This window comes from Filicampus tigris, chromosome 5, assembly GCF_054856515.1.
Source record: "Filicampus tigris isolate MCC_2025a chromosome 5, RoL_Ftig_1.0, whole genome shotgun sequence".
Lineage (NCBI taxonomy): Eukaryota > Metazoa > Chordata > Actinopteri > Syngnathiformes > Syngnathidae > Filicampus > Filicampus tigris.
Genome location: NC_141221.1, coordinates 15,499,876 through 15,788,233, shown reverse-complemented (window position 1 = coordinate 15,788,233; position 288,358 = coordinate 15,499,876). Strand labels below are relative to the sequence as shown.

The window sequence follows — 288,358 nt, the reverse complement described above, 5'->3', positions numbered from 1 at the left end:
ACACAAAAACTGTAAATCACAAATCATATTTTTAGACCAAATTCACAAATATTCGATGAAAAAAACCATTGGAAGAAACTGAAATATTTAGATGAAAAATACCAGTCAAAAATACATTAAATAACTATCAGTCACCTGCCTTCCATGAATTTTGTTGCACTGTAATATCGTACGTCTGCCTCTTTGACGCCGATTTGCATGTTCTTTGTCTTTGTTTACTATTGTGGAACACAACAGATGGGAAGTCAACAACTAACTCTCAAAGATTGTGCATATGGCAGTAATTGAAACAGTCATAGTAGCGTTTGAAATGTTATCAGGATTTTGAGGTAAAGTGCTTCATTCCTATTAATTATAGACATTAATTGGAATGTTATGGCAGGATGAAAAGATGAGGGGGCTGAATGGCCTTGCAATTGTGCCATGGTAAGCGTGGTGGCCTTTGAAGAGGTTTGGGATTTAAATAAAATGTCACGCCACTGACTCGTCCACCGGAGCCTTTTTCAAGGTGACTGCCACGCCGCAACCGCTCGGCCTTTCACTGCCAAATGACTGCGGCCGAGCATTTTCCTGGATCACTGGACCTGAGTGGCGTCGCGGACTTGGCTTAGTCTATTTGGGTAGCATTTACATCCGCTTCCTGTGTGGATGGCCCAATAAGAAAAGAGCAGTCGGGCCACGAGAGGGGAAGTCAAGATCAAAGATCAAATTGCTTTTGTTAATTGAGCCGAGCTATTCAAATGAAGGCGTGAGCCAGGATGAGGCGCTTTGAATGTGCCGGTGTGCAACCCAAGGATTGCGGGCCAGATTGTGGCCAGACAGTTTCGCAGCTTTTAAAGTCGTAACCAGAAACACCATTTTATGCTTGCCATCAATCCTGGATACGTGCCATCCTTCTAGGAATAAATGATTTAGAAAAATTATCGAATTGCGAGTCTCCCCCCCCCATCAATATTGCAATTGCGATTTTATGTCTTTTTTTATTTCAAGATCTTCTTCTCATGTATTTTTTAACAAACGCAGGCAATACATTAATATGTATTACAATGACCAATGTCAGATTTATTATTAGGGATGCTACAAACGATTATATTTCTAGTTGAATAATCACCCATAGTAGTCGCGATTAGTGAACTAATCGGCTCATATATAAATTGTGGCATATCGTACCAGTAAGCAGCTGCACATATGATAACCTTCATTAGTTTACAGCTTGATTTAAAATAAATAAATAAATAAATAAAATTAACTTTGATGAAACATGATAATAAATGATTATGCAACTTAAATTGCAGGTGATACTGTGCCCTCATTTTTTTTTAGCTGTAAATGTATAGTGGATTTTAATATAGAACCAAAAACTATACACTAGTATGCAGAGGTGCGCTAATAAAACTATGAAACTATTTAGAAATACAAACATACTCTTTTTGGGCACCAAGCCCCTTTTTTAATGTAGAAGGTAGCGAAATCAGTGAAAATAAATAGAATCCTTAAAAATTAGGAGGAACATATACATTTTTAGCATATTCCATAACTTACTATAACGTAGTATATTATACACGTGAGATTGTAGACAAATTTCTCCGCTTATGTACAGTATATGAACACACACAACGACCGAGATGAAGCTTACTTGCAGACAAACCAGCCAACAACATTCCAGCTCCTGATGTCACTCTTTAGGCCAGGGGTCACCAAGTCCGGTCACCTATCCTGCATGTTTTCCATCTCTCCCCGCTGCAACACACCTGATTGAAACGATCAGCTCATCAGCAACCTTTTCAGAAGCCTGATAACGATACAAAACATTTGAAACAGGTGTGTTGCAGCAGGGAGTAATGGAAAACATGCAGGATAGGTGACCTTGAGGACCGGACTTGGTGACCCCTGCTTTAGGCTACCCCTTCTCACACCCAACAAACGGATGCTACAGCTCACTCAGTGGTTAAAACCAGTTTAGTTCTTCACTTCGTTTTTATTTATTTATTTTAAACAAACGTGGTACTGGGAATTGTTGGGCGTTGCTGCCACCTCGTGGTCAATGTAGCGACTTCACACAAGGTGGATAAAACAAGCAGTCCGCGTTACATTTCAAAAGCTTGTTAAAACAATTCAATACTTTTTATACGTCAAACAACATTTTGACCTCAAACCGGTCTTCGTCGCTTTGATATAAACGTCTTTCCGCCATGGTACGCAACAAAGTTATAACATGACAGTAGTTGTACAATACAGTCCAAAACACACACCCAGGAAAGAAAACATGATGATTGACAAGGCTCCGTAGCCAATAGGCAAGAGCGAAAAGGGAGGAAGGCGGAACATCCTGTGGATCCGGCCAATGGGCGACGGCGCCAACGAGCTTAACTTTAAATATGTCAGCAAAACAGCACGGAGGGGGAGTGAACTTGACGACTGCGGTCATATTTTAGAGAAACATTACATTATTTTCATCTTGGTGTCGTGTGCCACTTTCGCTTCTGCCGAGAGGTAAATGATCTCCGCTTGGGGGGCGGGGGCCTTGTCACCGTGTGCGGCGTGTTTTTTTTTAAGCCGCGTTGCGCTGCTCGTATCTGTCAAAACTTTTCTGACGCGGACCGCTCGCTTTGCAAGAGGGAGAGAGAGCGAGAGAGCGTCCACACCACAGAACCAGAACCAGCTAGCACGTTAGCCACCTAGCTTAGCGTTAGCTTAGCCGCACGAACGAGGGGTGTGAGGGGGTGTGTGTCAGGCAGAAAATGACCCAAAAGACTGCAATGGTGGACATGCACTTACATCTTTGACATGTCAGATGTGACTAAGGCGTGCGTAGTTACCTGCAGTCCCGCTCACTGTCCTGACTTTGAACCCACAAGTGACGTTCCGCCATGATGGCAACCGTTTTTTTTGTAAGGGAGAAGCCATGATCCAATCAAGAGTCCGCTGGAAGTGTTACCTTGTCATGAACGGCACAGGAAGCTAAACGCTAACGGTGCTCGCGTTAAATAAGCCATTATTTGGTACGTTGACTACATTGTGTAGTGGTTAACGCTTGGGCAATGAGTATTTTATATAAACGTTGCCACTTGCTGGAATGTGAGACACTTCGCCCTGTTTTAGAGGAATAGAAAAATGCAGTAATCGTAATAATACCGGTATGTAGGTACGTGATAGTAAAAATAACATATTTTTTAGTATCGAGACTGATGTCACTGAAAAGAGTTTGAAAAAAAAGAAAGAAATGTGTGTTTAATTTTGTCAGTACAGTGTGTTGAGAATGAAAGAAGTTATAACATTTTAAAGACTTCAAAATAGCAGGAAAAATGACCCCTTGTTTCAAACATAAAACAGTAGAATATGGCCTTTAATGAGTTTTTTTTTAGAAACGGAATGAAGCGGAGGCCTCACAATTTCGTTAAGTGTGGACGAAATTAAGAAGATACACCACAAGAAAGTGTCCGATTTTACAAGATGAGTAGTCATAATTAAAGCAGCAATCAATGGATGGATAGCCCAAATGGCGAACTCTACTGTGTTTTAACCCTCTCCAAGCACATGTTGCAGATTAGCAACAACTAATTTCTAATCCCTTGATTTATACACATTCACATTATATGAGCCTTTTTTTACTCAGAAATACTACTAAGCTATTACTAAAACTTCATTTGAGCCTGAGAGGGTTAATACATTCAAAATGGAGGGCTTACCTGCTTTTTAATTACCGGTAGTCTAAAATGGTTGGCTGACCTGTGATGTCATGGCTTCAAAATGCATGGTCAAGTCAAGTCAAATTTATTTATATAGCCCTTAATGACAGAAACGTCTCAAAGCGCTTCGCCGTCCACAGTTGACACATATTGACATCCCCAGATGTTAATCCCCAGGAGGGAAAGGAAAAACTTTAAAAAGAAAAAAAAAGGCTATGGCTATGCATTGAGTCAAAATTAAAGGCAACCATTTTAATTCACCCAGAATGGTGTGCTCCTCTTTGTTTGAATGTACTTAAAATGGAGGGCTGATATATATTTCAACTGACTCATGATGAGGTACTAATGTTTTTTATTTGCACAAAATAAGTGTTTGACGGTGGTTTTAAATACCAAATTGGTGTTGAAGTGTGTTTTAAATTACGGCTGCACAATAAAAACAAAAAAAAAAAAAAAAAAAAAAAATTTTTAAATGACATAAATGGAGGGGCTTGCAAGCATTTTAAGTTACCATAAATAGAGGGCACACCTGTGTTTAAATTATCTCAAGATGGACATGTGATTGGTTATTTTATTAAGATTTATTTGATTACTACATTACAAAGTATTACTGTCAGTTCTAACTTATGACTAACCAGTTTGCCAACTGATGCTTCGTGGCACTGAAACCTATTTTATTCCCTGAAGGCGGTCTGCTTACCATCTGGCGTTTCAGTCCATGTCCACCCATTCAGACCCGTCAGGTGGTATGTCCCATCCTGGCCCTTCCCCGGGTGCGGGCCTTTCACCCGGCCCCATCCTGGGCCCCAGCCCCGGACCGGACCCATCGCCCGGCTCCGTTCACAGCATGATGGGTCCCAGCCCCGGTCCTGGAACCCCCAATGCGGCCCACGGCATGCAGGGCCAGGCACAGAGTGACTTCTCGCAAGACATGATGTATTCTATGCACAAGGTAAAAACATGGCACAAATAATTCATTGCATACAGTGTATTCATGAAATAAAATACCCACTTTAGAGGTTCTGCTCTATTATTTGTTGACACCTGAATTGTAGTCTTACATCTACGTTATTGCTCTTGATTTTTTTTTTTTTTTTTGTCAGCCCATGGAGGGAATGAACGACAAGGCCATGGCGGACGCTATGCACTTTGGTCACATGAAAGGCGTGGGCATGAGATCCCTCCACAGTGGCATGGGTCCCCCGCAGAGCCCAATGGACCAGCATAGCCAGGGTACATTTCAACCTTATTTCTTTAATTTATTTTAACCATATTTTCTCCAATAGCGGAGAGTATGGGCCACTATTTGAGGAAGTATGGCATTTCATCTTTAATCTAAAAGCTGTGAGTGCACTGAAAGGCATAAAGCTATCTCTGGTCTTGACCCTTCATTTCTACTTTAGGCTACATGTCCCCTCATCCTTCTCCAATGGGTGTACACGAGCACGCATCCAGCCCCATGTCCGGGGGCGGAGTACCCACGCCGCCCCACATGCCCCCCTCCCAGCCAGGCCCAATGATGCCCATGGACCCGCAAGGTGGAGGGGGCGGCAGTGGCGGCGTCATACCCAACATGTCCGGCATGGGCCAGCAGGGCCGGGGGCCGTCTGCGTTCAGTCAGGCCCAGCTGCAGCAGCTCCGGGCTCAGATCCTGGCCTACAAGGTCTTGGGCCGTGGGCAGCCGCTGCCCGAGAACCTCCAACTGGCCGTGCAGGGCAAGAGGAGCCTACCCACAATGCAGCAGCAGCAGCAGCAGCAGCAACAGGCGGCGAGCGGTAGTCCTTACAACAGAGCTCAAGGTAGGAGGATTTATACCCAGTGATATCATATTTTAACCTTGACTAAAGCATTCTACAGACATGTTACTAAGAAAATAATTAACTCCGTTAATTAAAATAACTATTAATTCCTTTTAAAATGATGATTTCTTATTGCTATTGTTGACAATGATAGTGTTATGTTTAGTTGCTTGAAAATCCGCTATTTTTTTGACCAACATTTGAACATGTGTTCTTGTTCAAAGGAATGCCAATGGCACCTTTGGGTGGAGCCCAGTCCAGCCCCTGCCCCACTCCAGCCGTGCAAAGTCACAATCAAGGCACAGGGCCCAAACCTTGGCCCGATGGTAGGAATTGGAACTATTAATCTAAATACAGTATCAGGGATGGGCGAGTACCGATAACCAGCTATCGTATCGGCCCGATACCGGACTTATTTCAGGTTTTTTGGGTACTTGTGGAGGCTGTCGATACCAGCCACCGATTCTCTAGGCCCAAAAAAAAAAAATAATCTGCCATTGAGTAAATCCTCCTCTGCAGTAGTTGGCACTATACTGTGGCAGTTTGACATATTGGTGAATCGTCAACTGCTTCAGAAAGAAAGGTCTTTGGTCACATTTTTTTGGCATTGTGTTAAATGTTTTTTTTTTTTTATTCCAAAACTACTAGAGGTATCGGTAGAGTGAATACACATACTGCTATTAGCCTGACAAAAATGGGTATTGAACCTCCTTACACAGTATGTACACTCCCCCCAAAACGTATTGGAGCAGTGAGGCCAACCCCTTCATTTGGGTTTTAGCTGCTAAACATCAGATCTACAAGTTGTTTCTGGGTGTTTCTTGAGTTTCTTCAAACTTATTTTGGTCATTTATTTTTTGTCTCCCTGCTTCGTAATTACTTGCTTTTCATAAAGACAGCTCTCTGGTTTTCATGTTGGTTTACACATCTAATGCATAGCAGTGCATTCTAGTAACGTAGGCATTTATTATTTGATTTAACATTTGTGTGGAGAAAAAAAAGACCACAAATAATCGCGTGTTCCAATACTTTTGCTCAAATGAAAATGTTTGGGTTCAGACAAAAGATGATATCAGATGCGTGTGTAAAAAACACGTAACTATACAAAAGCTTGTTCTGTATTAGTCTTTTGACAGCAAGCCCACCCCCGTCTGTAGCAAAAATGAAAAGAAAACACATAAAACAAAAGTTTGCAGTGCAGTGAAGTAGAACCCACCCTGTCATGCCACACATCATAAAAAAAAAAAAAATTGAAGCTGAAGAAACTTCAGTGTTTAGTCTTGCGTCACACTCTTCTATTTCAAAGGGAGCTGAAGTGAATACATTGAAATATATTCTCATTTGACGTCGATTTCCTTTGCTGTCAATGAGCAGACTCAGACTTCCAGTCAGTTTAAGGAACGTCCTCATCTTTGATGGATAGGTTTAAAAGTTTGAAAGTTTCTGCAACACTTACCGTCGATTTCAATGAGCAGTGACGTTGAAACTTTGTGATGTCTCATGTCTCATTTCCCGGTTTTCTTGAACACAGCAGGACATCCATTGCCTTGGAGAATATCTCCAAAAAAAACTCAACATATACCCTGAAAGGAGACATAATCTGCATTTTTCCCACAGTTTAATGGAGCTCCAAGTTACCAAGGATGAAGTCAGTGTCTTTTTTAAATGCTGTTCCTCATTCACTCTGTTAACTGCATTATCTTTTCTCACAGTTGCGACACACACTCTTTTTGTACCATATAAATATATACTGTGTTGCATTGTGAAATGCCAAAAGTTGTCTGACTTCCAACCTGTTGGGATTTCTCCCTCATAATCGACGTGGCAAACTGAGATTTAGCCTCTAATCTTTAAATCTTCTCAAAATCTCTGCCACAGCCATCTACAGAGATCAATTAGTCATTACACCGGTTTAAAAAGCCTGACTTGTATTGACGCCCCATCCACGCTTACTCGTTGAAAAGTGTGCCCCATTTTTCGAACTAAATTGCGTCGGACTATAAGTCGCACCAGGCAAAAAAAAAAAAAAAAAAAAAAAGCATCATGCTCATGAATTGAATACCTCCACACTAGTACTGGTAACAGGACTTGTACACAGCTTTTGAGCAATTGTTGTAGCACTCAAAAGTGAATCAAAACATTTTTGAACCCACCAAGGTTTTCCCCGCTCGAATGAAAAGGATACTTCAAGACTGTCTCTAGTAATAGACTCATCAAATTTAAATTCCTTGCACGAAAACACACCTTCACTTTTCCTGGCGTCCTCACCAAAAGATAATAAAGTCCTCACCTTTTGAATTGAGCTGATGTCACTCCAATGCAATGGAGGGAGACAGCAAATCACTATTTTTGGGTTAAATCCACCCAATAACATCAAACTCTCTCCCATAATGCATTTTTTTATCAGTATCTTCACTCGGGGGTTCAGAAAAAGTCTCTAAAAACATCAAAATACATGCACCGGCTGTCTAATACAAACACGAAAGGCAGTGCTCGACCCCTAAAATCTAAGACTGTTTTGGCCACTGAGAAGCCTGCTTTCGGGCAAAAGTAGACTACAGTTTGAATTGGTCATCAATCAGTCACGGGACATATGTACATACAGACAACCATTGGCACTCGATTTCACACCAGTACCGAGTGGGAGTTGAACCCACTCTGCATGTACGGAGGTCAGGCGAATAAAGCACAATAGCGTCAGTGACTCCTTGAGAAACTCAGCATTGGTTAAGTGTGAAGCATTTGGCTTCCAGCCAACAGCTAATGGAGTAAAATTTCATATTAGTTTTATTCAGGTCTTAAAAAGTCAGAGTATGGATTTTTTTGTTCAATAATGTGACCAAACCCAGGACACATGTGAGCCATGGCGTTTGCCCAACGGCACTTTGATGTGGATTTCATCTGCTTAATTCTTATTCCACGAACACTATATCAGTCGGAATGCCAAGTTTATACTAGTGGCAACACAGAACAAAGAACATTTTTGACTTGAGTTCCAAATAGCACAAACAGGTGAAACTCAAATCCGAAGTCCTGTGTTCACAAGGCACTATGAACAACAATTCCTTGATTCCAAAATATCATTTTGAATGACCTAAAGCTTCCTCTTCTTCAGGCCAAGGCGGTGACAATCAAGCCGGTGCGCCCAAGCACATCCCACCTGTGAGTGGCGGCCGCCCGTCACCCGCACCCCCCCAAGCCGCCTCTATGCCAGCGGGGGCTCTGCCAGGGGGCTCCATGGCCCCTCAACCAGCTGGCCAGCAGGTGTCCCCCATGCTGCAGATGCAGCAGAAGCAGAACCGCGTCACACCTATTCAGAAGCCCCAGGGCCTGGACCCGGTGGGCATCCTACAGGAGAGGGAGTACAGGTAAAAGGACAGCTTTGTAGCCCTAAACCAGGGGTGTCAAACTCCAGTCCTCGGGGGCCGCTCCTCTGCATGTCGTAGAGGTTTCCTCGTCCAACACACCTGATTCAAACGATCGGGATCAGGATCAGGCTGCTGCAGAACTTGCTGATGAGCTGATCATTTGAAACAGGTGTGTTGCAGCAGGGAGGGATGGAAAACAGGCAGGACAGCGGCCCTCGAGGACCGGAGTTTGACACCCCTGCCCTTAACTGATCGTTCGTTTCGATTAATCGCTTTCATAATGATGTCCACCAGGCTGCAGGCTCGGATCGCGCATCGCATCCAAGAACTGGAGAGTCTGCCGGGCTCCCTTCCGCCCGACCTGAGGACCAAGGCCACGGTGGAGCTCAAGGCACTGCGGCTCCTCAACTTCCAGCGGCAGGTTTGGGCATCTTTTTTTTCCTCAGTTGAGCTGGAGAGCATTTTGTATTTGAGTCATATTTATTTTTATATACATTCCCAATACATTAGAACCACCAATGTGGGGCACAATTCATTTAAGTTTGCTAACTAACATTCAAGCGTCCCGGGACGCTGGAATACTATGCCGGGGGATTTACGTCATTACCTGGAAACTTGCCCGGGCAAGTTATACACCGTTAAAAAAACGAGTTCCTGGAGATTTGAATAATGCCCAACATAAAATGTATTGACTTTGGAGATTCTTCTGCCATATGCCTTTCTCCCCAGCTGAGGCAGGACGTGGTGGCATGCATGCGTCGGGACACCACCCTGGAAACGGCCCTCAACTCCAAGGCGTACCGCCGCAGCAAGCGGCAGACACTGCGGGAGGCCCGCATGACCGAGAAGCTGGAGAAGCAGCAGAAGCTGGAGCAGGAGAAGAAGCGCCGGCAGAAGCACCAGGTTGGGAAAAGAAAACTGTTGTGTCAAAATTGAGGCATGAGCTGAATAGCACCAATATGTCAAGCTTTCTGATTATTTTCTTTTTTTTCTTCCCTCCAGGAGTACCTTAACAGTATTCTCCAGCATGCTAAAGACTTCAAGGAGTACCACCGCTCCATGTCGGGGAAAATGCAGAAGCTCACTCGAGCCATCGCCACCTGGCACACCAACACGGAGCGGGAGCAGAAGAAAGAGACTGAGAGGATTGAGAAGGAGAGAATGAGGAGACTTATGGTAACAACCTCGAATCACTGTGATATGTTGGGTTCCAGATTCACTTTTCTTTTTTTTAAAAAAAATTTTTTTTTTACTAGGAGCACAGTGGCCCCTAACATGACAGTTTTGGGGCGCAAGTAGAAAATTGAAGGGTGCACACTTTGAAACGATTTTGACTCATTTTCACTGTACTGATAATTGGTTTGAAGTGTGGAGTCAAAGTTTGACAACAACAAATAAATTAATAATAATGATAATAATTTAAAAAAATAACGTTTGCACATGCGCTTTTTGGGACGACATTATGAGGAGGCCTGGGCTCCCCCTCTGGAGGTCTTGGTTTATGAAATACGCAAAACTGTCTGAAAATATTGTGAGACTTTCATTTGGGAAAGAAATAATATTACAAGCATCTCCTGGAGCAATTGATAACGGCGCTCCTTCCGTTCATATTCCAGGCGGAGGACGAGGAGGGCTATCGAAAACTGATCGACCAGAAGAAGGACAAGCGATTGGCGTACCTGCTGCAGCAGACAGACGAGTACGTGGCCAACCTCACCACACTGGTGTACGAGCACAAAGCGGCACAGGCGGCAAAGGAGAAAAAACGACGGAAGAAGAAGAAGAAGGCAGTATGCAACGATCAGAGACTTCAAAATGATGACTATTGTGACCCAAAACGATGACATGACTGTGCTCTATGTCTAGAAAGTTGACGGCGAAGGCGGCGAAGGCACCAGTGCCATCGGACCTGATGGAGAGGTAAACCAGCGGGTGTTCCATCTTTTCAAACACAACATTATTTAAACTTGCCTATAGCCGCTCTTTCCACTTACAAAGCTGCTCTGAATATATTTTTTTTAAGCAAAGCTGCTTTAACCCTCTCTTTTTTTATCTTTTTTTTTTTTTTTTTAAAGCATTGCGTTATCTATTTATCCCGAACTTGTTTCCTCACCGCTTGCCTGCCTCATACGTGTGCACTTTCTTTACTCATGTAGTGGCTCTGAGAAAAAAAACAACAAAAAAAAAACGCTTTGACCGGCTAAACAGCTTCAACGGCCAATTTTCTCGCTGCTTTCTTGCACATTATCTGTTTTCCCTGCACTATCTTTCTCTGGCTCACACAAGCCAACTCGCAAAGCTACTTTAAATTCAAAAGTGATTTAAGAGTATTATGTGTTTCTTTCGGCCTGGAATAACTTTGTCTTCTTCATGGGCCAGTTCACTAAGCGGCGCTTTTTTAATGCGGTTGTTTATCTTAAATTTCGTCTGCTGAGACCCAGCAGCTCATGATAACACGTTTAGGACAAGGATTTAGTATTTGTGTACAGTGTAAATGGAGAACCAGCGAGGCAAGGTTGAAGAAATTACTTAATTCAAATTGTAGGCCAGATAAAAACGTTGGTCATTGTCTGAATAATATTGTCATTGTACAGGGGAACCTTTTTTTTTTTAATCAAGTTCCTTCCTACCTCTGTGCATTATCTGTTTTTATTGCGGGCAGTCGTGAAAGCGGCAAATCGATCGATGGTTGCTAATGCGCATTTCAATTAGCACTTAATCATCATGTTGGATTGATTTTCCCGGGTTGTCCGGCGGAACACAGGTAGAGTGTCCTTTAGCTCGCTACGGAAATGGAAATAAGACATACGTAAATGACATAACGTGTTCCTCCTTGCGGTGCGCTTGCAGCCCATGGACGAGAGCAGCCAGATGAGTGAGCTGCCCGTGAAGGTCATCCAGACGGAGACGGGCAAAGTTTTGCAGGGTACTGACGCACCCAAATCAAGTCAGCTGGAGGCCTGGCTCGAGATGAACCCCGGGTGAGGAGACTCGCGGTGCTTTTGGATTTAGTTTCTGGGTCTCTCTGCTCATTAATACACTGCGTTAACCGTTGAAGTGATAGCTTGTCGTACTTACCACAGGTACGAAGTTGCGCCAAGGTCGGACAGCGAGGAGAGTGGATCCGAGTTTGAGGAGGAGGTCAGTGAGTCATAAATGTCTCTTGCAATGCAATAGTTATGTAAGGCACATATCTTGGGTTAGAAAAATGTTGCGGCACACCATCAAACAAAAACCCTAGCCCGAAAGGATTCTCAGAATCCTGTATAGTACAACTCCACACTTCTAATCCACTAGGGGGCTGTAGCCGTACACATTTCAGAGATGCTCCCTCTTAATGCTGTACTCTACATCAGAACTACTTCTTGTAATACATACACACTCATTGGTCCTTGAAATGTATTTTATGTCACAAGGAAGAAGAAGAGGCGGCTAAGGGTGAAAGTGACAAGACCATAGAAGATCACCTCGGAGAGGCCAAGCACATTATCGAGTATTGTATTCCTGTTCTTCCTTTTTTAACAAGCAGCAAATAATAATGGAATGGAGGATGTGAGTCTGATGTTGGCACACACACACACACACACACACACACACATGTTCAGGTCAGCCAAGCAGGACGTGGACGATGAATACAGCGTGCCGACAGACGAGGCCAGCCTGCAGTCTTACTACGGCGTGGCCCACGCCGTCATCGAGAGGGTAGAGAAGCAGTCGTCTCTTCTGATTAACGGCTCGCTCAAACACTACCAGGTACATGCGGGCAGTGCAAATGTTTCTCTGTGAACCCGCAACCAGATGACATGGCAACTCTGAAAACTGAGCTTTTTTCACTCTAAATTTTGAGGGCGATTTGGCCAAGACCAAACTGGGGGGTGGGGCTTGAGGGTTTCTCCAACTCAGACTGGGAGTCTATAAACGGTATTTTGGTGGGCCACAAAATAATTTACAATAATTTCATTTGTATCATTTGATAAATTGCATCCATAGACACGGGGCCCCTCGTGGCCATAAAACAAACACCGCCCTATCCTATCTTTGATTTTCTGCAGCCAACAGAGCACTTATTAAATTAAAATGTACCCGGTAATTATTTTCCACAGTCAGCAGAAGGTGGCTCCACTTCAAGTCCCTGGAAATTCATAGACTTGTTTCTCAATAAATTGCACTTAGTTGTGGAGGTATTGCGTTTTTCAAGACTTGCAAGAGTCCACCCTACCTCACTTGCAAAGAACCTGAGCAAAAGCTTTAGGTGGCTAACGGTATGTTCGACGAATAACATTGCTAAAGGTTGGAAAATGGCCTTACGGTACTTGTGCTTGGTCTGGAGGGGGTGGGGTGGGTGAAGTGGATGGCCAGCATTCAGATGCATGAGAAAAATGTTTCTAAATGCTGTTAGTACTTTTTCAGCTTTCTTCCTCCTATAGTTCTTCCTATTCCCTTGGGTTTGCTGGGACTCACAGCCACATGTGCAACTGACCAAATTTTTGTGAACAAATACATGCGCTCACGCTGAACGTCAACCTCTAAATTCTATACGCTGAATGTCATGCTCTAAATTATATACTGATATTAAAAGTTTACCGGCGCTTCAACCGGAGCACGTTTTATCTCGCTGTTGCTTTGGCATTTTATTTTCAAAGTTATTCAAGCACGACCCAGTAATGAAGGCTGCGATCCGACGTGATGTGCGGCCCCTCCGAGACAATGAGAAGATAGTGGGGGATGCTTGACGGCGAGGTGGTACGGGGGCTGGATTCCGATCATCAAAAGGGCACAGCGCAATGTCAGCTCACAGAGAGACCGTCGACCAATTAAAGAGCACACGCCGCTCCACATCTTGACAGCTAACATCATCGCAGAAGAAAAATTAATAAAACACAACGGCAATGATCCAATTGGAACATTTTATGCATTTTAGGCTACTCATCCAATTATCGTGAGGTTGAAAAATATTATTTCCCAGAGGGGCTTCCTCCATACCGTATCTAAGTGAACGTGGAGCTTGCCATAAATCACAAGTGTCTGTGTGAGAAAACAGACTCTAAAAAAAAAAACAGGGATGCACCTGAATCTATAATGATGTCTGGGTGTCCTATTAAACCCACTGAAAGACTTGCCAACCAAGTACTTGGACACAGCTTGTAAACCTTCCGGGCTCTTTTTCATTTCTGTCCACCTCGCTATGGCATTTTAGCTTTGTTAATTCAAATGTTGTCAAAAGTCCCCAAGGATGTTTATTTTTGTCTGATTTTGTTATTTCCAACTTCAGCTCTTTAATTATATAAATAATAGATTGTTTCTCTCAAATTGTTTTAATTCCTTGTTTTTTGCTGGATTGACTCATACAGTTTGAGTAATAATTGGTTTCATTCCCAACTGGAAAATGTTTTTTTTTTTTCAGTTTTTCTTCAACCCTGCCAAATTTGAAAAAAAAATCACCAAGTATATAAAATGAGTCTTCAAATCTGTGACAGATCAAGCCCTTGTGTCCGCTCTCAAATGCTATGGAAATGTCCACTGCATGCCCTGAAAACCACGCCCTGCTCATCTGTCATCTTTCAGTCAAGTGACGCTGCTTTTGTCTAGCAGCTTTCTAATGCCAACAAATCCCCAACATGTTTGAGCCACCAAAGCCAGAATCCAATTCTGCACCAGAAGTCACTGACCTACCTGAGAATCAACCTTGTTCATCTTGCTCTGCAGCACAATTACCAAACTTACGTTTGAGTTTTTGCTGATACATATCATTCGCTCTACTCTGGACTCTCATTTAAAAAACTGAATGGTAGAATATTTTTTATGAGAAGATTTAAGAGAAGCTTCCCAGAAATATCTGCTGTAAATTTGAACCTGCATGAGGTTTACGTCATTATATACATAAACTTGAATGGCTAAATCTTTGAGACAAAATTATGCTGCTGGCAAGATCCACCTGGAATCCAGGGGCTGCAAGAGGGCACACAGATGGAGGAAGGCGGGGCACGCAGCAGTGGCGTTGAACTTGAAAGCAACACATCTGGCATTGGACTGGACTAGGAGATGATCATCATCCATTTTGCTTTGCGTTTTTTGTTGTCAACTTTAGTGTTGTCAACTGTATTTACCTTAATCTATCCACACGGCTGACATGGCTCCTACTCCACCTGCCCATACATGTATATATATCAGGCTGGTTAAGTGGTATCAGTGTTGTAGTATCGGAATAATTTTATAAATATCAGTCCAGACCTACAGTACACTGACACCAACAATGTCGGTAATGGTTCGTCCCGACTTGAAACTCATCTTATTTAACGCAGTCTGGAAAACCCTAATTGGAAACCTCAACTCTGGCTTGAGACCCTACTTCGAAACCCTAACCCTGTGGACAATCACCGTACACGCAAACCTCCTTCTTGGAGTTTTCAGTAATCATGTTCTGCTGTCGTTAATGAGGTCTAGTGAGATACACTGTCCTCTCTTAAGACCCTTTTTTTTGGTTTGGTTTTGTTAGCAATTTTGAAGGCTTTGACGGAACCCCTGCAAATCCTCTGAGCCTCACATGTGTTTCCAGCAAATGGGCTTTTTGTGGTTGATGTATTTTCTCCAGCTGTTATATGCTAAGCAGCTTTATTTATTCAGTATGTACGAGTTAGTCATCTGGGAAGGGAGCAGTTTTGCTCTAATTTGCTATTCCGATGGCCACGCCTCCACTTTGCTATTTTTCCTCTATTTGATATTTCTCCCCTTAAAGGCAGTTATCTCTTTCATGTTCAGCATGTCCTCCAAACAAACACACTTTGGTGTTGTCATTTGTGTACTAGGGAGCGTTATTAACAAGGACATCACACTTCTCTTGCATCTCATGTTCAGATTCAAGGCCTGGAGTGGATGGTGTCCCTGTACAACAACAACTTAAATGGCATCCTGGCTGACGAGATGGGCCTGGGCAAGACCATCCAAACCATCGCCCTCATCACGTACCTGATGGAGCACAAGAGGCTCAATGGACCCTATCTCATCATCGTGCCGCTCTCGTCAGTACTCACCCACCTGTTTTTTGCCCAAAAGGCTTTTCTCAAGTGATTGATGCGGAGGGCGTTTCTCACACTTGGCAGTACAGCACTGAAGCCCTAAACTCTGTCTTGAAAAAAACGAGTTTGAAATGCTAACTTGAAACCCAAACCTTAACTTGAAAACTAACCCCTTGTTTCAACTACTAACTCAGGCTTGACACCATAATAACTCTACTTTGAAATCCCAAACCAGCCATAAAAATCCAAATTTGATACCCTACCCCTGCCTTGAAACCTGAAATTGGAACCCTTCTCTCTCTCTCTCTCTCTCTCTCTCTCTCTCTCTCTCTCCCTCTCCCTCTCCCTCTCCCTCTCTCTCTCTCTCTCTCTCTCTCTCTCTCTCCCCCTCTCCCTCTCTCTCTCTCTCTCCCCCTCTCCCTCTCTCTCTCTCTCTCCCCCTCTCCCTCTCCCTCTCCCTCTCTCCTTCTCTCTCTCCCCCCTCCCTCTCCCTCAGATAAGCGGCGGTAGCGTGATGAATGAGTTGATATTTTTAAAGGAACAAAGCGCTAAATTGGTATTCAACGCGCCAAACCAAACGCGGCTGCCGAATTACCAATACTCCATTTCAAGTGAGGCGGTGCAAAACTTTGCAAGATTAAAACACACAAACAAGCTCCTCAGTCTTTCATTGGCCTTAAAGCGGAAGTCAACACAAATATATTTTTCTTAAGAATAGGTTCTATGCTGACTCACTAGTTGAAACACAGCATTCTGATTAATATTGTGTTTGTGGAATATGAGTTAAGCAACAAAATCCACCCGTTATTAGCCATCTCTCAGATAACAACCAATCATAGCTCAGCATCACAAAACAGGTGAACCGTGATTGGTCGTTATCTGAGCCCTGAGGAGAGTGTGTGATGTCATTTTCAGTCGACAGAAGTGACAAAATGGCCGCTCCCTGAGATGGCTAAAAACATATTCTTGAAAAAAATATGTTTGGGTTGACTTCCGCTTTAACTAATATTTCATATTAATCGTATTGCCTTGTTTCAACTAGTGGGCCTTCATAGAACATATACTTGAAAAAAATGTTTGGGTTGACTTCCCCTTAACGAAACCATCAATTTATCTCTCACTGTTTTTGCCCACCATTAATCCCTTCAATCCTTAGACGGCACTCCAGCCCAAGCAATGTGCTGATTTGGCTGCACGCCTCAGCCTAATTACCATACAAATATGAATTTCACACTGGAGCTTTCTTATGCTCACATACTATGTAACTCTTTGATGTTCACGTAGTCATTCCACTTTGTTAGCCTGTTTACGAAATGCTCATGTTGACTAAGAGTAAATAAGAGACGCCAACGTTTGCTATGTTCACTTCCGTTTTTATTTGTTTAGCTTCTTTGCTACTGTACATCATTCTGCCTGCTTTTTTGTCTCAAGCTTACTTTTCACTTCAATTGGATGGTATTTCTCTAGGGTGTGCGGACAGCAGAAGACCACGCCATCTTCCGTAATTACTATTTAGGCAGATTAAAGCTAAGATGTAATCTTTTAATATGAAATGGACGAATTGCACTCTTTCTCCTTTGGTGACCACAGATAGCCAATTTTGAACACCTTCCAAAAGTCTCTGATACCATGCAATAATTTGACTCACTTCAGGGTGGAAATTGCTTGCATCTCTGTAATGTTCATCGATTTTCTGGCATTCAGGACTTTATCCAATTGGATCTACGAGCTTGACAAGTGGGCCCCGTCCGTGGTCAAAATTGCTTACAAGGTAAAAAATTGAAAACATAAAAATCGAAATCATTATTTGCAACCCCCCCCAATAAAATAAAATCTTTACCTTTCTTCTCCAAAAGGGTACCCCCGGCCTGCGCCGGGGACTGGTGCCGCAGCTCCGCAGCGGCAAGTTCAACGTTTTGCTGACCACCTACGAGTACATCATCAAGGACAAGCACATACTGGCCAAGGTGAGACGAAATGTTCTCTTTGAACCCCACCTTAGCTTGTACACTTTTTAGGGATTTCCAAGCAGTTATTCAAGATTCAACAGGTTTTATTGTCAGTGCCGATGTAAATGTTTGTGAAAGGAAATGGTGAATTAGTGGTATTCATTTTCTCCGGGAGTTATTACTGTATAGTAAATCATCGCTGTCATGTGAAAAGCACTTATCTCCATTTTTTTTCCATTTTCTTATTTTTACCTGAATCATGTTTCCGCATTACAGAAATCACTGAAAAAGTTTCCAAAATTGGAGATAAGTGTTTTTCGCAGGACAGCGACGAAATGTAACCAGTGACAGAGCCCCACCGCAAATATCGAAAAACCGCCATTATTTGACATCTCTACTCAAAGTGTTTATAATTGCCTATTTCAGTTTTCCAATTTTTTTCCATGACCCAGTGACGCTTAAGTCACCTCTGGCCCACTTTATAAGAATCACATGCCTTTGCTATGTAGCTATCCGGCACATTTGCTGGTTAATTACTTATAATTACTTGGCCCATATCTACCACTACAGTGTGCTGTTAGCTAACTAGCTACACGCCAAAATGTATTTTCCCTTGATGCCACACTTTACAGAACAACTCGACCTAGTTATTTACATTCCGAAGTTTATGTTATTCAGGCAACTGCAATATGTCGGAATGCAAAGCATTGTGGGCATATAATTAGCTGGAAGGATGTGCTTAATTGTCTATCATGCAGCATTAGCCACAAGCTGAATGAATACTGCTGCTGCTGCTGCGTTTAATAAATTGTTGACATTCTCTGAAGTGTCTTTGTTTCTGTATGTGGACACACTTCAACACGTCTTCGGTGTCACATCTGAGGAGCTTCCTGTTAGCTCGCAAGCTAGCTGGTGGCTAGTGCCTCTCGTCGCGCTGCGGGAAGCCCCACAGCGACCCGGTGGGATATATTGATTGATTTTTTCATAATTTTTAAGCTTTCGAACTTCAGAGGCATATTTCCTTTAACTGGAGCATTGGACATGAGAGGTTGATGACTGTTAACTACAAGAGTTAAAGACAAAAAGTCATTTAGAACAAACTTTGTCTGTTCGAAGCACTGTTTGGTCCCTTGCAAGCAAATGGGACGTGGGAGATTATTAGAGTCAGTCACTCAAAGCACATATTGGAGTCAGTCACTCAAAGGACATATGGCGCGGTGCAACTATTTCTTTCTCAAACTCCGAGAGGCAAGGTGCGAGCTCAACAAGATGGCACTGTAAGTGCCGTCATTGATTTATCGACCGGCGCACCACACTCCAAAATGAACGCAGGCCTCCTTAGCCTCTTTACGAGAGATGGCTCAGCCAACGTCGGCGGCGCTTTCTAGACGGCTTTGTCAATACTCTCTTCTGAAATGTGTCGTGTTTGTTAAATGCCAAAAAGGAGTCCAAAAGTTTTTTTTTTTTTTTTTTTTTTTGGTGCAGGAAGGTTGTTGATAATGGTATAATCGTAAAGCACTACGCCATCACACCAACCTTGAAATGATGCAGCACTGTATTGACTTTTTATCTCATACTTGCTTTGCTGTAAACATTTTAACTCGTCCAAAAAAAAAAAAAAGTTTCACTTTGGTAATGTACTTCTGGAGAGTTATGAACTTTATTGCTGTCCTCCCATAAAATTAGTTACTACTTATTTTTCAGTGCATTTTTTCCCCAAAAGTGTGTGCTCCCTCATTTTAAAGTTAAAGCATGTCTTACTTGAGACATTGCCACCGCATAGTTGCCTTTTACACCGAACTCAGCAAAGATGGGACACTGAAGTTGAGAGGCTAATGGTCATAGATGTGTGGTCCTGCCAACAACATTAAAAAAAAAATCTGAATTTTGCATAATGTACCTGCTTTTCAATTTGGGTTAATATTGATGCTAACGTTCAAATCCTCTGTTAAAAACGTTCAAATCCATGTTAATACGGATACAGTGTTATGCAGCAGTGTACTTACAGCAATTTTATAGGCACATTATACTGTTTATAGTCACGGTGGAGAGTTGGGGTGGTGGGAACAATTTTCTTCTTCCTAGAGGGGGGTGTAACAGAAAATGACTTCCAAGCATTATGTTGAGGTGAAGTACTAGAAAAGCCAAATGGTGTTTCCACACTTAGGTTAGAATCCTGCCACCAGCATTAGAATCCTGCCACCAGCAGTGTAAGTGCTTTCCGTAGCTTTGCATCACACCTTCAATTTGCGCTAGAATTGCTTTTAACTAGGGGTGGGCGATATGGACCCCCCCCAAAAAAATCTCTATTTTTGAAAAAAAACTCGATAATTTGACGATGTTCTACAAAAAATATTTTTAAATCTGCACTTGATTAACAGACCAATTATGGATAGACAGCGTTTGTGAACAGCATCACTTTGAAATTGCTAAGTACAGCTTCTGCAAAACATAATGATATTCGACGGCAATATTTAACAATGAATAACAAAAAATTATGTATAGACTTACATTGGGCGGCACGGTGGTCGACTGGTTAGCACGTCCGCCTCACAGTTCAGAGGTCGTGGGTTCGATCCCGGCTCCGGCCTCCCTGTGTGGAGTTTGCATGTTCTCCCCGTGCCTGCGTGGGTTTTCTCCGGGCACTCCGGTTTCCTCCCACATTCCAAAAACATGCATGGTAAGTTGATTGGATACTCTAAATTGCCCCTAGGTGTGATTGTGAGTGCGGATGTTTGTCTCTGTGTGCCCTGCGATTGGCTGGCAACCAGTTCAGGGTGTCCCCCGCCTACTGCCCAAAGACAGCTGGGATAGGCTCCAGCACGCCCCGCGACCCTTGTGAGGAGAAGCGGTACAGATAATGGATGGATGGATAGACTTACATTGATTTTTGGGAATATTTGTCATTTAAATATCTCTGCACATTGATTTTTGGGAATAGTTGTCATTCAAATATCTCTGCTGTAATTCCCTAATGATGTGACATTTTGAGCTGCAGTAAGGACTGGAATACCACTGCCAACTAATAGAGCAATCAGAATGAGAAAAAGGTGTTAACCACAGCAATCACAATGGGAAATAGATGTATTTGATATGTGACGTGTGACGGAAGTGTCACCCACCGAGGGGGAAAAAAAAAAAGACGTCATCATGACAACACCCATTCTCATACATTGGCCACCGTATTCAGAATAAAGTTGAATGACAACACTGCAATTTACCGAAAAGTGCATTTTCCCACTCATTCATCGCTGTGATATGTAAACTTGTGACTATATTCATGTTTGGGTGCATCCTGGCGTCACATTAACAAGCCGCCGTAGTTTGTGCAACATGCCTCGGGAATACAGGCTAGTTATGAATGATGCAGACTAAAAGCGTGTGCCGGTAAACTGAATGTTAACCAATCATCCGGGATGTCACGTTTGACTTGCTCGCTAAAGTACTGAGTGTGTGTGTGTGTGTGCGTGCGTTTATATTAGTTGGTTCAACTCGGTGTGTGTGTTTAAGCTTTTGTTTAGCGTGCTTGCGCGGTCGCCAAGTTTTCCTCGTAATCCATATGGCCCGTGGTGCAACAGAATTGCTCTTCACGGTGACCGTTTTGGCACATCTTACAATGTTATTCCCTCCGACGTCAGTCTTGTCAACTCCAAAACATTTACAGAATACGGACGACGTGGACTCGCGCCTCGCTATGAATCCCCGCTCGACACTTCATACATATTTGAAACAGCTCGGCTGCAGTGCGGACAGAGTCACGTGACCGGGTCCTGCCCGCTGATTCGGCGAATGATTACCACTTCCTCCTCTTCTGCCGTCAATGCACACTGATTTTCAGTATTTCCTCGTACTTTGCGGCCGTCGGCTGACTCGCTTTTAGAGGCAGTAATAATACACGATAATATAAAATTACACATCGTGAACGCAAGATTGACGATGATATCGATAACGATATATATCGCCTAACCCTACTTCTAACTATAGTATAAACATAGGATCTAGTAACTGGTTGTTGTAGCCGAGTGGTTAAGGTGATGGACTACAAACCCATTGGGCTTTCCCCATGCAACTTTGAATCCTGCTAAAAAAAAAAAAATCGTAACATTGCATCAGATTCAATGTGGGCTCACATTGATTCTAATGTTAGCTTGTAGGAAGAAGAGCACAGGTTGTTAAGGCGATGGACGAGAATGCCGTGGAAGTTTGATCAAGATGTTTTGAATTCCATCGTTTTTCTCCGGCTTCCATTATTTTATTGCGATTTGTTGCCATATGACTGACTTGAGTCCCCTTTCCAGATCCGTTGGAAGTACATGATCGTGGATGAGGGCCACCGCATGAAGAACCACCACTGCAAACTGACACAGGTGCTGAACACGCACTACGTGGCGCCACGCCGCCTGCTGCTCACCGGCACGCCACTGCAGAACAAGCTGCCCGAGCTCTGGGCGCTGCTGAACTTCCTGCTGCCCACCATCTTCAAGAGCTGCAGCACCTTCGAGCAGTGGTTCAACGCCCCTTTCGCGATGACGGGCGAGAGAGTACGCACCTACAATTTGTGTCAATCATTTCTCCCTTGGTGTCTTGGATCTGGCTGCCCCCGCCAGGCCCCGTGTGCCATTGCGGTAGCCAGGTCATTCTTTGATAGCTCATATGGAAAAGATCAAATTGACAACATTTTGTTCAGGTGGACCTCAACGAGGAGGAGACCATCTTGATTATTCGGCGTCTGCACAAGGTTCTTCGCCCCTTTTTGCTGCGCCGCCTGAAGAAGGAGGTGGAGTCTCAGCTGCCAGAGAAGGTGAGAAGGTTCACGTTTGCTAATTGATTTTACCGCAGTGGTTTTCACAGTGTCAGTAATCAGGCCCACGCAGTCAGCTGATTTTAGCAACAATAGAAAGTCGTCACAAGTTTGAGTAGCATATCACACTGGGGTCTAAGACACAAAAAAAACACATCTTGTTAGCAGACCAAAAATAATCTGTATTGTTTTCAAGAATGTGCACCTCCCTTTGAGTTATTCAAGGCATATGCATGAGGCATTTTTTCCATTCTGAGGACTGGAAAAGTTTTTTCTAAATGTGAGCCGTCGTTCGTCCAATTTTCTGCGTTGACTTGACAAGCGCGGACCAGCGATTCGAGTGCCGTATGGTGGCAGTGATCTCACTTAACAATAAGCAGCAGTTTGGCAAACAGTGAACAATTAATCAAAAAAGAGGCTTCAAGTTGTTTAATGCCACTCCCAGTTGACGTTTACTGTCAAATGAAACAACAGAAAGAGAATTACACTTTGTGTATTGAAAAATAGCTAAACAACTGCTTAAAACGGAAGTCAACCCAAACTTTTTTTTTTTTCTTCAATATGTTCCCAGCAGGCCCACTAGTTGAAAAACAGCATTCTGATTAATTTTGCATTTGTGGAATATAAATTAAGCAGCAAAATGCACTCGTTTTTAGCCATTTTGTCTTCTGTCGACTGAAAATGACATGCTCACAACGACCAATCACGACTGACCTGTTTTCTGAATCCAAGCCGTGATCGGTCGTTGTGAGCAGTTGTGATGTCATTTTCAGTTGACAGAAGACAAAATGGCCGCCCCCGGAGATGGCTGAAAACGAATGGATTAACACTCGTTCCACAAACACAATATTTATCAGAATGGCCCGTTTCAACTAGTGGGCTTGCATAGAACATATTCTTGAAAAAAAAATGTTTGCGTTGACTTCCGCTTCAAAGAAAGGCCCATTAGCCAAATGCTAATGTTTATTAGTATCTATCTTGCGTGCTTCAATACTTTAAGGAATTCATTGAACACAATTGGTTCAGCAACATGTAGACAGACAATCTAACAGTACGCACAGTCATATATTCTTCATCCACTGCACTGAGTGTCGTACTGATGATTTGAGATAGACGTAATTTTATGAATTCCCCTTGAGTTAGTTTTTTTTTTTTCACTATCTCAGTGGGGGTCTGACACCAAAATAATTCATTAACGAAACGAAGTTTTGAAAAATGTGTTTGCCCTATTTTTCTCATGATCCTGCGGCTTCTCAAAAGCAAAACCTTTGTCAAACTTCAAATAAATAATTTTTTAACATCACATTGGCCTCTGAAGCAAATAATTAATTTACAAATCTGGATCTTATTTTGGGGTTTTATCTGCATGAACAGACTTGATTAGCAGACTTCTGAAAAACGACTTATGTTTCTCTGGCTACTGCGCTTCCTCTTAAATCATTGAAGGCATGTGCGAAATCTAATGATTTTTTTTTTTTAACATTACACAGTGGAACTTAGACTGATTAATTGGCAAAATAGATTTCTTGAGTTACATGCATTCTCAGAACTGGTTAGTGTGTTTGAAAAATAAAAAAAAAAAGTTTCCCTCAAGCTGCTGCGCCTCCTCTGAAGTCATTGAAGGCGCATACGAAATTTAAACTCACGGAACTTTTTGAGGATATGACAGTTGGGTACTGACACCAAAATAATTCCTCATCAAATTGATTTTGAGGAGTTTTCTGCATTCCCAGACATGATTAGCAAAGTTCAAAGAAAAGCTTTATTTTTGGCAAGCTGTTGCCCTCAAACTCGTCAGAAACACTGAGGAACTTTATAAACATGTCACAGTGGGGGTTTGACACCAAAATAATCAATTAAAAAAAAACATCTTAAGAAATTAATCATTATTTTTCTCATTATGATGTGCCTCCCTGAAGCACTGACCAGAGGCTGTTTGTGCGCATGTAAAAACAAAACAGCTTCAGTGGATATGGAAATTAATCAACTCGCATGCTTTCAACTTTAAGGAATTATTGTATACCGTTTGATGGGATACACTGCCTTTATACTTAGGACATTTAGTGTGGGTCATTTGATGATTTTTCTTGTTTTCTTTTGCACAGGTGGAGTATGTTATCAAATGCGACATGTCGGCCATACAGAAGGTCTTGTACCGGCACATGCAAAAGGGGATCCTCCTCACCGATGGCTCGGAGAAAGACAAGAAGGTACCAACGCTTGGAGAGCCTTACTAAGGAGTCACGATTGCTTTAGAACATCACATGTTTGCTTGACTGGCGTACCATTCGTCGTCTTGTGGTGTCAGGGCAAAGGGGGAGCGAAGACCCTAATGAACACCATCATGCAGCTAAAGAAGATCTGCAACCACCCGTACATGTTCCAGCATATCGAGGTGAGCTCCGTTTGTGTGATCATTTAGAGCAATCTGATAAAACTTTGGTCCATCCAAAGTGGAGTTGCTCTTTGAGTGTTTAACTTTCTACCGTAGGAGTCATTTGCTGAGCATTTGGGCTACCCCAACGGCATCATCAGTGGGTAAGTTGCACTGAAAAAAAAAGCTCCCTTTTATCCGTTTTCCTATCTGTGCTTGACAAAAGCTAATGATTTCATGTGAAGCCAACATCGTGTGCCAGTAATTGCCAAGCATTGTCTACAGCTCGTTATTAGCAGAGTGTGGGGGTGATTAGAGATGTTTTGGTTGGAAAGACAGACACGGATAATCAATGTCTCTGCCGACAGCAGTTTGTGGCGACCAGCTACTGCATGAGTGGCCATGGTGTTTCAGCTTCAAAACGTTCTGACGTGAGAACAGACAGAATGGGAAACGTGTGGTTACTTGAATACTTGCATCTTCTGCTATGAACTTTTTGTAGTTATTAATCTGCACTGGCTCCCTTCAAAGGCTACATTATGCAATTCATTTCACAAATTCAAATACGTTTACAGATGTCTTAATAAACAGTCCGTAACATACTTTTATAAACCTACCGCCAGGCCCAAGTAGAGTACATCTTACTTTGATTTAATAAGCAATAGCCCGAACATAAACACAATGCAGCAGCTTGTACACTGACAATATAACAGGACTCATATTCATATATCGTTTATCCTCTGCGTAGAACGATTAATATTAGTGCCGTACTGAGAAGCTGAGAGGGGACTTAAGGCGTTATGAATTCCATTTGAGTAAGAGGCAGGAAACCCCCCCCGCTGCAGTATGATCGGCTGCTGCATCCAGGCAGGATTGCATGCAGCAGGCAGTCATATTGTTGGTCAGTAATTGTGCCGTCCGTTCCCGACGCAGGCCCGACCTGTATCGGGCCTCCGGGAAGTTCGAGCTCCTGGACCGCATCCTGCCCAAGCTGCAGGCCACCAACCACCGGGTGCTGCTCTTCTGCCAGATGACCTCGCTCATGACCATCATGGAGGACTACTTTGGCTACCGCAACTTTCAGTATTTGCGCCTCGACGGTAAGATTGTATACTTACATTCTCTAATGATCATTTTTACAACACTCTTGAGAGCGAATCACCATGTCCCGTCACTTCTGAGCTATTTCTAGAATAGGCCCACGGGCACCAGGTTGGTGACCGCTGCTGTAAAGTAAAGCAAGCACATTTTGGAGTCGGGAATTACTGGCCCAGGCACATAATAAAATATACAACAACACAATACATTACTGAGCAGTCCTTCGTTTTTTCGGAACACCTTATGATAGCTGCGCCTGAATGATGGATGAGGGTGAGGTATCACAAACTTTTTAGTAGAAAAAGTCACAATGTTCACTTATATGTTGCTGCAAGTAACAGGTTGATATGTTTTGATTTAATGTAGGCAACCAATCAATTCCAGTCTATAGGTGCCGGTAGATGTAAATGTGTATTAGCATGATAACAAATGTCATTAAAATGCTTGGTGACCAGCTTTCTTTGTGCTGGAAGTTCACAACTTGCAGGTTGGTATGTTTGAATCATATTAACATAGGCAACTAATACATTCCAGAGCACAGATGGATGTAGAGCGCTATTATTATGATAACCAACGTAATTAAAGGCTGGGTAAACAGCTTTTTGCCTCGGAAGTAGAAGAGAAATGAGCATATTTATGTGAGGTATGCCTGGGTAATTGAATAAGCCGTCTGAATAGGTTTTTGGCTGGTTCGATCACATTTTGCCTTTTCAAACGCAGCCTTAGACAGCGTCACTCCTTTAATCCCTCCAGGAACCACCAAGTCAGATGACCGAGCGTTGCTGCTGAAGAAATTCAATGAGGCGGGATCGCAGTACTTCATCTTCCTGCTCAGTACCCGGGCTGGCGGCCTTGGACTTAATCTGCAGGCCGCCGACACTGTCGTCATCTTTGACAGCGACTGGAACCCCCATCAGGTGTGTGGGGCTGTTCGAGCAATCAGTACAACCAGACATGGTAGCCGTCTTTGTTGTGACGTTCTCACTGTATTCATCGTTGGACTTTCAAGTGCTTCAACAATTAGCATCGCGTCAGTGTCCGCTGAAAAGTGTGTACTGAACATATACGAACGGCAAATGAAAAAAAAAAAACTGCATTTCATTTCAGGACCTCCAGGCGCAGGACCGCGCACACCGCATCGGCCAGCAGAACGAGGTGCGCGTGCTGCGCCTGTGCACGGTCAACAGCGTGGAGGAGAAGATCCTGGCGGCCGCCAAGTACAAGCTCAACGTGGACCAGAAGGTGATCCAGGCCGGCATGTTCGACCAGAAGTCCTCCAGCCACGAGCGCCGCGCCTTCCTGCAGGCCATCCTCGAGCACGAGGAGCAGAACGAGGTATGCCGTTTGCTATTAGAGTGAACATGTTTTTCAATGTTTACACTAATTGTACTAATTATTTGATGACATTTTAACACCTTGTTGACTACTTGTTTGCTTTGACTGAGAGCAGGAATTGTTGTCTTGAATGGAATTTTTGCGTGTGCGTGCCAAAAAGCCAATTATTTTGATAATCAATAGACAGGTTTCTCTATATTTAAAATATTTGATCAAGCGAATGCATTTGTGTCTTCTGTACTTAACTGGACTTTGTAATCGAACCATTTTAAGCTGTTGTCCTCACGCGCAGGAAGAAAATGAGGTACCGGACGACGAAACCCTGAACCAGATGATTGCCCGCAATGAAGATGAGTTTGAGCTGTACATGGTAAGGGAGCGCCACGTGTTTTTTATTTTATTTTTTTTATTTTTTCACCCCTCCCACCTAACCCCGATACGCGGTCGCAGCGCTTCGACATGGACCGGCGGCGGGAGGATGCCCGGAACCCGAAACGTAAGCCGCGCCTCATGGAGGAGGACGAGCTGCCCTCCTGGATCATCAAGGACGACGCCGAGGTGGAGCGCCTCACGTACGAGGAGGAGGAGGAGAAGATGTTCGGCCGAGGGTCCCGCTGTCGCCGGGACGTGGACTACAGCGACGCGCTGACCGAGAAACAGTGGCTGCGGGTAAAAGTCGTGCCAGTAGTTATTTGCTGTCAAGTCGGCAGTTTTGCATGATCACCTAAGAACAAGTGGGACCTCCAATGTACTCTAGTTAGGGTTTAAAGTCACTGTTCGGGTTGGCACTTAAAATGAGGGCAAGATTAGGGTTCAAAGAAGGGTTAAGTTTTCAATGTAGGGTTTGAAACAAGGATTAGGGTTTCTAGCAAGAGTTAGGGTTCAAACAAGTGCTAGGATCTCAAATGAGTGATTCCAAATGATTCCAAGCAAGGTTTCGATTTTCAAAGCAGGGTGTTAGGCAATGTTTAAGGTTTCGAACAAGAATTATGGCTTCCCTGTAGGAACATCTTGGAACATCAAATTAGGGTTGCAAAACCAGGTTAAGGGTTTCAGAGAAAGTTTGGTTTTCAAAGTAGCAAATATTTGGGTTTCAAGCAAGAGTTATGTTTCAAACAAGGTTAACAGTTAGGCTTCAAATTACGGTGTTAAGCTTGAGTTGGGGTTGCAAGTCAGGGTTACAGCTTCAACTTAAGTTTCATTTGAGCATTATTTCAATGTAGGGTTTCCCAAAGTTTTTTTTTTTTAATTAGGGTTGGGTATCAAATTAAGAGCTGTGTAGTGTTTTTTTTTGTAATCGGCGTACTTTGGAGCTCCTGTTGTAGACCGCCGCCCACTCCCTTTGTCTCCATCAGGCCATCGAGGACGGCAACCTGGAGGAGATGGAGGAGGAGATCCGACTGAAGAAGCGCAAACGCAAGCGGCGGCAGGACAAGGAGCCGTCGGCCAGGGAGGATTGGAGCGCCAAGGCCAAGAAGAGGCGAGGGCGCCCGCCCGCCGAGAAGCTCTCACCCAACCCGCCCAAACTCACCAAGCAGATGAACACCATCATCGACACCGTCATCAACTACAGGGACGGGTGAGGACCTCCTCATGGGATCATAGTAGGGTTTCAAGCCAAGGTTGGGCTTTCAAAGTAAGGTTTTGAAGCTTTTTCTGTTCCTGCAGTAGAAGCAAAACAGGCAGAGTCTCAAAATGGTGTGATTAATAATAATTGGTCCTTGGGGGGCTGTTTGGACAAAAGCTTGTCAGAAAACGCCTGCTTTGATTGATTTCTTTGAACTAGGCAGGAAAAAAAAACAAAAACCGGTTATATTTTGTACCCACACGTCCGCAATCCTGCTTGGCGTCAAATCGATAGTTGGATCAATTCACCAGAAGAGCAAACAGCCTCGAGCCGACGTTTCCATCCCATTTTGACACGAGACCGAAGGTACGTCATCACACCTCGAGCGCTGAAGGTGTAAAAATAACAAACACGTTTGTACACTGGATACACTTCAAGCCAAGAAGCATTCATTCATTTCCCCTGAGAGGAAAAAGGGTTGCATATGCCTAATAGAATTCCTCCTGTGGCTTGCAAAAAGTATTCACATTCGTGGAACTTTCCACATTTGTTATGTTACAACCACAAATGTATTTGATCGGGATTTCATGTTATTGACCAACACAGTGTTGTGACCTGGAAAGAAAATGATGTTGTAAACGCACGGTTTTTAACTAGTGGTATCAGAGCTTACCAGTAAAATTGGTTACGCTTGCAACTTAATGTATTTGTAGAGCAGACCAGTTTTCACCACTGAAGTGAATCAAAATTAATCCTCTTGTGTGTTGGATGTGTACCTTAAAGGGGCGTGGCTTATTGAGTTGGATCAGAAGCGTCAGTCGGGTTGGCTGGTGGGGGTTGTGACAGGAGCCCCTTGCGAGTGTTCTCATTTTGTACACACACACACACACATGCACAATTGAAAAATTGTGTGCTACTATTTGCCTTCAGAAGCGGTGTGAATGCTTTGACTTGAGAGCACCAACTTAAGATATGAGCACTGTATGATGACAGGTGACTCAACTCACTTCACGAAAAGCAGCAGTTTGGTAGAATAATTATTCATTAAGAAAAAACAACAACAAAAAAACTCAGTTTATTGCACACTCAGCGGTAGGTTACTGTCAAACAAAACATAAACAAAGAATTGCAGGTTGCATATTTAAAGCAGCCACATAGCCTCCGCCTCTTAATGGCATTTTGGCAATTTTAACAATTCCATAAGATTAGCACCACAATTCAGTACAGTACTTTAAAATGTTCACATTGTACCATTTCCTACATCCAGTCCAGTTCAGTTCAGCATCGCCTCTTCAGCATTCACAACGCAATTTCCTCACCTGAGAAGACAGATGCATCCCAATACAGTGCAAGGGATGTCATTTGACCAAATGAGAAAAAGTTGAAGGGGTGTGAAAACTTTTTCAGCTAATGATGCTGTCAAGCCTGGCGTGTTTACAAGTTGACGCCAGAAACGTAAATTGCTGTGAACCTGGGGAAATTGCGGTTGGGGAAAAAAAAATACATCTGATGACTTGTGTAAATTTATACCTCAACTCTCTGTTGCGCCGCAACAAGACCTGTTCATTTGCTTGCTTTGAAAGTAAGGAAAAGAAGTAATTAGCAATTTTCTTAAAGAAAAGGGTAGGTTTTCAGAATTGGGTTTCAAGCCTGGGTTGGAATTCAAACATGGCGTAAAGTAGGGTTTCAGGCCTGGGTTAGGGATTCAAACAATGGTTAAAGAGACACTTGGGTGAGCTTAACATTGGCACTTATTAGGTTTGCATGTAAAAATGACATCAGTACTAAAGTGCCCCCCCCCCCCCAAAAGACTCTGTCGTGATTTAAGGTTCTTTTTTAAAACAAAGAACTCAAGGAAGAGCAAAAATGTATATTTCACACTTCGATTTTGCTCCGCTCGTATGAGGTTTGGCTTGTTCCGTCATCTTGTCACGTATCAGCTTAGCCTAACACAGACGTCTGACATAAACGCACGTAATCGCTTGCACATACTTTTAGTTTTTTTAGTTAAACTTTAAATATTGATTATCAATACATATGAATTGATTCAGGATCGTTTTAATACGCCGAACGATGCATCGAAAAAACGATTATCGTTCCCACCCCTATCAGCCATGCATGTCCTTTACTTCCTGCCCATACCTACTGAATCCCATTTACTGTTTTATGAGAAAGTACAATTATATCGGCACACTGAATATTTCCCCACTGTGGGATCAATAAATGCCTTCTTATCTTATCTTATTTAATTGGCAAAACCTCAGCTGATTATTCTTATCCTGAAAAGGCATAATATTGGCCAATATAATTGGTCAGGCCTTCGTTTCAAGCCAGGAATCGTGTTTGCAATGAATTGTCAGCAACAAATCAAGTTGTTTCAAGCTTGTATTGTGTTTTTCAGGGCTGGTAGACAACTCAGCGAGGTCTTTGTCCAGCTGCCGTCCAGAAAGGAGCTTCCGGAATATTACGAGCTGATCCGAAAGCCCGTGGACTTCAAGAAGATCAAGGTATGTCGTCGGCAAGGTTGCGGGCTTTGGGGCTCAAGCACTCAGCGCACTGTCGCTCGGCAGGAACGCGTCAGGAGCCATAAATACCGCAGTGTCGGAGACCTGGAGAAGGACGTAATGCTGCTCTGTCACAACGCGCAGACCTTCAACTTGGAGGGATCTCAGGTCAGCGGAAATTGAGTTTGCTGTCAATACAATAACTTTTCGATCACTCCCCAGGAACGCGCTTACTTGACCTCTTCTGGGCTGACCTTTTGCTGTTTGGATTAGAAAAGAAACAAAACAAAGGTTGAAATGAATCACTCGTTTTCCTAAGGAAATGCTTTCAGGCCTGGGTTAGTGTTCACATTGAAAAGAAAAAACTAATTGCAAAAGCTGCGAGTTAAATGGTCCTTGAGACGCAGCGAAGTGAAAATGGAGGTCGTCGAAAATCAGCTGTCTTTCATACTAATTAATGCTTCACTTCTTAATATCCGATAATCTATAATAGATCTTATTGATATTGTTTATTATAATAAAGATGAGTTACTGCTTGTTTGTTTAAAAAAATCATTGAACAGTACCTTGAAAAAAAAAATTGCATGTTATCTCGCAATCACAATTTTTAAGAAAAGAATCAATTAGGTTTTTTTCCATAATCGTTCAGCCCTAGTTTGATGTCAAGGTTAGGCTTTCACGTCAGAGTTTAAAGCAAGTTGAGGGTAGGGATGGGCGAGTACCGATACCAGGTATCGGTATCGGGCCGATACCTGCTTTTAAAAAAAAAACATATGGGATAACAATGGAGGCTACCGATACCAGCCACTGATACTTAAGGCAAAAACAAATTTGAAATCGAGTAATTCCTCCTCAGAAGTAGTTGGTGCTACAGTATGGCAGTTTTACACATCTGCAAATCATCATCAGCGTCAGAAAGAAAGGTCTGAGTTGACAATTTTTTTCCATTTTATTAAATGACATTTTACATATCAAAACTACTAGCGGTATCGGTACTCAGTATTAGTTTTTACTTAAAGCGCGAATACTCTTACTGGTATTGGTCTGAAAAATAAGTCATATCGAACATCCCAGGATAAGGCTTTGAAAGTAGGGTTTCAGGCTTGTGTTAAGGTTTCAAACCGTGGTTACAATTTCATTGTCGGGTTCGAAGTTAGGCTGGGGTAAAAAAAAGCCGAGCCTAACTCGGCTAAGTCGACCACAAAAATTGGTCGACACAGAAATGTCTGCATCGAAACTTTAGTTAATAATTTTAAAGCCGTATTTGCCACACCTGAAACCAATGTTTGACCGCTTACATGTTTATCACACGGATATATCATAACCGATTCTAAAAAGATTAGTTAGTGACAGCCCTAATTTGAAACAAGGTTGGTTAGGGTTTCAAACGAGGGTTAGGTGTTTAAAGTCGGGGTTAAAGCCAGAGTTAGGGTTTCAATTTAGGGTTTGAAGTCTGGTAAAGGCTTCAAACTAGGGTTGTGCTTTCAAAGTAGGGTTTCGAACAATGCTTTAAGTTACCACTCAGCTTTTAGAAAGGGTTCGGGTTTCAAATTAGAGTTTGAAACAACGCTACAGAGTTCAAATTACGGTTTCAAGCATGGGTTATGGTTTCGAAATTAGCATTTTAAAATATTGGGTGTCAAGCCTGGCTGAGGGTTTTTTTTTTTTTTTCCAAAAGACTTTTGAAAGTTTTGGTTTCAAAGTGCACAAATATCAAGTCATGCCGTACTGAGCAGCCACACCTTTTACCCCGCCAGATCTACGAGGACTCCATCGTGCTCCAGTCGGTGTTCAAGAGCGCCAGGCAGAAGATCGCCAAGGACGAGGAGAGCGAGGACGACAGCGAGGACGACGATGACGAGGATGAGGAGGAAGAGTCGGAGGCTGAGGGTGAAGCGCGCGCGCGCGCGCACGCACACACGCACGCTGGGCTTTCATTGTAATGCCGCATTGCACAGCCAGACGGTCGTCGTGTGAGGCCAGTTTGATTCGACTCCCCACTGAGGGTAACGCTACCGAAAAAGAAAACACCAAACAAACAAAAGAAAGGTCTGCATGAGGCTCTACTTTCAAACACGGCTGCTCCACTACTGCGGAGGTTTATAAGGTTAAGGTTTCAAGCCAAGGTGAGGCTTTGCTGATGAGGGTTTTCAACAAAGGTTAATGTTTAAAAAAACAAAAAAACAATTGGGGCTTCAATTATCAGTTCGGGTTTAAAGCCAGGTTAGGGTTTCGAGCCTGGCAAGGGTTTCAAATGAGGGTTTCAAAATGGGGTGTCAAGCTTGGATTTGGGTTTCAAACTAGGCTCAGGGTTTTAAAGTAGGGTTTCAAAATTGAACTTGTGTTTTGAACAAGGTTTAGTGTTCAAAAAAGGTTTGGATGTCAAAAATGTTTTAGCGCTACAAGCCAAGCTTCAGGTATCAGGTTTGGGTTTCAGTCCCGGGTAATCGTTTCAAATGAGGGTTAGGGAGAGTCAAGCTTTCATTAGGTTTTCAGACAAGGTTAAGGGTTTGAAAAGGCTTGGGTTAGGGTCAGGGTTTCAAATGTGGCTTTGTATTTTAAACGACGGTTAGCGGTTATGGAAGCGTTTTCAGCAAAGGTAAGGCTTCCAAACTCGTGTTAGGGTTTCAAACAATGGTTATAGTTTCACATTCAATTAGTTTGAAATGTGAGTTAGGTTTTCATTTTTGAAGTTGGGTTTAAAATTTGGGTTATGATTTCAAGTTAATGGTTAAAGCAACGATTAAGGTCATTAACCCTTTCATGCAAAGTGGTCACTACAGTGGGCAGCTATTTAAAAGTTGCTTTCGCCTATATTAATTAAACTAAAAAATATATTTATATTTTAGATAACATTAAATCATAATTAATGCATGAAAGGGTTAAAGATATTTTTAAAAATTTAGATGAATTAATATAGGCGAAAGCAACTTCTAAATAGCTGTCCACTGTAGTGACCACTATGCATGAAAGGGTTAAAACATGATTTAGGGTTTCAAATTAACTTTCAAGCTTGGGGTATAGTTTCAAATTAAGGTTTGAAACAGGGCCTAGTTTCAAATTTAAAAATTAGAAATTTAAAGTGGCCTGGTTAGGGTTTCAAATTTGGGTTTCAAGCAAAGTCTAGCGTGTCAAAACAAAAACTGAAAAGGGTTGTAAATAAAGGTTAGTGTTTCAAATTAAGGTTTCAACCCATAGTAAGAGTTTCAACCATGGTTAGGGTTTCGATTCCAAGTAAAAAAAAAAAAAATGTATTCATGCTTCTGATTGGATGGCGAAGCAATCCGCAACCCTCGGATCACACACGAGACCACGACGTCAACAAACAAGTGACGCTTTCAACGCGGTCTGCTTTTTGTGATTTTCCCACAACGATGGAATACGTTTGCCTTTCGTTTTTTGTGTACCTCGACATGCACAACCACGCGACCCCAAACAGAGAATATTTCATATGTGGGTTCCAGCCAAGCCGGTGTGGGTGAAGATCAAGCTGAACAAGGAGGCCCGCGGGAGCGCAGAGCGGGGCAAGAAGAGGCAGAGCCGAGCCAAGGCCAAGCCCGTTGTCAGCGACGACGAAAGCGACGATGACCAGGATGGCAATGTAAGTCAAAAACAAAAGAACACCGGCCACGGTCATACCGTCAAAGTTAGCAAACAGAAAGGACAGCGTGTATCCAAAAAGGTTGCGCCTGTGTTCGGTCTAAAGGTAGGGTTTCAAGCAACGATCGGGGTTTGTGTGTCTCTTCAATCCAATCGTTTTTTTAAGACAATTTGATACGTACGTCGATACATAGGGTGCGATACGATTCAAGGAGGGCTCATTTTCAAGTGGAACGATTCAATTCAGTGGGATTACGATTTGATTCCATTCGGGCTGCAAGTCATGATTATTTGAACAATCGATTGATCTGTTGATTATTTTGGCGATTAATCGATGACTCGGATATTTTAAAAAGTCTTAATTTCCATCCCTTTATTCTAAATCAGGACTTTGTTTCAAATTGACAGTGCAGAAAATGCACAAATATGTAGAAATCAATTATGATTCAGTTGTGGGTTTGGCCCGCCCGAAATTTCAGTCAGAAACTTGGCAAACATGTTGATACTTGTTTCCAAAGTAAAAACAGATGTTTGCAAGTATCATATTTTGGGGGTGAAAAAAACAACGCTCAAAGATAATTAATCTGCTTTGATGGGGGAATACAGAAATTGGAGAATATTTACTACTAATGAGAGGCTGAAATTCCAAAGATTTGGACAATTTTAAAAGTCCCTAAATAATCACTTGCCAAAGTAATTATCGATTCATTTGATACAGTCGATTAGTAGATAGTAGATTAATCGTTGCACCTCAGGATTGATTATGGTATGGCTCAGTTGGAGAGGATATGATGCAAAGACTTTCTTGTCCTCTCATTTTTGAACGAACTTGTCAGTACTGTAAATATGGCTGCGGTGCGATACGGTTCAACATATTTAAGGGCTCTCTGATTTTTCAATGAAAATGTTTTTTGTTACACACATACTTAAAAATGTACTTTACATCAACTAACGATTACAAAAGTGATAAATTCATGGGGGGGGGGGGTATGTCAATTCTTGACATTAGCCTTGGACTGATGTGTCGCCTTGATGTTTAATAAGTGTGGGGCTCAAAAGCGCCATGTGTTGATGGCACGCGGAGGTGTGTAATGACTTTGGGAGGTGTCTCTTCTAAGCCCCGCTGAGGTTATCAAGTGTTTGCTATTCATTACAACTTCAAATCCACCTGCAATCTGCTTGTTGTTTTGACAACGTCCGCGTTCATTACCCACAACTATTGTCACACGAGCCGCCGTACACCGGCAAGAGCTGAAGGCAACGTGATCAAGATGAGCCTCGGGGACAAATGCGTGAGCCTCGCTGGCAGCTGTTTTCCTCTGTCCACGCTTCAAAATGTTTCGTTGGTGGCGGCTTAAAGCGCCGCTCGTAAATATTGACTTCACGTTGGAAGTTCTCGAGCAAAAGAAATTTGACGCCACACTTTTCAACATTTGATGCCTTTCATTTTTGAGTGATTAACTCTTTAAGCAGTTAAAAACAAAAAGGCCAAAAAGCGGGAACTAAATTAAGGATTCCAGAAGTCTGATCTAAATGGTTGTCAGGTTTTACAAAAACATATTTCTGACAATAGGTCACACTAGTCAAAAAAATCCAGAATGAAGAAGAAAAAAAACAACAACAAATATATGACCATCCGGAGTCCAAGTCACATTTTTGGGCGAAATCTATTTGACAAAAACCGAGACCAAGAACAGTAGAGCTCGGACTGGCACCCAAAATCACAGTTTCCTAATTGTTGACGGCAGCACACAAGTTCCAGTCGGACGAAACGTTCACCTCTAACTACAGAACAGTTGTTCTTTTGTGTTGAAAATGGCTGACCTTCAAAAGGAAGTGATATTATGTTCCATGCAGCCTCACTAGTCTAAACATTACATTGTGATCAATATTGTGTTTGTGGAATACGAATTAAGCAGCAAAATCCACCCGTTTTTCTAATGCATTTCAAGGGCTTGACCATTTTGCCGCTTCCTGTCGACTGAAAATGACACCACGGTCGCTCAGGTAACAACCAATCACGGCTCAACTTTAGAAAACAGGTGAGTCGTGATTGGTCGTTACCTCAGCCCTGAGCAACTGTGACGTCATTTTCAGTCGACAGCAAGTGACAAAATGGCCGCCCCCTGTGATGAATAAAAATTGGGGGATTTTACTACTAAAAAGCGGAAGTCAACCCAAACATATTTTTTTTCAAGAATATGTTCCCAGCAGGCCCACTAGTTAAAAGACGGCATTCTGATTAATTTTGCGTTTGTGGAATATAAATTAAGCAGCAAAATGCACTCGTTTTTAGCCGTCTCTGGGGGCGGCCAATCACAGCTCAGATTCAGAAAACAGGTCAGCCGTGATTGGTCGTTGTGAGCAGTTGTGATGTCATTTTCAGGCGACAGATGACAAAATGGCCGCCCCCAGAGATGGCTAAAAATGAGTGCATTTTGCCGCTTGACTTATATTCCATAAACGCAAAATTAATCAGAATGCCGTGTTTCAACTAGTGGGCCTGTTGGGAACATATTCTTGAAAAAAATATGTTTGGGTTGACTTCCGCTTTAACTCATATTTTGCAATTCGCAAGCGCAATATTAAACAAAATGCCGAATTTAGACTGGTGCGGCTGAATAGAACATATTACTGTAAAGAAAATTTTTGGGTTGACTTCGCCTTAAGAACATTTTTGGGTTGACTTCCCTTTGAACTATAATCCCGCGTCGCATTGTGGCCCAAGGTAGAATCCTGGTCAGTTACGGCAATTATTTTGTACTGTATTGGACATTTTTAGTCTAAGAAAAAAGTACAAAATAATTTTGTGCTGTATTAGGCCATGAAAAAAGTACTGTAACATAACGGCGCTAGCAGACGACCCCTCCCCCAATCAGTCTGTTAAATTGATGTTCCACTGTACAGAGTCTTCAGTGTTCAAAATAGTTTTTTTTAGTATTTTTTTTTTTTAAGATTATTGATCGGTCCAGCAGCAAATTGGACAGTAAAATGTTTTGTAAAGACGGACAGATTTTCCCGGTCAAAGGATGACGTTTGAGGCCAACACGGCCATGGCAGCGCATCTGTAAACAACAAAGCCTCTTTGTGTCTGCAGGAGCAATCTGACATCAGCGATGACGAGTGAGCAAGAGTTGATTGACGCCAGGACGAGTGAACACCAAGAAGCGCAGGACGGGTGAACACCAAGAAGCGCCCCGCCCCCCCCTTGTTGTCCAGGTTCTTACTTTGATTTCATTTCGTTCCGTTAACACTTGCTCGCAGCATGAACATTTTTCCCCATGAAATAACGAGATGAGCTGCATATATATGACATCATCTTGTTTTCAAGAGATTTCTTTAAAAAAAATGTTTTTTTAGAGGTTTACATATGTACTCGCTTTTGCCATTGTTACCCAATGCTTACGCTCGCACTTTTTAGAAAATCACAAATGTCAAGATTTCATGTTGTACTTCCAAAGCGGGGGTGTCCAAAGTCGGCGGTACTTAAAGACGAAAGAATGTAGAACGGAGCCGGGATCCCAAATCCGAAACTACAATCTCTGACCTTTTTTGCGCCATAGACCAGTTTTACGTCAAGACATATTTTGACAGACCTGCATAGAAACAAATAAATATACAACTCATCATTACACGGAATGTAGTTGTTGCGCTTGTTTGTTTTTTAATGAGCCAGCCGGTCCCATCTAGTGCAAATCTTTTTTTTAAGGTTTCTCTTTTTAAATTGGGTGTTGGGACTCTGTGTGCCGAGTAGTTTGGATGGCTTCATTGCCTCATTTGCGAGCCTGTTGCGACATACTGCGCAGAGCGTCCATTAGCACTTTGAGACTGAGTTGAATTCCCAAATAAAACTTAATTTAAACTCTGTTGTTAAAAAAATAAAAATAAAAATCTTCAGCCTCTTTGTGCATCTGGGAAAAATGCTTCATGACTATGAATTTTAAAAAATCGTGGAAGTAATGGCCCCTTTTATCTTGAAGAAATTCTAGGGACAACCAAACCATCTTTTAAAAGAAAAAGGTTGTCTTGTCTGTCTTTTAAATGAGCCTGAATGTCAAAGCGATGCAAAAACAACTTTTTTTTCCCCCAAGTGTCCCATTGAAAACCGTTGAAAATGCCCATGATAATCCCGTTTTTAATCTGAACGTCACCTAATGCAATGTGCTTGTGACTATATTTTGATATTTGTCCACCAGATGGCAATAGTTGTGGCCCATTCAAAGCATGCGGCAGTGTTTCAAACCCTTTCCTTGCCACAAGCACTGCCTCACCACTGAAACAATAATTTGTGTCCAACTTTCTAATAAAAGCCCTTTTCTTAAGACGCGTGCGGTATAAACTAATTCAACATTAGTTTGGGTTTGTTATTTGTATTTCTGCCTGAAGTCATTTTAATTAAATGGCTTTCAATGAAAAACGTTTGGACACCCCTGATCTAGGACTACATGTGAGTTTCATTTCCCATCTTTGGGATGTAGCGTTGTGCTTCAATCCGAGATGGAAAAAACTTAAAAACAGTATTATAGCATTTACAAAATATATTTGAATCAGTATTTTTGATTTGAGGGGTGATTCGATTTTTCACAAATCCTCCTGTTCATTTTTAGGTTTGTGTTTTGTTTTCTTTTTTAGCATAAGTTCTCATTTTGCAGTATCCTTCCTTGCAGATATCATTCATAAGTGTCGACTTAATGTTTGCTTTCTTTGCACAGCGTCTTTGTGGTTGTATTGCATAGCCCCGAGCCAATTAAATATCACCAATTTGGAGCACAAAAACATTTGTTCTGCCTATATTTTTTCACATGTGTCCCTCTCTACTTGGCAGTTCGTTTCTTGCGGATTCACTCTTATCTCACATTTTCATTTGTGACCTTCGTATCATACAGTTTTACCTCACCATTTTGCCACGTTTTCTCGCTATTTTTCTTCCTTCTAAGTCGGACCAGTCAAGAAATGAACATTAGGGTTGCGTTTGGTCATTTTTACTCTGGCGCCCGCGCACTACTACTAGCAGAGCCCGCTCCGCTCTTGTTAGTCTCTAGTGTTCTAAACCAGTTAGCAGCGTGTGCTTCACCTGTTTCCATCTGGACTGGCTGACGCACTGAAGCATTTGGAGCACCTGTACACCGGCACTCTGTTTTGGGTGCACTCTGAATAAACAAACGGCACTTTAGAACAACGTTCTGTTCGGAAACTCCTTACGTTATTCAAATGTGCCGTTCCGTTAAAGTCGAACTGGATAAGCGGACGGCGCGCTCGGCCACCGACAGCACGACAAGGACGACAAAACATCGGCAAATAAAGTGTTTGTAAAGTTTGTCTGAAAACCGCTTACCTTAACTCGAATCCCGTGTTGCATTTTGTCCAAAGGTCCTAATTGATGTTATTGTGCAAAGGGAAAGTTAAGTTGCCATGATTAATTCCAGCGACAGTGCTTCTTCTTCGTGGTCTTAAAAGAAGAGAGAAGACGACAACGAAGAAGGAGCAGCAGCCACAAGAGCAGAAGTAATGAAACTAACTTCGGCTTTGCACAACAACAACAACAACAAGGTTAAAAGTGCATTCAGCCACCTGGATTGTTGCCCAAAAATTCTTTACAACATGCACCTCCACTAGTCTAAACACGGCAGTCTGATGAATATTGTGTTTGTGGAATATGAGTTAAGCAGCAAAATCCGCCGTTTTTTTAGCCATCTCAGGGGGGCGGCCATTTTGCCACTTTCTGTCGACTGAAAATGAAATCACAACTGCTCAGGCAATGACCATTCACGGCTCACCTGTTTTCTGAAGCTGAAACCAAAGCTATGACTGCATCATTAGATGAAAGGGCTACAACTTCACAAAACGAGTTTGAGCCCGAAAAAGAGCGCGAAAAAACAATGACAAAAAACAGCAACACCTGTTTGAACCTTGAGGTAGAATGTGCAGAAAGCAAAAAAGTCTTGAAACCTGGACACGAAAAGAGACACCGATAATTTAAGGATTAATGCAATGTGTTAAAAGCAGTCAATTGAAAATCCCAACAAAGGCCCTGAGGCGAGCCAAGGGAAAGCAAAAGTCGAAGTGAGAATCACTCCTTATAAATAATGAATGAGGGCAACAGTCAGTTCATTGTGAAATATTAACAACACTTTGTTTTTAGGCTTTGTATCAGGCACCTTTTACACTGCCGCCACCGACGCATTCACTCCTCTTGCCTTGTTGTGTTGAAAGCCTACGTTTTGCTATGAACGAAATTGTCGGATGCAAACATAGTTGCTACAATTTTCCACCTTCTCGATAGTATCAGAGCGGGATTGTGTGTGAGGGAAAGCCACAAGTGACAGGCGTGACAGCACTGAGTGAAGCAAGTAGACCGCTACGTTAGCATCGGGCGCTAGTTGCATCGTCACCACCGCAGGCCCTCGCTCTCGCGCATTTCATGCCGTCCCAACACCGGGGGCCGGCACATCAAAACGGCTTTCCCCATTCTTTTCCCCCTTCTGCCCATCCCGAGGCAAGCTTGGCTAAGATAATTCCCGCCATCTTTTATTCCAGTCCTTTTGAAGTGGTCGCTCTGTTGGCACAGGCGCCCGAGAGAGGGGGCGCGCCAAACGGAAGTTAATCCTCGTCTAAGCGCCCCGCCGGACATGTCAGCTGCAAAGAAGTCAGGTCATGGCACCGATGCGGCTCGGACAGCCGGAATTTGTTCAGAAAGAGGCCAGGTGCTCTTGATCTGCCAATAGCCTTGTCTTGCACAACTTAAAAGCAAGAGCGGGAAAATGCTTTTGTCTCCATGGGGAAAATTCCGGGGTTCACTTTCAGTTTAACGCATGGTCGAGGAAAAGGTTGACAGCGCGGCCATTTCGGCGTCCGTTTGATCTACAGTTACAGCTATTGATTCTGCTGTCAAGCATAAAGTTCTGTCAAGATGGGACTTTGGAATTCGTGCTTTGAAATGTTGACTTGGAAATTCTTGAGTTCATAAAAAACGTTTTTTTTTTTTCTGTCTAATTGATTATCTGAATTTCTCAGTCTGAAAATGACATCACACACCCTCAGGTCTCAGATAACGACCAATCATAGCTCAGCATTCAGAAAACAGGTGAGCTGTGATCGGTCATTGAACCCCGAGGGTCTGTGATGTCATTGTCGGTCGACAGGAGTAACAAAATGGCCGCGCCCAGAGATGGCTAAAAAAACGGGTGGATTTTGCCGCTTCACTCATATTTCATATTAATCATATTGCCTTGTTTCAACGAGTGGGTCTGCATAGAACATATTCTTGAAAAAAATGTTTGGTTGTGGCCAGGTGGTTAAGGGGATGGAAGGAAGATGGAAGATCCATATTTCAAACATGCTCATTTACCAAAAGTATACAGAACATTTGTCGTTCAGTCTTGATTTTGAAAAAGAAAAAAGGTAGGTTTGAAAACGGGTAAAACAACGAAAGAACATCTTTTTGAAATCCTTTCGGGTCTCACTGCGTAGGTTCAAATCCTGAAAAACGGGAGACTTTTGCCCAAATGATATTTTGGCTTTTCTACTTTAGTGCTAACAACGCCAACGTTAGCATTTAACAACTGCAACACAGGTTTTTTGTGGCCGAGTGTTTAAGGACTTGAAACCCATCGGTGTCCACCTACTTTGGTTTGAATCCCACCGACGACGGTACAATTTTCCTGCAACTTTGTTTTCACCGCGTAACGTAAGTTGGAAGAACTTTATGGAACTTGAATTTTTGGCTTGCCTTGATCAGGTTGAGGAAGAGGTTGGAACAAGGAGGCCAGTCTAACTCGCGGCCTGAGCTCTTCATCCTTTGACCTTGATGTGCTCGGCAGGAATGTCGCCGTCTGAAAGGGAGTCGGGATTAGAAAAAGCAGGTGACGCCATTGTCCAAATGGGACCATTTGGCCACGTTGGCTTTCCGCTGTCCAGCTTCTGATCGCACTGTTGATGCAGCTGCACCCTCGTCAACGCAACGCTGAAAATGAGCAAGTTATAAAATACTTAATAGAAGTAAAGTGTGCGATAGTGAAATCAATGATTGTTTTATTTTGTTTACTATGAAATGACTGGTTTCTGCCTCATACTGTAAGCTAACCTTGAAAGCTTCCGGTTTGAATCTTGCTGACAAGAATTTTCCAGAACTTCGCTGCTTTTCAGTTGTTGTGACCACTGATGCTAATGTAACACAGGTTGTTGTGGTCAAATGTTTAAGGTGATAAGAGTACCTTGGACTCTCCTTGTACAGGATGGAAATCTCCCAACAACAAATAATATACTGGAAGGGCCTGTTAAGTCTTGTCTGGGACCTTAATTTGTACATTGATAGTATATACTATAGAACTTTCTCCAGATTTTGTGGCCGAGTGGTTCAAGGGTTGGACTTGAAATCAATTGTGTTCTCCCCGTGTAAGTTTGTAACCTGCTGACAACCAAAGAACTTTCTACATGGTTATGTAAGGACATCTGTCTGTAAGCTTTAGTTTGTGCTAATGTTGACATCTATAAATCACATCACAGGTTGTGATGAAACCAGAGGAGGTTTAATGTGGGAATAACCCAAGAGCAGGAAATGGAACTTTTTATCATTTGGATTGAGACCCTATTTTTCTCCTAAAAGCAGCTCGATTCCATTGTCGGTGTCTGCTTTTGCTAATTTTGTGCTTGATTGGTTTCACCATTTTTCCTCAATTACGTTTGTGTGAAAATGCAAAGCAATTAGCCATGGCCAGCCTTCAAAAGGACAAACTGTTGGAGGTGAAGTTGCTTATTTTTTGAATGGTGGTGATAGTGCCTTTCTACAACATTGCCAATTACTTGTCAGAGTGGTAACAGCAGGAGACATTTTCAACAAATTGCCATTAAAGTGAAACCAAACCCAAGTTCATTCTGTGGCCCGCTCACACACACGCACACATACACACACACACATACTCGTTTTTGCCAATCGTGGGGTCCACTTTATTTTGGTACACTTGTGGGTCCACCCTTTCCAGTGGCACGAGAGCCATGAAAAAAATCTGGGAAAAAACCCAAAAACAATCCTGATCATAAATTTCACTTCAAATTAAAAGAATTTGAAACTTTTTTTTTTTCCAAACCGTTTTTTTGGTCACTTGTTGGGTCCCTTTTTTTTAGCATTCTAGCTTTTTTTTTTTTTTGCATATTACTGAGATTAATAATGGTTGGAGTCACTGATAGTGTAGTGGTACACGCGCCCGAGTTGTGTGCGGGCAGCGTGGGATCGATTCCCGCTCAGTGATGGTGTCTGTGTGTGTGCCCTGCTAACAGGATTGCGTCAGAAAGGGCATCCGGCGTAAAATGCTTTGCCAAATCGATGATGCGAATCGAGCGTGCACTTGATTCGCTGTGGCGACCCGTGAGGGGATAAGTCGAAAGGATAACAACAACTGAGATTAATAGTGGTTTTTTTTAAATGAATGAACTTTGAAAAATCGAAACATTCTACACAATGTCACTTTAACTCCTCAGTCATAAAACCCGTAATAATGTAATTTATAACAGGAAATGCTAACATTAGCATCAATGCTCGTACCACCTAAACAAAGACACTGCGCAGGTGGAACCCAAATGATTTTTTGTTCATTGCCTGACCACTGAGCCGCGACAACTAGACATGGTGTCTTTCACTGCTAACATTAGCAATATTGTTAGCACTAACTTAACCAAAGCACTGAGATTCTGCATTTCTCGTGCTTCGCCTGAACCACTGTGCCACGACAACCTGTGCTAAAACCGTCAATTATTACTATTATTAGTTCAAGTCCACAACCTTAACCACCCAAGGGCCCAACCTCTGATAGCACATCTAAATGCTAATTTTAGCATCAATGCTAACAGTAGGATCAATTCCCAGCACTAACTGAAGTAGCCCAGAGACACAGCCATAACATGAATCCTGCCGACAAGATAAGAATTTTCCAGAACTTCACGTTTGAGCTTGTATCTTTCGGGTACAAGTTAACTAACCGAAGGAGCTTTACATAGAGAAACAATTACGTCGAGTTTCATCAAATTCTTCTGTTGTCGGTCACAACACCCTGTGCCATAGCTCTGAGTGTGAATTTTAGGATCAATCTACGTAATTAAAAGAAGAAACACGCCAAGAGGAAGAGCTAAATTAGCAGGAGGAAACATTTCCACTTGGGAATGCGCCACATGTAATAGAATTCACAGCGTGTCTGTTTCTCAGACGTTGTGACCAAAACCAAACAAGTTTTCATTATTTGACAATCATCAGACGTAATTGAAAAGTTTGCACATCTCATTTACAACGGCAAATGTTAAATAGACGGTCTAGAAAAACAATAACTGCAGTCTTGCACTGTTTCACTTTTTGATGAGACCATATTTAATCATGTGTGCGCCACAAATACTAATAATTCAAATATTTGCATTTAAGTATACATCTGACATTTTTTTTTACACCTATTTGATCATCTATGCACCTGTAATGTACAGTGAATGGTCTGGGCACCTCTAAAGTACATTTAATGGTTCATGCACCTCTAATGAACTTTTTCTTTCTAATGGTCTGTGAACCTGTAATGTATAATATTCATCATATTTGATTTGGAAATGTACCATATTTACATCATTTTGAATTTGCTTCTAAATTGTTGTTTGTCAATATGTGCCCTGTGATTGGCTGGCGCCCACTTCAGGGTATATTCTCGCCCATAGTTAGAAGCTCGCCGAATGAGGATAAATGGTGTAAGAGACGAATGGATTTCCTTAATTACCATTCAACCGGAGGCTCTTCTTCCGTTTCCTCTTCAGGGATCTTGTGATATCCAACTAAAGCCTCTTCATACCCATCGGGTATCCATTTTTATCTGGTAATGATGAGCCAGGAGTCTCCCGCGGAACGCTGACATGGAGATGAGGCTCCCTGCCGCCACGGCTGCCTTAACTTTGACTGCCTTGCTGAGCGTTTTTGGAAAACTCAAATGCATTATGTTGGATATGGGTCTCATTAAATTAATGACTTAGCTCATTAAAAAAAAAGAACATACAAGGCTAGTGTAACGCCACACTCCTGTGAACACAAGAGGTGCACAGACCTTGTTAACATTTCTACACCATTATCTTAACTCCTCAGTCATGACAACCCTTTAAAAAGTGAGCACAAACTGATACGAAGCACCAGGAAAGTTCTACCATTGTCAGTCAGATTCAAACTTGTGCAAAGAGATCCCGATGTATTTTAAGTCTATCGCCCAAACCGCTTGGCCATGAAAACCAGTGGCAATAAGTTTTTGGATGCTAACATCAGCATTCATGTTAGCACTTAAATAGAAGTAAAACCCATAAACCAAAAAAGCAAAGTTGCAGAAATGTTTGATGTTGTCAACAGGATTCAAACTTGTGTGGAGAGAGAACAATGAATTTCAAGTCCATCACCTTAACCACTAGACCGTGAGAACCAATAGCATGTTTTCTATTTGCTAACGTTAGCATCCCTGCACACAACAACTGAATAGGGATTTAAAGTCCATCACTATTCGGCTTCTACAATCTGAGCTATCAATGTTTTAACTTTAGCATCAAAGCTACTGCTAACTGGTGGGAAAGCCATGACACCAAATCCCAACATGTGGAGAAAATGTGCCAATTCAACCCCAGAGAGCTGCTGACAGAGCAACCGCTCACCGCCAGCATCGCAGCAGTTAGATCCAATTAGCGGCTTGTTTAGAACAGAAGCTTTTAGCCCAAGCAGATGTTTTTACAGCCCCCAGCCTCCAATTTGCATGAGGAATCATCATTTCTGAGGTGTGCTGTGCTCCTGTGAGTTTGTTACATTTCTCATGTGTGTGTGTGTGTGTGTGTGTGTGTGTGTGTGTGAGTGGGGGGGGGGGGTATTTTTGTGTGTTTATAGCAATCAAGCATCTAGTTTAAATATAAAAAAATCAAAAAAAATAAAAAAATGGCAGGCATGGCTTCTTGAGATTTTTTATTAGTGAGTCTACTCACATGCCTACCAAATTTTACGTTTCAAGTGAAACTGGCCATAGGTTATTAATTAAAAAAAAAAAAAAAATCAAGGCGCTATCAAAACAAATTTTGAGGATCACTTCAAATTAAATTTACGTCTTTCATGTTGTAACGTTGCAACGTTTCTAACTTTAATTTTTAAACATTTATTTTGTATAATTTATGACTTACTTCACAGGACATTACAACTTTTCCCACCTATTTAATGGGGAGGACAACCCCAAAAACGTCTTTGCAGGAAAATGTTCAGAAAACAGGTGAGCCATGATTGGTCGTTATCTGAGTAACTGTGATGTCAATTTCAGTCGACAGAAAGCGGCAAAATGGCTAACAACAGGTGGATTTTACTACATAACTCATATTCCACAAATCGCTGTTCGCTGAGGGGCAGCGCTTGCCCATATTTGGAAGTGTTTGCGTGACAGCCTACTGGGAAGGAACAGGGAGGTTGGTTTATTATTATTAACACTTTTATTATTATTATCCCTTTCCTATTGGATGCACCTTCTGACGTCACACTGACGCCACTCTGAAATTACCACGAGATATAACAACAAAATCACGTGATTAATGGGTTTGTTGATGGCGCGCAGCGTGTAGTTAATTTACGACTTTCATTTAATAACTTAACTTTCGAAGATAGCGTACGTGTATGTCTTGTTAGAATAATAATAATAATATTTGAAAATATTTGACCGTCTCGTCACACTTTGGATCACTTTTGGCCTGGAACGTTACGATTGTCTCATGATTACTTTTTTTTAAACAAACGGACAAAGAACGCAGTGGGTGTGATTTTTATTTATTTATTTTTTTTATCTCCAAGTCTGGTAAGGAGTCAAAAAGCATCTGATGGTGCATCAACGCCGCGAGGGGGCCACTAATTCAGGCAGCTTTTATTGCTCTTTCCACTGCACTGCTGCCTTTCAAATGAGCCTTGTTAAAGCGGAGTGCGTGCGCGCACGCGTGCATGTGCGCGTCCATGTGTGCGTCCGCGCTCATTACAGCAGCATTGTGTGTTGGACCGACGATGACTGGTCGGGAAAAAAGTCAGCGGGAGGCGCGCCACCGTGGAGATTGCCTCAAAGGTAAACATCATCGTGAGACATAAAATACTTTTTTATGGATTTCGGAGTTTAACGAGAAAAAGAAGCTGCATTGGACTAGCCGATGGCATATTGCTTTTACTTTGAAGTGGTCTTTACGTGTATTAGGGTTTACATATTACGACAATTGAGTTGTGATATTATGAGAGAAAAGGCACAAGCACAACAGACTTAAGACTTAAAGCTTACTTCCACTCAACTTTAAGGCAGAGGTTGTGTTTCAATGATTTTACATTATGATTTTTAATTATAATGTTAGTAAAAATTACACCATTGTGCAACATTGTGACTTTTTATTGTAAATGTATGATTCTTGTTTCATAAAAAATGACTCGACTTTGAAATTACTTTATTCATGATTAAAATGTTTGGGGTAATTTCCCATATATATATTATATATATATTTTTTTATATATATTATATATATATATATTATATATATATATATATATATATATATATATATAAAATTAATAATTATAATTGTGCAAAAAAGTGTACGTCAACCAAATTATGACTTGTGCTCACTTCCACTCTATACTTTAAGGCTCCTGAACTTTTTTTCACTAATTTGATAATAATATATAAATAATGATAATATAAATCTACTTTATTCAGTGACCAAACAGTTTGATCAACCTCCTCTCTTTTAAAATGGAAATGATAAATCACCTTGTTAGCCTAATTGAATCAGCAGCAAAGCAATTTAGCATGTCGCCAGGCAAATAACTGGCTTCCGGGCAGCTGAAGGGGGGCTCAAAGTTTGTGTGCAGAGGGGAGGTCCCCATTCAGGATATGACAAGCATCTTTTAATTTATGTAAATTATTCCCAGCTCCCAATTGCCCCCTTCTGCCACCCTCTAATGGAATGTCCCATCTTTTAGCCGCCACTGATTTTTTATTGCCCCCCGACAACAAAAAGCATCACTGACCCCACTGAGCCATTGTGAGCGGGACATAACCTGCCTGCTAAAGACGTCACGGGTCATTGTGTCGGAACCAGAAAGAGTCAAAAGACAACATTCCAGAGCCCATTTTTCTGTGCCGGGATGGTGTCAACTTGATGCCAATGGGCTGCTCAACTCGAGTCGTCCCGATTCGAGATCACTCATCTTACCTTAACTTCCTATCTATGTGTATATTCCTCTCTTAAAATAATCCAAAAGATTTTTTTTAAATCAGTAAAATAGTCAAGCGTAATTTTGATAACAAGTTATGTATGGTTAAGCAAAATCAAAACTGGATTTTTCTTAAATTCTAAATAAACATTTGTTAAAAACTATTTTCCCGTGAAGTGTAATTTTGATAAGTGACAGTGGAGTCTTACTACTTTGAGTTTGTGTTTGGGAAATGTAAAAATACGCAAACAGCAACAACAATAAAACAGTCTTACTGCGACTCCACATCATCTCTTCTGTGAAACTTGCCTAATACTTTGAACACAAGCCACTTACTTCACGTCACTCTAGTGTAAATTTAGCGTAAATTTGAAAAGTGACTGCACCCAGGCAGCCATTTTCTAACTCTTATCCTCACTAGTGTCGCGAGTGGGCTGGAGCCCATCCTTCCCCCTCTTAAAAAGGTGTAAAAAGTGACATAAGTTTTACATAACTTTCTGGCTATATTCTCTTGAGGTAAAAATGTTAAAAAAAAAAACCCAAAGCAAAACATTAAATCAGTTGCGCACAACTGATGACAAGTTACGGTGGAGTCTTTAAACAAGCTTGCTTCATGTAACTTCCTGTCTATTTTTCTTCTTCTCTTAACACACCTTGCTTTGGCCCTCCATCTAGCTAGCCATCGAGCTTGCCATCTAGCCAGCCACCTAGTTAGCCATCTAGCTATAGTTTTAGCTAGCTATTGATCTAAATCAAATCACCCCTACTTGCTCTCACATGGTCCAACCCAAATTACATTTGCTTTGAAATGGTTTTGGATTAGTCCGATTGCACCTGCACCCCAAAGACAAAGGACATCCCATATTATGTGGTAAACTCATGTTGTTTATTATTGTATTTAGACACGTTTTTCTTTTTTTAAATGCTGCCTGGATATATAGCTAACTGATCACCTGCAGCTAAATTATTGATATTATTGACTTTATACAAACAATAGTTAGCACTTACTTTAGCCTAGCACACACCTTAGCCTAGCTTTGCATGTTTTAACCTAGCAAAACATTTTTTTTTAGGGGGGGGGTACTGAATATATTTTTCAATGTAATTAACCCTTTCATGCATGAATTATGATTTGATGATATGATTTATAATATAAAGACTTTTTTTTTTTTTAGATGAATTAATATAGGCGAAAGCAACTTTTAAATAGCTGTCCACTGTAGTGACCGCTGTGCTTGAAAGGGTTAAAATAGGCGGCAATAATTTGCAGATTTTCGCTATTTGCCGGGGATAGGGACCAGGCCGAATTAGAAAGCCCCATGGGGGTCTACTGTATCTCTTTTACCCCCCACGCCCCGCGCCCCCATTCGCCCTCCCCTTGTGCAACCTACCAAGAGGCCTGAGAAGGATCTGACGAGGTAATGATCAAAGAAATGGCAACTTCCTGCGATCCGAGGCCACATTCATCTTCGGAGTGTTTCTGCGCCTGTGGACAGAGTGAGAGCTCAGATATGGAAAATGACAGCGACAAAGGGAGCTGACACGCCGTTTCTAAATGAGATGGGTCGCACTTCATGTCATGGCAAGTGACTGGTGGGCTGCCTGACGCTATGATGGCTGGCATAGAAATGCACAAGAGCCAGGGTCTATTTTTTGGACTGGATTATTTCGAGTCAGTCTGCCTGTTTCTATTGTGCAGGGTGGTTCTTGTCATGAGCAACTGGCGCAAGCGAGCCATTATATATAAATATGTTCGCATGTAAAAATGACATCAGTACTAAAATGCCCAACCCCAAAAGACTCTGTAGGGATTTAAGGGCTTTTTTTGTGATTAGATTTACGACAAAGTGGCCTGCCCCCTTTTGGAGCTCGGCTTGTTATTTTTTCGTTCTCAAAGGTCTATGTCACAGGAGGGAGCCAAGCGTGGAAATATTACTTGCTTTGTCAGTTCTGTTGTCTAAAATGGCAACCGATTGCCACCAAAATGCAAATGCGCATTACTACTCTTGTCCACTTCAACCTGTGAAAGTATAAAAGTGTTCTGCACAATAGTTTGGATTTATTGACATAAAACGTGAGCTCATCATGATCACCTCCATAAAATCAAAAATACCTTGGTGATCGCTTCTCCACTTACACAGGCTGAAGCGGACAAGAGTATGAATGCGCACACGAACCCCGCCTGGTTATATTTCGGACATTTAGCTACGCTACACTGGCAGCGGACAAGCAATCCACCAAGCATGGTTCATTATCCCCTCCCCGGACAACAGTAAGATAACGGCACGGCTAATAGCAACAACTAGCTTGGGGCCGTTAGAACAAAAGGCGTTAGCACAACAACATTAGCTCCTTACTGTCCACCCAGTGTGTGGAGGTGATCATGAGCCTGCGTCTTCATGTCGCGGATTTGCATCCCAAGCAGTCGCGTGCGTTGTCCGACACTGCTTGCAGCCGCCAGCTTCGGCGTGAGAGTGAAGCGGCGGCAGAGTGAGGTAAGACCTCATCGAACACCGTCTTGAACGTGCGCATCCGACTCCACATCCGAGTGTGGCCGCATTGGAATGCACCATTTCAGCTGTTACGTCCCAAATTGGACGGCGTGTTGTAGGATGAAAAACTGGGGGCATTCCTCATCCAAATAAATGTGCACGTCTACTCATTCCCACTTCAATCTCTGTAAATATCCTGACTGGTGTTAAATGCCTCGCTCGTCTTAACCATGATGAGCAAAGAAGCAGTGTTTTTTTTTTCAACCACGGAGAGGTTAATCCTTTTGATATGTTGAAGTCATTAGTAGGAACGTCCACATAAATTTTGGTGCCAATTGATCACCGTTTTTGGACGCAATGAAAGTACAATGATTTCCAATGGAGAGTTTGTAATCGGTCCCCCAGTGACTCCGACTGAACATGGATAGAACGGTAGGAGGCGCGGCCATTTTCCTCATTAAAAAGAGTTGTTATTCATGGAGTCACTTATTTCCTAATTTCTCCCAAATTTATTGATAAAATAGAAAATGACAACTCTTTTCATTTTCCTGATCAAAAAATATATAAAATGAACTTGTTATTGAAAACATGGCCAACCATCCCTTTAAGTAGCTCATCCCTGTCCTAGTTATCAGAGGGTGTGCCCACTTCTGCAACTGTATTCTTTACGTTTATTTTTCTTCCCCTCTTGAAAAGTTTGGAAAAAATGTTTACAGGTTCTAGGTCCAATTAATGGTGGAAAAAGTTTTGAAATTAGTCACTTTTATTTATGTATTTTTTTCAATCACTAAAACTCATTTGAACAGGGGTGTGTAGACTTTTGATATCCACCGAATGTGAGTGTGTGCGGGAAGTTAACGGGGTGGGTGGCTGGCTGCTGACGTCATCCAAGGCCTGCCTTATTTGGTTTATTAGGCGGGGGCTTGAGCAGGCAGGCAAGCAGGCAGGCAAGCAAGCAAGCAGGTCGCGCAGCTGTGCAGCGGCCGAGACGTGAGCGGCGGCGGACCCACGCAAACTTTGGAGTGACAAAGTGACCCCCAAAAGTCACGCAACTCGCCTCACTACACTGTTTGTGTCATTAAAAAAAAAAAGAAAAAAAAACGAAGAACAAGACAGAGGCAAACTTTTCCTGCATACCCCATCTCTCTCTTTTTTTTTTTTTTTTTTTTTGGGATAAACTTGATTTCTTATGATTTCCTTGACAAGACTCGTGATGGCCGCGCTGTCATTCGCCTTCTTGTTACTGCTGGGATTTGTCGCGACTTCAGCCGCCAAGGTAACAACTCTGATGGTCAAATGTCTGCTTTTTGAACGTTTATAAGGTCAAAACAGAAGGGGACTGACTGGAGGGGAGAAAAAAAGTAGCATGCACGTTTGACTCCCTTAAATGCGCGCAGTGTCTGAGATGTTGACACACGCACACACTCCACACTTTATCCTATTACATAACGTTTTCAATAAAGCTTTTTTTGTTAATTTGCTCAAGATTGCACGTGCTCGGTTCTCTCTTGTTTACGTGAATATGTTATGTATTTTTTTTTTATAAAAACTAATTCCTCCCTTTGTCTTGCAGGCTGGTGACGATGATCGAGAAGGTGAGTTTTAATGAAAAAGTGGGAGGGAGTGGGGGAAACTAAGGGGGACTTTGCTTGATGTGTGGACTTACGCACTGCGCTTTTCAAGATCCGATCTTTGCTGTTGATTTTCATTGTTGGAGTTTACTGTCAAACTAAAATCTTAAACAGAAATAATTACACATTTTGTTCTTAAAACTTTTTAAAACAACCACATAACTTTGCCTTAGAAAGTCAGTTTAGCTTAATGCTAACTGCAGTGCAAAACGCTATAGTCGACTTAATGAATGACAACATCACAGCGACAAGTATTGGAGCATTTATACATCATTAACAAGTAACCAAGGTTAGTCCAGTTAACAGCAAATCATGAAATAATTGGAAAAAAATGTTAATGCTATAAAATAAGTATGCTAGCAAAATCCTTGAATGTCCATTGGTCAGAGATACGCTTAAGGCTGCTGTCTTTCTTTTTCTTTTTCATCATAAAACAACTTTCACTATTATTAATATGAAAACTTGACATTCTAGAGGCAAAAAAAACAAGGGCAGATTTGGAATCAGCGCAAAAAAATATATATCTTCAAAAGTTTATTTGCATCTCTGATTTAAAAAATGTATTAAACCTTTGCTGACCGATGTTGTTGATGAGCAACTTCTCTTCAATCCTACTTATTACGACTACAGAAATCAACGTCTGTCGGTTCATTTTGTAGTGTACATCTTTGTGTATGATTATTGATGAATATTGTGAGATAAGTTTGTTGGTTTGGAAAAACTGGGTTACGCTCACACACGCACATACACACACTTTTGGTCTACCAGTGCTTTGCTTGACAGGCTCCGTTAAGACGGGAAGTGCAAATTCCACCTCTGAATCCTCCACATCTGTTCTCCATCGGGAGTTTAAGCGAGGAGTTGAGCCTCGACATGGTCCGCGCTGTACCCCCTTATCTCCCCCCTAAACCCTCTTAGGCTAACACTTGACCTCTCTTTGCTCACGTCCTGTTTCGCAATTTTAAAGAGCATGTCACTCCCACCGCAAGTGTTGCTGTGACTCATATGTACGTAATTGCTGGTGCGCTGCGTTCAAGGACAACCTGGTGAAGTGGGGATTGTCCCTTCTGAGACATATACAGTACAGGCCAAAAGTGTGGACACACTTCTCATTCAATGTTTTTTTCTTTATTTTCATGACTATTTACATTGTAGATTCTCACTGAAGGCAACAAAACTATGAATGAACATGTGGAGTTATGTACTTCACAAAAAAGTGAAATAACTCATAGACATGTTTTATATTCTAGTTTCTTCTTCAAAATAGTCACCCTTAACTCTGATTACTGCTTTGCACACTCTTGCACATTCATTCAGCTTCAAGAGGTAGTCACCTGAAATGGTTTTCCAACAGTCTTGAAGGGGTTCCTAGAGGTGTTTAGCACTTGTTGGCACCTTTGCATTCACTCTGTGGTACACCTTGCCCCAAATAATCTTGATTGGGTTCAAAACGTGTTTTCAGTTATTTTAACCTTTTTTTTTAGTTAAATACATAACTCCACGTGTGTTCATTCACAGTTTTGATGCCTTCAGTGAGAATCTACAATGTAAACATCCATGAAAATAAAGATGTATGTATGTATGTATATATATATATATACATATATATATATATATATATATATATATATATATATATATATATATATATATATATATATATTAGGTATGTCATGATAATATCACAATAGGAAGGTTGGCGATATAAATAACTCACAGTACTGTGTAGAAGCTCACTATATTGTGAAAAAAAGTGCTCATATTAAAAAAAAAAAATCACAATACTCAGTTTTTGTACATATTATGAGCATTCACAAAGAAATAGGCTTGGCCAGGCGTGGGCAATTAGCGTGGGTCTTAAATATAGTTGGCGTCAAATTAAACTGCACTAATAAACTAACCACCACGGGGTGCTGGAACTGCACAAATGGAAAACAACTTGGGCTTTTAAACAGATTTGCTGCTATTAATATCGTGACATGACGACGACGATGTGTGGCAATTTTATATCGTGATATCACGATATTGACGATATTGTGACATCCCTAATATATATATATATATGTATATGTATATATATATATATATATATATATATACATGTATATTTTTGTGTATATATGCATATATATATACATATATATTTTTTTCAGTTTCACTGTGGAAAAGCTACTTTATAAACACACTTTTTGTCCAGTACTTCCACGTTTTTTGGTTTCTTTTCACCCAGCTGAAAGCACGCCAGAGATAATGTTGCAAAAATGATAAAAAAACAAACAAGCGAGTCTGATGACAGAGTGCTTGGCCTTCGCCTCAGAAAAGATCTTTAATGTTTTCAAAGCAGATGTGTTAACATCACCTTTCATTTTGGCAGCCATGCGCTGTTTTTGTATTTGTAATCCAGTTCTTAATGTCATTTATCACCAAAGACGCATCTGCATTAGAATTTCCTCAAAAAACTCTTTGTTTTCGTGTTTTCACATTTTTGCTTTTAACAGGCTTGTCATTTCTCCTGACGTGTAATTTTACCTTCACCAAAGACACCTGTTTGAATTGCCAGACCTTGCGCATAATTAGAAGGTCTCCAAATACGCCTTCGTTTTTTTTCCACCGCTCTACACATTTTTGCATGTAGGTGACTCTTGCGAGTGTCTTCAAAAGGTTTCACCAAATCATCAAAACTCAAGTCCCTCGCAATTTAGCGTCATCCACCTGTTTGCTATACCTGAGGTGAATTTAGGAGTAATGGGACAAATTCTCTAGGAGGAGTTCACATTTATGGAAATAGCCAAACCGAGACTATAATGTCAGCCAGAAGCAAAAATGGCAGACGTTCTCAGACGTTTTATCTCCCAGCCTGTCTTTTTTTGATGGCCTTTCCGTGACAAACAAGTTTACCAATTTCATGTTGCTAAGTAAAACTGGCTTTGGGGCTGAATTAAACAACAACTACAATAAGAATGGGACAAAAGCGAATTGTTTTTCCAGTTCCATTATAAACCACTCGTTTAATTTTCTGAAGTGCCTCTCAGAGTGCTCGAATAAATACGAGATGACCATAAACAAACGGCATGGAAAAAACTTGTCAGAACCCACATGCTGCTAACCAACAATCAAGTCTACCTTCAAATATAGACCAACGTAGTTCCTCGACTGACCTGTGAGTGGGAGACTTGTGTCACAGGTCATCCAAATGAACAGAAGACACAAAGTCGTAGTAGTAGAAGTAGAAAAGCTCGGCTTGCTGTTAGTTTAGGGGCTTACTTGGAACTACTGCAATGACTTCTGCTGTTCATTTATGAAGAAGCCAATTGGATAAAAAGACAACAAAAAAATAAGTAGCACTTTGCTGGACTTGTTGCCAACTCCAAATCTTTCCATTTGGATGGGACTTAAACTTGGTTGGAACTTTTGGTCAGGAATCGAACCCACGCAAGTGTCTCACATAAATTTTTTGGCACATTTTTACGCTCTATGCCCTTCCTGATTCAACCCTCCCATTGGTCTAGGCTTAAGGGGCGGAAATGGAACACTCCAGTTGTAGGGTGTTTGGGCACTGGCTGGGAATTGAACCCCCCAGCCCCCCAACATGTACCATGACACTCCCAGTGCGTTGGTTCCACATGAATTGTTTGGCACAGTTTTACATCGCAAGCCTCCCAGTTGTCCGGGCCTCGGACCAGGAATGGTGGGCTCTGGTGTCCTGCCACTGGAGCACCAACCTGCAGCATGGCAATTCTTCCTGACGCGAGAAGCATTTATCCAAGAAGGTCACTGGTCCCAAGGCGACACTGGCCGTCAATCGAAACCGGGCCACAACGAGTAATTGTTTGGTACTGTTTTCTTGCGGATGCCCTTCCTGACGGTTTTGGGACTGGCAGTGGAACGCGCCAGTGGCAGCATGGTGCGGCATTGGCCAGGAATCGAACCCGCATCATCCACCACTGCTTTACCTATGCAAATTTTGGTCGTTCGCATGATTTCTTTAGCACAGTCGCAAGCCTCGCATTTGGGACTGGAATAGTATGGAATACTGCAATAGGCACCCTTGGACCTGGAGTCCAAACTCAGTGGGGTCCGTTGAAAATACAATCTTAGCACTAAACGATTCAGATGGAAAGGTGTTGAGGAGCCTGGTGGTATGGCCTTGCCTGGTTCTTTTTGATGTACCGGTCTGTTGATTTGTGTTGCAGATCACTTGACACACCGTTTAAAGGAATACGGCTTGGTTACCCCGTTCAGCACCGACGCCCACGGACGCTTCCTGTCCCACCTGCTGTCGGCCACCCACAAACAGCGGGTCAGGAGGGAGGCGTCCACCACGCCGCCGCCGACACTGTCGCCGGCCCTGTCGGATCAGCTCTTCTTCAACATCAGCGCCTTTGGCAAGGAGTTTCACCTGCGACTGCGGCCCAACAAACGGCTGGTGGCACCGGGGGCTACGGTGGAATGGCACGACGACGAAGGCTTGGGAACCGCAGGCGGAGTTTCCCAACCGGTCGCCAACTGGACCGGATCCAACGGGACGGGAAGGATAAGCTTGCTGAAGACAGACTGCACCTTTGTGGGCGACATCACGGACGTCCCCGGGGCCTCGGTTGCCATTAACAACTGCGACGGCCTGGTAAGTGTGCTGTTCAACGACCTTATCAACGGCCCCATTTTGGGGCGTCCGGAACTCGGGACTATTCTTTACGTCAGCATTTTTACAGCACATTGTTCTCAAGAGGCTGTTTATACCGACGTTTGTTACGCTTGAGTGGCCGTTAATCGGCGAAGGCCCCTGACCCCCTCGAAACGACCCCTTCCCAACATAAAACAGGAGTGGTCTTTTGTGCCGTCGGGCCAACCGGACCTCCCCGTAATCCCTCGTAAAACACTCAAGTGGTATTTAGAGAATGAATCACCCACGCCCGGGATTCCATTAAGAGATTCCGATGGCAAAAGCGATGCTTAATATTTGGGGTGTTAAGGGTAAAACACCCCCCCCTCAAAAAACGAATCCCAGTTCGGTGCTTACTTTGGTTCTAAGTGGGTTCAACTTGGTGATGGTGCTAGACCATTGTACTCGTGTTGTTTAAAATCAAATCAACAAAGTACACAAAATGTATTTAATAAACGAAATTCCTTTAAAGGTGAAGTCAGCGCAAAAAAATTATTTGCAATAATATGATCTGTGCGCCTTCGCTCATCTAAACATGGCATTCTGGTTGATATTGCGTTTGTGGAATATGAGATAAGTAGCAAAATCCACCCGTTTTTAGCCTTCTCAGGGGGCGGCCATTTTGTCACTTCTGTCAACCCAAAATGACATCACAGTTGCTCAGGGCTCAGGTAGCGACCAATCACGGCTCACCAGTTCTCTGAAGCTGAGCCATGAACGGTCATTACCTGAGCAACTGTGATGTCATTTTCAGTGGACAGCAAGTGGAAAAATGGCCGCCCCCTATGGTGGACAAAAATGGATGGATTTTACTGCTTAACTCATATTCCACAGACGCAATATTAATCGGAATGCAGTGTTTCGACGAGTGGACCTGCATAGAACATATTCTTGTAAAGAAAATTTGGGGGTTGACTTCCACTTAAGTGAAGTGTATAATCAGTAGTTTATTTCTCTTTCTCAACATTAGTAGTTTTTTTTTTTTTTTTTTTTAAAGAAAGTTCAACATCAATAGTTTGTGTCTTTCTAGGAAGGTGCAACGCCAGTAGTTTGTTTTCCTTTGACGAAAGAGTAACACAATTAGTTTGTCTTCTTTTCAGGAAAGTTTAACATCTTATCTTCCGAACCAAGGAAACTGGATAGTTCATTATGTTGGACATCATGCCAAAAACAAACCACTAACTGTGATATCGGCTCGTCAGGGGCAAAGATGCACTATATTTGTTCATGGAAAAATCGGAATATGTACTGTACATACTATTACATGCCAACTATTCAAGGAGGGTAAAACATGAACCTAACCTGACAATAGCTTATCTTTACATTATTCAGAAACTGTCTGAGGCTATTACGCTAACCATGGCAGCAGCGAGCATCCCGGGTACAAGCTTTGTCGCTTTTGCACCACCATTCATCTTCCCAAAGCTGAGGCGGCGATAAGAAGAAACTGTGGTCAAATGAAAATGTTTTGCATCATGAGGCAAATTTTAAAGTTACACAACCGGCCAAGCGGAAGGGACTGCTGCAGCAGATTTATGCTCTCCATAAAGATAGCAGAGTAAACTGCATTCCTTCTCTGTGTAGATTCTCAGTCTTGTTAATGCCGGGAGCTTAACGCCAAGGCAACTGGACAAAACTTGACCAAATGCTGTCAAACTGGGTTGGATCGGTTCCATGCACAAGAAGCAAACCTGAATCTCACTAGAAACATTTGTATAATCCGCGAGTTATCATGTTATATAATATAATATAATATAATATAATATAATATACCGTTTTGTAGGGGTGGGCGATATGGGCAAAAAAAAAAAAATCTCGATATTTTTTTTAAAAACTTGATAATGATAATTTGACGATATTCTACAAATATTTGAAATCTGCACTTGCTTCACAGACCAATTGTGGATAGAGCATTTGTGAACAACATCTCTTTTAAATGACTAAATATAGCTTCTTCAAAACATAATGATATTCTACGACAATATTTAACAAAAAGGAAAAAAAATGTATAGACTTACATCGATTTTGGGGAATATTTATGTCATTTAAATGTCTCTGTTGTTATTCCACAATGATATGACATTTTGAGCTGCAGTAAGTACTGGTGTACCACTGCCAACTACGAGAGCAATCAGAATGAGAAAAAGGTGTTAACCACAGCAATCAAAATGAGAAAAAATGTATTTGATGTGTGACGAAGTGTCACCCAGCGAAGGGAAAAAAAAAAGACATCGTCATGACAACACCCATTCTCATACATTGGCCAACGTATTCAGAATAAAGTTGAATAACAAAACTGCAATTTACCGAAAAGTGCATTTTCCCACTCATTCATCGCTGTGATATGTAGACTTGTGACTTTATTCATGTTTGGGTGTATCCTGGCGTCACACTAATAAGCCGTCGTAGTTTGCACAACATGCCTCGGGAATACAGGCTAGTTATGAATGATGCGGACTAAAAGCATGTAAACTGAATGATAACCGATCATCCAGGATGTCATGTTTGACTTGCTCGCTAAAGTACTGAGTGTGTGTGTGCGTGCGTTTATATTAGTTGGTTCAACTCGGCGAATGTTTTCTGAGTGTGTGTGTGTTTAAGCTTTTGTTTAGCGTGCTGGCGCGGTCGCCAAGTTTTCCTCGTAATCCATATGGCTCGTGGTGCAACAGAATTGCGCTTCACGGTGACCGTTTTGGCACATCTTAAAATGTTATTCCTTCCGACGTCAGTCTTGTCAACTCCAAAACATTTACAGAATACGGACGACGTGGACTCGCGCCTCGCTATGAATCCCCGCTGGACACTCCTCCATACTTGACACATAGCTCGACTGAGTCACGTGACCGGGTCCTGCCCGCTGATTCGGCGAATGATTATCACTTCCTCCTCCTCTGCCGTCAATGCGCACAAATTTTTCAGCATTTCCTCATACTTTGCGGCCGTCGACTAACTCGAGTCAGAGGCAGTATTAATACTCGATAATATAAAATTACACATCGTGAAAGCAAGATTGACGATGATATCGATAACGATATATATCGCCCACCTCTACCGTTTTGTCAAAGTATGTTTCCAGGTGCAAACCGAGATTATATGAACTGGAATGACATTAATAACAGAGAATGATAAACAATATAGAAATATAATTAAAGATAATGTCAAAATAAATAAACAATTTTTTATCATGGTTCACTTATGACGTTCGCAATGCGAATCCGAAGGCAATTTGACATCAATTTCAGTTGAGTGCATAGGGCAGCACAGGACAAAATGAAATGATGATGAAATAATCTCCCTCACTCTTATTTCAGTAATGCAATATTAATCTGAATACCACATTTAGACTGGCGAGGCTCACATTGAACATTTTATTGCAAAGAATCTTTTGGCCTCCTCAACTTTTTTACTGGCCTCACTCAAGCAACACAAAGCTAACTCGAAAAACTCAAACGGAGGCACTCGTCAGCCAAGTTACCACCGTTTATGGCGTTTCATTTCTAATTCAAGCTACAGTTTGGATGCGCCCAGTCCACTTATCTGCCATGCGAGGATGTTTGTGAAGCAAGCAGGAAAGACCAAGGCGCCGTTCCAAACGAGAGTATGACCGAAAATAGAAAATGAGCCTCTTCCTGCCTTTTTAAAGCAGCCGTGAAATTGGCCCTCGACCTTCCCTGTTGGTCTTCAGCGGCGAAACCTTGTTCAGTCCCATTAGCCGTGTTTGCCATTTTGTCGATTGGATATCCTTTTTCGCCCATCTTTTCGCCTCCCAAAGTTTAGTCAAAGCAACAAACATGCCTATTAAATGATGACAACCGCGCATTCATGTTTGTAATGAATCGTCAACAGACGTTCAAGTTGAAAATTGTGAATGCTTTTTAACTGCGTATAATGTCCTAAATTGCCTAAAATAAATGATCTCCCCCCCATCTAAATGTCTCATTAGCGATGTTCATTAACTCCAGAGCTCATCTGAATTGAGAGGGCGTGAGATGCAGAATCGTTACGTTTTAATCACGCTACTCAGTAAGAGTCACTTTTATGTCATGACATCAAGTGACAGCTAGTTAGCTGTCTTGGCAGCACATTACAGATACGGAAAAAAAATAATTGAAGGATTATAATAAGCCTCCAGACCTTTTCTGCATCTGGTCTTGACTCTGTGCAGGGTACAATGCCGTCTCAAAGGCGTAGGAGTAACTGATTACAACATTACTGTCCCTACTGTAAAACCAGAAAAGACTTTATGTTCTGGGGGTGCCACGCTACTCCTGGCACGGTGGTGTCTTGAATCTGTGTAATGTAGAATGAAACTTCCAAGACACTGGAATTGCAGAGTAACTTACGGTACGATATTACGCTCTAAAAATAGTTGGGTTAAAAATAACACCATTTGGGGTCAAAAATGGACCGATCCACTAATTGGGTCAATTTGACCCACTTTCTTGCATTGTTTTGAACAAAACAGCCCAATTTTGCGGGTTGTCACAACCCAGAAACTTGGGTCAAATTGACCCAATCAGCGGATCAGTCCATTTTTGACCCAGAATTGTGTTATTTTTAACCCAAGTGATTTTAGAGTGCACTGTACCTACTGTGAAATGCGGAGGAGATTTGGCGATGTTGAAGCTGCTTTGCTACATCCGTCACGGGAACATCGTCAAAGTGTGTATGATATCTGAAAGACTATCAGGACATTCTGGAGCAAAATGTGGGGTCTAGTATCAGAAAGCTTGATATCGGCAGAAATTTTTCTTTGAAGCAGGCTGGAGGAAGCAGTTAATCAGGGGCTTGGTGGGAGTGTGCGTATGTGTGTGTGTGTATCGTGGGAGGAGGGGAATGGGGGTGATGCGGGGGCCGGGCTCTCCACACAGGATGTGAGAGTTGTGCTTTTCAAATGATTTTGTGGCATTTAGCTGTCCGAGGTCATTTGCTTGTGCTGCACTTTATCATGCTGAGAGCTGTGACACATGCATGTGGAGGCTCCCCCCCCCCGCATGTATAATTCAACTCAATTAAATAATGGAGTTCATCCATTAGAATGGCCATTGATTATTTCTAATTAGAAATATGTGGGGGAATAATTGCATGATTAATTTAATAAATTAATCCCTTACATTTAGATTAATGGTTGTTTCTGAATAATCTTTTTAGTGGAGGTACGCAGCAAATATGTCACTTTATTACATGATTCCCATCCGGCTAAATGTACTTGTTTGAATAATTGAGAAAATTAACCATTTTTATTTCATTTTGTTTTTGTATAAATTTTCTCCTTTTCTTTTTTCCGGCAAAATGTTTGCCGCAATCTTGTAGCATCTTGGTGCCATGGAGCTATGAGTTGAGTAGCTTTATTTAGACAAAAGTAGTACTTTGCCACCGTCTCCTGGCATCTCGGTGCAGAGGCCCTATGATGACGTCAGTTAAAGTGCTTTTTATACAAAAGGAGTGCTTTGCCGGCAACTTGTGGCAACTAGGTGCTGAGCAACTATGTTGAAGTGAGTCCAGGAGTTTCATTTAGACAAAAGCACCGTTTTGCTGGAATCTTGTGACATCTGCAGGTAATGATAAACCCGTTTGAGAAGTGTGTCAATGACACGCAGATTTTCGCTATTTGCGTTAAAGCTTGGTCGCTAGCTAGCTAGCTTCGCCACCATCATATGGCATTTTCCTACTGAGGAACTATGTTTATGTGAGTTGAGGAGCTTCATTTAGAAAAATGCACTGCTGGCATCCTGGCGCCAGGGAGCTATATTTTGAAGTCAGCCAAGGAGCTTCATTGAGACAAAAGCGGTGCTGAGCTGCCATTTTGTGGCATTTTAATGCTCAGCAACTATGCTGAAGTGAGTTGAGGCGCTTCATTTAGACCAAAGCACCGCTTTGCTGGAATCTTGTGACGTCTGCAGGCAATTACAAACCCGTTTGAGAAGTGTGTCAATGACTCGCAGATTTTCGCTATTTGCGTTAAAGCTTGGTCGCTAGCCATCCCACGTGAATAGTGACCTCAAACATGATTAAAAATTCAAGTGAATGTTTATCACATGCTTTTTAGAGCCCAGCGTGATGTGGTTCGAGAGTCGAGGCGTAGATGAAGCGCATGGCGGAAGCGTGTCGCTCTTTGATGCACCGCGCTCGCCTTGTGCAAGGTGTGCGTTTTGCGTGTATTTTACGACGATTTAATTGTAGCCAGCAGTCTTGTGAAGTGAGCGTTTCCTGTGCCTGCTACCTCAGTAGCCAGGGGGGAGTGTATAGTGTGTGCATGTGTGTGTGCGAGTGCGTGTTTGCGTGTGTGTGTTGTGGGTGCTGGCAGGCTGGCTGAGTGTGAAGTGCTTGCGCTTGAATCTGATGCAACACGTGCAAAAAGTGCTGAGCTGCGTTTTTTAATTGAGTTTAATTGGATTTGTAATCGGTCACGGATGGCGCCGTGGTACGATCGCCTGACTTTGACGCAGGCAGCGCGCGCTCAGTGACGGCGTGAGTTAGAGCGGTAGGATTATGGCCAAAATGATAATCAGGATTATTTTGATCAATATTATAATCACAATTATTAATCGCAATTCACATCCCGATTGAAGCCTCAATATTTCACACCAAAGGCAGAAAAGTGGACATCCTTGGAAATGAAACAAAAATAAAAACACCGGTTGTGAGTCGAATAGTGTCGAGCGTGTAAAAACAAGCTGTTGTGGTTGTAATGACAGTGATTGTTAAGGTGTGAGCACACCTGCTCTTTTTGATCGTTGACTTTGTAAATACGGTAATCACCGTTGGGCACAGGTGGAATTTAGTACTCACACTGTCCTTAAATTGAAGTACTTGAGTAATAAAACGCTGGTGAAAGTAAAAGTACACATTCAACTTCTGTATACAAGTAAAAGAAAACAATAACAGCCTGGAATATATAAGTATCAGAGTAAAAGTGAATTTAAACTGTCAATTTTCATCAATCTTGGTCTTGCACTGTACAATCTTTTAGTAAGCTATTTTTATGTCTTCAATTTGCGTTTGAATCTGTCTAACTCTGTAACTGCTTTTCAATGATGTACCGTGTTGTTTATTACAGTATGTGAAGCGTAGTGAGTTGCGTATATATATTTTTTCAAAACCTCTATGTATTGCCTAGGTACTAAAAAACATCTCAACAATGTAAACATTTTCCTCTGTGTGGAAAAATGAGTGTTAGTCTCCGGAATTTACAGTAAAGGTTGTGAGTGCACATACTCGAAACGAACTGAATTGCATCGCACCCCAACCAATGTATCGAGGTACATAATGAACATAATGAAACGTCTTTCATTGTCAGGGATGTACAAACCTAATACATATACAACGCACACACACGCACCCACACACAATACTATCTATCTATCTATCTATCTATCTATCTATCGATATATACCTATATCTATATCTCTCTATATATATGTATATATATATATCTATATATATATATATATATGTATGTATGTATACATATACATATATATATATATATATATATATATATATGTATGTATGTATACATATACATATATATATATATATATATATATATATATATATATATATATACACATATATATATATATATATATATATATATACACACACACACACACACACACACATGCATATCACGTTTTCCACCTTCTGCTTTTACACCTTGTTGTTGTGTGGGTCACATGGCCGGAGAAGACTGCACATGGCTGGAAAAGAGAGCGCGAGAAAAAAAAAATGATAAGAACAAACAAGTCCGGAATGCAGCTGACCTCCATGTCTTCAAGTGGGCGGAACGCTTCGTCGTTCCCATCCTCCTCAAAGTTCATGTCTGTGCCCTCCTCGTGTAAACTACTGCACACGCACGCACGCGCACACACACACACCCCCACACGCACGCACAAACACGCAAATATACGGACTTTTTTTGACACTGTGTTGATTCTTCACATTTTACTCACGTTCGAATATGCTGTTGCTTTCTCACCAAGCATGGCTGTTCCCTGTTTTTGTTTTCTCTTCCTTAATGTGAGCCAAATGTCCCAATCGACAAATTGATGAAAGTGAGTCAGGAACGTGTTCTGAAATCAAGCGCGTTGTTTGACTCTGGAGCCAAGTCGGGTGATGTCTTCATTGGTGGCAATTCAAACTTCTTTCTATGTTTGTTCCAAAAATGTTGTGAAATTTCAATTCGTTGGCAAAAAAAAAAAAAAGCTTTTTTTTTTTTTTTTTTTCCCGAAGGAATGTAACTAACAAACAAATGAACAAGGTGCCTAATTAATCATTGGACAAAATAGTCAGTTAACCGTTTTTGGAGCCGGAATGAAGCATTATTTTCTCCAAATTGCAGCCTTTTGCGGTTTGAAAATTTCATTTGGCTACATTGCGATGTCAATTTCGATACAATTAATTGGTCAGCCCTTCGTGAAAGTCCCGGTGCCACTGTACTGTATGTATCTCATTATGGGGAAGACAACGGCAGGTGTTTGACACAGACTTGCACCATTTGCTGCCCCCCCCCCCCCCAAAAAAAAGGATCAAGACTCCTGTGTTCCATCACTTTAATACCCCCGGCTTCAGCCCGGGCCAAGCAGACAGCGCTGCCCTGCCAAGAACAACATGTGGCATTCAGCTGAAGGGCTCCAGTTTGTCAGAAACGGCCCCTTTCAGTGCGAAAAACCTCTTAGAGGGCTCGCTATGAGGCGGGACAGTGGCACCTTTCACCCGCAGTGTTGTTCAAAGGTGTGTTTGCTTTGCAGAAATGCGAGCAAACCTTCGTCATCATTAGCTGCCATTTTCATCCGTTGGCTTGAAAGTGGCACGCATCTCCATTTCTTGTCCGCGAGCAAAATCTCGGTTGAGTGAATATCTCAAAATACGCAAGAAAAACAGAGAAAATTGTCACATTTAGAACTTAAACACACCACCGCATAATTGTATTTAAGACCTGGGTCAGTGGTGCGAGTTGACTGTCCATGAGTTATGTCTTGAAGCAAAGTGGTCCAGTTCTTAGTCATTATTATTATTTGACCAAATCCATTTTGAGGCTTTTATGTATAAAATCTTCTTAATGATGAGAATAATTAAATTTGGTAGTGGCGGCAGACATTTTGGCCCAGCAGAACTTTCTGTATTTAAAAATTCAGCCCTTAAAGCCTAAGAATTAACAGCATGGAATTTGGTGGGCATGCCTATCATGAGCTGGCATGGCGCTTCCCATTTTACAATTGGCAATAATCCGTGCCTAAAAAGACAAAGTCTGCTCTTTGGCTTGAAGTTGACATTTTAGCCCAGTAGCACTTCTAACTTTTTATTAAAAAATTCATCCCGCAAAGACAGCTTCACTTAGCAACATGAAATTTGGTGTGCATGTCTATCATAAGTAAACCCACCAAAAAGCTTCAATAACCCATGCCTGAAAAGACACAGAAATTCTGCCGTTTTGGATTGAAGTTCTATTTTTGACTCAGTGACACCTTCAAAAATACCTGTAATGTAAAAGAAATTCCCCCAAAGCTGATTTCACCTTGCATGCCCATCATGAGTAGATTCACAAAAAAGTCTCAAGAACCAATGCCTGGAAAGACACTGTAAATATATATTATATATATATATATATATTCATCCATCCATCCATTGTCCATACCGCTTATCCTCACAAGGGTCGCGGGGAGTGCAGGAGCCTATCCCAGCTGTCTTCGGGCAGTAGGCGGGGGACACCCCGAATTAGTTGCCAGCCAATCGCAGGGCACACAGCGACAAACAAACATCCGCACTCACAATCACACCTAGGAGGCAATTTAGAGTGTCCAATTAACCTAGCATGCATGTTTTTGGAATGTGGGAGGAAACCGGAGCACCCGGAGAAAACCCACGCAGGAACGGGGAGAACATGCAAACTCCACACAGGGAGGCCGGAGCCGGGATCGAACCTGCGACCTCAGAACTGTGAGGCGAACGTGCAGCTAGCATGAAAAGCTAACGTAGTAGTCTACATCTTCACTCAGCTCTCACTCAAATGTGTCAAAGGGGTAAAAGCGAGATGTGGATGGCAAAGACCTTGAAGCCATATTAACGACCTTTTAAACCACTCGCTCCGGGCTGCTAATTCCCCAGGGAAATATCCGACTCTTTGCCCGCTAAATGCTGCACTATGTGCAGAAACTGTAGCAGGCCGCCAACTGCTCACGTTTGCCACCGGCCGCTCACTGGGACCATGAGTGGATCTTTTTTTTTTTTTTTTTTTAATGCTGTATGAACCGCTTCATAGCCAATGCGCTAAAATGACTCTCCACTAGGGGGTGGGATAACATATCAATATCTCCGTGCTAACTGAACTAACATACAATGGGAGACTCCAAAGGCACACGGGCTAACAATTAGCATCTATGTGCTGGTGTTGTTACCCAATAAGCAACAGATAGTGCTTCAATACATGTAGACAGACCATATTACAATCCTCACCGGCATATATTCTTTATCCTCCGCAAAGAAGGGCTCATATTATGGCCGTACTGAGAAGCAGAGAAAGGAGTTGTCTGTCTTATACTGCCTCTAGGTGGCCCAGTCGCACACACCAGAATCAGCAATGCAATTGAAGGAGAAAGTGTGACAAAAACTGTTGAATTTAATTTTTTTTGAATTTTTTAATAGTTAGTATAATACAGTAGCACTATTTTTCTTTCCTCATTAAAAGAACACAATTTAACAGCCTCTCTTTATTTTCATTTTAAAAATTTTTGCTTGTATTTCTGGGTGATGTTGGACAGTTATGACAAGTTGTCATGGCTTTCTCGTGATGACATTCTAGTTGTTCGCTGCAGGCCGGCATGATCCGGACGGATGCGGATGAGTATTTCATCGAACCTCTGGAGAGGGGCACCCAGGAGCTGGAGGACCAGGGCAGAGTCCACGTGGTCTACCGCAGGTCGGCTGTGTTGCAGGGCCCGTCCGACATCTCAGTGGACTACCACATGCCAGGTAGGATGCGTCAACAGCAACGGCTGTGTACCGCCACCTACTGGATTGGAGGTGTACTGCAGTCACTTTTTAAAAACATTTATCATCCAGGACTTTTCAAATATAAATAAATAAAATAATTTATTTAAAAACAAAAACAAAACAAAAAACATTATCTTTTAAGATGCCAAATCATAATACACTATTCGATTTTGAGTGAAATTTCAGGATGAACCTAAAATGCACTTAAACCTTTCCAGGTGAACCTGTAAACCTTTGTTCATGTTTCAATACTTTAGCGTAACTTACCATTGTCAAACTTACTGTTGATCAGTTGTGAGGTGTTGTCTTGGTGTCATGATGTCAGAATGCGAACAGCATGATGACGCGGCCTTTTTAAATCCCAATTCTAACTGAACCGAGAAATGCATTTGTCCATTTATGGATCCAACAGCTGTTGTGAATTTTGCCTTTTGGCTTCTTGTTAGTTAATATGAGCAAATTGTTCAAAAATTGCTGAAACAGTTGGACACGTGTATTCAACAGTTTAGTCCACCTGTGAAGGTTACAGTACATTTTAGGTTCATACTGAAATTCTTACCCCAAGTCACTGATAGTGTAGTGGTACACACGCCCGAGTTGTGTGCGGGCAGCGTGGGATCGATTCCCGCTCAGTGATGGTGTCTGTGTGTGTGTGCCCTGCTAATAGGGTGGCGTCAGGAAGGGCATCCGGCGTAAAATGCTTTGCCAAATCAATGATGCGAATCGAGCGTGCGCTTGATTCGCTTTGGCGATCCCTGAAGGGAAAAGCCGAAAGGATAACAACAACAACTGAAATCCTTCCCCAAAGCTTATTGATCACATTTTTTGTGGCTAGTGTGTGTATTCATGGCTTAAATTTTGGGTTGAAAAATTCAATATGAAATTCCTGGAACACAGAGCTTGCTGAAATTGAAAGAGTCTGCATTAAAGCTGCTGGATGAGCTTGTTTTCTTTTCTTTCCTTTTTGTTAAAAAAAATTGCCCTTTTACTTTAAAATATCAGAAAATTGCCCAAACACTCATTGTTTGCAACATATCACAACGACTCATTGCAAGTTGCACCTCCAATGAACTCCCATTTGGTGCTGAATTGCCCATTTTGAAATAACCTCAAAATGGCAAGAAGATGCGATATATTTAACTTTTTTATGTACCGGTATATAAATACTTAACAGATTTAACTAAATAACAGCTGATAAAAAAAGATATGCACATTTAAGATGTAACAAAGTTTTGACATTTTACGTTTAGTTCCCCCTTTAAATAGTCTTTGCATCTTGCACGAATGGGAATGACATTCCATCAACTACGTGCAAATTGCCAGTTTTAATTCCCAGTTTGAAAAAAGCCATAGGCGTTAAATTCTCAGTCTCACATAGTTGACAAAAATGAAAAAAAAAAAAAATCTTGTGTGCATCCTGAGCAAAATGTACCCGGTTCATAATTTCGTAGACATCTGTGAAGTAGTCTGTGCATAATCTTGCAGAACAAGGATGAAAACAACATTCGTTTGAGTTTAGGCAACAAAAAATGCTGTAGAGTAGCTTCGGCTGTGAAATTGACATCAAAATATTCACTTGCACCCGAGAGATTGTGTTCAGCGCTGCCATTTTGTTGCTTAATCCCACTTTTGAACATGTCAACTCAGTGCAAATTGCACCTCCATTTAATTCCTGCCAAGATGTATAAATGCTTTTAAATCCAGGTTAAAAACATTTTTCCCCATATAACCACATGATTAAGGTCTTTAAGAGCTTTTCTCTCATCACTTTTTTTTCAAAGTCATGTTCTTGCGCTGTACCTTCTTTTAGTAAACTAGTAAAGTATCGTATGTGGGTTTTTTTAACCTCAAATTCTTTTTCCTTTAAATGCTGGATGGATTTTGCCTATTTGTTTTTTTAACTTTGTGAAACACATTGAGTTACCTTATGTATGAATTGTGCTGTATAAAAGAGAAGAAAATCCATAGGAGCGAAATTCCCTGTCTTGCATAGGTGACAAATATATATCCTCATCTTTGGACAGTTCTGTTAACGGTTAACTCATTCTCTGCCGTGGAGGTTTACGTTCGTCAACTAGAATCCGACCGATTACTGTTTTAAATCTTTGTCAAGTACGCTTTTCAAAGGGTAGGCATGGAAGGGGTTCTTGCCCAGCTTGTCTGTAAAATTCTGGTTTGTTAACCTCTGTAATGATGAACTCATCCCTGCAGATGGCAGCATTGCAACGCTTTGGGTTTGAAATCAGCACAGGTTTTGAGCAAAAGATAAGGGGTTGAATATCACCTTGTCACGTCCATTATGAGGGAGGGAAATGCTAACTCATTGGTCTCATTTAACTCATTTAGGCACCTGACACTCAAACCAAGTATGTACACGTATGTAAAAACAGAGTTTGCGTCGCAGTAGTCGAAAGTGTGCTCGTGAGAAAACCCAGCGTCACTAATGACTAGGGGTGTAACGGTACGCTAAATCACATTTCGGTTCGGTTCGTTTTTTTTGGAAACTTCGGTTCGGTATATTTTCGGTACAAAAAAAACTTTAAAAAAATATATGTTTATTTTGAAAAGATGACAAGTAAATGGTACATTTTTTAGAAAAAATAAATAAAAGCGAACCATTCGGGTGATATTCTAAGAAATTACACCAGAATAAAAAATACACTAACAATAAAGTCTCTTAATTTAGTAAATTATTAAGACACTGAAATCTTTAAACACTCAGCAGGAAAAGCCTATGACACCTAAGTATTCAAGTTAAAGCCAAGTTGTCATTACAGTACATATATACACTTTTTGTGATGAAAAAAAATACATACAATAACAGTTACAATTATTGCTAACTATATTAAAACTCTTTTATAATGAAAAAAAAAAAGCTGGAAACTGTATACACGTTTTAGGCATTGAAATCTTTGAACGTTCAACAGCATAACGAATTGCGTTATCTGTGTTGTAGTCGGATTTCTCGTGTTGCTGAATTGTGATGTTTCCGAGGTTCATGAATGCATCGTACGGCAAGCGAGTTGAGCAGCGGAGAAAGAAGAGCGCGAGCAGTTGTACTTGGATTAATAAAAACGTGATAATTAAACTACGTCTGACGGCGTGTTCCTGGAAGACGCTACAATATGATAATCTCGCTATTTAAATTTGACGTTTTTGCTCCCTCGTTTGAGAAACAATCACAGTCGGGTGATGCCGTTCATGTTAGACGTGCTAGCCGCAACATAGCCGCCCATCTCATGTAGCAATGTCGGCACACAACTTTCGGACTTATTCACGCACCTTTCCCTATCGGCGATGGGGAACAGGAAAGCCAGAATGTTCCCCAACAGGAGACCGCAGCGTACGCGGGGACCTTCGAGCTCTGGCTCTCACTGTTGTGCCGCCACTTTCGTCTCCCGCACGCAGTCAGCGTGCGTCCGTGCGTAAGCTCGCTCTAATAAGTGGACCGAATCGAACATGCCATACCGAAACGTGTTAACACACCCGAGTGTACCGTTACACCCCTACTAATGACAGATTTCATAGTGATATATGTGGAACAAAATCATTATTTTGCCATTGCTTTATAGTTTGATGTGTCACAAAAGCAAACAAAAACATTTGTGAGGTTTTCATTTAAAAAAAGTGTTAATTCCAAATCTCACATGGTTAATAAAGACAAGTCTCTGTATGACGCAACTGCCTCATAATTTCCTGATCTTCCGTTAAGTGGTCTTTGCATTATTATGCAGAAACGGGGATGAGAGCAGCTCCGGCTGTGAAAATAATGTAAAAATAATAATCTGCACTGAAGAGATTGTGTGCCAAGTTGCTTGATCTCAATTTTGAGGACACTACACCTACTGCTGGTGCAAATTGCCCATTTAAAAGTAAAGGCGTTAAATACCAGCTTTCCCTTGCCTTGTCGCAAAAATTTCCAGATGTACTGTAGATAGTAGACTGTAGATGCATCAGAAATGTCACACTGCTGTATATCTAAACAGGATGCGCATCTCTTCAAGGAGATAATGGCAATCTTTTGAGTGTGTTTCCTCTGGAAACGTCGATACGGTTGAAAAACAAGATTTTTAGTGCCAAGCTCGGCTGATTGCCTTGATGCTCGTTATCGCGTTGGTCGTCGGCGCGTATGGAAATGGCGCTTCCCATTTTACTTGATTTATCATTTAATCCTCTTAGATTCTATCATCAGGTATTTTTATTTCAGTGCCAGTCATGATATCATGCAACTGTTGTGGCGTTGATATGGTGCATTAGAGGTGCGCAGACCATTAAAGAGATTTGGCACTAAATATATTCGGACTAGTCCGATGAATCGGCTGGCTTTATTGAATTATTATCTTTTTTTTTTTTTTTGTTGTTTTTTTTTACATATTAACACATGAGACAAAGATAATGACATTCATCCACCCTTGCCCCCCCCAAATACTAAAGGACAATGTATTATAGAAGAGTCAAATGTTCTGCCAATAATTCATATCTTCCTTGTTGTAAGTGTTAAGGGACCAAAAATGAAGATGTTTTATTCATTATATATTGCTCTTATTAATCCGCCAACTAATCACTTATCAGAATTTTATTCCGACAAATATCGGAATCGGCACTGTCGGTATTGTTTATATACATAGTTTATGTCTACATGTGTTGTATGTGTGGAAATATCTGTTGTTTAAAACGGTATTACATCGCTGCATAGATTCTATTTGTTAACCCGTCTACAATATTTCCCTTTTTGTGTTAGCATCATGCTAGCACATTTTATGGTAAAATTATGTGTTTGTTTTAAAACGATATGGTAATGGGGGGGGGGGGGGGGCACCGACACCGACACGACACGACTCCATGTTAGTAATGCCTGAAATATGGACAATTCAATTTTCTGAAAATATGGTACATTGGAGTCGTGCAGACCATTAACCTACAGTTACGGAAAAGGCTATTCGACCACTTCAGTGTTTTGTTTATATTTTAATGCCTTGTACAAATAAAGGTACAATTGTTTGGACAAACGTAATAAAAATAGCTCACTATAGTTTAATTTAAGAGCTTTTAGTTTGATTTAATTTAAGAGCTCTTGCCATTTTCCATGTTTTTTTTTTTTTTTTTTAGTCACCAAAATGTCTGGGGAATACAATTTAATTCAAGCGTGTCAAATAGGACATAAAGCATTCTGGAATCAGCCATATTTTGTCATGTCCATTTTGTGAGACCAGTCATTAAAATGCACAAGTAACGGAAGAAAAAAAAAAAGGGGCTAGTAATTTTTTCCCATCACTATAGTGTCTCTTATCTTTGAGTCACAGTTACATGCCTTGACATTCAACTTATTTTATGCTGAGGCACTGAACAATTCTCCCACCTAAAAGAAAAAACTCTTGTGCAGTGTCGACCTTTTGTATCGACCGCCCACTCTACTGATGTTATGCCACCATTTCTGCAATTAATGTCAGCGCTATTGAATATTTTCTACCAGTGCTGCAGGTCGATTCTTTCATTCTGAAAAACAGCAGAAGGTGCTTGCTGTTATTGATGATGACGGAGCTGGCGTGCTTGGGAATCGCTAAATTGATTTAGATCCCACGTCCACATATTCGAGTTCACCTGTTTGTGATGTTTGGCATCTGAGTAAAAATATAGACTGTGATGTTAGTTTCTCATGGTAGATGTTAGCTAGCTATGTAAGACACTTAGCTGGAGCTGCTATCAAAAAAACATTTGTGACTAAAAGCTTACACAAATGCTGCTTAGAGTTGTTTGATGACGCTTTTGACTTTCATTTCTTGTTTTGTTCAATTGCTTGATTGGACCCAGAGCTACTTCACCTGTGACTCCCAGATGATTTGAACAACTTTTGGTCATTTAATGACTTTATTTGGATCTTTTGTGAAAGGTGTGGTGTATTCCATTGCTTTGACAACTGGGTGAAGCTATAAGAATACAATACAATACAATTTTATTTGTATAGCACATTTCACAACCGCTAGAGCTGTAACAAAGCACTTTACATACAAACAACAAAATAGCCGCAATACAACAAGCGAAATCAATAAATTAACATAAAACACTATATACAATAGACACCGGAAAAGAGCTGAAAATTTCAAGTCTCAGTCTCAAAAGCCAGCGAACAGAAATGTGTCTTCAATCAGGTTTTAACGCTGTTCTCCTTAATTTGTTATGGAAAATGACCGAGGGAGTAGTGTTCACACCAAACGTGTATTCTCTTCCTTTGGGCCGCACGTACCGTAGATGAGCAGTTGCTTCCTCTGGTGGGTACCAACACCATTTGGGATATTTCTTATAAAAAGTGTGTGAGTGTGTGTGTGGGTGTGTGTGTGTGAGTAAGCCTGATGAGTTTATGTATATAGAGTGTAGCTAATGCTATTTTTAGCTTGGTCAATGTAAAGTAGGCTACAACCAACAGACACACTCATTCAAATACATTTAAATGTGTTTAAAAATGTCGTTTTTGAATGTTTTAAAGCAAGCATGTAGGGTAAAACTATATGAAAAAAAATGGTCTCTCTAGATTGCAAATGTTCCCCTTTCACCTTTTCACATATCCCCAACTTAGCAGTTAGCGTCTTGCGCTCCACCTTAGCCTACTTTGGTGTCTACTCAACCTTTCCATCGAGGTCACATAGGCTGTGGGAATTCCGCGCGTCTCGTCCCTCATCCCACCGTCCGCGTAACTAGAGTCTTATTTCTTGCTTGGTTGTTCAGCTTGGAGCATTCTGCTGGCACTCCTCAAAGCAAAACAGCCGCGCGGCATGTCGTGTTTGCCCGTAAAACAAACGCGCACCATGCCATGCGCCAACCAAAGCAAACAGCGCGGCGGCCAGAGGGATTACATGAGGCGAGGTGTTAATCGTCGGCCTGCACGTTGTTCCTTTATCAGGAACAGATGATACGAGACATTGTGGAGGTGACTCACTTCCTGTTTGTTTATTTTTCTTCATTATACGGAGATGATGAAGCCACGAATGTTTGGAGGTCGACATACTGTGACGCCCAGAATGGCCTTCCTTACCCTTCTGTCTGGTTGTGTGTCACATATCACTGGCTTTCATTTATATAAAGAAGGCATGTTCCACGAATTCTATCATATTCTTGGTCTTGTATTTTCATACATACACGAATATGTGAAAACAAAACCTTTACAATACAATTTAATTTATACAATACAATTTGATTTATATAGCGCATATCACAACAACTACAGCTGTAACAAAGCACTTTACACCCAACAACAAAATAGCCATAATACAACAAGTGAAATCTATACATTAACACAAAACACTAATACAATAGACACCTTTAAATGACATTACAGTAAAGAGGCATATGGCAGAAGGTACATTTTACACCACGAGTGACGTATTAAACAATGTAATAATGTAATGCAATAAGTCATCCGAACGTGGACTTTTCCGCAACGGCGAGCTTTGCGGTGATGCCGCGTGTGACATAATGTCGGGACGTTCCACTCGCAATTCTCGGAACCTGTCAAAGAATTCCCAAGATTCCCCTGTTGGTTTATTAACCCCACCCAGCCCGTGTGGAATCCCCCGACATTTTTTTCTTCTGTCTGTCTATCTGTCTGTCACAAAGCCAGATGAAAACCGTGCCTGGAAAGTCAATGTGTGTGTTGACCCAGCACTTTGTGAAAGTACACACACAGTGGACTTATTATTAGGTACACCCACGCCACAGAATGAGATCCAGCACATTGAATTGAATCAGAAATTCCACTAAAGCTCTTTTCACACTACCTAACAGACAATCCGTGTTTTTAGCCTGTTTTGAACGGCGGTTCTGTTACTCCCTTGAAGCACGAACTGACGCAAGTGGTTTCCCTTACAGCTGGTTTATTGGCTTCACTTTTTCTTAAGTTCACCTTGACCACCATCACCACCGTGAAAACTAAACAGTACACACACGAAACACGGTTCCCTTAACATAAAGTATAAAATCATGCACAGCCTGGATATCAACAAGCAAAGTATTTACAAGTGAACAAATTATAAATACCTCGTTGGCTGCGTGCTATATAAAAGGGGAATAAATCGTCTTCTTCAGTCTTCTTCTAGTTTTACAGCAGGTAGTTGACAAAATATGAGCATCATATTATGTGCGTCATAGCCAGTCTCTGTGCGAAGTGGTACGCTAACTTCGGAATAGCAAACTAAACAACGTAAGAGCAGACCAACCGGAAGTATACGTATAAACATAAACGTTCACAAGGAAACAATATTCTGACAAATAAAATAAGATATACTCAAATTACTTTCCTTTTAAAGGTAACAATAACAGCAGTTACACTCCCACCAAATCACACAACCTTATATTTGGGATTTTTCTTTTTCTTAGTGTGTCTAATTACACGCGGTCCTAAAAACAAACAAACAAAAAACCAGTCGTGAAATTACTCAAACAGACTTAGAAACTTTAATCTGCCTCAATCAAAATAACGATCTTCTGTACAAGTCTGTCAAGGAATACTGCTTTAGTTGTGGGTTTACCTTTCTCATCAAACTGAGTGTCAGCAACCATCAATTTCACTTTTCTCACCCTACAATCTGACCCTGGGTAGACATCTGTGACTTTGGCCAATTTCCATTCGTTTCTTGCTGCCAGGTCATTCTGTTGAACAACAACATCACTAACCTCCATTTTTCTTCTGTTCTTCTGCCACTTTTGTCTAGATTTCAAGTCCAAAGACAATCTTTTTTGAGTTTTTCTTCCATCTTCAACATAGAGTGAAACAAAACAGCCTACACCCGTGTAGGTGAAAGGAGTAGTTGTTTCTGTTCTGTCCTCAAGTCTCTGTTTTTCAGTCAATCTTCTATATTTTCTACACTTGACACATCGGAAAATGTGTGACGATACTGCACCGTATCGCACACATGCGGATGCAGTGTAGCTTGACTTAAGCGTCCTCCCACCCCGAGGATTCCTTCTTCATCCAAGAAGGGGGTGAACTTGTACAGTTTACTGTTTTTAGTCTTGAAGCTTTTCTTTGCTTTCAAGCTTTTTATTTCTTCTGAGAAGGCTTCTTCTTGCACTGACTTCACGATGACAAGTTCTGCTTCTCTTCTTTCTTCTAAGCTTGTACTTTCATTTGTTCCTTGCTTCAAACCTTGGTACACTTTGACACGTTGTTTCATTCTGGCAATTGCTCAAACCACTCTTGACCAATCAGAGAACGTCTGTAGGCGATTCAATAATGATATCTCTTCCTTTGCATTAGTGTTAAACAAAAATGCCTTGCGAAGCTCAGGATCATCTTCTCCGAATTCTCCCACCTTGTTTTCTCTTTCTGGTAATTGCTTTTGCCAGAGAAACGATGGCCCAGTAAACCAGTTTGAGGTGCTGAGTTGTTCTGAAGTTAAACCTTGAGAGGCATGATCTGCTGTATTATTCTCTCTCAACTTTGACTGGAATTTGAGATCTTCGTGTGAAACAGGATTATCTTTTCCAGCTTGTTCGGAAAAGTCGGATTCATGGACTCTAATAATGTCAGTAGGGGAAATGTTCTTCACTTTACTTCTGTTCACATAGTGGACTTCGGTTTTGGCGTTGACTGAGGGTGCAATGCCTGGTGTCACTTGTCGTACCACGATGCGATGACTGAGCCCAATGGCATCTCCACTGTCTACGCAGGGCTTCACACAGGTCCAACTTTCGCCAGGTCTCCTGATCTGGAGTCGAGAGTTCACGAAGCTCACCATAAATGTGCTTAATATTTTCAGACAGTCCTGTGACTTCACCGATGATGTCTTCAAGTAGACCTTCAGATACGGACTCTGTCTGTAATAATGGTTGCTTGGAAGACTTAATCTGTAATCTCCATTTTGTATAAAGGTAGTTAAACCTCTGTTGAAGCGCTTTTATTTTACTGGTTTGCAGTTATTTACCTTTTTCTGTTAAGGCTCTTGTTCTTGTACTTCTTCTCACTTTCTCAGGCTCCTCTTGTTGAACTTCAGCAACTCGGACCTGATGATCAGATTGGGGCTGGGAATCTTCATCTGTTCCACGATACCTATCAGTGTCCCTTACTTCACTATCTTTTATCTGACTTGACTTCAACATTTTAAATCTCAAATTTCAAATCTGCACAATTTGTAAAATAGGAAATGCTCACCGTGAGTAAACAATGAATTTAACCTTTTAAACTCAAACTTTAACAATTAAACAACACTCTTACTGGATGCAATGTTACTTCATTAACTTTAGTTCCCAAGACATAGTACACTTTTGCAAGACATAAGAACAGCATTTCAATGGAGAACGGATTACTTAGCTTTGACCATTAGTTTTTACAATTTCGAACGTCTTTTATTGACAAGCCTGACACAATCACTTAAACATTCATCAAACACAACTCAGCATTTCAACGTTCACGAAAGCCCTTCTAATCAGATGACTCTTAACTTGCAGGCTTGTTAAGCCTAGACTCTTGTTAAGCCTAGACCTTATTTTTAGCCTGTTTTGCGGGTGCGGCGGGATTATGTAAATTAACCCCTCTGTTACATCACATTTGGGGAAATTGGCTGCTTGCAAAAGATTACCTTGGTTGTTTAATTTCGCACTTGACAATTGGGAATACACTCCGGAGACACGGTTAAAGTCACCCCACAATGTTTTTCTGAAGCCTGTGTGGTTGCAAAGAACTTTTCGAGTGGCAAAAAAACCCACCAGTCAGTCAGTTCGCTTCACCTCCAAGCAGATGGTCCGTGGTTTTGCCCACTGTCTGTAAGCTGCTTTTTTTTTCGTCTGGAGGGCAAAAAGGAATCTTTTTTTCGGGGCCCTGAGAAGAAGAAAAAGTGAAAAAGGGCCATGTATCTCACCTCAACATGCACATTAACGAGCGTCACCAGGCATCAATTCCTGGCAGCTGGCGTCAAGGTGAAATGTGCCCTGACTGCTTTGGTGTCTGCCTGGTGGAGATCCAAACGCAAGGAAACATTTCATCATCCGGTTCCACTGTGTGAATAACAATCAAGAGACCTCATGACTGGAAAGTGGAGCTCCCTCAGTACAGGTAATTGCTGCCTCCAAGTGACATCACTATGGTATTCGGGGTGAGGTTTTTATTTGACCAAGAAGACAATGTACCAAGTGAAGCCTGCCAAACCAAACTGGATTTTATTATAAGAGAGCTAATAGAGAAAGAAAGAGCATTAATAAATCAAATAAATCAACCAGACGAATAATCCGTTGGACCCTAACCTCAATATGAATACCATCAAGGGTAGAGATAGTATAGGATAGAGTGATTGTTGGCCTAGATTGCACAAATAACATCGCTTTAGTTTTATTGCAATTCATTAATAATTTGGACTCAACGTGAGCATGCTAAAAAGAAACAAAATCCGCCTGTAAATTTGCAACAGCAGAGTCAATAAAGTGAGCACAGTACTGTATCATCAGAATACATACGCGTTTGATATCGGGAGTGATTTGATTGATCATAGACATTATTTACATATAAAAGAAAGAGAAACGGTTCTAAAATTGAACCTTGTGGAACACCCTTTTCAAAGGCGATGACATCACAGACAACATCATCAACCCTAACAGCCTTTCTGCGACCTTGGAGGTAGCTCCTAAACCAAGCAACCACCATTTGGCTAAGATAAGATAAGATAAGATAAGAATGCCTTTTTTGATCCCACAGTGGGGAAATTTTCACAAGAACCACCCTCAAAAGCGCATCAGTCGAAATGCGATGTTCTACTGTGTCAAAAGCTTTTCATAGAGCAATATATAAAATCACACAGAAAGTCTTATTGTCAATAGCATCTTAAATGTCATGTAAGACTTTCAGGCGTGCACTCACGGTGCTATGCTTGATTCTTCAACCAGACTGCATAGGATTTAGAGCGAAATGAGACTAATGACTCCATAATTTTGGCTATGACAGAGAGGTTGGAGATGGGGTGATAATCATTCAGCTCAGAGGTTGCTCTTGCTTTTAAAAGAGGAGAGACACGAAGGCTTGTTTCAAGGAGTGTTATCAGGGAATTTTTCTTCTGAAATAGAAAGATGACAGTACATACTGTAGCTTCATCAATGATTGAGCTCTAATTGGAGCGGCAACTTTTAAAAAGAAAGTCAATGCCAGCAGCGCGCTAGCAGTCTTTTCTTGGGCTCTGTTTGCAAAGCATGCCGAACATCGGACATTAAAAAAGGAGACAAAACAAAAGGAGAAAATTAAAACGTAGACAGAGTAGCAGAGGAGTTTGTTCTACTTGGCTGCGAAACAGGATACAAATCATCAAGACTATGCCCACCTTTCTGAAATAGAAATGAAAGGTATTTGGCATTTGTTTTACGGCCCGACAGATATGGATTTTTTTTTAGGACGATTTCGATATTTGGCAAAATAAAATTCCAATAACCGATTGATAGGTCGATTAAGTAAAAAAATAGAATGAATACAACACCTTCTTTTTTGGTCCCTTCATGCTTAAAACAATAAGGATATGAATTACAGGTAGAAAATTGTGTGAGTGTTTCACAATACTTTTTCCTGTCGTATTTGTTTACGTTTACAACAGTGGGACGAATTGGTAAAAATTGTCCGATTTTGCAGATTTTTTGGGGGGGAGGCAAAAGTTGTTGAATCTTTATCTTATGTTGTAATGTTGATGTGTCAACAAAAAAACGTTCATTTAAAAGTGGCGATATCGGCTGATTAAATTGCTCGGCCGTTTAATCCTGCCGTGCTCAAATTTGTCTCTTGTCAGAAATGTGAGAGTCACCAGCCCTCAAAATTTCAGGAGGGCCAGTTGTTCTCCTAGTCTGCAAGTTTTTTAACTGTGCTTCAAAACTTGAGAGTGGTTGTTTGAAGGATCTAAGTTTAAGGACTGATTGCACTCAAGCTTCGGATTTTTGGATAAAATGAGTGCCCTTATCTCGAGAATGTTGAAATCAGTGCTAAGCCATGACCTGTTATTTGAGATGAGGTGTATATTCGTTTCATACCAGTAAAAAAAAAAATGTTTTCATGTGGATATTGTTTAGTATTTAATGCTTCAAATGCGTTTCGTTCAAGTAATTACTTCCGACCAATCGCCTGTTCTTTGGGGCTGGTTTCCTAATTTGACAGTCATCTTGAACGCAGCATCAGGACATCAAATATATGAGGGGGTTAAATGTCACTATATGCACATTTTCCCTAAATGTGGCTAATGCAACACTGGAGCCACTTTGAACTTTCCGTTTTAATGAGTCCAAGTAGAGGTGAGTGTGTTTGAGTCTGGAGAGATGGAGGTTGTAAAGGTGATAGAAATTCAGGAATTACAGTCCGAGTTGATCTGCACCCCCCCACTCTCCCTCCCAAAGATCCTCTTATCGGGCCCGACAACCACGGCTGAGGTCCTCCGCCGTCTTGCAACTCTTTGGATATTAGCTTCCATTTTCACACGTCGATGGAAATATGAGCACGAGAAACCGAGTGTCTGGGGCCGCGTTGATGACCGTTGTGATCCGGCGGCGTTCTGGAAGGCGCTCTGAGGCCAGCGGGCATAAAGGGGGAGGAGGCGACTGTGGCGGAGCGCTCTGGTGCGGAGCGAGGTGTCGTCACGCTCCAAAGAAAAAAAAAAAGCTGATTTATACTTGTGGCATGGCCGTGCTAAGCTAAGAGCGGGGGCGACCGAGGGCGGAGGAATTTGGTGGGATGGCAGAAGAGAGGCAAGGTTGGAGGAGGGACGTGGTGTCTGACAAATCTGACAAAAAAGAAAAAAAAAAATCATGTTTCATTTGAGTGGCAACGTAACTGAAGCGCACTCGTACCCCGGGTTAAAAAAAGTTTGGATTTTTCAGTATAGTTCGTTTTTATTTTGTTTTGATGTTTGTTTTTCAAATATAGTTATATTTTTTTATACTAAAACAAAGGATGCTTTTGCTATAATTAGTTAGATTTTATTAGTTTTGCCCTAGTGAAGCTTTTGAGGTTTTTTTAAAAAAATTTTTACCTTCGATTATATCTGTAGTTGTTAAAGTGCAAAGATGTATTAGCGCGTCTGGGGAAAACCACTCTGGGAAGTAATTTACTGAACCATCTGCCGCCCGACTTTATTTAATGAAAGGCGCGCGCCGCTTTGGCATCTGGCGATATGAGCGACTGAATCGAAATTCTCCTCGTATATACAGCCGTGGACCTCCAATGATAAATGAATGCATATGTGTTATGAGGCATCTTTTAAAGCAATTTACCTTTATCAAGTTAAATACATTAAAGTTTTACCTGGTGTCACCCAGGATGGATCTCTAATGTATCGCAAATAGAAGTCATTTCAGCTGGGTCACATGTCAATGGAAACACTCGCATCCTCCCTGTGCCTGTGCGTGCCTATGTTTGTGTGTATACAACGTCTGAAACAAATTAATGCTGCAAAGCTTTCAAGCCGGCGTCGGTGCAGATAAATAAAAGGCGGCGATAAGATCCCCTCCCTCTCTCGTCTGCATCATTAGCGACAGTCAATAAATAGAAGTCAGTGCGTGAAATCAGTGCTTTTCTTCATTTTGTTTGTGGGCTTGATGAAGCAGCACTGATTGTGGCACATTGACATACAGTACGATATGATGCAATATGATGTCTTGAGATATGTTGCAATATATTGCGGTATGGTGGAATACATTGTGAAGAAGTATGATATTGGGACATATGATACAATGTACAGTATTACGGTACATTACGTCACTGTACGATAAGTTATAGTACATGATACTATACAATAAAAATGGTGCACTACATTACATTGAAATACATAGATACAATATGATATGTATGCATGTATGGTACAATACGATGCAACATTGATAAAATGGTATGAAATGATGCAATACCATATGGTACGGTACAATACAGTGTGATGCAGTATGATATCTTATGATACAATAAGACAATATGGTACGATAATGAAACAATGTCATGCGGTACAACCTGTTCCGATAAAATATGCTATAATAGCACAATCGAATCAAATATGGTATAATACGCTATGTTGCATTACTGTAAAATATGTTGCGATACAATAGTATTTGGTATGATGTGATGTCGTAAACTATGTGATGAGACGATAAGGGACCATATAAAAGAATGTTGGAGAGTATGTTACGATATATTACAATATGGCACGAGACGTAACAATACAGTACGAAACGATACAATACCTCGTTGAACGATACTTAAATATACAATCCGATAACAATTTTTGTGATGCATTACATTACAATAGATGACTATATGATAGAATACATAAAGCTACCAGAGGTGGGCATTCCGACAGTCTGACGGATCGGTCCGTCAATCCGTCACTGACGGACGCCCGTTTTGCTGACCATTGATGAATGACAGGACACCTTTTAAAATAGACGGACTGACGAACGACAAAAGTGGGTTTCCATCCATCAATATAATCGTCACTAACCGCGTCCCCAAAAACGCCAGAAAAATGTGCGTCCTTCAGTGACGGACTGACCGTCCATCACTGACGGACGCACATTTTTCTGGCGTTTTTTGGGGGGACTGACTAACGGACCAACAGACTTCTGACAGAGCTAAATGACGGACTGACTGACGGATTGGCGGACTGAAGATTACAATTCAATTTGTCACGAAAAATGACGGGCTGACGAATGACGGACGGGTGCCCTGGCCGCTGACGGATGACGAATGACGGACCAGCAAAATTTAGTAAAATGCCCACCTTTGAAAGCTACAATACGAGACAATATATTATGTTACAATACTTCTTCTTTTCCTTTCGGCTTTTCCCTTCAGGGGTCGCCACAGCAAATCAATTGCCTCCATCTAACCCTGTCCTCTGCATTCTCTTCTCTCACACCAACTACCTTCATGTCCTCCCTCATTAACCTCCTCTTTGGTCTTCCTCTAGGCCTCCTGCCTGGCAATTCAAAACTCAGCATCCTTCTACCAATATATTCACTCTCTCTCCTCTGGACATGTCCAAACCATCTCAGTCTGGCCTCTCTGACCTTATCTCCAAAACCTCTAACTCTGATGTACTCATTCCTGATCTTATCCTCCCTGGTCATACCCAGAGAGAAACTCAGCATCTTTGTATCTGCCACCTCCAGCTCTGCCTCCTTTCCTTTCCTCAGTGACACTGTCTCAAGACCAAACAACATCGCTGCTCTCACCACAGTTCTGTACACCTTTCCTTTCATTTTAGCTCAATTTCTTCTATCACACCGGACACTTTTCCCCACCCGTTCCAACCTGGCTGTACACGCTTCTTCACCTCGTTTCCACACTTTCCATTGCTCTGGACTGTTGACCCTAAGTACTTAAAATCATCCACCTTCTTGATCTCTTCTCCCTGTAACCTCATTCTTCCACTTGGGTCCCTCTCATTCACACACATGTATTCTGTCCTACTGCGGCTAACCTTCATCCCTCTCCTTTTCCAGGACAAACCTCCACCTCTCTCGCTTCTTCTCTACCTGTTCCCTGCTCTCACTGCAGATCACAATGTCATCTGCAAACATCATAGTCCATGGAGATTCCTGTCTGACCTCGTCTGTCAGCCTGTCCATCACCATAGCAAACAAGAAGGGGCTCAGAGCTGATCCCTGATGCAGTCCCACCTCCACCTTGAACTCCTCTGTCGCACCTACAGCACACCTCACCACTGTCTTACAGTCGTCATTACGTGACAATACATTACCATAATGTACAATGTCATACGGTCCAATACCAAACTGTGTGATCTGGTACAATACGTAACGATACATTACAATGCTGTACAATACAACACCATAAGATATGGTCCAATATAATACAATATGAACTATATTGCTACTTTTCTGTCTGTCCCTGTCTGCATCATTAGCACCAGTAAACACTGTAAATAGAAGGGTACGCTTGAAATCTACTTTTGTTCCTTTTGTTTTCTCCATGAAGCAGGCGGCCCCGCTTCTAAAGATACTTTCCACGTCATCTCACGTCTACTTGGTAAGCACCTTGTCGCGCTCTGAGCACTTTCCGTCGGAAACCTGGAGATAATTAGCCGCTCAGAGCCAAAGAAGTGCGGGATGGAAAAGACCTTGGAGTGTGCGTAGAGGGATATTTGAAAACATGCTGTGAATCATCATCATCATCATCATCATCATCATTCCAGTCACTTCTCATAAGTCACATGGCAGCTTCGTGTCTTTTTTCTTCTTTCTGTCAGCCAAATGCTTGAAATTCTTGCTGCTTGTTGCGGTTACTAGAGAGACGCTCTCATCGGTACGCGCTCCGAGCTTGGTGCAAAAAACAAAGCGTTGTGGTGTTGGTTGTGTGACTTTTCATTACAAATACGCTAAATGTCTTTGCACTGGGCCAAAGTGTGTGGGCTGCAGTCTGGAAATTATGCGAGACAGAGTCGCTTGTCGGTTGTTTGCCATGACTTGCAGGATTTTTTTTGTTGTTGTTTTGACCCATTTACTTTGCATTGACTGATAATGAAGAGCAGACTCCCGCAAATTTTCCACTACATGTGGTGGAAAGAAAAGACCGCTGATGCTAATACAGAAATTTGGTTGAAACAATAAGCACTATGAGTTACTTATTGTGCATTATGATATGTTTTAATACCAAACAACTGGTACAACCAGTTTCAATACAATACAATTTAATAATATGATATGGTGGAATAAGATTCAATACTGTCAAATATGGTACAGCATGCTATGATATGATACAATGTGATACAGTTAGATAAATAGTACAACAAACAGTTATGGTACAATACGATAGAATACAATACGATATGGTATAATTTGAAATAAAATTTGGTACTGAACAATAGGTTATGTAATGATACATTATGTAACAGTACGATTCGATATCTTAAGACATGATACAGTATACTAGGATATAATTCCATACGTAAGTATGATATGATGTTCTATCACACCATATCTAATTGCATAACATCGTATTATATCGTACTATATCACATTATACCATATACATTGTTACAATGTGATACAGTACGATATGACATGGTACAATATGCTACAATACAATACTATATAATAAAATATGGTGTAATTTATGATACTATACATTATGCTACAGTGACATTCATGATTCAAATACACGGTATATGGTAAGATTTAATATGATATGATACCACACGAAAGAATATGATACGGTACAATATGATATTGTACGGTAGAATACGATATGGTAGAATATCATATCATATGGTACATGATAATACAATATGATACGGGGATTGATTTGGGGCATATATGCTCTGCTGGAAATAAATAAAGAAATAATACTGGTCCACAGACCGGAGGTTTACTACAGAAATACGGTACTGTACGATATGGTAAAATGATATGTATCGTATTCTGCCATATCGTATTGTACCAGATCATCTTGTTACCAGAGCTGGGCATGAGCTGGAATGCAAGGACGGAAGCGCTTTGAAAGGACGAGGACGGACGGGGTCGGATGATGCTAATTTTTATATATAATGATGGAGGGACGAGGACGGCCCGGCAATAAAGGGTAAAGTGCCCAGCTCTGATTCTTACCAATATATATCGACTCAAACTATACCATATCTACATTCTGATAAAGTATCGTATCTATTTTATGCTATATGACATGACACTAAATGCGATATTACAGATATGCTGCGTAGGCAGAACGCTTTTAATGCTAGTCCCCGTGTTTCAGTAAAAGTTCATTTATGCATGAGAAAACCAAATTTTTGGTGCCCACCTTACTGTTTCCATCAGGCAATGGTGTATGATTTGCAGCTTTTGCACCAGATGAGACAAGCAGGAACAGAGACATCCTCACTGGGGGGAAATATGCTCCGTTTACAAGCATCCTCAGAGGCTTGGTTCTTCCTTTTTTTTTCTTTTAAGGTCGTGACATTTGTGAATTTGATCCGTTGTGTTGCAGAAGGCCCCAGAGTGGAAAACAGTTTGCCGCTCGGCTTTTTTCTGCCCACGACATTGGGCTGTTTGTTTGAGAGAAACGGATGCGGGTCACTAAAGTGGATTGAACTCCCCGAAAAGGAAATACAGCTAGCGTTTTCTTCACCCCCTCCAAAAAATGCAGTTCGCACCCTGTCCATGAATGAGTCCTAAGTTTGGCCGCGTGTTGTGTAGCCGACTCACAGCAACAAGGCCCGGCGTTGTCCTGCTTCGCTGCTCTCTAGCGGGCCCAAAATACCCGAGGCAACTTGGATATCGATGAAACAAAAGAGAGACGCTAAGAGCTTTAGGGATAACAGGAAGCTGTTGAATGATCAGAAATGGACAATTAGAAAGAAAATCTGTTAACAGTTTTTTGTTGGTGTTTTGATATAATACCTGGGGGCATCGAGTTAAACATTGCGTAGATACAGTCGCGCCATTTGTTGAGGGTGGAGCATTTCGTTTTCCCCTCACCCGCAGCTTTGTAATCATGTGGATTTTAAAACCTGATACACATACTAACCACTAACATGTCATAGATTATTACAGGCAATCGAAAGGGATAGCTACATTTTAGGGTTACGGTGTGGGTTAGGGTTCGGGGTTAGGTTTAATAGGGTTGGATTGTTGTCCGTATGTTATTAATTAAAAAGTGGGCAAATAACCTTATATCATCTGCCATCTGGTTGAATCGCCCAGTAAGAGGCAACTAAATCACATTTACTGATGAATTAATCTCACATAATTTCAGTGTCTGACAAGAAAATGTCACATTTTAGTGAATCAGTGCTCTCTAAAATGGTTGTTATTGCACAATGGGCGTCATGAGCTGCTTCGTTGTTTAACGCAGATCCACCACCAAATTCATTTAAGCTCATCCAGGGTGTATCCCGTATCTCATCTGGGATAGGCTCCAGCTCACAATTGAACCTAATGAGCAGAAGTGGAAAAACAAATGAATGAAAAATAATACATTTGATTTGTACAGTGCTTTTTAAAGACAGTTTTCAGAAAAATAATTGGTGTATCATATCAAATCGTACTTTTCATGCATCTTACCGTATCACATCATCATCACCATCAAAATGGATCATATCTCACATCGAAGTTGGAGTGCAACATGTCACAGTTGGAGTGAATTATATCATAATTACACCTCATCCTAACTGGACAATAAATTGTTTAGCATCCTAATTCATGTGAATGGTATCTATCGCATTATAATTGTAGTGAATCATATCACATTATTGGAGTGTATCCTATCGTTTCTCATCGTAATCGGAGTGCATTGCATCATATCATATTGTAATTAGACTGAACTGTAATTGGAGCAAATCGTATCGCATTTTACTTGAAATGAATCGTTTTGCATTGTAATTGATGTAAACACACCGCAATAGCCGCATACAGAAAACAAAACTAGCTTTAGCGCTTTATTAGTGCACTACATTCGTTAGCACGCTTCTTAAGTGCTTGTAGTGTCGTGAAGTAATGGATTCAATCTGTTGTCATTATACTGTACTCTGTGCATGTACGAATATAAAAATAAGCTCATTAACCAGTTAATAGCTTTGGATTCCCATTAGCATTAGCAAAGTAGCCCTCCAGACTGCTGTGTCAAGGTGCAGCATGTTTTATTCCCTGTTAATGCATCCATAAGTGTTTTTACAGGCGCAATTAAGTTAATAGTAAAAAATGTTCCTTGAAAGTCTCTTGGGTTTATTTATTCTTGATTTTCTTTTTCTGGCGAATCAGCTAATATGCTGAACTCATTAGCGATCCAGGAACGCGTGGCCCTGTGGGAGTTTGAGTGTTGGCTTCAATTTTGAGGCTTGTTTAGTGTATTCTGGGCCAGCGCAGATTAAAATTCCACCATAAAGCTAGTGTGGAGTTTTCGCCACATGAAATGCCCGGTCAAGCATCTTTTCTGTTTTTGTGGTAGCGCGGCGCTTAATTAGACCCTTGTTGATGTTGTCGTCACTGCCGCTGCCGCCGCTGTTCGTCTTCAGCCCGGTAATAGGGGGAAGCGACACGCTTATGTTCGTAAAAATCGTGTGCAATTATCCTAGGCTTCATCTTGGTGGAGGACACAAAATCACCGTAATTGTAACTGTTTAATCAAGCTTTTATGTCACTGCAAAGGAACGACAAAGGCTGATGGTAATTGTGTGTGCCACTCAGTGTACGGGTTGATTTTTGCTATTGTGTACTTGCAGGATCGATGAACTCGTCAAAGGGACCATATGGTGGGTTAATTCTGATTTCCTGACTCCTGGGAAGTCGGAGATCCACAACTTGGTGCTGATGAGGGTCTGAACTTAAAAAGTGATGGTAGAAAGAACAGTGAACTCCCTCATAATTGTGGTTCGCTATACACCCGTTCACTTAGTTGCGATACAGACAAAAATGTATATTCTGATACGGGTAATTTTATATCCCGATGAAGTAGTTTTGAAATTAATTGAAGTGAATGAAAAAAAAATCCCAATAACCGCAAGCGCATTACTTAGCGGAGGAAAAGAAACGGCAGCATTCACTCAACATTGAAAAAGAGAAATCTAACGATAAACAGACTACGGGTGGACATGATCTTTATTAAGCCTGGTGCAAGCATCTCTTCATGTCTTTTGAAATTGTTTATTGTACACAATGTCCATAAACAAAATAAAAAGATGTCCATGCTAAAAACGTATATATACCGTATCGAATTTATGATATATCGCACAACTATTGTGGAACCAATCGATTCATGTTTATTGCGCTTTTTCCGTAACGCCCTCAAATTCCACAAGATGGTGCCAAAGCCCTGGCTCATAGGAAAGTAGTCATTGGAATGAATTGTATTGTATTGTACCTGGGGAGAATCATCTTGTGTCGTACTGGAATCGGAATGCATCACATTGGAATTGGTCCGTATCGTATCGTTATTGAGTGTATCCTGTCGTTTCACGTTGCAATAGGAGTGTATCGTAATTGGAGGGTATCGCATCACATTGGAATTGGAGTGTATCGTGTTGTAGATAAATGTAATTGCAGTGTTTTGCATTAGAACTGGAGAATGTACTGTATCGTAATTGGAATCTATGAGATCGTATTACTTTGCATTTGGCAATCATCGTAATTGAAGTGTACTGTATTGTATCGCATGGTAATCATAGTGCATCTTATTTCATCATAATTAGAGTGCATCATATTGCATCACGATTGAAGCGTATCACATTGTAATTAGAGTACATTTTATCGTAATTGGAGTGTATCGTATTTCAACTGGAGAGTATCGTTCCATAAATGGAAATAAATTGTACATTTTCAAACCATATCGCCGCTCATCATAAACATTTGTGAATCGTATCGTAATCGAAGAGTACACTATTGTAATTGGAGTGAATCGTACCAGCATCGGCATTAGCGTGAGTTATATCGAACCGTAATCGGAGCTTATTGTATTTTACCGTATCACGTCAAATCATATCATAATTGGAGCTTGTCATAATTGGAGTACTTTATTGTGTATGTATTGTATCAGACCTGGAGAGTATCTTATCAAGACTGGCTAATATGCCGCTGAAGTAGCCTTATACATAGCGTGATCACTGGAAACCTTCATATCTCATCAGGCTCTTGTTAGTGTTTGGTCAAATCGAGTGGGTAAAGAAAATGTCCTGCTGATTGAGAGGACGAACTTGCTGCTGTCTGACTTCAGGAAAACTTTTTTCTTCTTTAGCTTGTCTTGGGCCCACTTCGTCAGATGAAAACAAGTTAAGACTGTGAATGCACTTCATTATCATTTTATACCCATGTATATTTATAGGGCAATACCGCAGATATAAAAGGAACACTTAAAAGGATTTATGCTCTTATTCTGAGTGTTTAGAGAAGCCTTGTAATGGCCTGGATGCTGTGAATCCCTTTGGATCCTTGCTTACATTGTGAACTGACTAACAACAAAATGCTAAGGTTGCTAATGATCACAAATGGAAAAAATAGACTTTCTTTCTGTTTTTTCCGATCAGATGGAGATTTGTTGAACAACAGGAGCTATCTCTTAATTATGGCCACGGATGGAAACACGGCGCTTCTCCTAATCTGTTGTGTCATCGTCATTGTCGCTGCTGTCGCTGATTTTTCCGCTTCATCAGACCTCAAGGTGTCAAGCATGCGATTGACTTTAGCTTTTATTTACATTGTGTCGTTATCCGCAAAGGTTGAAAAAAGTAACAAGCTAATGCGTAACAGAGTATTCGTACTTTGTTACTTCCCACCACTTTTAATTATTAACAATTACAGCTAACATGTTTTTTTTTTTAATGCATTTCTATACAATGTCTGAGGGAAAGGGGCATGAATAAATGAGCATTTGACGCCGACAGACACAGTAGATTTCCACTCCACTCGTGCCCGTCGCCGACTTCGCTGCCATTTTTAGCCTGCGGCAGCGCTGGCTGGCCTTGTCGCCACCTCGCCCGGTGGTGCCACGTGTGAGCCCCCCAGGCCCAACCACCTCTTACCCTCCTCATCTGCTGCACGGTGGGGGTCTCCAGGGACTGGGCCGTGGACCCCGAGCACACTAGTGGTCTTAAAGCGGCGCTACTGAGGGGAAGTCCTGTGCCTTTGAAGTAGCCTGTTTACTCTTGAGGGTGGTGGTGGTGGGGAGGTGTGTTTTGGGGGGTGGTGGGGGGGGGTATGCACAAGAATGCCAGTGTCACGGCAGGAGTGGCGGAGGGCAGGAATGCGGCCCACAATCCCCAGCCTGTAGGAGCCGGGCCTGCGGACGACGTGGCGGCCATTTCTTCCCTGTTTATTTTAGCTCGCCTCGACCGCTCAATCAACAACACTGTCTGCGGAGTGGAGCATCTCTAGAAAACAGAAAAAGAAAAGAAAAATGGCCTCTGCTCGGATATAAGCCGCATATCGATCTCATGACAAAGTCACAAATTATTTCTCTTAAAGACCGCCGTAAATCCGTAATGGCGGGCCTCCCGAACGAGTCCTTGAGAGCTAGAATTGGCGTGTACCCATTGTATTGTAATTAGAGTAATTACCTATTTTTAAAAAAGAGTTTCATAATTGGACTGTAGCTAATTGTGTTGTAATCAGAGTGAAGCGTATTGTAGTTAGTGTATCGTTTAAGATTTGGAGCGTCCGTCATCTTTTTGTATTGCATCGTTGTTGGAATGTATGATACTGCGACATTGTAATTGTTGTCAATTGTTTCACATCTTTATTGGAATGGATTGAATCGTAATTGGAGTATATCGTATCATTGCGCAATGCAATTGGAGAGTATTATGCCGTTATTAAAGTATGTTGTATTGTATCGTATCACAATCGGAGTGGATCGTATTGTATCGTAATTGGAGTGCATTTCACCTCAACGCATCCTTATTGTATCATGTTGTAATTGGAGTGTACTGTATCATAATGTATTTTTTGGGAGTAAATTGCATCACATCATAATTGGAATGTATCATACAGCGTATCGTATCATAATCAGAATATATCGTAATAGCATCGTCATCTGAGTAAATCGTAAAGTATCGTAATTGGAGTGTATCATATCGAATCATAATTGTATCAATGCAACACAATAAATACAATTTTATTTGTTTATCACATTTCACAACAGCCGCAGCTGTAACAAACCACCTGTTATGCAACAACAAAATAGCCATAATACAACAAGTGAATTCAATAAATGAACACAAAACACTATATCCAATAGACACCAGAAAACAGCCGAATATTTTTCCAGTCTCATGACGAATCAAAAGAGCAAGAATAGAAATGTGTCTTTAGTGTACAATTGGAATGAATTGCATCCTATTGAGTATTATCTCCTATTGTGATTGGAGTGTAAAGTATAGTAATCAAAGTGAATCGTATCACATCAAAATTGAAGCGGAACGTTTCATTTAGGCTGAATTGTATTGTATCATAATCGGAGTGTGTCGTATCACAATTGCAATGGATCACATACCGTAGCATTCCATCGCAATCGAAGAGAAAACGGTGGGTTTTATGGTGTGAAAAGTAAAGCAGAGTTAGTGGACCGCTAAGTACGTGCGATCACTTCCATCACATGAATGAGTATGATCGGTTTCACAGTGCACTACCAGCCAGACCAAATACTGTCAGCTCCAATAATACACTTCATTTTCATATCAAACGCAGCCAGAGATGCACACTCTGAAGCCAAATCTGATTTTTCCCTCTTATGTAACCACACGGTCTCATCCGTGTGTGGCGCCAATAACTATACTGGAGATCGTTTGCTCATGTCTGAGAAACACACGCACACACACGCGTGCTCGCATTGTGTGTATTTAGAACTGTGACGATGAATATATAACGCTTCTACTTATTTTCATAAGGGTGGGAACAAAATACGTATTGTCACTTATTAGCTAAATTGTACGGAGCAGCCACGTCAGAGACGTGTCCGGTGCATCCGGAAAGTATTTTTCCAGAATCCGCCATCCTGACAACATGAAAAAAATGTGACAGTGCCATTTGAAGATCTCTGTCTCCATAGACAGAAGTGTTTGTTTTAGGATCATAGTTTGGAGTGTACGCTCTACACAGTGTCCCCAAAGTCCCCACTATAAATGTCCTTTTTTTTCTATTTCGTTGAAGGTCTCGCCCAAACAGATGTGAGGCCACCAGCATTTGACAGCTTTGGCTTTGTACTTTTGTAAGCGTATAATTTCCTTGCCCGTGGCTTGCCAATTGACATTGGAGCAGTGTTACAAAATTGCCACCTGGCAAGAAGTTTTTCTTTCCCCGACTGCACTTCGGCGGCAGTTTGAGAATTATTATGACCGACACACTGCCTCAATGGCTAGTGCAATTTTATACTAACCGCTGATAAAAACACCGAACACCAAGAGCAGGTGTTTGCGGAGCATCAACAAAACTTGATTCAGCCAATGCTTCAAAAGAGTGATAAAGCTTTACACATTGCCACTTTAGGTTGTTCGAGTGGAAAGTTATGATGGCCAACAACCTGAAATCGGAATGGGCAACGCTTTATCTGTCTTTGAAGCATCCACTGAATTGAGCTTAGTTGATGCAAAATTGCAGTGCAGCCTCCTGAACTGACTTTCCCCGCATTCACGTGAATGTCTGCTCTTCAGGTTGGTTGTGTACGTCCGTGGTGGTTGCGCTGCGTGGTTTGCAAAGAAGAGGTTTTTTCTTTAGGGACAGACCGATTATCGGCCGGGCCGATTATCGGCTCAGATTTTCAGCATTTTGATGAACATCGGCATCGCCCTTTTTAAAAAAAAAATCTTCTGGCTAATAAAAAATCTATTTAAAACTGTTAACTTCAAGGACGTATTTATTTAAATTTTCAGTTAGCTTTATAAAAGATTCTACTGACTCTGGGAGCACTCTGCACTTTTAGTTTTGTGTGAATTTTTAAGTGAATTTCTGTCATTTTGAAATTTTGGAGGACTTTATTTACTGTACAAAACTATATGGAGCTATTGTTAAAGTTTTCATTTGACTTTTGAAGACATGCTTATGACCCTGGGAGCTCCCGTTTTCTTAGGATTTTACAACAAAGATGTTTATTGGCAAACATTAATAATAATTCAAAAATCAACATCATGCAAATCTGAAAAAATCTTCAATAGACATTGGCTTAGACGTTTCAACAAAGTTAAGAGTTTTATTGTTTTGTTTTGTTTTTTTTTAGATTTTGACACTAATATTTTCCTTGTTGCTGAAAATATCGTCTCCAAATATCGGCTATTAGCCTCCTTGACTACTAATAATCAATATCGGTATTGGCCCTGAAAAAAAAATATCAGTCAATCTTTTTTTTCAAGAAACTTGCCATGAATGGTGTAAATTGTATGACGTGTTTCAGCTTTGAGAATTGCAGTCGGGGACCGAAAAACACACTGCTGGGCAGTCCCGTAGTACTGGCGGAAGGTCCGGCAGTCCGCCGCTGACGGACTGCCGACTGATGAGCCAATGGAAGTGATTTTCAGCCGAACGGTCACTAAACCAAAACGCAAAGGTGACCTTCGTCCACCCTACAGAAATTTCTGCGCGACTGCGCGAGGGCCGCTGTGGTCGGCACCAACTTCCAGAAGCTGGAGGAACATGTCCCTGTTGGGTTACCCGAACTACAAAAAGCAGTTTGGGGAGGAGAAGGGGAGGAGCAGCAATAATAGTATACATTTGTGTACTTTTTGTGTGTAAAGTGGTCCAAACTGTTGAATAAAAGTGTGTGTTAATTGTTCACAGCTTTTTAATGATGGTTCTAAAGTAGCGGTGACGAAATGTAATTTAGCAATGACGGACTGATGATGATGGGCTGGCGGGCCGGCCTCTGGCGAATGACAGACTGGCGAAATTTACTGACCCACCCACCACTAGAAAAAACCCGTCTTGCCAGGTGGCCATTTTGTCTACTGCGTCAACTGGCGAACCATATTCTTCCAAAACCTACAAATCCAAAGCTGTGTGACGCCGATGGACTCACGTCTGTCTGAATGATGCCTCAAGCGAAATAGAACGAAAGGAAGTGCATCGTGGCTTGTTTGGATGGCGTCTTTATTATTCTGCATGGTTGCAGTCCTTCACTCTGGTGAATGAATGAGCCGAGTGCCGTCCGTAATTTGTCTAAACACACGTTTACTCAGAAAAGGGCCCGAGGCAAGCACGGCATGAAGCGAAATAATAAGGCCCTGAAAGATGGAAGGCTCCACTGTGAGGGATAAAAAATGCAGTGGTCCATGTGGTTTTAATCAAAAAACAACTAATAAATGTTCCCCACCCACACGAAGACAAGCTAGTGGTTATTAGAACCGTCGAGGACGGAGCGCAGATAGCTCCCCGCCACCGGCCGGCAGGAGCCGACACACATCAGGAAGGTTCACACTAACTGTGGGTGATGTCACTTAGATCTTGTCAAATCCGCCCAGAGAAGAAGGGTCGCTACACCCGAGCCTGAGGATGAAATCAGGAGGCGGAATATGGTGTGTCAGAGGAACTCAAAGGGAACAGACCGACGCTCTCCTGTCCTTCCAACACCCTCGGACTAAAGCCGGTTCGCCCCAAAGACAAAATCCCGAGAAGCAAACTCAGCAAAGTTGTTTATGAAGTGCAGTATATACCGTAGTTAGGCAATCGATGATCTCTACATTGGAGAGCCCAAGCAACCTCGACACAAATGCGCGGCACAGCTTCTTCGATTCAGCAGTTTCTTTGCATCTCAAAAAGAAGCCCTTTGAGGACACCAATGTGAAAATTGTGGATTGGATGGACTGCTGGTTTCAAAGAGCTGCCAAAGAAGCCGCAACCTACTGAATAACAAATTAGGACCCAGCCCGTGTCCGCACACAGCCAATCTAGTTCTTTTTCATTGTTCAAAAGTTTCCCGTAATTGTTGAAAGAAATGGGTGTGTGCCACCAGTGGCAGCTGGCCAATAGAGGGTGCTCTAGCACCGCCCCACCACAAATACTGGACACCACGTGACCAAAAATCCAATAATAATATTTCAAAATATATCTATTTTTAGATGCGCATGCGTTAGTGACACACTTTCTGTTTTGGGCCGACATATCTTTACCCATTGACTCTCGTTAAGAGTTTAGCTCCGCTTGGAGGCAATAGATAGGACCAAGGTGGGGCGCAGCAGTTTAGTGCCCCAAGATGGCCGTTAATCAGCGACAGTAAGATGTGACGTCCATGGTGGGAGGGTCGTTTTACGTAAACAAAAAGGCCAACTAGTTGAGACAAGTGGACCATGCAGGAAATATGAAGGGATTCAGTGAAATCGACTTTCTATCAGATTAACAGAACCTCTTCGGATGGATGACTAAAAATCTATATATTTTTTTTTTTTCCAGAAGCAAAGTTGCCAGATGTTCCCGAGACTCTGGATACAGTTGCGAGGCAGATCAATGAGACTGTCCAACGGCGCCGACGCCGCGACGCCGGCGAGAACGACTACAACATCGAAGTCCTGCTGGGAGTGGACGACTCGGTGGTTCGATTCCACGGGAAGGAACACGTGCAGAATTATCTCCTCACGCTCATGAATATTGTAAGTTCACATTTCGACATTTCCTGACAAAGTATCCAAATGAGTCAATCGTGGCTGATATTGAAATGATGACATTGCACCGCGCGGATTGTGCGCCTCAGCAGACTCGAGTGTACTGAGCCACGCTTGATATAAGGATACACACACACACGCGCGCACGCCTTCACGCAGCGGGGGGTGTTTAGTGTGCGAAGGCATGCTGTGAAGACACACGTTTTTCTTTGCAGCGCTCAGCAGGAAGTGGCCGTGCCGAGCTGCCGCCGTCCTGTCTGCTTGCAGAGATTAGCTGCTGTTACCGTCCTAATGCATATAGGCTGGCAAGGCTCATCCCCTTTTGCCTGGAAGAAGTGCAAAGATTAGACAGTGAGACAGATTTCAACCTTTTCAACAAATCATGCTGGGAACTTATTTAGAAGGAAATGTCTTCTTTATTTTTCTACCCCATTAAGGGCGGGAGCGCATAACCGCGTTTCTCCCACTAGAGCCCGTAGCGCTGTTGCGTCTTTCTACCTTTAAAGCCAGGGAGAGCGGATACGTCGGTGTCTTTTTTAAATCCAAATCTCCGTCTCTTAGCCAATTTAATGCATCAGAATATACACGTGAGGGTTTCGCGAGACCGCGGAGGATGTGGCGGAATTTTTTCGAGCCGTAGGCTAATGGCGGACGCCGTCGATCGCCGGGAGCCCTGAAATAAGTAACGGCAGTGAAATATAGACAACACGCCTGTGGACTTTGAGCCAGTGAAGCCAGTCGAACGTCATATGATATGGTTTGTAGACAATGACGATATTGACGTCTTTGTAACAGAATAGAGGATGGTAATTACCACTCGATTTTAAAAAAAAATTAAATTAGTGCTTCTCTTGCACTGACACGTGATTTTTACATCTTCGATTGAAAGCCACATGTCAAAGATCTCTAATTCTTTTGGAATTATGTTTCTGTCTGCTACAGGGGCTGACATTAATTATTTTGTAAGTGTTGAATTTCTGGGAAAACTTCAGTACATTCACAAGTAGGACACCGAAGAACAACAAAATGGCCGACTTCCTATTCATTTTGGGCATGTGTCCTTGAGACTTTTTCATGCATCCTGTTTTGATACACTTTTACACCACCAAATTTCACGTTGACGGATGATACTGCTTCAGGGGCTAATTTTATATTGACTTTGGCAAATTCACATGTAGGACTTTACTGAAGAACAACAAAATGGCCGACTTCTTGTTCAATTCCGGCTATGTTATGATTGACATCTCCACCCAATTTCAAGTTGGTCAGTGAAACTGATGCTGGGGGCTAGTTTTGTCTTACTTTCAACGGTGGAATCATTTGGGCAAATTCCACTTTAAAGTCCAGTAAATTACATCAAAATTGCTAATTCAAACCGAAATGACTGACTTCCAGTTTAATTTCCGGCATGGGTCCTTAAGCCTTTTTTATGCGCCCTGTTTTGAGAAACACGTCTAACCAATTTCATATCAGTTGGCGAAACCGGAGTCAAACGGCAATTTTCTTGAACTTTCCAGGCACTCCTTGAGTAAGTTCTGCTGAGTTTTCACCAGGGCACTTACCGTACGTTCATGCGCTTGCGTTGACTCATTTCATGTAATTGTGCCTTTTGTGTCTCGAGGAAGCCTGTAATTGCATTTCATGCGTCAACTCGTCAGGAGAAAGCTTGACTGGAGGCGGGTGTCCAACGTCAATATATTGTTCCCTTAATGAGGTAACCCTTATTGAGGTATTCTCATGGAGATGGCAGAATGCTTTGGCCCCAGAATTTGGACGCTTGTTCCCCAGCAACAAATCTGCTGATGATGACGGTAGACTTAACCAAGCCCCTCACCTTTCCTTGAGGGTCCCGAGATAATGATTGCGCGCACACATACGCGCACACATGTTGTTGATGACGGGCCATGTGGGAGGGAAATGACTCTTGGGAAGTGACAGTTAGCAGCTGATTTCATCCACTTGATGCTTTCATAAATGATCAGGAGGAAAAGCGAGTGACTGATCAACCCCCCCAAAGTCAGCTTTGCTTAGCAACATGAATTTTGATCGGCGTGTCCATCATTAGGAGACCAAAGTCTCCAGAAGCCGCAATTTGTACTGCTTTAGAATCAGCTGTGAGTAAACTGTGCAATGTTAGAGGTATCCAAATTAAAAATGGAATGAATTGAATGTTGGAATTAAAAAAAAAGAACATTTTTGTATGGATTTTTTTTTTACTGTATATATATGCATATGTGTGTGTGTGTGTATCTATCTATCTATCTATCTATCTATCTATCTATCTATCTATCTATCTATCTATCTATCTATCTATCTATCTATCTATCTATCTATATATATAAATTAGTGCTGTCAATTGATCACATTTTTTCATAGTTAACTCGTAGTTAATCGCACTTTTTATTTATCATAAAATAATTCCTTGATTTTTCTTTCCCATTATTTTTCTTGAATTTTAGTACCCTTACAACGAATAAGAGGATTGATTTTCTTATGCAAATACTTTATTAAAGTGAAGTCAAACCAAACATATTATTTTTCAAGAATATGCTCTATGCAAGACCAGTAGTTGAAACAAGGCATTCAGATAAATATTGCGTTTTTGGAATAAGAGTTAATCCACCTCTTTTTAGCCATCACCGGGGGCGGCCATTTTGACACGTCTGTCGACTGAAAATGACATGACAGTTGCTCAGGGCTCAGGTAACGACCATTCACAGCTCACCTGTTTTCTGAAACTGAGCCATGATTGGTCGTTATGTGAGCCCTCGGGGCATCTGTGATGTCATTTTCAGTTGACAGAAGTGATAAAATGGGAGACCCCTGAGATGGCTAGATTTTGCTGCTTGATTCATATTCCACAAACACAATATTAATCATATTGCCTTGTTTCAACTAGGGAGCCTGCATAGAACATATTCTTGAAAAAAAACCAAAAAAAAACGTTTGGGTTGACTTCCACTTTTCCTTCCCCAATTGAAAAAACAAGCATTGGATTCAACTTACACAAACCGCCCCTCAGCCCTTTCAAACATACCCCCACGCACACCCTCACACACACGCATCCGCGCACGCACACACACACACACACAATCATTTACATTGGTGTTGTTCTGGCAGATATATTTATTTCTTCTTGAGGGCGACTTGTTACCCAAGCGCCGCTTGGATTTAGAACTACTTCTGTTTTCCGAGTGGTCCCTGAAGTGCACACGAATGTGATTGGCTCATGAGTGTTATGCTCTGTTCTACTATGAGAGTGAGACGCAATACAGTTATCAGCACGTCGTATGTTCCTCGTTTATTATCACAAAACAAGACAGCCCTCTTCTCTACTCATCCTCAGTCGCTGTGGCAAACCAATTTATTCACATTTCAGTGATTTAAAGCTGCCCTCTTGTTTCGAAATGCTTCTTTATACTCCCGCGGGCGACACGTGTCCGCTCTGCTGCTCACTGTGCACTTCTGAGTGGGATTATGCATCGGCGGTCATCCTGCGCATGGGTTAAATGCGACCAATCACGGCTCGGCTTCAGTAAACAGGTCAGTCGTGATTGGTCGTTACCTGAGACCTGAGCAGTTGTGATGTCATTTTCAGTCGACAGAAGTGACAAAATGGCCGCCCCCGAGATGGCTAAAAACGGGTGGATTAACTCTTATTCCACAAACGTAATATTGATCAGATTGCATTGTTTCAACTAGTGGGCTTGCATAGAACATATGCTTGAATAAAGATTCATTCATTCATTCATCATCATCATCATCATCACCCGAAAGATATTTTATCCAATACTAAATTATGCAGCGCAAATGCAGTATGTCGAAGCGCATACGATTCCACTATTTACTTGCTTTTGCTCATCTACTCTCTGCTTTGCCTTTGCACCCATCAACGAGCCCCTCGTTCCCGCACTCCTCCGCTGCTCTTGTCTTATCGCCATCCATCCTCCCTCCGCCTCCATTTGATCTCCTTCACTTTGCCACCTCTTCACCCAATGACTGTGGTATTTGGTTACACATTAATGTATTCACACGTATGTGTAATATGCATGGTACATTGTAATCTACTGCATGTGTCTTTTTGCACGCTTCTTATTCAGGCAAAAAATCAGAACGAAGCCCTCTTTTTTGTATACCTATGCGTTGTCTGTATTATTTATAGGACGTGCACAGATGGCATTTACACAAAACTATTTCTCGCGGTACAATCTATTTCCATTAAGGACCCATTCAGAGGACAAATTAGCAAAGGCTTGCCGTCAAGCTGTCATGCAGCTTAACCTTTCCAAGAAAAGAAATACAAGGTCCGCCAGTATATCTGGGGGGGATCCAATTGTATTGAACCGCCTTCCTTTACGAAGACAACTCGAGTGTCGCTTGATGAAGCGAAGACCTTCCAGACATGCAACTTTATCTACATCTCCACTCAAAAAAAAAAAAAAAAAAAAAACTAACTATATAAACAAACAAATGAGTAAATAAATACATGATTAAATGAAAAAAGGTGACAACTGACATACCGTATTTTCCGGACTATAAACCGCGACATTTTTCCTAGCTTTTGAGCCATGTGATTTATAGTCCGGTGCGGCTATTCTGTGGATTTTTCTTCCACCGCTCGCGGCGCTCTAACCGGAATTACTGTACAATTCAATACAATACATTTGCCCAGCCATTAACTGGATGTGACTGCAGGTGGAGGAGTTCAACAGGTGAGGGCGTTATGCACTAGGTTATTGCAATAGGTGCTATAAAACACATTTTTTGATTTTATGTTTTCCTAGAGGCGCCTGAAGTGCGCATGAATGCGATTGGCTGATGTTGTGTATGTTCTGTTTCGATGTGAAATGCTATTGTTGATTTAGTACAGTTGGCAGCATGTAGTTTGTGTTAGATTGGCTGACTTTATTAACATAAAACAAGACAGGTCCATATGTAGAATGTAGTCGAACAATAGATGGTGGAGTCTGGTGGACATTAGCTGACAAACTGGAGCGGCAGCGGCAGTGAAATGACGATAAGTACTGTTTATTTTCTCTTGGTTCTGTTCCGTTTTAGTCAGCAACGTTGCTGCAGTGTTAAAAGGCACTCTTAGGAAAGAATCTGCTCAGGTACATACGGGTACATTTACAGTTCATAATCGCTCTGTAAATGCAGTAAGTATAAAAGTTTTCAACATAGATAGGTGCGGTTTATACAAAGGTGCGGCTTAATATACGTTTTTTTTTTTCCCCAAAAAAATTCTAAAAAAAAAAAAAAAAAAGTGGGTGCGGCTTATATAACGGTGCGGTTTATAGCATATATATATATATATATATATATATATATATATATATATATATATATATATATATATATATATATATATATAACCTACTCTAATCCTAATCCTATACCCAAATCCTGACATAGAATCGGTATAAAAAATAAAAAAACAAGTCTACACACCCCTGTTTGAATGTAATCCTCTTTGGGCCGGAGGACACAACATTAATGATTTCCAAACACAATTTGAAATGCGGACTCATCAGACCACAACACACTTTTCCTCTATGCGTCAGTCCATCTCAGATGAGCTCAGACCCAGAGAAGCCGGTGACATTTCTGGGTGTTGTTGATATATGGCTTTCGCTTCGCATTGGTAGAGTTTTAGCTTGGATACGTAGATGTTGCGGCGGCACGGTGGTCGACTGGTTAGCATGTCCGCCTCACAGTTCAGAGGTCGTGGGTTCGATCCTGGCTCCGGCCTCCCTGTGTGGAGTTTGCATGTTCTCCCCGTGCCTGCGTGGGTTTTCTCCGGGTACTCCGGTTTCCTCCCACATTCCAAAAACACGCATGGTAAGTTGATTGGATACTCTAAATTGCCCCTAGGTGTGATTGTGAGTGCGGATGTTTGTCTCTGTGTGCCCTGCGATTGGCTGGCAACCAGTTCAGGGTGTCCCCCGCCTACTGCCCAAAGACAGCTGGGATAGGCTCCAGCACGCCCCGCGACCCTTGTGAGGAGAAGCGGTACAGATAATGGATGGATGGACGTAGATGTTGCGACCAACTGTGTTAACTGGCAAAGTTTTCTGAATTGTTCACATTCTACAAAAAAAGACTTCACGCTGCTTTTTGCTTCTCTCATTTGAAGGTTACTGTCAAACTAAAAAAATAAATAAAAAAAAGTAAACATTACGTATTTCAAGCAAACAGACACAGTAGCCTCCGTGACCTGCATGCTGACATACAATAGGAAACTCCATAGGCAGACGGCTAGCAGTTAGCATGTGGCGATATTGTTACACTTTAAGCATCGGATATCTGAACATAAAAACTTTTTAACTCTATTTACTTTAGTATTTTATGGATGATGTTAGTTTTATTTTTCCTTAGAAAACACATTACAAGCGTCTTTGTTTTTGAGAAGCTGGAATGCATTAATGGCATTTCCATTCATTTCAATTGGGAAAGATGATTTGAGATGCAGTCAGTCAGTGTAGAATCAGGTGTGACCACATTAAGAAGAGAAAGGGAAGGGGAAACAAATGTTGAGAGCCAGCGCGCAGACCGGGATTCCGCTGGCGAGGCAGCATTGAAGTGCCTCATTCTTGGGCATGATTACACTATGCAGACACCATGGCGAAAAACAAAGGAATCTGACAAAAAAGTGTTGAGAGCCACTGGCAAGGGCGCCTCTTCATCTATCCACTCCCGCTGACTGTCAATCACAAATCTATCACGGCTACTGTTAGATTTGTAATTGGCTTAGTGAGTGTGTGTGGGAGGAACACAACTGTTTTCTGCCTTGCGCTGCGGTTGAACGGACGTTTTGTTGAGCGGACAACTAGTTTGATGTTTCTATGTTGCGTTGTGGGTGGAGCACTCAATCAGATTCAAAATGACATTGCGCTGTTTGTTTACGCTACACTTGTTTGGTGGAATTTTGTGAAAACGAGGGCAAATTCGGAGTCATCGAAAAACAAATGATCTAGCAAAACCTACTTGCATCTCTGAAACAGATCCTGTTTTTTATTTCCAAATGCACATACTCATCATCTCGCAATATACATCAATAATCATGCCCAAGAATGTACAATATTAAATGAACCAACTACGGACATCGCTTTCTGTAGGTGTAAAAAGCAGGATCAGAGTGGATAACATTTAATCATTTTCAAAAACTAGGCTGTGCTGGAATACAGTACTTCCTGTTTTGTTTTGTTGTTTTTTTTCAAATTGACGCCATCTTGTGGTCAAAAATGGATTTACAATCAAAATAAGGGTTATTAACTGTTCAAAAAACAATAATAGGAAAATAACAGGACCCCGAATTAGAACTTGCGATGGAGGCAGGGTTTACTGTAAATCAGGGGTCTCAAATTCCAGTCCTCGACGGCCGCTTTCCTGCATGTTTTTGAGGTTTCCTCCTGCAATACACCTGATTCAGATGATCCGGATCATTATCAGGCCCCTGCAGAACTTGTTGATGAGCTGATGATTTGAATCAGGTGGGTTGCAGGTGGGAAACTTCTAAAAGATGCAGGAACACGGCCCTCGAGGAGTGGAGTTTGAGCCGCCTGCTGTAAATCATCAAATGAAATGAATATGAAGGTTCCCGCTTTTGCTTACTGTGTATAAACCACAACTGCAAATGCATTTGGCTATCCTTCTTACTTTCAGCTCTCGTATAAAACATGCATGCAAGTCAGTCACTAACTGGAGTTTGCCCGCAGGTGCGCATATGTGAGTGGTTGTCAGTTCGAGATGCAGCGCGGGATTGGCTGCGGCCCCTCGGGAACCTCCCCCGAAGGGCTGCATGATAAATGGATGACTGGATCTTAACATGCATTGCTCGTATTTCCACTGCAGGAACACAATGCTGCAAAAAGTTTGGATTGGAGCTGGGTTTATCAGTGGCGCCGTGATGCTGCGGGGCTGCTTGTATTTTTATTACATTACTACCCTATTGTGTGGGATGCGTTATTGCACAATCGAGAATAGGATGTACATATATAAATACATCGTATGAGGCAATCTGGTGTTATCGTGCTGGAGGCAGAGAGCTGAATTTGTCACAGACCTTTTTCTGACCATCCTTCTGTTATACCGTGGAAAATGCAGAAATAGAGATTTTTTTTTTTATTAGATCAGTTTGAAAAAAATAAAAACAATTTTTGTCATGTTGTCAGACCTCTACTAAGATTTGAAATGTTTGCCGAAGCTTTTAATGGCTACAAGATCCTTCATAGGTGTCTAAGGCTGCAGCTAATGAATTTTTTATTAATCGGTTAATCTGGGTTTGTTCAGTCAAACGAAAAAATAGTTTTAAATTTACATTAATGACATCATTTCAAATTGACAGTGCAGAAAATTCACAAACATAAATTCTGATTCATTTCCCAAATTAGGTCCAACGTCAGAAAAGTCAGTTTGCAAATGTTTTACAGTATTTGGATTAAAAACAAAGATAATCCGTCTGATGCCTGCAGAAATTCCAGAATATTTACTGCTGAGAGTCTGATATTACGAAGATTTGGACAATTTTAAGTTAATGTCTCTAGGCGATTAATAGGTTATCAAAATAATTGGTGATTAATTTAGCAATCCATTAATTGTTGATTAATCCATTAATTGCAGCGCCTCTAGTGAATGCATTTGCAACCCCTGCTCTGCTATGCCTCCAAATCAATTATCTCAGCAGTTGATTAATTTAGTAATCGATTAGTTGTCGATTACTCCGTTAATTATTGCACCTCCAGTGAATACCCTTTGAAACTCTGCTCATACCGTATGTCTCTAAGTGATTAATCGATTATCCCAAAAAATGGTGATTAATTTAGCAATTGATTAATTGTCGATTAATCCATTAATTGTTGCACCTCTCGTGAATACAGTTGCAACTTCTGCTCATCTCTCCAAACGATTAATCAATTATCTGAGTTGGTGATTCATTTAGTAATTGATTAGTTGTCGATGAATTCATGAATTGTTGCACATCTAGTGAATACATTTGCAACCTTAAAGCTGTTAAGAAGTTTCTTTCACTCCAGCGCCTCAGTCTCAGACCATGTAAACTTGATCAGTATTTTGCAGAACATGCTGTCATTTTTTGGCGGGTGGAGAGCAGCTGCTCTTCCAGTAAAGGCGTTCGAGATCAGCTGTGTTTTCAAAATCAGGGCCATGTGCAGGGGGTCACATTCAAAGCAGTCGGTCGTGCAAATGAGTGGACTTTGTGGAAAAGAGCTTTGCTGCTCTGCCCCGTCACAGGGTGAAGTAGCCAGGACGTATTTCACAATGTGTGCAACGAGCATGTTTAGCGGGGCGGGTGGGAGAAGCTCAGTGAGCTAAAAGCAAATGACAGCCTTGGTGCGCCAGGCTGTCTTTTCAGTCAGAATGTTCCTGCTGGCTAATGAGCACTTTCCATATTTCGAAGCCGGAAAATAGCCATTTTCACGTGTGTTCTGATTCTATTGACATTTATCGTGCAGTCAGTGAGCCACATAGCATAGGGAGGGATGCGAACAACGTGATTCAGGATCAGCTGCTAAACGACATGTAATTTATACGGCGGGTGCAATAAATTCACCTCCTAAAGGACATGCATACCGTACTTTATGACACGGGGTCTACTTGCTGAATGTTTTATATTCGCATAGTCTAAGAAAATGGGTTGTTGTAATTGTAATTGGAATAGATGTCATTTTTCATTTGAATACTTTTGTATGCAAGTGAATTATCGGTTTTGTTATTTGTAATATTTTCGATAAAACTAGAATACAGTGGTGCCTTCAGATACGAGTGAGCCAACTTTTTGTTTTTTGGGATACAAGTGACTTAACTCACTTCACAACTAGCGGCAGTTTTGCACAAATTAAAATGATTACTTATTAATAAACATTCTCCTAAAAGAGGCTTCAAGCTGTTCATTGACATGGATGGTCCCATTCCTCTTTGGCGTGAAGGAGACAACATCAATGATTTCCCAAAACAATTTGAAATGTGTACTCGTCAGACCACAGCACACTTTTCCACTTTGTGTCTGTTCATCTCAGATGAGCTCAGTCCCGGAGCCGGCGGCGTTTCTGAGTGATGTTAATATACTATATGGCTTTCACTTTGCATGGATGAGTTAGTATTTAAAATAACCACGTAGCCTCTGCTACCTGAATGCTAACATAATGAGAAACTCCATCAGCCCATGGCTAACAATTAGCAGCTATGTAGCATAGGGGTGTAACGGTACGCCAAACCACATTTGGTTCGGTTCGTTTTTTTGGAAACTTCGGTTTGGTATATTTTCGGTACAAAAAACCTTTTTTTTCATGTTTATTTTGAAAAGATGACAAGTAAATGGTACATTTTTTTGAAAAAATAAATAAAAGCAAACCATTCGGGTAATATTCTAAGAAATTACACCAGAATAAAAAATACATTAACAATAAAGATCTCTTAGTTTAGTAAATTATTAAGACACTGAAATCTTTAAATCCTCAGCTGCATAGGCTGTCTATGACACATCTAAGTATTCAAGTTAAAGTTGTCATTACAGTACTGTACGTATATACACTTTTTGTGATGAAAAAAAAATTACATACCATAACAGTCACAATTATTGCTAACTATATTAAAACTCTTTATAATGAAAAAAATACAGTAACTTTAAAAAGTCTTTATGAAATTGTATACACTTTTTAGGTATTGAAATCTTTGAATGTTCAACAGCATATTGTAACGAATTGGGTTATCTGTGTTGTGGTCGGATTTGTGTGTTGCTGAGTTGTGATGTTTCCGAGGTTCATGAATGCATCGTATGGCAAGCGAGTGGAGCAGGCGAGAAAGAGCGCGAGCAGTTGTTAGCAGTTATTAATAAATACGTGATAATTAAACTACGTCTGACGGCGTGTTCCTGGAAGATGCTACAAAATGATAAATCTCGGATGATGCCGTGCTCTCTGCAACATAGCCACCGATCTCATGTAGCAATGTCGGCACACAACTTTCGGACTTAACCACGTACCTTTCCCCATCGGCGATTTTAACAGGAGAGCCAGAATGTTCCCAAACAGGAGACCGAGCGCTGGCTCTTTTCTGGCTCTCTCTTTGTGCCGCTACCTCCTCTGCTGCGTGCAACAGTCAGTAGAGCCCGTGCGTAAACTTGCGCTAAATAAGTGGACCGAACCGAACATGCCATACTGAAACGAATTAATACACCCACGTGTACCGTTACACACCTAATGCAGCAGTGTTCTGAACAGATAACATAACAAACAGTGGTGCTAGGTATATTGACAGACCATATAGCAATACACACAAGCATATATTCTTTATCCTCTGTAGAACTGCTAATATTACTGCTGTACTGAGAAGCTGAGAGAGCTGATCCTCCAGTAATGTAGAGGAGGCTTTCATTTCAATGTGGCCCCAATACTAATTTGTATACGCTGTATCTGCTTCAGTGGTGTTATTTACATGTTCAACAAATGTAGAAAAAAAAACTATTCCCATACCTCACAGTGTAATCAGCTACAGTTAATCTGCACACCTCCAAAAGGATTTCAGTAAAGGAGCTCCCCCACATGCCTCCCCCCCATGTATAATGCGCCCAGAGGACCGAGTCAAAGAGAACAAATCTATCTTGCCTAATTCTATGTAAATGAACTGCTTCTTTTTTAGCAACAATAAATCATTTAGCCCACCTGTGACTTGTAATAATAAAGCATGTCATGGTTATCGTAGAGGAAGACCCAAACGCAGGAGGCAAAAAGTGCAATATTAAGTATTTAATTAAAGAAAAAAGAAAAACGGCTAGCAAGGCACTGGGCCAACAAAAATGTGGAAGTCCAAAAACAACAAGGACCAAAGCAAACTAAACAAACACTAGGCTGGACTGGACTTTGACAAGTGACAAACCAAAACGAACCAACAAGGACTGAAAGAAAGCACTAAAAGGAACTAAATACAGACAAGTTGACGATACAACGAGGAACACCTGGACAAGACACAGAGGGTAGGAGGGAGCTGGTTTGCTAACACAAGGGACCGGGGATGACAAGCACGGGTGGACTCAATAACTTAACGAGAGACAGACAAAGGAACATAAGGAAAAACATGAAACTAAAGTCAAAAACCAAACTCAAAGGACAGACTATGACAAAAGCACTTACAACATAATGAAAGTGGTTTCGTATTCTCAGTTGTCATGGGGATGTTGTAGTATTGTCTCTTGTGTAGCAAAGGTTTCTGTTCAAAGAAAATCCATTACATGGTTGTTTACAAATTGCACTACAGTGCTGCCTTGACTCGCAAATCATCTTTCGGCATTGCAAAGAAAGGAAATGCCATTCATCTGTTCCAGTTTCCCCCATAAAACAAAACAACAACGTTTTTAATAACACTCTTAATTGTCTTATCTAAAGAAAAGCTATGTAGTTGTTTTAAATACATAACATGTAATTCTCTTTCTTTTGTTTAGTTTGATGCTAAAATTCAACTGGGGGTGGCAATAAACAGATTGAAGCTCCTTTTTGGATTCTTTTTTCCATTACCCAGTATGTATTTTCTCATTAATCAGATGAATAATCGGTAATCGACAATTTATTCTGACAAAAATCAACATCAGCCTCAAAACAAAACAAAACTCACTACTAAAATATTCAAAACATACTCGGTTCAACCCCTGGCAAAAATTATGGACTCACCATTCTCTGAGAATGTTCATTCAGTTGTTTAATTTTGTAGAAACAAAAGCAGAATGACAAAAGAAAAGTCAATGCAAATGGCAACTTTCTGGCTAAAAGTAGTTCCCCCTCAAAAATGTGGTACCGGTAGTTAGTAACAATGACTTGTTTAGACCAAGCAGAGGGGAAAAAAATGTGAAATCATGAAAAAACCCAACAGCAATACAACAATTCAACACACCACTAGTAATTTGTTGCAGCACACATTCTCAGAGGCATAAATATAACGAGTGATTAACAGTCCTCTTCATCGATCTGGCTCCAACTTTCTAGGCTCACTAATGCCAAATCAGTTTTGCTGTTGGATCTGAAGATTTTCAATTGGATTGAGATCCAAGGCCAAGGCTTTGGCCTTATGTGTCTTGAAATCTTCAAGGAATGTTTTCCCAGTTTTTGCTCTCTGGTTAGATGCCTTATCATCTTGAAAAATGATTTCATCATCCTTTCAATTGGTGGGCTTTGAAAAGTGTCCAAAATGTCCTAGTCAACTTGTGCATTTGTTGAAGTTGTAATGAGCTGACATGGAGCCCCATATCATGAATGACTGTGGAAATGTTTTCTTCAGGCAGTCGTGTTCATAAATCTCGCCAAACAAAATTGCCAGCATCATCTACCTTGCCTAATGCAGATTCGCCGTTCATCCGTGAATATGACTTTCATCCAGTCATCAACACTCCACCGTTGCTTTTCCTTCGCCCGTTGTAGCCTACTAGCCTTGATTTTGTTTTTCTGTTTGGGTGTTAATAATGGCTTTTTATTAGCGTGTCTCTATGCAAATTCCATTTTCCTTTAGGCGGCTGGTTACAGTTCTGTGCGTTTTCCATTTTCAAGACATATTGCTTGAAGATTTCTGTCCGGACAATTTGGTCTATAAGTATACTTGTTGGAGCCATAATGCCTGTCCACTTGGTGCAACAGTTCTCCAAGGTGCGATCGCTCCTGTTTAGCTTCAGACTAATGAGCAGATCTAAACGGATGCGACTGTTAGTTTTGGGAACGGAAATGTACAACTTGTTTCCATCATCTATTTGTCAGAACTGACTGAGTGCTTCTATAGTTTTCCCCTCTGCTTTGTCTACGACTGTAACTGTTACTGACCACCACATTTTTCTTCTTGATTTCTTTGAGTATTTTTTAAAGCCATAAAGTTGCCTTTTATTTTGTGTCAGGTCTGCGATCTGCTTATTCTCTACGAATTCAAACAACTGAATGAACATCCCCCGAGACTGGTGGTTCCATATTTTTTTTGCTAGTGGTTGCACACAGATTGTAACCAACCTATTTTGAGGGCAAATACCCAAATGAATGCAACAATTTTACAGGACTCTTGAAAATGAGAATACTCGGTAGGCCGGTTGAAAGAACGGCGCATGCCGTGCCTGCCCCTGGAGTAGCCCATTTAACAGCACTCTTCCCGCGAAGGCTCACAGGATATTTTCCTGTAGTCTTCCAAATAACAAAGCACTTCAAACATGCAGGACATGAACGCAGGTCTCATTCCCACCACATCTCCCACTGTCACTTGTCATGGGGGCGCACAGTACAACTGACCTGAATCACGGCGTCACCCCAACCCCGAATTTAATAATAGGCCTACATCTGTCTCTCTCTCTTATCATATATCATTAATTCATTTCATTTCAATTCTACCCTCTGTCTGCCCTCAATTATAATTGTCTCAGGGACTCTCTGATGCAAAAGCCGGATCAAAATAAATGTCTTCCCCGACCGCTTCCCCCCCAAAGCGTGAAGCCCTTCCAACAGCAAATCCATCGCTTGTATTTATTATGGCCCAGATTCCTGAAGATAGACAGGGCCGAGGCCAGTCCCCGAAGGGGAAATTTGATCCCATGGCCTGATTAAAAGCACGCTTGTTCGTAAAACAACGTGTTGTTGGGAGACGTTGGTGTAACACAGCGGGAGAGGCGGTGCTGGAGTGTGTGTGGTTTGCATTTCTTTTGATTACACCAATGTTTTTTTCCCAGACTGGCTCAGAGGCATAGCATATCTGAGGCCTGTTTCTAAGGGGCCAAGACCAATTAGTCATGTCTAACACCCCACTTTGCGTTGAAAGAAATTGTCTCTGATGTGGCCACGCACCTAAACATCGAAATATGCAAAGCCGCAACGGCCGCAATTTGCTTGGTTGAGTTCTGTCTTAAGCTTCCTATTATCCTCAAATATTACTAACACATTTGAAACTTGGAGTCGATTTGACCCCAGGGATATTTTTCTCCATAAAGTGATGTGCCGGTACATAAAATTGTTGAACCAGTCTTTGTGTCAGGCACTTTGTTTATACATAAATATCTCCTTGATCATGAAACTTATCAGTGAGTTGACCTGCACTCTAGCGCCACCGTCAGGCCAAACCTTTCAATTAGAATTAATGTATCTAAACATAAGGCGGTCATTTGTCCCTTCTACCTTCTGTGCCCAAAGATCAGTCAATTTTACACCGAGCTTTTAGCTAAAATCCCACATCAAGGTGTGAACAGGCGCTTTTGTTGCGGAAACAAGGCAATTGCTGGCACACGGAGGAGGTGGGGGGTGACGCCAGCCCATTTGGAGTAAAGTTTAGTTGCGCAGTCACTTTGTCTTTGAATGAGTTAATACATGAGTTGCCACTGAGAAACTTGGATGAAATCAACATGTTTTTTTTCTGTTCTTGTTGCTATGGATCAGCTAAAATAGTGTGTAACTGCCTGACGGATACAGCATATACAAAGAAATGGAAGTCAATCCAATCACAATTTTGTTTCTTTTTCGGAATACAGCAAGAACAAAATTACAAGTACCAGAATCCTATCAAATATACAAAATATGCTGCATGTATAAAAAAAACTGTTCAATATATGTAAAAAACAATGTTGAGCAGAGAGGTGTTGCTCTCATAGATGGCCTGGATGGCCTGCCATGGTCTGTGTGCATTTCTACTCTTTTTGAAGTTGGAGGTGATCATTTGGTGTAGTCTTGTTTTGCTTTCCTGATACGACGGGACAGGTAGGCTCTCGCTGTTCTCAGATTGGATTCATTCCCAGCTCTGAAGGCGATGTCTGGCCTTGCATCTCAAAACAATTGTACAAGTGTACTAACTGTGGAACTTGCTAACTTGTTTTTGTCCAAGTCTGTTTGTTTTGGGCAGAAGTCAACCCAAACATATATATTTTTTAAGAAGATCTTCTATGCAGGCCCACTAGTTGAAACAGCATTCTGGTTAATTTTGTGTTTGTGGAATAAGAGTTAGCAAGGCAGCAAAATCCATCCCTTTTTTAGCCATCTCAGGGGGAGGCCATTTTGTCACTTCTGTCGACTGAAAATGACATCACAACTTCTTAGGGCTCAGATAACGACCAATCATAGCTCAGCTTCAGAAAACAAGTGAGCGGTGATTGGTCGTTACGTGAGCCCCGAGCAGTTGTGATGTCATTTTCAGTCGACAGAAGTGACAAAATGGCCGCCCCCTGAGATGGCTAAAAACGGGAGGATTTTGCTGCTTAACTCATTTTCATATTGCCTTGTTTCATCTAGTGGGCCTGCATCGAACATATACTTGAAAAACAATATGTTTGGGTTGACTTCTCTTTAAAAAGTTTTCATGCAAATCTTCTCAAATTTTCTGACAACATTATTGGCCACAAGAGGATGAAACCTTTAGTTTTGGTGATGAAATGACCTTTCCTGTAGCGTCACCATCTGGTCAAACTTTCAGTTTTAGAGTGAGGGTATCTTGAAGATTTTTCAGACTTTGGAATGACTTCAAAGACATGGTGGCTGGAAATATTTCCCTTCCAGTGTCAGCGTTCCAAAGGCTTGCTGTTGCTTCACCTTTTGATTTGTAAACTCCTGCCGAATGAGCAAGCCAATGTAGGCTTCCAAGTCACCTACATCCAAGTCTTTCCAACTGTCCCCATACACACACTCCCCCTCTAAAGTGGTCAACCGCAGGGCAATATTTTCGATCGATGGCGTTATAAAGAGCTCAAATGATGACTTGATGGCTGATTGCACATCTGGTGGGGCCTGGAACCATTTTGATAATCTTAGTAGCGCTAAGTCTCTCTACCCTGCTGTTCAAGTGGGGAAAGGGACCATATTATCTTTCCATTTTTGGAAGTGTACACTGGTACACAATCCGCTGGTGATTGAGAGGAAATATAGGTTCCACCTCCCTCATATAACATTTATGGAAAAAAAAGGAAGACAATTTTACCCCCTCTACTCACTTTAACAACGAGGTAGACATGCTGCTAAGAGTGTTTCCCACCAGTCACACAGTCAGCCATGTTGAAGGCATAAAATTGTTATCCATGATCTTCATATAACTATCAATTGAGAATATTTTACTTGAGTTCATTTTAGAGGGGAGACGTGTAAGGTTCGGGTTAATACTTGGAAGTGATCAACTCGCAAGCCAACATTGGCTTCCTCACTTAGGCAGGAGTTCACAAGTCAACTTGTTTCCCCACATGCCAACACTATCAACGTTCTGGCGAAAATAGTTATTTTCCCCCACCCCCTGTAATGTATCAACTCAAAAGTATCAGCTCTGCACCTGCAGCTGTGGGGATGTTAGGTCACACACACACACACACACACACAGACACGTTTTCTGCAGCTAAAACAGCTTGGGCTCAAACTGATCCATGCGGAACACCAATGTGTGCAATCTGTGTTTAGCGCATTGAAAAAATAGCGTCATGATAATTTGATGCTAAATCCGCTGTCCCCGTCAATTTAGGAAAAGTCATGAAGTATGGAGCAAAAACAAAATAGTCAAATATTATTTTGGGAATTTTAAACACTGATTGGGGTTGAATTGACGCCAAGGAGGGTGTTGGAATGTTTTGTAGGTCTCGAGTCCATAAGCCCAATTAGCAATTTACAAAACAACTATTTACTCAATGCTTGTTCGTTTTATCTTTCAAGAAGGTATCCAATATAAATGAAGACTCACACAAATCTATTGAATTTTCTCGTCAGTTTTCTTTACCATCTCTGAAGTTCAGGAATCATACAATGATCAGATCTGGGCAGCTTTTCCAGCGAATGCTCTCACCCGAGACGGGCGAGGGCAGAAAAGAGGCGCGGTCTAACATGCAGCCCTCGCATTTATTCTGTCTTCAAAATCAAAACATAATGTGGGTTGGTCTCCTCCCTGGCTGGCCCTGCCTATGGGGCTGATCTTCACCAGCTGGACCGTGCTCAGATCAGGGCACGCTGACTCTGAGACTTCTGATTATGCGATGTGTAATTCCCAATTTGGTTTTTGGTTAACCTGTTGGCTAATATAAAGCCATTCTTATAGATTCAGATCCTTCAAGGGTTAAATGCGCTCTGTTCCAGAAAGGTAACGTGATAGGAGCTTTTGTCTTCAACTTGCGCTTCTTTTTTCCCCCACTTCTTAGGTAAACGAGATTTACCACGACGAGTCCCTGGGGGTCCATATCAACGTGGTCCTTGTGAGGATGATTATGCTGGGCTATGCCAAGGTGAGCTTCTCCTAACTGACTGACGGACTAACTAATAATAATCAACAATTATAACAAACCAACCAACAATCAACCAATTTATCCCAATGAAAGGCTGATTTACAGAGGGCTGTATTCCAGCTTGCTTGTGATGTGTTGCTAACCAACCAACCAACCAACAAACACAGATAAAAGGGAGATTCTGGTTGTTTGTGACCTTACTTGTGTTGTCACTAACTAACGAACTAACTAACTAACTTGTTAGTGTCGTGGAGGGTGTCTTTGCACAACATGAGATCATCTTTAGTACAAGTCAAGGGAACTAGTTGACTCAATCTGTGCTGTGGTTGGTGCTGCTGTTTTGGTTTTCAATGGAGGTCAAATGCGGTGAACGTTTTAAAGTCATCTCCTATTTTGCCGTGCCTACAGTTGACACAAACAATCAGTCGGTCTGAGCAGTGTCGCGTTCCTATACTGTACGATTCTCACCTAACTGGGGTTAGTGGTTAGCTCGCTTAGTTAGCAGTCTTTACTGCGGGGCCCTGTCAACGTGATCCTCTTTTTCCCGTCAGTCCATCAGCCTCATTGAAAGAGGCAACCCGTCTCGCAGCTTGGAAAATGTGTGCCGGTGGGCTTTTGGCCAGCAGAAGGGTGACGTAGACCACGCCGAGCACCACGACCACGCCATCTTCCTGACTCGTCAAGGCTTCGGCCCCACGGGAATGCAAGGTAAGGAGCCGCCACAGCCTTTTCCCGGGGGCGTGTCTTGCGCATGGCTGCTTTATTCATAAAATCCTCAGCGTGCTCTTCTTTTGGGGATTTTAAAGGCATGGGATTATTTGGCAATTGTATCACAGAAATCAGAAAGAAAGTCTTAAAGGAGATGTACTCGACTCTTAATTTTAAAACAATGTTGTCTTTTATCCTGTGCTCATCGTTGTCGTATGAATCGGTATTCTTTCAGGTCAATTTGACACGTACAATTTAAACCTCCAGCAAGTAATCATTAACAAATTGACTGTGTTTGTCTTAGTATCCCTAGATATAGTTATGTTATGTTTGATAGTATGACTTAAACAGCCTGAGGCCAATTTGACCCAAAAGAAAACATAAACGTACGCACAGGACAGGATAAACTGAAAGACCCGTAGTCCCTCATTTATTGCGGGGTTTACGCTCCAGAATCTTTGGGCGCTTGGTCTTATATACTGTATTGCAACTTTACCTTTATGCTATCTCTTCTGTTCATTTAAACAGAAATATATTACAACATTTTTTTTAATTTTTATATTAATATCTATTTTTTGGACATTCTTTGTCTTCAAGTAAGTCATGTGGTGACCACCATGCATGGTGGCGCTGCACCCTAGTGACCTCTATTGACCTGCCACTGTTTTATCGCTACATAAAACTGGGTTGACAAGCAGGAGGGATGAATAAGGCTAGGTTCACACCGCAGGCAAATGCGACCCAGATCGGATTTTTTTGCCCATATGCGACCTGTATCTGCATTTTTTTATGGCAGTCTGAACGGCTCGATTCCGATTTTTTCAAATGCGACCTCGGTCGATTTTGTATGTGGTCCTAGATCGGATACGTATCCGATCTTTTCCAATGCGTTCACGGTCTGAACGGCCAGGTCGCATATATCCGACATTGACGTCATCCGGAGCCCAAAATGTGCTCCGTGCAGGCAAAGGGAAACTGCTGGCAGCAAGGGATCGAATCCATTAAGTTGTTTTGAGTAACACTATTGACTTTATATTTTACCTTAATTTAATCCACCTTGAAACGTGAAGGATAAAGTGGATATTTATGGCGATCATAATTCAGCCACGGCTCAGATTCATTTTATTACGTACAGTTAAGACGTGACGTCATCGTTAGTGATGTCTCCATGAAATGAGATATTAAAACCTCGCCTCATAATTTCCCCCAAATACTGTATTTATTTCTACCTAATCGCTTGACTGTATAAATGCCCCGACACGCTGAACCACGTGTACTTCCGCAAACACAACGTCGAGTATGATGTCGTCTCTTCTTCTGCGCATGCGGGCCACTTTGACAATGCATGTGTTCATACAGCAGACAAGACCGAGGTTGCGTTCATAATGTTATATGAACGCTTAGTTCATAATGTAATATGAACGCTTACACAAAAAAAATTGGATTTTTTTCAAAAAATCCGAATTGAGCATTAAGACCTGCGGTGTGAACCTAGCCTAAGTCTCAAGGACCCATGCCCGGCCATTTTGGGTTCCAGCAGACACTCGGGGCCGGCCCATTCCAGGGCTGACAAATTAGGAATTGGGCCAAATGTTCCCTTTCAAAAGCAAGTATATTGGAATGATGCGTGACGCTAAATTACAAAGCTTTTTTTTCACCTGACATTTCATGTGGCATCAGATGGTCATTTTTGAGGATTTGTCATTATTTACACACACCCAAAAAAAGTCTCAAATACCCATGCCCAAAAAGACACATGTAGTCTGCCATTTTGGGGTGAATTCCAGCATTCATGATCAGATCGAGGATTCGCTGCGATAAAGAGACCGCCTGTAGTCGATTGTTTTGCTGAAAAGAAAATGAATCAGCCTGCAGCCTCTAAAGTCGTGTGTCTCTCTTACCGGGCAGCCATCTCATCTGCCAGCCGCATCGGTGATTTCCCAAAGGGGATACGGCAAGAAAACAAATTGCTTCCGACATACAGTACTTGCACCCCATGAATCTCTTTGCACTGATTTTAGAATCACCACAATGAGAAATTAATTACACGTCCATTCACCCCAGCCCCCCCTTTTGCCGTAGGGTGTGAAAAATCTATTCGACGTGACCGTAATTCTCCTGGCGAGCGGCCTGGGTTTTCATTTGAAGCGTGGAGGTCACGGAGGCATTATTAGCTTCATGTTTTAGCGTAGACTCAAAGGCCGAATCATTCCCACGTCGTTCGGGGGAGAGGCTGGGAGGTGAAACATTTCATGATTCGGGTTAGCATTTGATCAAGCGAGGAGCCGCGCAGCGAGACACGCGTTATTAGACGTTTGTCTTTGGGTGTGACATGTTTTGAAATGGGATCATTCCGACAAACAAAGCAATTGAGCAGGAAGTCGCCCATTCGGACAGCGAGGGCGCAATAACGGGCTGATGGAAACAGTCGGAGATGCTTGTTCTGTCTTCCGCAAAATAGCCAATTGAATCCGTCAAATCGCCTTGTAAAACACACACACAAACAATTTATCATGCGCAATGATGTTTGGTTTGAGAATGTTTTCTAGGGGCAAAGTGGAATCTTTGTAAACTGCCCAGCTCATTGTAGACAACGTCCAAAAAAATAACATCATATGTAATTGTCTAATTGACACTTTCTTTGTTTTTTACAACACTTTTTCCAAAATGGATTACAGAAGAATTATGCACCGAAGAATTAAGGAAAAGACAGATACAGTAATTTTGTCCATTGCTGTTACACGGCAATATTTGGTATCAAACCAATACAGTGTAAATACTGGGTTGATATCGGAGATACGGCGACAATTTAGACTCATTTGGGCCCTTTTCAGGGACCTTTCAGACACATTAATTCACCCCCGAAAGCCTGTTGCCCTTAGCGACATGAGTTTGGTAGGCATGACTACAGTTCAATTGAGGTGTTGTCACTCTCTAAAACAAATAAATGGATGAACAAATATTTCCTCCAATTAAACCACCACAAATCTGAGGTGATTGTTCCTGGTAGTAAAGAAAGGAGGACTGCTGTTCGTAAATAGCTGGAGTCACTGTCTTTAACAAACAATGAGCAAGTCCAAAACCTTGGTGTGCTGTGTCAAACTAAACATCAAACAAAAACAATTACACACTGTCTTTAATCAGACTAAATAGCCTAGCCGGAGTAAAGCCTACTAGCTTAATGCTAACACACAATGCAAAATGCCAAAGACTGGTTAGGTAATAGAAATGGGAGAACAGTTTTATACCCCTCTAAGTCATGGATGTTTGACCAGTGCGGGTAGCGCAACACATGTAGACATATATACACACAGACATATTCTTTATCATCTGCGACTAATGACTGATTTTACTGCATTTTCATTCACATCGATGGGAAAATGGAGAAGATAATGGAGAGAAACTAAAGTACTGAGCTCACTACACTGCTATCGATCAATATCATGACTGGTGTCAACATTGATACTTGGATCGATCCGCCAACTGCTGCTTGGCAAGTCTTTCAGTGCCATAATAGTGGGCTCATTGACTAATTTGGGTCTTCTGCGACGTGTGGGGCCGTGGAGTGGTCACTTTGTGGTTTAGTACAAAAGGAGCATTCTGAGGAAAGATGCCAACTGCGGCACTAGCATTTCGCGCACGTTGCCAGTTGGAGAGCTGCCACCTGCTGTCACTTGTGATCCAAAGGTGACTGTTGGTAGGAAAGCTTCTTTTCGCCAGCTCACATGAATAAGCGTGAATCACTATCTTGCACGCACACACGCGCACTCCTCGACGTTGTTTGCTTGATCAGAATTCAAGAGTACAAAAGCCTAGAGCTAGTTTTCATGAAAGAAATGTCGGCCACAATTCTCAGAAATGTGTATAAAAGGATTCTTATTACTGAGGATACTAGACCAAAATGTAGTTCATTTTCAAACCAAAGGAGGAGGAAAATGTTCATGCTAGCTATCTCTACTGCATTATTTTATAATGAACATTTCTTCATCTGAGTAATTTTACCATAACATACAGTAGCAATTCCTCTGTTCAGTCAAATATGTTTATACAGTTTTCGACTTTTGCCACCCTACCACGCCTGTACACAAAATTGAAAACCCTGTTTCACAATTTTGCTTTATATAGGTGCTCTAAATTTGTTAGCAACCGGACAGAATCTGTAGGATCAGTTTACTGATGAAGAACCTCTTGAAATGGCCCTAAAAGAATTTCTTCAAACCAAAATGGCAGACATCCTGTGTCTTTACGGCTTCCTGAGACTTTTTTGTTGGTCTGCTTGTGATAATCATGTCAAAAAACTGTAATGTTGCTAATCCTAACTAGCTACGCGGTCTGAATTTAAGACATTTTGTCAAGCTCTGACCTTGTGTAGTTGAGGTATTGTTTCATGGTCAGTTGATAAGATTTTATCACATAAGAAATGGTGAAAACTCAAATGTTTCATAATTTTGTACCCTTCAATATGGCAGACTTTCTATGTCTTTTTGTGCTTTGGTACTAGCGCATTTTTGAAGGAGAATTGGCAGAAAATGCTTGAAATGGCTGATTCAAACCAAAATGGAAGGTTTCCTGTGTCTTTTTGGCATAGCTTCTTGAGATTTTTTTTGTGGGTCTACAATTAATCCTACCAAAGTACATGTTAGCTAAGAGAAATTTTGTACTAGTTGAGTTGTAAGAGTTTTGTGTTTTAGGGCGAGTCATCAAAATTTGCCCCAATGCTCCATCCACAATCAGTGACGAAAACTGTAATGTTTTGTCGCCCATCTGTCTATTACACTTGGTTCAAATTTGGTAGCAGTTGGACAAAATTTCTAGGACAATTAATTTCTGAAGGAGACCTAGCAAAACATGTTCATAAAATGTCTGCTTCAAACAAAAATGGCAGAGTCATGCTGCCTTTTTGGGCATCCCTTCTCACCTTTTTCGGCGGGTCTACTAAATACAGACATGCCTGTCAAATTGCATGTTTGTAAGGGACATTTGTTTTGTGGTCTTAATTTCACCCCCTCAAAAAAATCCAGTGGCGAAATATTCCTTGGAAATTACCAAAATGACTCACTTTCTTTGTCTTTCTGGGCATGGTTTCTTGAGACTTTTTTGTGAGTCTACTGATGACAGACATACCCGACAAACTTCATGTTGCTTCGTAAAACTGCTTTTGGTGGCTGCATGTTCAAGCTCTGAACCTTTTTGTAATTTCACTTTGCATGGCGGGCAGATTTTTTCCAATGGAAGGTCAAAATGTAGAACATTTTGAGCGCTCCGACTAAGATTTAAACTTAACCTTTACACTTTCAAGCATTATTTTTTGTTCACCACCAGCGAAAACCAACATTCAGTATGCAAATGTAGACGGACTGTAATGCATTGCAAGCATAGTGCGAGTGCTGCTGTTGGATTGGAAATGTCAAAAGATCATTTACAGTTAAAGAATATGGCCACGCTGCACACAGAGGATGAATTCTATTTCTCCACAGTCACATTTCTTCCCTCATCCTGCCACAAAGGCTGCTGATTAGAGACTTAATATGTTTCAGAAAGACCACCCAAGCAGCAGAACAGCTCACCATTTTCATTGACATTAGTCAGTGGGCCCTCCATTTCAACCTTGGCGCTTTTTTTTCATGCTCGAACTTCACACAGGTGATAATGGCTGCTTTTCATAACTTTGAAGATGTTGAAGAGCAGTTGAAATCAGGCGTCCCATGCAGAAGGGGGAGCTTTTTTTTTTTCCACCTGCTGTTTTGTCGGCTGCTGTTAACTGGCAGGAATTTTGACCTATTCATACTTTTTTTTTTCTTCTAATCTCATTTTTTACACGTATGACCCGCTCTGTCCAAACTGTCAGGATTAAGCACACATCCTAAAAACACACAAATTGGCTAATTTTTTTTCTTAATTGTCTGGGCCTGATTTTTAAAGAAGCTAATATCGGCTGATTGAATGGCCGGCCATTTAATCGATTGGACCTGGTAATTTAGATTATTTCAATCAATCACATAGCAGTCAGTGTAATTTCTATCTTAAGTACTGTAAGTAACATTGCGGTCTTCTTCATTTTAGGGCCTTGTGCTTTAAAAGAAACAGCTCCCCTTTCATAACTATTGACACATATGCAGTAAAAACTGCTTACTCCTCTTTTTATTTTTCTCGAAAGCATCCTGTATCTTTATAGAATCTAACCACATTCAACCGCGATATATTCATGGTGAATACAAGAAAGAATTGATTAGTGGCTTTGATGTCCAACTGATGAAGCGATTCATCTCAGCGGTAGCACCTCGATTTAGCTTTAGCGGTCGCAGCTCTTTGCCAGATGCATATCAGCAGCAGCGTGCCAAATCCAGAGTTGGGCATCGCTTAGCCGCCACCGAGTTCCCGTCTGCATATTTAAACCACCCACGTGGTCCCGGTCCGTCCCTCGTCGGCGACAGCCGATCACGTCCGGAACGTAATCTTCACGTCACACGCAGGCGCCGCACGAGCAGACATTCCTCCAAACAAAGAAAAAATATCAAACAAAGAATATGCAGGCGATGCCCAGCTCTGCAAATCGCATATATCAAGCAATGCGCAGCTACATCTTTTTTGGGGGGGGGGATACATTTGACCTGTGACGTACCTGCATGGGCAAGGCGGTGCTAATTGGCTCTTTAGCGCCGACACCTGCCAACTGATGAGGGCATGGATTTTTTGCAAATGGAAAAGTGATCATTTTCAAGCTGTCACCTTCCTGCTGTGTTTGCATCATCCGCATCCTGTGGCAGTTCCTGTTGTTTTTGTGTTAAAAAAAAAAGAAAGTGTGAAACTGAGTGAACTTTCCGAGAATAAGGATAAAGATGTCGCACAGCTCTAAGAAAGCACATGTAAAAGTCCAGAACTCACTTGATTTTGCAGGTGTTGAAAATTGATGTCTGGTCTGGGATTGCGGTCATGCCCACTACCCACATAAAACTGGCACCCCCTGAATTTGTTTTTTTTTTTTGAAAGTTCACCCCCAAAGCCAAACATTTTTAAACATGTCTGACATGAATAAACCCACAAAAATCAATTGAATTAAAAATGTATAGCCTTTCAAGGGGGGGAATGCATTCTTGAAAATGCCATCAAGATTTGAAAGTAGCCTCACTCCACAAATATTTGCAACAAAGCATGAAAGTGTGTAGTTGTTATAAATAGTCACAGTCACACTTCAACAAAATAGCAGTGCTAGCAATGCCGAGCTAGAATTAGCACTGTGAACAAGGCGACATTACCTTTAGCGTTACCTTTTTGTAATGGAGTGTTACTATGACATTATCTGTTTTAAGTTTCATACATTTTGGAATTTGGCGGCACGGTGGTCGGCTGGTTAGCACGTCCACCTCACAGTTCAGAGGTCGTGGGTTCGATTCCAGCCCGGGCCTTTATGTGTGGAGTTTGCATGTTCTCCCCGTGCCTGCGTGGGTTTTCTCCGGGCACTCCGGTTTCCTCCCACATTCCAAAAACATGCATGGTAAGCTGATTGGACACTCTAAAATTGTCCCTTGTGAGTGTGGGTGTTTGTTTGTCTCTGTGTGCCCTGCGATTGGCTGGCAACCGATTCAGGGTGTCCCCCGCCTACTGCCCGAAGACGGCTGGGATAGGCTCCAGCACTCCCCGCGACCCTTGCCTGAGGTTCTTTCGCTCTGCTTCTGTTTGCTAGCTTTATGTCCAGCTGCGAGCAAATGAGAAATGGGCATTTAAAAAGATATATTTTCTCTGTGTTGATATTCCGGCATAGTTTTAGCAAGCTACCCAAGGAGGTCACTGTGAGGCTGCGAGTGTGCGCTCCCTATAATGCTGCATTCAGACCGAACGTGAGCTGAGCGTTTCTGGGAGAGTTTCTTTTCCAAATATAGTCAATGTAGTTTGCGCGATCAGGCGCGTTGAAGCGTTTGAAATGTAAATTTGGCTTTTTCGCCCATTTCGCTGGGGGTTGCATCCATAAATAAAATATACTTATTCACTAATTTGGGGTCAATTTTGCCATTTCCAGATGTCCTTAAAAAACATAGTTGTCCTCGAGGTTTGATTCCATTGCTACCAAATTTGAACCATGTACACCAGACAGATGAACCAAATGTCGAGAAAATTCATCCCCCAGAGCCACTTTTGCTTCACAGCATGACATTTCATAGGCCTGTCTATCATTAAAAGTGTAAAAAACAAAAGAGTCTCAAGAAAAGCAGCTGTTTTAGCCTCGTTTGGCAATAACTCCATTCTTAATCCTCTAATTTCCCTAAAACTCATTATCGCTACATTGTTACTTTCATTTGCTTGCACCTCCTAACTTCTGTCCTTCTAATCCTTCCCAATTTTTTCTCTCTCAATTTCATTTAGGTTACGCTCCTGTGACGGGAATGTGCCACCCTGTCCGGAGCTGCACCCTCAACCACGAGGACGGCTTCTCCTCCGCCTTTGTGGTGGCTCACGAGACGGGTCACGTGTAAGTTTGGTCTTTGTTGTATTAAAGTGAGAAGACAAATGAGTAATAGACAATACAAAGGGGGGTCAAGGCCAGGGGCGGAGCCATGGGTGGGCCTGGGTGTGCACAGGCCCACCCAGATTGACAGACTGCCCACCCGGTGAGATTCATGAAATAAAATATATGCTTTTCAATTATTAGAAAATTATGATGAAATTATTTTTGAATTTGTGTTTCATTGTGTTTTTGTAATTGAATATTAAGAATGGCATAATTGTGGTTGTCTAAGGAAGATCTGAACTTCATATTATTCACTTTGTCATTTTATTTCATTTTTGGATACAATGGCATTTTTCATTTTATAATACACGATGTGTCCGCTGATAGTGTAGTGGTACACACGCCTGAGTTGTGTGCGGGCAGCGTGGGATCGATTCCCGCTCAGTGACAGTGTCTAGGTGTGCCCTGCGACTGGCTGGCGACCGGTTCGGGGTGTGGTCTGCCTTCGCCCATTGACGGCTGGGATAGGCTCCAGCAACTCCCCGCGACCCTATATAGGATAAGCGGTTTGGAAGATGACATGACATGACATACACGATGTGTTGGCACAGGAGGATTGTGCTCAGGGAGAAATATTCAGGCCCTCCCTAATTTTTCCGGGCCCACCCATTAGCCACGTTCTGGCTCCGCCCCTGGTCAAGGCCCAGGGTATCCACAGCCAATATTGTATGACCTGAGTCGACTTGCTTGAAACGTAGTGAGGACTTGACTTGCTTGATTTTTGCCACAGTAATTTGGGACTTGAAACTTGATGCATAAGGCTTGAGACTTACTTGGTACTTGCACATACAATATGTGACTTACTCCCACTGCTGCTATAAAGACAAACCACACAGTGGGACTAAGCATCGAAACAGATAGAGCTCGAGAGCCAACTATGTGGAATCTGCTGTGTTCCAGCAACTCTTACAGCCTGGGGCCAAATATCACCAGCTGGAGGCAACAAACAAGCCCAAAAAAATGCGTGGATTTATCCGATTACAGCGATGCAATTTGGAGAGAGAGCTGTAGGGCTGGCCGCGGCGACGATCGGATGATTTTAGCGGATCCAAATGCCATCTGCAGTGTTAGAGCCCACTGAGTGTTTGTTTGTTCCCGTTGAAAGTAATTGACTTGGAATGGCTTCTGGTCAATGGACTCGTTTCTTTTTTAATCGTCCCTCGACAGGGATGTCAAAACCTTTCAACTTCACAGTGGGCGCTCATGCGGCCGACCCTCGGACATTGCAGCCCAGCGAGGTGTTTCATGCCTCTCGTAAAAGGAATACACCATGAAAAGAACTTCTGCCACGTCTCTTAAACCGGGCACACAGATTGGTTGAGTTGGATAGTCATACACGCGAGATAAGATGTGTTATGTTAGACTCATATAATAAATACATACAGTGGAACTGGATGTATAACTTTGATTTAACGGACTAACGGGGCGAGGGGTCGTCCATTTGAGCCAATTGTCTGTTAAATTCAAGTACTTTTTTTCTTGGCCTAAATGCCTAGTACAGTAAAAAAATGATTATAATTCAATATAAAAGAGTTTGAAACTGTTGAAAAGTTTAAAATTGATCAAATTTATGTTACCGCGCCTCGTTTTTTTCACATCCGTTACGATTGGATGTCATTAGGCTTGACAAACAGAATACGATACTCTCCTTTTCAGCTGCGTGCCTACGACGATGCTACGCTAATACCCATGGAACTGTTGCCCCTATCAACATGGCCACCACATATGTCCACAAATTGCTTTTAATGGGAATATTGCCCCCACCAACATGGCTGCCGCATATAGGCGAGATGTTTGGTGCACTCTAGTCTGTACTGTACAGCTGCAATCCCTAAGAGCGGCACAACACGGAAACACGTGGACCAGGTTTTTTGAAGTAGGATGCAATGCAATACAATTTTATTTATATAGCGCATTACATAACAGCTAGGGCTGTAACAAAGCACTTTACAGTACAATAAATACAATAAAATTATGTATTATGTATTAATAAATATAGACATAAATAATATATAAAATATGAATAAATAAAGCCAATAAATTGACATAAAACACGATATACAATTGACACCGGAAAAGAGACGAAAATTTCAGGTCTGATCAAAAGCCAGAGAAAAGAAATGTGTCTTCAACCGGGTTTTAAAAATGGACAGAGAGGGAGCTTGCCTAACAACCAATGGGAGGTCATTCCAGAGGGAAAGACCAGCGACAGAAAATGCTCGATCCCCTCTGAGGTTCCGCTTGGTTTTCGGCACCTCGCGCAGCGCCTGGTCCGCAGACCTGAGGCTGCGGGAAGGTGAGAGTGGAGGACCTCGGTGAGGTACGCCGGGGCGAGGCCATTTAATGATTGAAAGAAAAATTGGAGAATCTTAAATTGAACCCTGAAATGCACTGGGAGACAGTGAAGGGAGGTCAGAATTGTACAGGATGTCACCTAATTTGGATGGAACATTTCGTCTAATAAGATTATTTTTTTCTAGGTTAGTCATGAAAAGAGAGGCATAAGGGTCCGTTAACTGCTGCTTGCCGCGTTAATATTTAATACTGGCAAATTGTTCCCCGTTAAATATGACAAACGGACTACAAGAATACTCGTTTACATCGAAAGGCCATTAAATGATAATTGTACCACTTTCGACACTGAAGAAACTTCCAGGAAAGTTGTGAAAACTCCCATGAATAATTGTCCATCCATTTTTTTGCCCCACACAGCAATTTGTCTGTGTGTGTGTGGGGGGGGGGGGGTTATTCATCTTCTCTTTCGAGCGGGATGTGTACATTTCGACAATCTGCCGTTGACTGTCAGAACATCCAGTCCGATGTCAGCGCACAGTCTGTGTTGTTAGCGCAGTTCCCCCTTAAGAAATGGAATACCTGTGAACCGGGTTTCTTTTAAAAGTGCAGATGCCAAATGAAAAGCTGCAGAGCATTCCACGCTTTGCTAAAAATAGCGCGGCGCGAGTTCCTGCTGCATATTCCGGTGTATGAATCAATACCCTCTGACGTCCTTTGGATTCCGAAAACCTCCCGACGTTCCGTGAATGAAGTCCGGTGTGGCCTTGAGAGGAGTTTTCGGAGGCGGCGGTGACTGATGATTGTGACCATCCGTTGTCTTTGTAGCTCTGTGAGGCTGAACTTTTATTGAGTTGATTTGTTGCTGTTGCTGGCGGTGATGCGTCTGAGAATGATTTTGGACAAGATCAATCCTATGACTCTTCATTATTTTTCTGTGCTCTCCCAAAGCAGATTGCATGGAAAACGTGGCCAAAAGTAGTCAATAAGAAATTTGTTGGTGTTCTTCGACTGGGGGGGGTGTTGTTTTCACCAAACGTCAATAACGCAAAATTGAAATAGAAAAATGTAACACGCTCAAGTCTGTCAGGGATGTTTGCGAAAATTGGGAGGTGTGTGACAGAGGACTGGATGCTGATGAGTATACAGACTTTGAAGGAAATAGAAGAGTCAGAGCTTACCCTGTAGATCTGCTTTTCTTGTTCCATGATGAGTCATCCAACAACCACGTGCAGTCATTCCCTTGGACAAATGTGGATGCCTGGACTGGAAATGAACCCAAAATGGATGCTTTCAACCAAAATGTCTGCCTTAGTTTGTCTTTTTGGGCATGACTGACCGAATTTAATATTACTATGGAAAACATTGGGTCAGAATTTAAAAAGACAAAAAGTTGCATATTTGTCTAATACGTTGTTAAAAAAAACTAATATTTGCTAGTGTTTACTTTTTTTTAAATGATCACTTCTACGACATTCCTAGAAAATCATAATGTCCCATCACTGGTAAGCTATTTTTGGAACACGGTCAGTCCCTGAAGGCCACCATGCTGGTGACCCCTAGATATGCAGATAGAAATTGGATTGAATATGTAGGAGGAGCTTATTTGGGAAGAACCTTTCAAATACGTAGCCGAAATGGCCCTAAAATGGCCGCTTCAAGCTACAGAGAATCTTTAAAGTGCAGTCTTTAAAGCGTTCACTACACCAACTTGACAAAATGCTACCAACACGTCATCAAACTTTGCCACGATGCTCTGCTCACACACAATGACGGAAACTCAAGTACATATATCTTTTAATTTAATATTGCCCATGCGTGAAGTATACATGGTTCAAATTGATGTGGTAGCAATTGGAGTCAATCTGTAAAATGAAATGAGCCCAATGTAGCCATGTGAAATCCAAATCTGTGCTTGCCTGTATCTTGTCAGACACAGCTTTTTGAGTCTCTAGCTTTTGGGATCTACTCGTGATAAATGCGCCAGCCAAATTTCATGTCGCTCAGTGAAACGTGCGTGTGTCTGCGTGTATACGCAGGTTGGGCATGGAGCACGATGGCCAGGGCAACCGCTGTGGGGACGAAACCACGATGGGCAGCGTCATGGCTCCTCTGGTCCAGGCGGCCTTCCACCGGTACCACTGGTCAATGTGCAGTGGGCAAGAACTCAAGCGATACATCCAGTAAGTGGGGCCTTGTTATTTTTCATTCCCAGGAATCTTTCTGCAGACTATTGTTTTGATTTGAGACTTTTTCGTCCCCCATTCTGAGTCGGGTGATATTTTTTTGAGACCTGTCAATTATATGTAATGGATTTTTGTGAAGGTGTGCTGTAGGGATGATGCTCCTCATTCGGGAGCCTCTGTCAAATCCAATCAAAGATAAATCAGCCTGTCTGAAGCTGCTGTCACTGTCAGATTTTTTTTTTTTTTTTTGAAGACGTCTGACTGCACTTCGCACAACAGCAAATTGTCACTTTTGGAGACTTTAGCGTCATTTTGTGTTTGCAGTGTGATTGGATACAATGACATTTACTTTGCTTGGAGGTGACTGGCCAGCCAAAATGTTTACGTATGTGAATTAGAGGTGTGAAAATTAATCGATTAATTGACAACTAATCGATGATCATATTAATCAATGATTATTTTTTGTATAATTCAGTAATCATTTAGAGTCAACATTTAATTTGAAAATAGCCAAATGTTGTGATTTCAGCTTCTCGGCAGTGAATGTTCTCTGATTTCTGTTGACATTTTCAAACATGTGCTGTTACTTTGGTAAACAATGATCAACATTTTTGCCTATTTTCTGACATGTTTGACATGCCAAACCAGTATCTAAATACTAATCATGTTTTTGGAAAAAATAATTGTCAGTAAAATCTATTATGAAAGTAATCCTTATCCTAATCCTAATCTTGCATCCTCAGTATTGATATACGTAACCCGTGACCTGCATAATCAAACCAATAACCATTTGATCAGGACGCAAGAAGTAGCTCTCAGATTCGAAAAAGCACAGGTCAGGGACAATGGTGCAGTCAGGGACCTGGTAACCATAGTAATCAGTTGAGAGGTGGGTACATATATATTGTACCTATATAAATTGATAAAAGCTACTAAAAGATGGTAAATTTAAGTTTTTCAGTTATCTTCGTGAGTAATTGTTGTATTGTGCCAGCAACGGTTTTGTATTTCTTCATGCTTTTGAAAATATGTAGAGGAGATTTTTGTCAAAATTACGGCAATAATATGGCTGTTTTTTTGGTTTTTTTTAGATAATATTGCATAATAGCAATCACCATAAATAAATGGAAAAATATACAGATATTCCATGTGATCGGTATCGGCCGATCTCACTCATGCATGATTGGTATCGGTGTCATAAAACCTGATCGGAACATTTTTTTTTCGTCCGTCCCTCTATTCGTCCCTGACCAAGTCAAGTACAGACTGAACGTGTTGTGTTGGGTTCTTTTAAAAAGCAAGACAACAATGTTCTCTTCTACGGAGCCGCCTTCATTGATTGGCCTGCACAACGTTTTTCATGTGCTTCCCATTAGTCACATTACACATGGATATTCTGCCCTCTGCAAAAGTTTTGCAATAAAACGTAATAGTATTGCATTATTACTAACCCTTAAATATTTTCCTGATGGCTGGCTTGCTCCAGTGGCCATCATCATCACCATCTTCATCACATCACAATGGTCTTGTGTTGCAGCTAAATGCTATCTTGGTTATACAGTTGTAAACAATTCAATCCACTCACGATACTCCCAGCCGGTAAGTGGATGTGCACAGGAAATTAGCCAGCTAATGATCTTGACTGTAATTCAAAGCAGTTTACAGCAAGCAATGTGTTTTTATATGATCACATATTTACAATATTCCATCAAACGGAGATTACATTGTTGCGAGTATGAGAAAGGGCCGAGGACTGTTTAGCTGTGAACATAGAGGTAAATGGCAACATTCAATGGGAGTGGAGGCATTCGGCAGCCATTAAAGAAAAATTAGCAACTCGAGCATGGACGCGATTAGCCCAAACGCACATCGTCACGTTCGGATCTCCATCCAAAACAATCAATTGCCGACTCGGCGGAGCTCGGCGACACGCGTGTATCCGCCGCTGCACCCGCTCGATGAGAGGATTTACAAGTGCGGGATCTGTGCTGCAATGCTCTGCTGGGAAGAAGAGCCAAGGTGTTACGCCTTTCCATCCAATTTCACATGTGCCAGGTTTGAATTTTCAAGTCAACTGTGACATGAAGGAATGAACCAGCCAGATGGGGTTTTAATGCCACCTTTCCTTCTAATCTGCCTGAGTCGTCTCACAGTTACACAAAGACAAGCGTCTGTTGGCGCCGTCAGTCCAAAGTCTCCAAAGTTCACATTTTCATTTGTGGAAATAAACTCTTCGATGAAATTTACAGTCCAACTAAACATAAAACAAAGAGAATTACACGTTTATTTAACACAATTAAAAGTTTTTTTTCCAGAGTATGTTCTATGCAAGCCCACTAGTTGAAACAAGGCATTCTGATCAATATTGCGTTTGTGGAATAAGAGTTAATCCACCCATTTTTAGCCATCTCTGGGGGCAGCCATTTTGTCACTTCTGTCGACTGAAAATGACATCACTCAGGGCTCAGGTAACGACCAGTCACGGCTCAACTTCAGAAAACAGGTCAGCAGTTTTGATGTCTTTTTCAGTCGACACAAGTGACAAAATGGCCGATCCTTGAGAAGGCGAAAAACGGGTGGATTTTGCTGCTTAACTCATAATCCACAAACGCAATATCAATCAGAATGCCTTGTTTCAACTAGTGGGCCTGCTGGGAACATATTCTTGAAAAAAATGTCTTTGGGTTGATTTCCCCTTTTTAAGAATGGCCCCCATTGACTTCATGCTAACATGTACAGTAGTAGAAAACACAAGTTACAAGTTAGCATCGATAGTTACAGTTTTATAAAGTGATGGATATTTGAACACAAATGGTGGAACAACACATGTAAACACAAACAAATTTTGAGCTGCCTCAACTGACGCCATCACGCAACTCGCATACTAGCTAACGATTTAGCCAGTTAACAGCCCGGGACCAGGCTGGCCCATGAAATAGTGAAAATCTATGCATCATTTATTATTTTCTAAATCACCCTAAAATATCTGAAAAAATGGCGATAAACAAAATATGAGGGTCCCCCCCCCCAAAAAAAAAACACACCAAAAAAATCACAAAATAATATATTGAAAAATATTGAAAGAAAATCCTTGATTAGGTGAATGCGTGGGTGCCAAACCATGAATATCTGGGCACCCACTGTACTGTAGCACGTGGACAAAAATGATACTTGCACCTCACATACATACATTTGGTATTATTTGCATGAGGTTTTAAAATGTATATAAATAAAATAAGTGTTATGTCTCTATTGAAAGGGTTGCATGATCCAAGCCGACCAGGAGAAACGTATCTACGCTTTTCTCTCCACTAGTGTGTAAACCTTTGATATCCACTGTATGTGTATGGTCAGACAGATGTTGACATTTTGTGTCGTCTACCTTTACATGACGTTTAGCATTTATGAGAATGGGAAAGTACGGTATAAAAGGTGACTGAAAATTGGTCTCACCCACCAGCACGTACGACTGCTTGCTGGACGACCCCTTCAAGCACGACTGGCCGCAGCTTCCCGAGCTGCCCGGGATCAACTACTCCATGGACGAGCAGTGCCGCTTCGACTTTGGCGTAGGCTACAAGATCTGCACCTCGGTGAGTAGCCAAAGTCCTCCCCTTGGCAAACATCTGTTTTGTTTTTTTGGGGGATGTCATTCATGTTGTGTGTGCTGAGGCTCACTCGGGGGATGCGCCGGCACTCGCCCCTTAATTAGTTGCTTTTTTCAGGTGCTAATTGGGAGAGGCGCGAGCGGTGTTGAGTCTTTGAAAATTGAAACTTACCAATTCAAAATGTCATATGAAAAAAATCAAAAATTAAAACAACGAAATTGACATTTAACTGTAAATTAAATGTCAAATCAATTTTTTTAATGGACTAAAAAAATGTTCAAAATACCATTTTTACAAATGTAAAAATAATCAAGTCAATCCAAGAAAGCTAATAAATACATTTAATACAAATTCAATGTATTGTTTGATTTTTTTTCTTAGTTAAAATGAGAATTAATAATATGATTCTAAATCCCCTCCCAATTTACAAGTGACATTTCAAATGCAATTAAGCTGAAGACATTCCACTGTAAAATACCGTCGAAAATCTCTCAAATTGGCTCAATGCATGACATGTATATGCTTCATATTTGTCACCAAAAACCTTTTTCCCCCCGGACATTTTTATTTTCCTCTCACACTGGCTTCCTCAACTTAGACAAAGTGAGCGCACTCACTCTTCCCTCGTCATATGTCACCACCTTTTTTTCCTCCGAGATGTTGAGGAAATTGACAGCGCACCAGCGCACATTCATTAAGGGCAAATGTGTATGCGGTGGAGGGATATGCCAATGAATGTTGTCCTTGCAAATCTCCCAAATCCTGAAAACTGCAAAGTCCCTGTGGGACAGAGTTGCAACTTTCAGCCTCAAATATGACCTGCTGCATAAAAATGCACCTGACAAGTCTGTTGACAGATACTTCTGCAAGGCATGAACTTAATAAATGATGATGTGTTGACTCCGCAATTGATTTAGTGTCATGATCTATCTTCTTTCATGTTCTGCGAGTGATGCTTACGACCACGACTTCTTGAATAATAGTTGTGGGTCCTTGTCCTTAAAAATCTGTTGCAATGCGCACACTGGATGGCTGGAGGTACACACATGGACACATTTCTTGCTACCGCTCTATTAATGGAAGAAAAAAACCACAGTGGTCACGGAAATAACTTGAATTGGACAAAAGTAATAATAAATACAAATGAATTGTGGTTTCACAGGCCTGGACAAAAATGATGGGACCCCTAGAAAAGATTGGAAATTATTTGTCCATAGTGACCTGTTCAACCAGGGGATGTCCTCTAATTAGCATCGCAGGTGTCTTCAAACTTTATTTACTGCCATTGACGTATTTATTTGTCTTTTCACAGTCCAGCCATTCAATCCCAGGAATTTATTCATATATTTTTCTTTCTTTTTTTTTTTTTTTAAAACATTACGGTTAAAGAGGGTCTGAAAATGTCTGGCAGTGAATGAGTTAAACAGTGACAAGTAGTCACTGTGCTGTTTGATGACATGGCATGTAGCACACTAAACATGGACCAGAGGAAGAATAGTAACAAAAGAGCCTAGAACAACCTCCAAAGAGAATTAAAGGTTAACTCCAAGGTCAAAGGTACATCAGTGTCACATGGCACCATCCATCCTCGTCCGAGCCGGAGACGACCGTAAATCGAGGTTCTCCTGTACTAACATTACCATCCAGTCTTGTCTTGTCAACAAAACCTCGCACTTGGTCTCATCATGATTTCATTATCAGAGCCATATTTAGTTTATCATCAGAGCCATATTTAGTTTCTCACCATCTTGTCATCATGAGAAAAAAAAAAAAAGCCTCAACAAAATCCTTTTGTCATGGCCATCGTTGACAGAAACAGCACTGGCTCGCTAATAGTTGTGTCTGCAAAGCCCAATCGTCGCCCTGAGAATTCTGCTGCAATGAGGACACTGGATGGCTGGAGGTCAACCAGGCCGAGAGGCGACATTTGCTCTTTTCCTCTGCTGGTGTTTATGCCGTCCCTCCTCCACTCGCCTAAATTCCTTGGCCAGACACCGCAGAGGCCAGCGAGGCCCACCGTGGAGAAGCAATCAACAGCTTCCCTCTGATTGGTAGTTGTCAATATGTGGGCGTGGCCACCATGTCTGTTCATTACGCTGGCGCCGTTAAAATTCAGCAGACCGTCGGTGAAATTGTGGCCGGCCACGGTGCACCCTGAGGCGGCCACGGCGGCGCCATAGCTCCGTCAGCCTGGAGGAAAAATGTTCTCCCTTTTTCGGGGCGCCGTTTGGTCCGACTCGCCAGCGATTGTGTTCTTTCTCCCTCTGTTGGTGTCATTGTTTTTTTTATTTTATTTTTTTAATGCGTCTTGGATGGGTTGAACTTGTTAAATGAATTTCGTTGCTTTGTACTTGTGACATGTGCAATGCCAACAAATTTCCATTCCATTCCCACATTTTTTCTCCTCCACGGTGACGCATGGTAATCTTGCAGCTACCCACTGAGCAATCCGAGGGGGACCGACCAGCTAATATATAAATCTATTATGTCCATTACGATATTATTTGTATTATTGTTTTTTTATGATTTTTGATTTGTTGTGTATGCGTGTGTGTGTTCCAGTCCAGCGTGTGCTATTGTGTTATTGTATTTTTATTACCAGTAATTCATTTTTTGTGGCGGTCCAATGTATAAACAAACGCATATTGCTGCTTTATTTCCACTTCTGGTCGGCTATTACTGCCTGCAGTCACATCGTATGATTATAATTATAGTCATATAAACAATGTTTATCTCCTCTAACCACTATCCTCTGCGATGTAACATGTACTTTAAAGCATTGCTCTCCCTTCCATTACATGCTTGACAAGTCATGTGACGCCATTTCGCTGTTCCATTTTGGTGGGACGGGATGAAACGCAAAGTAAACACACAGCACTCAGTTGACTGCTTCAACATTTCCGTATGTGTTTTTCCCCACCCCACTCACCTCAGGATGGCTCATGATGTCCTCTAATCCTCTTCCCCAGAGGTTACTGATGAGCTTTTTCACCCGTGAAAGCCTTTTGAAATCCACTCTTGCCTTCGACACCTCGACGGCATGCTGTGACACTTGTCACCAGCGAGCGGCCGCCTCAATTTGTTCACTTCCTCCATTCATCAGAGCGCGCTTCGTTTTAGGGGCTCTCCAACAAAAACACGGTGGCGAAAGAAAACACCTTGGTTAGTGATTTACTCCCCTCCACTCTTATTTGATGTCTTTCAGTTCCGCACGTTCGACCCGTGCAAGCAGCTGTGGTGCAGTCACCCCGACAACCCTTACTTCTGCAAGACCAAGAAGGGCCCGCCCCTTGACGGGACCGAATGCGCACCTGGGAAAGTACGTCTATCTAGTTTACGTCTATGCCTTATTTACATTTAAAATGGGTTCCCTGCGAGTCGTTTCAGTTTTGCCGACAGGCTCGGGGATGACCGAAACTCTGCATGGTGTCAGTGAACTCAATTCAATTCACTTTTAAGCAACACATTGGAAAATAGTGAAAAGTTCAGGTTCCAGAGGTTTCAAACCTTTTACTGCCGCTCCCAGTTGAAGTTTACTGACCTAACTGAACTAAAGATAAAAGTTGGAGAATTACATCATTTATTGTATTTAAAACAAGCACATAGCTTAGCCTTTTGTCAGATAATGCTAACGCATTATACAAATGCATATTTAAACATACATACACTTGTGCATTCAACATAGCAGTACACACAGTCGTATATTCTTTGTCCTCTGGGCCGATCTGAAACGAGTTGAGACGTCTATACGGTACAGATGTCCATGTGCAGTATATACTGTATGTCCGTCAGAACAGAATCATCTTTATGGGCCACGTATGTAAAAACTCATACCGAATTTGTCGATATACACATGCCTAGCAAATGTCATGTGAAACGGGCTTTGGGGGCTCAATTTTTAAAACATTCCTGGCGGCGCCACCAACCCAATATTTTCGAAAAGACACGCTTCTCGAGACGCTATCATTTACATAGGGGTGTAACGGTACACATGGGTGTGTTAATACGTTTCGGTATGGCATGTTCGGTTCGGTCCACTTGCGTTCGGTCACTTATTAGCGCGAGTTTACGCACGAACGCATTTGACTGTTGCAAGCAGGAGAGGAGGGCGGCGGCACTAAAGAGGAGTCAGGATGCCAGAAGCCGTGATAAATCATAAATGCATGGATAAATGGCATTATAATGGCATACGCAAACAAGCCAGAGCTCGAAGGTCCCCCGTACACTGCGGTCTCCTGTTTGGGAACATTCTGTCTGTCCTGTTAAAATCGGCAATAGGGAAATGTCCGTGTATAAGTCCCAAAGTTGTGTGCCGATATTGCTACATGAGATCGGCGGCTATGCTGTAGCTAGCACGTCTAACAAAATAGCACTTAAAACGACATCATCCGACTTTGAATGTTTCTTAGAGGAGGAAGCAAGCAGTATTTTTTAGCCAAAAACAAAGTACAATAGCTCTGTTCTTTGTTCTCCGCTGCTTCTCTCGCTAGCCGTACGATGCATTCATGAACCTCGGAAACATCACAACTCAGCAAAACACAAATCCGACCACGCAGATAACCCAATTCGTTACAATATGCTGTTGAACATTCAAAGATTTCAATGCCTAAAAAGTGTAAATAATTTCATAAAGACTTTAAAGTTACTGTATTTCATTAGAAAAAGAGTTTTTATACAGTTAGCAATAATTGTAACTGTTATTGTATGTATTTTTTTCATCAACTTGTCTTTATTCTTGAATCCTTAGATGTGTCATAGGCTGTTGCAGCTGAGTATTTAAAGATTTCAGTGTCTTAATAATTTACAAATTTAAGAGATCTTTATTGTTAGTGTATTTTTTATTCGGGTGTAATTTCTTAGAATATCACCCGAATGGTTCACTTTTAATTTTTTTCTAAAAAAACGTACCATTTACTTGTCCTCTTTTCAAAATAAACATATTTAAAAAAAAAAAAAGAAACATTTTTTTTGTACCGAAAATAAACCGAACCGAATTTTCCAAGAAACCGAACCGAACCGAAATCTGATTTAGCATACCGTTATACCCCTACATTTACACATAGAATGTTAAAAGTGATTTTGCTAACCAAAACAGCAGCATCTACCAAGGCTAAATAGTTTTCTGTCTTTATCTGCCATGTCGTTCACCGTCTAGTGGTGCTACAAAGGTCACTGCATGTGGAAGAACCCCAGTCAGGTGAAGCAAGACGGCGCCTGGGGCTCGTGGAGTAAACATGGCTCCTGCTCACGCTCCTGCGGGACCGGCGTTCGCCTCCGGACGCGCCAGTGCAACCACCCCGCGTAATTACTACACACTGACATTTGTCTACTTTTCCATTCTTGTTGTATTTAACATGCAACCTCCACAAACAAATCACTCAATGTTAAGAATAGTTCTATATTGTGTACTATCTTGTCCCTATTTATATTAGTAGAACAACATTTCCATCCTTGCGCATGTATTTCTTCATAAATATTTCAATAATAACCATACATTTTAATACTGATGATACCACTGCTATTGAATATTCAAAGGTAATGGGAACTGAATGATAGTCCCAAAAATGTTGAATAACATTACAGGTGCTGAAAATAAAAGGTATGCATGTAATAAGGTGAATAATGAGAGGAGAAAATTTGCAGCGGGAACACTGTGATTAAGTGCACTCACATAATGAAACCTGTTTGGACTCTGAAAGGTCTCTTTGGAATAGAACAAAGGTGGCCGCTAATAGCAAAGTAGCCAGAAGGGTGCCTTGCGTATTAGCATAATTTGAAGGTTAAATCTGGCTTCTCTGATCTTGAACATGAAACCACGCACGTTAGATCACCAACGCGACAAGCTAACTGCCAAATGTCCTTCCTTCCTCACCCAAAGTCCCATCAATGGCGGCCAGGACTGCCCGGGTGTCAACTTTGAGTATCAACTTTGCAACACGGACGACTGCCCCAAGCACTTTGAGGACTTCCGAGCGCAACAGTGTCAACTTCGCAACTCCCACTTTGAGTTCCAAAGCGCCAAGCACCACTGGCTTCCCTACGAGCATCCGGACGGTGAGTCGGGCCACCGCTGATGGACCGCTCGCCAGGTTCCCTTCCTCTGGGCGAACCGGCGGTGTGGGGGTGGGCTGCTTTGAGTCATGGTCAAGGCGTCCTTATGCAAAGGCGTAGTAGCATTGCCAACTGCTGCCCCGAAGGCTTGCATGGAAAATGTCACATTTGCATGCATTGGATTAAAAAAAAAAAAAAAGGGTCTTGTCTTCGTGCAAAACAGCAAGAAGCAGCGAGAAATAATCCATAGAGATGAAAGTGCACGGTTGGCTGAGTCACACAGGAGTACAAGAGATGCGTATGGAAATGATGTCACTGCCTAATTTCTTGACAGTCATTCGTAATAACTGCCACCTTGCACAATAGAAATCAACGGATCAACTAGAAATAATCCATAGTCATAAAACATTCGGCTCAGTCGTGCATAGGCGCATGTAGAGATGAGTCGTAGAATTACTGTGGTGTGATCGCCCCTTTCGGTAGTCGGCGATGATAACTGTTAACTTTCACAATACAAATAAACACAACGACTAGAAATGATCCACACGTAAAACAAAGTGCTCAGTAATGCGCGGGAAATGTTACATTATACAATTACTACAATGCGATCATTTCCACCACAATGGAAATGACATGAAATAATCCACAGGGGAAAAAAAAGTTCATCACCTTCACACGCGGGCAATGTCGACATGCGATAAAATTACGGTAATGCGGTTATTCCTTGCAAGTAATTCTTGACAATCTCCACCGTGCACAATAGAAATAAATAGAACGACAAGAAATAATCAGTCTAAAAAATATTAAAACAGCACATGCGATTTACGTGTGCTTTAACTAATGTGTTTAACTAATGCCAGTTATACATGATGCCCGCCACCTTGCACAATAGAAATAAACTCCGCTGCTAGAAATAATCAACAGTCAAAAAAATTCCACGTCAGACAAATACTACACTGCGATTTTTCCTTGCAAGTTATTAACAATAACCACCACCTTTGACAATAGGATCAAAGACAACAATTGGAAATGATCCACAGTATAACTTGAATTTGTTCAGACTACATTCCAAACCACATCTAATACTGTTGCCCTGCATGTTTGCGTTGTAGCCAACAAGAGATGCCACCTGTACTGCCAGTCCAAGGAAACGGGCGACGTGGCGTACATGAAGCAGCTGGTGCACGACGGCACGAGATGCTCTTACAAGGACGCCTACAGTGTCTGCATTCGCGGGGAGTGTGTGGTAAGGCCGAAATTTGCCGTAATTTCTCTCATTTGGGGTCTTTACTACCAATGTGGGACAATACTAGGGCCCGACCCATAAGAATTTTCTTTTTAGACAGATTGCGACATTTGGCAGAGTAAAATTACGATAACCGATCGATCGGCTTATTCATTTTTTAAAAAAGGATATTTAATAAAATAACTACTTTTTTTGTACTTTAACACTTACAATAATAAAGAAATAATAAAGATGTGAATTACAGATGTAATATTTGTCTGTTTTACAATACTTTGTCCTTTAGTATTTGGTTAACTTTATAGCAGAGAGAAAAATTGCATTTTTTTTTCAGTGCCGTTGTCGTTAACATAATATAGTAGCAATGTTTCATTCATCTTACAAATTTACACCGTCTCAAACTGAATAAGTATGCTGCCCTCTAGTGATCAACAGTGGAATTACACCTAATATAAACGAGCGATAGCCCAAAATAGTGTTATTAACTGTACAAAAAAAATCTGCCAAATAGCGGGAGCGCGAGCATAGAACCTGCGAGCGAGGGAGTGGTTTACTGTAATATCTAATTCGCCAAGCGGGGGCTCTCGTTCAAGCCCCTTTGGCTACTATCAGCAACAGGTGTAGCAATAGCCATAGCAATAGCTTAGCCAAATGTAGCATCTACACTTAAAACTTCACATAACTTCAAAAATATCCGTCTTCGGCAATAGTTTAGCCGTAGTAGCAAACAATAAGACAATGTGTATTTTTACTTTCAAACAACTTGCCTCAAACAAGATAAATTCTCTACTTTTACTGTATAAAGGCAGCCGAAAGATTTCACCTGTCCCCTCAGGTTAAAAAAAGAAAAAAAACATCGATATCCATATTTATTTGTTTTTTCAACGCACCAACACAACACTACAGTAGTTGTGGTATTCTACCATCTCTTTTTTTATTCCTTCATCATTCCACCCGCTCTTCTTGACACACACACACAACCGCAACTGAAATATAACCAACGTAAAGTGTCCACACGTAAATGAGAAATTTTCAAATATTCATAACATTGCAGTCAACGGAACATATGACATCAACCATAAAACAAATATGAACATATTGATGTTTGAGTATATTATTGAACACAGCATTCCTTAAAATAAATAACGTAATGAGAGCACATAACTTAGCAGTGTGTGTAGCGAATATCATGAACAGGCATTGGAGGAATACAGTATGTATGCTATCTTGCGGTTCGTGACAAATTTGCGACAGTAGGCATCCAGGGTACCCTGGGTTGTTCTTCTTTCAACATCTTTTATTTGTGGTTGCCTTTGGGACTTCTAATCAGTCTGTCAAAGTCCAGCGCCTCACTAATCTCTTTAATGAATGAGGCTGGAGGTGAAGGTTTTCTAATCTTGCTTGCACTTTTTGGGGGCGGGCGGGGGCTCTTCAGAAAGTCGGCTGCGACAGAGAAATCGGCTCCAACAAAGTGGAAGACAAGTGTGGCGTCTGCGGCGGCGACAACTCCCACTGCCGCACCGTCAAAGGAACTTTCACTCGCACCCCCAAGAAAGCTGGTAAGACACCGACGGGATGTCAGAAAGCCTCAAAGAAAAACATTTTCACTACATATGTCTTTTCCAGCTCCTCTTGAATCGAATTAGATTCTCCGTTGTCATGCCTGCGCTAAACGTCTAACCCCTGACTTACGTTTCAATGATGAAGCTGCAATCGTGTACGTTCATTTATTTCGATGGAAATTCTTGTATAAAGTAGAGCCCAACCGATTTATTCAGCCAATATTAACTCTTTAGATTTATTGGAGTTTTGCAGATAAACATACGGTACTTTTTTTTTTTTTTTTCATACGGTTAACGCATTACAATATATGACACCTTCAAAACCTGCTCGTAATTCATATCTTTATTGTTGTAAGTGTTGAAGGGAACAAATAAGAGAAGTTATTTTAGTTTTGTTTTTTGATTAATCGCCCGATTAGTTGGTTATCGGAATTTAACTTGTTAATTGGTCAAATATTGGCCACCTTTGTATGAAGTGCAGCAATACCTCTGAAACAGCACTCAGTGACCGAATCAACTTCCTTTTTCCGTTTCATGCCTGACAAGCGTTTTCAAAGTGTGAGTAGTTTGGCTTTATTTTCGCTCGACTTCCTTCCAAACTTTGTTCATTTGTTTAGCAAGTGTTATGAACCTGAATGTTGACAGCCGATAAACGAAGTGACGCAGCTGTCAAAATCGTCAGGAATAAGAACCTTATTAATTACTGAAGAAATAATTAAGTCCCACTTGCATTATTTTTTTTTTTTTAAAGCAAAATCCCCGTTATGCATTGACTTTTATGCCTTGGCGTTAATTGAAGCGTCTTCTGTCACGTTATCTCCCGTCGCCAGACACACTATGTGACACCCGCCACTGAGCGCACGTGTTTAAAAAAAAAAAAATTAATACCTATATTCATTTATTTGAGTTTTCCCTCCCTCACTACTAGGTCAGGGTATAACGTTAAGCCTTTCTTGCCTTTCTCTGTTATATAATCGTTATCTGTGATACTGATGGCTATCATTGCTAACCAACCATGTGATAACCTTGCATAATAGAATCTGCAGTCCAAAAAAAAAAAAGACCCACCTCATTTTCTGGCATTTTGAAAATGTCTGTAATGTGATTGCTCCTCTCATCAGTTATTCATGATAACCACCACATTGCGCAATACTAAAAAAAACAGAATACTAGAATTTAAGGACACACTCATACCAATTTTTCCAGACCGAGTAAAGGTACTTAGAATTGAGTGCTCACCGATACCAAGTACTGACACTTGATCATGCCAGTAGGTTTTTTTTCATCAAATATTTTTCATTAACACAGAATGCAATTTTCTTGACCGAGGCATCGTTTTTCTCATATAAAACTATTTAGAGTAACAACTTTTCATTACTGACGTTTTACAGATACACGTTTTACACAACACGGCATACCTTTCAATATCATTCCATATCATTAAGACTTTTCATCTGCATATTGCAAATTTTTCACCAATATCATTCCACATCACTCCATCTTTTTTTCACTCAGCATTCATACGCAACCTCTCCAGAAATTGCCTTTTCAAGTTACTTAGGATAACCACTACATTGCACAACAGAACCCAACACGACAACAGGAAATAATCCACAGTCAAATAAGTAGTCTGCCGCAAGTGCGCAATAGAAACGACACAAAATTATCCACAAATTCCCCAAAAATCGATAAATTCCAAGGTTGGATTATGAAGTGGTGGCACACCTTTAATAACATTTGGACAGACCTCCTAAGTAGCCTTAAGATGGCAGCTTCAGAAGAGAATGGCAATCCTTTTTTTTTTTTTTTTTTTGTTCTTTTGATCATGAAATGATTATTGTGACCATCTTAACATCATCAAACATCTTTTAACAGGGAAAGCCTTAAGCAAGAGAGCCCAAACAGAAAGCCATTTGTTGGAAAACACACTCTGCAAGTATCCATCGTTACAGCTGCCCGCCCGGCTTATAGCGCAGACCGCTAACACCCGGCTTTTGACTACTCTCTGCTGCTAATAATCATCCATGTAGGCTTGTGATCAATACATGTTTGTTCACTTCATGTGATTTATTTCTGGAGACGCACTAACATCAGCCTCCTCGTGCGTGTGTGTAATGTTTGTTTCCAACGTGCCGTAGACATCGCTGCAGACCTTTCCAGGCAATCTAGTGTGATGGTGTCGGCTATTTGTGCGCCAATTACAGTGGAATCTCCAAAGTCCAACACCCCAAAGGTCAAATTGCTTCATGATTATCTTAGGATTCATTTATTTAATTTATTAAGAAATATATATATTTTAATGTTAAGAAATGGGGAAGAAAAAAAAAATCATCATTAGCACATCATTATTTCTTGATTGGGATATTATCGAAGTATACAATATTCTCCTGTTACATCCACAGGAGACGGACTGCTGCGAATAATGAAAATCTGCAATTGACACCCCAGAGGGTGGCAAAGCACTACTTTTGTTTAAATTAAGCTCCTTAATTTCAACATTGTTGATCCAAAAATATGACTTTTTTTTTTTTTCCAAACCGATGCGAGTACGAGGATTCACTCTTTGAGTACACCGATTACTGATACCTGCGGTACTTTCAATACATAAAATGACATTCAACACAATGACAAAATATTGGAGCAAAGACCTTTCTTTCTGACTTACACAATGTCAGATTTTATTTAATTACTTAAAATAAGGCTGGTATCATCCAGATGCTCATAGTTGGCATCGGTACTTGGCCATCCCTACCCCTAAGCAGCACTTTTGTCGAAATGAAGCTCCTCAACTCACTCCAATGTGGTTCCTCTACACAAAGATGGCGCCAAATCACTTAGGTTTCCCAAAAATCTATCTGTCACTATAGGCAAATGCCGTTTCTCCAATTCACTCAGGTTCACTGTAATTGTTTATATATTTTTTTTTAATAAATGAAAGAACTTCAACGTTTTTCTCTCTTACTGTATCAAATGTCAACTTAAAACCAAGGTGCAAAGTTCATATCAACTATATAACTGTTACACACCCTTCATTTTGGGGGGGAGGGCAACAAACAACTTTGGTGGTTCCACTGTAATTTCATTTAAACAGGATTCACCCTGGATGCCTTTGTTTGTTTTTTTTTGTAATAAACCCCCCTACACCACTCCTAGCCCCGCCCCCGCAGCTGGATGCGAAGTCCGACCGCAGGCCGGGTTGTCCCTGCGGCCGTGCCACCTGTCGTAACCTCGCCGAAGCCGGCTGCATCAGTAATAACTCCTCGCAGCTCCGCGCCGTCCGTGTCATGTGACCCCTCCTCCAATGTCGCGGGGGCAAGCAATTACACCCCTCCGCAGGGCTCTCGGGTCCTGCCGGCCTCAAAATGAGTTCCCTCCTCATCCAGTGTGAAGTCCCACCCGCTGTGCTGATCAGATCCAATCTGTCGCCCGCAAGCCAACTAATGGCTTTGTTTCGTTCCAAAAGGGAAAACCAGAGGAGCCTTCTCGTTGCCCAAAGGAGCTCGCAATGTCTTTTTAAATGAGAGCGAGGAGTTTAGAAATGTCATGGGTGAGTCACAAGAGGTTTGTAAAAGCGGTGGACATCCCTGCCAGTCTTTGCTGCCCACTAGTCTACTAAACAGGTTTTTTTTGTTTGTTTGTTGTTGTTTGGTTTTCACTCGCACTGAATTTGAATATTAAGCGCAGGCTTCTGCCAAGGTTGGAACATTTTTCACCTCCAAACTTTGTAAAGCTACAGATGCCCTGGAGTGGATCAGGGTTGTACATTCTGTCGTGACTACCCGAAGTTCACTGACGCTGACCCAACCGGGCAGGTGCAAATAAACAAGAGGAAATCAACACCTTCTTGCTTTTTTTAATATTCACTCTTGGGTATTTTGAATTTTATTCAGTTCAATTGATCAACCATTATTGGTCTTTTGATCGTACTGCGCACATTTTGCGGGTTAAAGCCTTCTATGAGGAATGGCTTGAACAAGATATAAAGCCCAGAAAATAATCTGGTCAAAGAGAGAGATTTTCCAAATAAAAAGAATATAACATATAAAAACATGAACTAAAAAAGTCATATTTTCTTTTTGCTATATATGAATAATCATTGAAACTTATATAAGGGTGTAATGAAAACCAATTGGAACCGGAAAATCAATTTGAACAGAATCGAATAGTTCGATTTTAAAATGTACGGCCCTTGAATGGTATCGCACGTGTATCGAGACAAATATCGAATAGTCTTTTATTACAGATGCACAGCAGGTATGACTCCAAATCAGTCGTTTCTTGGAATCTCATTAACTTGAGTAGTTTAGAGAGCGTTGTTACATATCGCTAAACATGACAAAAGCTTTAGCCGTACCATTCCAAATCAATATGTAATCTCGCTCAATCCAAACACATTTGAAAATGTATACGTTTCTTGAATTGTATCGCACATGCTTTGAGAAACGTATCGAATCATCTTTCAGTGGAGAGGTGAACTCGATCTCATCAAAACCATCAGTGAGTAATCCACGGCCAAAATGTAAAAAAGAAAAAAAAAAACCCACAACTGATATTTGTGAGAAACTTTTGATCCACAAATGAAAATCGCCTTGGCAGAGGTAACAAAGGCACAAATGCCTCATTCATACTCCGAGCGTCCTATTCGTGTGAATGAAAACCTCTTTTCTTATAATTGCCCTCCTCCTCCTCCTCCTCCTCCTCTTCTTCCTCGGGCTGCTTTGTAGAGCAAAGCATGCGGGATGTCCACCCCTGCAAACTCGTCGTTTCTGCTCATCTCCTGTCTGTGTTTCTCTTTTGTTTCTTCCCTTTCCGCTGACGCCAAAGGCTACCTTAAGATGTTTCTCATTCCTCCTGGAGCTAGACATGTGATCATCCAAGAACATGAGGCCGCCCCTCAAATTCTTGGTAAGTGTGACGTCGCTACGCAACCGGGCAGCTCATAGCCGTCCTCCTCCTTATTTCCGATACGAGGCTGATCGGAACATGTGTCGAGATGAATAAATCAGTCATACATTCTGTATGAAGGCTTGCATCGTTTATTTATTCGCACGCATGCAGTACGGATGATTAATGCGATTAAAGACACTCTTGGGGTTGCGCACGATTGAATAATCGCGGACAAAAAATACTTAGCGATCGAAATGACGTTGGAAATAATGTTGAGTAGATGCGCAAAGAAGAACAATCAGTCAAAGTCACATCGGCATCGCACTGGACTTGAATTCAAATTGCAAACCGCAAATGCTGCAATTAGGAAAGAAACGTTTATAGAAATATATATATATATATATATATTTCGCTCAATTACCATTGTTTAATGGGTTATAAAACCGCGACATTCATCGACCTGCCTGTGGCATTTTGCGAATGTTTGTTGGAATTAAGCTAAACAGACTTAAGTAAGGCAAAACTACAGTCTCTGTAATTGTCTTTGTTGTGTTTAGACAGTCAACTTCAGCCCGAGAGTGGCAATAAACATCTTGAAGGTTCTTTTCCGCAGAATTTTCTGCCCAACTGCTGCTTGTTGTGAAATGAGTCAAGTTCCCTGCCACCATGGAACGTTGGCACCCTGACAAATTCTAAAATCAGGTCAATCCAATCACAAGGCACCACTGTACTTGTAAGAATACTCATGCTTCAAGAAGTTTCAACCCAAAAAAAAAGACTCGGGGGGGGGGGGGCGGTTTAACATACCTCAGACCGAACAAATTGATTTGATTGTCGGAAAGCCAAAACGTTTTTTGTGTCTTTTCACTTTCTTGCAGGCAGGGGAGTAATGAGAGGATGCATGCGCCCTGAGCCATCACAATCATTGTGAAAATTATCTCCATTAAAATCCGGTGCAGCGGCAGATGATTTGTATTGTTTGTGCGGCAGCTTTGTTTTTGTATCAGATGGGCTTTCACGGAATATCAACTTTACATATATTAGCGGAGCCTTTCCATTGCCTTAGACATTGACGAACACTTCAAGACTCACATGTTGCCGTCTAGTCATGCTTTCTGTGCGCTGAGGCTTTGAGCCATGGGAACTGGTCCCGTTCTTTTTGAGTTTCGACTTGGGCTGGATCACTACAGGTCCAAATTATATTTAATGGTCTCCGCCTCTCTGATATAACAAATTTAAATCATGTTTAAAAGTGCGCGCGCTTCTTATGTACTATATTTAAATCAGGAATGGGCAACTGGCAGCCCACGCTGAGTGGCCTGTTAATCAATAAAAAAAATTATAGTAATGAGGGTGGCACGGTGGTCAACTGGTTAGCACGTCCGCTTCACAGTTCAGAGGTCGTGGGTTCTTTACCGGCGCCGGCCTCCCTGTGTGGAGTTTGCATGTTCTCCCCGTGCCTGCGTCAGTTTTCTCTCTTGCAAAAACATGCATGGTAGGTTGATTGGACACTCTAAATTGCCCTTAGGTGTGATTGTGAGTGCGGATGTTTGTTTGTCTCCGTGTGCCCTGCGATTGGCTGGCAACCAATCAGGGTGTCCCCTGTCTACTGCTCGAAGTCAGCTGGGATAGGCTCTAGCACGCCCGCGACCCTTGTGAGGACAAGCGGTATAGATAATGGATGGATGGATTATAGTAATGAAAAAATACCCCCAAAATTTTCACCGACAAATTTAACTCTTCACAGATTTTTTTTACATATTTAACCCTTTCATGCACCGTGGTCACAAAAGTTGCTTTCGCCTATATTTAGTCATCTAAAAATATATATTTATATTTTAAATAATTACATCAAATCATAATTAAAGCATGAAAGGGTTCAAATATTTTCAAAAATGTAGATGAATTAATATAGGCGAAAGCAACTTTTAAATAGCTGTCCACTGTAGTGACCACTGTGCATGAAAGGGTTAATGTACAACATTTTATGTACCATTTACATCACATTTAATTGTCTTGCACTTCAAATTGAGTCACCTACATGTAGTGTAAATCCAGCCTTGGTCTCTGTTTGTGTGGACAGCATTACTTTGCCTTCACAGTGTTGCCTTTGCAGTGTTCTGGAGTAGTGGCCCCCTCTGTAGCAAAATAAACTCTGTAAACAGTGGGGTTAAAAATAACACAATTTGGGGTCAAAAATGGACCGATCCACTATTTGGATCAATTTGACCCACTTTCTTGCATTTTGTACAAAACAGCCCAATTTGGGGTTGTTTTTGCAGAAAACAACCCAGAAAATTGGGTCAAATTGACCCAATTAGTGGATCAGTCCATTTTTGACCCCAAATTGTGTTATTTTTAACCCCACTGTTTTCAGAGTGTAGACTCTTTGTGATTGATTTGTGGAGCTGTTTTTCATTGGTTCATAACAAACGGCCAATTGCAGCAATCAAGAACCAGGCGACTGGCCACTACATTCTCAACGGCAAAGGAGAGGAGGTCAAGTCCAGGAGCTTCATTGACTTGGGCGTGGAGTGGCACTACAGCATCGAGGAAGACATGGAAACGCTACACACTGACGGACCTCTGCACGACCCTGTGGTGGTTCTGGTAAGAGGGAATCCATGTATTACATCTATCAGTTGCTGTCAAAAGGGGGTGGTGATGAGCCATTTCAGGGTGGGACTGTCGATTATCATACCTTGTCTTGAAAATGATCACTTCATAACTAAATGACAGACTGGATGGGACTTTTCAGACTTTTTGGGGGGTCTACTCACGATAAACATGCCTACGTAATTTTCACCTTCATAAATAAAACTGACTTCTGGGGCGGAATTTTCAAGAGATATTACGCAGCGCCGACCTTGAGAGTTTGAATTTCTTGTTTTATGGCGAAGCATCAAATGTCACCGTTCCTCCACGAAATTTGGGAGCCATCAGGCCCTGGAGATTGCCAAAATGACCCTTAAAATATTTGTTTCAGACCAAAATGGTGGACTTCCGGTGCATTTCCTAGCGTGGCTTCTTGAGACTTTTTTGTGCGTCAACACATGATAGACACACCTACCAAATTTCACGTTACTGAGTAAAACTGACTTGGGGGACTGAATTTTCAAAACATTTGATTCAGCTCTGACCTTGTCGTGCTTCCACCTTCATCGGTTAATCCATTGGTCATTTCCGGCGCCGCGCGAGTGACTGCCCGTAATCGCAGCTTCGGCTCACCGGTGAGCCTTTTCGTGTGTTTTTGTACCTTATTATTATTCTACCTCATACCTTTCCACATAGTGGATGTTCGTAAACTTACGCAGCAATGGACATCCAACTTGCGGTATTTTTGCTGCTTTTGGTGGCTATTTTTTTGCGCGATCGTGTCCGGAGATTTGGCGGGGAGCCGCGGCTCCATTGTTTACAGCCTCCAGTCTCCAGCTGCCAGCCGCACCAGACAGCCACCACTCCCTCCTGCTCAGTCTTGGCCTTCACAACATCTCAGGTGACAAACCAGCTGAAGAAGATGAAGACGAGAAAGGCAGCGAGTCCGGATGGCATCAGCCCCCAGCTCCTCAAATCCTGCGCAGACCAGCTGTGTGGAATCGTCCAGCACATGTTCAACCTGAGCCTGAAGCTGGGCAGAGTCCCCCAGCTGTGGAAAACATCCTGCCTGGTCCCGGTGCCAAAGACCCCCCCACCCGAAGGAGCTCAACAGCTTCAGACTAGTGACGCTGACGTCTCACTTGATGAAGACCCTGGAGAGACTGGTCCTCGTCCACGTGAGCTCCTCAATGGACCCGCTCCAGTTCGCATACCAGCCTGGCATCAGTGTGGATGATTCCATCATCTACCTCCTCCACACGTCACTCTCCCACCTGGAGAAGGCGGGGAGCACTGTGAGGATCATGTTCTTTGATTTCTCCAGTGCTGTCAACACCATCCAGCCCAACCTATTGGAAGACAAGCTGGAGCGGGCGGGAGTGGCCCACCACCTCACCACGTGGATCTAGGACTACCTCACAAACCGGCCACAGTATGTGAGGACACAGGACTGTGTGTCTGACGTGCTCCTCTGCAGCACAGGGGCCCCGCAGGGAACTGTCTTGGCTCCCTTCCTGATCACCCTCTACACCTTGGACTTCAACTACAGCACCTGTCACCTGCAGAAGTTCTCTGACGACTCTGCGATTGTCAGCCTCATCGCAGGCGGAGATGATCGGGAGTTCAGAGAACTTACTCATTGTTTTGTGGACTGGTGCCAGCAGAACCGCCTCCTGATCAATGCGGGGAAATCCAAAGAGATGGCGCTAACACTCTGCACCTGCACCAGTGAATATCCGGGGAACAGATGTTGAGAGAGTCTCAACTTACAAGTGCCTGGGTGTTCATCTGAACAATAAACTGGACTGGAGCGACAACACAGACGCCCTCTATACTCAGGAGACTGAGGTCTTTTGGGGTTCAGGGGACACTCCTCAGGAACCTTTATGACTCGGTGGTTGCATCGGTCATTTTCCAGGGAGTGGTCGCCTGGGCAGCTGGCGTCTCGGCCCGGGAAGAAGCAAGAAGCGGCTGGACAAACTGGTCAGGAGGGCCGGCTCTGTCCCGGGCTGCTCCCTGGACTCAGTGGGGGACAGGAGGATGATGGCCAAGCTGTCATTAATGCTGGACAACCCGGCCCACCCCCTCCAGGGCACTCTAACAGCACTCCGCAGCTCCTTCAGCGACAGACTGTTACACCCTCGCTGTGCAAAGGAGAGATTCCGCCGCCCCTTCTTGCCTGCTGCTGTCAGACTGTTTAACAAGAACATCGGGTAGTCTCTACAAACTGGCGGACATTAGTGCAATTGTGTCCTGCACCTGAGCTTATATTGTGCAATACTCAACATTCCCCACTACTGTATTCTTACTTTTATCCAATGCTGTTCCTTTTATATCAGCTGCACTGTCACTTAAAGTATTTTTTTAACCTCTGTACTATGTACAGGCTAAAATGAGTGTTTCTTCATACTTTATATGTAGATGCATGTTGGTGTGTATATACACATGGTTACTGCGTATATTTACTTTGGTTTTTGATTTTGAATGTTTGCTGTTAATGTTATACATTGACGGCTCCATTATGCCGCCGTCTCTGTGTGACCTATATCTTTGCTGCTGTAACGATGAAAACTTCCCCACTGTGGGGTAAATAAAGCCCTTCTTCTTCTTCTTTGGCCAGTCATCAGCCATGTCGCCAGGCTTCGCCCGCTCGCTGTGACGGAAGGTCAACGTTTGGCGCTGTAATTCCGCATTGCCCATCTGTACAGCGCATTAATCCTCTTTTTGTGGACCGCCAACTGTTTTTCACACTGCACTCAGCACAGTAGTGCACCATTGACCAATTTGACCCAACGTCTTGCGTTGTTTTGTACAAAAGTACCCATTTTTGGGGTTGTTTTTGAGAACATTACCCAGAAAGTTGGGTTAAAGTGACCCAAGCAGTGAATCGGTCCTTTTTTGACCCCAAATATTGTTATTATATACCCAAGTGTTTTTAGAGTGTTCATTTTTGCCTTTGGAGCTGTGTGCAAGCTGCATGTATTGTGCACACTTTTCCGGCTGTAAGAACAAATATTGTATAGAAATGGCGCGTTCAAAGTTCACTGCTAAAAGCCAAGCGGATGGTGAAAATCATCAATTCATAGTAGAGTAGAGTGAAAGGGCGACCAGCCGCATCCGAAGCAGATGCCCGAGCCACCTCATCTGGTTCATCTCGACACAGAGGAGCTGTGGCTCCAATATGAACAAATTAAATTTTGAAAAGATATTTCTTGAGTATACCGAGGTAAGAACAATAAAAATAAATGCAGTGAAATCATCATATCAAGCTGCAAGTCGGGTTCTCGTCACATCTGGCACAACAACAAAAAGCAACGGAGCGCTTGCTTGAAGTGTCCTGGATTTGGGGTAAGCATAAGAAGACCTTCTCAGATGCAGAAAGAACAAAATAATGCATGGCTGAAGTCATGGCTGAAGATGTTTGAGGGATAGAATTTGTTTTAACCAAATCTCCTTTTCAATTATATTCATCTTTTAATTTTATGTCGAAATGGAAATGACATGAAGAGGCGGACTTTTATAACGCCTCAGACAGTTGAGTGTTAAACACTTTAAATGAGTTAATAATGTGTAAATAGAGCAGACAATGTGTTTCCTCACGCGAGTGACAAAATGTAGTTTAAAATAGGTAGCAAATGGACAAAATGATAGACATGCCCACCAAATTTCACATTGCCAAGTGAAACTGGTTTCAGGGGGCAGAACATGCTCGTGCACTAATCAGCCAAATACTGAATCTGAATCACAATGGAGTACCGGGGGAACCATTAGCCAGGTCTACATGGAATAGACCTGACAATTTATACTTAGAGGGACTTGAGTGTTTGAATGACCCGTCGTGATCCGGCTGTAATTGCATCTCAGCGGGCGAAACCTGCTTTATAGTCATGGAAGGATATTTTTTTTAATTTAATGGAAATGGCCTGAAAAGGGGTCATGTCAAATGTGGCAACGTCTTCCATGGGACTTTTACTCAGTTGACTGAAAACATGGTCTCTTTTTTTTGTAAGCGTCAATCTTTTCATCACGTCAACGCTAATTTCAGCCTTGTAATTTTCATTAAGTAGACGTGACGAGGCGCAATTTGCCCGTCTAAATTACATGGATCGTTCTGTGGAAATTGTTCTATTGAATTCAGTCTTTAAATATGCCGTTTACCAAACATGTCACATTCGTGCAAAGAGCACTCTTGAGCTTAAATATATTTCACGTGTCTTATGTCAGGACAGCTGTGTTTTATGGTAGTCAATTTCGTTCTCATGCCCGAAAGCACATGCAATGGCGATCATTAAATTGCTTGGCGATTTAGCGTTGTCCACTGCTCAAACATGCAATGACAAAAATTGAAATGGTCACAATTCAAAACGTTTCATCAGTCTATTTGTCAGTCCTTCTCAAATAGGGGGGTGCAGTAAGATGCCCGAGGGGGGCACGTGTGGCCCCAGGTAAAATGCTTCTTCTTTTTTTGCCGTACTAGAATAAAATGTCATTGTAAATCCACTACAGAAGGTGGCATTGGAGCTCATTGTTAGTGTGCAATTTAGAGTCTAAGGTGTAGGATTTTTTGTTTGTTTGTTTTGCAACAAGCAAGTGCACACAGAAATATGAAGTACAATGAACAAACTATTACCAAACACTAGGGCTGTTCAATTTTGCCTAACAATAAAATCCCAATTATTTTCTCTCAAACCCGATTTTACAATTACGATTTCTTTGTAATATAAAAAATAAGGAAAAATGAAGCATTTTGAATGTCTTTTATTTAAACTTAATTTTTCTTTCTTTGAACTCAAAATGCCAGTCAATTTAACTTAGTACACACAGAACAATCCATTGGGATTAACAGCATTTTACTTACACAATAGATTTCAGATCTTTTCTGAATTAAAACAATAATGAAAGAAGAAAGTGCATATCCCATCTGAAACAAAATCATCAACATGAGAGAAGGTAGACAGTCAAGTCTGGAAACCAAACAGTCTGTCAGCAAGTCATTTTGCCAACCAGCTAGTGACTAGCCTTTCACCTTTCTCCTCGGTCTTACTTAAACATAAATCAATGATTAGTGCAAAATCATCACTCAATAATACAATGCACTGCCGAGCTTAAGTACGGATGCATAGTCCGACTGGACCAGAGGTCCGTTGTAGAGGAGAAAAAAAGGGAGGACTTTCAGACGTTGAGTTACTGGCTCAGGGGTTGTATTGTACAGGCTGGGCACACACGACACTACAGATCTATTTTATTAACTAAACGCTCACTTGCCTGAGAAAGTAGCAGAATAGCCGGTATAGCCATGGATGTTGTCGTTGTTTCGGACTGCGCGCTCGTGGGAGGAAGCGGAAAGCTAGAGGTCACTATGGTGGCTTAGATACACCAAAAATAACAAAATCGAACGTGCCGATTTGAACGTTTTTAACATCGTTTTATCCTGAAAATTCGGTTTCGGTTCAAAATCGCTCAATCGAGCAGCCCTACCAGACACCATGGTAAAATATTTAACAGGGATGAAAAGAAAGGTGGAAAGAGACAAAATCAAGTTGACAAAAAGAGAGTTGGGTGGTGCGGAAGGTTTTCTTCTTCCGGGGGGGGGGGGGGGTTGTTTAAAGAAAATAATTGAAAAGCACTGCTATAAGTGGTTCAAAATGTAACAGCAATCAGACAAAATCTCTTTAGAAGACCCCTGCAATGTCAAAAATAACCTTAAATTGCTGTTTCAAAAGAAAATCTTTGCAGACATTCTTGGAATTACCAAATTTCATGTCTCCAATTGAGATTGGCTTCAAGAGTGGCTTTAATGTTTCATATCTGGATCAGCAAAGCTGCATAAGATTTTCTAATAGATGTCCCAGTACAGACCCTTGCGGGACCCCACGAGAAAGCTGTGCCTGACTGGTGCACCATTCATCGTGAGCGAAGAATATAGCTGAATGCATTGTTTACGTTTTTAATAGTCCGCCCCGGGCAAATAGCTTTCCGATTGGATTTTTCTAACGAGAAATGGTGACTACCGCCGCCGATGGTATGGAAGGGTATTACATCTCACACATGTGCAGAAGATACTTAAATGGTCAGCGTCACTGTCTGTCGTTGCGGTGTATTTTTACAGCGTGACGTGCCAACAGCCGGCCGAATGCCACAGGGGGTAGTCTGTCACTGTTGGCCAACATCAGATTGGTCTATCTAGGCCTTTAGTCTGTTGTATGAATGGCAACAGGTTGCTACACACATCCAAGTGTAGAGCAATGAATGGTTCTGCCCGCCACGAAACACTACTGCCATAAATAGATTAGCAAAGACATGTATTTGAAATGAACGACTAGAACATTTCTAACAAATTAAGTGAAATGGGATCATTTCCCACTTATGCTCTGTGCCATGGCACCCTGGTTGGAAATCACTTCTACATTCCATATAGATAGTATGGTAAGTCAAGGTCAGTGAAGATTCAAATCACATCAGAAAGTCAAGCCTCTCAAAAGAGGAGGGTCACTATGGCTCCTAAAAAGTGGCCGTCGTATTGCACCACATGGCTAAAGTGTCCTTCATTTACGTATGCTTTACACTTGACACTCAGCAATATGAAACGTGGTGGGCATGCCTATCATAGGTAGACCCCAAAAAAAAAAAAAGTTTCAAGAAAAAAATTGGCTCTGTGGAACGTTTGGAAATTAAGCTTCCAAAGCCAGCCACTTTCACTATCACGAAGAAGGCCACAAAAATGCCTGAAAAGAAATTGGAACTCAACCATTTTGATTTGAAGTGGACATTTTAGCCAAAAATGTACTTTTTGGGGTGATTTTTGGTGGATATCTATCATGAGTAAAGCTGCAAATAAGTCTCTCAAAAATCCATGCTGACACAGGACGTCAGCCATTTTGGTTTAAAGTGGCCATTTTAACGCCACAAAATTGTTTTGTAGCAACCCTTCAGAACAGTCCTTGAAGCCGGCTTCACTTAGCAACAGGAAATTTGGTAGGCTTGTCTTTCAAGCATGACCACAAACATGTCTCAACAACCCATGTCTGAAAAGACTCAGCAAGTCAGCCGTGGTTTGAAGTTGACATTTCAGCATTTTTTTTTAATTAAGCCCCCTGAAGCCAGCCCCACTCTGGGACATTTAGTAGTCTTTTATTAGTCAAGCCACAAAAAAGTCAAAAAGAAAAAAATCATGCCTGTACAGACACAGGAAGTCTAACCCATTTTGGTTTGAAGCGGCAATTTTACCCCAAAATTTGCTGTGTTGCACCTACTCGTAACTTCAACAATTCAGTCCCAGAAGCCAGTTTCACTTAGCAACTTGAAATTTGGTAGGCGTGTCTATCATAAGTAGAGCCACCAAAAAGTACCAAGAGCCCATGCCTGAAAAGCCACAGGAAGTCCAACTGTTGTACAATGTTCAGATGCAACAAGCAAAACGTCATTTTTGCTTCAAATAAAGCCTTCACTGTCATGTTTGTGATCCAATTTAATTTCAGTTGGCTCAACATCGGCCCCGTACATTCGAAAGACGAGTCCTTTCTCTTCCCAAATAGCACTTTTGAAAGGCACGTTTGCTTGAATGAAAAAGTACTTGTCAATCTTCAAAGTACAAATGACGCGACAGTTGGAAAAGAAATGCTTTGATAGGATAATGAATGCAACAGACTTAATTACAATCATTGGTGAGACACTTTTATTGTAACGTGACAAAGAGAGCTGGCAGAGGACAATTTGTGTGCCGGTTTCACCTTTAAAAGGCATTTATTAGAGGCCTACTTGATTAGCGTAAAGAAAGCCATTAGTTAATTTCTGTGGGTGCTCAGTCTGAGTGCTTCTGTACAAAGCAGAACCTATTGACCATGACTCAGAATCGATTCAAAAACTGCAACTGAAGCTAATCCGCATCAGTCATCTGTCGGTAATTAGTTTCTACGGTCATAAATAATTACAACATGTTTTAGACTATGTTTTTCATGATGTACAAAGATCATTTAAATATAATTAAATACGGACCTTCTTGGAAATATAAATGTCTGTTTGTGTGTGTGTGTGTGTGCACGTCTGCAAGCGTGTGTATGTATGTACGTAATACCTATGTATGTATGTATGTATGATTGTATGTATGTACAATGTACGTATGTGGGGGTGGGGGTGTATATATATATATATATATATATATATATATATATATATATATATATATATACATATATATATATATATATATATATATATATATATATATATATATACACAGACACATAATAATGTTAATAATAATACATATATAATAAAAGAATGTATATATATACACACACAAAATAAAAATAGTACACATATACATATTGTGTTATTAAAGTAATGTAACATTGTCCAACAAGGTAGTGCAATCATAATTACTGTATTTTCTGGACTATAAGCCGCACCTTTATATAAGCTGCAGCCACTCTATTTAAAAAAAAAAAAATGAAAAAAACGATATACATAGGACACACCTATCTAAGTTTAAAAATTCGATATTCCCTGCATTTAGAGAATGATTTTGAACTGTAAATATACATGTATGTGCCTGAACAGATTCTTTACTAACAGTGCCTTTTAACACTGGAGCAACTTTGCTGATTAAAACGGTACAGAACCAAGAGAAAATAACCAGTTCTTATCTTCATTTCACTTCCTCGCCTTGCCTCTTCCAACATCCCACCATAGATTCATTGACGCTAAGCTTGCGTGCAGCAGCGCGGTTTCCTTCCTTGATAGCTAGATCGATGGCCTTCAATTTAAAGCTTGCATCATCCGAACTTCTTCGTGTGGGTTCTGTTGAATTTTGACCCACGTTTAACAACCGAACACACTCCAGTTTGTCAGTTAAGGTCCACATTTTATTGCTCGACTTCTGCATACCACCTAATTCCTAACCTAGTGCGTTAGCGCATTCGCCTATTGAACTCCTCCACCTGCAATCGCATCCTGTTAATGATGTCATCAATACATAACAGGTGCCATGATGAAGGGGCGAGAATTTGTATTTGAAAATTCAGTAATTAACTGTTTGTAATTTGTCGTCCGTGCACAAGAAAAAGTAGCATATTCTTCCTTGCATTGATGTTTTTCTTAGTTTTGATTCCAATTCCGGTTAGAGCGCCCTTAGCAACGGAAGAAAAATCCACAGAAAAGCGGCACCTTCATATAAGACTCATGGTTCGAAAACCTAGGAAAAAGATGCTGTAACTATTTCTGTTTCTTCTCAAGCAACATACTGTGCCTCCTCTTCACGTCTGGCAGATCATACCCAAGGACAATGAAACGCGCTCCACTCTGATGTACAAGTACATCATCCACGAAGACTCGGTGCCAGTGAACAACAACAATGTCATCCAGGAGGACACGTATGAGTGGGCGCTCAAGAGCTGGTCTCCTTGCTCCAAGCCCTGCGCCGGAGGTAAAGAATGCATCACTGTCCATCTAAAAGACAATACGCTAGCGTCGTTCATTTGCACTTCACACAGCATGTACCGTATGTTAGATCACACATCAAAGCCACATCCGGCTCGCGAGAAGGTTTTTCTACGGCCCCTAGGTTGATATTGCTTTATTCGATCCGGCCCGCAGCAAGCCGGTGTGGGTAGCTGATCTGATGGGGTCCTTCGCGCCTGCCGATGACGTCGCGCTTTAAAATATATTGTAGCGTCTTCCAAGTACACAGACGTGGTTTGATCATCACATTTTCGAGCGCTAAGTGCTGATAGTGAGTGACTTTTTTTTTCTCTTTCCTCCTTCGACACAGCCCGTAGTTTGTTCGTGCCAGCAAACTCAGTAGTTGCAGATTTCCCGTGTTTCACCACGTTTGTTGTTGTGTGTAAATGTTAAAAGGTGAGTTTAATCATTTAAGTTGGTGTCAGGTAACTGCTGTACATAATAGCCTAGATATGGTCTCGTGAGTGATGTCACGTTGATGAACACTAGTTAGTTATTTCGGCTAGTATGCTTACTGTTCTAGTGATGAAACTCGTGAATGTGTATTGTATGTACAGTATTGTTTGGCTGTTTGATTGCTTAATACAGTGAATTGTAACGTTTAGGCATATTGTTAACTAATGGATATGCATTGGATGATGTTGCTAGGTTATTCTTTGTCTGTGTTGTTGCAGACCACAGTAAATAGACGTGTCAAGTGGAATACGGGCCCGTGTTCTCTGACAGGAGCATCCACATCTATACCTTGCCACTCTAAAATAGAGTCAGCTGGAGACATCATACCAATCATATGATCCTCTCCGTTTTTCTTCACATTATGTACAGTTCATACAATCTTGCAGCCCAAGTCATCCAGAAAATTCTTTCCAGTTTGGCAGGAGAAACGCAAACTTTCCACTGATATTGTTTCACAAGACGGGCAGCGGCTTCTTCTCGGGTCATAAGCGGAAGTGACGTACAAGCTGCCTCGCAAAAGTAGCAGTACTGTACTTTATTTCATTTTTTATTTAGTAACTCCGAACATAAAAACACAACAGCCAGGGGGGGTGACAAACATAGAGGCAAAGAAATATATTACAGAAATATAAAGCGTGACATCATCAGCAGGCGCAAAGGACCCAATCCAATCTGGACGTTTTAAAAAATGTCAATGAACATTCTATCAGTCCGGCCCTCGACTTGTCGCAAAATTTTTTATTTGGCCCTCCGTCCATTTGACTTTGACACCCCTGGTTTAGATGATGACTTTTGGAACAGAACCTTTGTTTTTCTTCATTATTTCAGGCTATCAGTACACCAAGTACGGTTGTCGGAAGAAAGGCGACACCAAGATGGTCCACAGGGGCTACTGTGATGTCGGCAAGAAGCCCAAACCAATACGCCGTATGTGCAACCTGCAGGACTGCACGCAACCTCAGTGAGTGCGCCCCCCCCACCCACATATATATATATATATATATATATATATATATATATATATATATATATAACGCATATTACGCCACAAAAAAATATATATATGTATGTATATGTATATATATATGTATATATATATATATTTTTTTTTTTATTTATTTATTTTTTTTAACTGACTAAGTGTTGGACATTGGTCCCCTTCACAAGCACATAGAAGCATTTTTTCTTGGTTGTTACATCATCACATGAATTGAAATGGACTAATTAATTTGAACACTGGAACACTCTCATCAAAGCCAATAATTTGAGATATGACTTGATATGGTTTGCTGCACATAAATGTAGCCCATACACATGTGGGCAAAATGGCTGGTCCCTCTCTTTTAATGAAAGAAAAACCAACAGAGGTCACAGAAATAACTTTAATTTGACAAAATGTCATGATAAATACACATTTTGTGAAAAATGACCCACTGAAAATCAGACAGACATTGCTTGTGAATTGTGGTTCAACATAATTATTCTAAAAAACAAACTCATGAAACGGGCCTGGACAAAAATGGTGGCACCCCTCAAGAAATTTGACCAAATGAACATGTTCAACCAAGGTGTCGCCTTTAATTAGCATCACAGGTTTCTTCAAACTCAGACTCATTTGGCATATTACGTATAAGGGCGACATGTAGTCAGTGTGCTGTTTGGTGACTCGGTGTGTACCACACTCAACATGGACCAGAGGAAGTGAAGAGTGAGATGTCTCAGGAGATTAGAAAGACAATTGTAGACAAGTACGCTAATGGTAAGAGCCATAAAACCATCTCCCAGCTGCTTGTTATTCCTGTGACTACAGTTTCATTTATTATTCAGAAATGTAACATCCACAGGACTGTAGAATATGTCTCATTTAAACTTCAGCACCATAAGCAGCGCACAGACGTAGGCGATGAAATCGATGTTAATGCTGTGTTGTCATTATGATCCCTTCGGGCAGTGACACTTTTTCGCCATTGTCCACTTCAGTCACGTCGCTTCGTAGGAGGAGCATAAAACTTGCTTAATGTGCTCGTTTTCAACTGTTACAGTCCTGAATATGGCAAGTGTAAAATAAGACCTGAAATCATTTTGATTAATTTTATATGGAGAGGTTTTCTGCCAGATTGTGACGGTCCTCATTGATGTCTCATCTCCTAAAAAAAACACAAAAAAAACAAAACAAAACAAGACCGCCGTCTATAATGCTTTTCTCCCCGGTTTCTTGCAGGTGGATCTCGGAGGAGTGGGAGCACTGCACGCGCACGTGCGGCAGCCTGGGCTTCCAGGTGCGCACGGTGCGCTGCGTCCAGCTGCTGCACGACGACACCAACCGCTCCGTGCACAGCAAGTACTGCAGCGGCGACCGGCCCGACACGCGCAGGCCCTGCAACCGCCTCGCCTGCCCCTCGCACTGGCGGACGGGAGCCTGGTCCGAGGTACAACGGACTGAACGGAGAAGTCTGTTTGACCCTAACCCTGATATTGCTCTTTCCATTATTTCCTGTTGGGGAAACTATATGAAGGGTATTATTAATGCGTTTGATATTTTTCAATCTCATGGTGGCTTAACATGAGCCCGACTGCTTTGCCAATTTGGCGGCCTCACTTTTCCTCCCAGGCGACAGACACGTGGCACTTGTTCAAAAGTAACAGCCAACAACTTTGTAATCTTAAAAGCTCCTCATTACGAAAAGCAAGAAGGGCTGACGCACTTGAAGAAGTCTTTATCGGGATTAAGAGAATGAATGAAACAAACAAGTTAACAAATGAATTCAAAATATTGAAAGCCCTCATTAATTCCTTTAATTTGAGATATCACTCAATATGGTTTGTTCCGCGTGTATATTTACCGTTCTCAGCAGTGGAGGATGTTTTTTCAAGTACAAAAAACATGTTTTCACATGAGGACATAATGCTAAATCAGTCAGAAATCTGAGAGGCCATCCTCGAGGCCTTTAATTTGAGGTATGACTTATTGTGGTTTGTGGCACAAGATTTTTTTTTTTCTCTTAAGTGGTGAGGATTGTTGTTGATGTATTTAGGTTATGAGCTCATCATGCAAAAGCATAATGACAAATTGATGACAAATCTGGAAAGTCAGTCTACTTCAAGGTCTTTAATTTGAGGTGTGACTCCACCTGGTTTGTTGCGCAATCTATATATTTGGAGAGTGGTCACATTTTAAGCCAAAAAATCCAAATAAAACACAGCATGGGTTATTATTACATCATGATATGAGATCATATGAGACCAACCGATTGCAAATCTCCACTTGTTGCGCAGTGCTCCGCCACCTGTGGCGAGGGCACAGAGAGGCGACTGGTCACCTGCCGAATTGGAGACCAGTGCGGCGGAGACAAGCCGGAGAATGTGCGAGTGTGCCGGCCTGGGCCATGCCACGGTGAGAAGACGCCTTCAAGTAGTTCACATGTCAAACACGCATTTTAAACATATGCTTTGATTTATTTTGGGGGAAATCCCAATAGTCAAATCATTTTAAAGCAACAGTATGTAATAACTGTACCTTATCTCAACTACATATAATATCTGCGTATGAAAGTAAACTTTTTTACATTTAAAATTTTAATAGCACTGAGCATCATACTTTTTGGGGTGGCCACTTATTGGCAGTTTATCCCTGTTTATTCACAAACTTTGGGTTTTAAAAAAATGTATTAATTTTCCACCCCGTATATAATGGGAATGAATTACATGCAGATTTTCACCATTATTATGTATATATTATGAATTGAATTACTGTATTTCAAAGTTAAGGTTTTGCAATTCCTGTTGGTGGTACGTTAGCTAGTGCAGCATCTCTGTTATTTCCATGGCAATCCTCAATCGACATGGCCACAGTTTGAAAAGAAACCATCGTCAGTCATTTTCTGGTGCACTTATTATGCACGGAGTAACCAGATGGCAACTGGAGTCTTTCATCTCACATTCCACATTAGCAAAAATTAGCATTCCTCCCAGGGATGGAACCGTCCATCCGTCTGTCGCGGACGGACGCCCATTTTGGGGACAGATGATGAGGAGTTTTTTTTTTTTTTTTTTAAAGGGCGGACTAAGCAAGGACGCAAGTGGGTTTTCGTCCGTCCGTGTAATCGTCGACCGTGTTCGAGCACTGTTCTCTTCTGCGACACCACAGAGCCGCCTTTATTAAATCCCTGCAACAACTCTCCAATGTGCGTTCCTGCAGTAATATTGCACTCACGGGCATAGTCTGCCCTCTAGTGGTCCAACACATGGGACATCTCGAGAGCGTTGAAAGTCTCTCCAAACCGTCATTCATGCTCATGCCATAGCTACTGCACACTTAAAGCTACGACCCGGAAGTGCAAAGGTTTCGTTTCCTCCTGAAATAATGTTGCGTTATTTTGCAATAATTGTTTTGATTGCAAAATCACCAAAAACATATTGAACATGCTTAGTGAATATCAAATACCATTTAGTCTTTAGCCAACGTAATGCATGCATTTAGATGCACGGCAAAGACAAATGAGTCCTCACTAAACCAGGTAAACATCAGTCAGTGTAGTTTTTTTTTTTTTTGTAAAAACAAGTCACCCTCTTCCAGTGTCTTGTTGAATAATTCACCGTTGCTCTCTTTGATGTTTATCGCTTTACTCTCACATGTTGACGCGTTTTGATTTTTTTCAGACGAGCCCTGCCACGGAGACAAATCCATCTTCTGCCAGATGGAGGTTTTGGCTCGCTACTGCTCCATTCCGGGCTACAAGAAACTCTGCTGTGAGTCGTGCAGCAAACGCGCTACCGGCGGTGCTCTTTTCTCCGAGCCCGAGGACCACCTACGCTTCGGTTCTGCCTCCCAGCTGCTGGAGACGCTGATGGCCAATGCCACACGTGCCGGTAAACAACAACAAAACGCCGGCAAACGGCAAGAAAATGGTGTTAAACCGCAGCAAAATGGCAGGAAAACGCAGCATAACAGCGGGAAACAGCAGCGAAATGGCGAGAAAGAGCAGCAAAATGGCAGAAAACAGCAACAAAACATCGGGAAACAACAGCAAAACACAGGCAAAGCGCAGCTAAATGGAGGGAAACAACAACAAAATGGCGGCAAACAGCAACAGAAGGATGGGAAACCGCAGCAAAAGGGCGGTAAACAACAACAAAATGCCGGCCGATCGAGACTGGTCACCACGCCCGCCCCACCCAAGAAAGGCAAAACGACGTCAGCGCCCCGGAGGAACCCGAGGGACGCCGCTCCGGTCGAGAGGCAGCGGCCCGCAGGCAGCGTCTTCGCCGACAGCCGGTGGCCCGCCACGTACTCGCAAGTGGAGAGATGAGAGCGGCGCATATTTTAACGGGACTACGCAGACACAGCAGCGTCATCCTTCCGAGTCTTCTCACGCTAACAACAACGACATCATAATCAAAGACACAAACAAAGAGGTGCTGGTTCACTTTATTTCGAGTTAATGAACTGAAATACATAGGAAGCCGGGCAGTTATTTCAAGAAGGGCAAAAAAAATTGAAAGGGATTTTTTGTTTTTAGTTTTTGGTATTTGTCCAAAACAAAAACGTTCGGATTACAAAACAAAAACAACAAAAAAACTCTTTCCGGATGTCAAACAGATCCCTCGCTTTTTTTTCTTCTTTGATGAATAAACATCAAAGACATTGTAGATTTTGACCAACCAAACAAAGGCTACACATTTTCATGAACGTCAAATAAAATTTACAATGGTACCAAAAAATAGAAATGAAAAATTGTACGGTATAATATATGCACAGAGATTAAACACTGGTACAAATATATTTTAACAAAATAAAAGGCTAGGTTCACACCGCAGGCAAATACGACTCAGACCGGATTTTTTTGCCCATATGCGACCTGTATCCGATTTTTTTATGACAGTCTGAACGGCTCAATTACGATTGTTTCAAATCCAACCTGGGTCACTTTCATATGTGTTCCCAGATCAGATACCTACCGGATTTTTTGCGACGCAAACCCAGTACGAACAGCCAGGTTGCATATATCCGACACGACGTCATCCGAAGCCCAAATTGCGATACATGCTGGCGGAGGGAGAGTGCTGGGAGCTGGGAGATCCAATCTGCAAAGTTCTTTTGAGTAACAGTATTGACTTTATACTTGACTTTAATTTTATCCCACTGAAAACCTGAAGCATAAGGTGGACATTTATGGTGATAGTAGTAATTCAGCCACATAGATCGATTCATTTTTTACACGCGGCAATGACGGGACATCATCCTATGTGACGTTTCCATGAAATGAGATCGAAAAGCCTCGAATCATCATTACCACAAATACTGTATTTCTACCTTCTACCAAATCGCTTCACTGTAGAAATGCCCCGACACGCTGGACCACATTTACTTCCATAAACACTACGTCGTCTCTTCTTCTGCACATGCGGGTCACTTTTGGGGACGTATATGTTCACACACCAGACAGACCGAGGTTGCATTTAATGTAATGTTTTACTTGCATATATGTATATATATGTATATGTGTATATATATATATATATATATACATATATATATATATATATGTGTGTATGTATATATGTATGTATATATGTATGTATATACGTTTTTTTCTCAACAAACACTTAGAAACACAACCAAACTTATGGCAACAGTACCCCAAAAAATAATACACAATTAAAAAAAAAAAATCAGATAAGGTTTCCACATAAAACGTATCCAAATACATACAACATACATAATAAAAACAATAAAAACAAAGCAAAAAAGAGAAAAAAATAATAAAAAAAAAACAACAACCATGCAACTGTTTTTCATCATCCTCATTTTATTCTAACTGGGAATACAAATAAAATATATCACAATTGTTTTAACATGTCATTACGCACAATGTTTTTGACATTACAGTCGAAAATCATAAAGAAAAATCATTTTACATAAATTCTGATTCATGGTGCTTCCATACTGACTACAAGGTGTTATGGAATTATTACATGACAATAATCAGTATTAAAACTGGATGAATTTTCTTTTTTACCATCTCAGTGTTTAACGTTATGAAGCTACTGTATGTTAACATACGTGTATTTATCTACGAATATGTAGCAGCTGTAACTTTCCAAAGCTACATCCGCAGCTAGCGTCGCTTTAGCTTCACTCAATAAAAAGATTTTTTGATGACAACGCACAACGCAAATATGTTTGCCAAAACAATTGTTTTGTTTACTTACGCATTAACGTTTTAGCATGTTGCTGCATTTTTAGCAGCTAAAGGATGAAAGCGAGCACAAACATACTGTATATACGAGGGATACAACATTTCTTTAATTGACTGTGAATCAAATTTGCGATACAATACAAAAGAAAAGGAAAAAATTAAGGCAAGCCAGGAAATTTGGTAGCTACAACCACAACAACCTTAGCTTTAGCTTTGTTTGGTAAAAATATTTGACAACAACAAGAACAATACACAATAAGAACATATTTGCCAAAGCATGTCACTCTTCTTTTCTTTACTCACAAATTAGCATTTTAGCATGATGCTAGCTCCTTTAGCGTGGTAGGCCTATTGGCTAACGCAGTCACGCATGTGGTATGGAAGGACATTTCACGAAATGACTTTGATTAACCAGGGCACAAAGAAACAATTAATTAGTCAATTTTTATTTTTAAAAACTTGTGTTGTGAGCGGGGTGTTCTGAACTCCTTGATCGTCTTCCTGTACCTTTTGGTCTGACAGCTACAATTTGTGTATTTTATTTTTAAAAAGTAAAAATAGGCAAAGGGAAAAATAAAGTGAGCAGAATAAATTCAATCCTCATTTAAAAATATATACTATACCTTTTGGGAACTATGCAGCCACAGCTAGCTTAGCTTTTGCTCCATCCAGTAACGATGCTGTTTCAACTACAAACAAAACAGGAACACGTCAACAATCTTTTACTTAACTCATGTTAGCATCTCTAGTTTGTCGCCACCATCTTTAACATGTCGCTAACACTTTAGCATGCTAACGTGGTCACAGATCTTAATCTGATTCTTAATTTGGATGGGTATGTTCACAACATTTCTTGAATTGACAATGGGCCAAATTAAAGATCAATTTGTTGATTTATTATTTTAAAAATATTTTAAATAGAATGTTCTGAATTCGGGTTGCTGACGGTGTAGTGGTACACACACCTGATTTGTGTGCGGGCAGCGTGAGATCGGTTCCCGCTCAGTGACAGTGTCTGTGTGTGCCCTATACTGGCTGGCGACCAGTTCAGGGTGAAGTTTGCCTTTCGCCCATTGTCAGCTGGGATAGGCACCTCCCCGCGACCCTGTACAGGGTAAGCGGAGTGGAAGGTGACACATGACACACACATGTTCTGAACTCCTGTTGACATACCAATGTCGCCTTGAGCGGAATTCATACTTGATACTTGAATACCTAATAGATTAACATGTAGCGTCTCACTATTTCTGCCCATTTCTTCCATTTATAACTTCACTTTGCTCACTTCCGATATCTTAGCAATTAGCTAAACAGTATTTTTGATGGCTGAAGAAGACAACACCAAAAAAAACCCAACAAAACAACAACGGATTTCCTCACAACCTCCATGCATCTGACTGCAATAAACACACAACACAATGTACAACAATGTATAGTATGTGTATATAGATAGCATTGAGTGCAGACATATTTATTGAAGGGGCGGTGCTGTTTGCGCAGTAACATGTTTTATTTTTCCAGCAACATTTTCATTTTTTTCTTTTTTTTTTTAATGAATAAAAAAAAGAACTAGGCTAGAAATGACATTGTTTTTTGCAAACAATTAGATGTAAATATACACGCTCAATTTTGAGATGTTTGTCACCAGGCTGTCTTTTCACAGCTGTTTTTGTTTGTAGCAACTGACCCCGCGACCCGACAAGCACTTCATGCTAACCGCTAGTTTAGTTAGCAGCGTGTGTCGCTGCCAAGCTTTGTAATGACGCTAGTCGCGCAGGACAAAACCCCTGAGCCTCCTTCCAGTACTGTATCCATACAACTTGTGCATTGTCATGTCTCCATTGTGCTTGTCTTGTGTATTTTGTGTAGATTCAAGTGTACACTACTACTGATGCTGTTTGTTGGAATGGGGAGCACATAGCAATAAAGGATAGAATCAACACGTCCGCCTCTATGCTGTTGTTCCTGTTGTTGCTGTTGTTTTTTTCCAGCTTGTGTTAATTAGAGGTGTAACAAGAAGCGATTTGACTGGGAAAAGCAGTTGCCATTTGAAAGATGTACAGTTTGTGGTTTTTAAAAATGCTATTTCTTTCCCATCTTGGAAAAACAGTTCATTTATGTTTATACAATCTGCAGAGTGCGTACCCAAAAAATGCCCAAAGATCATATCTCTGTAAAAGTGCAGTATCACCCCCCCCCCCCCCCACCCCCATTTTTGGTGTGTTTGCGAAACCTTTCAATTCCCCCTTCATTTTTTACAGGGGCATCATCGCTGTGGAAAAAAAGCCCATTTGCTGTTTTTCAAGTTTCATGTGGCGATTGATGTGGGTGGGGGGTGGGGGGGAAACATCTCTCGTGGCACATCATAAAACCACCACGGGTGATGACTGGACACCCGTGGACTGTGTGGGAGTCATTGGCCACCGACTGCCACTTAATTGATTTCTGGAGGCTAACTGAAGCTGTGCACTGTGTTTGTTCAATGAAGTCAGTTACTGTAAGACACATAATTAGATTCAAATTAAATGACATATCAAGTTCGTGGAGTCATTAAGGTGTAAGTCACAACAACTGCAAATGTATTACCATTTTTTTTTCCTTATGCTTTTTTGTTCTAGGTTCTAAAAAAAATATTTTTGTTGTAATGATTTACAGCAACAATATGCAGAAAGCACATAAACAGACTTTTTAATTTGTTGTTATCTTGTTTTTAGTGGACTAGACAAGACAGGACACTTCTAGAAAGCATCAATATTACTGTCTCAAATTTTGTGCAATGCTTGCTTTTATCATTAGTCAAAAGCTTTTTGAAAGACATTAATTTGAAAAATATTTCTTAGTGTTGCTTTAAATACCCAGCATGTTAGCTCTTTATGTCTTACAGATGTTTATTGTTAACGTGGCAACCCCAGATCACCCACCCACTAATATGGGTGGACCAGCCAGAACACTCATGTGGCGTTAGTGCTAGCTTCAATGCTAACGTCACTGTTTAGGATTTAGTGCAAAATTGTGCATTTCTTATTAGTCCCAAAAAAATTCAAGGCATTTATTTAAAAAAAATCTTTAGCATTGTTTTAAATAGCCAGGATAATAGCTCAAGACATCATTATGACTTAGAGTTAATATTTATTGTAACTCTGGCGACGCCAGATCACCCGCATACTAACATGGTTGACCAGCTAGGACACGACTAATGTGTTAGCGCATCACTGTCTAGGAATTAGTGCAATGCTTTAAAAAGCCAGAATGACTGCTCAAGTCGGATCATTATGACTTACAGATAATGTTAATTTATAATGTTTATGTTACCATGGGATGGCACGGGGACCGACTGGTTAGCACGTGCACCTCACAGTTCAGAGATCGTGGCTCCTCCCTGTGTGGAGTTTAGGTGTTCTCCCCGTGCCTGCGTGGGTTTTCTCCGGGTACTCCGGTTTCCTCCCACATTCCAAAAACATGCTTGGTAGGTTGATTGAACACTCAAATTGGATTATTCGGCTAAAACATTTCAATACTGTAGACGATGTCCCGCGATTGTATCATATTGTATTGGTTGGCAGCAAACAGACTCTTTTTATCAAGTCCGAAGGGATTGGCATTGGAAGAAAAAGTGGGTTTCCATGACGTGAGGGTACGGATGTTGCTTACAATACTTTGAAAAAAGAGGGAAAAACATGGATGCAAAAAAAGTAGCGAGCACAACTGGGAATCGGCGGAGGAAGCTGCTGACGCCTCTTGAGAAATGGGAAGCGACAACGCTGTCAGACGGCGGCAATGTGACCGAGGCGGCACACAACAAAGGATGCCGTCAAAAATGGAGCAACCGGGTTATGAAGATTTGGCGTCCGGGCAACGGAAGCGAGGAAAATTTGGGATTTTCTGTCTTTGATGAGAAGAGTGAAAAAGAGAATGTGTTTGTTGACCAGGACGTGCCCTTGCCTTGGAAGAAGACATTAAATTGACGCAAAGTGTCTGTACTTATTGTTCATTGAGTCCCTATTCATTTTCAATACATTTTTTTTATATACTTTGACTTTTTATATTCTTATTTACCTTTTATTTTTCTAGTTTTTATTTTCGTTTATTGTTATTTTTTCATTTAAATGTTATTTTGGGGGATATATAGTTTCATTTCGATTGTGTTCTTACATTTTGGTTGTTTTTGGTTGTCATATATGATGAATAATCCTAAAATCTACAATGCCCTTTCACCAAATTTAAAATTCTTGAGTTCTTGCAGGCTGAAATGTTGACATTTTTAGGCAGACACGGATGACAGTGTATGACACAGCTGTTCTTTTTCATAGCGTTAACGTTCCTAGCATGTTCATGTATATTGAATGTGAGGCCAGGGATGTTGTGCTTCTCCTCAAACATTGCTCGGGGTTATGTTGAATTGGTGAAAAAGGAGTCACAAGTCTCTCAGACGAACCGAAACAAACAAAATAAACAAATCGTACAAGCAGTAAAAGATAGAAATAAAAGAAACAAACATACCTAAAAGTAAAAATTATTTTGCAATAAAACTAAACTGAAAAGTACCATTTTTCAACATTGATACACCCATATTTTGCTATCTGGGTACCCAACTCTGCTCTAACCATACCAGCTGTTATTTTACATCAAAATGTCTGAATGGTTCAAGTGTGAAATGAGGACAGTGCAACCCAGAAAAAGACAACAAGGGCCTCGGCAGTTAAAAATAAAACACATCTGCCGTGTTCACGCCAAGGTTAACTTAACATGTGGACGCATTTGCACCAACGCCAGCGGCGACCCGTCATTTACTGACCCTATCCTTGCGTCAATGTTGTTGCACAGCCTGCTACATTTGTTTGAGCTACTTTCTGGAGTGACATGTTAGAATATTCCAGCACAAAAAGCAATGGAAAATCAATTGTGGCCCGCAGCGATGAAACATACATCCATTCAATAATGAAAATGTCATGCTAAGGCTAATCGATCATGAATCAATGTTAGCGTTCATATGCTTCAAACCCCCTTTAAAATCAATTGTGGCCTTGCTCTGACATAAAGGACTGTAAACTAAGGCTAGGTACTCGCATAAAGACAATCGGCTATTTTTGCCCCTTCCCGACCGAGGACAAAGGCCGACTCTCACATGTGTTAAAGGGAAGTAAATCCCAACATATTTTTTTCCAGAATATGTTCTGTGCAGGCCCTCTAGTTGAGACAAGGCATTCAGATTAATATTGTGATTGTGGGATATGAGTTAATCCATACCTGTCAATTTGTACGTTTTCCCCGTGTTTTATACGTTTTTTGATCATTTCAAATTGTGTACGCTGTATCACAATTTTTGTACGGGAAAAAAAATATCATTAAAAACTAGTTTTTTGTTATACCCATCTCGTCTTGCCCATTTCGGCTCTAATCCTGAGCGTCCGTTAGCGATTCCGACTGCAAACTTCGGCCGACTTTTACGAGCAAAGTGCCCAGCCCAACAAAATGCCCAGCTCTGCTTTTTAGTATGAAATAACTTACTTTAGCATACAAGTTCCCACGTTGTTCCCTAGCCAACAGCAAAACAAAGAATGATTTTTTTTTTCTTTGGTCCCATTTTAAGTCCATCTATGTTGCTACTAGTCTCATCTTGCTAGCGCGAAGCTAGTTTGTCTCTCAGGTACGGCGTCAAAGTTTGGAAACACCCTTTCATTTGTTGCTAGCACAGCGTTAGCCGTCCCGAATATTCCTGTTGATAGGACAGCATTGGCCAGCAAAAAATCCCACAACTGCTTCCAGGTGTCAACTCGAATGAAGCGACGTGCGTAGCTATCGCGCATGTGAACTCCTCATGTAGATTGGGTAGACGGGATGTGACATGCAAGCATTCCTCTCTGACAACAGTTTTTTATTAGCCGTTCTGACTGAAACAGGAAAATTCTGATACGATGTTCGTTTCAACGGCCACTTCGCTACTCAATTCGAGTCACCGCTGTTTTGTGCACGGCACTAAAGACCACAAACACAAAACCTCCTTCAAAACAAACAAATAAAATCAATCACTTTTTCCGCGAATTGATGGGATTGACTCTCATTGCACAACTACTTTTGGCAGTGTGGCTCTCACCCACTTGAACGTCTGATTAGTCTTTTCACAAAAAATGTATGAAAGCTTCCCTGCAACGTCAGCGGCAAAGCCAGCTGGTGGCGACAAGAGGCTCCAAATTCAAAAGCTTTTCATGACTGCCTGAGGAAATAGACTCATGTGAATATTGTTATGGCAGTTTTGACGCAACTATTTTCAGCTTTTTGTTGCTTTCCGCCAAAGGGGATGACGTCAACGTGAGACAAAATTGTGCTGAGCCGAAATTAATGATAAAAAAAAGGCTGATTCAGCTGTCTTGCTGTGGCAATTTGCATGTCAACACTGCAGCTGTGTACAGTCTCTCAATTTTTCCTTACTTACTATGTCTGCCTTCTACTAGTGTAGTTTGATTTTTTTTTTTATATTCAGTGTTATGCTATTCAACAACAACAACAAAAAGGAAAAAGGGTCTACCAACATGCAAAAGTTGAAGATCCTACTTACAAACGAAGCAATCTGTGCATTAGTTCATCTCTAAATTTCTCTCTGAAGGACCCTTGGAAATGGCCAAATTGTCCCTAAAATGGCAGTTTAAAACTAAACTAAAACACATCCTGTGTCCTTTTTGAAAATAATGGAAGCTGCTCCTGAGTCAAAATGGCCGTGTCAATCCAAAATGGCTGACTTCCTGTGTCCTTTTGGCCATGGGTTCTTGAGACTTTTTTGTAGGTCTACTCATGATAGACATGCCATTGACAATGACATGTTGTTAAATTAAAATGGCAACATTTTAGTGTAGAAATTCCGGAGAGTTCTACAGAGCCAAAATGGTGTTCCAAACCAAAATGGCAGACTTTTTGTGCCTTTTTGAACATGGGTTCATGTTACTAAGTAAAGTCGTTTTGGGGGATGAATTCTTCTTAAAAATGTGACTTCCTGTGTTTTTTCAGGTATGGCCTCTTAAAGTTTTTTTTTTTTTTGTAGATTTATTTTTGAAAGGCAAACCTAACCACTGGGTACTTAAGATTTTTCGTGGTCCTACTTATGTTAGACATGCCGAAGGTCACGTTGTAAGGTGAAACTGTCTCAGGGTTCAATTTCCAACAAGTTCCAAGAGGCACTACTGAGCCGATATTTGGGATATTGTTTGTGTCAATAACTGAAACCGAAAGCGGGTTCAAAACTTTATTGTGAATGAGTTAAGAACCGCATCTGCACGGATGCACCACACGCGAGACAAAAATGAGCTGAATGTAGCAAGCAATTCAGTCCTGTTTACATACACAAAAAGTCAAATCCCAGTAGATGAGCGTGAAGCGGGAGGCAACATTTGGCAGGCAGAAATGAGAACTCCATACGCACACTTTCGCACACATTTGATATACACAGTGATAACTCCGTAAATGCATTTGACCGGGGCAAGGCATTGTGGGTAGCAAAAGTGAAATCAATACCAGCTCCAGGTAGAGAGTCCACGATAATTTGATTTGGGCTAATTTAGTTGTCTTGTGATGCCATGAAAGATGTTAAATGTAAGTCTTGACCTTACATTTCAGGTTACAGGAAACTTCCAGACCTGCCTCTTGTGTGTCTTGTTACAACTGTAACCTGAGACGTTAATAGTTGTCATACATTGTGACGATTTTTTTTCTGGTATTCTCATCTTAACTCTAAAACCCATTAACTTTTGAATTTTACGATGTTGCCGTCTTTTTTTGTATTATAGTAAATCAAAAAGTTGCTGATGATTAGCATAACGTAATTCACCAGGTTTTTGGACTATCATCCTTACTCAAAAAGTTGTCAATGAGGAATGTGTATTGGGATTTCACTAGTTTTTTAAAATTCTCCTCAAAACACTAGTAATGATTATCGTATATTTTGATCATTGTCTTCATGATCATCGTAACTCAGTTGTCAACCGTTATGTATTATTTCACCTGTTTTGTTTGTATTATCATAGCTCAAAAAGTTGTCAACGATTATCGTATAGTGGGACTTCACCATTTTTTTCAGTTCTCATCAAAACGCAAAAACTTGTTAACGATTATCGTATATTGTGATCATTGTTATTGTATTAACATTGCAAATTAACTGTAATAAATGACTACAGTATATTATTTTGTAATTTAAAAAATAACGATGGTAATGATAATCATACTATATGTTGCAATTTTGCAATTTTTTTCTTCTTTAAATTATCAGCAAAAATAAAACAATTTTGAATGGATATTCAATATGACTCAGCTCAACAAAGGACTGAATTTCATTAGAAGCATTTGCTGTGCAAACTGTTCTTGGCTGATTTTCACCTGCGTTTGTGCTATCGTAACCGCTTTTTATATATTAATTTCCCCCATACCTTTCCCTATGTTATCAGTATAGTGCAAAAACTTTTGGAACGGTTTCTGGTTTGTTTGTGACGTTTGTTTGTGCTATTCACTTGAACTCAAGATGTTCTTATTTGCTTTTCATTTTAAGTTTTGCAGGTCAGAAAATGAAGATAAATATGTAAATGTTGATGTCACTTGAAATGAATTTATACATTATTTTAAAAGATAAACAATCATGATAAAATGTCACCATGTTCCACGCAAATGTTGACTTTTTTAATACAACTCCAAAATTTCGAAATTTCAAAAAAGTTCAAAATGCAATAAAATTGAATGTAAATTTAAGTTATTAGGCAATTTTGAGATTTGTTGTGCCCGTTTATCTTAGAGCAAGGTATTTTGCTTACTTTTGATTTGATTCTCTATTGAACAAAAATAGAAACTTGTTTTTGCTCCCATTAGCCCTGATCTGAATTCAAAGATCTAAGACCTTTTCTATGTAGACAAAAGTACTGCTTCTTTTAAATAATTTTTGTTTTTACAAATCTGTGAGCACTTTTCCTTTGCCCAAAACAAAATCCATCCACTTCACAGCTGGTGTGGCATGTCAAGATGATCGTTGCACAGGTGTGCCTTTGAGCAAAGTTGGACTGTATAACTATCCAATATTGTAAAGCCACACTTTTTTGAGTGGCCTTTTATTGTGGGCAGCCTAAGTCTAACCTAACTATTAGCTTGGCAAAGGAGAAGTGTTCACTAACACATTTTGAAACCATATTTGAGAGCAACAGGCCTTCTGTGCCGCGAGAGACAAAACCTTTGATCCGTGTGTTCCGGTCGTGAAAAATGTGAGTAAAAACAGAGTGCAAAAAATGTCTTTTTATCTGGAGGCACAGCAGTTTTTCACCATTTTGAGACTTCCAAGCCCTCAAATAAAGCAAATGACACCAATAAAAAACATCAAGGGAACAATCATAGACAATCAAAGTGGTAACCACAGGTCATGTGATGAGTAGCCCTTCACAAATTAGCAGGACAACAAGTGTGTCCTGAGATTGCTAAAAGACAGATAAAAAACACACCACTAATTCAACAGATGCACACACGCACACATTACACATCCACGTGCAGACTTTACAATAGTACAATCTAGACATTCATCCAAACATTTACAACACAGAGAACATTTTTTATCTTTTGATTTTGTCGCATCACAGGCACAAAAATGCAATACATTCAAAAAAAAGGACTGTCTTTTTTTTTAATGGAATTTAGTGACAAGGTAACTGTTTTTTGTTTTGTTTTGTTTTTACATTTGAATGACTTCATTTTGTTCAGGAGAAAAATGCAGACAAAAATTCAAGATGCAAGAGGTGCATTAGGTACACCTGCATAATCCATTGATGGAGAGCTGTATCAAAATTTATCAAGGAGCTGTTCCTAATATTTTGGCCCTCTCTTGGTGCTCAAAATGACGTAATTTCATTGAAAGAAAATAAAATAATTTTTCAGCTAAGAAAATAAAGACCAAAAAAAAGTCATTTAATTTGTAAGTTTCTTTATCATAAAATATACCATTTTAATTAATCTGTCATTTTTTTTATTTAACTGTGCTTTTTACATTTTTAAAATCATTTTAGTTCATGTACATAACATGAATGAATATTTTTTGTATTGTTTCAGCTGAAAGGGAAACACATTATTTACATACATTTTTACGTGAAATGACTGAATATACTTGAATACTGAATTTCTTTTAGCTATTCAAAATGTTTAGCTAAAAAAGTCATTTCATTTAAAAATCAAAAATGATTTTGTTCAATGCATATTAAAAGTATTAACAAATATTATTAAATTATACAATTAACATTTAACACTGAATTAATGTACCTGCCTTCTTTTTTAATTATTCTTATCGAAATGAATTCCATATTAATCATGTTTTTTTGCTTCTTTTTTTCCCTTATAGCATTTTTCTCTCTTTTTCATCCGCAAAAATGGATCTCACTTTTGTCATTGGTTTTGATGACAACTCAATATGGCTATAAAAAAAATAAATAAATACATATTATAGTAGCCTAGTCATTTTCAAAAAATCTGTCATTTGATGAAAAGTAGCGACTGAAATAGCTAAACATATCAAATTCATTTGTTTTTAGTCTTATTGGAAAGCGCAGGGGGTACCTAATAACCTGATGTAAAAACATGATGGAACGCAAAACAATGTCAAGCAAAACTAATGCGGATGAGCAATTCTTATTTGAGGTAGTGAATGTTGTGCTCACAAAGATACGAGGCTGGCAGTGGAGGATCACTCAGGCAGAAAATTGAGAGTCCCCCAAATCCGCACCCCCACCGCCCCCCTCACAAAAAAAATGCTTGAGAATGTGCTCAACCTCTGGAGGGTTCTGAGTTGTGCAAGTTTAGTTTCACAGCTTCTTGCATCATCCAAGTTTACGCTGGATAAAAAAAAAGGATTATACTCATATGCAGGGGTGCACATAATTTTTTTTTCATGCGGTACTCGCATGAGTACCAGGAGATTGTCTTTGGTACTTACTAGTGGTCCAATGGATCACAAAAGTTACGGTTCGGATCGGTCATGGATTTTGAGTCAAGGATCGGATCGTTTTTTTAAATGAGCACAAAAAAAAAAAAAAAAGCTAAATTTACTTTATCTTCATTTTCCATCTTCATTTATTTTATAAAATTCTTTTGTCCATAAAAAAAAAAAAAACTCCTAATGTCTAATATGGCCATTTACGATTTAAGAACACAATTTAATGCAATTTTATTTTGTAATTGGTACAGTGTATACATTTCAAGGTATCTTGCCAGATACTTTGAGCTGAATGTTTTCTTACTATTAGTAGGCGAACGTGTTGTTATACATTAAATGAAGACAAAATTTTATTTTTATTTTATTTATTTTTTCATAATGAAAAAGACTTGAAGTGCAATTTAAGGCACCTTTCTTAAAAAAAGGACAGCACATTACAAAGTAATCTAGGTCCACAATATAGAAAGAAGTTTAAAAAAAAAAATGTGAGTAATCAAGGAGCAGCTGTTGAACTACCAGCTAATGATAACAGCTGCTAGCCACTAACCGTGTGCCATATCATACAATGACAGCGTAATTAACCAGACATTTGTTTGTGTCCTAAATTAGCGACTGAAAATGATTTCAAGACAGAGTTGTGTTAGTGTTAGTAGCAAGCGTTAAAACTGCCGAATACGTCGAAAACGGAAGTCAAGTTAGCCGTTATGCCACCACGCCTGCCAACTCCAAAGTAAAAGTTCAATAAGGCTATTATATTGGCATTGACTCAATGTATTATTTGGTAAGCTTTATTTTGAAGTTAGTGATATTGAGTGTATTCAACTTCCTCTACTGAATGCAGATTAATCACGTTGCCTTATTGTGAACACACAATTTTTTTCACCAACCATTCTGCGGATCGTGCCTATCCTGAACCGATGCTTGATCCTGACCAGTGTTTTTTTTAAATTTATTTATTTATTTTACAGGTACGCAAATGCACGTCGTGACGCAAATGACGGTACGCATCGGTGATTTCTGTTGTGCATGCATACCTGAGTACCAGTTATGTGCACCCCTGCTCATATATATATATATATATATATATATATATATATATATATATATATATATATATATATATATATATATATATATACATATATATATATATATATATATATATACATATATATATATATATATACATATATATATATATATATACACATATATATATATATATATATATATATATATACATATATATATATATACATATATATATATATATATATATATATACATATATATATATATATATATATATACATATATATATATATATATATATACATATATATATATATATGTACATATACAAAATATATAATTTCCATTTGTTGTTAAGTACATATTTTTAATGTGGGCATTTTGTTCAATACAGTGAACCCCAGCTATCAAATAGCACAAATCCACGTATAACATATCCAATATTTTCTTATTTGAAAAATATATATATTTTAAACTAAATAAATTATTTTTAATTATTTTTTTTTTCTAAAGGCGGCACGATGGTCGACTGGTTAGCACGTCCGCCTCACAGTTCAGAGGTCGTGGGTTCGATCCCGGCTCCGGCCTCCCTGTGTGGAGTTTGCATGTTCTCCCCGTGCCTGCGTGGGTTTTCTCCGGGTACTCCGGTTTCCTCCCACAGTCCAAAGACATGCATGGTAAGTTGATTGGACTCTCTAAATTGACCCCAGGTGTGATTGTGAGTGCGGATGTTTGTCTCTGTGTGCCCTGCGATTGGCTGGCAACCAATTCAGTCCCCCGCCTACTGCCCAAAGACAGCTGGGATAGGCTCCAGCACTTCCCGCGACCCTTGTGAGGATAAGCGGTATCGATAATGGATGGATGGATTTTTTTCTTAACCCCCCAAAATTGATGAATAAACTGAGGAATACCGCCAAGAAGCAAATAAAAGTATTGAAAAAACAATTATGCGAATAGGTGAGTCCTTGGCTGCCAATCGCTAATTTTTGGGGGTCCGCTGTGTGTACATCATGTGAAAGACTTGTGCTTTTTCCTCGGATCCTTTTTGTAACGATACTCATTTCTAAACATCGACCTCCTCTTAGTTATCCAAGTGGCTTTTTTGTTGTCTTTTGACATGCATTTTTATGATGCTGACAGTTTAACCCAGGCCCAGACTGGGTCACAATATTAGGTACACCTTGATGAGCAATTGCTCTGACATGAGGGATCACCAAAATAATCTACACAGTGAATATAAAAAGTCTACACACCCCCAGTTCAAATGGCGTGATGTGATGTCAAAAAATGAGACCCAGATAAATCATTTCAAAACATATTCCACCTATAAAGTGACCTCTAACATGCCACCAAACTGAATTTTTCATTGAAAAGGGAACGTAAAAATAAAGTGAAATACTGTGGTAAACCTGTGCGAATTAACCAAGTACATTCAAACTAATGTTAAATGGGAGTGAGCACACACCCGCAACCATCTAAAATGTGCATCTGATTAACTCAAAGTAATGTTTAGATGTCTATGATCTAGCAAGCTTTTCCTGACATTGTTTTTTGGGGGGGCTTTCTAGAAGAAGCCAGTTGCTTTTGTGATTCTGTGTATAAGTATAGAATCTCTGTAGCCTCCATTGCAGGCCCCTTCTTGTCTTTTTATTTATATATATTTTGAAACGGTTTATTTTACGTACATGGCATTTATGGAAATTTATGGACTGACTAATCGATGCTTGATGTGAGATTTACATGGAACATTCATGAAAGGATCATGATTCATTCATGAATAAATAACTCATAATCCAGAAGCATCCACGTGTATGCGGCAATTTCAGATGAAAAGAATATGTTGCTTTTGCCTTGACATTATTGTTAATGTTTTAATTGGATGCTAAAAATGATTGAAAGAAAAGCTCATTTTTGTCTGTTTGTACAAACAACGCATCCAAGAGTGTTAACAAAATGATGTGTCCTGGCTGGTACACTAATATCATAGAGTGTTAAAGTATTTGATCCAGTGTTGTCATGGCAATACAAAATTCTTCTGATTACAAGCCATATAGCATCCAAAAGCTATCAGTCTATCTTTAAATGACAGCATGTAAAGTGTGTATTTTTCTTGAAACTAAAATAAACTTTAAATGAAATGTATGAAATAAAGTAAGAATGGATTTCTCACTATTTTATTTACAAAATAGAATTTCATCATAATAATCATCTTTCAGTCTATTTAGCTAAAACCTTTTTATAGTTAATTCATCGTATTTCATTTAAAAATATTCTTAATTAAATGAAACAACTGATTGTAGAAAATAAATGCAAAGGCATTTTTAAATACATTAAAATAAAGTTGTAAAATATGTCAGACATATCTTTTAATGTTTTTAAAAACGAAAACAGCAAAATATATTCCCATATTTCATATATTATCTCCATTATTATTCTAAAATGCCTTTACAGAAAAAAGCAACTTATTACTTTTTTTTAATTCAAAAAATATTCTTATCTCACTAAATTGTGCAGGTGTACCAAATCATTATTTATTCTATCTTTTATTAGCTTCCATTGTTGAGAGTTGACAAAACGTTTTCTCCTTCATTCAAAAGGCCACTGGAATACACACAAATGCTCTAAAGGTAGAAAAAAAAATGTATGAAGTATTCAGTTACTTTTAATGCATGCCCTGATAAAAGAAGGTGGTCATCGAATCAGAAGCTTCCTCCGACATTGGACGCAGTTTTGTAGGGCGATGATGACGCAAGTAAGTGGCTCTGAATGGGTTTGGAGGAGCACTGTGTCTTTTGTTCTTTGCCAGCGCTAACAAACAAAGCCATAATTGGTTACCAAGGTGTCTTTGGAGTCCCATAATGAGTGGAAAATATGTGATGACATTACTGTTGTCCAGTAGTGTGTACCAATGTCATTCGCACGCCACATCTCGAGGGGGTCTGTGAGCATGGCAATGCACCAAAACAAAAGTCCAGAAAAGTGAGTGGATCGATCACCACATTTTGGTTTGTTTGGATTGGGTAGCTTCGCATGCTTTTTATGGCTCCGTAGAGTCAAATGTTATGAAAAATACAATGTTAATTGCAGAGCTGGGCAATTGCTGGGCCCGTTCCTGGACCGGACCGGTTGAACCCTCCGGCCCGGCCGCACGCCCATTTTTGGGGCGGGGGGTGGAGGCTGATAAATTTTAAAAAAGGGCTCAACTGAGTATGGCCAGAAGTGGATTTTAGTCCAGCCCACTAATTTGCCCTCATGCATGTGACGTGGTAGCGAGGCGGCCAAATTAAATGCATGATCTAGTCATCTCGGTCCCTTTGTGGTTGTAGCAGGCACGATATCAATTGTTGTCGCTGTCTTTCTGAAGCGACGCCCCCCGACTTGGAACGTAACTGTTTCAAAACAACGTTGTGTCCGCGAGTATAGTCAAGCTGCGCGCAGCACTCAAGGATGATGCTAGCACATCAAGGTGGAGTTCATGCACTTCTTCTGCCGTCTCTCCTACTTTAACAAGCGACACAGCAGGACTTTTTCATTGAAATTAACAAACCTCGCTCTAATTCACCTCTCTCTCTCTCTCTCTCTCTCTCTCTCTCTCTCTCTCTCCTTCTTTGCTCCGGAAATACGCCGTAGCAAACTTGCTGTGTAGTGGTTTGCATAGTGGGTTTGAATAGTAAATTAGCCAGCTAATGATCTTTAAACAAACCTCTGCCGTTAGCATCTCTCCCGCGGCGGCGTCATGTACGTTTTTTTTTTTTTTGGGGGGGGGGGGGGGGGGTCGGTGACCGAGTGGGGGGTGATCATTTTTATGAATAAAGGCGGGGGGGTCGAGGGTACCCAGGTCCGGCAAAAAAGAGTCAAGTGCCCAGCTCTGGTTAATTGTGGGGTAAACATTTTTGGATCCACACTCATTTGGCCCCATTTGTTAGTGTAACAGGCTACTTCTTGTTTCATGAAGTAAGGAATGGCAAGGTACCATTTTGATCCTAGGTCCACTTATCCCAGAATTAGTAACTGAAACCGCAAATATATCTGGATCCACAACAACAGTTCAAAAATTTTGGTTAGGTTAGTAGGCTACTTCTTGTTTCATGGAGTAAAATGTTATAAAGGAGTGGAAGGTATCATTTTGATTCTTGGGTGGACTTTTCAATTTATGCTAGAGTGACAGAATCGCAAACAACAAAATTCAGTATCCTGACCAATTTTTCAAGATTAGTTGTCCTTGCTAGCTATGTTTTGATCTTGCGGAGGCTTATCTTAACATAATGAGTTACCAATAAGAAGAAGTACCATTTTGATTCTGGGTGAAACTTTTCCCTGCACGCAGGAGAGTCACCTAAATTCAAACACCAAAATTAATCGGACGTTTTGTGTTCAGTAGTTTTTTTAACATAATGCTGCTAACTATCCACAAAAAAACATGCCCGCAAAGTGCTTTGAGATTGGCAGGGGTAACGACTTGTCCTTATTCCCACTTCTGAAATCTACATTGCAAAAGTTGACTATTCGTCTTTATACATTTATACATGAAGGTTTTTATGGAAGGTCCACAACCCAGATTGTGCCTTCATGAGTTCACAGAGCACAATGAAGCTTGGCAATTAGTCCTCATATCCTTGGAGGTAGCTTCCTGAAGAAATTGGCACTCGAGCAAAAAAAACCCAGAAGACCATCACCAGGAATGTGGCGTTTCAAATTGACACAGCTGTTACGCCGCCGCTACTGCAGGACCCCTTCTCCAAGTCTTCCAAGACCAAGTCCTGCTCTGCAACCTGATGCATCCGCCTGCAACTACTTTTATCCAGACTGTTCAGCGAGATGGGCTCCAGGGTGGTCTGCGCGTTATTGGCCGGCAGCACCGAGTTGGGCTGCAGCCGGTGCGAGTACGTTTTCCTCCGCTGTCCGTCGGCCGCGCACAGGCTGAACTTGAACACCAGTTGAAAACCCCGTCGGAAGTTCTCGTTGAAGAATCCGTAGATGATGGGGTTGACGCTGCTGTTGAAAAATGCTAGCCAGTGGGCAAAGGGGTACACGTAGATATTGACGATGCGGTACTGCTGCTCGGTGAGCCGGGCGTAGTCGCTCAGCATCATGAGGGTCCACAGGGGCAGCCAGGACAGGATGAAAAGCAAAGCGACGATCAGGAGCATCTTGATAACCCGCTGCTTCTTCTTGGAGACGCCATGGCGGTTGTCGTGGCCCGGCTTGCCGCCCGTGGGCATGGCGGTCTTGAACAGCGTGATGCCGATGCGTGCGTACATGACAACGATGAGGGACAGCGGAGCCAGGTAGATGTTAGCGAACAACACCGTGGTGTAAATCTTGCGCATCTCCTGGTTGGGCCAGTTCTCCCTGCACCAGTAAAAGGGAGTGGTTTTGTTGTCGTAGCCTAGCAGCACTTGGATGCTTTGCTCCTGCGTCACCTGTAGCATCACGCCGGACGGACACATGATGGATATGGCCAGGACCCAGATAATGACAATGATGAGGGTGGCGGTGGAGATGGTCAGCTTTTGCTTGAATGGGTAGACGATGCATCGGAATCTGTCAACGGATGAAGAGACAATGAAGGAGTGAAGTAGTCCAAAGCAGAAATCCGACAACATGAATTAAATGCATTACATTTTGACGACTTTTCTCTTATATTTGAAGGTACTTTGTCTCATCAGAGGCCAATGTTTCACTCTTAGCTACTGGGCCACTCAAAATTATATATTGCCATACCAAAAACACGGGCCGCTGGAGAGAAAACCAAGAATCCTGACTGTTAGAACATATAGAACACTGGGGATTATGCTCACGCTTCTGAAATTAAAGTGACACTGGGATGAGCTTAACATTGGGACTTATATAAAAGGTTTGCATGTAAAAATCACAGCAGTACTAAAATGCAGACTCTGTCGTGATTTAAGGGCTTTTTGTGATTAGATTTACGATAAATTGCCCCGCCCCTTTTTGGAGCTCGGCTTGTTATTTTTTCGTTCTCAACGGTCTATGTCACAGGAGGGAGCCAAGCATGGAAATATTGCTCACTTTGTCAGTTCTGTTGTCTAAAACGGCGACAGAACGCCACCCAAATGCAAATGCGCATTACTACTCTTGTCCACTACAACCTGTGAAAGTATAAAAGTGTTCTGCACAATAGTTTGGATTTATTGACATAAAATGTGACCTCACCTGATCACCTCCACAAAATCAAAAATACCATAGCGATCGCTTCTCCACTTACACAGACTGAAGCGGACAAGAGCATGAATGCGCACACGAACCCCGACTAGTTATATTTCCGACAATTAGCTACGCTAAACTCGTGTCAACTCTCAGGAGGCAGACGTGACTGGTAGCGGGCAAGCATGGATCTTTATCCCCCCCCTCCCTCCCCGGCTAACAGTAGGATAACGACACGACCAATAGCAACAACTAGCTTGAGGCCGTTAAAACAAAAGGCGTTAGCACAACAACATTAGCTCCTTATCAATCAATCAATCACATTTTATTTATATAGCACTTTTCATACATAAAAATGCAACTCAAAGTGCTTTAAAACATTCAAAGCAAAACATAGAATTATCTTCAATCAAAAGAAAAGATAAATTAGCATAGCGCATTGTGATCTGTTGGGATCTCAAATGTGTCTGAATAAGGTTAACCTTACTGTCCGCCGCCCTCTTCATAGCCGCGCGGTTGCCTCCCAAGCATTCGTGCCCGACACTGCTTGCAGCCGCCAGCTTCTACCTGATTGAAGCGACTTGAGAGTGAGTTAAGCCCTCGTCGAACAAACGAGGAGGCTGACTGCACAGCCGAGTGTGGCCGCATTGGAACGCACCATTTCAATTGGACGGCGTGTTGTAGGTCGAAAAACTGGGGCCATTTCACATCCAAATAAATGTGCACGTCTACTCATTCCCACTTCAGTCTCTGTATACATCCTGACTGGTGTTTAATGCCTCGCCCGTCCTAATAGTAATCAGCGAAGAAGCAGTGTGCGCTCGTCCCAGCATAACTCTATGTAGCTCTGCTCACTTCCACATTCTCATATAAATCAGCCACGGAGAGGTTATTGCTTCTGACATGTTGAAGTGGGCATTAGTAGAGATGTCCACATAAATGTTGCTGCCAATTGATCGCCGTTTGTGGACGTTATAAGCAATGAAAGTACAATGATTTCCAATGGAGGGTTTGTAATCGGTCCCTCTCGTGTCTCCAACCGAACATGGATAGAACGGTAGGGGGCGCGGCCATTCTCCTCATTAACAAGAGGCGTTATTCATGGAGTCACTTATTTCCTAATTTCTCCCAAATTTATTGATAAAATAGAAAATGACAACTCTTTTCATTTTCCCGATCAAAAAAATATATAAAATGAACTTGTTCGTGAAAACATGGCCATCCCGGCTCAACCATCCCTTTAAGTGCTCGACTTGGTGACTTAGGTGGCTGATAAAATGGAACTTGAAATTGAACAGTGGGCATCAAACATTAGGAACCCTCAGTCGATGCCAACCAATCAGAAGTCACACTCTTCAGTCAAAGGTTGCTTCCAGATAATGCAACGGGGAGTTGAACTTAGGATGGTTGGTTTTGGAAAATTCCAAATGTATGCAGAAACACCAACTTAAAGTCTTGGCTATCTATTCTTTTGGTTTTTATTTTTTCAACATGTAAGATATTGATCACTGTTTTGTTCTTAAACATTCATGTAATATTTGGTGCTTGTTTTGGGGATTTTGAAGTCAAGAGCAAAGGAAGTTCACGTCCCAATTCAGTCCATCTTGAACCCGCTGCAAAATGCTTGACAGATATGCAAGACGATAGTTACGTCTCTCAAAGCATTACAAATTCTCGTGTCTTTTCCTGCCTCCAACCTCGGGCTGGGAAAAGTGAGGACGGAATGACAAGAGACACTAATAACCGTCGGCTGCCAATATGCTGGCGGCCCTTTAGGGTCTACATCTACAGTATGCAGTCAGTCTTCAACTGACTGCCTCTCCTCCCCCGATTCTTATCAGAAAGAAGGATTAACGTCAAACTGCGGTCATTTGGAGTGACAAGGCAATTGATCTTGAAAGTAGGACAAGTACAGGCAGCCAAAGATAAGAGCAGCACAGATGATGCTGGTTACATGGCAGTATATTCGGCACAATGATGCCTTTATTGAGTTAAATATTGGTCCCAATGGAATCTTAACCGACAGACACTGGGTTCTGAAAATTGTCCAAGGACCCCGTCCCTCATAAACCAATCGCCAGTTAAACCTGACAGTGAATAGCACCCCTAAATGCCAAGTTAGCCAAAAGTGCTTCTATTTCACAGTATTCCGTTTTTCAGTTTCCTGGGTTTCACCTTCGATTGAATAAAAAAAGAAGAACATTTTGCTTTTAATTTAATGGGATGTAAGGGGAGGGGCTAGAGTGCGTTAATGCTTTGAAAAGAGAGTAGAGTGCCCTCTGCTGTCCGATGCCATTTTTGAAGAACCTTATAGACTGGGACAGCTAATAAACTCAGAAAACTGGAAGTTTAAGTTTAAAGGACAGAACACTGAAAAACTAAAAGCATTGTCGCTTCTCCTACCTCGTCCTGAAATTGTTCAAGGTAAAACTCAGAAAGTTGGAACGAACCGAACTTTGAATAAATAACATCAAATTTCATTTGAAATGCCAAAACTAGATGGCAATATTCTGTCTCCATAAACCTGGATTTGAAGCGTGGGCATGAAACATCGGGTCCCACAGTTAAAGGAAAATGCCCATGGGTACTAGTACAGTGGGAAACTGCGAAAACCAGAGACATGCGACCATCTTGGCTTTGAGACACACGAGAGATGACGTACAGTGGCATATTTCAGAAGATGCTGCTCCCTCAAAGCAGTCTTGTTGGAAGTGTAGCTCACGAGCAAGATAAAACTCTGCAAGATCCTGCAGAGCCATGACAAAAAATAAGCATAGCCAAGGCTTTCTTTGGTTTCTTCTCATCTAAACCAGTGGCAAAGGTCTCCAAGTCTTACATCCTGGTAAGATGCTATGTCAGCACTTCCAAATATGGGCACGCTGGCAACCGGGGACCCGTGGTCTTTCCGTCCTGCTGTGCAACCCTTTCAAAATGAGTGAGTGCAGTGTGAAAAGGGCTCGAGGGTAAATTATGGTTAGCATCTTCAACCAATGAGCGACCGGCCGGGGTTTATGTTACCCGTTCGTTATCGACTTTGCACACTTGGAACTGCATCTACTAGAAACAATAGTAGCAGTTTCCGGCAATGATAAAGCACCAATGAAGTAGGTAGCATAGGTAGGCTGTCTGGCCACCCTACCTGTCCACGGCGATAGCCACCAGGGTGAAGACGGACGCCGACACGGAGATGCCTTGCACCATGCCGCTCATTTTGCACACCAGGCTTCCAAAGGGCCATCCTGTGGACAGGAGGGATGTGACAGCTGTTTCTCCATCGGGGCGAAAAGGTTCCAAGTCCAAACAGCAGGACTTGGATACTAAGCTTTAGTTCCGAGATATTCAACAGTTTACATACTGATACTGTCTACGTTTACATGGACACATTTATTCGCGTTCAAATCCTTATCGGAATAAAAATGCCTCATGTACACGTCCAATTCAGAATATTCTGATCCCATCGAGCCCATTCCGATCAAGATTTTACTCTGAACAAAAGGGGTGGTTTTCGTTGATTGTCAATCCGATTGACAAGCATAAAATCACTTATTCTGAAATTTCGGAAAACAAACCGTCCTTACCGCGCATGTGTGTGACGTCAGTATACGCGTTTCTGTTATTCCCGGAAGCTGCTAGAGGTAGAGCGAGCAAAGAACATGGCGGGCGCAAGACTGAAGTGGTACATTTGCAGCTCCATTAGGAAGGATGAACTCAACGTAACATCGCCAATGGGAAAAATACGCAAAATAATGCTAACGTTTCAAGTAGAAATGGACGTTTTGATGTTTTGTTGACACGAAAGTCGCTACGGCTTCTCCTTCTAGTACTATTTCCGGTATGTTTGGTCAGCTGCGCATGTCAAAATAATTTCTCCCGATCGATGCATGAACACGCAAATGCTAATCGGATCAATATTTTTAGTGTCCATGAAAACAGTTCATCCGATCATAATTTTAATGTAAACTCTGATCGGATTAAAGACATTTTGTCCGTGTAAATGTAGCCAATGTTTATTTGCTACATTGCAGATATTTGAATTTGCAGGTGCAGATCTCGCACCTGTGCAAGTGTGGTGAGAACACAGACAGTTCTAAGGACTGTTTTTACTACTGTCTCATAAAAAGTGCACATGTATGGCATGTAAAGTTTCACTCTTTCAATATGTCCACCATTACCAGCAAATAAAATGAAATAAAAATAATCATATTTGACCCCAAACTGCTTTGGTGTACACAAACTTTTTAGCAAGAATGACATTTTAAAATATGTAGTTTTTTCAGTATTTTGGATCACTTTAGGAAAAGTTGTTAGTTTTCAAGGTGAAAAAAATGTCTTAGGCCTAACCCTAACCCAAATATCAAAATGAAGCGTAGGAAAGATTATTTGCTCTCTTGCTGATTGCCTGCCTAGCATCTGCCTCACACCCACCCACTCGCTTCACCATTTTTTTTTTTTGCCAAGAGAGCTTGAACTTCTTTTTTTCATCTCTTTTTTCGTCCAAGCACATCATTCTCTTTACCCTGAACTTGCTTTCTCACTGCTTGCAATTTGGTCGTTTGAACCAAATAATTTTTGGAATGAAACAAATAAAACAGCAAAGAAAAAAGGGGTTAACGTTGCCTTCCAGCGAGACACATTGTGCATCCCAACAAAAGCCGATGTGGGGTCAGTCAGCCTTTCCTTTCATGTGGCCTTCTCACACAAAACTCTCATTATCGGCCAATTAAAGCATTGTGAGGCGTAATCACCCAAATGATGCACGGGAGGTAAATGCTGTTATCAGAGAGCCGACCGCTTGTTGCCCGGCCGACCGCTTGTTGCCCGGCCGGCCGTGACCGCGAAAGATGATAGACAGGCTCTCATCATGGCCACCCCGCGTCTTTTGAGTACACGAATGGCGTTCATTAGAGACGAGAAAAGCGATGGAAATAATTCCAATTAAAGCTGCAAGCAGCTGGACGCCACGTGGAGGGACTCTCGTTAAAAGTTTAACATGCACAGTAGCTCCTCGTCAATGCAATAGATAGGGCCAAGGTGGGGTGCTACATTCTTACACCCTGGCGGATAGATGGCTAGATGGACAGATAGATCGTTTGATAGATAGAACATCATTCTAGTAAAATTGACTTTTTGTCCAAATATTCGCCATTTATTCTTGTAAACCAAACATGTTTTTCCATCAAACATGAAAACTTTCTAGACAAATTCAGAAATTTCGTTGTAGGGACACAGGCCCAAATTCACTAAAAGGATGAATTAGATTTGCAAAACAGTTTCATCGCATAATTTTGAGTGGTCCTAACCGGTAACAATGGCGCAAACAGATGCAACAGATGCATGCATACAGAATAATTCACAAAGTACACACACGGTGAAATGCTTGACTAGCTGCGCTGCCAAACAGATTGTGTCCCGGTGCTCTGTTGTTATTTGCGTACCTTTATAGCGTAAATCAACCCAAACACATTTTTTTCAAGAATATGTTCCCAGCAGGCTCACTAGTTGAAACACGGAATTCTGATTAATATTGCCTTTGTAGTATATAAGTTAAGCAGAAAAATCCGCCCATTTTTAGCCATCTGTGGGGGCGGCCATTTTGTTACTTCTGTCGACTGAAAATGACATCACAATCACGCAGGGCTCAGGTAATGACTAATCACGGCTCAGCTTCAGAAAAGGCAAGGCAAGGCAATTTTATTTATACAGTACATTTCATACACAAGGCAACTCAATCAGCCAACAAAACTGCTAGAATGTACGATGACCACATTTAAGCACATTAGCAGAAAACTTTAAAAACATTTAAAAGTAAAGAAATAAAAGTGGGTTTCTAAAATATATAAAAGAAAAAAAGATTTAAAATTGTCTAACCTTAATCAAAGGTATGAGGGGAAAAAAAAGCAACGTTTTTAACCTGGATTTAAAAGCATTTACACTCGGGGCTGACTTCACTTCTGTTGGCAGCTTATTCCATTTGTGTGCAGCGTAACAGCTAAATGCAGCTTCACCATGTTCACCTTGAACTCTCAGTTCCACTAATCGACCCAAGTTTGCAGATCTCAGAGCCCTACAGGGTTTATATTCAATCATCATTCCATTCATGTATTCAGGACCCAAACCATTCAGTGATTTATAGATCAGTGGCAAAATTTTGAAATCTATTCTACACTTCATTGGGAGCCAGTGTAAAGCCTTTAGGACTGGAGTAATATGTTCCGATCTCTGAATGAGCTGCAGCTGTTTGATGCTCTTTTGAGGGAGACCAGTAAGAAGGCCGTTACAATAATCAAGTCTACTGGAGATGAAAGCATGGATAAGTTTCTCCTGGTCTGCTTGCAGCATGCAACCCTTCAGTCTGGATATATTTTTCAGCTGATAAAAGGCTGATTTAGTGATTGATTGTATATGATTGCTGAAAGTCAGGTCTGAGTCTATCAGCACCCCAGGATTTCGGATTTGGTCTTTGGTTTCTAAAGACAGGGTTTTTCTAACAGCACCCCTCTCCTTTATTGTCGAAAACAATTACCTCTGTTTTGTTTTACTTTAACTGAAGGAAATTTTTAGTTCATCCAGTTGTTAATTGCAGTGACACAATACACTGATTGAACTGGTGTCATTTGGGGACATTGATATATATAGCTGTGTGTCATCTGCATAAGTGTGATAGGCAACATTGGCGTTCTGAAGCATTTGACCCAAAGGTAACATATACAGACTGAACAGAAGGGGGCCAAGGACTGACCCTTGAGGAACCCCATATGTCAAAGCCATCCGATCCGATTCAAAACTTCCAATGGTCACAAAGTAACTCCATTCCTCTTGGTAAGACCTAAACCATTTTCGGACTGTTCCATTTAATCCCACCCAAATTTCCAACCTGTTCAACAGTATTTTATGATCAATTGTATCAAATGCTGCACTAAGATCCAATAAGACCAGCACCGACACCTTCCCTTCGTCAGTGTTCAATCTTATGTCATTTAGTACTTTGATAAGAGCTGTTTCTGTACTGTGATGAGGACGGGGAAAAAGTCCGTTTGAGTACAAGAATTTGCTAAGTTGATTAAAAACCACTTTCTCAACAATCTTTGATAAGAAGGGAAGGTTTGAGATGGGTCGATAATTTACTAACAGGGAGTCATTCAGCGTTCTCTTTTTTAGAAGGGGCTTGACGGCAGCTACTTTCAGAGGTTTAGGAAACTTGCCTGACCGAAGTGAGCAGTTGATTGTTTGCTGCAATTCAGTTAGAACAGAATTCACAATCGTTTTGCAAAAGTCCGACGGTAACTGGTCAAGGCAACTAGTTGATGGTTTCAGCTGCTGAACCAAATCCGTTATAGTTTTTTGATCCACTGTATCAAATTCTGGCATAACCAAATTATTCCAGGGTGATTTTAAGTGGTGCATCATTTTGGAATGTTGCTGGTTTGTGATGATGTTTGACCCGATGGAGTGTACTTTTTCACTAAAGACGCAGGAAAATTGAAAGGAGTTGTGGCGCTATTTGATTTGGGGGATTTGTGAGTTTATCGATCACAGCAAATAGAGTGAGTGTATCGTTGAGGTTCTCACTAATGATTTCAGAAAAGTGTTGTTGTCTAGCTATTACCAACTCTTTGTTAAAATTACCACGACGTTGTCTGTACAGGTCAAAGTGAACTTGGAGTTTAGTTTTTCTCCACTTACGAAAACAGGTGAGCCGTGATTAGTCGTTACCTGAGCCCTGAGCAACTGTGATGTCATTTTCAGTCGACAAATGTGACAAAATGGCCGACCCCAGTGATGGCTAAAAACAGGTGGATTAATTCTTATTCCACAAACGCAATATTTATCAGAATGCCTTGTTTCAACTAGTGGGCTTGCATAGAACATATTGTTGAAAAAAAGATGTTTGGGATGACTTCCGCTTTAAATGAGTAATATGCGTATATTTGGCGGAAAAATTGGCCACCTCTATGCAAATGAGCCTCATAAGCGTCTAATTCAATAACACCAGCGCTAATAGCCACACACAGTTTGAGTGCTCACTTGTTGTCACTTAATGAGGAAGACGCTGATGTCCATAAACTCCAAAATATCGAGGCCATCGTTTTGATATTTTCGTAGATTGATGTGAGAGATGTGCATGTGAACTTTGGTGATGATTGATAAATTGTCTGACGGTCCCGTTCGCACCTCCTCAATCAGGACCCCAAGCTCGCGTTCTGATCATTTCATCTTTCTCTTCCTAAACGACATGATTGTGCCGCGCTGTTATTGGCCAGAATTTCTATTTTGCCATGTGTAGATGATTGCGACCAGGGGGAAATCATTCAACAATCAAAAACAAAAACAAGGTCAGCAAAGTGAATATTTACCTGTAATAATGTTATCGAGCAGTGTTGTCGGCATGCAGAAAATGCCCACCAGGAGGTCACTCACAGCGAGGTTGAGGATGAACAAGTTGGTGACGGTGCGCATGTTGCGGCTACGCAGCACAATGAAACACACCACGCCGTTGCCCGCCATGCACACCAGGAAGATGAGCAGGTAGGACACGATGAAGATAGCCGCCGTGGACGGCTGGTGCAGGTAAAAGCCCACGTAGGTCACGTTGGCCTTGGGAGCAAGGACATCCTCCTCCGAGGTGTTGTAAAGCGTCCAGTTGTCCGGTTGCTGGTTCATTTTCAACCTCGAGAAGGAAACAAACGACGGGTTCATCTCTGAATCATCGGAACCTCTTTGCGGTTTCCTGGGTGGTCCATCCACCAAAACTCAATTCAAGTAAGCAATAATGTAGTTGAGTTCCAAGTCACTGTGCTCCATGTAGATTGATTGTCTTTTGAACACTTTTATTACACATCAGTGTTGGGGCTTGTTTCATTATAATTTATTACAGCCCCGAACTAAGAACAAAAAAAAAAAAGACTGCTTTTGTCGCTGCTAAACCAAGGTGACATTTTTACTTATTGTTTTGTTAAATGGGAACTAACACGAGGCAGCCTTGCCAAGGGGAAGAGCCGTAATAATGCTGTCAAAGGGAAAACTTATTGAGGTTGGACATTTTTCTTTCTTTCATCTGTGCGCTTTATGTTATGTCAGCCTGTATTTGCAGAGATGATTTGCCATGTTTCTTCGCCGTAACAATCAGGGAACGTTTATTAAGATGAAAGGCATTGCAGGCTGACAACTTCTTATTGAATGTGTTGCCATGGCGACAAAGAAGGAAATTTAGTGTTTAATTTCTAGTCGGGGTGGGGGGGGTTCAGTCAAGGAGTAAGTAAGAGAACAAGAAGAACACACAAGAGCGTGTGTTAATGCGCCCTCGGTGACTTGAAAAAAAAATCATTTTTTTAATTTACAAGATTCCCTTCAAATTAAAATTATTTTGATTATTTTACTAATCTTGTTTTAAATTTTGACTTTCTTTAGACTGTTTTTCTTTAGATTTTTATTCCCAACAGAAGTTTCCTTAATTCTTTTGAATAATAAATTGTTTTATGTATATTATTTCTCTGAATTATATGTATATAATTTTTTTTTGAAAGATTTTTTAAATTCAAATAATAGAATTAAAGCATCTCCAACTTATTTCAGAATAAAAATATAAGCATAACAAAAACGTTATTGTTCATTTTATAAATGGCACTTCTGTCTTTAAAATTGCAAAATGTGTAATTTATCTCTTTGTGATTCTTTTGTATTTTAAAAGTCTGAGAGAGAGAGAAAAAGAGAAAGAGAGAGAGAGAGAGAGAGAGAGAGAGAATGTCTGTAATGTATATCTTCATATTAGATATCAAAAAACTAGATCGAAATGGCTCTTTGAGTGTTAAAGGTTGCCGACCCCCGCCCTAGGTCAAAAGATGTCAGCGTTAGAGACATACAGTAAATGCCAAAAATGGGACAATTGTGCCCAGTCTCTCCTATTTTCTGCAAGGGTGCCTCAGTCTTGAGATGACTTTCTATTTACTAGGATGCGACACAAAGAATTGAATTTCGGTTTCCATCTAAATTTCATTCCATCATATTCCAAAGTTGTCTCTTCTAACCAAAATGTAATGTAATTTCACATTATTGAGATGTTGCTCCTTATGCATGATTAGCTCAAAAAGCACAACAGTATGAGGTCGACACGGGCCATTCTCTGCAAGACAAATCAATTAATCATGTTCTGAGGCAGTGATTGATTAATTCAACGTAATGAATAAGTTAGGTTTTAGCCACTTTAATGTGGCTCCAAGTTAGCATTCTCTGTGATTTATTCATAGGAGAGCAGATTGGCTATGGTAACATATGTTATTCCAGTGTATAGAATATACCATCATTTTCCTCAAGTACGCCCTGAAAAAACAAAACAGAAAGATGAATCCTGAGCAGGTGAAATCAGCCCAATCAAAAATTTGAATATCTAAAACAAAAGGTATTCTAAAAATGACAATTGCAAAAATGGCCCTACTTCAGTTACTTTCCTCTTTCATTTCTTTTTTTCAGGCCAATTACAATATTTGGCTGTATACAATTCCGACAACCCAATTCCCGAGATTTCAATCACGTATTCTGTGGATTTCATCTCTATTTAGTTTTGGTCTTTTTTTCAAAGCGTGATCCCTCCAATCATGGAGAGGTCGAAAGAATGAAAGGTAAAACTGTAATTGGGCCTCTCACATTTTTCAACAACATCAAGACAAACTTGAAAAGAAGAAAAAAAGATTCATCTGGCTTTGATGTGCAAAGAGATTCGGAGAGAGCGAAAGAAGCTTTACGCTACTAACCAAACTATAACTTTTTTTCCCTGCAGTGGAAAAAAAAAGATCTTTCAGAACTTCACTTCGTAAATATTGAATAACAATTTTGAGCAGCTAACAAAACTAGATGAGGCTTTCTATAAAAACTGATGTCAATTTAGTCTTCAAACAACCTAATGTAAGTATTTACCGATACATCGGAGATAATTTAGTCTTGGACGAACCCAGCCGACCAAATCAGATTGTAAACACTGAAGACAATGAACTGCGTTAAGTAAAACTATTATGTGTTTTTTGTCATAATATACGATTAAGTCTTGAATGCACCAAATGTTCGTTTTTGTAAACACTAACGACAATTTAGTAATCCAGGGCCCCAACGTATGTGTTTTTGTAAACAATAACGCTGAACATTATAAAGCATATAAAAAACCTGACATACGAGTTTGGACATACTCTAGTCTTCTATGAACATAATGTGATTTTTTTGTCAACATCGAGGACAATTTAATCTTCAATGGACCTTAAATGCCTGATTTCGTGAATGCAGAAGAGTGTAAAACGAATCTAACATATGCATTTTCTGAAGCAGTTAAGACAATTTAGAGTATTAAAGCGGAAGTCAACCCAAGCATATATTTTTTTTATGAATATGTTCTATGCAGGCCCACTAGTTGAAACACAGCATTCTGATTAATATTGTGTTTGTGGAATAAGAGTTAATCCACATCTTTTTAGCCATCTCCGGGGGCGGCCATTTTGTCACTTCTGTTGACTGAAAATGACATCACTCAGGGCTCACGGCTCATCTTTAGAAAACAAGTGAACAGTAATCAGTTGTTGCCTGATCCCTGAGCAACTGTGATGTCATTTTTAGTTGACAGAAGTGACAAAATAGCCGCCCCCTGTGATTGCTAAAAATGGGTCGATTTTGCTGCTTAACTCATATTTCATATTAATCATATTGCCTTGTTTCAACTAGAGGGCCTGCATAGAACATATTCTTGAAAAATATGTTTGGGTTGACTTCCCCTTAAATGCACCTTTTTTTTTTTTTTTTATTCATTAAGGCCCCAACAAATATGCTTTGGTTAACACTGAACACAGCGTACACCAGAGCTGGGCATTTCGCCTATGTGACGGACCGGTCCGCCTATGACGAGCGGCGATAGAATCGGGCTACATTCGAGCGGCGATAGAACGATAGATGGGAAACATAAAAAAATAGACGGTAGCCCATTTTTTTCCGTCTACGTCATCGTCTATTCAATTGACAATCTACAGCCTTCGACGCATCAAATAGTTGTTTTTGTAAACACTGAACCACTTCCATTGCCATTTGTCAACATTGAAGACAATTTAAGACGTTTATTGAACCCAGCGTGAGTTTGTGAACATCAAAGACATCTTTGGGCTTTGAGAGAAAGTGGCTACTCTGGAAAGCAAACAAGGGAAGGTGGGTCAACAGCAATTCGAATCTGCAACCTTCTCGCTGGGAGTCAACCTTGCCATCCATTTACCAACCACGCATCCCGAGTGATTTCAACCTTGTCACTGAGTCTCTCCACCTCTTGAAAATCCATTCAAGCGGCGTGCGATTTCACTCCAGACGGGCAACACTTAGGTCCGGAGAATAATGTGGAATTGCTTTTTCAAAGTCTTCTAGCCCCATTGTGCATGAGAGACTTCACATTTGTTCATTACACACATTTCTCAGCCACTCGTCAGTGGCCGCTATACATCACAGACTTCCCCCTGAGAAAAGGCCCCGCAGCATCTTTTCCGCCCACCCACTCGATCGGCCCCCCGCCCTCGGGGGGCGTGTCACTTGTAGCGGTTGACGCGCCCCTCACTGTAATTACTGCTGGGGCACGCGCGAGACCTAATTTGTCCATCGGCGTGAGCATCAACTGCAGCATCTCTGCAAATGACAGACGGCCAAATGGCCATCAAAGGACTCGAAGAAAGACTCAAGAAAAACAATCGCTTGTTGCCCATTTAAAGCCCGCAAATCGTCCAAAATGGCTGCTTTGAAGCAAAACGGTAGACTTATAAGTTGCTGGAATGGACACTGATGCTATTTGTCAACCGGCAAAGGTTCTTGATACTTTTTGTGGGTTTACTCATGACAGACACGCCTACCAAATTCTGTGTTGCTTAGTTACATCATGGATCTGAATTTACAAATCTTAGTTTCGCATTTTATGGGTTTGCTGCCATTTTCTGTCTGTGTACTAAGACAAAAACTCAAATATTTTTGCAATTTACTGTTGATTACTTTTGTTGATTTACCTTTATGTTTCCTGGCATGAGTTCTTGAGCCTTTTTTTTTAATTTCATGCAGCTAAGTGAAAGCTGAATTTTCAAAGATTAAATTTGTGTGTTTTAAGATGAGTCATTAAACTTGGCCACCATGCTCAGCCCACACAAAGTAACAACAACTGAAATCTTAAGTAATGTAGCATTGCTATCCTGTTTATTATGCACGTAGAACATTTAGTAGGTCCTTGACATATTTTTTTGTGAGTCTAGTCATGATAGATGTCTGCTTTTATTCAATATATTTTGTGAAAAATGTGGAGGGAAAATTGCTTGAGTGGCATCGTCGAAAAACGTATTGAATAGCACTGTGGGAATTGCTTTTCTACTGCTCATATTCCACTTCAACCAGCTAATAGCTCGTTTCATCAGATTGTTTTTCTCTTCCTCGCACTAATTGATCTCATAAAAGTTTGAATCATAGATTTTTGCGTCCTTTAATAAACTTTAAAGTTTACTTATAACATGCACAGTCAATGAGGCACGCGCTCCCTGTTGAAATAATGATGATTCTTCACTGGAGCGGAAACTAGTAGTTTGATGATGATGATGATGATGATGATGAAGATTTGGATGATAAGTGCACAATGAAATGCACAGTGATAGATGTATTTTAATAGGCTACAACGAAAGTGGTGAACCTACGGCCCTTGGGGCGTGTAGAGCATTTGATCGAGTCCGCTATGCCATTATAAAAACATATTGGAGTCATCAAACTAAAAACTGTTGTTGCTTTTTGTTTTTTTTGTTTAGATTCATGCTTCAAATTTGGTAGCACTTGTAAAACATCTCTCAGAAGAATTCCTCTTTGAAGACTCCTGAAAATGAACAAAATGGTCCAAAAATGGCTTGCTCAAAACAAAATGGATGACTTTTTGTGCATATTCTAGAGGCTGTTTTGTACGTCTCGTGATCGTAGACATGCCTACCAAATCTCATGTTGCTAAGTGAAACCATCTGAAAGGGCTGAATTTTCAAATATTTGTTTCACAATTTATTGCAGGTGGTCAAACTTCACCGCCACGGTCCGACAATATGCTAGGACAAAACATTTTTGAAATGAAATTCTCTATGTAATGAATGTCGCGCTGTCAGACTAACAGGTAATATTGATGGAGTCATTATGTGCATGTACGTTTATTCCCTGCTCTGAAAAGGCAAAAAAAACAACAACAAGACTACAAGACTACGGATCTGTTCCTGGATGGTGGGGAGAGGACAGTATGGACTGTCTATTCTCCAAAAAGAACTTAAGGTAACACATTTGTTTAATGACACACACCACGTTTGCTAATCAGCTACTGGCTTTGCAGTTAGCAAACGTAGCACGAGTTGAAATAGTTGTATACTTTCAAGTATTTCCCCCTTATTGTCCGTTCCTTTTTTCGTCATTTTGATTGTTTGTATGTGCACGCTACGTCCAGCCTCTCGTCATAAGTAGAAAGGCACTGTCTTCCTATTGGTCGATGCCGAAGAACCAACCGAAGGGCGACGTAGCACATGTCACACTATGCGGCAAGATGAATTAAAATTCTGAGATGCCAGACTTTTGTGTTGGTGGTCGTGAAAGGACCAATCGTTGAGTATGTCACACTACATGGGCTACGGTGCATCAAGACAACTTAAAAATCGGCTACAAGACATTAGCCCAAAATCGGGCTACATTCGTGTCGTCTGACATTGGCATTAGAAGGACCATTGGAAATGGTCAAAAAATTGCCACAAAATTGCTGCTTCAAACTAAAATGTTCAGGTTATTCTGTGAAACTGGCTCCAGGGGCTTCATTTTCAAATATTACAAAATAAAGTTCAAATTTGGTAGCAATTATACAAAACTATGTGACAAGGTCCTTTTTTTAAAGACCCTTGGATATGACCAAAATGGTCAAGAAATTGATGCTATAAGACAAAATGGCAGACTTCCTGTTCATTTCCTGGTAATTGTTCTAGAGACATTTATTGAGTGTCTCCTCATGATAAGCATGTCTACAAAATTTCATGTTGCCAAGTGAAACCAACATCAGGGGCTGCATTTTCAAGTAGTAGTTTCCCATTTTATGGCGAGTCAACAAACCGCCCTGCTCTCCCCGCAGGATCGAACAAAAACTGAAATGTTTCACAATATCGTGTCTTCGGTGTCTTTAGTATACATGCTTCAAATTTGGTAACAATCGGACAGAATCTCAATGACAAGTTCTTGATCTGCTGGAAATGCCCAAAAAAGTCTTTAAAAATGGCTGCCTCAAGCTAAAAGGGTGTCTTTTGGGGCATGTGTTCTTGAGACTTTTTTGTGGATCTACTCATAATAGACATTCCCACCAAACTTCACGTTCCTATGTGAAACCTGCTTCAGGGGCTGAACTTTCAAATAGTGGTTGCCCATATTTTGGCAAGTCAACAAACTTTGCCGCCATGCTCTGCCTACGGGCTCAAACAAAAATGTAAATGTTCCACCATATAGTGTCGTCACTTTCTTTAGTATACATGTTTCAAATTTGGTAGCAGTTGGACAAAATCTCAGTGACACCCTGAAAATGTCAATTACCCAAAAAAATGGTTGCCCCAAAATGATGTGTTTTGGGGCATGTGTTCCTCAGACTTTTTTTGTGATGCTGGTGATCAAAGACATGCCCACCAAATTTCACGTTCCTATGTGCAACCTGTTTCAGAGGCTGAATTTTCAAAACATTCCATTGGCTCAGTTGAGTCCATCTGTTGAGGCAGTACCCAGTCTACGTCATCGTCTATTCAAGTGACAAGTGAAAAAATACCCTATGCGAAACCCACGAATGCTCCTAATGCATAATAATAAACAAATCGCTTGGCCCTTGACAGAGAATACGGTTCCCCGTGCCTTTTTCCCAATAGTATATGACAGTTGTGGACCCACACGGGGAGTCTCATGGATCATAACTTGACTGTATACAGTACAGCCCTGTTGTCTGTCTATTGCGTAAGAGACTAATCCCAAGAGCGTTTATTCTGAGGCGAGCCGAGACCGTATTCTCTTCCTTCCGCAGCTTCTCATCATGTCCTATTTGCTTACGTTCTTCATTCTTTTAAAGCAAGTTTGACGCATCATTTCCTTTCCGTCACCTCGCCACGTTCTTACTGACTCTAATGGTTTTGAGAGGGGCAACTTCAAAAGCACAATGACAGCTAATTGCATGTCATGTTAAACAAAATCTCCCACAGTTCTGGACACTGTGTAAAGACAAAAGGGCAGAGAAAAAAAAGAAAAAAAAAGTGGGGGAGTTGGGCTATGTTCATCAGTGGACCAGGCACAATGAGTCCACTGTGAGCACAAATGAAGATGACGGGAGGGGCGCACGCACCCAATGCTGGGTGAACTCCTAATACAAAAAATGTCCAATTAAATAAGTCAATCAAAAATCGAAAAAATGACAAGCAAGTATATTCAGTGAAATAATAAATATAACTATGCATTAATTCTGGGTGATGTCCACAATGCAAAAAAAGAATAAGCATAATGATAATAATAATGAAAAATGTAAAAAATACAAATAAATTAAAATAAAAATATACATATAAAATAATCTAAATGTGACTACTGAGTGTTCTTCCCCCAATTTCTTCTTTGTTGGCCTTGTAAATGTTAATTAAAAATAAAATCTGAGAAATACACTTAATGCTGGGTGACTTCCAAAATGACAAACGTTTGTAGATAAAAAAAAATAGTAATAAAGAAATCAAATAATACAAATAAAATTTAAAAATAATCAATAAAAATAAAAAAAAATTGTAAAATAAAATAAGGAGTGTAAATATTAGAGGCACAACCTAAATGGTGGTTGACACCCACAATGCAAAAATTGTAAAATTCTTAAAAAGAAAAATAAAGAAATCAAATTTAAAAATGAATAATAAAATAAAGAAAAATATATGCATACAAATAGATAAATGCAATCACAAAATGAATTAAACGAAATTGTTAAAAATGAAATAAAATCAAACGAGTAGAAATATAAGTGACAAACACAATCCTGCATGGGAGGCTTCCACAATGCAAAAAAAAATAATACATGAAAAGAAATAAATATAAATAAACAAATAAAAAATAAAATAAAATGTTATGATGGCTTTCACAAAGCAAAAATATTGAAACATACACAGAAATAAATATATACCTATTTAAATTAAAGATGAAAGGAGACATATACTGACTCCAACTAAAATGAACGAAATATTTTGGAAAACGTATGTTTAGGTAATAAAAGAAAAGCACACAGTGCTCACAAGCATGAGAATGAGAACACGACTCATTGCAAAGAAATTCCAAATCAAACCTGAAGGCAACTTGTCCCGTCTCACCAGCAGGACAAGTTGCCTGCTCAGTTTCTATAAAGTCAACAATCTCACCTTTTAGGAGGAGGTGGCCTTTAAAACTGCACGTGTCCGCCACACCTCTCTACATGAAGAAAAGAAAAAAGGCCGACGGTACGAGTCCGGCTGGCTGCTCGTGCGTGCGACCTGTGGGGGGCGGCGGGACCGAAGATGCGCTCAGCCTGCCGCTCTGAGCACGAGTGGCGGGCTGACGGCGGCGCGTGGACCCTTTTGAGGCCGTGACGTAGGCAGCCTGACAGGGGAAAGGGGGGGAAGGAGGGTGGGCTAAACCGGCTAACGGTGGGGGCGATATGCTCATAAAGCTGTTAGAATGTACGCACACACCCATAGTGATAATGCAGGTCACAGCTGGTGTGAGCATTTTTTATGCATGCACTGTAAGCCTGCAACGTGTGCGCGGTAATCCGGTGTGACCACATTAAAAAAAATAAAAAAAACGAGGGTAATTCCCTGAGAGATGGACGACTTTCAAGATGAGTGAATTTCACACGTTGAGCTAATTAAGATGCACGCTCGGATGATGTTTGAAGCGCACACGGTTGATCACAGAAATGTGAGCGATCGAGCTCGGCGTCACTGCAGTCGACAATCGCTCGCATCCATCGCTGTCAGAGGGAAAAGAATGATGGGTTCCATCAAGGGCTGCTTTAGTCAAGAAATAATCGTAAAATAGATGACTGCGACTTTCCAAATAATAGCCAGAGTTTATTCTTGCACTTTTACGAAATTAACAATTTACACACTAAAAAATGCTGGGTTGCAGTCAATGCTTGTGAAGGTAGCGAATTAACTTTTCTGACAAATGTTGACAAAAAAATCAGGGCGTCCTCATTAGCCAACTCCTGGAGCAGTAGGTGAAAGTACCCAACCCAATGAAAAGGAGCACAAACCTTCCCCAGCATTGAGTTTTCTGCTGTCCACCGTCTAAGATGGATATGTAAACCTCATAAAACTTAAAAGAAAAGTCAATCCAAATATATTTTTTTCAAAAATATCTTCTATGGAGGCCCACTAGTTGAAACAGGGCATTCTGATCAATATTGCGTTTGTGGAATAAGAGTTAATCCACTCGTTTTTAGCCATCTCGGGGGACGGCCATTTTGTCACTTCTGACGACTGAAAATGACATCACAACTGCTCAGGGCTCAGGTAACGACCAATCACGGCTCACCTGTTTTCTGAAGCTGAATCGTGATTGGTCATTATCAACAACCGTGGCAACTGTGATGTCATTTTCAGTCGACAGAAGTGACCATCTTAGATGGATAAAAATAGGTGGATTTTGCTGCTTAACTCATATTCCGCAAACGCGATATTAATGCTTGTTTCAGCTAGTGGGTCTGCTGGGAACATATTATTGAAAAAAATATGTTTGGGTTGACCCTTAAGCGTTAACACAAAAATCGTGACTACTTACAGGTTGGTGCAGGCCTTCAAATGTCAAATGTCTCTTTGACAAGCTTCACTTGCACAAATTGCTCCACCACTCTCTTTTGCTGTTTGTGTCCTTAAACTCATCCAAACAGGTGTTGTAAAATGTTTGGTACTCCTCAGTGGCTTCCTCTTTGTGACTTGCTTCTCCTGGCATGATGATCAATGGCTGTGTTTTATTTGCATAAAAAGCCTGATCAGAATAAAAATGCTGCATGTCAGTTTGTTTGTATTTAGTGCCCGGTTTTTGTTCAGTTGGATCAATGTCAGCGTTGCTGTGTGAAGTTAGTTAATTGTTTGGGTGAGTGTTTTTATTTTTTTTCTTCTTCCCGCCCCAGTGTTTCTTTGTTGTTTTGATATTGAGGACTTTGTTGGTTTTATTTTTGAGTCTTGCAACAGTACCCTAGGTTTTGTTTTTGGTAAGGAATTGTTTTGTTCAGCACACCTTGCTTCTCTTGCCTCCCTGCTTTTGAGTCCTCAACCGCGCAAAACGTGACAGACCCACCGCTTTGCACTCCTCAGCTCCTAAATTTCCAATCTTATTTTTTCCTCTTCTGAGAAAAGAACCTCTTCACATTTCAAGAGGAAAACTGTACAATTGTGATGTTCCCAAAGTTGTAGTAGTCGGTTCCTTCATCAGAATTTTAGGAAAATAACGCTCTAACATCTCAAGGGGAAAAACAAGCCGTTGTGATATTCAGTCTTACTTACTTGCTTTTCCAATTTTATTGCTGTAGCGTTCATTCAAACGCAAAAACTGAGACTTCTTGAAACTTTACTACACTCCTATCTTTACTCGCTTCGCTGAAGGCTAAATCGTCTTTGACTTTGACTTCCCTTCTTGCCTATTGCTCCTAACCGGCCGTAGGAAGATTATAGGAGATTCTTGTCAAGTGTAGGACACGGGCTGGCACTTGCTACTCCTTTTGATATTGCCTCTTTGCGGGAACTTTTCTTATCTTTTCAAGTCAAGTAGTGTGTCCATCCCTAAGTAATCAGGGTGGTGTTTAAGCATTAATAATTCCACACTACTGTTATGATTTCCCATTCCCTTGTGAAGCCTGTCAGAGCTGAGTGCCCTATAATAGCTTTTTTTTTTTCCAAAGGTGACTTCAAATACAAGGACGGAGATTCGTTTCCAAGGTCGGTGGAAATGATTCGTTGGATTGAATTAGTGTCGCGGCTAGAGGACGCCAAGCCCTGAGGGTAAAAATGCATTTTGCTGTTAGTGTCAGTACAGTGAACCTGTGAATCATGGGCAAACATATTAGACCCAGCCATGAGGGCAAAATCAGCGACAGAAAAAGGCCACTTTTTAAATACCTGAAATGCATTTGAATGGAAAAAAACACATTTTAAAGGTGCCCTTCGACCATAAAAACATTTCCACTGTTTTATGCATAATACACTGTATGTCAAAAATAAGTCTCTGACCTGTTTGAAGACGGCTCGTGGAGTGGACGCGATAGGCGATGAAAGCTCGGATTTGAATCGGGCGCCGTTGTGACGTAGGACTGACTCGTTCTGTGCCCACTTCATGGTTGCTACATGCCCACTCAACTCAGGGAAAAATGCCTGTCGTTGACAAAACACAGCATCGAAAACTTTGCATTAGCTATCAATCTCATTCTTCAAACCGCTGGGTTAAAAGTAACCCAAACTGGGTGAAATGGCGAACCAAGGGCTGGGTCTAAAAGGGACTGAGCCGATGCTGGCTTACTTGTACCAAATGAATTGGGTTGAAGATTTTAACCCGGACCTTGGGTCAAGATTTTGATTCAATACGGAGTAGAAAAGACCCATGCTAAGGAGCTAAAGCTATCAAGAAGTGGGTTACCACTTGGTTATCAGTATAGCTGTAGTTAAAACTATGTTTATTACCAACATTTTCTGAAATTATGAAGAAGCAACTTTGTCCGGTCAGGGGTCACTCGCATAATGTTTGGCATCGTTTTTACACCGGGTGCCCTTCCTGGCACAACCCACACGTTTTTTCCCAGGCTTGGCAGTGATTGCAGAATCGACATAGAGTGCAAAGGATCTTGCTCAGGGAGTCAACTGGATGTTACTTTTCACCCTGGCTATGATTTGAACCTGATCCTCATGTGCAAAGTGGGCAAAGTGGTAACCAGTTTCAGCTCTTCATGCCTACCCAAATCCAATCTTCAACCCAATATGCTGGGTCAAAATAATTAATAAGCAGTTGGGTCAAAGATCACCCATTTTGGGTCAAAAAGGGGCCGATCCACTTTTTGGGTGAATATCCCAAATTTGGGGGTTGTTTTGCATAAAAATACCCAATTTTTTTAGTTGTTTTATACAAAATGACGCAACTTTCTGGGTCATTTTGGTCAAATGCCCCAAAGCAGTGGATTGGTCCTTTTTTTTTTACCCAAATTGGGTTATTTTTAACCCAATCATTTTTAGAGTGTATAGCTGCCTCTCAAGGGAGCGCGTTTTGACAGTAAGTAGGAGAAGGTTTCTGAAAATGACCTGCTGAACTGGATTACTGTCACTGTTTATGAAACGGACTGCAAATGAAATGAGATGGTGTGCATTCTTTGTTGTGGAGACGAAGGCCGGGCACAGTGTGAAAGGGGGCGCACAAGACAAATGATTCCTGTTCAGACTTGACGCTGGCTTTCAGCTTCATTTGTGCACTGGATTAATGGTTGCCGCTCGTCTTTTAATCAGTATTCTTGTTCACCCGTGTTTGTTATTTTAAAATGCTGACAACTGTGTTTTTTTACCCCCCCCCCCATTTTGCCTTAGTTAAAGCTTGAGAATCAGTCCTTTATTTTTCCATTTCTTAAAAAAAAACTTCTTCAAAGAGCTCATCTTTGATATCCAATCAGCTTCTAGCATGCCACACTCCTGTCAGACACTCAGCTTCTTCACTATATTCTGTGAGAGACAATCACATGATTGCTATTTTCCATCTTTTGTGACAGCCAATTACCTTTGCCAGCACTTCTCCTGTCAGCCGATCAGCTCCTTCGCCAACTTTTTGGGTCCTTTTCTTATCACCAAGAGAGCCGACTGGCCTTGAAAAAAGAACTACTTACACCTGAGGTAAATAAGTGTAAAAAGCAGCTTGAAGTGTTTTGCGACAGGAGGAGGGAGAATTCATTTACAAATGTCACACCGCTAATATGGTGAGGTTTACTGTACGAGGTCTTATGCTTGCGTCTTTTAGGGGCGCATACAATCCAGGAGTTAACCCCGGGCATCACCAGACCTCTACGCGCAACTGCGTGTCTGGAAAGAAAAGCAGCCCAACCAAGCTTAGCGCAGAGCTCATTTGGACGCTTTGTTGTAGCCACAACTCGCTTTAATCAGCGGCAAATACTTGTGGGCTCGTCGTCATGGCAATGTAACATTCTTGTTCCTTGAGTTTAAAAGATCCACCTAAGGAGGTTTAAGATGGCTAAGCTTCTTACGATGTTTTTAAAAAATAAAAAAGAGTTCCAATTTGGACACGTTTGTCAGCAAAAAACAACAGTCAAGTTGCTTTTTACATTCTATTTCTCTTTTGTTATTATTATTGTCGTTGACTTAACCATATTGTATTGACCACGTGGCAAATTGCCAAAAGAGTCTAAGTCCAGTCAGAACAAACACAAACGGGTAATGTCAACTTATGGTAGACAAAATGCCAAAGTGACAAAACACATTTGCTTGGTCAGCTGGTTCAGGGTTGGTTCGTTTCACTGAACCAGCCTGTTAACAGTCAGTCAGTCAATCCCTAGTTAGCTTGTTGATGGATGGTTACAAATTTTGTCAGTCAGTCAGTGGTTGGTTGGTTGGTTGGTTGGTTGGTTGATTGGTCGGCTGGTTGGTCAGCTGTTAGGTGGGCAGCCTATTAAGAGAAAGTCTGACAGGTTAGTTTGTTAGTTACCGGATGAAATGTAATAGGTAGTCACTCGGTCTGTCTGTTAATTGGTAGGTTGGTTTGGTAGACAAGTCAATTAACCCATGAAGTCCGAAAGCGCCTGGCTCAACAGCTCCCCAAGACTTAAGTTCGCCTTTGGAATTACCCTTGAAAACCTGAAGTTTTTTTTACCAGAAATTCAACACTTACAAAAGAATTAATATCTCAGCCCCTGTAGCAGACAGAAACATAATTCCAAAAGAATTAGAGAGCTTAGACATGTGGCTTTCACACAGGCAGATTTTATTATTATTATTTCTGTTTCAATCGAAGATGCAAAAATAACGTCAGTTCAACAGAAGCACTGTTTTAATTTTTTAAAAAAAGTGATAATTACCATCCTCTATTCTTTTACAAAGACGTCAATATCGTCATTGTCTACAAACCATATCATATCACGTTCGACTGGTTCCACTGGTGCAAAGTCCACAAGCGCGTCGTCTATATATCACTGCCGTTACTTATTTCAGAGCTCCCGGCGATCGACGGCGTCCGCCATTAGCTCGAAAAAATTCCGCCACATCCTCCGCGGTCTCGGGACACCGTCACGTGTATATTCTGATGCATTAAATTAGCTAAGAGACGGAGATTTGGATTTAAAAAAGACACCGACGTATCCGCTCTCCCGGCTTTAAAAGTAGAAAGACGGAACATCGCTCCCGGCTCTTGTGGTAGGAACGCGGTTATGTGCTGCTGTCCTTAATGGGTTAAGAGATAGTCTGTGTGTCAGCTAGTTGGTTCATGATTGGCTACTTAGCCTGTCGGTCAGTTGGTTGGGTGTTCAGCTGGTTCAGCGTCGGTTGGACTGACGGACAACACTGCTAACATTTAGTAAGATGGTTGATCGGTCAGTCACTTAGTTAGAGGGTTGCTTTGCTGGTTTGTTGTTGGTTAGAAAGACCAAAGAAACATCGAGACACTAGTTGGGTTCATCCTTTACGTGCTCGTTAGCGGAGGTCTCACAGGATTTGTCGAAATCTGGCGTGCTGACATTTTTGGAGTGACTTCTGAGACTTCTGATTTTTCCCAGATTGTTGGCTATGTGGAGTGGGTATTTAAAGAGAATAAGAGCTCTGGAACAACAACCGACAATGAAACGTGCCAAAGATGACCGACGGGGAATCTCAACAAAGGCGGACACATGGCCCCGGGGGACTCTTGCGAGGAAGCATGACTGTTTTACAAGACGGATGGGTCACGATTCGACGTAGGACACTCAATTTGCCTGGCTCAGCTCACCGGGGCTCCTAAACATGAGCTATTTGCCAACGTGAGCTATTTGCCAGACATGAGGTGCAGGCTAATGCCATTAATATACAAGCACAAATGGTTTTGCTTTTCCTTGAACATGTCCGCGTAGTCGCAAAATTACATTTTGCGCAGCTCTTAAGAGTCCGACTTCATCATTGAAACAAATTATTGAAATCATTTTACTGTGCCAACAAGGCACATTTCAAGGCTACATTTCAAAGACACTTTTGTTACATGAGTGGATTGGTTGCATTGAGAAAGCAAACTGCTGGCATGTGGAACATTATTCAAAGATATTACTGTGCCTGTGGTTAAGTTGAGCGGGGATAAAAACACAAAGTCGTCATTTGACCCACATGTTAAGGAGATGAACGGCATGCACTAAAATGAAATGACTGGCTTTGGGCAAGTGTACTTCTTCAGGAAAACATCATTGAGCAGTCGGTCGGGCTTCTTTGGCAAAGGCTTTTTAAAAAAAATGATTTAAAAAATTATTAGGCTAAAAGGTTCAGTGAGTGAGTGAGATCATTAGTTAGTTACTTAGCGTGATTGGTTTCGTCATTAGTTAGTTAGTTGGCCTGATTGGTTTGGTCATTAGTTAGTTAGTTAGTTAGTTAGTTAGTTAGTTAGTTAGTTAGTTAGTTAGTTAGTTAGTTGATCCGCCTGGTTACTTACTAGTTGGGTTTGATGGGTTGGGTTGGTTATTTAGTTAGTTAGTTAGTCAGTCAGTCAGTCAGTCAGTTAGTTAGTTAGTTAGTTAGTTAGTTAGTTAGTTAGTTAGTTGATCCGCCTGGTTACTTACTAGTTGGGCTTGATGGGTTGGGTTGGTCAGTCAGTCAGTCAGTCAGTCAGTCAGTCAGTTAGTTAGTTAGTTAGTTAGTTAGTTAGTTAGTTAGTTAGTTAGGCTTGATTGGTTGGGTTAGTTAGCATACCTGTCAACCCCGGGGTGTACTGAATCTTACAAAAGTTGTAATTTGTCCGTACATATCTGTATATAATCTTACACATTATTTTCGAATGGCTGCTGTCACGTGATCGGAAATCATCTTTAAAAAAGTAAACATAATGTTGCGATATTCATGTCGCGTGACGTATGGGTGTGTTGCACGCATGCGCGAGGAAGAGGGCAGAACCCTTGTCTCCCTCGGACATGTGTTGTGGGGCTCCCTCTTTTCGAAGACGTGCGACGGCACCGATCCGGGAGGCAACTCCGGCCTTGGAGAAAGCTCTCCCCTGCGCTTGCCAACTGCGGTTAGGCGGCAAAAACAGGAACGGATCACACTGATGAAATTGACAATGGCCGTACAGATTCGCGATGTACGGCGCACATGTTTGAAAAGGTGTTTCCACCTGTACAAATTACGCCGAAAGCGTCCAACTTGACAGGTATGAGTTAGTTAGTTACTTAATGGCTGTTTGATCAGAGTTTAAACAACAGTTATGGCACAACTTTGTTTTGAACTTACATGACAATTAACTAAACTGTTTTGTAAAACAACAGCTGCACCCTATTTAAGGACTATAGGATATAAATAATGTTTTCCAACTCCAAATTGCAATCTCCTGGACTGGATTGGGTTTAAGAAAATATGTCCACAATATTATTAATAACAATGTTAAAACAATTATATGAGTGATGTAACTTTTCTATGGGTTAGGCTTTGCTCCACTCTTGTGCTGCCTGCAGCCAGCTGTTGGCGACTGTGCGGCATAGTGCAATAAAGCCATCTGACCTGCAACACAAAACCCCACTGGAGACGGATGACAAGAGGATGACTGCCACCCCCACACAGGAAGAAACGCATATGCCCGTCTCTATGGAAACATCATACAGCTCTGTTGCCTCATTGTGTGCGCGTGCGTGTGTGTGTGTGTGTGTGTGTGTGTGTGTGTCACCTTCTGGGCAAAATTGGAATTGGTTTATGTGACAATGATTCGAAAGCCAAGCTAACAGGTTAGAACAGCAGCCTCCTGGTCCATGCACTCTATTTAAGGATGCTATGAATCACCCACAGAGACCCAATGATGAGGCATTCCAGTCAATGTGACAAGTGCCAACTTCTTTTCTATATACATAATAATTAGTAAGCTATTTATAACATACTTTTCATTTAAAAAAAAAAAGGTGCTTTACATGATTGGAGTCAATGCCTTTCCATCACTCGTGTACACACACACACACACAGGTTAAGAATAATGAAATAACGATCAATGGCGTATGGCTGGGTACAAAGGATCCGGGGGGGGGGGAACCATCACCTCAAGGACCAGTCTGCACCAGGTGCAGATCACAGACCGCAGCCACAGGATACTGATCCCAGAAAGCCGGACCATGCCCATGGCTCATCACAGCTCTCAGTGCAGAGGGGGCTCCTTCCCAGGAAAGACCAAAGGACAGCAAACAATACCCCCCCAACCAAATTTAAAACAACAAAATCAATGGAAAACTATGACGTATATTCTTTATCTTCTGTGAAGAATGGTTACTACTGTATATTACTACGGTTTAGCTTTGGCTGGATCGATGTAAACCATGTCGGAATTATATTACCCCCGGGTCCTTGTGTGGAGTTTGCATGTTCTCCCCGTGCCTGCGTGGGTTTTCTCCGGGTACTCTGGTTTCCTCCCACATTCCAAAAACATGCATGGTAAGTTGATTGGACTGTCTAAATTGCCCCTAGGTGTGATTGTGAGTGCGGATGTTTGTCTCTGTGTGCCCTGCGATTGGCTGGCAACCAATTCAGGGTGTCCCCCGCCTACTGCCCGAAGACAGCTGGGATAGGCTCCAGCACACCCCGCGACCCTTGTGAAGATAAGCGGTATCGATGATGGATGGATGGCATTCTGTAAATGGCATTTCCATTCATTTCAATGAGGGAAGAGGATTTGAGAGTGTTCTGAGCTACTAGCATGTCACAGACTCGTACCTCAAGGCACCACTTTATATACTGTACTTTGTAACATTTTAGTTTGATATATATATATATATCCATCCATTATCTGTACCGCTTCTCCTCACAAGGGTCGCGGGGCGTGCTGGAGCCTATCCCAGCTGTCTTTGGGCAGTAGGCGGGGGACACCCTGAACTGGTTGCCAGCCAATCGCAGGGCACACAGAGACAAACATCCGCACTCACAATCACACCTAGGGCCAATTTAGAGTATCCAATCAACTTACCATGCATGTTTTTTTTTGGAATGTGGGAGGAAACCGGAGTGCCCGGAGAAAACCCACGCAGGCACGGGGAGAACATGCAAACTCCACACAGGGAGGCCGGAGCCGGGATCGAACCCGCGACCTCTGAACTGTGAGGCGGACGTGCTAACCAGTCGACCACCGTGCCGCCTATATATATATATATATATATATATATATATATATATATATATATATATATATATATATATATATATATATATATATATATATATATATATATATATATATATATATATATATATATATATATATATATATATATATATATATATATATACATATATACATATATATACGTATATATATGTGAGCCGGATGCTAATGGATGGAAGCGACTGATGTTACCTTACCCATGAATTCTGGGTGATTTTTTTCAAAGGTATTGATGGGGAAAAAAATATCAGTCCTCAGTCTTTAGGCAATGCTTTTTGTTTTTCAGATGGCATAGAAATGTTGCATGCTGTCGAGAGGACGTCACAGCTAAAGCAGGGATTAGATGAAGATGTGAGGGAGGATGGATTAGTAACTCCATGCAACACAGATGCAACGGAAAATAGCACTGTATAATATTACACTTTATAAAAACACAGAGTCATAAAATAGTTCAACAGAATGTAAAGAATGGAACAGTTTGTGCATCATGATTTCATGCTTCAATTCAATTCATTGTGCTGCTCATTCTAGTGTGGGGCAGTAAAATAGTACAACCATACAGACACAAATCAATAACAGTGACCACTATTCAAAAGTGGTTCAATCAGAAGCAATAATAATTTCCATTTTTCACAGAGGATAAAGAATATATCCCTGTGAGTATTGTGATGTTGTTTGTGCATCAGTGTACAGTTAGAGTTTGCTGACATAAAAGACTGTCCATTTGTCTTGAATGGTTGGGTTTATGTGCAAATAAATAACAGCAGATGGATTGAGAGAACATACGTTGCTGCTCAAAGTTACTTTGCTTTGTAGTGGGAAAAACAACCTGGAAATGTGGGAAACCTTTAGACTCAAAGCAAAGAATAGAAAGAACACAAGCAATCATATAACAAAACTCAAGGATGTCACGTTGAGTAGGTAATGGAAAACAAAGCCAGCAGGGCAAACGAGACGACGCCTCACACAAAACAACAAATACTGGCAGTAAAAGCAGTCTTGTTAGATGACCGCATGTTATAATAGTTGTCCTCTCACATGATAAAAGCACGCTAATAATTTTAAGTGAATGGAATGAAGTGTTTGTGTCAACCTGGAAAAAAAACACGTAAAAAAAAAAAACATGTTGAAAAAATAATGGGTTGAAATCAAAACATGCAACTACGATAAATAAAAAGGTAAGCATAAAAAAAAATGAGAATAATAAGATGTAAAAAGTGACATGTAAAGACTAATGAACAGATATACTCAATGTAATGGGGAGAAAATAATGTAAAACAACAACGCAAATACAGCAAATAAGATCAAAATATTTGTTTAAAAAAATGCATTAATTAATGCAAATAATGGGTGAGAATGTTAAAAATAAAAATAAAAAAATTCACCAAAAAAACGTTGAAAAAATAACTCATAAAAATAATTGTTTAAAAATATATATTTAAAAGCAAAAATATAGCCCAAACATGTGGACGATGAAAAAGTATGTTAAAAAATAACAACTAAAATAAAACTTAAACATGATTTTTTTTTCAAAGACGAAAACTTTGCATTAAAAAATGACTTGTAGGACTGTAGGAATGTGTTAAAAATAACAGGTAAAAATAATGTCTAAAATATTTTTTTGAAATAACGCATACGAAATAAGAGCAAATTGTCCCCCAAAAAATCGTAAATATGAAGTGAAAAAAATACATTTAAAAAACTTAATGCAAAAAATAATGCATAAATAAAAAAAAAATTTGTCCAAAAAAGTCATGGAAAAAAAATAGAGCAAACAAATAAAGCACGTTTTTTTCTGCACTCGACATATTTTTGTTGTTGTTTTTGTTCGCACACAACTACACTCCGTATCCTACCTTGTGCTTGTGCCCTCACACTCGTGCTTGCTCGCCACTTTCCTGGACGTTTTTTTTTTTTACTATTTTGGATGGTGGAAATAATGAAAATGACTAGTGAGGATAAGCGGTTCAGCGAATGGATGGATGGACTAAAATTAACTGCTGGCACACTAACGTGTCATGTGACATCAGTAACAACGGCGCTCCACTTTTTTTTTTTTTTTTAAAGTGTCACAAAAAAAGCACAAGTGCGCCCTTAATCCTTGGATGTTTCTTTGAACTATTTTTACAGTAGTAAAAGCCAGGATGTGCTCGGAGGAGATTTGGAGCCGACGGGGGCAGACTCAAAATGCACAGCCGGTCTTAGCAAAAAAAAAGACAAAAAAAACCTGTGGCAGATACTGATTGGCTGAGACGTGGCGACGGAGTTCAGGCCGATGCTTTGTGACATGTCCGCCTCTCCTTCACCTGACGGCTGTTTGTTTGCCCGGAGGGAGAAGCGGGTGAGGAGACTGGGCCTTCATCAGCATAGCAAATTTTTGTGCTCCTACCTGCTCAAAATGCACATGACAACAAGGCCAGCGTATCTACTGACACACTTCATTCAAATCATGTTTGTTTGTTTTTTCAGGCAACTACGCCAAGCTAGCTGGTTGAAGGTTTCGAACTATGTCTCGCTCTACGTCAAACACAACAAACTTGCAGAATATAATCACAATGGACCTAGGTTTCACTAGTGTACAGTAGTCTGTATGAGAGTGTTTTAGTAGTGTGAAGGAGAGCATTTCTGTAGTGACTGTGGCCCAAAACAGAATTCTAGAGAGAGTGAGATCACTTCGGTTGTGTGAACGATAGCATACCAGCAATATAAAAAAATGGAGTAAATCGATCTTTGTGAAAAAAAATGCACGAAATGTGTTCTTGAACTTAATGTTGGTTTTCCGTTCAGCAGTTTTGTGCCGTCCTTGAACGGTTATTTGGATGCACCACGGCTCTTTGCACAGTGATGGCCTTTTTGTGATACATCTGGTTAGGAGGTACACAGTCCTATTTGCTCCCACACCTCCCTAAGTGATGAAAAAGTATGAACGCCCCCCCCCCCCCCATCAGTTCAGTTACCCAACCGTGATGTACATCAATTATTATTCATTTCCAATTGCCACATACTGTGCTTCTCACGTGCCTCATGTAGTAAATATATGATGTACGGTATATGGATTTTCTTTCATTTCTATTATTCCGCATTGTGGCTATAACACAAGATTCCCCCAATGTGAGATTAAATAAAGGCTTACAGTACTCCACTGCACCCTGTTGCATTTGGCATTCTAATAAGCACGGATGGGCTGACCGGCAGTAAGTGACCTATAGCTGATGCTGAGGCCCAGGTGAATTTTTATTAGAGATTCCTGGCAGGTGGTGGGCTCTTTTGATGTGGAAATGGTGGAAAGTGAGAAGCAGAAGGCCAATTAAAATGAAGCGCGATGCGTCTTCAAAAATCTTCAGGCTCAAGACACAAGAAAGCGTATGAAGTCGTCAAGGGTAAAAAGAAAAGTGTGGGTCAAACTGATTTGTTGATTGAATGAGAAGCGAAAGGGGCGAGCAGTTCAAGTCTAAATAGGTTAAAAGTAATCTTGGGGTCAAAACCGTTGCAAAAAAAAGTTACCACCGTAAAAGATATTGGAGTTTCTGTCTCACCGTTTACAGCTGTATCAGATGGACTTAAAACCTCAAATGCCGTGTTTCATTTTCTCTAGACCAATAAAAGTGCAACTCGACAATTTCCCAAGGCACTCTGATATCTTGAAATGTATATGAGAAGAAAGTCGAAGGCTTACTTTTTTTTCCTTCCTCAGGATACATTTCAGATTCTAAAGAGCTAGAGCAAACAAACCCATCTGTATTATTTCCTCCCCTCACCCAATGAGAATCGATAAGAGAATCACATCGCAGTATCAATAATGGAATCAGGATCGGTAAATTCTCGTCAGTTCTCATCCTTACAGTTACGTTTGTTTCTTTGGTAGTGCAACCGTAACCCTTTTTCGTGACAAACTGAATTGTAATCGTCAGTCAGCGTCTTCTAAGCCTTTTACGACCAAACCGGTTTTCGTTTCACCCCTAATGAATCAACTTGACCTGCTGTATGTTCAACCATCTCTTTATTCATTTGTTCCGGTGAATATTGAAAAATCCCAGGAATAAAATCAATGAGTTGTATAATAGTGGCACCAAAATAATAACACGACCATCCTACATTTTAGAATAATTTCCACGAGATTTAAACTTTTTGGAAACACAACATAACAGAAAGATCACATCTTTCCACCTTCAGGTTGTATTGGTATCTAATGATGGAGTATGGACAACATCATTGCTGTTTATTTACGGTGTTTGCTACATGCTAAGGCGCTAATGCAGCTGCCAAACTCTGGCACACCATCTCCATTACAGAGAAAAAGAGACGATTTGAAGGCACGTGTCCAAACGGGGAACAAGTCCAATCAGCCGCAGAAACAAAAGGCTTGAAATTCTATGAATCCAAAGATTACTGATATCGCTAGCATTATGCTGGAATGGATTTTTATCTTTGTGTTCCCAGACACATAATGAGAGCAGAATTGAAAGAGGCAGCCATTTGGCAGCCTGTTCCATTTGGCGCCTGTTCCATTTGGGCCGAAGGAGGCGGCCACGCGCTTACATTATGCCCACCGCTTTAAAGGTCCTCTTACAAGTAGGCCATTTGGACTATTTCCAAAGGTTTGTTGCGCCGGATTGAATGCAGAATTTCAAATATGGCAAAAATATGTGGTAAGCAAGCATTTGATTGTCCTAACAACCATTTTCCTGATTTTCTTGGTGCGCGTTGGATTCTGAGGGTAAAAATCAGTGGCAGCGGGTCAATACCATATAACATTTATTGAAGACCAAAAAATAAACAAAAGTATTTTTAGTAAAATCCAAATATTTTTTAAAACGTATTTTCAGATGAGCCAGATAAAGAGTATACAGTATACCGTGTGTAACAATGAGTTGTTTCTTCCAAAATTCCAGGGTTTGTAAAACAGGCTTAATCTGGATCTGATCCAGATCAGACATTTGGCAGTAATGTAATTGTATAGTCAGTTACTCACATCTCTGCCAAATTTGGACTGATTTAGTATGTCCGGACATACTATGTAAGTGTATGAGCAGGTCAGAAGCCAAACGCAATCCCGATCTGATCTAGATCAGACACGGAGCCATTGATTTGCTCTACATCAGACATATTTATGTTGTTTTGCATCACTTAGCCACATATTGTGTAAATCGACTGACAGCATGTCGGAAGCATTGTGCGAGAGGCTCCCTCTGGGTCCAGTCACTGATCCTTGAATGCGCCCAGTCGTGCTCACTCGCAGTAATGCCTGTGAAGGTAGAAACCTAACACAAACCGACACAGTGCTCGACTGCGCCTCTTAATTCCTCTTTCTTCTTCTTTTTAGTTGCCGTTTTTTTTTCATGCCTCTGACTTTTTGCTTTCGTCTTCTTTTTGCCTTTTGCACTCTTTAAATGTTTTTAAAATGAACAAATCAAAAAATATTTAAAAGACAAAAACATTTTAAAATTTACTGTTTTTGGGGGTTGCCTTATAATTATTCATTTTAACATAATTTTTCCCTGAAGCTTATGTTTGTGGTTTTGCAGTTACATCACACGATTACGTCAACAATCTAGCTGCTGCACTGTGATTAATTACAAGTTTCACGTTTAATGTCAGCCTGGTGAGCCGCACGCTATATTTACAAACCGGATGAGACGTTTGACATGCAACACTGCAAAGCGCTACAGCGTTTGCTCTATTGTTTGGCCCTTTATGTTATCCGCCTCCCTGTTTGTCTCCTCGTCCACAGTATTTTTTTTATAGTTGGCATTTAACAAAACTACGGTCAACCCTTGTTTATTGTGGGATACCTTCCAGACACGCCTGCTGATTTGTTTTCTTTTACCCCCAAAAATCTTGAAAAAAAAGGGGATAAACCGACACCCCATGCCCCCCACCCCCCAAAAAATGTGAGTATACTACGCAGGGGTCGACTGTAATTAAATATTTGCCCCCCCCCAAATATTTTTTCCATTAAGGTTGAACATGAATTAAAGTGAATAAGTATTTATAACACATTATCTTTTATACACATGAATATTCTGAAGACACCAACAAAATTAGCCTATGCTAACCGTTAGCTAGGCGGCACGGTGGTCGACTGGTTAGCACGTCCGCCTCACAGTTCAGAGGTCGTGGGTTCGATCCCGGCTCCGGCCTCCCTGTGTGGAGTTTGCATGTTCTCCCCGTGCCTGCGTGGGTTTTCTCCGGGCACTCCGGTTTCCTCCCACATTCCAAAAACATGCATGGTAAGTTGATTGGATACTCTAAATTGCCCCTAGGTGTGATTGTGAGTGCGGATGTTTGTCTCTGTGTGCCCTGCGATTGGCTGGCAACCAGTTCAGGGTGTCCCCCGCCTACTGCCCAAAGACAGCTGGGATAGGCTCCAGCACGCCCCGCGACCCTTGTGAGGAGAAGCGGTACAGATAATGGATGGATGGATGGATAACCGTTAGCTACAATAAAATCAACCAACTGTTCTTGCTCTTGCTCTTCTTCTTGAGTCCCTGAAGACTGGGCACGTTTAGCTCATTGCTGACCCCCACTGGTTAAAAGGGGGACAGCGGATTTGTGTGTGTGTGTGTGTGGGGGGGGGGGGGGGGTTCCCCGATGCATTTAAATGGGTCAATTCTACATCTGCCCCGTGTGTGTGTGCGTGTGTGACCGTGTGTGTATGTATTCAGGTCATGGTTTTGGCATGAGATCTGCGCTTTGACGTCAGCGTGTGAAATTGCTCAAACTCGTTTGCTAATTAGGCGGAATGCTCCCGATTGCGCGCCGGATGAGATGCGCTGATGTTAACGGCAACCAATCATCTCTTTGCATCTCAAAGGCAGGGTGTTCACGTAATTAGTTTGACATGATTCGACTGGCAAATGAATGGTCACGTCATGTATGAGGTAAGGCCACTGGTAGTTATTGCTTACTTTCATTTTACAATTAAAAAAAAAAGAAATCACAAAAAGCTAATGAAAACATTAAAATTATGATTAAAAAAAGTTATGATTAAAGTCGTTACACCCCCCCCCCCAAAAAAAGCAATTTTTACAAGAATATTTTATAAGCCAATAAAAATAAATCATAATTTTAAGAGTATATATATATATATATATATATATATATATATATATATATATATATATATATATATGTATATGAAACAAGAATGTTGTGTACATATATATATATATATATATATATATATATATATATATATATATATATATATATACGTTCTAAAGTTACAAGCAAAAAAAAGAGATAATTTTACCTCAAAATGTGTTTTTAGTGTAAAATTTTAAGGGACTAATATAATATCATTTAGAGGACGATTAAGTTGTAAAGATATTGAATAAAGAATACATTTTATGCGACAAATGTTATTGGACAAAAAATAGATGATAAAGTTTCAAACTGAAAAAAAAGGAATATTTAAAAAAATAGAATTATACGAGAATATAAAACAAGGTTATTAAAAGAAAAAGTATGTTATCCAATTAATTAATTTTCTGTCACAAAATCTACACGTAATATGCTAGTTTATACAAGAATAAGATCGAAAAATGTGATTCAATGTTGGCCTCCCCCCTGCAATAGGACGGAATAACCACAAGAGGGAGCTGTGTTTTCATTCATCAGGAAGAAGGTCGAGCATGTTCAATGGCTGCTTTTCATTCACATCGCATACAAGTCACTCAATGGGCAACAAACAGCACGTTTGTTTCATAACTTTTTATTTTCAATATACATTTCATTTGAAAAATAGAATTTCTAAAGTACTTACTCTAAAAAGTCACAGCCCCCCCCCCCAAAAAAAGGTTAATGAAAAGTCAATCCCCCCCCCCAAAAAATACAGCTTGTTTGTTTTTATGACCATCCAGAACACATAAATATGTTGATTCTCACTGTTTTTGTTTCGGATCAAAAAAGAAAAGAAAACACATGGACTATCAATATAAAATATCATAATCATATTGTCACTTTGGCTGATGGGCTAACATGCTGTTGAATAGGCCACTCTGCTACTTGTGAAAATTGCGGATTAAATCATTAACATCAAATCTGAGTGTCCGAGTGCCCCCTAAATTACAGAGGGCATGACAAACCAAAGATACTTCTTGGAATTACAAGAACAATACACTGCTTTTTAACATGATTCGAGAGGAGTTTTACTATGAAAAGCAAGCTAAAGAATTGTTTCCCATCACCCTTAACATGTCAAATCTGTTGCCAGAGTGTCACCCGAATGACAGGGCACAGGACAGTTTACTTTCTGATGACGAAAGATGCTTTTAAAAAAATTACAGTGCTTCTTAACATCATATTTGGGCTGTTTTATGACTCAAATTTTTGTGTTAGAAACATTAAGTGCCCCTCTGGAAATGTTGAATCTGTTGCTAAAGTGTCACCTGAATGACACAGGACACTTTAAAAAAAAGTGCTGAACATCTTTTTTTTTTTTTTCCCCCCTTAACATGATATTCGGGGAGCATTTTGGAGTCGTTTTCCAGACTTCATGCTAAGCTAACTACCGCAATGTCATAAAAGCCAATTTATTTCCAGAACTGTTTGGGAGGGGGAATGGGGCTTGAAAAAAATTAAATATTCATATTTTTAAGAGTACTGTGGGGAAAAAACAAGAAATGTAGAAAGCTAATATTTATGAGTTAAAAATGTCAGTTTGCCAATTTGGCATTGACTTTGTATTATGATATGAATAATGGACCTTATAAGCCACTTGAAAGGCAATATATCGCATTTTTTAAACGCGATATCGCTCATAGCTGAGGAAAGAACAGACGTACGAAAAAGTTACCAACACACACAAAAAACCTTTGAAAAAAAAGAAATAAAAGTCGATTTAATTTAGTAAGAAAAACACAAATCATTGTTCATTGTTAATTCACCATTAATAACTACAGTATTCGATCACATGAGCACACCTTTTCCGTCTATGATACAACAAATTTCACGCAATCAATTGACACTTGTTCGTCTGAAACAAGAGGTAGACTATAAACATGTACATTTCCTGCTATAGGAAAATGTTATCATAATATATCAGAGATTCCTTTTTTTTATACATATTTTAATATATAAAAGTATAGACGGATGATAGATATAAAACAAAGCGAACTCCAGGCGCAGTACGACAGAGCTGCAGTTGCATAGAAGAAGTAGTAGTAGGGTTAGCTTGCTTGTTGTGATTTGTAGTAGAAGGTGATGGAGGGGAGGTGGGGGTGGGGGGGTACGGCTCTGGACGGACCACCCACCCACCACCACCGGGCGCGGCCGCTCGGTGGACCTACAGAGACGTCTCGGATCCTCGACTCGGCCAGTAGAATGGGTTGCTGTCGTCCGGGTCCATGTCTATTCTAATCTGAGGCACCGGGTTCAGCGGACTCATCTCGGGGCTGAAACGCATCAACCACGTTATAGCGTAAGTCAAGCAAAAAAATTTTATAAAATCTTTGCAATAATAGTTTTTTATCCAAACACGGCATTTTGAGTATAATTGAGTTTGTGGAATAAGAATGAAACAGATTAATCCATCTGGTTTGATCAATTTCACATCTGTTGTTGGCTGAAATTGATTTCAAAGTGAAACTTTTACCCTAACGTTTGAACAAATTTGAAGAAAATGTTATAAATTCCTGGGATCGAATGGCTGGACTGGGCGGCACGGCACGGTGGGCGACTGGTTAGCACGTCTGGTTAGCACGTCCGCCTCACAGTTCAGAGGTCGTGGGTTCGATCCTGGCTCCGGCCTCCCTGTGTGGAGTTTGCATGTTCTCCCCGTGCCTGTGTGGGTTTTCTCCGGGTACTCCGGTTTCCTCCCACATTCCAAAAACATGCATGGTAAGTTGATTGGACACTCTAAATTGCCCCTAGGTGTGATTGTGAGTGCGGATGTTTGTCTCTGTGTGCCCTGCGATTGGCTGGCAACCAATTCAGGGTGTCCCCCGCCTACTGCCCAAAAACAGCTGGGATAGGCTCCTGCACGCCCCGCGACCCTTGTGAGGATAAGCGGTATCGATAATGGATGGATGGATGAATGGCTGGACTGTGAAAAGACATAAATCAATCATGCACGTGAGGTGTAGGTATTATTTTTGTCCACTTGGGGTCACCATCCTCACTTTTCGACCCTACAGTTACAATCCCATTCAATGTATGTTTTTGAACTCATTCACTTCAAGCCATTTTAGAGCATTACATTGCATGGCATTGTGAAGAACCACAGGTTGTTGTGTTTAATGATTATGTATACACAAATCTACCAAATGAAAAGAACAGACTCTCTCCTTTCACCAGGAAAAAAAACAAACTTGGCTACTTTGTGTGCAGAGTGACAGTGTCAGTTGAGGCCATCTGAATGTCAGAAATAATGCTTGTGTTCAATAAATGTCTTCGCGTTTATTCAATAAAGCGGCTGTTTTCATCTCGGGGCAGGCAGGGGCCAGTGGTAAAGCTAGCTAAGCATTGCTAGTGCTGAGATTTTGATGAAGCTTTTTGAAGGCTTGCACGGAGGTCATTTGAGCACAAAGCAATTTTTCTTTACTGGAATGGGATTAGGTTTTGGGAGGGTTGTAATGTCATCACAGTGTTACATCATCACACTCTGTCCGACATTACGGAGAAAATGGACCTGTGCCAAAGATCCACATGCTTTTCATGCAGAGCGGTAGTTAGAAATTTTTCAGTGGGATGGTCAGACAGTTGATGCCATTTTGCATACTGCCATCAATGGCTCATCCATCCATCCATTATCTATACCACTTTATCCTCACGAGGGTCACGGGGGTGCTGGAGCCTATCCCAGCTGTCTTCGGGCAGTAGGCAGGGTGCACCCCGAACCGGTTGCCAGCCAATCGCAGGCCACACAGAGACAAACAAACATACACACTCACAATCACACCTAGGGGCAATTTAGAGTAATCAATTAACCTACTATGCATGTTTTTTGGAATGTGGGAGGAAACCAGAGTACCCGGAGAAAACCCACGCAGGCACGTGGAGAACAAGCAAACTCCACACAGGAAGGTCGGGGCCGGATTCGAACCCACAACCTCTGCACTGTGTGGCGGACGTGCTAACCAGTCGACCACCGTGCCGATCCCATCAATGGCTCATTTGTTCAAATTATATGTAAGAATCACAATGAAGTTAATTCTTCACAATACTACTTTTGTTTTTTACTTAGGTTTGTTCCTTTGCTTGTTTAAGGAATAATTATGATTGCTGTTTACTGTAAGAATTGACTGTTCTTTATGTAAAGCATATTATTTTAGATTTTGTATTTAGATCAATGGCACACTTATTCTTAAAGGATAATGTGTAGAAATCAGTGCCATCTAGCAGTCATTATTTATATATATATATATATATATATATATATGTATATATATATATATATGTAGCCCCCTGTAGCTCCGCCCCTGTTTTCTTGTACATAGTAATGCAGGAAATGTTTTTTGCCAAGTCAGCAGCTGTGTACACAAATATGTTAAAAAGACATCTTGTCAGACGTGTTTGTTGATGCCACGGATGTCCCGTGAGTGCAGCTGCCTTTCACGCTGTAATCCTGGTGTGGTCATCCTGAAAGGGTTTTGGGGCCACACGTGTAATTTTGTGTGTGTCTGAATGTGTATGTGTAATATATAGATATATAGTAAAGTAATCTTTGACTTAAACGACTGTTGATATTATTGCCTATCGACATTACTGATATTTTTGGCTTTACCATTAAGTGCATGTAAATATTTTTTAAATAATGTTATTTGATTAGGATTTGTATTTTCTAGATTTTCTTCAGAGTGTCTGTACGCTCTGCCATATTCATGAATGCATTACAATATATGTTACGCATATGTCAATATCATGTTTGGACATCTCACCTGGACAAGCAGTTGGCCTTGTAGTAGCGAAGCTGCTCAGCACGAGGTGTGTCGCTCGAGGAACGAAGCTGACTTCTCTGCTGCCGAGGAGATACATGACCGGACGTTAAATTCATATTTACATAACAATTAATGTTTCTGCTGCGTTTACTGTGTGTTAGCGACAAATTATTTGAAACCGACATTAGAGCAAATTACAACCGCAATGCTAATAATGTGCACAGAAACATGGATAAACTTCTCAGTGTTGATTTTTTTTTTTAAGTCAGAAATATTAAAAATATAAAAATATAGAAGATTAATATAGAGTAAAACGCATTTTATTTATAAAACCTTTTAAATACACATAAGTAAAGCATAATGTTAGGAAATTTTAAACATAGATGCGAACAAAATTACATTGTCAAAAATTTTTACAAATTAAATATATATGAAGTAAACATTTTCAATTTGACATAGTAATAGTATTGACTAAATACGATTAAAATAAATCAAAATGTAAATACAATTTTAAAAATTGTTTAAACAAGTAAAATGATACATCATAACAGTACAGAAAGTACAGTGAATATAAAGTTAAATTAAAATACTCGAACTTACTAAGAAGTATAGAATAAAAAAGTGCTTAATATAGACATATCATTAAAATGTTTCCTTAAAAAAACAAACCTGATATGACAGAAACCATTTTTAGATACTAGACCTACTGTCATATAAATAATAAATGTATAATTTTTTTTTAATTTATCATATAAATATTTGGAATATTTATATATACATATATAAAATCCAAATTAACATTGAAACAAAACCTTTGGCATAGAGAATGAACAGATACATGTGAAAAAGTACACAACACCAAAGGACCACTGTAAACAAACAAAAGTGTGTTAGTACATTCAAGAGGAAACTGAATCACAAGCAGACAGCAAAAGAAGTGACACAAAGACAAGCTTAAAAAAAAAATTGAACATCTGTTAGTGTCAAACAGCACAAAAGCCAAATGCCCGACATCATGTAGTGCCTTACAAACAAAGAGGAGCAAGAGGATGAAGATGAAAATGATGACGGAAGTGGTTTGCATGCGCCGCCGCCAGGTCGTCTACTCACTGTCTGAGGCCTGACCACCTAAGAAGGGTTCCTGCTCCATCATGTCCATGGGAATTTTAATGCTGGGAACATTCTCATTGTAAGGATAGTCAGACTGTTGGAAGAGACCACACACACACACAAAGTCCTCAAGATCTGATCTTCACCCCCACAACCTGACACCCCAGTCGGAGGGACTTTGCAACATGTACGTGTCTTTTGTGATCATAGCAGGGCCCTTTGTTTCCACCCAGAAGGTTCCTAAAACTATTATGGTTAATGCAGAAGCACCGTTAAAGAATGTTCCAAAAGCAGACCTTGAAACCACCTTAAAATGTTGAGAAGCACAAATAAATGCTAAATTGCTAAATGTTGTTAGCATATTGTATAGTGCAAGCAAATACGCCTTTAAGCAATGAAAAATTGCAGTCAACAGCACCAAGATTTGTTTTTTAAAATTCAGCCCAGAAAGCCAGTTTTGTTGGGCAAAATAAAATTTGGTAGACATCTATCATGAGTAGATCCACAAAAAGTGTCATATTTTGAAAGAGAGAAAACTTGATTTGAAGTGACCTGCCAAGTAGACATGTCCATCATGAGTAGACCTACAAAAAAGTCTCAAAAACCCATGTCGGAAAAGATACAGGAAGTCAGATATTTTGAATTGAAATGATTCACCAAAATTTGGCTTAGTAGCTGGCCGCAGAAATTTAAATTAAATTTTTTAAATTCAGAAACCGGAATTAGTTAGACTCCATGAAGTGAAATTTGATTGGCATGCGTATAATGTGTAGACCCACAAAAAAGTCTCACGAACCCATGCCAGAAAAAAAACGGCGTTTGAGTCAGTGTGTTTGGGCAGAGCTTGGCGGGAAGTTCAAGCACTGGCCATAAACTGTGAAACTCATGTTTGAAAATCCAACCCCCAAAGCCAGTTTGACTAGTCAACATGAAAGTTGGTAGACAAATGAAAAAGTCCCAAGACTCCAGGCCTGAATAGACACCGCAAGTCTGCCATTTTGGATTCCAATGGCCGCTCTGGGTTCATTTGTGGAATTTCCAGTCACCGAGAGATTTTGTGCAACACAAAGACATTTGTGCCCTTACGTCATCGGCGTCACTGTCTTCTTTGTTGTGCTGCTTCTTCTCATCCTCCTTCTTCTTCTTGTCCTTCTCGGGGATGACGTCATCTAGGAAGCTGAGGTCTTGCTGTGAGAACAAGTAGTCCATGGCCTTCCTCACGGCCACCAGCGCCAGGATCTGGTAAGAAGGTAATATCAGATGGCAAAAATAAATAGAAGTGCAGATAGTGTCATTAAAAAAGACTGGTGAAGGTTGGTAAAGCACGGAGTCAACTCCTGTACCTGATAAAAAGAAAAAAAATACAGACTCTTATACACACTTCCACATGAACACTGTCCACACCGTCTCATAAAAATACACATATAGATTCCCCCCATGACCCACTAAGGTGCATGTTTCTGTGGGAACCTTTGCAAACCTCTTCTTGTAATTACACATGTATTGTAATTACAGGTTCAAGACTACAATTTTCCTCCATGATTTAAGACACACTGGTGAATCTAAAATCCATTTCAGTAGGTACAATTCTTACCATAACGGGGAAAATGATGGCGGCCACAGTGGACTTGAGGATCCAAAGCAGGGCCAAGCAGAGAGCCTGGATGAAGGTGAACAGGTGTACCTTCCTTAGGGGCACGTGTCGTAAGTAAATCAGGTCGGGCTGGTGCTTGGCCGGCATCAGCAGCAGCTTCAGACGATCCATGAACTAAACGTACAAATAGGATTGTTGAGCCAGGGTATTAAATATATTAAATCTGATATTATTATTGGAAGAAAAGACTACCTGAACTCCATTGAGAGAGGCCACTCCCATGTACAGGAAGACGCCATACAGCACCGGCATGGGGATGAACTAATAATAATAATTATATTGTGGATATTCATGAAATAAACCTCAAAAGTGCGACTATTTACCTTTAAAATAGGAGCCATGAAAACTGACAGTCCAGTGAGCATGAACACACATATTCCGGTGACTCTTTGCTCCCTGCAACAATATAATACACACAGCAGATCTATAAAATCATTTGCAATAATGAAATTGTTATTGACTTGACGCATCTTCACACACTCTCATTTGGTCTTTGCGCCATTTCAGTTTCTGCAGGCCATTCGTTCAGTTTGTTTTTGTTCGTTCAGCTCGAAGCTGTTGCGGCATAAGAGATGACAAAGCGTAGGTAAAACACGCAAGATGAAATGAAAATTTGTTGACGGCAACACTTCAATGCAATCGCTCATCTACTAAACAGCACATCTGAGCATAGATTAGCCTGTGGACAATGAATGCTATTCTATGCTATGCTATGCTACGCTATGCTATAACGTTACACAGCAGGGCCGGAGTGTGACTTATTTTCAGCTTTAGAGATTCATGGCTGAATACAATAAATTGTCAGAAATTCCAGATGACCAATACAGGCCTGCTAGACAGGCTATACATGGGTAGAGGTTAATTTAGTCAAGACAAAGACAGGAGACGCTAGCTAACGGAAGTGTCCTGGCTGGTTCCACCAGGCTGTTATTTTTTAGGTAGACTTACACCGTACTGCTGCGTTCAGTTACATTCGAAGCTCACCTGACTCCCAAGAACTTGGGCTGCTCGCCGGGCGCCGACGTTTCCGTTTCCATCTTCAAGCTGTCAATGTGAGCGATGGAGATGACGGTGGCCGCCACATACCATGGCAGGCCCATGAAGGAGCACACCACCATCAGCACTGCCACCCAGAACAGATCCAGATGGTAGCCTGCACCTTTCTGGAACACCAAAAACATCAAATGTCACAAAGAGAGACACAAAAACAGGAACAAAAAACAGTAACAATGTCATCTATACAACATTATTACAAGGTATTACTGGAAGCAATAAATGCTATGATATGATATTTTTATGCCTTTGTATAGTGTTACGAGTATTCGTACTTGTTAAGATTTATAGCTATGCTATGAGAGGCTGTTAGTCTTTTGTTCGTGAGTATTCGGAATTAAGCTTCTTTTTCTTTTGAATCGAAAAAGTCATGGTACTACTTGAATTGCAAGAGAACATTTGAGGTGTTCCCTCACTGCCATGAAACATGTCTCACTGGCATGAGAGGAATGACAAACACATTTAGCAGGCGTGCGAAGTTTCAATGCGGCGTATGGTCGTTATGCGCCACTCACCTTGAGCTTGTGCTCCTTCCTGTTGACGATCACTGCCGTGATCTGCTGGTCCATGAAGATCAAGATGGTGACCAGCAGGGCGGGCAGGGCCGACGCCAGGTACACCCACCAGGGGTTTCCCCCGAACGGCGGCACGAACCAGCCTCGGAGGGGACTCGTTGGCTAAGGGAGGAGGGAGATTTCAGGATCTTTATGAAAATCGAACCAGTGCCCATTAAAGCGTCCATGTCACCGTGTTGCGAAAAGCAACAGTCTATAGTGACTACTATGATACTTTGACACAGTTGTGAGACTTACAAAGAACTAAACGATGTATGGTACTGACCTTGGACATAACAAACATTGAAAATGGAAATGATAATTGCTATGTACCATATATTTTGTATGATACATTATGTCACATTACGTAACGTTGCTCTACATTGTTATATTGCATGTGTTAGATCAGGTGTCTTTGGCACGTACTGTAAGGAGATAGGTGACTTGAGCTAGGCTGTTGTGTCGCTGTGACCTTTCAACATGTTTACATGTAGCATGTTGTGGCGCATTACCTTATTTTATATTATGTTATGGTTCTGTGCGCTACGACCCAATAGAATACACCATATTCCATTGTTACGGTGCATTACATTATGTTACATTATATTGTGTTTAATTACATTATCATGTTGCATTACATTGTTAAATTTCATTACATTTATGTTCAACATCTTTCAATACGCTACATTATATTCTGCTGCACTATTTCACATTACATTATGCTGCATTACAGTACTGTACACTGTGGCATCTAACAGTAAGCTGCTTAATGGTATGCTACACTATCTCGCGGTGCCTTACATATTGTCGTTGTCCTGTGAAAAACACGTATGTCCAATTTTGTTTTTGTTTTTTTTAAATGTTCACGTTAATGCGACGTCTGTAACGCGGAAACACCATTCACGTAAAAATACGAAAAATGAAAAAAAATGGAAACAAGTGGTTTTCACAGGACAGATATGATATAATGTTGACGATATGCTACGGTACTGTATGAACCCGTACAGTATGTTACGGTACTGTAAGGTTCTGGAACGACCCTTACGATACGGCACCTTATGTTAAGATACAGAACGGTATGTTTTTCTTACGATACTTTGCGCTATGGTACGTTAAATTACATTATATCGCATTACATTACCTTACGTCACGCAATGCAACTGCTACTGTATGATGAACCCCTCTAAAGTGTGAAAGAAAAAACACTATCGTAATACTACACACCTTGAATTCAGTTGGCACTATGAGTTTAGGTGTGTCCACGCCGACCATTGCGTCCACGCCGCAGAATATGAGGATGGTCAGGATGATGGCAAAATCGCTGATGAGTTTCCTGACCTGCGTGGCCAACAAAACGCATGGTGAAGACCCGAAAGTGTTTGTGCGAGACCTCATGGTAGACTCACGGTTGTGGGGAAGAAAGGGCTGGTCTTGAATTTCTTGAGGGCCATAGAGCAGGTGTACGTGCCGAAGAAAAGTATGATGGACATAAGTGCGATGTCGGGGACAAAGTCGCACGCCTTGCCCACCAGCTCGCCGTTGTACTTCAAGCAGTCGGTCCGGCTCAGAGACGACCATGTGGCGTTGATGGGCTGGACACAGTGAAATATAGTGTTTAGTAGTCCATGGTCTTTGTACCATATAGAAATCATTTATAATGGTTTGTGCGGCATGAAAGTATTACTTCATATTTTATGGTCTGTGGACTTGTAATGTTCCATATTTACATGATATTTATTTACCCATGGTGAGGGTGTCGGTCACCATTAGGACGGTTTGGCACCTAAAGGGAAAAACCTACCAGATCTGTGTTGTTCCAGAACCAGATGGAAGTGCCTTCTAAAGGGTCGCCTGTGAAGTCTGAGTTGTTTTCTACGCCAACAAAGCAAAATAAGTTAAAAGTACTCTTGCTAGTGTAGTAGAGAGTAGGTTGGACTAGAACCGCATCTCGCTCCCTCACCAAGGACTGTGGGTGCCATGCAGAGACAGTCGTATTGCGTGACATGCTCCTCCTCGTAATCAGCGTTGATGGGGTAGTGGTGCGCCAGCTTGATCATCTTCTTGAAGGCGTCGTAGATGAAGATGAAGCTGATAAGGGCCGAGAAGCCTTCCTCGGTGAAGCGTGTGAAGTACTTGACCAGGTAGCTGGCGTCGGTGGCCACCAGCAACAGGCACAGGAACGCCGACCACAGGCCGATCCACAGGCGGAACTCCAGGTAGTTGAATTCGTTGTCCCTGGTTTTTAGCAGCAGAAGAATAAAGTGGTATATGAGGTGAATAAAAAGTTGCAATTTTAGAATAATGTATCATTAGAATATCGTCGAATTGTTACACGAAAATAAAGTAATAGAGAAATGAGAATGAAGAAATGTTATAGTAGGAAAAAAAAACTAATGGTACGAAAATAAAGTCGCATTATCATGAAAAAATATCTGTAAGGTTACAAGATTAAAGCCACAGCATCATGATGAAATATTTGTAATGTTATGAGAATAAAGTTGTATTATTAAGTGAAATTACTGAAATGTTACGAGAAAAAAAGTATTATTAGGAGATACATTTGTCTTAATGTTACAAGAATCAAGTCAAAAAGATACATAAGACATATTTTACGAGAAAAAAAATGTGTCATGTTACGATAATAAGTTTGTACTCTTGAGAGAAAAAGTTGTATTATGAGGAAACAGTGTTTTACAAAAATGCTATGAGAATCAACTTCAAAAAGTGGGAATGTTGCAAGAATAACTGCGCTTTATTCTGATAAAAAGTCAAAAAACGTCATTTTTTCATGTCTTTACAGTTACACTGACTTGCTGAAATTGAAGAGGAGGCGTTCGAAGACGAGGACAGGTCCTGTGCTGCTGAGGATGGTGAGCGGCTGGCCAGCCAACAGACAGAAGACACCGCCCGCTATAGCTGTACCCAAGAAGCTCTCCAGAACGCCCTGAAAACAACACCAACATCACTCGTAATCAGTGGTGGGAAGTAACAAAGTACAAATGTACTAAATTTTACTTTTCAGGTATCTGTACTTTACTCCAGTTTTTTTTCTTTCTACTGACTGAAAGAAACAATACAAATGTTACTTTTTCCATATATTTGATAAAAAAATGTGCACTTTCTACTATTTTCTTTCTGTACTTTACTACTCTACTTTCTAGAATTTCGGTTGTGTGCCAATCTGACCTGCATGTTCTCCGTGGCGTCGCCCAGCAGCCCGCCGAAGGTGATGGCGTTGGTGACGGTGCCCAGGTAGATGAACAAGATGGCAGACAGGGCCTGAATGTGGAAGGCGTCGGTGATGTCACTGAGTAAGAAAGGCGCTTTTCTTTTGATGTCCAGCAGAAGGCCGCCGCAAAACCTGAAAGACACAAAACATATTCATTGTGATTTTAATCTTTTTTTTTTTTTGTTTGTTTGTTTTTTTTTAGTCTGTGGAGACATCACACCTTCCTGTCTTCTCCAGCTCCTCACCCACGGCGTGCCCGCCTCCTCCATGACCGCCATCGTGAGGCGTGTCTCCGTTCATCTGAGAGTCTGCGCCCGCATACATGTTTTTCCTGAAATACACACTTCAAGTCAATGCTGTCATCATATGTAAATGTTTTATCACAGAGGAAAATTGCATTGTTATTAGAAAAAAGTTGTGATTTTGGAAGGAAATGTTAATGCAAGTCAGAGAAATAAGACAAAAAGATCTTTATATTAAAAAAATAAACTTGTATTTTACTAGAATAGAAGTTAGAATGTACCGAGAATGAAGCTGTATTATTATGAGAATTTTTTTTGTAATTGTACAAGAACAAAGTCGTATTTTAAGAGAAAAAAGTTGTAACGTTACAAGAAATTAATCGGATGACTTCAAGAAATTTGTTGTATGCTACGAGAATAGTCATAACGTTACAAGAATAAACATTTTAAGAGGAAAAAAAAATTGCAACATTACATGACTTAAATCAAGTGATTACAAGAAATTTGTCACATTACAAATATAACCATTATGGCAATAATAAGAAATTTGTCATACACCTTGAGAATGCAGCTGTAAAGTGACGAGAATAAAGACATATTTTCAAAGAAAAAAACTTAAAGTAAAGTTACAGGAATTAAATATTATCGCGCTAGAAAAGCCATAATATGAAAATAAAGTTATTTTACTATGGGGAAAAGTCTCAATATTCTGAAAATAAAGTCATATTACAAGACAGACTCTGCTTCTGCCATTTTCCTATTTTTTCTTCCCCTTCAGAGCCATGACTCTCGAGCCCTTCGAAGTCTGCCCAGTGATAAATACAGGCATTTAAAGGGACCTTTTGTCTGAGGACGGCAGTGTTTTGGGAGGTTCGATCCGGATGGCGGGATCCCACTCGCCGGGAGGCAACACGATCACCTCGTCCAAGAACTCATCGATGCCGGCCAGCAGGTCCTGCCGGTCCTTGGCCTTGTATGCGATGTCGTGGAACACCTGCATGTGACAATTATTAGTATTCATTCATCACTGTTATTATCATTGTAATTATTGTTACCCGGTTGTTGTGTCAATAATGGTCGTTAAGCATAAAATGCAGCAAAATACACACAAAAAATATTTTTGCAATAAAATAACAATTTTACCAATTATCCATCCATCCATTATCGATACCGCTTATCCTCACAAGGGTCGCGGGGCGTGCTGGAGCCTATCCCAGCTGTCTTTGGGCAGTAGGCGGGGGACACCCTGAATTGGTTGACCAATTATTTTAATTGTTTTTATTTAACATTATATTTTATTAATTTTATTATACATTTGTTGACTTAAATCAGTGGTTCTTAAAGTACCACTGGAAAAAAAAATTGGTTCTCCAAGTACCGCCATAATGACCATCATAAAAATACGGAAGCGTAGTAGGCCGGTGTTAAATTAAAAAAGGAGTTACTCCAAAAAAGTACATTTAATGTTATTGTAAGCCACAGTAACATTGTTCAGTTTGAACATTAAACTGTACTTAAATATAAATACAATACCAAATAGTACAATAACAAAACTACTACTTAAATAACGACTCAGTTAAAATGTATTTCACATAAAGATTAAACATTGTACTGAATAAATGTCGCAAAACAAAAAGGTCTAAAAGATTAAATGTGAATGTTTAGAACTTAATGTTGAATACAACTGAACTGTACTTGGGCGGTGATTGTTTCACATACCACAAGAGAGAGCCCATGTACCACCAGTGGTACTCTTACCACATTCGGAATCACTGACCTAAATGATTCACTAGGATTGGGTTGTTGTTTTTTGCAATAAAACTTAAATCTCACCTTGTCATACAAAAATGGTGATGGTTGGAGGGGTTATTTGTTTTATTGTCAAAATTGTACAAATGTTTTATTTATTCAACTTCATATTTATTTGCTTATTTGTTAATTTCCTTTTAATAAATCCCACCTCGTCCGACATGAGGGTAGCGATGGCTCGTCCGATCTCGTGATACGACTTGGCTTTACCTTTGGGCCCAAGCAGGACAAATAAAAATCTGCAAACGTAGACAAATAAAAATGATTACATTTTGTATTTGAATTGAATTACGAAAGCATTATCATCTTAAAAAAAGGCAAAGAATTTTGAAAAATCTTCAATACCATCTCATATTAGTGTGCCTAAGTGAACCAAATGCTGTTCAATTGGCTACTGGAACCATTGTGTTAATGTTTTACCCCAATCAGCGACGTACCTTGTGGGAACGGGAACTTCGGTCAGGGCGCCGAGCATGACAGCCTGCTGCAGACGCACGAAGGCCACGAACGGCGCGTCCAGGAAGTCCACCTCCCCCACCAGCACGTTGGAGGCCTCTGCATCCCTGGGCAACTTTTTCATGAACTTGTTCCTCAGCTATGAAACAAACAAAAAATAAAACTGGAGGTGGTGTCCAACAAGGACTACTTGAAGTCTCCTTTTCAGTTAAAATAGCAAACAGGAAGGGGCGCCTTGTGTCCGTCTGTAAGACACCAGCTCAGTCAGCCTTTTAAAAATATTAAAGCGCTTCCAAACCGGGTTGGGCAAAGGGTGTGTGGGGGGGTCCATCTGAGGTTGGGGGATATCCACAGTAATAATCATTTTAAATTGGTTTGTCCAGTAAGTTACTGGCCACTAGTGACCTTGAACAGGATAAGCATTAGAAAATGATTTAATTGTATCGTTTTCAAAACTCATCATTATTATCATAAAGGTGTTTTTTTTTAGATTTATTTTCGCGCAAATAATTTTTTATAACAATTGAACATTTTCATTTACAAGTCATTTTTCCCCAAATAAAAAGTTTTAAAAAACTTCCAATAGCCATGTCAATTTGTTTCTACTGCAGCCTCTGTGGGTGTCTAACTATACCTGTAGTAACATGTGATGGTGCTTTTGTTTATTTTTTATTTGTAGTAACAGTTTTCCATTGAGACATACAGTAATACCGTTGAAAGATATGGCATGCAGTTATTACCTTACAATAACGCTCATGAGATCATAAATTATGCTTTATGATCGCCACTTGTCTTTTAGTGTGAGTAGCAATAAATTAAAGCAGTAGCCCGCAAACTAATAAACAGAGGTAGCGACGTGAAAATAGCTCACATACTATTATTTATTTATCATTTTTATTTTATTTGCCCCAATGAACATGTATACTTTTATAATAAACAAGTGTAATATTAAAAATTGAGCACTGTTAAGTCCAAGGTCAGGGAACAGGTTGATTGCACCAGTGTACTACAGTACAATACAAAACTATTAGGACAGAGACAATGCTATCAGTGTTGTGACGTTACATAATCATGTTAGCTTATCTTCAAAACCTGCATTTGTTTGACCGCTAAAGTGATATTCACAACACAATAGAGCTAATCAGATACAATGTATTCAATTATATACTGTATATTCACTCTAAACCTCTATCGAGGCCAAACAATCCCAATACGTACCTGCACCTCGTTGATATCACACCGCCTGCATGTGTCTAACTTTGACTGATACTTACAATATGTTAGCATACCAACTGTTTGCATGTTAGCAATTTATCCATTCTCATTAGCATTTGGAAATGACAACCGACACCAGTACATGATCTGCGTGATCTGTAAGGATCTGAGTTTGAACTGATATTTATAATTTCACAGACACGCACAACCTGGCATATTTAAAAAGGGCAGTTTGCAATGTTGTGGGCATGAACACAGCCGACTTAGTTCGCTCCCAATCAAAGGAGCTTCGCTCATTCTGTTTAAATGCGGCACAATGACATTCTCGCATGATCCGTGCGTGCGTGGCTGGTGGCTGGCGACTTAAATATGTCTGCGGACCTCATCATCGCAGGAACAGTGCTACACCGGGGTTAGTGGGTGCTCTAGCCCAGTCAGAAATCTGTGTAGGTCGAGTTAAGCCCCTCCAGAATGTTATAATTTCATAATTTAACATGTTCAAAAATTATTTTCTCAGATCCCCTACATCTCTGTAAAGCCAGCCTTTAGCACTGGGACAGAACAAATCCTGGAGCGATGACTCGACCTCATGTTCATCGCTCGTGTGCATTTTAGCAATCCACTGCAAACACACAAAGTAAGATTCACACTCACCTGGTCTTTCTCCGGCTTGTCAGAGATGTCGTTGAGGCTGCTGGAGGTCAGGTTCCTGTGGGTGGTGGTCGGACTATCTGTTCAAAACACACGTGGACCATGAGGAGTCCACCTGACACAACTTCCGCCAGGGAGAAGGAGGAGGGCGGTTGGGTGATGGGATCAAATATGACAAAAGAGCCGAGCCCCAAAAGAAAAACAACAACAAAAAAAAAAAACACCACTGAAGAACCAGCAATCCACCACCAAGAATCATGCTAACCTGACTATTTATTCATAAAGACAGTTGTTGTGTTCTAGCAATGTCTGGAAATTTGATTTTCAGTAACACCCAACATGGGAGAGCCTATAAGCCTATTACTTTGAACATGTTTAGATCTTCACAGTGCATTGGCCTAGCAAATTTTCTAATCGGGTGTACAGTACTTGTCAAGCAATCATTGTAATTTAGCGGATAGCTTCGCATCGCTATTATCCAAAATAAACATGAAACGAATCCCATTTGAGAATGACAGTGTTACACATAAGATCCACTCGGTGCTCTTCAGTGGAGCGGGCTGGTGATTGACACCGTGCTGACTTTAAGCTTTTCAGCTGGCCTCCACACAATGTCATTGCACTCATCATCTGTGTCTCCATTGTGGGTAATAACGCCTTTGTCAGTGTGATGCAGCCTCGGGGGGAATTCCTCACGGATGCTAAGTGTTGACTGTTGAGCTGCCAGGATGCACCATAAAAGTGTTATTAACACAATCTAACTAGTCAGCAAGCTAGATGTTAAAATATATAACATGCTCAATTAAAGTTAAAAAAAAAATTGTTATATTATTATATTACGAATGCTCAATGTCAATGACACTCATTGGACACAACATTTGGTACACCAAATGAAAGTCAATACAAAACATTTTGTTGACCTCAGCCATGGACAAATGATCATAAACAGGTCAGTCACACATCTTGAACGAACTAGCTGAATAAAGAAAATGTAGCCTACTGTTATAAACAGCTAATACTAACAACCAACCAAATAACATAAGGCCTACAACCAACTCAATAAATATGTAGGAATCTAACCATAAACTAACAACGATCTACCAATGAAATAGATACAAACTAGCTAGCTAACCAAAAACACCACATAGGATGAACAAATTAACTGATAATATAACCAATTAAACTAGCTAATACATTACTGTACAACTAACTAACTAACTGAACTGACTCACAGTCATCAGTTAACTACGTATGTAACTAACAGCTAACCAGATAATTAGCTAGTTAGCTACCTGGATATGAAACTAAAATACTGACAACTAAATAAAGTAATTATTAAAGAGCCTGATTTAACTGGAAAAGCAACTAACAAATACTGACAACTAACTAACCACCTAACTAATACATATCACTGATTCCAGTTAACTAGATAACTAATAAAGCCTGTCAACTACCTACTGTATATGACTAACAAATAATAATCAAACAGCTAACGGTCTGACCAGCTAACTAACAAATTAATATTTAACAAATTCTCCAAACACCAATAAGCATATCACCAAACTAAGTAGTACATAACTAACAAATACCCACCAATCAACCAGCTAACGGAACGACTATCTTACTTGAAAACATAGCCGTACACTCGGTGGTGGTAGTATTAGTCTAGTTGAGCTTTGATGTATTGTCCAATGAATGTGAATCAGCATTCCAACCCTATTAAGGCCACGTGATACAATGGCTTGTAGTGTATGTATGCACTATAGGTATTGAAGACAACTAATGTCTTGCGTTCAAACCGGAGCTCCAAATGAGGTCCACACACTTTGTGATCCGGCTTGTGTTTGTTGTGTCAACGAGGTGGACTTACTGAGCCAATCCATGCTGGCGCTCCTTTGACTCTGCAAGTCCTCCATTGAGATGCCGCTCGACAGGCACGTCACAGAGGTCTCCAGAGGACTACGGGCTTCATTTAGTATGTGTGTTTGTTTTAGTAGCAGGTTAGCGATCCGGTCCAACAGAGATGACGGAGGGGGGAAAGAAAGAGATAGGGAAGGGAGAGGCCACACACCCAGAAAGTTACAGGGGAGCCCAGCTAGCCAAAAGTAGCTGATAAGTTATACCCAAATCAAGTCAATCAGATGCTACAGTGGAACCTCCAAAGTCACTGTTAACATTCAGGCTGTCAAACTGCCACTAATCAACTAGATAACTATGTAACAAACAACAAAAAGGGCAACAAACTAACAAATAACCAAAATTTATGAAACTTATCAACAATTATCTAACTAGCTATCCTGCTAACTAACTAACTAGCTATCTTGCTAACTAACTAACTGATTGACTGACTGACTAACTAATTAACATTATTGTAGTGTAATTAAATTGAAATTAATAACTATTATTCTTCTAATTTATAATGATAATTTCTTTCTTCTCCCTTATTTCTATTGTAAGTGTTTCCTATGGGGGGAAATGTGCGCAAGCTGGAGGTGGCTGAGAGGTTCCACTGTACTTCATTATGACAGCACAGGTACACAGTACAAGTCTTTGGAAAAAAGCAGTTATATCCTTGAAAAAGGTCATTAGTGAGATGAGGTCATAACGGCGGCTGGATAAGAGGCCAGAGCTCATCCTTGGCCATGGAGTCATAAATGATTGTGATAAAATGGGCTTGTGGCTCATAAATAACTTTCCAAAGACTTGACGGCTGCACACAGATTCAACAACACGGTTATTCAGATTTGGCAGCATGCATCGCTCGCAGGCACTGTCACTTTTCACCTGTCTAACATCCCAAAAAACTCAAAACATGACGAATTGTATGGGGATAAAGTTGTAATAGTACTTGAAATGCATAAATAATTTTAGCCAGATAAACTATCTTATTACATGATTTTTCAAAAATAAAATCATGATATTACGATGAAAATGCTGTAATTCTGCCAAGAGCAAAGTCTCATTTGTAATATTAAGAGAAAAAAGTCTGAATATTATGGGGATAAAGTAGAATTTGTGAAAAAGAAGCCAACATTTTTACAAGAATACAAATATTGGGGGATAAATATGACATATGAGGGAAAAGTCCTTGTATGTTTACAAGACAAATATCATTTAGTAATTTTCCAATAAATACCTATCTACCCTTCTGCATAACACTATGATCCAATAAAACAAATATGCAAATCATGACAATAATGCTCACATTGGAGGTACTGATTTAACACATTTATGAAAGTACTTGTAGGTTGCAGTGCATCGGCCTGAGATGTTTAGCATCTTTCATGTGACTAAATAAAGCAACCAAAAAAATAGAAACAACTGTCCGCATGATGGATGGCAGTTGCACTGTTCCACTGCAAACAACAAGCCCAATAATAAACATTTTCCAAAGGTTAATTAAATAGAGAGTTGGAACTAGAGGGTGAAAAAGTGATAGCTCATCCTGCCTATTAAACTACAACGTTGGAAAGTTGATGAGTTACAAATTAACACATCAAAAGCTACTCAGTATAAACAGATAGAAACACACACAGTGGTACCTCGACTTGCAAGTGAGCTGACTCACGGTTTCATTGAGATTTTTTTTTTTTTGAGCTGCGAGACTTACGATTGCTAGATGATGGTGAAAGAATTATTTTCGTAACAAGTTAACTTAGTTAAAGCTAACTTAGTGGACCGGCAACTGAAAGTCAAACTACCGGGTAAACAGAAAACAAAGAATTACACATTATTGTATCACATCTTTGTCTATCCAAAGTGTGTGAGCTGAATGCTAACAGAGGATGCAAAACGTAATCGACGGGCTAACAAAACTAGCATCAATGTTGAAGTAATTACAAACGGTTAAAAAAAACTCAAATTTGAAGGCAAACTAGCAACACATTCAGACAATGTATACAGCAATGCTATTTGTGGATGCCACACCAGCCGTTGATGATGCACAAACTGTTTGATTCTTTACATTCTTTTCGATTATGCTATTATTAGACTTTTCACTGATGCTGATGGGTGATTGGCTCCAAAATCCTGATTGTGTAAAGCCTAGTTATTACTGTATGTATTTAAAAAGCAGAAAACCGTTGAGTCCTAGTTTTCTTATTATTAAAAATCATGTTCAACATTTTGTTGGGTGTTTTTGCGGAGGCTAAAGCATGATTTCATTCATTTCAATGGGCAAAGATTTTATTCAATTCAAGTCATAAGTCACGGCACCACTGTAGTCAAGATGAACTCAATTTTTGAAGGTGTTCATCCTTCAGGTGTAAAAGTATACAGCTAAATGTTAAAAGTTAGTTTCTCATTTAGTATAAAATGCTTTTTAAAGTGCAACTTACTACGATTAACTAGAGCTGTTAGTCACTGCACACTATGTGTACTGTACTATATATACATATATTGTATGTCTGGTGATCCTGAGTGGCTTTCAAACAACGTCAAGAGGACCCCGGTGGAGACTGCAGCAGACTGGCACGAGTGAGTATTACCGTTCTCCTGGTTGGAAAAGAGCCTACTTGCGCTGGAGACCGTCTTGCCGATGTCGGCCAGCGAGCGTAGGTTGGACTTCTTGGTCTGGTGGCGATGCTTGCGCAGCAGCGTGAACATCACCTTGTCCTTCAGCTCGGGCTTCAGCTGCCCGCTCTCCACCTGGTTGTCTGTGATCAGCTCTGAAATAACAGTGTCATTTTAGGATTAAAAACAACAATTAATTATGTTTTGGTTTGAAGGGGAAAACGACCTGCCCCCCAAAAAGCAGTGATATCGTAATAGTACTATTATTTTATTGAGGTGTTATTTTATTGTCATACAGTCATAATTCTACCAGATTACAGTAATCACCCCCATTTCATTTTTCAATTTGTTATTTTAAAAGAAATATCCTCAGAATACAAGAAAGAAAATTGTAATTTTACCAGAATCATTTTTAATGTCAAATCATCATAATCATAATGTTGTCATTGTGTGAGAATGAAAGTGCCATTTTTGAAAAAAATGCCATTTTTGAGAACATATTTGTAGTTTCATGAGAAAATGTGATATTTTATGAGCAAAATATGGTATTACAGGAAAGACAAGACAAAAAATTACAAAGCAAAAATAATACAATAATTTGAGAAAAATTGCATAATATGACAAAAAGTGATTTTACAACTATAATTTGCAATAGAAAATGGAAAAAAAATATATTAGTAAAAAAGTGTACTTTTTCCAAGAAAAACAACAAAATTTTAAGGTAACAAATTTGTAATTTCACAGGGAAAGAAAGCTGTAAATTAACACAAATTATTTATTTAAATGGGGGTGTTACAGGTATAAATTTGTAATTTGTAATTACAACAACAACAAACAATCCTATTTTTAAAGGGACTTGAGTTTTAATATTGCACACAAAAAACCTTTACAGGGATAAAATCATATTACAAGGAACTATGTTACAATTACAATGCAAAAAATTCAACATGAACAGAAAAATCCATCCTAACTTTAATGGGCATAGGCTCTAATATTACAAGAACAAAATATATAAATGTGCAATATTACAACATGAGACTTAAGTTTTAACATTACATTACAATTTAGTGCTGATTGCAATGAGTTGTAATACCATTTACTGTATTCACAGCAAACACAAACAGTGTGTAATCACACAAAGTGTTAATTGCAATTAGTGTGTTGCTTTAGTGTATGAGCATTTGTGACATAACAAATCAATCCAAAGATGTACTGGTATCCTATTTTGAAACAACAATGCTGACAGATAGGAGAGGAGCCTCCGGGGAAGGGGGTCACAGGCTACTGCGGTTAATGGACTCAAAGCAAGAGGCCCATGCAGTGCACTCAATTACTTCACATTAATCACTGCTAGTGGTAACTCTTCCTCCTTTCTTACTCCCTCACGCAAGTTTGGGTCTGGCATGAGAGGACGTCATCAAGTTACAGCCGGGCCTACGACTGGAGCAAGACCTTCGCTGGCCTCTTAAAACAATAAGAAAGTGTGCACCAAATGCTTCAATGCTGCACGCTTCTGGACAAACTCAGAACCTAGCCTTGCATAAAATGACGTTAAGTTACGTAATGGCACATTCCAACACAAAATGTTACGTTGAGTTGTGTTGCGTTAACTCTACATGTTATGTTAAGTCGCATTAAGTTGCCGTTAAGTCAAGTTGCGTTCCGCGCTTACATTTATTTATGCTGTTCTGTTTGGTTAAGTTATGTAATGTTAGCATATATTGCATTGTTTTGTTACATTACATTATGCTGTGTGAAGTTGGATTGCATTGTGTCGCACGACGTTTCGTTACATTATATTGTTTAAAATTACATGACGTTAAGTTAGATTCCATAATGTCGACGTTTGTTACGCATGTTGCAGTTAATCATATTTATCTATTTTTGGTTATGTTACATTTAGTTATGTTACATTACATTTAGTTACGTAACGTATAGTTAGCCTGTTACGTTACACTGCATTGTTGTTATGTTGCATTGTTACATGCAATATTAAGTAGCATTGTGTTCCGTTATATTTCATGACTGTTAAGTTACATTCTTTCATGTTACATGCCATTAGTTAAATTAAGTTAAATTATGCTTTCATTTAGTTTTGTTATCCGTCAGTTAAGTCAATTGGCCCGTCAGTCTGTTTCCCCAAAAAACGTCAGAAAAACGGGTTAGTGATGATTACGCTGACGGATGGAAATCCACCCCCGTCATTTTTTAAAGGTGTCCCATCACTCGTCAGTCCGTCGCATCAGTCTGACAATGCCCACCTCTCCTTACGTTCGCATTAGTTTTTAGGTTACTTTATCTTATGTTTGTTGAGTGTTTAGGCGTAGCTAATGTAGTGGCCAGTGAGCGTCAACTACTCACCAACCACCTGAGGCAAGGTGGACGCCCCCAAGTCCAGCATGATGGTGCCTTTCTCGATGCAGGTGCGCAGCTCAAACAGACTGTGTAGGGACAAGGTGGCCACGTGAGGTTTGCTCCAGCGCTCGCCGCCTTTCTCCACCTTTTCCTCAAACTTGATCCACCTGGAGAGATTACAATCTAAATTGTTCATCTCCTAGAGACATAGCCGTATGGGTCCAGTGTTGTGAGATTGGGGAAGTGCACAGAGCAAGCTTGGAAAAACGCAGATGGGTCGACTCGGGCAGGTAGAATGGTGACATGTCCCGATGCTATTGTCCATGCTGTGTACAGTAAGCCTCCACTATATTTCAGATTTTCAAGATATTTTAAGGATTTTTATTTGGAGATCCATGCGAGCAAGATAGTTTTAATGCGTTTAAGAATGTTTTATTAAGTTCAAATGTGTTTAAAGTGGATGGGAGAGGTAAAGCTATCCTGAAAAAATGTTACTTACATGGTCTGTTTATTACAGGTGGGTCTGGAACATACCCAATAAATGTGGGCTCGCTGTACTGTGTTTTTCTTTTCAACCTCATTTAATAGCAATCATTTTGTTTTTAAAAGGGGAAAAACAACATCAAATGGATCCTATGAACCTCCCGCCCCCATTTTCTTCCTAAGGCAACTGAACAGGCCCCAAGTAGCTGCGCTGTATTAGCTCAAACTTGGCCACATCTTTTATGCTTCCATGCAGGGGCGTACTTGATCGCCCTGCACGTATTTACGCAATAAGAAAACTGATACTGTATATCCCCTCACCAAATAAACAACGGTTTCATTAGAGGGAGAAGAATGAAAAAAAATCTAGAAAAATTTGATTCAGACTTATTCAAATTCAGAGATTTTGGCAAGGTTTTCCAACTTACACTTCGTTGTAAGCTTTTTAAGGGAAAAATAATCAAATTTGCCATTCAAAGTTTGGTGTTGTATTGTTCTACACTACACTTTCTGGGGCAAAATTGTTGAACTTGTACTATTAGAGTAAATTACCACTCAAGGATGGCACAAAACTGTTGAACAACAAAAGAACATTAATTGCAAGAATTCATTAATTTTTTTTTCCACAAAAATCAAATCACTCAAAATGTTCATATTCTTGAGGTACTATGTTTGTCCTGCATATCATTCCAAATCCACAAAAAAGATATAAAAAATAAAATAAATAAAAAATAATTAATTAATTAATTAATTAATTAATTAATTAAAATAAATAAAATTACAAATAAAATAAAATTAGTTTTATTACAATTATATTTTCTTTTTTAATTAATCAAGGGGCCATTCAGATTGTGGTTGGAGTCCTCATGCGGTCCGTGGGCCACCAGTTGCCCATCTCTGGTCCCATAGGTTAGGCTTATGTTAAAATAAAGGAAAATGAACAATGAGTCATTTTGACATTTTTATATTATCTACTTCAATTACAGTTTTTAATCCAAGCATTTCTGACTGCAGTCTTTTAAGTATTCAACACAATATTCTACCAAACAAGTGTGGTGTAAACATAACTCAGTAAATCATAAAGCAGATTAGGACAATAATGCCAACAAATGTGTGGCTTTATAACTTCAACCTTTCATGTTTCATGAAATGATAGGTAAACATGTGAGTTGCACTACTTAGCAGTGAACCTATCTAGACACTATAAAATATTTTATTTTATTTTGGTGGGGGGGTGGTTTGGGGTTTTTTCCCCCCAAAACGGCAGCATTTGCGATTTTAAAACAGCTTTTTACTACGTTGCGATGTCCGGCCTTACTTTTTATGTGGCGTTACTTGGTCTCCCACACTCATTTTCAGCTGTGACCACCCAGAAAGGACCCAACGCTGCCATCCCCACCCACCGCCCTTACCTGGCCGTCTCCTTCCACTCCATCTCCTGGCCGTCCACCGACAGCAGCTCATCCAGCTCGGTGAAGAGTTGCGGGGGCGGCGGGCCATCATCGTCCTCCCCTAGGATGAAGCGGATCCTCTCGGCGGCCGGCGAGACTGCAGAGACGGGGAAGATACTCCGTGTCAAAGGACGGTGGGGGGCCTCCAAATCGGCCTCGGGGGGAGGCGGCGGAGGAGGCGGCAGCATAGGTATGATCACCATGGCCACCTCCTCGCCCTTCTCCTCTGCATCCTCCTCTTTTTCCTCCTGGTTGTTATTATTGTTGGACATTTTTAATAAATGAAGCCCACTCCCCTTTATCCTGAGGTTTAATTCTTCAGGTGCGAGTCACAAGCGGAGCCCTCATGAGAGACCCTGGAAGTGACAGAGCCTCTCAGCTGCTTTGTGAAACAGGTAGGAGGAGGAGGGGGGGGAGTTTTTGTGGCTATACCACGTCAGTGCCAGCGTACCCCCCTCGCTGTTGGCCATTGGCTTGGCCGGCTGCCCCCGGGAGCCCCTCAGTGACAATTAGGAAAGGCTTCGCAAACTGGCCCATTCTTCAGGCCTGGCTTTGGCTTCCTCTCCTCCTCCCGGCTCGTTCTCATTTGAATATTTAGCAAAGGGGACAAGGTGAAAACTCAAAGGGGGTCGAATGTAAATAATCGTTTTCATGAACTTGATAGGCGTCGGTAAACACTCCCATAAGAGTCACAATAAAGTTCTAATGACGGCTACATAAAAGTCTAGTCAATGAAACCTCCTTTTTAGCTCTCATACGATCCACAATCAGTTGGGTTCTTGTCTTAATATTACCGATAATCCCTTAAAGTTTGACGATCAGTTGGCTCAAAGTCATATCACGGTGTAAATTGAGTCCCTTTACAGTAATGGCGTATATCACGATATAAACGTAAATGTAGAAATGATGGAAGTATTTCTGAATGGGTTATACAGTCGCTTAGCAAAGCTAAATTTTTTTTAAAAGAGCTGACACAATGCACCTTTGAGAACATTTGGCAGATCTCAAAAGTCAAAGTTAAAAACTCAATGCTATGATGCTAATTAGTGCCAACAAAGCCAAACATTTTTGATTGTCTTATTTTCTCTCTAGACACTTCAGACTTATATGCTGTTCATAGTGTAATGCGCTTCCTGACAGATTTCTGTTAAAAGTACTGTCCCGCCTCAGCACTTATTCCTTGCGTTTCGCAACCCTACATGTCACTTTAGTTTAGCAGTTAGCATGGCTTCTCCTGTTATCTTTTCTTGTGTCGCATGCCTGTTACACCTCATCTTAGATACTTGTCAGAGGTGTAGCTGAATTGCCGGCGCAGAGGTGAGGATTAGTGACTGAAAAGAGCCAGGACAGTGTTTAGCCATGATAGCTATGGCCAACTGCAGCTTGTGTAGCACAAGTTAGCTTAGCGCTTAGCACCTCCCCAGAGGTTCTTGAGCATCTGGGAAAGCAGGTAGAATGGGTAATTGTTCGACATGGAACCACTGTGATTTTTTTTTTTTTTATGACAGTCCAAATCTATAACCTAGGTCAAACTACAGATACCGTTTGGCACATATACAGCGTATACCCTTTCTCACTGAAACATGAGTGCTTGTTTTGACAGAGCTACAGGGAATCCCCGAAAATGTGACGGACAACAAAAAGGCTGCAAAGGAAAGTGTACCCAACAATTAATTTTTCACCTCAGCTACCCCAGCCTCCTTGAAAATCCATGTAAAGTGAAAACAAACACATCTTGTAAAATCGTCAAAGCACAAACAAGAGTGTCTACTTTGAACGGTTCAAAAAAATGCAAGTATAGTAAAAAATAAATCAATCATTCAAGCCATTTCCTCTGCTCTCGAATGCTGTGGATGTGTCTACTGAATGCACTGAAACCACACTCCACTTCACTCAACTCTGAATCAATTACTACTACTACGACCTGGAAAAAGGGATTCTACTTCCTCTAGTATCTTTCTTATGCCTAGGCATCACTACGTGTTTGATTCAAATCGTCAGGTGGTTGGATATAACTCGGCAGGTCATCACATGGCTTTTCCACGGCGCTACAACAGGGCGCTCTAATGTAGCCACGCCAGCGCAAAGTCCCTGTCCACAAGCCGGCTGCCTCGTCAGAATGTTTAAACAATTTTTTCAGCCCGCACTTCTGCCTTCTCTCTGTGACGTACATGCACTCACGGCTGACAGCGAGGCACTCTTAAGCAGCAACGCCAGAGAACCATCTGAAAGGAAGATGCATTTTTGGGGTGCAGGCATAGCTAGCTAGCTAATTGGATGCCGTAATTTGCATTGAATAACCGCCAATGTGAACGACGGCGCTCAAGTTCTTATAGAGTGGGGGATGGGCAGCAAATTTGATGTAATGTTTGAGTAGACTACCTCAGATCTGATTCCAGATTCACAGGGAACCCTCATAGGCATCCATGAGAAAATGAGGCAGCAAAGAGCCCAGGGTGCTAAGCGGCACAGTGTTACTGTCCAATTCCAGCAGTTGCTAAGAGCGAGCTGAGTAGAGGGGGCGAAGTGGGGGGTGAGGTGGGTGAGATCCAGGGCAGGGTGAAAGCAAAGAGGGGTGAGAGCACAAGCACCGAGAGGCGGAGGGGATAGAAATGAAAATCCCATCGCTCAAACGCAATTTCAAAGGCGTGTGTGCGCTCTCGCCGAGAGCCACTGAGCGCACACAAAGAGCACTTTGTCCCGGGCACCGAGGCATCATGGGATACGAGATGCGGGGAGAATGGCCCCGCCGATACAGAGTTTTAGCCAAAAGGTCCCGTTTGCTCTTGACATGCATCCTACACAAATGACTGGCCCGATCTCCGCTGACTGTTTGGCAAAATGACGAGGTGCAATCAGAAAAATTGATACCGTGCACTTGGATTGCTATCCCCTTTGTTCTTCGCAAGCATGTGGGAAATGTTAAGATAAAACAAATAATCGAATAACTATTCAATGACAGATTTTACGATTGAAGTAACCCCCCATCCCTTAAAACTCCTCAGGGATCATTTTTTCCACATGGACTAATTTTACTGCAGTCACATTACCCACTCCGTGTAGAAACAAGCCAGGAGTATTGTAGAAGGACAAAGTTATAATCTCACGGGGGGGGGGGAATTTAAAATTATGAAAATGTTTTTTTAAGAATTTCACCAGAATAAGACTGGAATATGGCGAGAAAATAGCAATAACGTTGCTAGAATAAATACTCTGGGAAATGTTTTGCAAAAGACATATACTGTATTTTGCTGGAATACATTTGTGACATTAAGGTAATATAAGGTGTCATTTATTTATTCACGGGAATAAAGTTGGAGTATTACAAGATGTACAATTAGGAAAAACACTGCTGACAAAAATATATACTTTTTGTGAATAAAGTCTTAATTTGAATACAAGTGAAAAAATATTTTTGTGAGTTTCGTTCAATGGTGTCAAGCCATGAGAAAAGAGTCCAAAAAGACAGAGAATGTCCAAAGTTTGGTTATTATTTCACACTTAACAAGAAAGATAAAGTCATTTGCGCTAGTTGGGACATGTTGTAATGTCACCACAAGTCGTCAACGATTACCACAGCCACTACTTACACCAGCCATTACTTACACTTTATTGTGCAAGAGGTAAGAAAACAATGACGTAATAAGCACATTAATTTTCGAACTGTCAATGGCCACAATTCACGTCAAGTAGTCAACACGCTAACGGTTTAGCTAGATAACAGCCAGCAAGAATATATTGTCATTCACTGACACCCACGTCACTCATCAGACCAGGCCCTGCCTTTTGAAATATACACACTCAAAGTCACACACATGCACTTGTTACTGTGTCCAATAATCCAAAATAAATTGTATCCAATTACTCAATTAATCAAGGGCATAATTGGTAGAATCACTGATACTCAAAATATTTGACAGCTATATCATTATGCAGGCAAATCACAAAGCTAAATCTTAGCTGCATGTCTACGCAGTTTGACAAAACTACAAGGAGATCTCGGATTCTTATCATCTTGGTCAAGACGAGCACGTGGGAAACCTCACCGTCACAAAGTCCCGCGTTCAGTATGCAGGGCAGCGGGCAGAACAGCTTGAATACAGAGGGACACCCCAAGGGAAACTCACTAAGAGCCAAGACCACCGACTTCCACTTTGGCATGCAGATACTGCCAACGGACGGTTTCAAAATGGAAACGCAATAAGTCTGTAATCCTCAGCGAAGAAAATCATGAGTTAGGAGAAAGAAGTTGTGCTTTAGCAAGAATGAAGCTGTAATATTCTGAGATGAAAGTTGCCATTTTGTGAGGATAAAGTCATAATGTTAGAAGATAAAAGGTCATTTAGGGAAAAAAAGTTTTAAGAGGTATAGTACTAAAGTACAAAAGTAAATAAAGTATTATTTTTACAAGTAGAAAATAAAAATTGCTAGAATAAAATCATTATTACAAGAATATGGTTGTACATTTATGAAAACGAAGTCATAAAATGGTGAGAGTTGCATTTCTACGAGAGTTGCATTTCTACGTGAATAAAGTTGCAATTTTACCAGAAAAATGTTCACCAGAACAACTCATACTAAGAGAAAGAAAAGAAACAAAAAACAATGAAGGAAGGAAAAAAGATTAAATTTCATAAGAATGAAATTGTAATATTAAAAGAAAAGTGAGATGATTGTATTAATGCTACTACTAATAATAATAGTAATATTCTGACAATAAAGACCTTTTATTAAGAGAATAATGTAGTATGTTCTACAATAATAAAATTGTAATATTACAAGTAAGATTAAAAGAATAAAACGGTCCTTTTTAAGTTAAGCTATAATATTACAAAAACATTTTATATTAGGAGAAAAGGGATCTACTTTTATGGAAATAACATTGAAATATTATATATTTTCGAATGGACAGAACATGAAAAAAAATAGTCGAAATTATAGCAGAGTTAATTCATAAAACGATTTACAAAAAAAGTCAGAACTTTACCAGACTAAACTTGAACTTTCATTTTATAAGAAAATGTTTCTAATGTCATAGCAATAAATTCCTAATACAACTGGAGATTCTACCAGAATAAAGTAATAAAGTAAACATAATAAGTTTCATTTAAAAAAATTTTCATAGAGAAAAAAATGTTAACAGAAAGATGAAAAAATAGGGCAAAGGAGCCTTATTGCAAGTTTGATCAATATCCAAGGACCTTTGCTTTCTTTTTTCCTCTCTTAAGACAGCATTGAGACTCACTGTTGATATTTCGCGTAAGTAAATTGTTTGTGGGTAAAACAGTTTTAGTTGGGACGGCCAAATGCCAACGGCGAGGAAGCGCGGTGACCTTTGCATTGATCTCATCAACTTTAAAAGCCATGAGCATCCAACAATTAATTGGTTCTGAAAAAGAAAAAAAAAGGAAAATAGTATTGACAAATAAATAATCAAATACTGGCTGCGGGAGAGTGGCTAAGAGAGCAGACTGTTGAGAAAAAAAATCATAATACTGCAAAACAATGTCAAGAATATATATCTTTTTTTCAAATATTCATTATATTAAGGGTAAAAATGTTTTTGGACAATAAAGTTACAACATTTTGAGAAGAGTGTGATGTGTCCAAAACACTATCAACCTACCTACCAATTCATCTATTCATCTGTTTGGACTGTATGTCCTTTGAATAAGACTGATAAATGATATGAGGTGAAATGACCCGTACGACCAGTACGCAGTGCAGCCTGACATATGTTGACTGTTAACAAGACATGGGGGGCTTTCCTCGTGTGCCTTTCTTTGCACTGTTGGCGCAAAAACAAAAAGCAGCGTCATCACCACCATCTCGTTCTTCGAAAGATGAATGAACATGCACGATTACCGGTAAATCATTTATATGTGATCGTGGGTTCGATCCCGGCCCCGGCGTATGAACACATTTTGTTTGCATTCAATGGCGCACATTTGTGGAAGTATTTTTTTATAGTATAGCATATATATATATATATATATATTGAATGCAAACAAAATGTGTTCATACACACAAATAAGTAATTTTCTTAAATTTATTAAGAATCGTTTTCTTTTGTTTTATCATCAGCTTTTCTGGAAGCAAATCAGTCCCAAAGAAATCAACACACCAAAGTCAATGTCAGCAAACAGATGGGTCGCCTGTAATCTATTCTTTGATTGGATTTCTGTCCTGAAGAAAATCCCAGAATACACACACATACACATGCGCGCGTACACACACTGACTCGTACACATTGAGACATGTACACATTGTCAAATCCAGTTGTTGTCACACCATGATGTGCAATCAGACACCATTTGCTACAAATGGCCTCAAACGAACGCTCTTGTGACAATGCAATCACAATGTCAGATCAAAATCTGAGGCTGAAAATTGGCCTGACAGCATTTGAATGTTAGCATTTGAGCTTAGAGTCAACCTGGAATTAAGTTAGCCGTTTCACCCAAAAAAATGTTAACCTTTTTTTTTTTTTTTTAACAACTATGCGACCTGAATGATGCCAAAACACAAATACTCGGTGGTTGACTACAATATAAGAAAGATAATGCCATGCAAACAAGCATTTTTTTTTTTAAAAAAAGGGCAAAGAATTTTTCTGATTTGTGACACTTTTTCTCTCTGTTACAAAGTTAAACAAATACTATTGCACATATACACATTACAAAACATAACAGACAAATATTTGGCCCCTTTTAACTTGACCCAACCTAACCTTGCCTCCCTCCTCTACAACAGAACCTCCAAACATCCCGACTGCGCCCGAGGGCAGAACGGCGGACTCTCCGGCCGACAAAGCAACGACGGACCAACATGTGCAGCTGCAAACACAACACGCACGCAGGGATGTGGCCAGGGGCCAAGGGCGAGAACACAACGCCCCCCACCCTCCCGACCCTCGGGAGATTCGAGCCATTATTACTGCGAGCGCTCTGTCAACTCATCAGTCAGCGACATACAAAAAGTGGACTCAGCAACGGCAGCCAGAGACAGACGCGAGGCTTGATGTGCTTTGACACAGGCGGGAACTCACTGAGGGGCTTGAGGATGCTGTTGCCGGCCTCGTCGTTATTCTCGTTGTCGGAGGTGGTCTCAGACGGACGCTCCTTCCTGTCCTTGTGGCCGGGTGTTCGCCGACGGTGGCGCCGTCGACGCCGGTAACTCTTGGGCACCCGCACGCCGATGTAAACAGTGTGGTGACCTGAAGGCACAGAGAAAAAAACGAGGTCAAAAGAGTGACCTAATGGAGGAGATTGCGAAATGTCAAGACAATTGCAGCAATTTGCCAGGCTTTGACATTTGAGATGGACTTGGAAGAGTGGACAAAAATGCCACTGACAAATATAACGAGTTGAGTTCACATTGTCACGTGGCTCATAACTGATCAGAGTGACCAAATTTATAGACTTAAAGTGGGTTTTAAGTTGTTTATTTTACAGGAATAAAGTTTTATTATTACAAGAATGCATTTCCAATATTCGATATAATATAAAGCCAGTAACATTGAGTGCAAATAGTTTTAATTTTATGAGAATAAAGTTGTTGTATAACAAAAAAAAGTTGTGATTTTATTTGGGAAAAGTAGTAATATGAGAAGATTTTGTTTTATTTTCTTATATTTTTTTGTTGTGTTGCTAAAATGAAGTTTTGATATAGAAAAAGGTTTTATGCTAATAATGTACTTTTACAAGAATCAAGTTGTAATATAAAAATGTAATGTAATTTCACTAGGAAAATGTAGTAATGAGGAGGATTAAAAAAAATTGTAATACAAAAATCAAATGGAACATTTTACAAGAATAAAGTTTAACATTACAGTGAAAAATAATTGTGAAAATTATGTTATAGCTTAAATTAAGAAAATGTTTTTTTTTTATTTTACAAAAAAACATTTGTGATGTTACAAGAAAGATGAGTTTTACGAGAATTTTATGATGGTAATATCAGGAAACGGTTGCAATATTCGGAGAATTTGTAACAATTCAAGAAAAAGTTTTAATACTATACAGAAAAAGATTTTTGATAATCAACCCATTAAGACCAGGAGCACATAGTCGTGATCTGCTACAGGGGCAGAGATATCAATTATTTTGAGGGTGTTGGAATTTCTGGGAGAACCTCAGGTATAAGAGGGTGATTCTATAGTCGCTCCCTATGTTTTGGGGAGATGTTGAGCCAGGCACTTTACGCCTTAATGGGTTGAATTGGAATTTTACGGGAGTAAAGTCGCAAGATTATATCAGCACAGTTCTTCAAGGAATGAAGTCGTAATAGTACAAAAAAAAAATACAGTTATCGTTTATAGTTTTCCACAAACGCCAAGAGGAAACTGAGTAAATTGTAGTCCAAAAAGAACCTAGACCAGCGCTTAAGCGGAGTTGAGTGAGGAATCTTCTCACGTGGCTCCCAACAAATGCGAGGGAGCCGAGCGTGGGCTCGTAGAGGTTTCAGTACACTGTCAGTGCAAATATTTGGACTGAAAAAGAAGTAGCATGTAATAGTGAAGCTGGGCTGAATAGCAGCTCGGCGCGCCGGCACAGGCACAGATGCGTACGGCACAGGCAGTTTTTACGGACGGTCGCGTTCACCCTCATTAAAGCACAAAGAACAAATCTGTTTGCTCAAAGCATGCCACTTAAGTGGACTTGAATGCCAACATGCCAACCAATAATATTTACTCTAAATGAAACAGACAGCTAGACACCATTTATTCTTGGCAATGTTTGGGCATTTACATTTTGGCTGGAGAACAACCCTAGCCCTAGCCAACCCTAACCCGCGTGAGTGCATTTGAATGCCAATATGCCAACCCATAATATTTACTACAAATGGAACAGACAGTTTGAATCCATTTATACTGTTTCACGGTATACATTTTGTATGACGACTAACCCTAACTGACCCTGATCACTTTTTAACCATGGCTACAAACCTGACAGTGACACTAAACCTACCCTACACCCCTACCGAAACCGGTAAAACTAATAGGAAAACTGACGTAAACATTTACACTCATGTTTCAAACATTGCTACAAATCATGGCAGTGACACTAATCCTAACCTACAGAACTACCCAAAACCCTAAAGCTAATGTGAAACCCCTAACCCAGGGAAGCCTAAGTCCGGTCCTCGAGAGCACCAAGCCAGTCTGTTTTATATGTTTACGTCCTCCAACACACTCGATTCAAATGATCCGCTCATCGGTAAGCTTGGCAGAAGCCAGATAACGATCCTGGATCTCAAGGACCGGACTTGGCCACCCCTGCCCTAACCTAAACCTTTACACTGATGACGTTTTTAAGCATGGGTACAAACCCTAACTTCTGACCATACCCTAATCATAACCAAACCACAAGCATAACTCCAAACTAGTGACAGATGGACAAAATGGTCCATAAAATTGAAGTAATACAATGAGAATATTTTGAAATGTATTTAGATACATTTTTAGATGAGCAGGATAAATATTACATAGTAACTGATGAGAAAATCTGTCTGATTTGTGACATGCTTCCAGCCAGGGGCAAAACAAATCTTTACCATAGACTCTCGTTACAAGTTGTACATACGCATTAGCTATTCTTCAGTACCAGGGAAAGGAGCATTTTGGGCGCAAGATTCCTGCGCTCAGAGCTGAAAGGGCTCTAAGCACGCAGTAATTTCGAGTTCGCCGTTCAGTGGTGTGTGAAGTTCCAGTCTGGAGGTAAACGGAAGACATAATGCCAAAAAGAGCAAAGTTGACTCTGCTCATCAAAATTGATTTGCTGCCTGCTGGAATTACCGAAAAAAGTAACTGCTAGCCGTTTAGCCTGGAGTAAACGGCGAAGCGGTCTACATGAAGCATTCGCTCATGGATGAGCCTAAACTCCCCTAGATCCCAACGTGACATTACAAACATATAAAAGTCTACTTGAACCCAAACACTCCTTTTAGTGGCTTTTCGTTGAAATGGTGACAAATACGTATTGCAAAGCTTAACATCCATGCAGTGGGAGAAGACACCAGGGTAGTTCCTGTTCAGTCGCTTCACTGTTAGCATCAAGTATGGGCAAGCTTGCACTGTACCTCCATGGGCCCTGCTCACTACCACATGGTAGGTACTGTGAAAACCAAGGTGCGGAAGTGCCTTAAACACTGATAGCTGCAAACCCTAACCGTGACATGAACCTCTAACCAAACCCTAAACTTAACTGAAAGCCCACATCTGGATCAACCAATGATAAAAACCATCATCTAATTGATATTTAACCCGGCCAGGACAACTGATGATGACCAAAACAAAAGTCACTTTAGTGGCAACCCTTCAGAACAACAAAAAGAAAACAAAACGCTCTATATGTGATTGCTTTCAAAAGTCAGCCACGTGCCTTACCAGGAAGTGTCGGAGCCCCATCACCACCCCCAAAAAAACGACAAACAATGGTGGTCTTTTTGCGCACAACGACATTCATTATTCACTCCGAGAACAATGGAAACAACTACAACAATGCATTGTGTTTCAGAGGGCTTCGTCGAAATACAACAAGGGTTTAATCCTGTGACATCCATGTATCCGTTGTCTATGCCAGTTAGGCTCATTAGAGTCTTGGGTGAGCTGAAGGCTATGCGAGCTGACTTTGGACAAGAAGCAGGGTACACCCTGGACTGGTCACCAGCCAATCACACGGCACATGCTATAGACACAAACAAATATTCACACAGTCATTCACACCTAAGGATAATTTAGAGTCTTCAATGAAGACAAAATGTCGGCTGTTCGATTATTTTTTTCTTGACTTTTGGGGGGAGACAGCAAGGTTATTTGACTTTTGGTCTCGTGTTAGTGATATGTGGCCCCTGGGCACAAAGGTTTGCCTACCCCTGGTTTAGCTGGAAAGTTTCCCATATTTCAGGGCATTATTTCAAACCAGCATGGCCCACACTTGGGCTGCTGGACTGGGAGGCTTTGGTTTCAACAAGGCTGGCACCTCGCTGTTGTTTATGGGACAACACCACAACACTAGATCAATGGAAGTCTTGCCTGCATACTGTAAAGCCCCACCCTTTTAAAGAGCACCTATTATGATGTGACGCCCCCAAAAATAAATACTGTAAATAAACTGTTGCTGACTCAGCACAAGCCCAAAGTTGCATAGAACTATACTGTTGTGAGGCTTAAATTAACTCGCATTACATTACAGACCTTAACTGTCTTGTTTGTATCTTCATTCGCATTGACTTGACAGAACTGAAATGTTCTGAGGGAACAAGAGGCCTAATCTAACAGAACTCTCAGCTGGATCTAGTACTGACCAGCTTTTTCAAAGAAAGGATCTCACATTTGGATCTTGGTGTTGCGCAATGGAGTTGTTTTTGATGTTTGGAAAGAAGCAAGAGAGCGAAGTGAAAAAAGATGGCGTACCTATGATGCCTAGACCGTTTTTCAATATGAAGAATGCAAAGTACAGCCTTGTGAACGGTACAGAAGTATAGTCTTCCTAAGACTGTACGCAAGAACATTATTCCTAAGAATGCGAGTCTCTTTACTAAATTGGCGCGCCTATGTACTTGTTAACAGCACATCAACTCTGATGTATTTCCATGATAGCGGCACGAAATGCATTTTGGGATATGGATATTCCTAGCCAAGCTTTCACAAGTATCCAAGCAATGCTTCCTCGGTTTAAGCTAGGTGACAAGAACAACATTGGGGTATTCCGTGTTTTCTTGGTTTACTTATATATTCAATTGGAACAAGACTTGGGCCACGACTGATGACATTTCAAAAGATGACAAGGATGTAAGAGCGGACAAAAACGCAAATTGAGAAACTGCTTAAGACTATCCTACGTTAGCTTTGCGCTTTTCACTTCTGATTAAGGTTTAGCGAGACAAAATGTGATTGCTCCTCATGTGAAAATTTGAAACTTCAACACGGCTGTTTGCGCAGATCGATGAGCAATAAAAGACAGCGAGGAGGAGGTGAAGGAGTTAGTCAGAGCATCAGAAAGGAAGATTTGCACCACGCCGCAGCAGCTTTGTGGGACTACTTCCTCTTCTTTCTCTCATTTGGAGAGCTGAATGAAGCCCAAGCGTTGGACCTGGCATGGAGGTTTGTTTAGCGCAATGGATTTCTGAGCGGAGGCAACGGCGAGCATCCGTCACCCGCAGCAACCGGCAGCAGGACTAGCCCGGGGACGATATTGGCAGGTAGCCGCCGAACACAGAGCGCATGCTAATTATGTAGGCAACACTGTAAATATTGTGCCTGTTTACTGGACACTGAATGGATCATTAGATTTTCTTTGATGGATTTTGTTGTTTTTCAATTGTAACATTCAGTTTGAGAAAACTTTATTTGTCTCTGTGGGGCAAATGTAGTTTCAGAGGGACCTGACGAATGCGGACAAACATTGTATTTTACATTTTATTTTCTATCAATATAATGTTTGAACTTCATGTTTATCTCACTTCAATGAGAAAAAAAAACATTTTTCATTTCACCTTTAAGATTTGAATTCTCTTTTTGCTCAATTGTATTGCTTCCTTAGTTTCATGACACTTTAACAATTTGATCTGCATTTTTCTCCCTACACATGATTGTCATATTTTTAGCTTAACCTTATCCCTCTTGTAGCACGACTTAATGTTTTTACTTCCCTTTCTCGGAAATTGCATTTTATGTAACAATCAATTGAACTGTATCTTATCTTCTTCACAGCAACAAGACATGCTCTCATTATCCCTAGATGGCATATTTAAATGACAGAACACCAAAATGTTTAAATTCCAAGCAAAGGTCAGAACTGCACTATTTATCTTTAACTTCCACACTCTGTGATACGACGTCCCGAGGGTCTGATGAGATTAAATAGGCCTCCAGAGCTGCTCTGCCAAGGTCCATCACATCTGAAATGTCACGCTGCCTCTTTTTTTTTTTTTTTTTTAACTTGTATCAGTCAAACTTAGATCAACTCTGAGCTCAGAGAGATAATTTTTCCAGCAGATGATCCTGACATACACAGGAAGTGTGAGTGGGTTCAAGCTGAGGTGACAGCTGACAAAACTCCAGTGTGCCTTCAGCATGGACTGTGTGGTGAGAACCATCTGCGCGACGATAAGGGCTACTCTTTTCCGTACTTCACTTTATTGTGATTTTAGGATATATATATGCAGTGTCTTTGAAACTGGTAGCCCATGTCCCATCACATGTTTTTGCACCTGAGTCGGAACCACTTGATTTTGAGTATCTGCCGACACCGAGTCTGGAGCCAAAACCTCGGCAATGCATCAAGAAGAAAAAGAGAGTGCATTCATTGTCTACTAGTCTTCATTTTCTAATTTGAATAAAAGTATCCCAACATGATATATTTTTATAGAGCTTTAAGTCTAGTCCAACAGTAGTTCAAAGCAAGTATCAAAAAATATTATCATTACAGTATTATAATTATTCAATGTTTTATTCACGGTAGGAGTAAAATTAGAGAGCTTGACCCCACTCCAAAGAATGCATATCAAAGATGTAGGTTAATTGTAGGTAGTGTACCTCTCTCATGGTGTGTTGCGTAGTGCTATGCAATATGGACAACATGTAATTTTATGTGCCTATAAAAGTCTACTGTATTTCACAATTATAGTATTTTCCCTTAAAATTACGTAATAATAATAATGGCATTTTCTCTTAGTTTTTCTAAAATGAAAAAAGTCTGATAAATTCCCCATAAATTCTGTTGTGTACCAGATCTTTTAATATTGCATAGACCTTTATATAAATCCGGTTTGTGAATTTGTTTTTACCATTTTTTGCATTTCTAAATGTAAAAGTATGTACTTTTTCTCTAGTTCTCCAGCTTTGTTTTTAATTATAAACAAAATCATATATTTAAAAATAAAAGAAATATTACATTATAAAAATACATACATTAAATTATTATTTTTAATATTTTTTCACATTCCTATTATTAGAATAATTATGTCCTAACGAATTGTCAATGGACACGTCTTTATGATACAGAAAAAATAGTAGCAGTAATAGTAATTTTGTGAAAAACAGTAGCAATAGAAAGATATCAAACCATTACATATATTAAAACTAGTCATAAAACACAAACTAAATGGTTAAAGACTGCAATAATGGAACCTTGTTCACAAGCTTAATTAATTGTGCATCTGTGTTCATGAACTAAAATATTCACAAACTAAAGCTTTTTTTCCTATTAAAAAGCCTGAAATAAAATTAATCGGTGCAGTAGTATCATTTTATGTGATCATTGGTGATAGAAAGTCTTACTCTAACACAAGTTCATAGGACATGCAACTTTTTGATACAGAGCTTGCTTGTACTAGATGCCACTGAGGTGCAGGTGTAGCTTATGAAGTGGCCCAGTGTACTTATATGGCAAAAGCAAGTTCCATCTGTTAATCATACAGCTTAGCTTAGTTTAGCTTAGTCATTGTCACATATTGCCATGGTGATTGGATCCCCAATAAGTGCTGTCAAACGATTCTGCAAAGTCTTAAAAACACAGTCAAGGGACATTATAATATTACAAAAGAAACAATCAAAATGATTTTGATTTAGATGAAATTAGGGAGGAATTTTGACGTTCTGACGGCCAATAGTGTGGGTCATACATAATTTTCCATTTCTGTTCTCCGCTGAATTGCTCCCATACTGCCGAAGTAAATAAGCTTGGAGGGATATTATTATTACTATTCATGTTTCTTCCTCCCCTTAGAGCCACACAACATTAGCATTAGCAACAGTATTAGCGATTGCCACAGTTTTTCTCAGTCCATCACCGGAAAAAGAACTCACTTGAAACAGTTGGAGGAGGCTGCTGACATTTTTTGCTTTATAGTAAAAGGTTTTGTGCTGAACACTGACTGCTATTTGGGATTGTTCATAATTCTCTCCACTTTGTCTAAGACCCCAATTCCATCTGAAGAAAAACAGCCCCAAAAGCACCTGTTAATAAAAAAAATACAAGTGCCTGGTAACTTTACAGACATCCACCCAAGTTTCATTTTACCCAGATTTTGTTACTTTTAACATTAAACCAGTTACAGACACCTGATGATACATTATATCTTAGAGTGTTTTTTGTCTTGTGGATTAGTGAGGTAAACACATGGCAGCTCACATTTTAAACGAGTGAGGGCGTGTGAAAAACGGCGGCGTTAAACATACCTTCCACCTCCTCCTGGTCGCAGATGTGCTTGACGAGGGATGCCCCGCGGTCCAGCACGGCCTCGTCCTCCATCCTGTAGTAGTAAAAGAGGAAGAAAGACTGCTCACATCTCTCCTCCAGCGACAGCGTGGAGCCATAGCGTCTGGGCTCGTTCACCTGCAGCAGGTTGGGACTAGGACTAGGGTTCAGTCGGGTGCTGCTGGTGGCGCTCATGTCGCCCGCCCTCCCTAGCCCCACCGCCACCCCCCAATTCAGGGAACCTAAAAAGGTTCCAAAAGGTGAAGAACGCGTGTCGCGCTTGTACGAGGGCAAAGTGCGCAGCCGCTGCGCCGCGGGTTGTGTAGTGGAGTTAATCTGGTGGGTGGGAGGTGAAGGCAAGGACAGGAAGTGTCTGCTAATTGGGTTAGCTCCCGCCTTAATGTAAACAAACAGCAGACATTTGAACTCATCATAATGACCACATTATTACAGGGAACCACAGGGATGTGTACCAGAGCCACACGCTATAGATGGAAATTTGACATAGAGACCATTAAAAAAGTGAACATAAACATGTCTTCTATATGTGACATACTGTATCACAGAAAAAAAGACAAACCCTGACAAATTTGAATAATAAGAAAAAAAAATCAAGTATATGATATGAGGCTTCAAAATTTTGAAAAATCAACTCTCTGCTCCAAAATGTTGTTAACTGTCAATCGAATACAACCTGGAACAATGGACGCTATTTCATTTTCTTATACATACACATAACTAAAGCCTCCAGTGGCTGGAATATATCACATCGGGTCATTGCGCTTTAGAGTGCAACAACAAGGCACTCTAAAGCGGTCACACCAGCATGAAGTCCAACCCTTGCTGGTCATGTCTGACATTTTTTTCTGTTGTTGTTTTTACCCTCGCTCTTCCGCCATCCTCTGGGTGACGTGTGAGCACTTATTGCCGATAACGAGGCGCTCGAAAGCAACAATGCCAACGGACTATCCGAAGGGAAGATGCATAGCTAGCTAGTTAGCAAACCGCACATCACAATTGTGCCAAATATCCACTGATAAGAACAAAGGCACTGAAGTGGGTGAAGGGAGACTCATGCCCAAGCCAAAGTGTATCACTAGGCATCGTTTTAGACACGCCCCCTTAGAAACAGGAAAAGTTCAAATGAAATTTAAAACGTATTAAGTATTCATAAACAAATCTATTAATTCCTTTTGAAAAAAATGCAGATTTCCAACTGTCAACAGACAAGACTTGTTGATTCATGTAGTTCAAGAGTCTTACATTTCAGCCAAGTTAGTATAAAGTCCTAAAACTGCCGGCCAATTTTAAGTGTGACTCCAGCCAAGTCACGTGACTCGAGTACCCCACCCCTTGTAAAAAGAGACGTCAAAACAGCAGTCGCTAATTAGTAAAACACACACATAAACATACTATAAAACCTGTCCATCTGCTCGGTAATGCCCATCGTCCCCGACCTACTCCTCTTCCTGTTGCTCGCCCCTCCTCCAAGGCACAAACAAGTGGGGCATCACATGCCTGTCTACTCATCCGCCCTTACAGGATTACGCCAGCTTTGCTTAAACGACAAGTCGTAACACCCACGACAACACACACGCCGCTCGGTTAATTAATGCCGAAATGAAAAAAAAAATAGGGAGTGAGTCAGCGGGATTAATGCTGACACCATTCTTAGACAATGGTTAACACACAATCAATACAGGTCCACAGGAAATTATTAAAACAACGTTATTTTGTCGGTCCAGGAATGTAGGCTTTAATGTTTGACTCGTGGTAAATATCCTCTGTGGAAATGCGACGGGATATTTACCATGAGTCAAACATGAAGACATACTGGTCTCTGCTCAGGCTTTACATGGACGTTTTAGTGGACGTTACATGTATAACGTTCATGGAAGGGCGGTTGAACGACTCAACAATTTTTTGTAGTCGACTATAATGTGATTGAAAGCGGAGTCCAATTCTATTCATCGTCGACATCATGGATATTTTTTCAGGACAGTACAGCTGTCCCCATCTTGTTTTGCGCCACGGACAGGTATTTCAACTGACAAGCATGATAAAAATTCAATTCCTTAAATAAAAGTCGCTATTACACTAATTGCAGTAGGAGTCGTTTGTGGGAGTCCTTTGCGTTATGTTATTCTTCAGCAAACTGCCCAGGCTCTTCTTGTACTCAATAGGATAGCATGTTGTAAAACCGGACATTGTTGCCAGGGTAAAAAAAACTCAGCAATTCTTGTCAATTTCAAGCAGATGACCAAGGTCTTTTCATAGTGGACATCTTATGGTCTCAAAAGTCTCAGAATAGTGAATGTCTCATAAATCTTAACTAAACTCTAAATTTATAGTGGGCATTTAGTCCTAATCTACACCTTGCGGATGTCCTTGTTTCACCCTCACTGAACATTCCAGCTCTAGTGTGCTGATTTCCCAATAGTGGCCAGCCCAGATTGTTGCTACCGTCATTGCCATCTGTTGATCAAATTGGGGTACAACAAGCCAACCTGGGCTCAAACTAAACTCCTTAGTTCACACAGAAAAAAAAACATTAAAAGCTATATCATGTAGCATATTGGGATAATCTTCAATCGGGAGCAGACTAGGCTGGTTTCGCTTTTGATATGATACATAAGGTGGATAATATCGTTTATCGTGATAGTTTCTGGGCGGCGCGGTGGTCGGCTGGTTAGCACGTCCGCCTCACAGTTCAGAGGTCGTTGGTTTGATCCCGGCCCCGGCCTTCCTTGGTGGAGTTTGCATGTTCTCCCCGTGCTTTTGTGGGTTTTCTCCGGGTACTCCGGTTTCCTCCCACATTCCAAAAACATGCATGGTAAGTTGATTGGACACTCTAAATTGCCCCTAGGTGTGAGTGTGAGTGTGGATGTTAGAGGCCCCTTAGAGGCACACATCTAACACGAATACTACTGTACATAGAATAGTTACTCTTTGTAAAATCATTTTATTTCTTGACATTCTCTTTAATCAAGTTTTTTTACTTTGCTATTTTAGTTTAATCCAAAACGTGTAACAAAAAAAAACTGAATTCAACTCACAGGCTCCTTGAATTGCACTTGGCGGTAACGTTATTGTGTTAGCTATAAGTGCATTTTTTACACATGCATTGAGAAATGTATTATGATAAATTAGATATGTTAAAAGCACGCATTTAGCACGCATGCATGTACAGTATTTTGGCCATATCTAAATTGGTATTTTTTTCCTCAGGTCTGCTTAGGAAGTGTGTGGTCCTATGCGCCCCCCCCCTCCCCCCCCAAGTAGCACAGATGAAGAATTGTGCCCCCCTCCAGCATTTAAGTTGCTCATCCCTGAAATATGACTAATGTAAGCGGATCACACGAGCTTTGCTTCTGATACACCACTAAAACAATAAAGGTGGATGGCCTCTTTTTTCCCAAGGTTCTGCTGTAATCGCTTTAATGTCCTCTACGAGCACTTTGGCGTGATTTCAACAAAAGGGGGGGAGAAAAAAAACAATAAAACAACCGGAGGTTTCATAATGCCAAAAACGATCCGATGGAAATGACGTGCCGTTTTAAAACAGCAGACCAGCGCGAGCAGCTGTGCAGGAAATAACTCTTGTGAAATACATTCCAGTGGAAAATTATAAGTGTTCACAGATTTTCCGTGGCTCTGCGTTATAAAGGAGTGTATTAACGATCAATAAGCCGGACCGGGTGTATTACTTTGTACTCTGGGCTCGCTATCTGTCGCCTTGCCGAGATAGTCTAGCTATCAGGCCTCTCCGTGCCCAAACAAAGTCAAGTAGCCTGTATTGTGCGTCCTTTGAGTCCAAGCGAGCCTTGGAAACATCAACAAGCCCTGGAGGCGTCTTACACTATACGGTGTCTGCGAGACATTGTGTAAGCAGACATGCGTCGCTTGTGTCCTGCACGCCACTCCATGTGTGGGTATGATGAGTGTGTGTCTAAGTTCACCAGAAAGAATACTGCTCCGCTGTGGTTGTGTTGATGGTCGCCTGCAGTGATTGAAAGCGTGGTAGCTCAGTCAATCTGATGAGGTGAGGTGGGTCGCTGCCCCACTCGGATCCCCATGCGAGCAGACCGTAACGTGCACGTTTAATCGGGACCCGCGCCATCATGTAAGAGTTTGTTTGGAAGTTTCGGCAAATGAGTTTCAAATGTCGCAATTGAGTCGAGCGTCAAATGATTCATTCTGTGAGTGTTCTGTGGTTTTGGGCAACACTATTTCCAAATTAAGATATGAAAAAGGAAATAATGACTGTAACAATATACAGTCGACCACCGCATATGGGTGGTTCGGCACCGCGGATTCACGATAGTCAGATTTTTATATGTGTTTTCATCCATCCATCCATTATCGATACCGCTTATCCTCACAAGGGTCGCGGGGCGTGCTGGAGCCTATCCCATCTGTCTTCGGGCAGTAGGCGGGGGACACCCCGAATTGGCTGCCAGCCAATCGCAGAAAAAAACATCCGCACTCACAATCACACCTAGGGGCGATTTCCCCCCCAAAAAATCTGAAAAACAGGCATCCGGTCTGTCAGTAACGGACTGACGAGACTGTCACTGACAGACGCGGTTAGTGACGATTACACTGACGGAATCCATTTCCGTTATTCAGCGATCTTCACTATTCACAGGCCAGCCCAGTCTCTATCCATTGAAATTAGCGGGGTTTGAATGTATATTATGACAGACTTTAATGTAATAATAACCACTACTAATAATTACTTAATAAAAAAACAAGTCAATAGTTTTGTAAGTAATAACACAGGTTAAATTATTTTCACACGCGTTGTTACAATGCACAGCTTTATTATGCAATGTTATGTGATGTTACATTATGGAATGTTATGTTGAGTTAAAAAAACAAAAAAGAGCCACAAAATTCAAATAAAAAGTTCCGTTACGTTCTTTTGCGTTCCTTTTCGCTCCATTGCGTTACATTACGTAATACTGTATGTTGCGTCGCTTACTGTTACGTTGATTTAAGTTGCATTATGTTACGTTTTGATGAGTTCCATTGCGCCGTGTTACATTGTGTTGCCGTGTGCTTTGCTGTCCTGGGCTATGTTACAATATGTAGCTTTACTTACTGTAAGTTGCCCTCATGTTAAAATGTGCCGCATTTTAACGTATTGTGTCACGTTATATTGCAATACACTGTATAATGCATTATGCTACATTACGTTACGTTGCATTAGGTTATGTTACAGTATGTTGAGTCACTTAACGTTAGTGTAACATTATGTTGTTGTCAAGTAAGTAAGTAAGTTATTGTAATATTAATGTAATGTTATGTCAAGTTGCATTGTGTTTTGGTGTATGGCATTATGTCCTTTGTTCTTTGTTAATTTGACCATCAGTATGCCGTTACTTGTTAGCAAACAGAAATTAAACTCCCTATTACTTCCGATGGGGAACAAAGAGGTGAGCCGCCTGTGATTGTGTTTTCAAGCACAAATTTACCCTGGCGATTACATGGCTGCAACTTGTATGGATGTTAAACTTTAACACGTTTACACTTCAACTGACCTCCATCGGACCAGCTCACCTTGCAATACAGTCAAAATGATTCAACGTTTCGCCCTTTCCCAGAAGATTCATCCCTCATTTACTGCATGTCATGGTCTGTACTGACTGCCACCGCAATGTTCCCAAGATTGTCAGAGGTCACTTACTTTTTGCTCATCTTGTCAGACGGCGAGTGATGATTTTAGTGGTCAATTTGCTGAGCGGGACCCAGGCTGATGTTCGAATCTGAAGTGACACGCACACAGTCAGTGTTACAGCTTCCCGTTAGATGCACACAAGTGACCTGATATGGAATGAACATTCTCTTACTTCTGTTGCACCATCTGATAGCATCCGTGATAATGTTCACGTTTGAGTTACAAATCTAAACTATTAAAGTTGTAGTTTTCAGTGCGGGCTGTTCCTAATCATTTGGCTTGTCTGTTAAGATACATGAGAAGGGTCAAAGATGCAACAATTTGGACAAAATACAACAAAAATGAACAGTCTTTAAAAGGGATATCAACAAACATCATGTGTCATCTTCCAAACCGCTTACCCTGTACAGGGTCGCGGGGAGGTGCTGGAGCCTATCCCAGCTGGCAATGGGCGAAAGGCAGACCGCACCCGGAACTGGTCGCCAGCCAGTCGCAGGGCACACACACAGACACCGTCACTGAGCGGGAACCGACCCCACGCTGCCCGCACACAACTCAGGCGTGTGTACCACTGCACTATCAGTGACTCAATAAACATCATTATGGATATAATAAGCTCCAATACAAGAGCTGGATCAAAAATGATGCCTTTAAAAGCATAATAAAGTTCCATTTTGATTGACAGTGATCATGCCTGGGTCAGTCACATGAGCATATATAGTATCACAATTAACATGCCGGGAAAGTATTCTGACGATGTCTAACCTCAGTTATTCCAACCACTTATTTGCTATATTTGTTGTACTATTAAATGTAGGTGTACAACAGAAATGTATACTGTACATACCGCAGAGTACAGAATAATCACCTTACGACCGCAATTTTACAAAGTGATTCCAGGGGCAAAATAGCCTTTTTTTTTTAAACGTTAAGATAAACATTTTATTTTTGTTGTTTCCTTTTCCATAATTTAGTTTTTGTAATTATTTTACTAACCAATAAATATTGAGATGAAAAGTCTGTTTTCTTCTTTTTATTTGATTACATTTTGCAAGTATTTTTGAAGTAGCATATGATCCATTTTAATGGTGATTCCAGTAGAAAAAAATAGAGGCAAAAATGTTCTCGAAAATGTGCAAATATATTTAAACTATTTTTTATTCTCTTCTTTTACTGTCATTAATTAATGACTTCAGTTTTTTAAAACCTCACTGATAAAAAGAATGACTGTAGTAGCTGCACTGGGTCATACTGACCGGTGAAACAAACTCAACACAAACATATTAACTTGCAGTACCTAACACAAACATGTACACATGCATGAGATACATAAAGTATTTAAAAAGTGTCTCGAAAGGCGATGAATGACAGCACGACCTAGTAGGCGACCACTCGGTTGTGTGTCAATGACTTACAGCAGGAAGTTAATCTTTGCCTCCTTGGCTCTCCGTGCGCGTGTCTCTCAGTCTCAGTCCCACCGTGGCCACAAAGGTGAACAAGTGATCGTAGGGAAGGAGCGCCGCTCCAGTTTGTAAGTGACGCTCGGTCGACCGCCGGCCAGGCCACTCCTCCCCTTCCTCCTCCGCCTCTTGCAGCTGGGGGAGGAAGAGGAAGAGGAGAAGGCCCGCGCCGTTGCTGCTCCATCATCATCATCAGCAGCAGCAGCAGAAGCAGCCCTCTAAGATATAAAAGACATGGTTAATGGTAAAATAACATTTACAACCTTTCCAGGGTGCACCATGCTACTCGCCCAGTTAGGTGATATACTCCAGTTCACACACGATGATAGTATGTTCAAGTGCTGCACTGTAATACTTATATATATATATTGAAATTGAATAAATTTTAAAAATGAGTGAAGTCAAAATTTCAAGGCAACAAATTTCGATAATACTGTAGTTTCACTTGGGCAATTCGACAAGATATTTTCATCTTTGCAGTTGTTAAAACTGGCTTTGCCGCATTTCACAACAAAGAAATTAGTGTTTACAGATCTAACTGTCTTTGTATTTTCTCCCATCTTAAAGATATCATTAAAAATGATTCAGCAAATTGTTTCAGGGAAAACAGCTTGCTTGCTTTGTTGTGCTAACTAAAATTGCTGCCAGAAATGTCAATAATTTACATTTTAAAGTCGTTTCAACTTAAATGACTCTTTTTGCCCCCCAAAATACATCCATCCATCCATTATCTATACCGCTTATCCGCACAAGGGTCACGGGCGTGCTGGAGCCTAACCCAGCTGTCTTCGGGCAGCAGGCGGGGGACACCCCGAATTGGTTGCCAGCCAATCGCAGGGCACACAGAGACAAACAAACAACCGCACTCACAATCACACCTAGGGACAATTTAGAGTGTCCAATCAACTTACCGTGCATGTTTTTCAAACGTGATAGGAAACCGGAGTACCCGCAGAATACCCACGCAGGCATGAGGAGAACATGCAAGCTCCACACAGGGAGGCCAGAGCCGGGATTGAACCCACAACCTCTGAAATATGAGGCGGATGTGCTAACCAGTCGGCCACCGTGCCCCCCAAAAAATACATGTTGAGTTTTTTTACAGCATATAGAAAATGGAAAATACAATAAAATTAAATAATGGTTGTATTGTAATAATTTTAATATTTGTCATTGTCAATGTTGATACATTTTGTTCAATAGCAAAGAATCCCTTCCAATGCATGCACTTACAGTCTTTGAAAGGCACAGTCTAGTTTCAATTTACAGCGCCATCTGCTGGTGTAACATTGTGGGACACTACAGCAGGCATCTTCAAAGCATGCATTTTTACTACTATTACAAATTTTCTTGATTTCCATTTTCTAGGCTTTCTAGACTGCTTATAAAGGCTGCGCTGTTTGTGTAATTAACAAAAAAAATGTATGCATACATATGCAAAGTCTGTTTTTAAACAACTCAACTGTTAGCGATATTCAATGACCTCCTGATATAAATGAATGAAAATAATATTCAGCCATTCCAGCCTCTCAACAAAAATGTTCACATGTTTTTAACAAGATAACAAACACATATAAAGAGTATGGATAAAGGATAAAGAGTATATGCACAGTTTGAGTTCAAATAGCCATTTCTTAAAGAGGAAGTCAACCCAAACGTACCTTTTTTTTTCAAGAATATGTTCTATGCGTGCCCACTAGTTGAAACGCGGCATTCTAAATAATAATGCGTTTGTGGAATATTATATTATATAATATACATTTTTACAACATGACTGACGCTATAGACGGGCTAGCAAACTAATTTCATTGTTTCGCATTTTTTAAAGAGCAAAATGTTTAACCAACCATACATTTTCTGTCTAACGAAAGTAGCCTAGATTAATGCTCATATATAATGTGATGGGCTGACAGAAATTTGCAGAGATCTTACGCTAATTGTAAACCTTCAAACAACTGCTACACTAACACATAGAGAAGCACATACAAACAGAAAATGCCAAATTCTAGATTCTGACTTGCCTGCACGTTGTTAAAAAATATGATCACTTACAAAGTTTTGAGATAGTGGGGGCATGAACGATGAACAGCGACATTGTATGGTTCACTGTATTAAGTTTATAATGGATTTTGTCATACACTGAAGAAACCTTAAATACTCCGTACATGAGCACTAGGCAAAAGTGCTTCTCATCATTTTGCATTTTCCATCGGTGCAAATGTGATGTTTTTATTCACAACACATAATATTGTATATTATAACATCGGGATGACATATGCCTAGGACAAATTAGCATTGGCAGGAATCATCCCACATACATAAGTGTGTAACGCAAAACAGATGCAGCGCCAATGCAGGACATTTCGGGAGAGGAACAGAAGGCGGACAATAACATTCAGGGATGAACTACATTCTAAGTTCACCGTGGCGGCTTTATTTTCAATACTTCTTCAAAGGTCTTCAATATCGTCCCTATTGTGACTCCTTAAAGGGAGGGCTTTGAGGGGAATGTGCGTCGGCTCGACGGAGCTTTGTTGCTGGGAATGTCTTATTATGTAACATTTGTCTTATTTGTGCTGGCATTCAAGAAGCTCCAGGGAAATTGTTCTGAGAAAGAGCATTCAGTTTTCCCTGAAATTGCACATATTGACAGACAGTGACATTCAAAAATTGTAAGTTTTAAACGTAAGCCCTCCGAACCAGTTTCACAGGCAAGACAGAATTTGATTGATATGTCTAACATGAGTAGACCCCCCAAAAAGTCTCAGGAAGCCATGCCCAAAAAGTCCACCATTTTGGTGTAAAGCAGCCCTTTCACTCAATAGCACCCTCCAGAATAAAAAAAACGACAACAATTCAGCCTTTGACGACGATTTTACCTGGCAACTTGAAATTTGGTGGACATGTAAACCATCCCCCCCCGCCCCAAAAAAAAGGAAGCCATGCCCAAATGTTGAATCTATCTTTGTTTGATTGGTACTAAAAAGAACGTTTGTAAGTGTTAATATGACAATTCAAAACATGTATTCCTTTTTATATTTCAATATTTACCACCACAGCAGCAGGGTTAGATTTGTATTTGTCCGATTTGGCGTGTGACATTTTTTATTAGCTCTCCTTTGCAGGTGAGGTGCCGTATAATCGCGTATTTAAAACATAGTAACACTTACTCCACTTGGAAATCACAGAACTCAAGCACTGGTGGCACACAGGAAGACTCATCGATTTTGTTCAAGAATCCGTAGTGATACTTCTTCCTCTGAAAGTTCAATCACTGCTGACGTCATGTGATGACGCGTGAAATTAGCATAGGATTAGCAAAAGGAGTGTGGATGTTTTACCATCCGTAAGGGCGAGACGTTGGGGTGTTGTGACCGATTTTGGTGTGACATCGGCGGGCTTAATGCGCGCTGTTTGGTTACCATCGTTATGCGGGATCCAAGCTAACCACCACTTAGCTACATAGCCGCAGGTCACATGAAGTGAGTTTGACCGGAAAGGGTTGCTTATTCAACGGAGATGGCCGACAGGGATTTACCCACTGCGGGGCTTGTTCCGCGGCCACCAGCCGCCGGTAGCCGCGGTTCTTCGGATGAGAACGGACACCACCACCGCGACGACAGCCCGGACGAGACCCTGTCGCCCACCTCGGTGATTTACTTCAAGGAGGCGTTGAGGTCCGCCAACGTCAGGTTCGGGAAGGCTGGCGGCTCCTCGCTATCCCCCAAGTATGACTTCCACATCGAGAGGGTCGAATCGAAGAGGAAAAGTGAGTACTTAATGTACTGTAGCCATTTTCTAATAACACTTTAATATGCCAGTTGGCCTTATTGGTTACATTTTTAATGGCGGTGACGAGACAGTGTGTCTGGCATATGGTAGCTAGCTGGGAGTTAACCAAACAAGCTAACGCCTGGTTAAATATATATATTTTTAAATATATAAAGCTAATATTTTTTTGGAGTGTTATTGTAAATGAAACAATAAAATGGGCAAAATGTCACATAGCTAATCCAGCTACAAGCTAACGTCAACAAGTTTGGTGGATCACGTGACCCTGTCCCGTGTCAGACTTCCTGTTTGTCAATTTTGTTTTTAAATTATTTTCCTTAATGAATGCACATAATCTACTCTTTTTATGTTTTTAAATCACATATATTATTTTGATAGCTTTCACAAACAAAAAATGCAGAATATTTGTTTGAAGAAGAGAATTAGCACCCTACAATATATTTCATAAAAATGACTATAGTAGTAACGTAGGGCTGTCTATACAGTCCCCGCTAATTAATCACAAAATAGAGATTTTTATATGGTGGATTGTTCAGTCATCAATTCAGTCTAATGAAAAATAATGCTCTATTGATTATTATTTGCATACAAATTGATTAGCATTATTAAACACAATGTGAGGTGCCGGTTTTATTTGTGTACTTTTATGGTTGCCATCATCATGTAATACTCTAATGTAGTATCTGTGACTATGCGTGTGTATGGCGTTAAAAGGCAGGACATGGCCTGGTGAGTGATGTAGGCGTCAGCGAATGTAGACGTGGCTGGATGTTAATAACAATAATGCATCAGATTTATATCACGCTTTTCTGGACACTCAAAGACGCTATTCATGCGTGCACACATTCACATTCTGGTGGTGGTAAATTACGTATGTTGCCAGAGCTGCCCTGGGGCAGGCTGACGATAGCGTGGCTGACAGTATGCCCCTCCGATCACCCCCAAACATTCACACCCAGCCGTACAGCAGTGTGAGTGGCACTGGAGGCAAGGTGGGTGAAGTGTCTTGCCCAAGGACACAACGACACATGACTCAGACAGATCAGGATTTGAACAGCTGACCCTCGGGTTACTGAACGACCCGCTCTACCTCCTGAGTCACGGCCGCCCCAACTGTTAACTGGACAGTTTGCGTGTTGACTTAATGGGTGTGAGCTGTTATCGGCAGCTTGTAAATGATTGTTCTTATTGTGTGTTTGTTTTCTTACAGTGTGTTCAATAAAGCGATTGAAGGTGCACCGGTGTCTATCCTTGACCACTTGCGGGGTCATTACAATACGTTCTAACAAGCAATAGTAGGCTATAATAAGTTAGCAGGAAATCATACTTAGTTGAATGTATACATTTGCACCTTTTAAAAAAATATATATATATAACTAATACATTTATTTGTCTTTATACTTTTTACAGTTGAATATTTTCTTGTTTTGTACCCCAAAAATGTATTGAATAATCGTGATTTCAATTATTACCAAAATAATCATGATTAATTTTTGTTTTCATAATTGAGCAGCCCTATCATTAGCATTAGGTTTGCCTCACTGGGGACCACCATCATCCCCTCCCCCCTTTCGCTCTCTCTCGCTCGCTCTCTCTCTCTTGCACCATCTGCTCACGTGACACCGCGCTGGCTGCTACCCGGCCCTCCTCCGCCACAGCGGTCGGCCATCTTGGTCAACACCCAGTGTGCATCCAGCCACCGCCAGCCCCAATCAGACTTCAGAGGAGGGTGGTGGGTGATTGACTGTTTTTCTTTCCCTTTAATTCCCTCGCCTGCACAAAAAGGAAGAAGAGGGAGGGAAGGGGGTGGAGGAGTGAGGAAGCGCAGCGTCTCCGCCAGTGAGGAGGAGAGAGACACCTGCTACAGACATCCTTTTTGTCCCCTCACTGGGAATTTCGGGGGAACAAGCACACCGCCTGTTAGGTGTTTTTTGCCGAGTCATCACCACCACCGCCCGCCATCATGTCGGATCTGACGCCACAAAGCGAGACGCCGACGCCCACCACCGACAAGATCACGCAGGCCGCCCGGGAGACCATCTATCTGTGCAACTTCCGCGTATCGGTGGACGGTGAATGGCTGTGCCTGCGCGAGCTCAACGACATCTCCCTCACGCCGGACCCCGAGCCGGCCCATGAAGGTAGGATTCGCGGCGGGGTTGCCAAAAAGGATCCCCTCGCCCCCCTCCCCAAAGAAGATGAGCACGTTTGGAATGGCATCGCCATGGATTTGACACCGCAGGATATATACGTCGATGTTTTGTCATTTAGGCGATGCAAAAAAATGGCCATGACGCTGCAGTTGAGGATGTGCCGCTCGTTGCTGACTCGCTCCTTCCTTGTCTCTGGCCACGCCTTCCCACAAATTCCTCATTTATTCCGTAATCAATTTCCTTCATGAAGGGAAGCTGCGTCGAACGTTGTCATGATTCAAAACGACCAGTTGTGTCTTTTGTTTTGCTGTGGTAGAAAAATGTTGTATACCACCAAACAAAAATGTCCAAAGTGGATAGAGGGGTTTATTAATTAAATGGGGTGATTGCAGTGTTCCAACTGCAAGTTTGAGAGAATTTGAATGTAGCATCACTTCACTAATCCCTCCCCCTTGAGTGTCTAACCAAAGCCACCCCCCCCTCACTAATGGTCACGAGCACAATTCTCAACAACAACTTCTAAACGTCAATTTTTTTTAGCCAGACCTGATGTGTGTGTGCAAAGCTTGGTGAGTTTTTGTGCATCTTTAGGCCCTCAAAAATGCAATGAAAATTCATTTCAAAGAATAAATAAGTATAATTTATACAAAAACAATTGGGGCCTCACAGCGGTCACGACACAGGCCCTAACTATTCAGCTTGGTTAAAATAACAAAATAGCAATAAGCTAGCATTAGCACTGTAAACAAGGCTACGTTGGAAGCATGACTTATTCGTGATCAGTGATGCCAGTCATGTGCTGGGAAGTAACGTGTTACCCAAATCAATTTTTTTGCATTAACGACTAATCTAACGTGTTACTTTTCTCAACGTACTAAACTGTCTACAGTTACTATACAAAGTCGCAATTCGTTACTGTATAGAAATTAATGATGACAATCAGTTCACAGAAAACTAACTGCCCCTTAGTATTCATTATTAAGTGGTAATGCCATTAACTGCCTCTTGAATGCAGCAGTGAGTGACATTTGGCAACACTTTAATAGGAATCACATTTTCAAGCTACGGTTTTCCCTCACACGTGTACGTTGTTTTTCCTCAGGTGCTGGTTTGTTGAAAATCAAATAAGAGGCACAAGATAAAGGCTTTTTGTCCACAGATCATTGTACTCATGGTTTATCATATCATTCACTCTACATCACAGGCATGCATCGATGAATATACTGTGGATACATTTGAAGTAAATAGACTGTACCCGCACATATTCGTGGTTCAGCATGTGTGAAATTTTCATCCGTTATTTGCTGAAAAACTCACCTATTTGCTGTTTTTGTGCTCCGGCCAAATCAATGAAAGCTTGTGCTCTGCCACTGCCACTTCCAGTCATACGTTTGGATACGGTCTCTCATTCAGTTGCGTTATAAAGCATATCAAAGCTGAGGCAGTCATTGTATGTTGAAGGGAGGTTATGAGATCCATTTATAGAAAAGTAATATTTCGGCACCATTTTGTGGTATCTATAGGCAATTCCAAAATTGTTTACAGGGGGCACGTCACTTGCAGATTTTTGCTCTTTGCAACAGGGCTTGGAAGTCAAATAAAATTTCCTGCAGCGCACTGAGCTAGTATGTATGTTTTGTACAGTGCATGCATTTTATATTTTCAAAGCTCATATAAGTCTGGACATCATTTTCCTGCTCATTCACATTGCAGTTCAACCTGAGTGTGAATTGTTGTCTCAGTGTGCTCTGTGATTGGCTGGCAATTGGTCCCAGATGTACTTTACTACTCGTCCCAAAGTTAGCTGGGCTGGACTGCAGCCCACCCATGGTTAATGCTGCTGTGAAAAATGTATAATAAGCCTACTCACCACTTTTGTAGTTTGCGTAAGAGAGACCGTTGCCTTTGTAAAGGGTTCCATGTTCTGTGTCATGTAGATCCCAAGGACCCCATCACCATCGAGAGGCTCAACCTGATGAACATGGCCAAGCTGAGCATCAAGGGTCTGATCGAGTCGGCGCTCAATCTGGGACGCACGCTGGACTCGGACTACGCGCCCCTGCAGCAGTTTTTCGTGGTCATGGAGCACTGCCTCAAGCACGGCTTGAAAAGTAACCTCAACAACACGCTCTCGCCTTCTGTAGCTCCTGAACAACTTGAACAACATCTCAAAACAGACGTCATCTACTTAAAGAGGGAAGTCAACCCTAACATATTTTTTTCAAGCAAGCCCACTAGTTGAAAGAAGGCTTTCTGATAAATATTGCGTTTGTGGAATAAGAGTTAATCCACTCGTTTTTAGCCGTCTATGGGGCGGCCATTTTGTCACTTCTGTCGACTGAAAATGACATCACAACTACTGAGGGCTCAGGTAACGACCAATCACGGCTCAGCTTCAGAAAACAGGTTAGCTGTGATTGGTCGTTACCTGAGCCCTCAGTAGTTGTGATGTCATTTTCAGTCGACAGAAGTGGCAAAATGGCCGCCCCAGAGATGGCTAAAAACGGGTGGATTTTGCTGCTTAACTCATATTCCACAAATGCAATATTAATTAGAAAGCCGTGTTTCAACTGATGGGCCTGCGGTTAACATAGACTTGAAAAAATATGTTTTGAGTGCCCCCGATTTCGAGCAATTCTGACTGATCTTTGTTGTTTGTTGTTTCTACCTTACTCATTTTTTTTTTTTTTACTAATCACCAGTAAAACTGGTTGGTTTCACCCAAATCAAACATTTTGAACGGAAAAAAAAAACATTTCCATGGTTGTGCCACGTTTTAGGAGCGTACACATTTGTTGTGGCACACACAGTGAGCTCATCCAAGAGATTCAATGCTCCCATCTGCGGGCCATAGTTAATGCTCTTTTTTTTCTTTTTTTTAAACATTTTCTGATAAATGATCCAAGCAGAGTTGGGCAAGACTTTTCTCCACCCATTGCCATTAAAAAGCGTAGTTGAAGTCAACTGCGCTCCCCGAGTCCCGTTGACTGCATTGCAACGGTATATTATATACACATATTAGTCATTCTTTGCAAAAGGATAAAGAATATTATATGCCAGTATTTGTGTTGAAATAGCCATTGCTTGAAAAGGTTACAATACCACAACACAAATGCTATTTGTTAGCCTGACTATGGTGTTTTGTATTGTTTGTGAAGGTTAATGTCATTCCAAAATGTCGTCGTCTTTTCTTTCTCAGCCAAGAAGACTTTCCTGGGCCAGAACAAGTCGTTCTGGGGGGCTTTGGAGCTGGTGGAGAAGCTGACTCCCGAGGCTGGGGAGATCACCGCCAGTGTCAAAGACCTGCCTGGCCTCAAGTCAGTTGAAATTCAATCATCCCATATCAAAAGTTGTGCTTTTATAGAGACCTTGAGAATACAGCTTCTGTAGAATTCGCGTGTGAATGCTGAAGCTGAAATGCCGTGTGATTAATTGAATTGTCACATGTGTGACTTGAAGTTGGAATGTCTTGACTCGGTCAATGAATTTGTGGAATGTCAATAGTTAAGACTGTCCTGTGTGAACTGAACAGGAATGGGTTGGATTGATTTGAATCGGCCGCATGAGGTGTAAAATACAGAAAAATGATTGAAATGTGGAACATGTCTCCATTCGTTTCAATGGGATGAATTTCCTGGAAAATGTGGAATGAATGATGAGGAGTAAAGGTAGGCATTTGTGGAAGCTGGAAAGTAGTTACCCAGATGAGGTGAATATTCAAGTGGGACCGCTTGAATCGCTGGGGCAATGTGGGACATCTGTACATCGGTTCACACAATAACGCTGAGTTTTATGACTGACAGGACGCCGTTAGGAAGAGGCCGCGCTTGGTTACGACTCGCCCTGATGCAGAAGAAGTTGTCCGACTACATGAAAACCATCATCAACAGGAAGGACCTGCTAAGGTTCATGACCCGCTCCACATTTGGTCTTTTACTGTACAACACATTATAACACAAAACTTTTTTTTTTTCCTGCGTGTAGTGAATTCTACGAGCCCAACGCTCTGATGATGGAGGAGGAGGGAGCCGTCATCGCCGGACTGCTCGTCGGGCTCAACGTCATCGACGCCAACCTGTGCATGAAAGGAGAGGACCTGGACTCGCAGGTTGGTCTGTTTTCAGCAGCGCAAGTTTTATAAAAGGGTTCCCTTGGAGAAAAAATGACTTGTCTTTTTTAAAAACAATCTAATTGTTCTTTTCTTGAACTAATAATTCCGTTTGTTTTTCTTTAAGATTATCTGGATTTAGATTGTTCTTAGATGTTTTGATTTTAGATTTCTCTTTTGACAGCAAATCTTCACAATTTTTTAAAAATTGCTTACAGTAATATTAACAAGGTTTTTTGCCCCCTGCAATAATACCACTGCTCGTGTACCATTGCCCGTTTTCTTATCAAATATGCCTTTTTTCCCTCATATTTTCCCCCCATATTAGTATTTTCCTTTCCAGTGTGACTCGCTGGTTCAAGCGTGGCATGCCTTCACTTCTCACTGATTCTTCATTTTTTTCCACAGGTTGGAGTAATCGATTTCTCAATGTACCTAAAAGATGGCGGCCACAGTAGCAAGAGTGCAGAAGGGTGAGTCGTGAGTGTGGCTGCTTTCTAAATATTTTAACAATAAGGATTATCATTTCCACCCTGCCTACTGTCGGAAGACAGCTGGGATAGGCTCCAGCACACCCGCGACCCTAATAAGAGTTAGCGGCTCCAATAATGAATTTATGGATTATTACACCTCCCGCCCCCCCCTCAAAAGTGTTGATGTTTTGTGTCAATCAGTGACGGTCAGATCACCGCCATATTGGATCAGAAGAATTACGTGGAGGAGCTCAACAGACATTTGAGGTTTGACATGCAAGCGCATCATTTAAAAAGCCAGTGAATAATAAAGACCAAGTTGTGTCTTGTCTTGTGTGTGTACGTGTAGCGCTTCAGTAAATAACCTCCAGGCCAAAGTGGACGCGCTGGAGAAGTCCAACACGAAGCTCACAGAAGAGGTGAGAGACACATTTGTGTGCGACGTATTCATTCATGTTCCAACTCCATATTAACGAGCACTGGTTTTAAACAATCTAGACATAAAAAAGTTTCACTCACAGCTGAGTAAAATATTTAAAAAAATAAAATTTTGCAAATTGGGTTGCAAATAAGTAATTACAGGCCTTTATATAACTATGCAGAAATTGGGATTATTTTTGATAACGTCATTTTTTTATTTTTTTATTTTGTGGGTAGGGGAACTGATTATTTTTCTTTAAAAATTGTTTGGATTCGGGGGTGGTAGGGTCATCTCGTGTCATCTTCCAAACCGCTTATCCTGTACAGGGTCGCGGGGAGGTGTTGGAGCCTGGGTGGGAGGGAGGGTAGGGCTGCTGGGTAATGCTGTTCCATCCTCTGGTCAAAGGCTTTTCTCTTTTTTTCTTTTTACAAATGTCTGCAGGTGATTCTGCAGGCCTATCGTCTTAAAAAAATAACACTGGTCACCAAATTATTACTACATTTAGTCAAGTTCTTGATTTTTTTTTTTAAATTTTCCTTTGTGCAGCTGGCAGTAGCCAACAACAGGATCATCACGCTACAAGAAGACGTCGAGCGGGTGAAAGAGGAGAGCTCGTATCAGCTGGAGTCCAACAGGAGGGTGAGCCATCGCTTTTGGCTACTTTTGCATCCTGTTTAATTTTTTTTCCTGTTCTTTTCATGGCGTTTTCTGGCGTTTCAGGCGCTAAGAAGCGACTCGGCGACATCTGATGGACCAGCGCTGGGCGAAACGCGCAAGCAGCTGAAGGAGGAGACGCTCCTTCGACTGGTAAGCTTTCTCCCCCATTCCACTTTTCTCTTGTGTAACCCGTGGCCTACATACGACCAGTTCCGTTGTTTAATCCGGCCCATCAAGCATTTACATGATCAAGAAGCCTTTCATTTTTATCTTGCCGAATTATTTCTAAATTTGCTTCATTCAAATATTTGTATTACCATACTTTGATTCCCATATCCCCTTAAAGGGGAAGTCAACCCAAACATATTCTTTTCAAGAACACGTTCTATGCAAGCCCACTAGTTGAAACAAGGCATTCTGATAAATATTGCGTTTGTGGAATAAGAGTTAATCCACCCGTTTTTAGCCATCTCTGCGGGCAGCCATTTTGTCACTTCTTTTGACTGAAAATGACATCACAACTGCTCCGGGCTCAGGTAACAAACAATCACGGCTGACCTGTTTTCTGAAGCTGAACCCATGTGTCCCACTTTAAAACCAAATGTGGCCCTTGGTCTACGCAAATGGTCCGAATGGTCCACACATTAGGTCCAGCTTCTATTTGTTGGTGACGCAGGACGTGGAGAAGGAGCTGGAGGTGCAGATCGGCATGAAGCAGGAGATGGAGCTGTCCATGAAGATGCTGGAGAAGGACGTGTGCGAGAAGCAGGACGCGCTGGTGGAGCTCCGGCAGCAGCTGGACGACCTGCGCGTCATCAACCAGCAGCTCAGCCACAAGTCACAGGTACTATTTATTTCTAGAAGTATCTAGAGATGCTCAGAGCTTAAGAAGCACAGTCTACATGTTAACATATCGTTTCAGGAAAACATGAAAAGTGGAAGTGCTAAAGCCACAGATTTGTTGGCATCATTGTTGTGACTTAATGACACCTTTACGCTAGGGCCTGACCTATGACCTAATTCGGCTCATTCTTCTTCCTCAGAGCGCCGACGCCAGCTCCAAGCAGAAGAGCGACGCCGTGGCCCGCCTGGAGGACAAAATCAGCCAGATGTCAGGCACCATCAAGCAGCTGGAGAGCAGGTGAGCACCTCTGAAACGCACCTTATCACCACCACCGCGAGATCTACTTGTTCAAAACTCTCCTGTTGTCTCCCTTCACCACCTCCTCTTTTTTTCCATCACCTTTTTGTTTGATTTCCTTCATTTTTAACGGCACGGTTAGCGGGAAACATTTGGTGAAGCAGGCCAGGAACCTCAACTCGGCCGCGGGGAAGCTCCTGCAGCTGCAGCAGTAGCCCCACGCAAACACGCTAACAGAGAAATAACCAAACTAGGGAGCTCCCCCTTTTTTCTTTCCACCGGCTTCGAGTAGAGTGGACTCGTGCATCTTTTAAGGAAATCCTTGTGTTCTCCCACGCGCTTCGTGCTTCTTGTCAGACGTGCTCATGAGCGCCCCCCCCTCATGCCAGGGTGGAGGTCCAAAGAAGTGGTCAAGTGGGAGAAAGACGATTCATTTCTGGATTTTAGAGCTGTATGTCAACATTTGTCCTTGTAACCATTAGGCTAATAAAACAATCGACCAAAAACCAGCCCACTTCCTGACATACTCGCTTGCTTGTGAGTTGGCTTATTATTGTGTGAAGGCTGAAGAGCTGATTTTTTTTTTTTAATCAACAAAAAGTATTTAAAATATAGATTTTTTTTTTCTAAGTATAAAAAATGAATGAAAAAAATATCCAGTGAGACCAAAAGTCTACACACCCCTGTTCAAATTGCCATTTTTTTGTGATTCAATAAAGAGGCCAAGTTAATTAAATAACAGCATACAAAGAGAAATACGAGAAACCCAAACACATTAAGAAAATATAAATGCAACACGAAAATTCTAAAAAAAAATATATATATATATATATATACATACATACATACATATATATACATACATATATATACATACATATATATATATATATATATATATATATATATATATATATATATATATATATATATATACACATATATATATACACACATATATATATATATATATAAATCTACCCCCAAAAAACCTTCCTAAATTAAATGTTTTGTCAAAAAAATAAAAATGAAAAATTTCTATTCAATTGTAATCTATTTTTTAAAAGGTCAAACAAAATATCTAAAACAAAACCAATAAAGACCGGGAAAAAATACAAAACATTTAAAAGCATTGTCTAAAATATTAGCATTATTGTTATCCTTGGCTTATTTATTACTTGCTACAAATTCCACATTTCTCATCCGATTTCAAACATTCCCAGAATTTCCACTTTCCACATATTCCAAAAGAAAAAAACATACTGGAGGAATTTACCAATACACCTCAAATTCCATTACTGTGACACTGACTTCAAAATGTTGGACATTTTAAAAGTTTCTATTTTTTGAAGAATTCCACATTTCCTTGAAAAAAACCCGTCAACCTCTCCACTATAATTCATCTTTGTTCACGTTTTCAGTCGCACATTCTACATGCCCTACATTTCCAATTTCTATTCTATGTCCGCTCTTCGGTGTTCACGCGCAATTTCTGCACCAATTCCCTTCATTCACTGTCTTCCTTTTCAGTTGTTATATTTTCTTTTTAAAGTTGTTTTTGCATCCCTCCATCACCATTTCCACCCAAAAAAACAAAACAAAAAAAAAAACAGATGTAAGCAGGCAGAGCGGGAAAGGGAGGCAGTGCTGGAGGCCAACCGCCTCTTCAAGTGCGAGTTTGGGGACAAGATCGAGAGCCTGGAGGTAGAGCTGGAGCAGCTCCGGAGACACAGGTAACCCCCAAAAGTTCAACACTGTCCATCCCGAAATACACTACAGTGTTTTCTGCCTTCCGCTAGGTCCATCCTGGAGGTGGAGCTAAGGAGGGAGCGAGAGCACCAGGACCTGCCCCAAGTACACTCTCACTCTAAATAGCAACATACTGTGTGCCGTCTTGTGTTTTGTTTGTTTACGAGGCTTTCGTGTTCCAGCCTCACTTGCCATCTCCAGCAGTGAGGAAGGACCTCCAAGTGACAGCAGAGGACAAAAGCAGCCCACACTCCAGCTTGTGTGTACTCCCAACAACTTTCTCAAGTGTGTTTAAAACTATATAGTTATATATTTGTGTGTCCTTAAGGTCCTTTTGCCCATCTGATGATGATGACGTTGAAGAGGTAAGCTTTTTTTTTTTTTTTTAATTTAAACTCATGCTGGGGTTGTGTGTACAAACATGCTATCTAGGTTAGCGTACGCATGTTATGAATTTATGGGATTAATATTTTTTAAAGCAATCGGTTTGAGGATCAAATAGCGGTCATCCTATTATTTTTTTTTTTTTTTAGTCGTGGTTACATAGTTATCGCACAGGCGTATCAATAAGTGCTGTATGCTAAAATTAAGTCAAAGTAAAACCACTCAGTACCCTTCAGAAGTGTGTGATGCATAAGGGTTTTTTTTTTTTATCGCTATGTGTTTATTTTTATTTATTTATTTTTTTGTTTTAATTTCTTATAAGTCTTTTTAATTTTATTCATTAATAATACGTGCATTTACTTTTTAACATTTATTTTATCTATTTGGATTTTTAAAATATATTATGTATCCTTTATTTGTTATTTTTATTAGCTTTTTAATGTTGTTTTATTTCTATGTAAATAAATATTTTTATTTTAGTATCTTGAAGACTACAAATACATACAGTATGTGTACTTTTGTTTTTATTTTTGTTATTTTATATTGATGCATTTTACGTTATTCTTCCTCTTCACCTTTTTTTTATTTTTACTTAAATTACTTTCATCCGCTAGTTTTAAATGGAATTGTAATACATTTTATGTACTTGTTTTTACTTACATTTTTTAATTATATTGTTGGTGCATTTGTGTGTATTTTTTAGATATCCCCCCCCCACACACACACACACACTTTTCCTCTCACCATCAAAATCCAAAGAATAAGCAAAATGTGCGTGGATTGGATCCTACATTATTAGATGCTTACCAAGTTGAAGTCTGGCAAGATTTTGTTGACAGCCCTCATTTTGGTCACCCCTACATTATTTGAAATTAAATGTGATGTTATAATTTTGATAAGTAAGTGTTAAGTACAAATGTATGTGTTGGTTTTCCATATATGTTCCTGTCCAGGATGAGTCCTTTGTGGACATTGGTGAAGCTTCCGTGTGCAGCATGTGCGAGCAGGAAGACTCCCTCCTCAAGACAAAGGTACCAGCATGAGAATCTGTACTACAAGAAAGAAATTATAGGGAAAAAGACTGTCTGACTGTACCCTTTATCTGTAGAAAAGTTAATTAAAATATTTTGCTGAAGGGCATATTTTCAAGTTTGGATTTTTTTTTGGTGGGGGGGTAAAAAAAAAGGTTTATAATTGCTGACAAAGCACACTTGTCTAAATGATGCTTCTCAACTCAAACTACCATACTCCCTTGGCACCAAGATGCCACAAGATGGCAGCAAAGTATTTTTATTTGATTTTTTTTTTTTTGCTTAAGAGTATCTGTACTCTAGGTTTTAATTTGGTCTTTATTACAATTACCCATGTTGATTGGTCAAAAAAATAAGCAGTTAAGCAACTGCATCTCAATAAGAATATTTCATAAAAGTTTCTGTATTGCCAGTCAAAATGTGAAAATGGAAAAAAAAAAAGTGAGAGAAAAACATGCAAACGTGTATTTGTGACTACTAACCCTTGAATACACATTCCTATACTCAATTTAAAAACCCCATAAAACAAATTGTCACTTAAAATAAAAAAACGCAACATAGTGGGGCGCAGGTGATCAACCCCATTATAGTGAAGAAACATTGACAGCATGCTTTTCAGTGAACAGCAAGGATTATTTAATCATTTTAGTGAGTGCTTTGATGTCTTGTCACGTGTTGTGTAATGTCCAAAATTTTACGGTGTATTAAACAAGTAAGTAAAGTTGTATTTAGTAAATTATTTCTTTCCTGCAACAACGCTTCTTGGCAATTTCAGCATTGGAAAGGCCTATTACCCTTTTAAAATGGTGCCACATTTGTATGGGACATGCATCACGCAAAAAATGCCAATCATCTCTGCCAACGCCATTTTGTATTATTTCAGAGACAGTGCAAGAACTGTGGCGGCGTGTTCTGCGAGGGCTGCGTGGCCAACGAGCTGCCGCTGCCGTCGTCCATCTTGCCCGAGGTGGTGTGCGCCACCTGCTACGCGCTTCTACTTCAGCAGTACGCTTCCACGTCGCCAGCATAAACAACAAAATGCGGACGCTTTCCTGCTACAACTGGAACTGCAACATGCACTTTTTTTTAACACTTCAAAGCATCTCCTCATAATGGACACCTGCAGTCAACCCCCATTTATTACAGAGATACGTTCCAGACCAACCCGCAATCCACCATATAGAGACCAAAGACACTTTTTTCAAACACAAACTGAGTAAAAGAGGAAAAGCATGCTTGCTTCAAGTAGTTAAGTCACGCCCACACAAAACAAATGAAAATTAAACATTGTATATTTAAACAAACATAATTTCATCATAATAAAATTCATATAGGCCAGTCCGCCTCTGATTTTAAACGGGCTTTCGTCAGCGATTACGACTGCAAACTTAAAATATCTTCAAATTCTGCCAAGTAGCGGGGGAACACATCACAAAAAAATAATAGTGCCAAATTGTGTCATTATAAGGACATTTCACCTGGTTGTCAATGGAAAGACAAGACTGATAGCTTTAAGTCACTATAGAGTCTGGTTTGAGTCGTTCCTCCCCCACTACATAAGCACCTTTGTTTATATTAGCGGTGTGTGTTTCTCTATTTGCACAGTCAGCGGCCACGCCCACGGCATCAGAGAGCGGACAGAATAGCTTGATTTCTCATGATTATTGAAGCCTTATTTTATATACTTCTTATATAAAATATCTATATATCTTTTAAATTTGTCAAGGTAACAACACTCTTTTCTGTGGTGTGTCAAATTTACAAGACGTTTTTAACCTAACAGGGACTATATTTGTTGTCCTAGGTTTTAGTCAGATGTCAGGCTCAAGTCAAATTCGGCATTAAGCAAATCCTCACCCGACGCTAAACATGCATTTGTTGAAAAGCCAACTGAAATTCAAGGAAAACATCTGCTGAATGTACAAAATCCAAGTAACTGAAAGAATTAAAACAGTTTTTTGAAGTGAAAGATAAATACAAGGCTGATAGCCTTAAGGGTGTAAAAGTCAGCCAACAATGTTGTAACCTCTCTTTTTTGGGGGGGGGGAGAAAAAAAAATTCTAACCCAAATGCACAAAGTTTCCTCTGGTCTTCATGTCTTGGAGCATTTTTACAAACAAGTCTCAGGTTGTTGAATGTTATCTTTTATTGAGGAAAGAATATCACAGGAATGCATCTATAATAGGAGGACTTTTTTTTTTTTTACAGCTGCTTTTTCTCCCTTTTTGAATTGCTTCTTTCGACATTACATGGAATTCAAGAATATACCGGTACACGTTTTAGGTTTTCACAGAAAATGTAGGATTTTTTTTTCTTTGAAAACACGCATCTCTTAAGGCATTTTAAAAACCTAACCTGGAATTGTTTTTTTTTTAACTAACCGAGAAAAAATGTTTCACTTAAAACATGCATCTCTGAACTCCATTAGCTGATTTTATCTGATTTTTGTTTTTTTAAAGTTTAGTTTTGTTGAAACTCATTCATCTAAAAAATGTTTACAAATGACTTAGTTTGGTTGTTTTGTTCAAAAGAAATATCATTTTTTGCTGAGGGTAAAAAAAAAACTGAATTGTTTGTTTTGGGTTTTATTTTTAAAGCCCATGTTCAAATTTACTTTATTTAAAATCGACCATCATGTTCAAAATGTATTATTTTTTTTGTTAAAAGAATTTAAAGCATGTATTCTCACATTTACAGTGAGTAGGGAAAGTATTCAGACCTCTTGAAATGTTGCTGCAGAAATTCTTTTGTAACCTTGGCCAGATCCGTGCCTTGCCACAATATCTGTCTCTGATCTCCTTGGGCAGTTCCCTCGACCTCATGATTCCCATTTTCTCTGACATGCACTGTGAGCTGCAAGGTCTTATCTAGACCTTTCCTAATCAAGTCCAGTCAGTGTAATTAAACACAGCTGGACTCCAATAAAGGAGCAGAACCAACTCAAGGAGGATCAGAAGAAATGGCCAGCATTTGAGTTAAATATGAAGATCGCCGCAAAGGGTCTGAATACTTATATTTCAGTTTTTCTTTTTTTAATAAATATGAAAACGTTTCTACATTTCAGTTTTTTTCTGTCAAGATGGGGTGCTGACTGTACATTGATGAGAAATAAAATTTACTTTTTGGATTTTGGCAAATGGCTGCAATGACACAAAGTGAAAAAAATGTCACTGGGTCTGAATACATTCGGTACCCACTGTTTGGATTTATTTAGGGTTTTTTAATGTCTGAAAAAAGATGGAACTTGTTAGTTTTTTTGTAAGCATGCGTATGGAGAAAAACTAAAATTATTTGGAGATGGATGCTCAGATAATCAGCTGCGGTTTACTCTTTGCAATAAATGGAGATGCGCATGTGTTGACACCAGGAATGATTTATTGTTCGATGCCGTACTTGAATAAATACCGTAGTCTGTGTCAGCATGAAGAAAAAAGGTGATAAAAATAGCATGTTAGCATCAAGAGGGAAATCTAAAAAAATGTCACGAAACAAAAGTTGTTTACCTGGTTGAAGCTTTGTTTTTTTTCATCTTTCGTTGTCAGGCACTGTATTGAGGAACAGCTCAATGTATCTTTCACCTAAAAAAACAGAACATTCAGCACATGACAGCGTGAAGATGTACACATCAAAAGGAAGCACCTTAACCTGCAATAGGTGAAAATCCAAAATATAGAGGGACCATACAAAAATTAGTCGACTATTTTAATATACTTTAACTTCTCCCGTAAAAAAAGTTTAAACACATTTTTAAACATACTAAAACTCACATTTTAAACACACTGCCAATGTATTTGAACATCTTCACAGACTTGTTAGATGAAACAATGTGGTTGAATCACAAATCTCTACGTTGCAAATTTTCACCGATGGCTGGTGGCTCGTGAACTTATCCCTGGCATCAAACGGGGGGGTCTGCTGTATTTGAATCAAGTGTGTGGCTGTTCACCTATGTACATTCTGTCTTTGGACATGGCCGCCATGGCGTCCTGATGGTTGTCGAAGTAAACGTCCGCCTCGCCGCTCGGCCTGCCGTTGGGTCCCAGGTCTAGACAGATCCTGGACACTGCCAACGGGGCGAAGAACTGCAGCACAACAGAATAGATTTGAATAATAGTGTTACAATAATCAAGCAAGCCATATATACTGTAAAAGATTACCTTAACGATATCCTCTCCAGAGACGTGAAAGGAGAGTCCTCTTAAGTGGACGTAATGCGATTGGTTGGACAGTTTAGAAGGGACTGATAAAGCGGCTAAGAAAAACAGAGCACAACACACACATATATATTGTGTCCTAAAGCGGAAGTCAACCCAAACATTTTTTTTTTCAAGAACATATTATAAGGGTTGATTGTTACCAGGTTTGTCAGGTGCGGAGCCGACTCTCTTCCCGGTTGTTGTTTCGTTTGCGATTTGTGAAGGATTCCTCCATTTTGAATGAACCTCTTGACTGCTACTGGGAAACACTTCAATGTATCTGTCACAGGAAAAAAAACAACAAGTGTTCACATAATTAAATAGTTACTGTATTTGATGAGTCCCATAATTTTGCTGTTTTTGGGCTCAAGCCAAAAACCATTAACACAAAAGTATTTCTTTAGCGCCATCTTGGTGCCAAGGACCTACACAGCTGTAGTCAAAAATTGAAGACTTCTTCTATGCACAAAAAAGGCCTATTCCACTCAATTATTGTTCACAAGTGTGCCTAAATCGTTAGTGAGCAACTCCTTTGTCCAAATAATCCATGCACCTCAAACCTAAGTGTTGCTGTCATTTGTGTTCAAGTACCAGTTGTTTGAAGGTTTACACTCACTGTAAATGCTC

General features: G+C 40.8%; 6 protein-coding genes and 2 long non-coding RNA genes across 20 annotated transcripts in view; 4 read left to right on the top strand and 4 right to left on the bottom strand.

Annotated features, from left to right (window-relative positions):
- Nucleotides 1-2,325: 2,325 nt before the first annotated feature.
- On the top strand, nt 2,326-39,876 carry smarca2 (SWI/SNF related BAF chromatin remodeling complex subunit ATPase 2). Of its 2 annotated transcripts, none has more exons than XM_086030313.1 (34): nt 2,326-2,493; nt 4,377-4,641; nt 4,793-4,922; nt 5,093-5,488; nt 5,713-5,814; nt 8,604-8,856; nt 9,151-9,277; nt 9,586-9,759; nt 9,859-10,032; nt 10,473-10,643; nt 10,723-10,776; nt 11,707-11,837; nt 11,940-11,997; nt 12,273-12,349; nt 12,462-12,609; nt 15,712-15,875; nt 17,577-17,643; nt 17,729-17,839; nt 22,120-22,362; nt 22,509-22,622; nt 24,728-24,832; nt 24,931-25,017; nt 25,114-25,160; nt 25,930-26,096; nt 26,848-27,011; nt 27,202-27,429; nt 27,722-27,799; nt 27,880-28,098; nt 28,785-29,008; nt 31,398-31,503; nt 31,567-31,668; nt 33,258-33,390; nt 34,965-35,101; nt 38,198-39,876. In XM_086030313.1, exons 1-34 carry the CDS (start codon nt 2,345-2,347, stop codon nt 38,225-38,227), a joined length of 4,935 nt encoding a protein of 1,644 aa, XP_085886439.1. In that variant the 5' UTR covers nt 2,326-2,344; the 3' UTR covers nt 38,228-39,876. The 2 variants fall into 2 exon arrangements, with proteins under 2 accessions (XP_085886439.1, XP_085886438.1); XM_086030312.1 differs by having other exon boundaries at nt 10,473-10,646.
- Nucleotides 39,877-52,773: 12,897 nt separating this feature from the next.
- On the top strand, nt 52,774-169,037 carry adamts3 (ADAM metallopeptidase with thrombospondin type 1 motif, 3). Of its 2 annotated transcripts, XM_086030507.1 has the most exons (23): nt 52,774-53,092; nt 53,390-53,411; nt 57,641-58,071; nt 68,928-69,084; nt 97,924-98,120; nt 116,260-116,343; nt 116,895-117,051; nt 125,413-125,518; nt 129,889-130,032; nt 133,496-133,628; nt 136,849-136,962; nt 138,799-138,944; nt 139,522-139,697; nt 140,807-140,940; nt 142,373-142,496; nt 145,963-146,046; nt 147,324-147,404; nt 149,833-149,996; nt 159,249-159,405; nt 160,725-160,857; nt 162,118-162,325; nt 163,173-163,290; nt 164,556-169,037. In XM_086030507.1, the coding sequence occupies exons 1-23, from the start codon at nt 53,006-53,008 to the stop codon at nt 165,203-165,205; spliced, it is 3,807 nt and encodes a 1,268-aa protein (XP_085886633.1). In that variant the 5' UTR covers nt 52,774-53,005; the 3' UTR covers nt 165,206-169,037. The 2 variants fall into 2 exon arrangements, with proteins under 2 accessions (XP_085886633.1, XP_085886634.1); XM_086030508.1 differs by lacking the exon at nt 145,963-146,046.
- On the bottom strand, nt 68,731-72,602 carry LOC147147469 (uncharacterized). Its single transcript, XR_015086800.1, has 2 exons — nt 72,388-72,602; nt 68,731-69,124 (listed from the first exon to the last, which is right to left on the bottom strand). It is a non-coding gene; the product is annotated as an uncharacterized LOC147147469 (long non-coding RNA).
- Nucleotides 169,038-179,452: 10,415 nt separating the features above from the next.
- Nucleotides 179,453-202,807, bottom strand: npffr2a (neuropeptide FF receptor 2a). The gene is made up of 4 exons (XM_086030510.1): nt 202,661-202,807; nt 193,595-193,908; nt 188,380-188,479; nt 179,453-184,616 (listed from the first exon to the last, which is right to left on the bottom strand). The coding sequence occupies exons 2-4, from the start codon at nt 193,899-193,901 to the stop codon at nt 183,764-183,766; spliced, it is 1,260 nt and encodes a 419-aa protein (XP_085886636.1). The 5' UTR covers nt 193,902-193,908; nt 202,661-202,807; the 3' UTR covers nt 179,453-183,763.
- An 18,634-nt stretch (nt 202,808-221,441) lies between these two features.
- On the bottom strand, nt 221,442-271,085 carry slc4a4a (solute carrier family 4 member 4a). 8 transcript variants are annotated; one of them, XM_086030615.1, is made up of 29 exons: nt 270,797-271,084; nt 267,582-267,844; nt 266,176-266,254; nt 260,468-260,541; nt 252,332-252,499; nt 245,245-245,380; nt 243,356-243,516; nt 240,970-241,149; nt 238,353-238,448; nt 236,486-236,562; nt 234,598-234,755; nt 234,312-234,399; nt 233,191-233,345; nt 232,330-232,440; nt 232,067-232,241; nt 231,691-231,824; nt 230,841-231,115; nt 230,682-230,752; nt 230,287-230,472; nt 230,105-230,218; nt 228,842-229,003; nt 228,258-228,436; nt 227,597-227,669; nt 227,466-227,534; nt 227,214-227,387; nt 226,706-226,858; nt 225,620-225,713; nt 224,510-224,586; nt 221,442-222,025 (listed from the first exon to the last, which is right to left on the bottom strand). In XM_086030615.1, exons 3-28 carry the CDS (start codon nt 266,184-266,186, stop codon nt 224,546-224,548), a joined length of 3,315 nt encoding a protein of 1,104 aa, XP_085886741.1. In that variant the 5' UTR covers nt 266,187-266,254; nt 267,582-267,844; nt 270,797-271,084; the 3' UTR covers nt 221,442-222,025; nt 224,510-224,545. The 8 variants fall into 8 exon arrangements, with proteins under 8 accessions (XP_085886741.1, XP_085886740.1, XP_085886737.1 ...); XM_086030614.1 differs by having other exon boundaries at nt 224,510-224,589; nt 270,797-271,082; XM_086030611.1 differs by lacking the exon at nt 225,620-225,713 and having other exon boundaries at nt 224,510-224,589; nt 270,797-271,085.
- On the top strand, nt 227,775-232,665 carry LOC147147466 (uncharacterized). 2 transcript variants are annotated; one of them, XR_015086809.1, is made up of 5 exons: nt 227,790-227,855; nt 228,197-231,096; nt 231,681-231,902; nt 232,042-232,191; nt 232,312-232,665. It is a non-coding gene; the product is annotated as an uncharacterized LOC147147466 (long non-coding RNA). The 2 variants fall into 2 exon arrangements; XR_015086808.1 differs by having other exon boundaries at nt 227,775-231,096.
- On the top strand, nt 270,905-286,888 carry rufy3 (RUN and FYVE domain containing 3). 3 transcript variants are annotated; one of them, XM_086030620.1, is made up of 18 exons: nt 270,905-271,395; nt 275,509-275,682; nt 276,771-276,888; nt 277,375-277,476; nt 277,556-277,679; nt 278,088-278,152; nt 278,354-278,419; nt 278,502-278,571; nt 279,120-279,212; nt 279,294-279,380; nt 279,907-280,074; nt 280,274-280,371; nt 281,985-282,104; nt 282,171-282,225; nt 282,303-282,379; nt 282,449-282,485; nt 283,458-283,535; nt 284,419-286,888. In XM_086030620.1, the coding sequence occupies exons 1-18, from the start codon at nt 271,146-271,148 to the stop codon at nt 284,563-284,565; spliced, it is 1,929 nt and encodes a 642-aa protein (XP_085886746.1). In that variant the 5' UTR covers nt 270,905-271,145; the 3' UTR covers nt 284,566-286,888. The 3 variants fall into 3 exon arrangements, with proteins under 3 accessions (XP_085886746.1, XP_085886748.1, XP_085886747.1); XM_086030621.1 differs by lacking the exon at nt 270,905-271,395 and adding an exon at nt 273,039-273,559; XM_086030622.1 differs by lacking the exons at nt 281,985-282,104; nt 282,171-282,225; nt 282,303-282,379; ... (1 more) ...; nt 283,458-283,535; nt 284,419-286,888 and adding an exon at nt 280,514-280,897 and having other exon boundaries at nt 270,907-271,395.
- grsf1 (G-rich RNA sequence binding factor 1) overlaps nt 286,889-288,358 on the bottom strand; it is a 4,199-nt gene continuing 2,729 nt past the window's right edge. Inside the window, exons 6-10 of the mRNA XM_086030623.1 lie at nt 287,893-288,011; nt 287,693-287,787; nt 287,482-287,617; nt 287,039-287,113; nt 286,889-286,946 (exon numbers count right to left, since the gene is read on the bottom strand). Coding sequence (XP_085886749.1) covers nt 287,061-287,113; nt 287,482-287,617; nt 287,693-287,787; nt 287,893-288,011 — 403 coding nt within the window. The 3' untranslated portion in view covers nt 286,889-286,946; nt 287,039-287,060. The remainder of the gene's footprint in view (nt 286,947-287,038; nt 287,114-287,481; nt 287,618-287,692; nt 287,788-287,892; nt 288,012-288,358) is intronic.

Excerpts from the sequence above, each read along its gene's own strand:
- rufy3 (XM_086030620.1), top strand. The coding sequence starts at position 271,146 with ATGGCCGACAGGGATTTACCCACTGCGGGGCTTGTTCCGCGGCCACCA. Across the intron at positions 278,420-278,501 it reads GAGCTCAACAGACATTTGAG|CGCTTCAGTAAATAACCTCC; the intron begins GTTTGACATGCA and ends GTGTACGTGTAG. Across the intron at positions 279,213-279,293 it reads AGCTGGAGTCCAACAGGAGG|GCGCTAAGAAGCGACTCGGC; the intron begins GTGAGCCATCGC and ends CTGGCGTTTCAG.
- slc4a4a (XM_086030611.1), bottom strand. Across the intron at positions 252,500-260,467 it reads CGACCAGGAGGAGGTGGAAG|GTCACCACACTGTTTACATC; the intron begins GTATGTTTAACG and ends CTGTGCCTTCAG. Across the intron at positions 243,517-245,244 it reads GAGTGGAAGGAGACGGCCAG|GTGGATCAAGTTTGAGGAAA; the intron begins GTAAGGGCGGTG and ends TAATCTCTCCAG.
- adamts3 (XM_086030507.1), top strand. The coding sequence starts at position 53,006 with ATGATTTCCTTGACAAGACTCGTGATGGCCGCGCTGTCATTCGCCTTC. Across the intron at positions 136,963-138,798 it reads CCGAATGCGCACCTGGGAAA|TGGTGCTACAAAGGTCACTG; the intron begins GTACGTCTATCT and ends TTCACCGTCTAG. Across the intron at positions 139,698-140,806 it reads TCCCTACGAGCATCCGGACG|CCAACAAGAGATGCCACCTG; the intron begins GTGAGTCGGGCC and ends TTTGCGTTGTAG.
- smarca2 (XM_086030312.1), top strand. The coding sequence starts at position 2,345 with ATGGGCGACGGCGCCAACGAGCTTAACTTTAAATATGTCAGCAAAACA. Across the intron at positions 2,494-4,376 it reads ACTTTCGCTTCTGCCGAGAG|GCGGTCTGCTTACCATCTGG; the intron begins GTAAATGATCTC and ends TATTCCCTGAAG. Across the intron at positions 5,489-5,712 it reads TCCTTACAACAGAGCTCAAG|GAATGCCAATGGCACCTTTG; the intron begins GTAGGAGGATTT and ends TCTTGTTCAAAG.
- npffr2a (XM_086030510.1), bottom strand. The coding sequence starts at position 193,901 with ATGAACCAGCAACCGGACAACTGGACGCTTTACAACACCTCGGAGGAG. Across the intron at positions 188,480-193,594 it reads GCTCGATAACATTATTACAG|GATGGCCCTTTGGAAGCCTG; the intron begins GTAAATATTCAC and ends TCCTGTCCACAG. Across the intron at positions 184,617-188,379 it reads GTGGCTATCGCCGTGGACAG|ATTCCGATGCATCGTCTACC; the intron begins GTAGGGTGGCCA and ends ATCCGTTGACAG.